The sequence below is a fragment of the Haemorhous mexicanus genome, chromosome 8, assembly GCF_027477595.1.
Source record: "Haemorhous mexicanus isolate bHaeMex1 chromosome 8, bHaeMex1.pri, whole genome shotgun sequence".
Lineage (NCBI taxonomy): Eukaryota > Metazoa > Chordata > Aves > Passeriformes > Fringillidae > Haemorhous > Haemorhous mexicanus.
The window spans coordinates 12,183,098-12,425,684 of NC_082348.1; the positions used below are offsets into that span (position 1 = coordinate 12,183,098).

Below are 242,587 nucleotides of genomic sequence, written 5' to 3' on the forward strand. Positions count from 1 at the left end.
CCTTGGGCAAATCCCTTTATTTCCCTGGATCTCAGTTCTCCACTTATGCTTCCTAGAGCTTGTAACTTTTCTTTAAGAGCATCTCTCTCAACTACCAATACCTACAATAGCTAATACATAGAAACCACAAACAAGAACACAGACCTGAGGAATTGCCACAAAATAGACTTTAAAAATTAAATTAACTATCAGCTATTCAGTGAATGGCAAGGGTACATACACCAAAGTGGGTGAGACACAGGTGAATTGGAATTGCAGACTATCCTGTCAGCTGGGAATGCTCTAAGTCCCAGCATCAAGTGTAAAGACAGAAGGGCAGAAATGTGAGAATACAATAGTTTCCAGCCTATTCTCTGAGTATATTCAAGTTGCTGTGTTATTCAGCCATTACAGTCAATTCTTAATTTAGAATTAAAAACCAGGGAGGGAAGGAAAGGCGTGCTGAATGATTCTTACCCTGAGCCTGACAGGTTTGCCTCTGAGTACACTTAGCCCATGGAAGGAAATCTTCTGACAAGCATCACAGAATTTGTGGGTTATTATTCTCATACCACAAATAGAGAACAGAAGTGACAGCAAGGAATAACTAAAAATATACATTAAAGATCTGAAGTCCATGGAACTGTGCATTTCCCAAGAATAAGCTTTAGCCCATATTTACATAGTTTCCTTCTTCCAGTTATGCCAAGTAAATCACAAGATCTGGCTGTGATAAAGCTCTGAGCACTTCCTTCCCTGGCTGAAACCAGAGATATGCTACCAGCCCCAAAATAGAAAACACCTCAGCTTAAATTGGTTACCAGCTCTCGTGATAGTTTTGGTGAAAGTGAAGGTAGAGAAGATGACTTTACTGAAGGAGTTCTTGAACTTGTCAGATATTCCTGATGTTTAGAGTACTGTGAAGTCTGGGGCTGGGGAACTGAAGCTCTTAATGGGAAAGAGGTGTCACCATCAGTACCAACAGAAAAGGAGCAGAAGCACAAATTTAAGGAAGATATTTCTCTGATGTACAAATGTACTTGCAGTAATTTCTTGGTGTTCTCCCATACACCCCATTGATACACAACATGCACAGAGAGCATTAAACCAAATGGGTTATCTTTACTAAAGAGTTATTGGGAATAGGATTCTATTCCACTAGGAAGCAGAAAAAAATCACCACTTTTTAACAATGCAGATTCAGTCCAAAATTGATTCCTTTTCAAAAAACCTAAACACTTTCTGAAAAAATGTTGACTTTTACACAATTATTATTATTATATGTGAAAAAAAATGAGCTATTATTCAAATATTTCAAAATAAAAACATAATATTTGGGATTAGAAATTATTGAAACACTCTCCAAACATTTTAAATACATACACTGGAAACTTTAAAACAAAGACTTCAAATGTTGACTTTCAGAACTAAGGTAACTTCTTGTTTTAAGCCAGCCATAGTAAAAATTTTTTGTACCTTCAAATACTGTGTATAATACAGCAGTCTTAAGAGCAAAACCACTGGCTTGTAACAAAGCATTAAAGGTCAGTGATTAGAATTTAGTGTAGATTGTAATAATGCAGAAGAACTGATGCTGGGTGCTCTTGGTCTTTCATGGCAGAGCCTCTACTCTTGCTCCTTGTATTTATGTCTCATAAATTGTTCCAAACTTTAATAATTGAATTAACAGTCAAAATATCACTTCTCAACATCTGGTTCATATTCTTGTCCCAGCTATGCTGGTGCAACTCTAAATTAAACTAAATGCCATACATGGAGTAACTCTGTGATGGTATTTGGAAGAAGTGGAAGTCTTTAAAAAACGTCTGTTTGCAGCCAAATAAAACCACAGGTGGTTACAGCCTCTGTGGCACAAGATTGCCATCCAGTGGTAATTCCCAAACCTGTATTACTGAAAGCACTCCCAGAGAGCTGACCAGCAGCCAGTGCTGCTTGTATCTACAAACTTGATAGCTGCAAATTCAAACTCCTGAGTAGCTATTGCTAGGCTGAGAGAAACATTAAAATTTTTAACATCTGTTAAAAATTGATAACTTATCTCTTTAAAAAAAAAATCAGTTTTCTGTATTGAAATAGTTTAGATGTATGTAGATTTTTGCTTCCCTAAGAGCAGGAACGTGATGAAGGGGGAGGCCCCTGGCACAGCTATATTCAGAGCTACTACCACCACCCTCTCAGCTACTTTTCAGCCCCCTCTGCTGGCATGGCATTAGTCAGATCTGAGAGGAACACAACAGTGCTCATTTAAGCATCCTTGTACTTCATCACCTGCTCTGGAGTGCCCTGTGCAGGGGATGGAGCTGAGACTGTGAGTGATCAAGCTTTGAGGCTGGTTTCATGTGAATACTTACCCAGACATCAATATTGCTCCTGGTATCTCTGATCTGCAAAGAACAGGCCCTGAACTCAGACCTTCCACTTCCTGGATAAATGCTTTACCTGCTCTAGTAGATCACAGAAATGTCTTTTAGAAGGAACAGGTACAGCTCCAGTTGTCAAGACTCAGTCTGATTGGCATCCTTTAGAGAGGTTTGAGGATTACCTCTTGAACTGAGCCTCTCTGGGGAACTGAATGAAGCAACACAAAGCTTTTAGTTCCTGATTGAGCTGAGATATGAAAGAGTGCCAAGCTGCTCAGCCCTGTTGAACTGGTGCAGATCTAGGCACACAGAGAGGCTCTATCCAGCAGAATATTGCTCCTGTATAAACAGGAAACGTGGTTTGGGAATCTAGGCGTGATGCAAGGTCAGATACAGATCACTGGGGTTTTTCCACCATCTCTGTTTTAGATTTAAGAACTCAAATTCTGTTCTAAACATTTATTTTTTGGACTTAGCCTGTAGCCAATAAAATAAATTCTGGTTAAAACCCCATGTATTTCATGCCAGTTGTACTGATCTACCTTATTCTCTGTTTCACCCTCCCCCCATCTGTAATGTTTTCCTTTGTACTTAACTGTATCTTGCAATGCAGATGTGTAGGAATGATTATGAATGATTCATGAATTTGTTTGGCCTGATTGCCCACAGATTAAATAATTTCATACAATGTTTCCATTAGCATCATAGGCATCAAACAGGAATTGAGTTACCTGGGGTTGTGAAGGCACCATTGTCGTTAATACTTGCACGGCAGAGCTCATCCCAATGAGCATCCATTTCTGCCAGGTCTCCTTAGGAGATGCAGAAAGAGGAAAAACAATACTTTTCTTTCTAGGAAAAATTCCATTTTGATGCATCTTTAGCAGTAACATGTGAAATGAGATGCTGAAGGTTTAGGCTGCTCCTAAAAGCAAAACAACAGTGGAGTTTCTCCCTCTAACTTCTGAAAGAGATCAGTGGGGTGCACATAAAACTGAGAATTTCATGTTTTTATGATCATTTACTTCTCCTTCACATTTCACTCTGTTCAAGAATGAAAAAGTATACACTAAATCAGTACAAATAAACTATTTTACCTAGAATTGGTCTAGCCAAAGTAGTCATATTCAAAATTGTATGAAATATTAACAGGTGTGGAAAAGAAAATATACACAAACATTTTGCAATGAAGAATAAAGACTCAAATGCTGAAAATGAGACTCATTCTCCAGGACTAAAATTAATGTGATTTGACTTATGAATTTCGTGTGGTACAATTGCTTTGAGACAAGGAAAGTGAGAGACTGGTAAATCAGCTCTTTGTGTGCTTTGTAGGAATCATCATATTATGGATATGTGGTGGAATGAAACAGTGAGTAATTTATGTGTCTTAATTCCACTGCAGTTAAGTCAATAACAAAAAAAAAAAAAAAAAAAAAAAAAAAAAAAACAGATAAAAATGTAAGGGAAAAAAAAATCAGAAAAAAACCTCCTCCCTTCAAAAAAAACAGAACCCAAATGCTTATTATCAGAAACACAGATACTACTTGGTGTCTATGGGATTGATACAGTTTCCTCACATTTGTCCAATAAAACAGAACAAATATTTTGCTAGTCTTTTCTTAGGTAAGCTGCTTTCTCCTAGATAAAATTTTACTGCTGGCTCCTGTACACAGGGAAAGGAAATTATCTTCTTGGAATGCAAGTGCTCTGTCAGTGCAAAAGGCTGCAGTGGGCAGTTGCAGCAACAGGATTAATGACTTGCTGGCAAGAGAAGCTATGAGCAAAGGTGGGATATGGACACAATCACAATTTCCATTTTCTGACACCTTTGCTGGGGCTTTCTACTCAGGAAACAAAAATTGATTGGGGGGTGTCTAAATTTAGTGAAACCATACTGTTCATATTTGATCAGACTGGAAATGAAAAGATAACTGGCAAAATCTAACCCTTCCAGGGTGCAGACCTCAAAGGAAGAGCCAAAGACAAGTGCAGATCTGCCACCTCCTGTTTCTAGCGTGGACAATACGACGACGGAAATAATTAGCTAATCTTTCATTTAAATAAAGCCTTTTGGGGGAAAGGCTAAAAATAAACACTGATTCATTCCTTGTCAGGGAAGTTTCTTCTGTCAATTATCACATTGTTACTGCTGTTTTTAATCTAGTCAGATGGTGAGATTGGCAATCCTTTCTGCAGGGGCTTCTGGGTGTTATTTTGTGGAGAATCTTACTTGAAGGACTGATTACTGCTTTTATGGGAGCCAGTGGGAGTTTGGCCACAGTCCTTCATGCATGTTAATTTGAGGGACTTCCAAATGTTAGCTAATGATCTCAGAGTTCTTTTTATGAAATATGTGTGGGATTGGTTTGGGGTTTGGGTTTTGTTGTTGGGTTGTTGGTGTTTTTTTTAATCCCTAGGAGAACACAATTAAGGCTGGAGAAAATGCTGCATTGTAGCTCTCGACTGGCCTCTCAGTAACACCTGACTTCTAGAATGAAAAAATTCAGAAGCACACATCACTACTATAGTCAGATATATTATATATAATATATTAAAATCAAATGTATTCGCATTATGTATTTAGTCCACACCATATGTTTTGCATTGCTACGGACTCCGTCTATCTGTCGGCCTTCACTTGCAGCTACCTAAGTTAACTCTTTTTTTAGGAACAATACTAAGGGGAAAGCTTTAGCCTCCGCCTCAAAGCAGGGAAATATGTCAGCATGGAAAATAGATGCACGTGTGGGTGGGGGAGTTTCATTCCTGTTTTCTGAAGCCTTATGTAGCTGTAAACGAGAAAAAGGCAAAAAAGCAAGCCGGCGGCAGCCGAACGGAAAGCCAAGGACACAGGTCCAAGCAAGCGCTGGGGCTGCGGCTCACTGAAAGGCGTGCAAAGGGATCTTTGAGCTGAACGCTGACTTGAAAGGGCTTGAAACGGAGCACACCACAAACACCTCTCTCCGTCCTCCCCCTTCCCACAGCCGCTACCACAGGAAAAAACCCCACAGTTAAAGAGATGTTTGTTTCTGGCTGCGTTCAGGCCAGAAACGAGATTCTGCGCTTTCCCCATTACTAACAGGGCAGTTAACGACTACGCGACGTTCCTCCCGCAAGGAACGCAGCCCGCAGCATCCCGCGCATCCTCGGCTCAGCCTCCCCGCCGCGGCGCCGCTCTGGCCGTGCCCGGACCGCAGGGACCCGCCCGCCCGGCCCCGAGCGCGTCCCACCCGCGGGGCGAGCGGCCCCGAGCGGCCCCGGCGGCGCCGCGCAAGCTCCGGGCAGTGGCCGCGCCTCCGCCCGCCCCGGGCTCGCCGCCGGCCCCGCCGCCCGCGGCAGGGGAGGGGAGGGTAAGGCCGGGGAGGGTGGGTGCTGCTGCCCCCGGGAGGCGGGGGTCGCTGCCGCGGGCTCCAGGCCGTGCGGGACGGGCGCGCCCCTCCCGCCCGCGGCTGCGGCCGACGATCGGTGCTGCCCCGCCGGGCTCAGTGCCTGGGGCGGGCCCGAGGGGCGGCAGCGGGCGCGGCCAGGCTTGGTGCACCCCTGCCACATGCCGGCTCACGAGAGTGTTTTTCCTTCTTTTCTTTTCCCTGCCCCCGTCTCGGTGGGGACAAGCCCAGCCGTGGTGGGGATCAGAGGAGAGGGCGCTGAGGCCTGCCCGCCAGCGGGGGCACCTGCAGCAGCCAGAGCCAGCCCGGAGCCCGCTGAGGAGCAGCGCCCGGGCCGCAGGGGGAGAAGGGGCGCGGAGGGAAGGCGCTGGGGGCACTGAGCAGCGCTCATGCACGCCCAGCGGCACAGCCTGGCCGTGCGAGCCGCAGCGGGGCTGTGTGCAGCTGGGCACAAAGTCGCTTTCACTCAAAGGTACGAAAAGAAACAAAGCGCATGAAAGGAAGGAAGGGCCCTCAGCGCTCAGCAGCCAGGAGACCGCTGGGGACAGGGACCTGCCGCTTCCGCGATGCTGCGCAGGAGGTCTGTGGTAGGAATTGCCAGAGCTCTTGCTGCCTGCTTCCAGTTTAGGAGATTCACCACCCTCTTTTTGCTCATTCCCTTTTCCACAGTCAAAGAGCATAAAGCACAAAATGCCTTCTATCGAGCAAAAGACAAACAAAGAAATGCAACCATCCAAAACCCAAGCCAAAGTGCATCTGGCTTGGGATGAATACTGGACCATGTCAGCTGGGAGTGAGAATTTTTCAGAAGGCTGGACTCCAGTCCAAAACGGACCCTGTCATTTGGAGTCTGAATATGAAAACAGCTTGCAAAACATTTTTTCAAGCTTCTGACAAAAGAGTTGGTCCTTCTTTTGCTCTGGTATCTAGGCTACATTGTGCAGGCTCATGCATATCAGTGGTTTTATTCACATGAGTAATTCCATTTGAATTTGGAGCGACAATGTGTATGTGTAAAGTTACTCATATGCTTTCTGTCTCTTTTATATATTGAAATGATGTGGGTTTCGTTTTTTTCCATTTGATGGTGCAGCCCAGTAACTGTTGGCATCACTGTTATAGTGAACCATAACAGTTATTATTACTGTTTGTCAGCTGACACCTTTGTTTTCCTTGCCAGACTAAAATGCAGCTATTCCTCGCTATGCAATCTATTTCAGCTCTGCAATTATATCATGTTTTTATGCAACCATCTTTCACCTGACGGTGTAAATTCATCTCCCCATAAATGATCTTTTTGTGCTCAACTTTTTCCCCAGTCATGACTGACAGTCATTCCAGTTGTGCCATCTGAGTTTTTCTCACACGAGTCTCTCATGACTTCTCCCATACAGAATAATCTAAATTCATACTGATTCTAACAGGATATCTAGATGTTTTAGTATCTGCCAGCTTGAACTTTTTATTTTTCTGATTGCCAAATGCCCTTTCTTTCCTCCTTCATATTTCTTCAAGCTACAGCTTCTGTTATTCTCATAACCTTGTATGTCTTCTCTATCTCATTGCTGCATGTTTGTCTAAGGGCAAAATGTCACGGGGACAAGAAAAACACAATGTCTATCTTCCATGAAGTGTGGCATTAAGTTTTAAGTGTGACTGAGTGTTTTATTAGATGCCTCTTTTCCTCAGTCAGGGGATATAAAGAGCAACCAAGTAAAATTCAATGCCTACTTTTTGGTTTTAATGGAAGATAACAGTTTTTCACTGCCAGACTCTCAGCTGTCAGGCATATACTCTAGTACCTTAATTCATGCCTGAGGAGACTAGACAGGCTGAGCAGCCACTGACTCCTTTGTCAACCAGAGTCTTTCTTCCTAACCTAGAAAATTTTGTGAATTAGTGTGAGTAGAGTCTCCCTTAGGAAATAAAGTATTTTGAAGTTACTTCAGCAGCAGCTCACAAGCTGTCAAGAAGATGCATTCAGTCACACCTAAGGACAGATTTATTACATTCAATCTCCAGGGGACCTGCCTACTGTACCTTGAAAGAATCCAGCTACTTAGTTTTTGTGAAATCCCAAAATGATGCCTTCTAGGAACACTGAGAACTGCTATTTCTGGGGGAAGGGTGATGACCTGTGCATTGAAATGACCTGCTCCAGTGGTGACAGTACAAATTACTTCCAAGGAAAGGCTAAAAGGCCAAATATATCTTAAGACTGCCCTGAGAACATGGTGGGAATTTCTCATTTCTTTTCTCATAAAGCCTGAGGACCAGGAACTGTATTTCCTCCCTCTGTCATACCTAGAAGATGCAAAATCACCTGTTTGTCTTGGGTAATTTCTGCAGAGCTGCCCTGCTGCAGCAACACTTCACAGTCAGGGTGTCCATTCCATTCTCTGTTGTGCTGAGACCACAACAGAGACCGAGTTCTGCCCACGGGTGGAGTCACCAACAGGACCCTAAATAAGATTTAAAAAGCAGATTAGGTTCCTGAAGTGAATATCCTGTTAAGGACCATAAATAAATGAAACCCATACACATATTGAGTATGAGCATAAACTTTTGATCAGACATGACTGCTACCCTGAATTTATATATCCATAACATGCTATACTTGTGCCACCCATGGATGTGTATTTAGGGAAGCTCTCAGAAACTTCATTCAAAATTGAGATGCAGTTAAATGATTAATTGCAAATGTAAATTGTAATTAACCGATTACCTGGAGAGGTCTACTAATCAAAACTATATATTCTAATTTTTAGTTTATAAAAAAACCCATTCTTTAAAAAAACACCAAACTATCAAACAACTAACAAACAAAAACCAAACAAAATCCCCAGCAAATGAAATTTTAATTTACTAAGGAAACTAAGGTGGGAAAAATGTATTCACTTCCATCTTTCCATAAATCATATTTAAATACAGTGGAAAAGGCAATTTTCTGATTCATATGCTAGAAGTATATATAAAAATGTAACGACCCCAGAAATATTTAAAATACTGAATTTCTTTTTTCCAGATACTCCTCCTCCACCATATTTAGGAAATAGATGAAATATTTACTGTATTATTCTAAACCAAGTTTGTTTTTTTGTGTGTGATAAATTTGTTTACTTAAAAATAAGAAATACCTAGCATATAGAAAATACAACTGCATATATTTATATTTATTTAATCAGTTAATTTATTACTACTTAAGAATTCACTTTGTAACAGAGATTAAATAGTGTTACAAAACAGTAACATCTAAAGGATTTTCATTCTTGGGTGAAAGCTTCTAGAAAAAAAAAGACAAATTGTTTGCAAATTGTAATTTTGCAATGATACACATACATAAATTTATTATGAACTTCTAAAATTAAAGCTTTAATATTAATGTGATCTGAATTAAAGAAAAGCAGTCTCTTGCCTGCAGAGCTCCAGAAAGAGGCAGTGAGCTTTTCTCTGGGAGAGATTGATGGTGTTCTCTCTGTTGTGCAGTGATGGTGCCAATGCCCTCGGTGCTGTTACATACAGAGCCTTACAGCGTAGAGAAACTGTGATTATATGTTTTATAACATATAATAGAACATGCTGTAGAAGCTGCAATATATGCTGTTTCAGAGGAGTTGCCCCCTCTAAAATACCTGTTCATGTCAAAAAGCATTTTGGAGCACTGACATATAGCAGTGATCATGCTTACAAATACTGCCCTAAACTTGTTAAAATTCAACTAAGAGTTATTCAAATAAAAGCTGTCCAGTTTTTCTGTCAGTTTTTAGATATCTGCTCTAAGCTTTATTCAGACAACAGGTTTGTTATTGTTTTACTTGAAAATACCTGTCTTTCTTCTGAACCCTGAAATCAGGATGGAGCCACATCCCACGTCTTCTGCTTTGATTTGTCATTTTACAAACCCTCCTTCTGTCCTTCAGCTTCTCCCTGTAAGAAGCAATACCTCTTTCTGTTTCCTTCCTTTTGTCTTAACTCCTGCACTTGTAAGCTCAGTCATGTGGCAATTGCATGTCTTACAACACGTGGCAAAGCCAGGCCCCTATTTCAGTACACAATGCTAATAACACAGAACTGTCACAGACACCCAACAGTCCTAGAGCCATTCACATTTTCAGGTTGAAACTCTGAAGCTGAGCATCTCTGAAAATTACTTCCTGTATTTTGAAAAAAAAACCCAAACCAAAAGAAAAAAAAAAAAAAAAACCACCACAGAAACAGTTCAGGTTCTCTTGAGTTTAGGAAAAAATAAAATAGCAAACCAGAGGATACTAGATTTACCACACATAGTGAAGCATTGCAAGTAAACATGATATACTGAAAAAAAGCCTTTTTCTCTATTCTAAACAAGTTGGGTTTGTTTCTAAAACTTTGTAAGGGCCTTGCAAGTCTCCAGAGTTTCCTCATTCATGCAGGCAGTCCCATTAGAACAAGACTTACAATAAAACCACCTCTAGAGCCAAGGTTTCTGGGATAAGTACAAATGGGAAGATCTGTTATTATTTTTGAAAAGTAGTAAAACATCAAGTTGCCTAGTGAGAAAATGCAGTGTTCTGTCTGGAAAGGCTCAAGGCTTGAGTTCAGAAAACTGGGTCATTAACAAAAAAGCCCCAAAACAGAACAGGATTTCCTACTTGGGCCCCTCCCCATATGAGTGGTTTCATATCACATTATATTCCAAAAAGCTTGATCATTTTAAAAATGAAACTTTTCTGAGTGTATTGAAAACAGATGGAAATTAATCAAGGGGCCAAGATAGAAAAAAGCTTTAATGAAGATCTATTTAAGCAATACTTTAAATAAATAAATCATTTGTCTGAGAAACCACATCTATCAGAAATATAAATAATTATATAATGAACATATAAACTACATTTCCTGAAGTAATTCCTGTCTTGCTACATTTCCTGAATTATTTGTATTATGAAACAGTAGTGGGGCACCATTAATTGATACACAGTCAGTGCTATAGTTACTGCACTAATTGCAGCTCTCCAGGCCCTCCACTCAGCTCCTCCAGCCCTTTAACAATTGGGATTGATTGCACAGGAGCTATTTTTAGAATGGAATGGCAGAAGACTTTGGAGAGAGGCAGACATTTTTGTGTGTGCTACAGCTGTTTTGGGGAAAAAAAAAGTTGAATAAAAATGTTCAGAGGTTTTTTTTTTTTGATTTTTTTTTCTGAAGTCAGAGCTTCCTATTGGATAACTGATATTGTATCAAGTTGAAACTGAGGTCAGTGGTGCAGGATATAGAGGACAAGGCTCAGTGACATTGTTCTCAGAAGAGGAGCAGCTTTTTTTTTGGAAATGGGACTGCTCAGGTTGACAGTAGATGAACTCTGGTGGGTTGGGTTCTGCAGACAGGCAATCCAGGAGTCAAGTTTGCAATTTAAAATACCAGTGATGAAAGGCAAGATTCATTATTAACTTGGTGGGGTTTTTTCCCCAGCTCTGAAGTGGAGCAGTTAACTCATTGTTTGGGATTGCAGGTCTGCTTCCAAGAATGCTTCAGCTGAGAGTAAACAGCCAAGATTCACAAGGGCCAGTGATGCTGAAAAGGTGTAACTGGGAGGTGACACCCATTCAGTTCATGCCTGCTTGGCCTTTTGTTATCCCATCCTGCTGGCCTGCCTTGCAAGAGTTCAGCTGGGCTAGATAAACAACTGGACAGGACTTTGTTGCTAATCTGTTCTATGAAATCAGGGCTGTCATCATCTCTGAATGTTTGTACAACAGGAGGCAAGGCTTGGAGGAAGAAAAACAAGCAGAAATATGTAGGAAGAAGAATAACCAGCTTTATAACTGAGAAAGAAACCACAAACAGCAAGGGACAAGCCTGTTTTACCTTTGTAAAGTATTAGTGACCTATCAGCATTTTCAGAGTTAATCATATCAATAGCAGTAATACCTTGGCATTGTTACAGTGCACTGCATCAGCAAATTTGAAGTGTTATACTAAGGAAAAGACTGTCCCCATTTAGTTGTGGAAGTGAATGATTTGGCTGTGGTTGCTCAGAAGCTTGGCAGAGTTAGGGAGATAATCCCTGTTTCATGCCTTCAGCTGCTTTTCTTTTTTCAATGGGATGCCAGAAAGCATTATGGACTTAGACACCTATAATGTGTCATTACTTCATACCTGCTAATTCCCCTGGACATGAGAAATGCACCCTTAGTGCCACTCATCTTTGCATTCCTTCAGAGAAAACATATAAAGAATATACTTCAGTTTCTACAGTAATAGCTTACAATACTGGTTTGCATTAAAAAAAAACCCAACAAAATTGAAGTAGCTAATCTTGCCTGAATATGCTGCAAGAGATTCTCTAGCATCTCTTTGTCACTGAATATATTCCAGTCTTAAAAAGGGTAAATTTTAGAGATTAATGGATGATAAGTTAGGTACAATAATTTCATATTAATATGAAATATAACTAGCTTTTGTATCTAGCTTGTTTTACTGTAATCTTTGTTCTTCCTCAAGTTAAGTGCAGCCCTGGACTTACACATTACTCTTAGGTAAATGACTCTTCCCTATCGATATCCATCCTGGGTTCTCAATGCAGCTGGAATCTGGCTCCCGCTGAAAAGTCTTTGAATTGGGAGACTTTGTCACTCCATTTGGTGACATGCCATCTCAGACACATTATCAACACAAATTCCAAAATCTGGTCTAATGCTTGGGGCTTTCTGGGTGTGCTTTCTAAAATAACCTGTGTTAAAATAAGCCACTGTTTTGAAGAGGGTTAATAGAAGAATGTTTTCCTGGTAGTTATGTCTTCACAGAACACAGTGACATCTTGTGGCATGGGAAGGGCTGGTGTCATTTTTTTTCCAGATGCATCCTCATTTCAGCAGCTTTACAGATAAAAGTCTAAACAAATTCTGGACAACTGCTAATGCATTACTTCCATCTGTAAAATTCACTCTCTTTCCACATTTTTTTTTAGTACAGGTTTGTCTAAAGTACTCTTTTATTTGTGAATATAGACGAAACCATGGTATTGTAAATGTAGTGTGTTGGAGCTTCACTGATTTCAGTTCACTGATATTCCTTGGAAAACTTTCAGCTCCAGGAATGTTCCTGTCCCAGCCTCACTGGTACAAGAATCGGAGTCAGAATTTCAGGTGCTTTACTCAAGTTAGTGTATTATCACAGAGGGACAAAGTTGTCCAATGTTGCTTTTGAGGGGATTGAAAAGAAAACACAGTAACATTTTTTCATAAACTGGAGACTTTTCCTTTTTTGTCTTTTTGCCGACCAAACAGGTCCTGATATTTTGGGACCCTTCTCTGACATAGCAGCCCTTTGCAAGTTGATCCTTGGATGAGATCCTGGTTATCAGCATGCAGGGAAGAGCTGCCCGCGGTGCGCGGGGAGCGGCCGAGGCGCAGCAGCCGCGTCCGTGTGACCGATACAAGCACGCCTGTGCTGTTTGCAGAGGCTTTGTTTATCTCTACGGAGGGCACGGCGGCAGCACCACGCTGAGGGACTTCTGGAGATACCACACAGGTGAGCTGGCCCCTTCTCTTGTATGCCAGGATTAAAGTGATTCTACATCAGTCATCGTGAAATTGAGGATGCTCTGTACTTAACAGGTTGTCCTCATTTAAGGTCTTTCTGTCACAGGGCTGGATAAACTGCTTTTTGTTCATTGGGCAGATGGGGGGGTGTTTGCTCGTCTTGCAAGTGTCCCACAGAGTTTTGATTTCAGTTCAGTTCCTTCTTTTGTTTTTGTTGTTTTTTTTTTTTTTTTTTTTTCCCTCAACCAGAAATACTGAGTCATTTAAAATATCCTGGTTCTAGTAAGGGATATCAATGAGCTTTCCTGACTCCCTAACACAGCAATAGTTCATGCATATAAAAGTGCACAAAGGAAACATGTGAATACAATACCTTGCAGGTTTGCAGTATCAATGCACTATCAAATATAAGCCTTTGTATTTTTTTCTTGATGTATAGTTTCCCCTGGTCAGTTGTTACTGGAATAAAACAGAATTGTGCTGGGGTTCATACTCATGGAATTGTCTAGATTTGATGTAGGTAACAATTAAAATACAAGCAGTAACAATTATTATATTTAAATATAACTATTATTATTATATTTAAGTTTGCTAAATAGGAAAATGCATATATTTAACAGGGGAAAGATAACAAAATGCTTCATTTTAAGCAGCACAGCCACATTCAAAGTCCACCTTTTTACCTTTTCCCTACTGTTTATGTGTTGAGTGCACCACTGTCTTAACTTTAGCTTTGGTTTATAGTGAAAAATGAATGGGAAATGTTGGATTGCTCAAGAGATGGCCCAGAAGAACTGGAAGAACATTCAATGGTGGCTTATAAGGTAGTAGACCAGGATTATATTGTCCACATCCTGACATTTTATTTCCTCCTATACAGTGCAATAAAATGCCATAGGTATTATGTACTGAAATACTATGCCCAGAAAGCATTTTTGTGTTGATGCAGTTCTGGATGTAGCTGTACCTGTGTTTGGAAATCTTTCTGAACAGAGTTACAGTAATTCAGCTCTGCAGAAGCTCCCTGGTTTTCTCAGTCAGTGCTCAATAAGTAGCAGTAATACCAGATAAAGACCCTGGCAGCACTTTCTCTGACTTATCTGTGCAGTTGTAACAGTTGCTCTGAATTCATTTGCATGATCAGCTACGGCACATAAACATTCACTACAGAACTCGCGTAGAAGAGGGACGGGGGAGTAAAGCAAACTAAGAATTACAACCCTGCCTGTGAGAGGAAGACAGAATTTAGGATATCAAGAGCTACCACACAATGAAACATTTCTCTGAACATGCATAATCCAATATACCTGAGCAATGCCTCAAGAGAGCTCCAGATTCCCAGCCCTGAAGCTCCCCCAGGCTCACAAGCAGTTCTGAAATACTGTCCCCATTAAACAGCAGAATGTTCTTCAGGGTTCCCCACTGGCAGAGAACAAAAAGAGAATAATTAAAAGTTGGTGGTTTTTGGATTGTTAAAAAATCCTCATATTGTTAGCTAAATTTTGCTGATAGCAACCTTTGCATTTAAGATTTGTTTTTAAATTATTTTCATGCTATGTACCTTCCTGTAAGTGATAAATATTTATGCATTTTGCAGGGCAGCCTGTATATTTTTGGTGGGATGGTGGATTCTGCTTTCACACAAGCAAAAACTCCTCTCTGGATATATGACATTGGTATGATACACAATAGCCAGTCTTTTCCATGGGACATTCCACAGGCAGTAATAAATAATGAGAACCAAACTGTTTTCTGCTGCTTGTAACAGAGTCTTCCTTAAGCTTTACAACAAGTAAGGTGTGTAAAACTGTGTGCATATTTTTCCCTCAAAATTAGGCTGTTCAGCCATCAGAGATGCAGGTCTTACTTCAATTAGAGAGGATTTTATGGCAAAATTCTATGTATTTTAAGGTCTCAGAATTTCCATTCCTCCCTCTCTCCTTCTTACATTTACTATTTGATCATAAGACCTGATAATTCATGTATTATTTAATTTTTATTTTTAATGCCACATATATTTTAAAAACCAAGCTCTTATGGAAGAAAGTAGATCAGTAAAATATATCTCATTTGTACTTTTACTGAAGAAACACATAAGCTAGAGCAAGAGAAATCAAATATTAAATAAGGTGGGAAATTAACATCAACATTTTACAATATGGATTTTTTTTTTTTCTCCTAAGAACAAACATTTGGGATCTCTTAAGTATGTATTCTAAGAAAAACAGTGCAGCATTTGAATTTAATAGCAATGTCATACACCATGGATTCGCCCTTTGAAAATCCTGCAATAGCTGTTATTTTGATGTCAGATTGGGAAGGGGGAGAGAGAGGCTCTGTTCCTTTTGAGCCAGACCAAGATTTAAGTTTCCTGGCTTCTTTTGCTACTTCACTATGTAACTTTAAGTCAATGGGGTTTTTTCAATCTTTCCTTTGTGTTTTACACCAGTTGTCTGAGATAACCTACTGGAAGAAACAAAAGCCTCAGAACATATTTTAAGGGAGAAAGCATCTTATTACTCACAGTACTTACCAGCAGAAATTGGAAATGAGTTATTCAACACTGGTTGTGTGTCTAGCTGTTTCATAGTTATTACTTAAAATCTTTTGGCAAGAATAGCTTTAAGTAATGCAAGCCTGCACTGATTTCTCATTGTATCTCTGTGCTGTATTATCTGATATTTCCTCTCCTTCATGGTAATCCCAGATCTGTGACTGCTGGCTGTTATTTGAGGGCTATTTAAGAGACCTATGAAAAAGAACAAGAAAGAATAAGTCTGCCATAATAAGGTGTGTGTGGTAAGCAGAAGCAGTCATACATCCATAGGGAAATCTGGGATTCCTACACGTTCAGAAAATGATGAAAACCACAGGTTACTTCTGCATTATGAAATTCAGCTTTAGGAAACAGGAATACAGTACAGCACCTGTGTGATTCTGTATCAGTTAAGGATAGAGGAAAACTGTTCAAACTGTGTCTCCTGAAGTCTCTCAGTGCTGCTGTCCTAGCGGGATTTCTTCAGCCTTGTCAGTAGAAAACACCAGGACGAGACTTCCTTGAAAATGAGCTGTGTAATTTGAGCAGTTACTGTGGGAGGAGAGTCCTCTTGTGGTGCGGGATCTAAACTGCGCTTTATTAACTCAATCCCCAGATTCCGCAAGATGGACAGAGAGCTGCAACGAACCAGCAGAGACCGAGGTAAGGAGCCAGGAAGTGGGGAATGTGTGAATCAAATGCCTGTTGCTTTGTTGATTAAACAGATTGCTATGAAATATGTTCCCCCAAACAGTTCCAATCTCAGCTCTTCAGAGACATGTGGATGTACTTTATTTCTTTGCACTTTCAATAACTTAAGGCTTTTTCCTTCTTCAAAACAGTGTTTAAAAATACTGCTCTTAAATTTTAAGTCCTATATAAGAAGTTAAGTCCTCTCCTTTGCTGCTGCTTCTGTTTTTCTGAAATCCTTATCAAGAAAACTAATTTTAAATGGAATATTGCAACCATACGTGAAGCCTGTGCTTTTAAAAGTAGGGTTGTGAAAACAGATTGGCAGCCACGCTAATACGGTTTGGAACGTGAAGTGCTGCAGCATTTTTCAATTCTTCAGTGTGAACACGTGGACTCACCAAGTTACTGTCACTTCTAATTGAAACCTGAGTGGAAGCATTTGTGGCTTGGTCTTTTGAGATTGATTTTCTTTTTGCTACTGAAACTTCATCATCACAATGCTTCTATACCTTGAAATTACACCCTTTTTTTTTTTTTTTTTTTTTTGAGATGTGACTCAGTTACCACTGCTTACCTTTGCCTGATGGAGGAGTCAAGAGAAAGTTTGGGACTGCAGGGTCATTTGTGGGTGAAAAAAAGGTGTATTTCCAAGCCAGACATTGCTGCTGATTTGACTTTATAGGTTTTTGTCTTATTTTTGAACTGTTCTAGAGCTCTGCACCAGCTAACAGAAAAGGTCACAGTGCAGTTGTGTACCATTCCAGCATGTACATCTATGGGGGATACTTTGGCATCAAAGGCATTTCTCAGGAGTTTTGGGAATTTCATTTTGGTAAGTTAAAAAAGCAGGGTAAAGTTTTGATCCAGTGTAGAACAACAACTGCAGCAGGAGAGCTTGCTCTGCTAAGAAAATTCTTGTCAGTAGAAATGCTCTAAGTTTTTTTTGGCTTCTCTTTGACAACATTTAGTGATAAACTGTCAGATTCAATTAATTGCTGGCTGAAATTACTTAGACTATTACACTGGAATACATTTTGCAGTATTTGCCAGTTTTACAGCTGAAAATCAGGGAGAATATTTACTACTTACTAAAATTCTTCAAGGATTACTGAAAACTTTCAGATCCAGCAGGGACCCTGATTTCAGCCTATTAATGTAATCTTTTGATCTCAAATCTCCAACTGACCATGGGGAGTCAAACCTGACAGGAGATAGCTTATTAGCATATTCATTACCAGACTGATTACTGCAAATGAGATGATTCCCAGAGATTTCCTAAATGCATAACTTGTTATCTGATGGCCATTCTGTCACTATTTTGGAACAAATGATGGGTTTATCTTATCCTTCCTTCCCTCACAGGGAGAATAAGCATAGACATTAATGAATTAATGTTTTTGTTGACTGATTTTTTCCCTCTAACAGCCAGGAAAGTATCTTTCTGTATCAGAGTCAATGAACTGACAAAGCTGTAGGAAAAACTGCTCTGTAAATAAAATTTCCATGGCATCTGTCACACAGCATCTGACATTTTCATTAAAAGTTTATTTCAAAACTGATTGTTTTAAATGCACTTTTTCAGTGTCAGAATTTAATATGTTAACTCCTAATAAGCTTAGAGCAGAAACCCTTATTTTCCCACTGAAGAGCTACCTCCTCCAGGAAGTAAATCCTTTTTCAGGTAGGGTAAATTTGATCCATCTATAAATCAGTGTTTTTGTTTCAGATACAAGGAAGTGGTTGCGTGTCTCTAGCCCCTGTCACAGCAGCAGTCCCGGAGCACGGCACGGCCACTCGGCAGTGGTTTATCACACAGCCATGTACCTCTTTGGGGGGCTGGTGGGGCTCACTGAGCAGAGGGACTTGTGGAGGTGGGACTTTGGAAGCAGCAGCTGGTCCAGCATCAGAACCAGGTAAACTGTTCTATTTGTTACACTAAAAGAGCAGAGAAAGAGAATTGATCTTACTCTTTGATACTGCGTGCGGGTGGAGAGGGAGACGATGCCCTCTTGGTAATTGCAGGGATTGTTCAGATCAGGATGCAGTGCTGCTGCCATGCCTGGGGCTCCAGTTGGCTTTGCTCGGGAGAGCTGTTGGCAAGGCGTTGATGCAGCTGTCAGCAGTGTAATTTTGATGTCCCAATGCAGCTGTTCAGCAGTCATCCTTCTGAGTCAAAAGGAAAACAGAAGCTAAAATCAGTGCTAAGTTTCTTTCTGGTCTCCCCTTAACTGCTGATTTCTCTTACCTTCAGCCAAGGACCTCCTCCAGTGGTAGGTCACGCTTCAATAGCCTGCAAAGACTCTATGCTGATTTTTGGTGGAGGGATTTCAAATTCCAGCCCTAATGATGACCTCTGGAAGTATCATTTCCGTACACAGACATGGAAGAAGCTTAGTTGTACTACAAAGGGAAACTTTTCTCCTAAAATGTATCACTGCATCTTAGGAATTGGTGTGGATTTCCAAACTACCTCAGATTTCACTGATACATTCCCCAGCCACTGCAAGAGTGAGGAGAAGGACCATCCCCAGCTTGTGCCCATCCTGAGGCACTCTGGCTTTTGCAGCTTCTTCTGCCCACAGCCCATGGAGCGGAGCAACGCCATAGAAATGAAAACCTTCAGCCTGCCCCTGGAGCCAGCAGAATTCCCTGCCTTGCAGACCACTGCAGAGGCAGGGCTAGGCCCAAAGAGAGATGGGAGCTGTTTGTCCAAGGACAAGTCTCTCCCTCTGTTGGCCTGTTCAGGAGAGGCTTTTGCTGCTGCTCAGGCTGTGGATGAAGAGGAGAGACCTGACTGTGGGTGTGTGGCCACGGGGGGTGCAATCAGCAGGACCAACACACTGCTGCTCATCGGGGGCAAACCTTTGTCCAGCTTCTCTGAGATCTCCTTCAGGCAAATGGAGTTTGATTGCTTGTGATTGCTTTGCTTGCAAAGTGAAGGAATAAATTTCCACCACCGTGGCAGTAGGTGGAAAACCAACTGCTTGCAACTGTCTTCAGCTTCCTATCAGCACGCTGGGGAAAAAAATAATTAAACCTTCTCATACTTGCTGCGAACAGATTTTTTACAATGTTAACAAAACCTGACATATATTTAAGTCACAACTTGCATGTAAGTTGTGATTTCTGAGAGGAGCTTGTTGGAATGCTGCTCTTTTTGTTACTTTTCTCCTGGTCACTTCATACTCTTTGAAATTGGCAGTGGCTGAGGCTGCCTTGAAAATCAGAACTGCAGTAGCCCATGTTGGCTCCACAAGATGCCATTTCAAGGGCAAAGCTTGCTCATTTTGCACTGGCATAAGAGAGAAATAGTAACATTTGAGGGGTTCAATTAGTCGTAACATGAATGTTCTCTAATATTTTATATTCTTGAGTGTCCTTTGCACAATATATTTGCAACATGAGATGGCCAATGACAATGGAACCCAACAGACAAATCAGCAACTGAGTTCTAGAAGATATTCAAGGATTGTATATAACCTTGAGGAAGTGAAACAATGAGTGCCCCCTGGAAATCATCAGCAAGGACCAGAGGAAGGGCATTATACCTGTGAGAACAAAGGATGTGCCAAATGAGTGTTTGCTTTAATGGCTGAAGACAGAATCAAAAGGGTTTCATTTCCCACAGCTGAAGACAGAATCAAAAGGGTTTCATTTCCCACAGCGGGGTGGGGAGGGAACAGAAAGAGGAGGGCTTGAAAGAGTGGCACAAAGCATGGGCTGTTTTGACTGGTAACTCATGTTTTAGCCCTAAAGAGATTTCTGCTTTTCCAACTCTTTTATCACCCTACGTAATACTTGTTACACATTTCCTCTCTGTAGTACTAAGTTCTGAGTTCATATATGGTTTTTCTTTGCTGAAAAGAAAAAGTGCTTGTTTTGCAAGGTAATATTGTCCAGCATTTAAAGCATTTATTTCCATAGAAGTTATTAAATGCTGGCCTTCTGACAGAACAGCTGCTGTCTGTAAGAGCTGCTGATATCTGAAATTACCTGGAAGTGAAAGTTAATACTTCCAAATATTTGAAAAGTTCACTTTCCAAAAGTTTCATAGGAATAATGACTTACAAGTAATTTACAGATTTCAAGAATATTTAGAGATACTTTCATCATGTCTTCACAACTGTCATGTGAATTCAATAGGAAAATTATAGATGGATTTGCAAAAGCTATTTAAGAGTTTTTTGGACCATCCATGACCCTTACCTGGAAACAGAGAGGACTGTACACTGCCACGTGAATAAAGCCTGCTCCGTTTCCTATCACTGTGTGCTCATATTCACCTTTATGAGTCTAAAATATGTGTTTGTATTTTTTAACTGAACAAAGAACTTACCTTTCTGACCAAGGAACGCGTTTCTGCAAGCCCCAGTCATTTCCCTACACTTCAGCCAGCTTTGAGGGCTGACCAGGCTTTGAATTTCTCCTCCAAGACAAGAATTTCCCAGTTTGAGGAGGTTTGTTTGGAAGTGACATCAATACCGCAACTGAGCTGAGCACGTACTCAGCACTGCAGTCTTAAATCAGCAGCTTGTTTTCCTCGTGCTGACTGACATGTCTGTTTTGGCTTTATCCTGAGAGCTACCGTAACATACAGCCTTTTATCTAGGATTGACAAGGGAAGGAAATTTAACTGGAAAGGGCAACAATAAACCAGTGATTTTTCCAAGTCACGCGAACGCCTCCTGGCAGGTAGTGGTATCCTGGGGATGTGCAAGAGCCCCAGGAAAATGCCATCCAGCCTCTGCCATTCCTTTCTTCCTGCCCCCTCAAACTCTCTTCCCTTTGGCAGCCCCACGAAGGGTTTAACATTTACTCAGAGCCAATGCAGGCGGGACACAAGCCAGCCCAAAGGCAATGGCTTGGCACGGGCAGGAAAAAGCAGCTTGGAGTGAGCCCATCTCCCTTGTTCCCTCCCCTGGGCTCTGCCCATGTGCCAGGTCAGGTGGGGGCACCAGCACTGGCAGCACCACACCCACTCCGTCACCTAAGAGATGCCAAACCTCTCGAGCTGGCCCTAAGGGCCCCGCTGTACCCTGCCCTGTACAGGACATGAGGAGAGCAGGGGCTCAGGAAAGGCCTGGCTGCTGGGAGGGGGGTCAGGGCTGGCTCATGGGAGGCTGAGCTGGAGTTGGCCCCAGCCATGCTGTGCAAGGGAAGAGAGCCCTGAACCTGAAGTGGGGCTCTGTGCTACAGCAGCTTTGCTGAAGCCACTGGAGGCTCTTTCTCCCCTTGTGGCCCATTCCCAGGTCTTCAAAAAACAAGGTGAGTTCAAGCTGGAAGGGCATTGGGAATTGAACTGACTGCATCCCACAAATGCCCACACGAGTGCCTGACACCTCAGTCCACTCTGGGCATGCACAACCCATATTTCAGGTACCCTCCAGTGTCCAAACCTAGGGATGCAATCCTTGCTCACACCACCATGACACTTCCTGATCATTTCCCCTTTCAAACCTTAGCCAGTGCTATCACCTGCATCAAAAGGGCTCTCAGAGTACCTCACTCCTCTTTTCCCACTGCAGGCACCTTTTCAGAGAGGCAGAAAAGAGCCCTTGTGGATGTGCTTATGGTATTTCTCCATAACTGTAGCAGTTAAGAATTCATCCCAGGCCCAAGCGAGTGACTAAAAGCTGCTGCCATCTGAAAGCTCGGTGGTGGCCTGCATGAAATAAGGAATGGAATTACTCCAGCTAGTGGCAAATATTTAGAAACAGAACAAAACACCCCATTTTTTGCTGGGACTGAAGGGGCTGCCACTGAAGTTGGCTGTTTAGAATGTCTCTGAAAAGCAGGGAATCTTGCACATATCTGATTAGCTCACAGAAATGCAGTCTACAGAACAAAAGCAAAAGGATGCAACATTCTTGGCAACCTCATCTGAGACATAAGATGCGCTCTTGTATCATAAATTGTATGTAAGGGAACAAACTGATCAGCACTAAACCTCTCAACAAACTCATTGTTTTAACTGACATTCAATTTCTGAACATTAAAATGTATGAATGGCAGAAATATTTTCTTCTAAAATGAAGATATTCAAAGAAGGTTTTTTTCAGTTAATAGTAGAAAAACCTAAATGTTTCATTGTTTTGAGTTGTAAGTGGTTTTTAAGAACAATTCAGTGATTTATCAGTGGGATCAGTTTGCCTACACAACAAATTATGCCGCAAGAGAAATTATCCCCTATGAGCTTTGTCATTAGGATGGAGTAATTTCTCTTCCTTTTGATACTTTTTAAATTATTTTTGAGAAACAAAGATGATCAAAGGGTTTAGTTGCCCTTTGCTGCCATCTTTAGCATTTAGCCAAAGTCAGGGAGTAAACAGTTGCCTTTAAACTGTCATTAGTGCTGCTGTACTTGAGAACACAGCCCAGTCCCCTGCTGGAGACAGGAGTGAGGGTGCTCGGTTAACTGGCCTGCACTGGAACCACACCGGGCAGCTCGGGCTCCTCTTCTGGGCACACACCTGGGACTGGTTCTCAAAAGGCACTGCACACCTGACAGTCTTCCTGGACCATCTCAGCTCTGTTGGAAAAAAGGCATTTAATTCTTTAGCATCTACTTGCAAGCTTTGGTGCTGTCCTAAGTTATGCTTTAACTGACAACAGGCTAAGTTTAGAGCAGCAACCTGGTGTCCCAGACCCCAGCTGACCCACCTCTAAGTGCTGTGCTGGTGTAACATAGGAGGCCCAAAGATGACTCTGCAACACTTTTGCAATGACATGGTGTATTTAAGACAAAACTACAGTACAAACATTCCCAGACTGGGTTGAGTGGACTACAGATCTACTTGTTCCCATGTACAGTTTCAATACAGATCTCTGTGCAGTGCTTAAGACAGTTCATACATCACCAGTGTTGTGAAACAAAAGCAAGAGGGTGCACTTTGTTTTATAAAAAACCCAACAAATAAATTATACATTGAGGGCTACTGCCAAGCTTTACATATAAAAAGTAAAAATACAGTAGTTAGTGCGGCTTTAACAAAACAAATCTAGCTAAAAAAATATTCTTATATATTTTAAAAATAAGTTTGTCCAGTTATATAGGTAGGGGTGGTGTGTGTGTTTATGGAGCAGAGTGCTCAAGCCAAGCTGTCAAAAGGAGGTGAATTCTGCAGGAGAATCCTGTGGCTCCCGGCCCTGTGGGTGTGGCAGCGCTGCCGGCAGTGCCTGCTCCTCAGGCCAGCAGCAACACTGAGCCACCTGTGACACCGAGCTGGGCCCTGGCTTTAAGGGGCTGTGCTGAGCATCCCCGCCAGCACTGCCCGGAGCCACTGCAGCTCTGCCTCTGCCCGGCACTGTGGGGAAGGCCCTGCACTCCTGTCTGTGGTGCCAACACCTGGAGCAAACACACCCAGATCACACCTGTGTCACTGAAAGGCCATTAGTATATACTGGTCTATCTTTTGGTTGAAAAGTTGTGATTGTCCAGCTGCATTTGAAAGCTGTGACATACAGTGTCTAACAGCTACATATATATATATGTATATAGATACTACAGCTTCCTAAACTCAGAAAAACTATGTGGCCAGAGAGAGCTTTAAATGCTAGCTGGCTGCTAGCTGCTATCACTTCACCAGTAGATTTGGGTTGTACCAGAATACGTTCACAATGTGAAAAATACATCCAGTGCTGTTTGTGAAGGACATGCTCATCCCAAGAGTATGTCTTTGCTTCATGACACAAGAAGGAAGGAGCAGGGTGCAGACAAAGGAAGAGCAGGCAAGAACTGCAAACAGTTTATATAGAGACCCACACATCAGTGCACTGTTCACCTGAGCTGCTCTAACAGGGCTGCAAATTTTCTTGCCAAAGTTGTGTCCAAAAAGTTGACCAAAATTGTCTTACATAGCTGTCTTCAACAAAGAATGAGAAAAATTTAAGTTTAAAATCAAATACATTCAAGCTAATTCATTAACCATGACTGATTAGCAGGTAAGTAGGTAATTAATGTCCTATAAATTACCTAATATTAAACTATTACCACTGAACTAAAGAAGAGATTGCTTTAATTCTGGTGTAAGAAAGCCTCAACTCCCACATTTTAATGCCCACTTCCTAAGCCTGTAAATGCACACAGCACATGCAGACTCTGATGGTCCTAAATGGGTGAGACTGAAATGCATCTCTCTCAGGTTAATCAGTTTGAGATAAGGGCAGGGATGCTGTTATTATAAACACCAAGATTTCTATAAAACCTTTTACTCCAGTCACAGAATGTGACTGGAGTAAAATCACTTTTACTTTCAGATGCAATCACTTAGTATTCACTCATTCATTCCTGTCAACTCTTACAGCTTTCCAGTGGTTGGCAGACCTGCCAACATCCTGACACCAGATTCACACAAAAGCTTTATTTATAAATCTCTTTAAATAAGTACCAAAAAATAGACTTTAAGAACATGCTTGGACCCTTATAGCCAATCAACCAATAGTATAGCAATGGCAGGAAAATCCTTTTTTCTCAGTAGAACAAGGGGATCAACTGATACTTTACAACACTAACTGTAGGAACTATTATCCACATTTTGATAAAATGCAGGTGGATGAGGAATGCTATATTACCTGTTAGACAGTCCTGTTGTAACATAGTACTTCTAGCTGCAAACCAGAACAGTGATGTCAAACTGCAGGATGTTCAGATCACAAACCTGTGTCACCTTGGTCTCACCAGGCTCCCTACGTAAGCAATGATTTGGTTAGATAAGTAAGCTACATCAAGGTAAATTGAGTGAATAGTTCCTCCAAGTATCAGATTTATGCTAGGAAGAGTTAGGTTTGTAGCCCTAAATCGATAAGATATTGCAAGTTCCCAATTTACCAGTTGAAATGTTTGCACTTTTGTGTGAAGTTTCAAATATTAGTCCTCTGAAAATTGATTAAAGCCTCACCCCTTTCAAGTTTCTCTGTGTGTGCATGTGTGTAATTACAACATTCCCCTCCAAACATGGCTATCCTGACCATGCTGAAATAACAGTTGGTTATTTGGAACCATTTAGATTTCAGGGGACACACTCACCACACGCTATTTACTTGTTATTTGCTATGATGGCTTGGGAGGAATCTAAGGATGGTATTCAACACACAGTGCTGGAAAACTGTAAACTTCTGTTATTCCAGTTTTGGGAGGGATTCAAGCTGACAGTTCGCAGAGCTCCTGAACCCAACAGGAAGAGCCAAATATCAAACATGCCTAAGAAAATGCTACTGCATTCTGTCTATTTACAAACCCAACACATGTAGCTGGTGAATGCCAGCTCAGCTGCTGAGCAAACAGATGAATAGCAAGTGCCAAGTTTCCACACACAGTCCTGGCTTTGTGCAGAAAGCAGACTGTTGCAGCCATTGCTTCCCTTTTCCTGCAGGAACTTTGCTGGCAACTGCATTATTAATCCAGACTAAGACATTTGATATTCGAATCAGGAATCTTCTACATTTTAATAAGCAGCAAGGCTGAGACTTAAAAGTATAAAAAAAGCCAATACTCAACTGGAAGTAGCAATGAGAGAGCTGAAGAGCTGGGAGCAGGAATCCTGTGCCTGGCTGGGGCAGTGGCTCCGCTGATCTGGCAGTGTGGGAGCAGGACCTGCCCATGTGCTGCTCTGGTGCTGGCAGGAGAGGCAGCTGCAGCACCTGCCACTAATCCTGAAATCCTGGTTCTTGAGGCAATGGCTGCAAATCACTGCCTGCAGAATCACTCTGGTCAGTCCTAGGAGATTTCTCTGGTCCCTACATTCCTCTACTAAGGCTTCAGGGGTTTTGAGACATGGCAGTGGGTCACGTAAAATCCACGTGGCTTCTCCCTTAACACTCATTCAGCATCTTCCAAAGAAGAGCACGAGAGCAACAGCAGCATGAACACCTTGGTCCGAATGCCGCAGCCTCGCCGGGCCCAGCTTACTTGCACAACCCATAGTGGTTTGGTCCAAACCTTTGTTTACACTGAGACACATGCAGGCAGCCAATGGGCAGAAATGAAGTTGTGCATACAGGATCCAGAACCAATTTTCACATTTAAGTTTGTTTCTAAGAACCACATGCATATAAGTATCTACAAACAGCAGCATTATGCAGAAAATGCCCTCCAACCCCAGTCACATGTTCAAACCTTTTCCTCAGAAAGAAAGATCACAGTTGTTTCATCTGTGCTTCCCTGTTAGATGTGGGATTCGTCAGCTTTGTTTCTCCTCCCTCTGACTCTGCATTACTTTTTTCACAGGCTGTATCACCAGGATCCACGTGATGACACTGCTTCCCAGAGATCAAATGATCTCTGAACTGTATGCACTGTACCCTAAACTTCACCTGAGCACCCGAAGACCTTTACCTGCTCTATGCAGTGTGTGCCCTTACTTTCCTTCTACAAAGAAGTGAATTGCTTACAGTAATTTTTCATCCTTTTTTTCCTATTATCACCCTAGTCTTTCTGTTATTTGTTCCACATACAACTATTAGATGACCCTTGGAACAGGATTCAAAGTGGTGTTAAAAACTGATCTAGCTGTATCCTCATGTTGCAAAAATACCTGGTAAGTATTCCTTAAGCACAGTGTCTGGAAAAAAACACTGAGAAACAGCATGAAGAGAAACAAGACAATTCTTTTCCTTTCTAGTCCTAGAAGACAACAATACTAAACAATAAGCAATTCCTTAAGCAAGCTGCACTCACACCTTCACTGCTTTGGCTCTTAAAACATACACATCTGTAGTCTAACATACATGTATTTGAATCATGTAGGAAATGAAATTATCAGTATAAGTGTTCTGCTAATGCTACAAGCAGTTTGGCAGGTAATTTGCATTTTCCTGGTTGCAGTGAGCAGCAGCTCAAATCCAGTCCACATTGCTGATCACTGATGGACTAGATTTTCATGCTTTCCAGGTACTGTAACAGGGTGTGGAAGGATTATTAAGGGGGTTAAGGCCAAAAAGGAGAGTACGTGTTGGTACAACGAAGGAAAACCAGAGAGAATAATCACAGAGAAGAAAATGTCCTTGGCTGTACGGGAGGGACAGTGACCACCACGGAGAGCCCTGTGCAGGGCACGGCCACGAGGTGGCCCTGTGAGTTCTCCTCATCCCTGCGACGTTCATTATTCTGCAGCCAGCTCACAGCCCACAGCTCTGCTACACCTTCCAGCACCAGAGGCAGCTCAGGGTAAGTAACAACCAACCCAGCACGAGCAGAACACAACTGCTTTCTTTTCCTCAGTTCAGAACTAGCTCCGGTGTGACATTTCGCTTCTCCCGAAGGAGAAGATCAAATGTGCATGTGGTTTTACATTCCAGTTCAGGCTGCAGTTCCAGTTAGATTGTGAAAAATGCAGAAGTCTCTTCCTGGATCCTGGCAAACCTGTCTGGCTCCCATCCAGCATGAGTTTGATCCCAAGCAAGTCTTTTGGAAGGATCCCATAGAGATATGTTAGAAGATTTGAGTTTTTACAAGGTGAGTTTCAGAGACTCATTCTTCTAGAGTTCAGTGGTGAGTAAACATTTTGTTCTTACTGTAGCATCCTCAGTAACTGGGCTAAAAGGGGAGGAAAAAAATAAGGCTCTGTAAATACACTCCTCCAAAAAGGTCTGCCATGACGGATTACAAGAGAGAAGTATTGCTTCAAAGAGCATTCATGGCTGTTCCCCTTGTAACTTAATGAGACCAACAGACAAACCTTTCTAATGGACAACAGCAGCAGAGCAAAAGGAATGAAATTTAAACAATGCAGCAGTAGCACCATTGCCATTCTTTAAAGATGGTCACTGCAAGGCCTGGTTGTCACTGCCATCATTCTGCCTCATCAGCATGGCAGAATGGAAAAGAAAGGGAAAGGAATTCTACCAGTTGGGTTTTCTGACACTCTTATGGTTTGGAATTGACTGGGGGACATCCCTCCCCCCCCCTCCCCCACAATCCTCTGGCAGGTACTAAAACACTGTAAAGAGATTTCTCAGAAAATTTTTCTGTACCATAACTTTAGTCTAGCATTAGAACATGTGAGCAGATAAGGAAAGAAACTGAAATGAAATTATAACATACACACATCCATTTATTTGTCATACTTGAAATGCTATAAACTGAGACAGAGCTACAGTTTATTAGCAGAGCAAAACAAGGCATTATGTCTAAATGGCCACTGTAACTATGTCAGTGGAAGCAGTAAGAGTGCCCACATAGACTTGAGGAGTGAACTCACCTCACTTCAGGTGCCTGCTGGGATGGTGTCAGCCCAGCTGAGGACATCAGGGTCTCCGTGCTGCCTTTCACTGCCTTCAAAGATAAGGCAACATTATTTCCCAAAGGCCCGTTGGAAATCAGTCCAGTCTGAATGGGAAGGAATGAAACAAGAAACTCAAACACCAGCCAGGACAAGACAAGCTAACTTTTCAATATGATTCATATAAATGGCAAAAATAGGATCCATTAAACTACAGCCTGGGCAATACTAAATACAAATTCTTTAAGAAATTTTATGGCATTTACCTCCAGTACAATACAGCAAAAATGAAGTTTAACAGGGTATTTTGTCTGATTTACTCCAGCTTAATTAATTTGCTTTACAGACCTTCAAACTATTAAAAATTATTGTATTTTATTATTTAACTTGAACTCCTGTTTCTCAATCATGACAAAAGCTCTCGCTTTTTTCTTTAAGAAATGGTAAAGTGACTCACTGGCACTATCCACCTTGGTGTTACAATGGGCTGAGAAGACACCTACAAAAAGCAAACAAAAACTCAATTAAAAGGTTGAAAGCAGTTAAGAAACACTGTCAAAATAGCAGACCTCCCAAAACAATCTCAGATATTTGCCCCTTGTTAGCCTTTAAATCACGCTAGTGATTAGCAGGAGATGTGGCACCCACTGAGCACAGAGCCAGACACTCACTGGGAGCAGTTTCATCTCAGTGCTCCCTTCCAAAGGAAAGAATCCATCATCTTCTAGTGCTTTGTGGACAACCTTAATCCAGAGCACACTACTGTGAAGAATTTAAAAGTCCTCCTTCTTCCCACTTTCTCTTGGTGCATACAATGTAACTCAGTTTTGCCAGCATAGATTATAAAAGATTTCTTTTTATGTATATCAAAGGCTTGATTAGTATTACAAGTTTACTATTCAAGTATTTGTGTGTCTATCTATATATACACAGACATATACACATGTACATACATCTTCCCATGTAATTTCTGACTTATGTATTACTGAACCCTTATGCATCCCCAAAAGTGTGAGAAGCTGGCTGGCACTTGCAGCTCTACTAAAACAGTACTAGAGCTTCCTGTGGCACACATACAGATGCACTCTTCAGGTTCCTTCACTTCCCCTGCAAAGCTGTCAAGTCTACACCCCTACACCAGCCACACTGCAGGTGGGGGCCATGTGAGCAGTGATCCCTGTTCATCACTTCTTTCCAGTGCCACAGATCCAGGCCTGGCAGAGAGACACTAAAGCCTGAGGAGAATCCATGAGTAAAAATCACTGTTACGTGCAAAGGAAAAAGTTTGGGTTTGAAATACATTTACCCGAGGTGTGGCTTCTGTAAAGTCAATTAGATTCTCTGTCAGTGATGTTAAGGAAACGTCCTGGTCATCTGGAGTGCTCTATGGAATAAATGAGTTTTGAATTGAATTCCCAGTAGTAACCACACAGGTCTACTGAATACTCTAGTGGCTTCCTGAGTTATAGACCAGTATCTTTAACGAACACCACTTTTTATCAGGCCTATTTTTTCACGTCTTTCCATTTGATCTTTATTAATAGCCTTTTTATTTCCTTTATTCTCATTAATGTACTGGAAACAACATCATTGCCACACTTTAAGCAAGCAGTGAAACTGTCCCTTCCCCTCTGCAAAGGTGGGGTACTGCACCATTCAAAAGGTCAGCAAGGTCTGGAGTGGGGTGTTTAAACTTGGTGAAATTTATGATTATTCAGTGGAATCAACTATGTGATACTGGTTTAGAGGCCCAGCAGCTACAGGGCAGGGTGTTTTGGTCACCCAGAACAACCTGTCAGTCTGCTCAAGTAAAGGCAGCCCAAGTCCAATGCTATTGGAGTCTACTTTTCTTTTGGAGAGGAAAAAAGAAAGTTTAATCCCCGAATTTGAGCTCTTCATGGAATCCAGTTAAAAAATATCTCAAGGTAACTAGAATATAACAAATGAACATCTAAATTTAAACTTTTCCTTCTGTGGTTCTTTTGATGGGAACTGCCTATGTCAGAATTTCATCCCTACTGTCTCCTTACTGGAGCATGAAATCGTTGGGATTTCATGGCTCCCTCCAGTGTGAGAAAAACAACCAGTTTGGAAAAATAAGAGTTACACCAAGAACTGGAAAGGGCACGCAGAAATGGCCTTTGGAAAGATCTGTGCAGTGTCCCTGCCTGCTTCAGAAAGCACTGTCTGGCATTCCCCAGTACCTGGCATTCACAGAGCTATGACAGGCATGCAGCAAGGTCTGCTGGGCTTGCCTGGAGGCATCGGGAGCTCAGAATGTGACAGAAACCTTCCAGGCTGGCAGGTGGTGATACCTTTGAAACAGCAGCCTCCTCAGTTGGAGCCAGATTAGCTGGAATTAGCAGGTCCTCATGGTTAGAGTCAGCATTGTCCTCATTCAAGGTATTACTGAAAGGGGAAAACATCCTCATTAGCAGCCTTCCTGGATAGCATGGAACAGGGCTGCTTCCCAGACAGCTCAAAACCTTGACACCAGTTCCAAGGAGGAAGACAAAAGACTGGTGTTTGTATGTTAATGTAAATGCCTTCCAACCACCTCAACAGATTATTGCTCTCTCCCACAGTTCCAGCTACAGCTGTGTGCAGACCCAACGGTATCGGTATCCATGCCTTCTATCTCAAAGGAGTTTCTTCAGCCCCTGTGTCTAATTTGCCTGAAGCCTTTCCTGTCATCCTCTTATCTTCCTCTTTAGAGCCAGGGGCAGCAGGATGTCAGGAATCTCAGTCCTTTCAGAAGATGAGAGAGATTCTCTTACTGCTTGCCAAGATACTCACCCTGAGGCCTGGCCTACTGATTAACTGCTGCAAGGATAATTAAAAATGCATCCCTAAACCTGCTTAGATGTAGCCTAAATGCTCAGCAACTGTTTCTCATCTTTTCATGCCTTTTCATCATAACCTCCACGGGGTCCCCTTACCCCAGAAACATGTTTCTCTAGAGTCACTTACGGAACAAAGGTGTTTGAAGCAGGGATTGCTCTCAGCAGCTCTCTTGGATCTTGAAATACCGGACTGGTTGCTGGGGGGCTGTTCTGTGATTTGCCTGACGGGATAAGGTTCCTGGCACAAACCAACAAAAAACAAAAACAGGAAACAGGTACAACCTTCCATGGAAAGCTCTTTATTAATCACTTGTTAGAAGACAGTTTTGAGACTGTTAATGTAGATTTTATTTGTACATTTTATTTACAATATCACCCTCTGCGCTTTGAGGTCTGCCACACGTGCATCATCACAAATGGTCAAGAAGTTAGATGTGGTAACCTTTTAAATTTTTCAATGTCTGCAGTTCCACTGGACCTGCAATCATGTCATATTTAGTAATTCTCAGGAAATTGTCACTGCAGGAGTTTGTACACAATTTTTTTTCCTCCACTAGAAAACAACTACTGTGAACAGACTCAGTCCCTCTCGCCACACTGAAGCTGTTCACATTTCAGAAATAATTAGCGATTGAAATTGCTGTTGTAACAACGGTCATCAGGTATGGGAGAATAAAGAGCATCTCTATTATCTTGTATATAATAAAACTTAGCAGTTATAATCCTGGTTTTCATCTCAAAACCACTTCACACTCATGAGGTTAAGGTACCCTATGCAAGGTAAAATGCAAAGGCAACTGAGCCACTGGCAGTCCACACTAAACTGCAGATTCTCAGTTCTGTAGTGAGGTAGTTACATCACATTTTTCTTACAAATCTATTCACTACCTGGCAGCAGCCTCCTGAATATTGGAATTCTTGACACCTGTCATGCTGTCATCTTTTCCAACCTGAGAAGAAGAAATGAACAGAGACATACATTTCTGATAGCTGTTTCCATCTTGTGTCAGTTCTGAGATTCACAGTAGAGCTGAGTGTCTCTATCTCAGCACAAAAAAGTGCTTTTCATCTACACCTCAGGGACTTAGAACATCAATTCCATATGACAAATTCAGCGCATAAATAAAAACAGTTCACCAACAAAACCAAATAAAATACTGGTATTTGCTAAGGAATTTACTACAACATGCAAAAAGCCCAGTCTTTGTGACAGAATTACTGCTTGATTAGAAGGCAACCTTTGGAGGTTTCCTGTCTTAATGACCTCTCAAACCAGGACTTGCACAGAGTTTTGTCCTGTTACCTGTTGAGTATCATCAAGGACAGAAATTCCTCCTTGGGCAACCATTCCAGTACAGAACCATTATCACTGTGAGAAGCCCTCTGACTCTGCCTTCGACAAGGTTCTTGGAACACCCTTATCTGCAAGGCACCTTCTCCAACATCAGGCATAGAAGAGAAATAAAACATTTGAGAGCGTCAAGAGCTCTGATCAGTCACGTATTTACCTTGTGCCCTGCTTCTGCCTGGGCCTTCAGGATATTGCTTTTGAGATCTGCTGGAAGCCACTTCGGTGCTACGACTGGGCTCTCAATTGCATTGTTAAGACATTTATCTGTCAACTTCACCACTTCATCCTAGACATGAAAATATCTTTATCAGAAGCAGCTTCCACATGGACAAGCCTGGGCTGAAGTTTATCAACATCTCTAAATAACAACAAGGCTCTGAAGCCAAAGGGAAGTCAGCAGATTTATACTGAAATGAAAAAGCAATTTTTTACATTATTTTGGAACTCAGTTGTAATGCCAAGCAACACATAAAGGAAAAAAGAACAATGCTTTAATATGGATATGCAAACTGCTGTGCTAAAAATACAGCCTGCAAGAAATGAAGTGCATCCTAAAACTGCAGCCTAGTTTACTGAGAGGAGATTAATATAACAGCCATTATATCAGGTCAGTGTAGCCTAAGTAAAAGTTGATCATTTACTCTCAAATGCAAGTTGGGAAGATTTTTAATTTAAAATCCACTAACAAGTTAGACCAAGAGTTTAATTAATGCGCTACTAACTACCTCTTCCACCTCTGATTATATCAGAGCAAATTGGCAGTCAGATACATAATGAAGAGAAGTAAGAACGAGATACCTTTCACTAAAGTATATTTCATTATGAGAATTTAATTTCTTAATTATAAAATGTTAATTAAGCATTCAATCTGCTAATTACTATTTGATTAGTGGCAGAAGTTAATTAGCTGAATGAAAACTAAACCCTGTGACCTTCCTTCTGAGGGTATGACTCAGCAGGGGGAGACAGAGCCCTGCTTTCCTCACCATATGCCACGGTCTAGGGCAGGCTGTTCCCAGGAGTCAAGTGCTGCAGGACTGCCCCGAGCAGGGACAATCCTGCTGCACTCCCACCTGCACCAACTGCAGTGTGCCCAGGACCAATGGAGCCCATTGCAAAGAGAAGAGCAGAACAGAGGAGTTAAAAAGAGGTGAACACCTGTACCCCCACAGCTCTCCATCCACTCCCAGATTTCTACATTCCCTGGAGACATTGCTGAGAACTTGTAGTTATTTTGTCTTTAGAGAGGGGAAAAACAATTCCTCATTTCCTTTTTTCTGTCTCCCTCTAAATCACCTTTTGGGATATCCAAACAGGATCTTAGGAGACTATCTAAAGGAGAATCCATTTTCAAATTTTGACCCAGTCAGCAATGAACTTCACAAAATATTCAAGGGTCACTGTCAACATAAAAAGCTATGAGGACCAACAGTACTTTTAACTACTTTTATTTTAGAGAAGCTGCTGGAATTACAAAAGGAATAATTACAACTAAATTATTATTATTCTTTGTACAGCTGCAGCACACACTGTGATAATCTTTAAGTCTTTACTGGACCTCATTGAAGCAGATGCCATGTGTGACACTACCTGCACAGCATTTTGAATGCATTATTCCACTAATACAATAAATCTGATCATTTGAACTGAGTGCATCAGTACACTGGTGCTTGAAGTACCAATTTATTGCTTAACTTCCTCTCAGCTTCCTCCACCTGAAAAATCAATTTAATTAGGTCACTCTAGTCTATGAACAATCAGACTCCCTACTTTTGAAAAAACTTAGTACTATTACAGAATATTTTAATTTAATAGAGCATAAATTTCATACCACCAAGGAAGCATTTCCCTCAATATTAAAGATCCATTTTTTTCAACCCTATTTTGCACTTGAAAAAAGCATAGGTGTCTTACAGGTTTTTTTAATGAAAAAAGCATGTAGCTAGAGGGAAAAGCATCCAACACCTGCTAATGGCTCCAGATGTCTAATTTACAAGACCTTTCAGGTGTTCACACAAAACGGTAAAGCTGCTGGGGTTTGTCATTATTCCAGCTCATTAGAAATGTTTGTTGTTTCCATGGACTAGACGAGCTACACTTGTACTGTGTTCTTCAATCAAAACATGGAGCTAGGCAGTGATGCAAAAAGGCAAGGAAAGATTAAAGGCAGTAACAAGGCATGTGATCCCAACCCTTTGTGCTTTTGAGTTCTGTTCCCAGTGCCACTAAAAATCACTTTGTGCAGGAAAATGGAGCCTATATAGCTACATTTTGAACCAACTTCCATGTATTTACAGATCACAACAAATTCAGAAAAAGTAAACCCTCATGTCCTTGTATTTCTGACTCAGGAGCAGACTTTGAAGACGGGCAAACAGGGTGAAGCTTTATTGTTCATTTCCCTTCAGAAGCTGATGAAAGCAGGGCACTGGTGTATTTAAAGCTATTTGCTCTCTTTGCCAGATCTGGTCACTGCACTACTGAAAGCTGGGAAAGGACAAAGTTGCATTCTTCCATCCCAACAGATTTTGGCAGTGAGCAGCAGAGAAGAATGAAGCCATTCATTCCCTCGCTTCCTCTTTTTCTCTAGAAGAACAGGGGTAGCTAGATAAATATTTCCCTATCAAAGGAATCAATCAGGATTAATTGATTGCAAGCATAGAATTACATAAAGATGACTGTCAGGCCATCTCCATTCCTTGAAGGAAAACAGTTAAAGATTTTTAATTAACAAAGCTGAAGTGAGTTGGCATATAAGTGTCATGAAGTTCAGGATGCAGCTCTGCCTTCATGAGTAGAAAGATAACACCTTCCCCCAATGCATTTTACCAAACCTCTTATGTACTGTAACAGTTTCTGCATGTGCTGAAATCTCTAATCACACATGTTCAGAGAGAATGCTGCAATACTGCATTCCCTGTGAAATAACAGAAAGCTCTAGGATCTAAACTTATTGCAAGGTTTTAGTGGATATATTGCAGTCACATGCAATTCTGCCAGAAAAGGATAGCACAAACACTTATTTCACTAACAGTTTAAGAAGAAAAGTAAGTACAGGAGAAGAGCCCACAGTTTTTATAACAAATACCATAAATGGCTTCTATGTTTTCTAAAGCAGCCTTCAAAGGCAGGAAACAAAGTATTTTTAATAGTGACTTTTAGGTCACTCTTTTCTGGACTGGTTTCCAAACCATTAACCTTCCTCTCTGAAGGGTGTGCTCATGTGGTGCTACTGTAACCTACATGTCTTTGCAATCTGAAGCATTGGGAATTTCAAGTATGCAGAGAGTCTCTAATCTTTCTCTATCTTTTTTAAACAAACATTCTCAAGTGACTTCTTGGTAAGCTACATCATAGGCAGAAAAGTTTTAGTCTGTCTCTTCTATCCTAAAAAAACATGCAATGATCTACTCTTACATTTTCCTAATATAATTTGCTCTTCCTTCTTGAAAGCTGAACTGTGTTTTACCACCTATTGGCATACTGTTTATCCATAATTCTCTGTTATGCAAATGTTCTTGCTCTTTAATCAGATTACTGAACTCCCAGTATCTATAACCTCTGAAGTTACTCGGTACCTTATGTGACAGCAGCTGGATGACTGTGACTGTTCTGTATTGGCAGCTGTTTGTTAGATTAGCTCATTACAGGAATCTTAGCTTGCTTATTATAAATCAGCCACAATTTAAAAACCTCTGAAACAGGTCCAGGCCATTCTCTTCAATGAACCAATTAAATGTTTTTCCTTCTCTCTGTCTGAACTAAAGTGGAGCTCAACAGGCTAAAGTATTCTTAAATAAACTGTGTTCATTTGCTTTAGTTTATGTAGAAGCAGTGTTTCAGCATAACAGGACCTACAGTCTACTGACTAATCTTCTTAGAGACCTGGTAATCTTTGTAATGCACTCACCAAGCAGAGAGGTGCACCAGGCAGCCCTGACAGCAGCCCTTAAAGGGGACATGAGCCAAGCAGCCTGCAGCACCACCCACAGCAGCAGCCTCCCCTCAAATGGAGGTGGAAAACAAACACTTAGGAGAGGGCTTAGCTCAACACTGAACACCTCTCCCGGCACCTGGTTCCTGTTACTATTGAGGGTGCAAGAAAAATCGTAGTTGCTTCATGCAACGTTAGATAAATCTTTGGGCCTCCCTGCAAGGGAGGGTAGCCTAAACAGAGATAACACTGCCAGGTGTTTCACTCTCCCTGCTCGCTCAAAACACAAAAATCTCCCAAAGCTTTTGCATCAGAGAAAGCAAAATAATGGAAAAGTAAATTTCATTTTTTAAAGCTCATTAAAAAAACACAGAAGAATATCCTGTCTGGGGGTAGTTGTCTCATAACCAGTTAATCTATCAAAATTCACTGCTGTTGTAAGGGAGGATTCTGGCCTCTCCATCCCTTCTAGCAACACTACTTATTTTCACTATGGCCCTGGCATTTCTTTGACCCCTTCCCTGAACCTATTTAACTCACTATTTACCAACTTAAAGAGCAAACTAAAAACCCAAAGAAATCCAGCACCTCAACAAAAAGTTCAAAACAAAGGCAGGAAAAAAATTGTTTGCCAGTTTGTAGATATATTTGTTCATGGACACCTACAATGATTCCTGGTGGTGAGAGAGGAGAGGAAGCTGGGGAAGAAAGAGTGAAGAGGAAGGAGGGAGAAGAGAGCCCTCACCCTATTCAGGGCACTCAGGCTTGTACTTGGCTCAGCTGCCTGTGAAGTGCAGCCTGACTTGCTCAGAGTGATTTGAGAGCAGTAAATCAAACGACATCACTCCTCTTTGTGTAAACACCGAGCACGAACACCTGTGAGCACGTTCAAACTGGCCACCTAACAGGAGGGACGGATTATCAGCAAACTTGACTGAAAACAAAACGTCAGAACAACTTTCTTGGAATTGAAAAATGCCAGGAAAGCAGCTCAGCCCTTCCAGAAAGAGGGTGAACTACCCAACACCATGCAGGTAGTAACCGACAGATAAGACAACTGACAAACATTTCAAGCATTTATGCCTTTTACTCCCACTAATTTTAGAAAACCTCACCAGGCTGCAAGTCTGCACACATGCACCTCTGCCCCCATCTTTATCGCACTGCCTTGTCACACACAGGTTTATAGATCACAAAGCATTTGTATTTCCTTTGCTATCCCCCAGTATTACTCACTCATCATCTTAGCAGTCTTGCAAACAGAGCAAGGCAAGTGGAAGAGTTTTCAGAAGGATCTGAACAAGATCCAGGACCGTAGCAGGGGAATGAAGGCCAGTTACCTGGACGTTTATGTTTACGTTGGGACGCTCAGATGGCACAGGGCTGCTGCGCTCTGTCTCCAGCTGTTTCAGTTTTAGGAATGTGTCTTCAAATGCTGAAAAAGACAAAAAATACATCATCTTCCTAATGTTACCGTGGAGTTATTTGACTTGCAACTTGCATTATTCCTGAATACTAATTACATAATTTTGAAGTTGTGCAAAAAACCACAGGGATGGGGGAATCTACTTGCTCAAGCTTCGGTGCAAATATCAAGCCTGCAGACTGTGTGCACCAAATGACAACACTCCGCACTGATGGGAGCTCATTGACCCAGTCATCCTCACTGGGCAACCAAACACAGAGTTAATTGCTTAGATGGTTGCATTGTATTTGTGGACAAAGTCACATCCAATGTAGAACTGACTTTTCACTTGTATCTCTGTCCTTGTTGTTCCAGTAATAGGTAAAACTGTCCTTATGAATATAATCTAAGGAAGCTTCCTAAAACAATTCCGCATTTTTTGTAAGGAAACAATCTCTATCAACCTATTATTTAATCTTGATCTCACACATCATAACATGGAAAAATCTGTCAGTTTTCTTACGATCAGAGTCTGCCTTGTCTGCAGCAGTTTCCTTCGTGCCAGGAGGAGGGCAACTAACAGCCTCTTCTGAATCTCCTGCTGCCAAGCCAGCAACTGGACGGCCCAGGGCATCATCCACACAAGTTTCTGGCAAGTCTGTGCTGTCTAGCAAATCAACAAGAGGTATGCTGCAAGGGCAGAAAGACATACAATCATGTTACCACTCTTCCTGTAACAAGAAAAAGCTTTAACACATGCAATCTCTTTTTTCAAGCTGTCTTCTGCTGACCAGCCACAATCTAGAAAAACTGTTTCAGGTAACTAACCGACATTGGTGTTCAGTGAGCTTAAGTAACATAACATGAAAAAGGGAACATTTCATATTTGTATAAGAGACTTCGTAACAGAACAGGTCCATGTTGCCTGCTGTGTCATTACATAGCAGTAGAAAAACTGAAGAGAGAAGAAGAGAAGTTTTTATCCCGGAAATACACTCTTTGGAACAAACATTTGAAGTTTTTCTAAAAAACTTAAAGTACCCTTTAGGATTTTACAAGAAAAAAACAAAAGTATGGGGAAGGGAGGTTGGTATCACAAAAAGCTGTTTGTGCAGCACTTCACCCAACACTGGTAAGCAGAACAGAGGGCAGAAGGGTGCACTGCACAGGACTGCTCTGACACTTATGGTCAGGCATACGTAGAACCAGCTTCAGTTTTGTCAACTCAAGCAGAGCCGTGAATGAAACCTTAGCAGTCACAGTGCTTTAAGTGAACCACAGCATGTACTCTGTACCCTGTCAAGATCACTTGTTTCACCTCCTTTGGTTTCTGATGGAAATGTCTCCTTTTAATTTTGCACTATGAGTTCTATTTTCAATGAACAAGGAAAAATAATTACAAAAACAAAAATGATATTACAATATTTATGTTGAGCAAGCAGTCAGGAATCTCATACATTTCTCTAAAGCTTGGGAACAGCTAAAGCTATCCTAACAGCAAACACAGAAACCACTGCTGCACAATGCAATGGTTCATCAGACAGCCTATGCACACAACTGCAGCTTTACTGCTGCCCCGTTCGATCAACAATCATTCTCCATCAACAATCACAATTTGGCTGCAATATTGATTTAAGAAGAAAAATCTAACAATCCCTTTTGCAAGTCCTGTCCCAAATATGAGAACAATGATATTAAGCCTATACCCACCACAACAGAATAGAACCTACCCTTAATCACAGACAAGCGACATTTTCTACTTGACAGTTTAGACCAGCTTCTCCCTTACCACTACCAGGTTAGTGCCTCATGCCCCCCTCCAGTCCCTGGAACCTGGAAGCAATGCCCTATTGTCACTACAGAGGCTGCAGGAAAAAACTCCTTCCCCTCCAGCTCAAGCACACAAAGAATTCTTTCAATGTTAAATATAAACCTCTGAATCAGATTACAGGATATCACTGTTCTAGTGCTAATAATGTGCAAATCATTTTAAGTCAATTAATTGCTGTGAGGCAAATTGAGGCCACTGGCTTGATTCTCTTAAAGCAGTGGAATAAGATGCTACTAGCAAAGCAAATAATAGGGAAAAATTTTCAACTCCCTGTGCAGCCTCTCTCTGCACCACTAATGGGAAAAAGCAAACAGCACACAGTCTTGCAGAGAGGGAATAATGGATACAGAGATTTAATTGTTAGAACTAATAGACAGGAAGAGATTCTCTTCCAATTAAGGCAACAAGGAAAGTGAGACTGAATCCCATACCTTACTTTGCTGATACGAGTCAAAGTGTTTTATAATGTTCACATGGAGACAACAATTTTCTTCCTATTTTCTGATAATTTTCTGTAAATAGTCTCCAATCTTTAATACAACCACCATTTTAGGAAATTAGGTTTTACCTACAGCATGCAGTTGCTGACACCATGACAGTTTGAAGGAACTTGGCATAAGCTGCCATGAACTCCACATCAGAGAGGTGATGTAGAGTACCAGTAACAGTTCTTGTGCTTTCCCACTGCTTTTCTTAGTATTCTAAGAGAAAATGCATGAAAAATGAAAATTTTCTTCCTTAATTGCTAGCACAATTACACTAGACTTTTCCTCCTCATGACTACACAGTAACATTTACTACACAGACAAGAGAGTTGATTCAAAAACTTGCTTACTACAGATAAGGGCAGTCTTGACATCTGGCAACATACTTAAACAGCACACTTAGTGTCTAGTGTGCTCCAAAAGCTGTGCACTATCCAAAAGCTGTGTACTACTTACACTGAGATGGTCAAAGTTTGTGAAAAACCTTTCTGCCATCTGTGTCCTGGGATGGAGACCTGGCTGAGACAGCACAACCAGGGTGAGTCCCTGCAGCTTCACCCCACATCAGGACAGGGCCTCAGGGAAATGAAATGAATTTTAGATAAACTCAAGGAAGCCTCCTAAGATTCAAGTAGGAATTGATCCCATCTTGCCTTCAGACCCATTGAAACACCTCCTGAGCCACCTGAGATAGGCAGTCAATAAGAGGAAAGTCATTCTTGGGAGACCCTCAGCCACTGCAATTGGCAGGCATGAGTTCTCCAAAGAGCAGCAAATGCTTTGAAACCTCCCAGACCCTTCACCCTCTTCAGAGCACCAGCAGGAAGATTACCAGGTAGGCTTCATAAATGGCCCAACCATGAAAGCAAAAAGCAGAAAACCTTGAATCACTGCAAGAATTTCTGACACCTATTACTGATGAACTGCCACACCAACCATAAGGGAAATTGTCCAAGGCTTCCTAGGAAAAGTAGGGCTTCTACCACAGTCAGCTCCCAGTACTCAGGAACTGAAGAGGCATTAGCCTTTGATAAACCTGCGTTTACCCACATACAAAGGGGTATTTTGAACTTTGCATAGTAATAAGTGCTGGGCTTTGTGTCTTCAAATCAACTTCTACCATCATATTTTAAGAAATATTCCCTGGGAAATGTTGATAAAAGATACCAGGAGTTCAAGCCACATAAATAATTATGAATATAGGAATAATGAAGGGTTGTAATGCATGTAAAGGTTTGTCGACCCAATAATAAGTCATTACATGCTCAAGGAGCTCACACAGTTAAGGGAGTAGCTAATGCATTACCCTTCTTTTTGCCTGGCCCATGTATTGGTATTAATACGTACCACAGAGCATTCAGTGTATAACACGACTGAGAAAGCTCTCAAGTTACAAGTGGTGTGAGCAATCTTCTCTTTTTCTCCCTCAACTACACAGACAGTATATGATACTGTAAACAACTACTTTTCATTTGCATATTCTCATGCAACTTTATATATAAGAAAGAAACAAATGGGTTTGCTTCACTCCAGAAGTTTACAACATCCACCATTCCAAACCCAAAACTAAAAAGAGTGCAAGAGATTGTTCCAATTAGCTTGGTAGGTGTCACAGATCTTTAGTTTATAGCGTGCTCATACTTTTTTTTTAGCAGTGTTGTAAAATAGAGACTCATATTTCATTAGCAAACTCTTTCCCCCATCAGATCTGGCCAAAATATCTCAGGCAATATTAAGTTATGTCCTGGCTGACACTTACTTCTTGGTTCTTCAGGTCTGGATATCTGAAAATAAATCTTTTTATTTCTGGGCTCTGTGGCAATTTGAAACATAGTGAAATAATTTGAAAATCATTCAAACAACACTTTTATCCTAAAAGCTACACATAAATTAACTTTAAAAGCCCTCTGTTACCATTTTCCTCCTTTTTTTTAATAGGTAAAGAATATTGCAATTTAAAAGCAACCAACTTCAGAAAACACAAGAAAACACAGTGTGTTCAAGGGTAAAGGTTTGTTCTTCATGTTGTTAAAGGCCCCCAAGAATACCAATGAGCCATGAAGCTGGAGTCTTAACCTCTGACTTCACAATTAACTTTGTGAATCATATGGTAGGACTGGTGTTTGTCAGGAAATCTTTCTGTTTCTTTTCAACTGGACCAGAAAAGCAAAAAAGAAAGAAAAATTCGTAAAAAGCAAAAAATTATTTAAAAAAATTACTCTCTGCCATTTTGACAGTTCTGTTAAATTTATTCTTAAAAAACTGAAATTAATTCTATTCCATTTCCAAACAATATTTCTCAGAAGAGGTCTTATTGAGAAAAAGAAAGGTTGGTTTTCCGATCAACCACATATCTTAGATATTTTTACATGATCATGTTTCAAAAGAAGGGCCAGTTACATCCTCTATTTCTCTTAGATTTTTGAAACCATATTATAACCCACTAGTCACATACACAGTTTTATTATAAATGTGACTTCCTGCATGGCTCTCAAGCCCAGCTAAAAAAAAAATGGATCTTTTGGTCATTAAGAAAAACTTTAACACAATTAAAAATATATATCTATCTATATGCACATGTAGATAGATATATATATATATAGTTTTTAAAATAAGAGCGATGTGTGGTTTCTGGTCTATATGTCAGTTTTCTTAAAAGACTCACTACCAACAGCACAATCTGAGAGCCTTTGTAATAAAAGCTTCTGCCCCTCTACAGTCAGCTCCGGGTCCGTAGTCCTCGTCCCAGAGGGAGCTCGGGAGGTGATTTCCCAGCCTGTGCCGGGAAGCAGTCCCGAGCTGCGGCAGGCCCACAGTCACAGCGTGGTCATGGTGGCCTGCAGGGCGCAGGCAGCGCCGTGCAGCCCCGCGTTCCTGGCGTTGCGCTCGTGGACGAACGCGGGGCTCTGTCCGTCCGTGGCGCGGCTCCTCGGCGGGGCCCACGCCTCCCACGCGGCTCCACCACGCTGACAGCGGCCGGCGGCGTCGGGGGGCCTGGAGCGGTGGGGAGCGGGAGGGGGAAAATTAGTCAGCGGGCACGGAGGGGGAAAGGGTGGGAGAGTAAAGCAAAGGTGAGGGCAAGAAGATTGATGCGAAAAGACAAGGAAAAGGGGCATTCCTGGAAGGTGAATACTGAAGGGAAAAGCCATGCAAGTAGAGGTGCACATGATGACACTGCCAAATAAACCCTTTTCTGCACAGTATCGTGCACGTTTCTGTACAAGTCTGAAGTGACTCTCATGTATATGTTGCTTACACTTCCCAAATGTAAAGTAGTTCATATTTCAAAAGACTTCACATAACTAAGCAAGAATAGTGTGCATTTTACAGATGGGAGAAAATAATGTGAATGAGGAACAGACCTCAAGTATATAGGACATTTTATTTGCAGAAAACAAGTTTAAGTGGCAGCTCTAAATGTACACCTGAAGCAAACATCTACAGCAATACCAGTTTTCAAAGCGACTGGAAAGTGCAGATTCTAAAGCAAATTTTTTAAAAAAGGAGAAGAAAATAGACGCTCAGAAAAAATGAACATTACTGTGCAGGAGCAAACAGTAGGGCAAACGAATCATCCACAATTTAGCTGACTAAGGGATTAATACTATTGAAGAAGTTGCCTGCAGCTATAACTTGCATTAACATTAAAATGTAGCTGGAAAAGAACAATTTTATAAAAGGTCACAACACAATCTAAGATCTCACTTCCTAATTTTGCATATGAAAACATAATGGCTTGTTAGTTTTAAATTTAGAGTTCCTAAAATCAAACCCACACAAATGCTGTGCACAGTTATGGCCACTCTTGGCCACAGTTGGTATGAAGTCCTCCAAAAGCTAGAAAGGGGTGCAAGGGAGAACACTCATCACTTTACTCAGTCTTTTGAAAAGTATTATTATGCAGGAGCCCCTGGCTAGAAAACTGTAAGGCTTTAGGCACAAACATCTCCAAAGCAGCAGGGATAAGCAATTAACAGTAAAACAGCCGAATTTTAAAATACTTGAAAAATGGACAATGATTTGTTAACTGTTGTCTGTGTAGCACTAGGGTCCTGCACCAGTATGCTTTAGGAGAGGCTGATAAAAGTCATTTATCAAAAAAGTGCTTGGAAAAAAGCACTTCATAAACTACTCAAGTAAGGAAATTCCTAAAACAAAGGTATTCCTTCAATTTAATGTAAAAGATTCGATTAATGAGTCAAATCTAAACAAAGTGGAAGGATTGTTGCTGTTCACATAGAGGGGTCAGATAGCCTTCAGCTCAAATTCCACGTTCTCATGTTCCAGAACAGCCAAGCAGACAGCTGAGTTGGAAGATCACAAGTGTTAAGGCAGGCAAGCAGAAAAGCATGCAGGATTCACAACAGTGGTGAATGATTAACATTTGGGGATAGTCCTCCTTTAGAAAAGAAACAGGATTTATACAAAGATCACCCATGTGTAAATTCAAATTTTGGTTTTTGTGAAATACACTGAGGAAGTGACCCGTGATAACTGAGGGCTCCAATCCCCAGCAGTCCATTCCTTTATTTTAACATTTCTCTCATGGATGTGGTTAAGGGAAAGCTACATCCACTAGCAAAAAACCCAAACTTCCCTACTTATCCCATAGTAAGGAAGTAGATATTACATCTCTCTCTGTTGTCCTAACTTGGCAAAAAAAGAACTTATTGGGGAAACACTAAACTTAGAAATACACTGATCATGTTTTAGGTTTGCCAGACTTGCAACTAATATTCCAAACCATTTTCAGATCCTGCAGACCATTACAGGTTTCCTGTACTGACAATTTTACAGGAATGAAGCAAAGTAAAAAATAACCATAAACCCAGCAATAATAAAATCCTTCATATCTGGCCAAGTACTTTCTACAATCTGGCAAAATTGCTGTTGGCAGCTGCAGCATTAACATTTTAAATTAAAGGAAACATTGACATTAGGAAGGGATCTAAGCTGCAAGGTAGCCAATAGAGGCATCTGCCAAGCAGAGTACAGAAACCCAGGAGGTCAGGACCTTACTTCTAAACCCCTTCAATCTAACTACCTACAAAATCCACAGTCCAGAAGATTTTGGTGTTCTCAACAATCTTTGGCAAGCTCTCTCTAAAAGAAGACTATTTTTCTGACAGAAAGCAAAGATAATTCATGCAGAAACAGGCCAATTAAAGACAGTAGCAGTTGAAAGGAGATCTTGTTAGCAGCACGGAGACACCCTTGCAGGCACAATAGCCAAGTCACAGCCCCCAGCAATAAATATGTATGTTCTGGCAATTCCATTAACCTAACCCCACTTCCCATCTAGGAAACCAGAATGTAGCTCAATTCCTGACTCAGCTCCAAACTGTTGTCTTTTTCCTACAGCTGGATTTGCCCTTTATTACAGGCAGTACTGTTTCCAGTGAACACAGTAAAACCAGAAGACAACTACTTTCACTAACAATGTCTCAAAGAAATGTAACACAGACACAATAGAAGCACTGCACTCTCAATTAAAATGCATCAGTTGCCAAGAAGCTTGTTTTCTTTAGGACACCCTGTTTTGGGTTACACGCAGGTGTATTTTGCATTCACTCCCACTCTTCTATACAAACATAACATCCTGCAGCAGCTGGCACGTAGGATGAGATTCCTGGACAATGTTAAAACAGACGGGCTCAAGCTCTCAATCCTAAAAACACACATAACAAACCCAAAACTGAGTGGCTATAGAGCCTTCTCTGCTTCAGAACCAAAGCAGCAGGATTTCAGTAAGCAACAGCAGCCTTGCAAACATGAGCAGGGATGTTAGCAGAAATCAGGTACCCAAGAAGAGCTGGTCTGGAGCCAAGTAAACATTTCCACCAAAGGAAACATAGGTGACTAGCACTCATCTTGCAGTTAGGCCAAAAGAATAAAAATATAACCATATTGAGAATGCTGAAGAATAAAGATGCCACCACCTTTCACCCACCACCATGGAAGGAATCGAGCGATCAACAGGATCCCACCATAGACAAGCACAGATTTCAGATACTAGATAAATCAAGGGCAAAAGAAAGAAAAACAGCATTTATCATCATATGTTCTGATTGAAATGTCAATAAAATGCAACTCAAAGCAGAATTACCATCCCCTTTATCATTCAAAACTGACAGTATTAGAAGTCTTTAAATTAATACAATTTACAAAATTGAAGTACATTTGTCACAGCATTATTAGAAAAAGGCACCATCTACTTGTAAGAGATACTGAAGCAAAGCAGATTAATATGCCTGACAATGGAGAAAGACCCTTCCTCTTGAGGGCTCAAACTGCTTAAGATAAGAGCTTTGGTGTCACTTCATTCCACCATGACTGCTCCTGATGAGTCTGGCAAAAGACAGACTTTCCCTTCTTAGAGAGGCTATAGGCATGAGAAGTCAAAGAAATTGACCTGTGCACAAGTACTGGGTTAATATATGCCAGTTTTGGATTGAAAATAGCTTTGCAATTTAGAATTAGTTTAAGAAAAGATAAATGACATGTACATTTATCTATCTTCAAACAAATCCTCTTCATTTTGAGATGCATCTAATCCATAAAACAAATACTGATTACATGAAATCAAAGCTCTTATCTTCAGCTTGTGTCACTTTCCTCAAGCTCCCATTCTACACAAGCTCATGAGAAAAGTCAGCTTGCCTATTTCAGAAGGTTCAAAAGACAATTCACAATGATATCAGTTTACAAGGTTCTGTATTATCCTAAAGATCAAGGTTAAGTCCTTGGACCCCATGATACCAAGCAAAGGGTTACATGCTTATGGCAAATAAGAAGGACCCAACTCTCTCCAAGACTCCTTAGTTCCTTTAGCCCCTGAAGAAATTTTCTTTTGGTTGACAGTGATTAAGCCTGTTGTCCTCACCTCTCCACACACAAGTCATAGGAAGAAATCAGCTGCATCATCCCTAACTTGATTGTCAATTTACATTAGAGATACAAGGATGGCAGCTTATTTAAGCACAGATAAAGGAAAAGCTACTTGAATCATGCATAAGTAATCAGAATTCATTTCCCAGCAAAGCTCAACATACCACTTCTTATCTGGCTGGCTGGCTCCTGGGCTCCTTGGGAGGTTTTCTATTTCCACTAAGACTGGTGCAGAAGGAACTGCTGTTAGGACAGGCAGGTTTGGTTTTGCATTCCAGCTCTTTAGAGACAGAATACAGACAAGTTATTGTCACACATTAATGAAGTGATGACACATTAAAGTAAACAAAACATACCAACACTTCTTCTTAAGCACAAAGCTAAAGCAAGGCCATTTTCTTCCCTTACTTCCCTACCACTGGATATCTATACCCAGTCTTTTCCAGCACTGTAGACAGTTAATAGTTAACTGTAACATTCAATTGGTCAATCACTGGATTTCAAGAACAAATAAAAAAATCTTCAAATCTGTTGAGACACATGCAAATTGCTTTTAGAAAGAATGAGAGTCCTTACCTGTGATCCATTAGTTTGGCTGATAACAGCACTGTTTGCAGCACTGAAAGACAAGAAGAATTTAAAACTGAATCAGATCAACAAACTGCTTTTGCAGGCTGGTAGAACTACAAGGACTTTCAGAAAGAAACACAGTCTAAGATATTTCCAAAGTATTAATCTCTTTTTCACAAAGGGTATCAAGTTATTTTTTCTTTGTTCAAGCTGTAGTTTATCTGCAACTCATCTGTTTTTAACTCTTCCTTTCCTAAAGCAGTTTGGTTTGAAAAGTCTTCCTGATTCAACAGTAAGATGTGGCACTTCTAAAGCAAAAATTATACTATTTTGGTTAAAACACCCAGCAAAATGTGACAATGTGAAAAGCTCACCTACATGCTGTAGATATTATGTTTGTTCCATAACTAGAACCCTCCTGATTTGAAGTTTCACATCACAACAGTTTATCAGAAAAATCAGAGTTTCCTCTCTATACAACCACTAATGGACTTAAAAGCAGCTTTTCAAATTTACATGCACAGCAACTCAGCATAGCATTAATAATAATTTTGTTATTAAATATTTACTATATTTGATGAATTAAATAAGACCCATATCCCAATTCTTGATGATTTCTGAACCTGCAAGAGACATTTCACATTTCTGAGAGACTTAAAAGCAGTAATTTTGCATTATAGATTTCATGTAAAGCAAATTTTTTGCCCAGACTTCTAGCCTTTTAAAAAAGGTTCCCATCTCTTATGACCTGTTAATTTTCTGATTTATGGTCTGGACAACAGCTATCCAATCTGGCAAGCTGACAATTCAAATAGATTTCTGCATTTACTTCAGTGACTCTTTAGAATTATTTTATTTAAAACACCATTATGTCAACACTGAACAAGCTGTTCCTTCACCGTTTCTCTATTCAGCCAATGTGGGGGCTACCCTAGAATTTTCAGAAATATTAAGGAATGCCTTCTGACTAGCACATTCTCCTGTGCTGTGTTAACACTAAAGAAGGGAACAACATATATCTTTCATGATGCATTTCAATTAGCAACACTGGAGTGTAGAGTTTCAGAAATGGCATAACTTGCTGTGGAGACACAACAGTGCCACACCTAAGTGCAGATCAGGAGACTGCAGTCTTATCAGGAGGAGAAACTGCACATGAAGTTTCTCTTCCCACTCTCGCAATGACCTAAGCAACCTGAAACTCGGAGAAGGGCATGACAACACAGTGTGACAAGAGCACCAATCAAACAGGCACGTTTTGCATGCAGAGGATCTTAATGACACCCAGTTTTGCAGGGTACTTTCCCATTGCATAGAAAGAAAAAACAATACAGAAGTCACACTGCAGCATTGTCCCCCCACTTCCAGACTTCTGCTCTAACGCAAGAACCAGCCCTGCTACTACAGACAGAAAATGCTGGGCTGCTTTAAGTCTGTTGTTCTGAAATGTTTTTGGTATTCTGTGGTGCTCACCATGGTGCTTAATATCTATGAATATCTGCTTTTTAAAAAATAATTTAGTTGCAACTGATCGTTGAAGTGTTCAGAAGTTATAAAGGCAAAGGACAGAAACCAGAACTGAGTGACCTAAGTTTCTTCACCACCAGGCAGTTCCTTTTAACCTGGTTTCCTCTCTTCCCTTAAGGAAGGGTATGAAAATTATATGATTCAGATACATATGAGTAATTTACATTGCAACAGCAAGTATGAACCTACACATCCAGGAACTTTTGGTAGAGAAATAAAGAACCAAAAGGTTTCCCTTTCAATGTTGACCATGCATAAAAATAAATGCAAGTGTAATACAGAATATAAACCCATAACTTATTTCAAAAATACTAATTTTACTGTCTTTTCCCTGTCTTTGACCTTCACTGAATGAGGTATTTCAGCCACATTGCTGGAGCAGACAGATTTCACATAGAAGACTTCCTCACAAACTTTTACCTGATCTCTTTACATGGCAACACATGAACTACAGCTCATATCCATCATAGCTAGTAATAAACAAACTTCTTTGCTAGCTAGTAAGCAAGTCTGGCAAAATTGTCTGTGTGCAGCAACACAGAAGCTTTGCTTTGAACACTAACTTTTATATAAAGCAAACTTTTATATAAAGCAGCAAAACCACAGTTAAGAGTCCAACACCATATAATACTTCTGCAGACACGTGCTCAAGTACAGGCGCCAAATACCACGGAAATTCAAACACTAGAATGCATCTTACCTTGTTTCTTCCAGTTTAGCAGTGTATGCTGCAAAAATATAAAGCATTAATTAAAATTTAATTTATAATTAGGTTATCAGTTAAATATTAATTATATGATTAATAAAAATAGCCTAGCACTGCCTAAAAGCAGGCAACCAAAGGAGTGAAAGTTGAACGAAAAGAGCAAAAGTTGCACAGATCTCATGTATAACATGTGAAAAACAAAATCTAAATTAGAAAACAAAATAAAAAAAAATCTGAAGAGCTAACCAAAGCCAGATTTAAGCAAGTATCTCAAGACAAACCTGGCTGTCACACCTGACCTATGCAAGAGTAGGAGTCAGAAACAAGGTATCGGCTGCTGTCAGATCGTGACAAGGAAGGGCAGCTCCTAACAACAATGAAAAAAATCTCAATGGCAAAAATTATGAACTCAATTAATAAATTTAAAATTACCTAATTAATATATCGCTGTTTCCTGGGTCCAAGTTTTCCATCTTCATACCAAGACCTACTGTGTAATTTTCATGGGCAAGCTGGTTTGGACATGCTTTGGACACAAGTTTTTTCTGATAAATAGATGAGGTCTCTTAACTAAGTCAAAGAAAACCTATTTTGAAAATTCAAGAGAAGGGCAAACAGCTACAGGAGAATTCCTACCCAGAAATTTTAAAGCAGATGATTACCTGATTCTCACATTGGATTATACTTCTCAGAATGGAAGTTCTTTTACCTTTCATTTGCAGGGTTCGTCTTGAGTATCTCTTGCTGGGCCTTCTTTCAAAGGATGCTGATCTCCTGGCTTTGTTGGTCTTTGTGGTTTGATATTCTGTCTTCCCACTAAAAATGCCATGTAGGAGTGCAAAGCAGTAAAATAAATCACTTATTTTTAATGATGGAATAGAGATAACGTTCATAAAGACATCACACTTCTATTTTAAATTCATAGCTTACTATCTCATGTCAGTTCTAAAAAAACATCCCAAACTTCACACCTCAAAAGACCTTTCACAAAAGAGGGTAAGAGTTTTAGAAACAGTCTCTTCTTCATCCCATTTCGACAAGACAAATGGCAGAAGCAACGACTTTTTAAATACTAAATTGTGGACAAAACCATGTGTGCCCTTTGCATATTTCTGTGATCCCACTGCACGAGTTTTGGGAGAAGCTGAATATTCTAGGAGAGAATAAAGCTTAAGTAATATTGCCAAAAGTCACAGAGAAAGCAGATAACGGGACTAAAACCCAGCATAGCAAGGAATGACAGGAGGCGGGTGCCAAATGACAGTGACACTGACCTGTATCGGAAGCGAGAGCCCAAGCGAATGAAGCCAGACCGACTGGAGCTTTTCTGGACAGGGCCCCGGAGTCGGAAGAAGGCGTGGTGCTCCACTGCACACTTCCACAAGTGTTTGCAGGCCTTGGGATGATCCAGTCTAAAGACAAAAGTGTGCTCCTGCTCCTTTCCCTTAAAGCACACAAAGCACACTGACAGCTTACAAGGGGTTTGAATAAGTCAAAGCTAAAATTCCATGCAAGCCAAATAAAATTTAGTTTTTATGAATCCTAATAGATATATTTAAAAAATGCTTTAGGAAGAAAAATTAACTTTTGCAGAAGCTATAATGAATAACTGCTATATAATCTAAAGCTGGAAAAGGCTGGAGTCCATCTATTTAACAAGTCAAACTTCTGAATAACTACAAATTGAAGATACTATTACAACAGGAAGGTTCTTGTTGATGAGGCTAACACAGTTTCATTTCCAAATCTAATCTTCTCAAATTACCAATGCTCACTTTTTAATTGTCTCAGGTGTATGCAATTTCTTCTCCATAGAAACAATTCTGAAACCTGCTTAAGTAGTTCATTCTACTAAATGTGGTAATGGGGGATTTTTTTTAAAAACTTTCTTGCGCAAAGCACACTCTTTTCAAAGTACCTGCTCTAGTTTCAGCAGGCATTCTCTTTTTAAAAAATGGATGATAGAAAAGTTTATCTTTTATTTAAGCCCCTTCATTTCCCTTCTCCCCCCACAAGTCACAATCAACAATCTTTCAGGCATCCACATTAATTCTCAAAACTTAAATATAAGGAAAGATTAGGAGTATGTACACTAGCAATGCATAATCAAGACTGAGATTTAACTAAACAGATATTTATCTACCTGTTCATCATCTTCAACAACAACCAGAGTGAGCTTGTTCTTCTTGAAGTCAAGCCTTGTTATCTTTGGCCTGCCAGATGAACAGAAAGTGCAGGTTAGGTCTAACTTTCAGTAACTTACTGAGAAAGTACCTCACATTCATGGTGCTCTCACAACCCAAACAATTTTTTTTTTTTTTTGCTACCATAAAAGAAACAAAAGAACCAAAACTGAAAACAGATTTTAGTGTACTATCAGAGAGCTTACCAGAAAAACAAACCAATCTTTGTGTCTCCTTCAAAGACAAGAACTCCTGTAGGTGTTAGTCCCAGGCTGTAATCATTGCCATCTCTCGCCTAATTGACACAAAATAAAAATTGGATTCATTTTGGTGTTTGACCCTCTATCCAATTTACTAGAGCGAATAATGTAATTTGTTTGTGCGGTGTTAGAATTACATACATGTGTTATACATGTCTGCTATCTTACACAACAAAACTCTTATATTTTGATGATCTCATGCAATGGATTTTTCTTGTTTGCAATCCTTCAATAAGGCTGACTAAAGAGGAAAATTAAAGTTTCTTGATCTGTCTGTGTAATACAGAAATCCTTATGCATTTGCTGCACTTGTGTCTCCACAGGAGATCTATGCTTATTTGTAGTTCTTCAGCTATGAGCTGATTACACCCCAGCAAATTTTAATTACCCTGATTTTTCAGGGTAAGCCTAAATACAAACTGTAGTACATACTTCCACTTCAATCACACATTTAACATACAGCAGATATGCTTGGACTCAAGTTATACCTTCTAGAAACATATACCAAAGAGTAGAATGTTGACAAAGCCAGATCACTTATTACATAGATTGCAGGAGAACAATATTCCTTTTCTTTCCCCCCTCAGAGCAGAACCAGTGTTGACATGCAACACAAAACTAACACTATCATTTCCAAAGGTCACCATGCTGTGGTTAAACATACCTTGACTATGTGCATGTCTACACCATACATTTCCAGCCACTTAGCTTTGTTTAAGTAGTTAGTCTCAGCCTGTGCTGGTGTTTGGCCCCTGAAATAAAATTTTTGCTGTTAGGTAGATGCCTGAAAAAGTACAGAAAGGAAAAACTGGTAAATGAAGAAAGAGGAAAACAACTTCCTGAAAGTTTGTGAAAAACAAACACTGGTGACACCTGTTTACTGAAGATCAAGATCACTTTCTAGAGGTTTAATCTGAAAATGCTGCTGCAGAAATTACTGTGTTTCAACATTTTGTACCTCATCATTTTACTCAGACCTTTGAAAAGCTTTATTTTGCACATTATATTCTTTTACAAAACGGGACAGAACCATATTAAAATTCTATTTCTGAACAAGGCCACAGAAGAAGCATCAGCAGTATCTTTTTAATAGATTCTCTTCACAGAAAAATCTGTGCAAACAGCATTCACTGGAAGATCTAGTACCTGCATTCCTTCCACTTCTCAAAAACAGCTAATTCCATCTCTTCAGTCTGAGTGGGAACAAACCTGAACTCAGACACCAGTTCAGGGACGTGTTCAGCAGGATCATAGTCTCCAAGTTCAGCTACAAAAGAACAACACTGTTAGGCACTGTTCTCAATAAACACAGTGGATATTTGTGCAGACAGAAGAATTTCTGCACACTTGTCTAGCTATTCTAAAATATTATATTTCTTTTTGTGTTCCTTCTCCTCCATCCAGAGATGTTATGTAGAAAACATACAGGAACACACCAGTCAAGGGGTTTGCCACATCAAAAACAACTCCATCTCCCACAGATGCTAACACGTCCAATTTTAAAGACAGATAAATATCTAAAATGCTGAAATTGACAATTAGAAAAATAGAGAAATCACTGGGAACCCCTGGCAAAGTCAAATAAATGCCAGTATTCCACAGGTACAGAAATGCCACATGATATAAAACTCCATTTCTTGGATTCTGAATGCTGCAAGCATAATAACAGTCTTTTCACCCCCTCCTTTACCTTTTTTTTTTTTTTTTTTTTTTTTAAATGCTGACTGAGGAAGTCTGTAGTTCTATAATAATTTACTCCCACTAAAATGCCTGCCTCTGTTCAAAGGAATGCTGTCAAAGCCAGCTTAGGTTCCAGCTGATTTAAATAAAAGTACACAGCTGTCAGACAGTAAGATTAAAGCCCTGCTACAGGCCTCATTGTGGAGAGAGGAAAGAAAAGATCACTACAAAAAGCAGTGCATATATGGCCTAATTAGATCACTTTGTTCTTCCAAAATCTTATTTACTGAACCTGTATCTTAAGGCTCTAAGAATGCTAATATTTTTAACTGTGGAATGCATTCTAACTGCTTTCCTTTCACACAAAAAAGAGCAGGTTAAAAAGGCAAGTGCCTTCACAGTTTAATCCCAACTCTTATACATACGCATGATTTAGGGCCATTAGCACTTCCTGCATGAAAGGAAGGAAGTGTTTTGAAAAACACTTGTAAGACCAATTTTCAGTGACTTAGTCCTACCTCATGCAGAGTAAGTCCAGCAGATTCATAAGATAAATGTTGTGTGGAGAATTTGTGTGGCTCAAACACATGGCACATCAATTGGCTTGAATAAGGCCATATATCCATATATCTATATCCTTTAATAAGGACCCAAAAGCCTACTCTAGTAGGCATTTTTAAAACTTCAAGTCTCCACTCTTTCTTCTGTGAGCTCCTCTGTGTGAAACCACAGGAGACTCCACATTTGTTAACATCACACCCTCATCCAAACAACACATTCTCATCTGGAATCAAAAGTTAAAGACAACTGATGAATTATCTCTCAAATTATTCAAACACAGTGCTGTATAGCTGAGAAAAAAAAGAGTATGTCACATCTTGTGGCGAAAGAAGGGTCTGAAATCCCAACAAGTGCAGTTCAACCTGGAATGCTCAAGTACAAGCATGAGACATAGGGCATTAAGATGCTCCTACAAATAAGATGAAGTCTGGTATTTTATACACAGTGCAAACAAAATCAATTTTGTATCTGATTTGGACAACAAAGACAACACTTGACGGAACCTATATGATCAAAAAGAAGTGAGCTGTGGTACTACATCAAAGTGATTCAGGAAGGCTGCAGGCCTCATATCTTCTGTGAAAGTGGACAGATTCGCACATGAGCACCTGAGAAAACAACTTTAGGGCAAAGCTGTTTATGTTCAGAACCTCCTTGTTCTGTTTCCTGAGGAATTGAATAATTTTCTGTACATACTCTCAAGCACAAGTACAATCTAAAAGAACTGCATTTCACACTGGATCACTAATGTTTGGGCAGAGTCTATTTTATGGACATAACAAGGACAGACTTTTTTTAACAGTTAGTAAGAGTCTACACAAAACTGTTTGTGCAACTTCACCTTTCCTTTCTTGCACCTACTCACCTTGCATGTTATAAGCTGCCAGCTGGACAGCAGTGTCAAAAGGACATTCCAATCTGCCAAAAGAGAAATGCACTGTTAAAACCTGAACTGATACCATTAGCATACAACTTATGTAACAGACAGTAAGAAACTGCAAATGTCTGGGATAAGAAAATCAGGAGATAAGCACTACATTATTTAAGCATTCCTCTCCTGATATTCATGCATAGAAAAATAGTATTTTAGAGAAAAAAATAACCTTACACTACTAAGCAAAACTTATTAATTATTCAAATATAAATGTAACAAACTCTATGCTAAACACACTGGAATGGTTTAAAATGCTGCTTACTTTCCAGTAAGAATATCCAGTTTCAGCTGCAGAACAAATAAATACCTGTAGGATTAAATAAGAAATAAGTCATTGAGTAATGGTGCTAATGCGTCACTCAGTCAACAGAACTAAGTTAGAACTTGACAAATAAAAATGTTTTCTACTCTTAACATGGGTTTCCAAGACGAAAGAAACTGCACTGTGACCTTTCAAGGCTTTATCAGTTGGGATTGTGTGTTTTGCAGGCATTTCAAATGAAGCAAACCCAAAAGAACAAGTTGTCAAAAGCTGAACTGTAGTGTTGCATTGAAAAATAAACAGGTACCCAAGTAAATATATTTTTTATTCTCTTCTGATTCTACTTGAATAAAGAACAACTTGCATCTTCCACATTTCCTTCATTATTTATACACATACTAACATCAAAAAAGAATGGTTATTTTTAAGTCTTGAAAAAAACAAATGTTTCTACTATGGATTGCTTAGTTAAAATCTAACCCGTAATGCTGACTGCAAAGTGACTAAAAATAAATAGCAGGCTGCAGCCTTTTCAACTTGTTTACTCTTCAGAGCCAGTTTTCCTTCATTGCCTTGCATATCCTCTACTCTTTTTGCTTAGAAATGGGGCAAATATTGAATATAAATCCCTTTGTTGTACAATACAAATTATTCTGATTCAATACCCCTGAAGAGCATCCCCTTGCTCCATTATGGTACACAGTTTTCCTTTAACAAGAGAAGAGCTCTGATCAATATAAAGCACTGGCATCCACCATGGTATCCAGTCTGAATTCTAGCACAGATTCCCAGAAACCTCACACACAACTTCTGCTTCAACCTGTGCCTGGGTCTCCTCACACTTTCATACCCAGACACAAAACAGGTGCAGGTGTTTTTCCTACAGGTTCCACAGAAGTCCACAGATACTTGGCCAAACCATTTATTAACCAAAACTTTTTGAACACTAGCCTCTGCATAAGGAATAAATTTGGTTGGTACTGACACCAGATATGAAAATGAACACAGGCCTCCACAGTGTGTAGTGGCTGTGACCAGTCTGTGCTTATCAGCCACACAACACTTCCAAACAATTCAAGCACTTCCCATGCTGTGTTACATGACCACGGGCTGAGAACATGAGCAAGCTGTACCTGTGGAAGCTGAGAAGGAGCTCCAGCTGGGTGGCCTGCTGTGTAAAGGTGGAACCCTGGGAAAGCCCCTACCAGTGACATCTATAACCCACTGCAAAGCTCTGCTTCCCACTGCTTCTGATATTTCAAGGTGTCACACTGTCACAAGACAGAAGGACAACTTGCTGTCTCCTGTTCTGGGGGATTAGCTAAGCAGGCAGACAGTGTTTAAAAGCCCTCAGGTTTCAGGTTTGCCCCACTAAAACCTGCACAGCAAGGTCTGACTGGCAGAACTCAAGCCAAAATGGATGAAAATGTTCCACAGGGGTAGAAACAGATATAGGTCTGAATTCTGTCTACAGTTGCTGGTTTTAAAGACAGTTAAATGAATATTTGGGAACATGAATGGGGACGTAAAACATTCTTCCCAGATGAGCAGGAAAGCATTAAAAAGCAGCAGTGACCACATTATCTTACCACATGTAAATATGAAGCTGCATAGGGTACATATGGCTGGAAGGGGTAATGCTACTATAATCTTCCTGGTAGCACTCCAAGAGATTTGGCTAAAGTGCAGATTGAAGATCCACACAGACATAAACCTGAACGACAAACAAATGCACTTCACACCCTTACGAATGGCTGAGGTATGAGATGTCTACAGCTATCATGAAAACATAACTTTGTTTACTCTCCAAAAGGGATCAGCAGCAGTGGTAACAATGCAAGGAAATGTTGTCTTTTACAATAGATTTATACTCCTGACAGGTGGTAGGCTGTGCTCTTTTTCAAAGCACCTCTCATAGTCTCAGCCCATTCAGAAATGCAGTTCTATGAACGGATTTGTGAAATGCTTTAATCAAGAGGAACTGCTGCTCTCCTCATACTACAAACTTATACCTATAGTAGTGTCAACTCAGCTCAACATGGCAGTAAAATACTACTTTCCCTTTCCATAAGCTCTTTGAAGACCACACATGCAATGAAATGCTAACTGAACTTCCCTTTTTCAAAGAGAATCTCTAACTTGCAATGCTTTTCTGCCTGGAGACAGGATGATTGTATGCATTTGAAACTAACAGCTTAAGAAAAACGACAAAGGAATGATGGCTGTTCTCTTCAGCAAAAACCTCCGTCCATTGTGTATAAGCTACTCAGATGAGTTAACAAAATTGCCTAATGAAAAACAGTGCATTGAGGAATATATAAATATTTAGATCTCTAGGTGTCACAGCACATTTATTTCCACACACATAATAGCCACTTTACAAAAAGAAAACCAAGCCAAGAAAGTAAGCCGTTCTAAAGAATTCTTTAAATTGTTTAAATAAATACCATGGAAAACATTTCCCTGGCCATATTTGGGTCCCCCTCTCACACACAAAATCCCTCTTACCTTGTTAGCTCTTCACGTAGATTGTTGGGCTCTGATGAGTAGAACTTTACACGAAAATGCAGACAATATGGGGGGCCAACTGCAAAGCAGAATTCATTCAAGACAGCAGTAACAGTTACTGGACGAGACAGGTTATTTACTTATTTATTACACAAAATCACATCACAAAACTTGACTGAAATTGGTTGGCTACAAGGCCTTAAGGCAGGAATTCCTTTATGCCAGGAAAATCCTTGAGGAACATCAGGGTGAGAGGACACTTAAACATGCACACAAAATAGTTTTATGGGTCACAAGTCAACCCAATGGTCATATCACATTAACATGATTCTTCCTGCCAAGAGCACATGAATCCAGGTTAATCCATATATTTAAGGGCTCTATCCATCACCACAAAACCTAAACATCTTGTCTCTACAGTTGACTAAACCTTCAGGCACGCTGTTGGTCTCTGCAACACCTTCCCAGGGCTCTGGGAAATACTCACTGCTGACAGCTCAGGTCCTTCTATTCCACAGAAATTTGGACATACCTTATGGGAATTTAAGAGACCCTTCTACAGAAGAAACATCTCTTCTGGAAACCAAAGAGTTAATTCAGCAAAAGGGTGGATTAATAGCTCTTTAAAAATGTGCATCGCTCTGCTGATTCTTGCATTTGACAGGAGGAATTTTCTCCCTCTCACTGCTTCCAAAACCTAACTCTTGTATTAAAACACCACCACAAATCCCTGAAGACTTCCCACAGTGCAGAGCAAGGAAGCTGCTAAACAACATCTTTCCCAAGCACACATCCCTGCCACAACCAGGCCACACTGAAGCCTTGTGCAGCAGGTGAGGACTTGGTAGACAGGACACAGATTCAAGCATAGAGCACTGCCCCATGCATGAGGTTCCAAGGCAAATTTTCCTATAGCCAGGAAAATGCTCCATAACACTAGAACATCTTCAGCTTCCTTAACTCCCCTTCAACTATACTTAATGAGCCCCTAACAGGTTTAATTAAGAACATTAGAATAAAGTAGTATGAGCTACAGAGGAAAGATGCCATTAAACAATCAGTAGCACTACACTGGACTTCTGTCACTTGCCACCCTCCCACCCTCACAGGACACAGCCTCCCACCACCCATTTCAACTGGCTGTGCTTTCCTAATGTTAAATACAATATACCAAGAGAAAATGGAAAGGACACTTACTTTTAACTTGCTTTTTAATGCTTTTGGTGTTGTCCAGCCAATGCTGAAAAATAAATTAATTTCACTGAATTATCAATAAAAAAAAGTCTCCCAGAAAGAACAAAAAAGGAAGTGTTAGTGAAGACCATCTTGGAATAACAAGCAGTTTGTTAAAACAATCTAATTCAAGTCTTTCACAATTCATAGTTTTCTGTGCTTGGTGAAGATAATTTTGCTAAAAGTTTGTAAAGAAAAATGTCAGTTTTGAACAACAGAAACATCCTGTAGTACCTTATTTAAACCAAATCTTGAAGACAGCACTGTCTGCTTAAAAGAAAAATAAACATACTAGCAAACCACTTCACTAGATTTTCATCCTGTCCAGAGAAACAATTCACACATTAATAGGTCAGCCAGGACAATCAGCCAGAGAAGCATAAATCATAGCTGAAGACTCTAGCACTCAGCTGTGTGTGATGTTTACTTGGGGCAGGAAGGGGAGAGACAAAATAAGTATTGTTGGCTTTCAGGCATTTTCTTTTGATGACTCAAGTGCAGTAACAGCAGAGCTGTCTGTGTCCCACCATCAGAGTCAGCTCTACCTAATTCTCAAAAATCTATTCAGGTGACATTTTAGCAACTGTCACATGGGAGGACAAGTTACTGCCTCACCTACTAATGCTAATTATAAGTTATTTACTGGACAAGAAGCCAGAATAATGGCTTGACTTACATTGTGTACAACAGCATGTGAGAAAGCTGTACTTGGCAGATTGGAACACCTACACTTGTACAGTATGCTCCCCAAAATAATTGCACATGATGGCACTGCTGAAGAGTTCATACCAGAAGTTAAAGCTGGAAATCCAACACACATCTAGTGGGACAGATCTTCTTCCTAGTGCTGTGCAGGTCCAACAGCTCCCTCCTCCAAAGGAGGTGACTCACCTAAACAGGAAACACAGCACCCTGACCAACATAATTGCACTGACTCAACAGCCAGAACCAACTACCTGACACACCATGTCCTGCATGGTTCACCATGCCCAGGGAACAACACCTCATCAGATCAATCCCAAATGTCACCCTGCAACTAATACAGATGAATTATATACTTAGTAAGACTCCTTTTGTTAAACTGTGTGACATGAAGTTCACAGGGAGCTCCAGGGAGGACAGAAAAGCAAGAAGGGTATGAAAAAGAACCAGTATTTTCAGGTTGCACTGCCAAGTGTAAACACATTCCTGCCTCCAGAACAGCTCTGCCTTCTGCAGAGAGCTGAAGTCAGCCTGTAACACAGCCGGGCTGTGACTGATTGCTGTATTAGCTGCAGATGAGAACGCTTAAACCATCTGCTGCTGCTGTGCACACAGCTGAGAATGCTCTCATTGCCTATTCTAACTAAGTAGCTACGGAGAGCTATTTGAAATGTATCTAATACATTTTTAAAATAAAGCAGGAAGCTTCAGGAGGAATGAAGCAAATATTTACATAAATTTTGCTTATGCTACCAGTGAAATGGGAATTAAGCAATTTTTTTTTTTCTACAAGGAAATCATATAATCTTTTTTCCTATTCCATAAACTCACTTGCTGTAAGAGAGAGTTTACTTATTCCTTCCTCCACCAAAAAATACAGAAACTACACAGCTGGAGGCTTGCAGGTGATTTAGACACCAAAATGGCAAGGAGAGCCCTGTCTAGGCTCCGGGGCTGACTGTGCCCCCTGTTTCATCTCCCTCCTGTTTTCTCTCATCTCCTCCACATTCCATGGGAAGGCAACAGAGAGGCAGGCCCATGACAGGCACCGACAGCATTTCACTCTGCTGGGCTCTGACTGCTTCTGCCCACAGGAGCTCTGCTCAATGGTGATGGTATGCAAGGAAGAAGGGAAACAGAACTGCTTCATTCCCACTGGGGGTGGGAATGAAGCAAAAAAAAAAAAAAAAAACAGCCCCAAAACCAACACATGAATGGACAGACACAAACATCAAGAAACTTGAGATTTATTCCAAGTGATTATAATGGAATTCAAGTGGACCTGGAAAAGAAGTTTACTTTTGATGAGGGTTTGCACAGCACAGTGTATTGCTGAAAATCAAAGATAAAGTTTGCTAAACAGAAGGCAACACAAACAACAGACTGCGTAGAGTACTGGAAGTCCTTACTACAATAGTTTGCTGCTGCAGAAATTAAAAACAAAACACATACAAAAACCCCTCAAATCCTCACCCAGCAACATTTCAAGAAGTTTGGGCAAATGAGGTTTGTTAGACAAGATGTTGAGGCTAAAACTGATCTCTTCCTGAACAGCAGACTAGAGTGAATACAGAAATCACATGAAAACAACAATTCCTTCACTTCACTAACGGTTTTAAGAACATTTCTAAAGAAGCTGTTATTTGAATACTAAAATCCAAAATGTCAGGTAGTTTCCATTATCTGGGTTTCCCCCACTCCCCAGGAAATCTTTAACACCCAACTTCAGCAGCAGAAAAGAATAAAAAAAAAAAAAAAAAAAAGCAATCTTTCAGTTGTTCACAACAGATCTAATGAAAACTTATTACTAGTTAAAACAAGTGTGGGATTTCTAAAACTTTTGTATAACTATGTATTGCCAGTTTGTATCAGTAAAAGTAACTAGCAAGTAGGGCATGGATTTAAATTGGATAGCAGAAAGATTATCCTTCAGAGCCAGTGGACAATTCTCTCTACAGTAAGGGACTGGATCCTTACACTGTTTATTTAACAGGTCTCCTCAATAATCTTGGACAAGTCACTTGATTAGTCTGTGTTCTTTGTTTCCAGCTGCAGACTGGGTTTCTGCTAAAACTTGCCAGCTCCTTCTGCAGGAATGGCTGCTATTGCAACAGTTCTTCATTTCTTTAAGCAATTAATTTTCTCTGGCTGTTGCATTCAGCTCTTCTGGCAAAATGCAATCTTTTCTGCTTCATTATACACAGCTCATCATTAAGGTCCAGTTTAAACAGATTGTTATCTCTACTCTGCTGCTTTTCAGTCACACGTAGTTAAAAAAGGAAGCAAACGGAGTTTGCAATCCCCTGTACCTGGTAGATTTTGCAGCATCAAATAGTCAATCATGTGCTCTCTGGACTGGCAGTAATAATTTGCTAGACAAAAGCAAGGTATGAGACACTGCTGTGGCAGAAAAGATTAATTCTTATTAACACATTTCAAGATTTAATAGGTTTATTTGCTAGCAGATCAGGAAGAGAAAAAAAATTATCATATAGATAATTCTACCAGTTAAAATTAACCTACTGTGATCTCTTATGAGATCCTGGAGACAGGGAAATAGTCAGAAGCCACAAGGCAGAAACTGAGTTAGTATACCTTAACCATACAGACTACTGCTTTTTTGAAGCAAAAAGATAAATGCAATAGAGTACTTCACTATCAATACTCACCATCTTGGACTGCACATGCTGAGCACAGCTAACATGATTTTGAGAAATATAAAATGTTATGCAGTAGTCTGTTTTCTCATTTCTGTTGTGTGCATGGTTCTGAATGTCATCCATCTGTTAGCGTAATGGTCTTTTTTAGTGTCAAATGTTTCTGTTCAGCAAGGGGTTTAAGACCACTTTCACTACTGGGAACTACAGACCACCAGCAGCTAATCCCAGTGGTCATGAAGTTTGCTTCAGATGCAGAACACCAACAATTATTGCTGAGGAGCACAATCTCTACAATTACATGATAAGCATAAAATTTGATCACAATTATTTTGGAAAGAAGCCATCAGGTTATAAGTGCTTTGGGGTGGAGCACTGCGTCCAAAGCTGTTAGCTTCTTTCAAAGGTTCAAGTTTGTGGATTTTTTTTTTTTTTTGCCTTTGTACAAAGCTGCAACAACTAAGATATCACCTTCAAACTGTTATGGACACAGATCTTCACAGAAATAAGGGAATATAAATCACTGCCTCCATTTTTGTATGCTGGCCTTGAGCAATTCAGATATTTAGCTCAACTGTCTGTGCTTCCCCTCTGCCATCCTAAGCATGAGATAATTCTCAAGTGGCCTTGAAGCACAAAAACAATTAGATTATACATCTAACAAATAAGATTGACATATGCAGCAGGAAAACACCAATCTCATTCTACCTAGGGATGTTGGGCTAAGTGGATACAAGTTTAAGTTGCAGGGATGCAGGACAAAGAAAAAACCACTCCTTGCTTAAAGGCTCACTTAACTTGCAGCTACCCTAAGTGGCAGAATTAAATATTTGACTATAAGAAGTATATATATAAAACTGCATAGCCCAGAAGTGAAAGAACTGTGGTTGCCACTGACATGCTCTGCTTCTGACTTCAAAACCTGTTACATTTTTAGAAACACACAATAAAACACCAACAAACTTGGGCTTGGAAGAACCCTCAACTCAAACTGATACATGCAAACACATCCCTAGCCTCCTAAAAACTTACAGTTGCTGGTCTGTCACAACTGATTTGAACAAATCAAAGGTACACCCCTCCTGCAACCAGACATGAACAAGGTGACTTTTGCTGACAAGAAAGCTGATGGCATTTGCAAAGGAAAACCTTCTCATCTCTGTACAGCACACAACAAAAGGGCCAAACACACACTCTAATTTTGCTCCATCCTCTCTGTATCATCAGCACCAAGAGTTTCTACATCACACACCAGGCTCTGGGGTCCGACTGGACCAGCCTGCCTAGTGACAACAGGAGTGTGACAGGAACATGTGGAAACAAGAAAGGAAGATACAAGCATGGTCATATGTTAGAGTGCTGGAGGCGGAATTAAACTTGGGGACACAGAAAATCACACACTACAGAGCTTCTGCACAAAACTTAATTCACAAAAGACAGCTTTCTTATAGCATTTTTGTCAGTATTAGGATTCAACTTTTACACTGTTGCTTAAAAAAAAGCATAACTACTTACTGCCACTTGTGCTGAATCCATGAACCTTAATCCAAAGTAGTCGCTTTCGATAAGGTCCAGATGATACATGATTTGCTCAAACAGGAGCTGGCCTTTGGCTTTTTTCTGAAAAGATAACAGGACTTAGAACACAGCAGGTAGATTTATTGTAGGCATCTGGACACATTATATTCTAATTCCAAAAATTTAGTTTCTGAAAATATAATGTGGACACATTTTTTCACCCCCTTGTATTTTCTGATGGCTTCTTTTCTCAAAGGCAAATGTACACCCCACAACAAACACAGGATATCCATAAAGAACTTGCATAACCTCCTTTCTTGGAAAATGTCAACACTGACTTGCCAACAGTGTTAAAATGTCATTTTATCATTTTTGCTTTTAGGCTTTCCTTACTCACTGACATTCAAAGGAACTGGAAACACAGCCAGCACAATTGAAATAACCAATGTACTGGAAAACTTTAGGAGCCAAGTACAGCAAATTGCTTATGAATTTACTACTGTTTAGTATCTAGGCATTTCACCAGTTTAGAAGCAGGTAGCAAAACCTATTGAATTAGGAGATAGCATTCCATTAGCAAGTGCTTTTACCAACTACTAGGAAACAGTCTGGGGCAAGCAACTTGAATAAATAGCACTTAGATACCGCATTTACAAAACTAAGTTCATAAAACTAACTTCCAGGTGCAAAAAGCCAGCTCATATGTTCATGCATAATTTATGAAAAAAACAGCTCTAGCCCCAAGGAAACATCGCTTTTACAGTGATGACCTAAAAAATTAAATAGCTGTTTTTAAAGAGAAGGCACATAAATAGCACTGAGCAGTGCTACACAACCTATATTCTTCATGCTGTGAGCTCCTTTATAAAAATAAATGGAAATAATAGTTTAAGAGTTATTGATGCTTAAATGTAATAAAACACATGTATAAATTATTAGATCAGAGTAAGTGTCATAGTGTAAAAAAAATTAAATGCAAAGAAATGCAGACATTATTTATGCTTACTCTGCCAGCAGCTGAAGGGTTTCTCTATTTCTGTAAAACCACCATCTTGCTATATTTTACCTCAATATTTATACATTCACAACCTGAGACATGGGACAACTTTCTAAGCACATATTTAGTAGGCTAGTAATTAGCAAATTTAGTACAGCTCTCAAAATTCTGGGCCAGACAAATTTTTGTTCTCAGAAATAATCTGGTTTAATCGGTAAGTAATATCTACGTAAATAAAGTTGCATGCTGTAATTCTTGTCACCTTCCTCTACCCTGATCTTCAAATATTTTATATTCAACTTTGCAATCACCATCATTGGTTTACTTGATGTATCAGTTAAATCCAACACATATCACAGCTCAAAGCAAAATCCTAAAAAAAGTTTGTAAACAGAGCCTGTCTAAGCAAATTCTCACACAGTTATTTCTTCCCAGGTACTGGGGAGAATAGCAGGAATGGAAGGCATTTGGGCCAGCAGGCAACTTCACAAACATATAGCATCTGCAAAACATTGTATAATACAAATACTAAATGTCAACCTATCAAATTCATTCAGACAAAGTGTCCTCTGTTGGTCTCAGGAAAAAATAATTTCTCAGATTTATTAAACACCAGCTCAAACAGAAACCTTAAGGAAAACCATCTACACATACAAACCCATGCATTTCTTTCATTAATAGAGTCTGTAGCCCCAGTCTCGAAAGACCAAGGCATGGAACTGATGATAGTTTTTTTCAACACAGGATATCTTCTACTAAATCATTAATATAATAATACAAGTGCAATCAATTCAGCACCTGCAACACCAAAACTAGAAAAACACTCTGTATTGCATAAAGCTTTCAGTAGGTTGCCTAAAACTAGTGGAAAATCTCCCCTTATTGAGCAGAACATTTGAGATCCTTCTCAATTCCTCTGAAGGCCATCTTTAAAAAGTGCAATTAACCAGTTATCTCAAGCAAATTCCCTGCTGGTGACAGAAGCCCTTTGACTCCAGCCTGGAATACTACACATACTACTTCAGACTACCCACGAGCAAAACTTCAATTTCTGCAGTGTCAGATTGGTTTCAGAATGTGTTCACCATTTCGGAAATCTCAGCAGAGGACTCAAAGATTTACTGGACCCCAAAAAATTAATGTGGGATAAAGTCCCAAATGAAGCAGTGGAGCAGCTGTGGAAAGATCTGCAGGACTTCTGGTTGTTCTCTGACTTAAATCACCAGGGCTGTCAACATGGAATTAATTATGTACTACTTTGCATATGACTTAAATCATCAGCAGCTGTGTTTGGTGCAAGTCAGCAGAAGTGTCACACATGCTTTACTTCACTAAAGTCCTTCCTCCTTAAACAAACAGCAACCAAAAATATTAATGCTTTGTAACCAGTCAACTTTCATGAATCAAAATTAATTTCTTTGTACTCAATAAAACTGAGATCTCAAGAGTCTTCAAAGAGCAAAGATACACTTTTATTACATTTTTTGTAAAAATTGCACTTTCTCATGGCAACATTGGTGCTAATAACATCAAGGTTGTAGGTTCAATCCCCGTATGGGCCATTAAGAGTTAGACTCGATGATCCTTGTGGGTTCCTTCCAATTGAGAATATTCTGTCATTCTGTGAAAGTGACATTTTTATCCTGCTGCTCTCCTATGCTTTTTTCCCCCCTCTCCTTTCTTTCCCTTACAGTAGAGCTCAGGTTACAAAGGACAAATATTTTCAAACTGTTTAATGGTTACTGATGAACTATTAACAACTCCACTCACAAGCAGTCCAGCCAGTAGCTGGTCCTCCCTTCAGGGCACAAATTAAACTTCTCATGGGTTTGCAATTCAGTAAAACCTGACTATTTGATTTACAGAGTTTGCTATTCTCTCTAGGAAGCAACAGCAAACATCTCACAGCAGCAGAATGAACAACAGGAAAATGTAAACCAAATACACCATATATATAGGGCAGGACCTCTCCTGGTTTTGCCACACTGGATAAAAGCATCTTCTGATCACTTGGGAATGAATCACACGGCCCCCGCCCCCTCCCCCCCTTTCCCCAACGAAAGGGATGCTCCCAGCTAATGACATCTCCTGCTGCTCTCAATAACTGCAATTGCTGGCTGAGTAGGTGTTACAAAGGCTGGGCTTAGCCCGGCAGCTCAGCAACAAGGCTGGCTGTTCACCTCGGCGCGCTGGTTTGTCCCTCCACTGCCGGACTAAGGCCATCCCGGGACATTCTCCTCGGCTCAGGCATCTCAACCACTGCCTAAAACCTGAAAGGCAGCATTTATACCCTCCTCTCATGGTCTCAGAGTATCGGCTATTTCATGGACACGCATCCATGAGGACAAGCCAGCCAGGTGCTCCAAACCTGCCCGATGTCAAAGCCTCCTTCAGTACTAGAGCAGCCATTACTCACCAGCACTGGAGAAGCAACTCAAGCTCACAGCAACTGGAGAGGAGCTTGTGCTGGTGAGCACCAGCTGAATGGTTCACTTCAAGTTTTTTAAATCGCAGCAAAGTAACTTTTTTTTTTCCAGAACTTGAAAAAAACCCCAAGATCAACATACCCTCCTAATAAATCCACTAATTAAAATACTTATCAGAAAATAATCCCTCCTGTTTATTTCTTTGTGAAGAAATGGAAGGCCCTATACAAGATGAACTTTGAAAAAAAATAGATGAATAAGCATTACTTTCAAGGAACTTACTATCCTTTGTGTCTTTGCAGCTGTACTTTCAGTTTAGATTTCTTCAAATGATCATGTTAATATTTTTATTAACAATAACTACTAACAGTAGCTATTGCCTTCAATAGCTACCAAGTGGCAAAAACTTTCCTTCCTGGCTTTTGTCAACTTATCAGGAGGGTTACCATTCATATGCATATGAGCTTCCTTAGAAATATATCATTTACACACACAGAGAAGGTATGGGTTCCTATTCAGATTTACAGCTACCCAGTTGCTAGGAGGTCACCTATGCATGTTTGCAGACCACAGCAGCACAGAAGCAGCAGATAAGCCTGCCTATTTTTTAAATGAAGTAAATCCTCTTCTCTGAAACCACAGGTTTCAAATAACTAAGCTTCAACAGAGAGCTTTAAAGGATGATTTCATATCAACACCATGCAAAAGGTGTCTATAGTTAACACCATTAAAGCTTGCTGCAGAATTGGAGGGTTAAAACCCCTTACTGTTACAAAGGCAATCTTAGAAGTACACATTATTTGTATCACCCTGATCTTCTTATGGCTTTAAGTTCTGACCTACAAATGGAGCTGCTCCTCTCCTCAAACACCAAGCTCCACTCCTACAAATAACTTTTCCAAACTCTCCAGTCAATTTTCTCGTTGCTATACACACTTGTGAATATAAAACCCTGCAGGCTGGAAGGCTGGAGAGAATTTCTACCTCCAGAGACAGCCTATCAATTCTTGTATTTACTCAATGTCTCACAAGTACAGGAAGATAAGCATTTGAGATTAAATATTTTGTTCTTTTCTTCTCAGGAGAAAAAAGGCATTTCCCAAAAAACTTTGTTACAAGGAAATTATTTCAATGCCCATCCTAATTGTACATTCATTAGAGTGCTGTGTAGAAGGATTTTAATGTACTGTGCTCAGGCTTATTGACCCTGTTACATAAGGCAAAAACTCAAAACATTATTATCCGACAGTTTGTTTTGTGAAAGTCTCTGTTTCAACTTCCTGAAAATTTTTATCTTCTAACTACCAATGCGATTTAATAAATTTGTTAATTCTTTCTAATACAGAACATATCCTAATTGCTTGTTCAGCATTAAGGTTTACAGATTAAATGCCTCCCCCCAGTATAAATAAAACTATCAAACATTTCAGTTTTCTTTGGAGTTCCACCTGCAGGTTTCTCACAAGAACTCTGATTAAGCGCACCAGAGAGTCCCAAGCCTTTGAGCTCTTTGCAGAGGCAGTTCAGCAGGAAAGCAGGACTTCAGATAAAATTCGCTGTGAGTTAAGAATGTGAAACTCTCAGGCAACTAAACCAGCCTGCAGCACAAGCCCCAGAAACACTCTGGCAGTGCACTGCAGGCCAAACAATATACTCTTCAAGCAGCACAGATTGCTGCCAGCTGCTCCCTTCCTCCCTCCTTTCCAACGGTGCCAGGGCACAGAGCATTGCACCGAGACTGAAATGCTTGCCTACCATGGCCCGAAGCAGCTGGGCTGTGAGCGGGGCTCGGCGCAGGCAGTCTGTGCTGCTCACACGGGCACAGCCACTCAGCATCCCCTGGCTGAGGTTCGATCTCAGCACGGATTTCAGTCTGGCATCCCAGGAAAGCACTGGCTCACCCTGCACCGCGGCTGGCCCCCTCCCACCGCACAGACAGCAGCACCTCTGCTGCAGAACACAAGGCTCACAAATGATTTTGTCCAGTTTCAGTCCCCTAAGGCTCTTTCAGAAGTTTAAGCAAACACTCAAAAGCATGTCAATACTTTCAGACAGAAGATCACATGGGAAAGAAAGTTTCAATCCCAAACTTTCTAGCCTTAGCACACACAAAAAGGGGCATGCTCAAAAGTTTATGTTATTACTGCTTCTGTCAGCTGAGCTTTATTTTGAAACTTTAGAGGTCGGCCTTGAACACTCAGAGTACTCATTTTATTTAATGACTGATTTTCCCAGCATTTTTAGCAGTATTAGAGCTTCCTGTTAATCAGCATCCATGCCAGGAAGAGCATTTTGTATTTCATATTTACATCCACAAATATTCAGCAAGTGGCCATAAATATTCCACAAGTTTTTAATAAACCAGAGTGGATTACTAAGTAAAATCAACTATCACAATGCATCTCTGATCTTGCAGTCAGATCAACACAAATCATCCCTCTTCAAACAAAAAGCCACTGGCACCTGTTAATGATTTTCACATTCCAGATAGATTTCTTAATTTTTATTGAAAATAGTCACCACAGATACAGTCCTCTTTTTATCTTGTTTTATACTCCAAAAGTCCAAACAGCTTAGTTCAATTCCACTATTACACACAACCACTGGACTGGTTTATACAAGACCTTGTTCTAATGATACTTCATTATAATAAGGACAAAACCATCTCATTTTGCAACCTCCATATCAAATTTCATGCATGTGTAAGTAAGGAATATTCCAAGATAAAAAACTACTCAGAGAGAGAGAGAGAGCGCGCATCCATTCTCATAATTTCTGTCTTTCATCTTATACCACCAGGAAGCATTTACCTAAAACTTTGCACGTACAGAAACTGGAATACAATTAACGCTCCATTATCCATGAGAAGATTATGTAAATTGTGGGTTAGGCAGGGTCAGGTTTTTTTTTTGCTGAAACAGTGCTGGCTTCCACAAAGTACAGTTCTGCTTCCCTAAGACCCTACACTTACTATCTGACTCTCTTATAAGGCTGACCTCGCACCCCCATAAAAAGCAATCCAAACATTTTATATTTCAAGTGCACGTATTTACATTATTTATATTATCATTTCTCCCCCTATCTACGTTATTTTTTCCCCCTCTCCCAATTACTATTATGGATAGCATAGAATTGAGTAAACAAATACTCAATTGTAAAATATTTTGATTTTAAAATCCTCTGGAGCTCTCTGTTACTTAAAACAGCACTTTATTTTAAACTCCTGACAAACATTTTTGTTCCTAATTATTCCATAAGTTGTTGGTGACCACAGATGAAAATTTTTTGTAATTTCAAGTTCCCCCTCACCTTGTCTTTTCTCACAAACCACGAGCACCAAGAGACCTGGTATTCCAGCTGTTGAGGGGCTCCCTGGACAGACCAGAATGGTATGACTGAGCTGATGGAATCTTCAGGTAATAAACCAGGGCTGTTCATGGCTTTTGAGCCTTGGGAATTCCAGAGGTGCAGTGGGGGAAGATGTAGCTTAGTTTTGCATGGGAACAGGATGAAAAGTAAGATAAGGGATGTCAGCAAAACAGAGTTCTTGTCCTCTCGCCACTCATACTGCTCAGTAAACATTCCACCCACGGATCTTACAATGGGAAGAAAAAGCACAACCTGACGTTCGTCCAAGCTTAACTCAAGTTAACAGAAAAGCAGAATGTATAATGAGCAACATCCACAGCAGCATTTACAGACAACATCTACTTTATAAAAACTTTTTTAAGATTAACAAAGTAACAAGCTTCTTAGTGTTTCACTAGGCACATAAATCTGTAAAAATGGCTGAATGCATTTGGAGAAACATAAAGCTTCAAAAGAGTCGTAAGAGGAAAACTACCAGGTCAAAAAGCAACTTTAAATCTGATATGAAGCTGTGGGGAAAAATCTGACATCATTCAATCTGCCCCAAAATAACACTGATAACTCGCATTAAGTTCATGCCTCCCATTTTGAACATACCAAGGTGTCAGTAAATAGCATACATGACACTGACATTCTTCAGTCATTGACATAGCTACAAAAGCAGTAGATTCTTGCAAAGAATTCAGTCTGTGTACTGTGTATGACTGCACCTTTGATGAAAAGTTCAAGTCAGGCATTTTTCTAATTAAAAACAACAGAAGACATAGAAAAGCAGAAAGATTAAGTAGATTAAGTAGCTTGACAGACACCAAAGATAAGATCAGTGGACAAAAAGCAGAGTTACTGCTCAAATCCTGGCTCTGTGTCTAATAAGTTAAATCTCAACTGCATAATTTACAACCTGTCCCTTCTGTCTCATTGTCAATATTCATAAAGCATCAGTCTTTGCTACTTAATGATTCTCAAACGTGTTTGGCTTACATGGCAACGTCCCTTGTGGTTGCTTCTTACTGTTGTTTTTGCCTTTCCTTTTTTTTTTTTTTTTAATTAAGGAGAAATTAAGCAATCTCAGGTTCAATTTTATCAATAATTGTAAATGCAGAATACTTTTCTCAGTAAAAAATTTACTGTAAGGATAGAGCTCAACAGCTTTTTGAGCAAACTTAAGCCTGGTATCACCTCTAAATGCTTCTTCACCACATTTGGGGAGGCACATGGGGAACCAGATTGGAGAATCGCTCCAGCTGGGAACTACATAACGAAATTATACCGATTATTTTCAGCCACAGCATTTTCTTGACTTAGTTTACTGCCTGGCTGCTAAAATACTGTTTCTTCTGCCAAGGGGTATGAGAAAACAAGGACAAACGCAATAACGAAAGCAACATCTTTTCTTCCTGTGGCAGCAACAGCTTATGCCACTGTACAGTATTTGTGCAGCCATGGATTTAAAAAGGTATGGCATTCATTCCTGCCTAGACAACCCTTTCTCTGGCTGTGAACTAACCTGTCTGCTAAATGATTCATTCTTAAGAAAAGCTTTGTTATTTATTTTTTTAATCAAACATTTTCACAGTGTTAAGGTAGACAATGTGACTGTGCACAAATGAACTGGCAGAGCAGGGGGCACCTCTTTGCGAGAAAGAGTTCATTTTAAAGAAAATTTGCTGCCAACAAAGTAACAGTACCAGTCTTGGAAAAGATCTTAGCTCAAAGAGCACAAAGATTCTCAAAGAAAGGTTTTGTAAAAGAAAAAAAATATACACATGTATTTTTAATTTAAGCTTTACATTTTAGAAAGTGATGTTGTTTTGTCAGGATTTTGTACACTCCCCCACTTCATCCCCTGTCTTCCCTACCCTTTTTTCTTTCCAAGAGTCAACCTCAAAATATGAATGATGCAAGTGGAGAAACAAGAACACTCTAGGAAGTCTGAAATGAAACATTTAATTTACTTTTAATTTATTGTATTTTAATCACTGAAGAAACTGGAACATGTCAGCCACTGCTGATGCACTCTAATTACTGCATCTGGCTATGTCAATTTGGCTACAGTTACTCATAACTTATATGTTCACAGTCAAGGATCTATGCTGGCTTTCAAAGAAAAAAATCTGGAGTGAAAAGAGTTTCTTGTAAAAGTAAATAGTTACCACTGCACCCTGGTCTGAGATTTATAGGCCAGGTGGCAGGTTGTGACACCTCTTCAGGTTCAATTTATGCTCCTTAAAGCCTCAGAAATGTTGTTGGAGCCACCAGGAATTTGCCTACAGAGCTGACTCCAGCTCCAAAGATTACTGCTCTGCTTATGCAGAGACACCAATTTAAACTTGAGTACTTTTTAAATGTTAACTCTTGCTATTAAGTGTTTGTGGGCATTCCTGGCCTCAAATCAAACATCCTAGGCACCAAGCAGCACTGGATATATTCATTGCATTGCTTCAGAGATGTACAAACTGACTTTACCACCCTCGATAAACGCCTATCTGTACAGTCACTTGGCAAATAAAGATGTCAAAGGGTTTCTCTAACTCTAGATTATTTGGAGTTCAGGATATCACAAGAGTTATTTCTGCTATGTCAACAGCACTGCTCAATCAAGCTGACTTCCTTGCACTACCTAAACACTCCACGATTAAAAAAGAAAGGGAAGAAAGAGCTGTGTGGAGCAGCCAGTCTTGAAATGGCTTTTCTTTCTAGTCAGCACTTCCAACACCAGAACAACTGTGACTGCAGCCAAAATCCTCTGGAACTAGTCAGGTCTCGCAGATCCACACCTTCCTAACTTCCTAATGCTCAGCTCTGTGAGCTTAAAAACAAGTCACAAACAAGTATAACACACGGTAATGGAAAAACAGAGCACATCACTTCTGGTGCTACTGCTCATCCTGTTGGCCAAAAACAGGTATATAATTAGGCAAGCAGAACAGGCACGTGCATATTAAGGAAGCTTTAGAAATGTAAAACAGTGGCTAACACCTCACTGGGAATAAAGCACCATGCCATGAGACAATCCCTACTATATAATCTGCCCTGAGGAGGGGAAGGAAGCAGATTTTTCCTCTTCCCCTCCCCTCTCAAGTTAGCGTTAAAAACTGCATCCATCTCTGACACAAAACTAGACCAAACCCAACCCACATAGAAATTCCTGCTCATCCCTCCTCTTCAACAAGTTACGCCAAGAGATTCACCTTCTTTGTCAAGACAGATAGCTCACCAAAAAGAAAACCCAATTCACCAGGTTACTCTCTCTAAGTTATGCCTTGGCACAGCAATTGCATTAAAACATCAGAAAGTGTTCAGCGTGTAAGGCATGATGACATCCAGCAAAACACTCTCAAATTTCAGTGAATGCCAAAGTTAACTATTCTTTCAGAACCCTTTTATGAGCAGCAACTTAGTAGACATCAAGGCACAAGGCCGACTGCCGACAGCAAAGAGCAATGCCTTTACCCAACTTGCAAACAGCAATCCACATCCGAATAACAAAAACAAAGCGTATTTCAAAAACACACTTGGATCACTCATACCGGTAAGTCCACGCTGACATCTGTCCCGTCCAGCAGCGCCACTCGGCAGGTGATGATGGATTTGGCGTCCCCAGCTGCAGGGATGTGGGTTGCAGCCCTTTGGGCCTCTCTCAGCCTTTCCTTCTCCGCATGCTTACGCATGGACCGGCGTCCCAGGGTGCGGCGGAAAAAGCTCAGCATCTTTGCTACAAAATCCAACAGAGAAAATTAACAGGGTAAAGCTTTTTACAGAAGAAAAACCCCAAAACCAAAACAAACCTCAAACTCAATCAGAAAAAAAAAAAAAAAAAAAAGAAAAAAAAACCTGCAATAAAGTTATTAGAGAATCCCAGACTTTGATAAAGAAACGTCAAGGATCAAACAGATTTTCACTTTTATTTAAACACCCACAGTCTTTGGCTGTGAAAGTCTTTGAAAAAAACTTCTAGAAAAAACCCAACTCAGAACTTTGAAGACGGTTGGGTGACTTTTTGGGAATACACGAAAATACGCTTAAGGAAAAAAAGAGCGATCGCGCAGATCACCTACTGTTCTCTACAATCTATCAATAATACAAACGCCACCGCGCGCTTCTCCGAGACGGTGATCTTCCACAACTGGGAGGCGACTGAGCGCTACATACCACCGGCTCCTTTCCAGGCTCACACGCTCCACCTCTCCCATGGAAAACAAGCGATAAGCGACCCTTCCCGCCTCAGAGCCGCGCTTCCAGCTTTCCGTGCAGGAATGGCTCCGGCAGGACCGGCGAGCGCCCCTGGGGCACGGCGCTTCCCGGCACACACCCGGAGCTGTGTGGGGAGCCAGCCCCGAGCCCGAGGGGTGACCCCAGACGAAACCTGGCTCCGCCAGGCGCCTTCCCTGCCCGCTCCGACCCCCGCCCTTACATAACGCCCCAGCCCCGCGGCTCCACTCCGGCCCCGTGGCGGCCCCACCTGCCGGGCTCACCTGCAGGGCGGCGGGAGCGTCCCCGCGGCGGCTCCTCCAGGCCCCGGGGGCGGGCGGGGGGCGGTGAGGGAGCCCCGGGAGGGGCCGGGCCGCCGGACATGGCGGAGCGACGTGGGAGGCTCTTAAACGGGCAGCGACGCGCCGGCCATTTCCTTCCCCCGCGCTCACTCACCTGGCGGCTCCGCCGACCGCGCTCTCCTGGTCGGTGGCGGCGCGGAGATGGAGGCGGAGGGCAGAGGGAAGGGAAGGCAGCAGCCGGACGGGAGAAGGAACACTATGCTTCCCGCCGCGCCGGGAGCTCATCGCCCCTTTAATGGGGCGGGGCCCGGTGGAGAAGGGACGCCCCCCCCCCCCCCCCCTCCCGTGCCAGGTGGTTTCGCCCGGCGGAGGGGCCGCCGCGGGGGGTGGGGGTACGCGGCGCCGACCACGTGCTGCCCGGGGGGGGGGGGGGGGGGGGGGGGGGGCGGTGGAGCCTGGAGCGGGCCTAGGGGCCGCGGTGGGGCAGCCTCGGGGATGGGGCACTCCTGGAGATTGAGCCTTCGGGACGCGTTTCAAGTTATTTTCCAGAAGTTCTGGAGTTTTTGCTAATGCGGCGTGGAGGTTTCCCCTCGGTGGTTTGGCCAGGACTATGACCAGCCCTCGGCTGCCCAGCGGTAACTGGAACCTTTAGGCAAATGCACGCTTAAACCATAACATTTGTAAGAAAATCTTATCTTTAAACAGTGCCTGAAAGAGCAGCGGTAGCAGTGTATTATATCAAGCAGAGCCGTCTACAAGCCAACACTGTTAATATTTATACACTGAAATAAGGCTGCGACTACAAAAGGCAGTTTGTGTTTAAAAGTTTAAATGCAGCCGCACAGCCTGTGCCGGTGCCCCGCGCTTCCATCGCTTTTCTTGCGTGTTCCTCCAGCCCGGGGCACAAGCCCCGCTCCTCGGCAGCAATTACAGAGGGCTGCACTAGACTGTGCTTTTTTTGTTACATAAATATTTGTGTCCAAGTCAGTGGTTGAGGAAAAGCAATATTAAACTCTTCGTGCGTAGCGCCTGCTAAGAGTGACAAAGCTCGGAGTAAAGGAGCACCAGACGCCTCGAAATCCCAGGATAACTGGGAATCCAGCCTATCTAATAGCCTGGGAAAGCAGATACTTGGGCTAAAGATAACACAACATTTTTCATGCTCAGCTCTGAATCGCAGGCTGACACCCGGTCATTCCCTGCCAGGCAGTGGAATTTGCATAATGAAACCTACATTAATACCACAGCTCCAGTGCCTGAATATACATCGAGTTCCCTTGATGTCATTTACTGAAATGGGGAGAAAACTTTAAAAAGCTGACAGGTAATTGCCCACCATTTGCTGACGAAGTAACAGGTTGACAACTTCTCTCCTGCCGCTGGGAGGAGCAGGGCGAGCTTTGAGGAAAGGTGAGATTCTCATTCATGTGCCTGTTTATTTATTCAGAAAGGTGAATTACAAAACGGGGGGGAATTTAGATATTTACTCTTTATCAGAGGAGCAGGGACTATGCTTGCTCTCCGTAGCCTGTCATGAAATACCTGTGGGAGCTTGCAATAAAGTTCCCAAAGAAACCATACAAAATCTTACTATATTTAACATGGAAAAATAATTTATCTTGAGGGTTTGCAGATATCTGATGAATTCTCAGATCAACTAACCAATAGTTTGCATATCAAAGATACTTAGTTTGTAGTGGAGATCCACCAGGTAAGTGGTAGTCTCCTGCCTATTAAGTCTACACCAGTTCACGTTCTCCTATATGACAAAGAATTGTAGGGAATTCCCTGATTCTTGGAGATTGTCCCTAAATGTTCTAACCATCTTCAACTATTCCTCAAACTGAGCTTCTTTTCACTCAGTCATTCACAAAGATTATGTCCTTCCTGTAGCTTCAGTGACACAAAAACTTAGTTGCTCATTTTTGCAATTTCTACTTCACACCACCCTCTTGCTACTGTTCCTGTAATTACAGTCTGCTCCTTCCTCACTATTTGCTACTCAGGTACAGTCCAAGTATGCACAGTACACATTCAGCTGTGTTATCTGCTACTTGTCTTATATCCAGTCTTCCTATTCCAGCTTAAACAAATCTCCTCCTATTGGAAAACCTCTTCTTACATCTGTTTTTCTTCTTAAGTGCTTTCCCACTAGTTTATATTTTTGTACATCAACTCCAAACACCCTGTCCTCACTTTAAAGTCCTGTATTTATCAGCAGAATTAAGAACATACATCTCAGACACTCATCCCTCCTGAGAATTCTGTCTTGCCTCCTAAATCTTTTCATTATCTTTACTTACTTTTGTTTTGAACATCCCATCACTTTCTGGCAGCAAATACTTCATCACAAGCTTCCATCTGGAGTTTTTGTTCTTCACATCAGTGTTCATCATACCCTCAGCTTTTTGATCAGATTATCGTCTCTACTGAACACTATCTCCAATACACTCACTGCATAAAAGGTAATTTAAAAGTTATTTTTCCGTTAGAGCAAATCTTGCAGTATTTACATATTTTCAGGCAAAAACTTGGGCTGATACTTTAACCAAGTAACTTAATTCCTGATAATTTGCAACCTTTTCTAATGCACAATCTGCAGGGGTGTATTTATGTCATACAATGTCAAGAAGGAAAATAGAGGGTGAACATTATCTGGCACCAGACACAAATAAATGTGGCACAGCAAAACCGTGTGTACAATAGCAAGAAAATAGCAAAAAAAAAAAAAAAATTAAACTTTAAATTACTAAAGCACATCTTTATTTTGCAATTAAACAATTAAGATCCACAAGTAAACTATATATATATTTTCAAGTCTGTACCTAGACAACTATTTGTCAACTGAAATTAAATATATCCACAAAATATGCATAACAGCATTTTTTCACATAATAGAATGAAATTTTACTTAAGACTAAAACAAGACTTGTTAAATGTTAATTAGCATATTTATCCTGGGAACTGCTGGTTTTCGGTAGAAATTAGTGTATAATTTTAATGGCAAGAATTTTAATTTTATCAAAATGAGGACAAATACATAAGGCCCTTTAAAGCATACAGTAGCTGCAGTGACAAAAGCTGAATTTATTTTCACATTGTCCAGTGTTGACCAATTTCAAGTTTCCATCATTTTCCAATCAACCGTCCTGGCTGCTTAGCCAAGATGATGCATTTAGGTTGTTGGTTTGTTTTTTCCCTCCCCCTCATGTGCTTTTAAACAAATTTATAGGCAGAAGTCTACTTACGGGAAGAGCCTTTGCATCCCCCCAGTATTAATAAAGATACACAAGAGTTAGTCTAAACAATGCAAGAGCTGTTCAACTCTGAGATTATTTACTCCACACTTGCAGTCCATCATTCAGCAGTATGAAACTTGAGAAGATATTTGACAACTGAAATCCACAGCTGGAAATGGAAATTCATTACCAGAAGTAACTGGCAAAAATATTGTCACCATCTGATTGTTAATGATGAACTAAATAATACTCTTCCCTTTGTATTTACACATAGTATAGCACCCGTTACAGAAAAAAAGCCCAAACCTTACACAAACAGCCCTGCCAAACTGGCTGGTGAAAATGGGATCACTGGTAAATGAAGCAAACCAAATGGAAAACAAATCTGGATACACTGGATAAGATAAAACCTTCACTCTCTTACCTTAATTTTCCTGTAAGATTATTATGGGTTGTTACTGTGGTGCCCCAATGTGCTGAGATAATTGCACTGGATCATTTATAGTCTAGTCCTTGTGGATATATTCTAGTTAAAGAACAAAACAGCTTAACATAAACTGTTTAACCCTTTCACTCACATCTCAGGCCCCTGGCCTAGGTGCAAAAGGGTGACAACTTCCTTAAAATTTGTTGTGCATTATCTATAGTTATGAAAATTCAAATAAGTTAAGTAAAAAAAAAAAAAAAACAACAAACCAGAATACTGATTTCCAGGTAATTGATCTAATCTTAAAAATAATGCTTAGCAGAAACATTTACAGTAAACATAGCTAATTTGCAGCTAGCTGAGAGAGAGCACATAAATTTACAGTACCCTGTAAGTTTCTATTTGCACCTTTTTTTTTTCCTTTTTTGTTTTTTTCCCAAATGTAGGCTTCATATTTGTATTAAGACAGGAAAATTGAGATGATAGAATTATCTTATTAATACCTATTTTCTGAAAATCCCTCAGAAACACATGAACAATCAAAAAGAAATGGCTGGAACAACAGAAAGCCTTCATACCAGGGCGTAAGCCGAATCATCTCTGTACAGAAACCCATTAGGCATCTCTCTCCAAACCCAATTTATTTTGTCCAATAGTTCAGTCAGTAGTAAGCATGACATAAAGTGCTACTATTCAAACATCAAAACACTTTGAAAAAAATTATCCTTTAAAATGTGTAAGCTTGCTAAATATGAAATACCACAACCAACAAGCTGCCAGCCAGTCTGTGAACCATCATTCTTGCTACAGCAGAGTAGAATCAGATATTTTAGTGGCTTTTTAAAATAAGGCTACTAATCAAAATGTCTAAATTTTAAAAGTTCAATATTTCAGCATATTTTTTTAAGAAAGTCATTGATGTCTCCTTTTAACCATTGAGATCTCAGGAGAAGCCCTATGAAAAGATAGACCCCTGTGGGTGTAACAAGCACAGAGGTAAAATCCAGTGATAAGGAACTGGCCTTCTTTGCAGACTTCTAAACAAAGAAGTGACTAAGTGCAGTGGGATAACAGAGACTGGACAGAACAGTTACACTGAAACAAACCAACCATTTCCTCCTTCTAACAGCTTCCCAATCACCACTAATTATAAATACCTGCATATTCATGCAAGATCCACAATTAATCAATGAATATGTTTTTATCAGATCTTAATACTGGATCCTAGCACTAGAAGTAGCAATGGGAAAGAACTTTTTCAGTCTCAAGACAAAAGATGGGTACACTAGAATTGGCAAATACACCCAACCAAGCTAACTGGGGACCTGAGATGTGAGCTAGAAAAAGACTGCAATTTATATTAGAGGACATTGTTCCTCTACTAACTAGAAGTCCAAATATGCAAAATTTTCATGTGGACCATAACCAAATCACTCCTCTTATCCTCAGGGCTGAGGGGCTTGCTGATTGCCTGCACAGAGGCTCTACAGTCATAACTATAGCATATGTACTGGACAACCTTTTTTTGCTCGGAAATTGTAGAGCTTGGTGGATCTGTAGAGCTTTTCATGCTCATGCTAATTCCCTGAGCCACCAAACATCACCCACATACCTGCACACACTGCATAAGCATAAAAATATCACATAATTCAGCTCCACAGCATACCTGGAGCTCCAGCATCTCTCATGCCAGACCTTCCCTTCGTCCTGTTTCCCTGGGCAGCACAACTGCAGCACATCTGCTGTATTTTGGTCCTTCCAGGTACCATGAAGCTTTTTGGAAGGTCTCCACGGAAAGTTGCCAACTACACAAGTTCCATAACAACTTCCTCATGTTCCTTAATGTCCCAACTGCTTTCTCACCCTTTCTTTACTAGATGGTGTGCCAGACTGTAATCAGATATTCTAGAAGAAGTGTTATTGCTTTATCTATATGGCATATAAGCTTTTGAGATTTAACAGAGAAACGTGGAAGAAATGTCAGCTAGCATTAAATCTAGTGAGAAACACCCCGGGCGTTCTCTTTATCATAACAGGGAGAGAATAGATAAAATGAAATGCATAAAAGCAGTATTTTACTGCTTAAGACCTACAAGTGATTAAAAATACCAAATGCTTCCAAATTCAGGATAAATGAAATTTTCAGCCCTCAGTTACCTGGGATATCTAATGCAGTATTTCTCGAAGTGGACTGGCTGACAGTCTGTAGGTGGTTTATTAAACAATACCTGTATCTTATTTCATATTTAGCAAAAATAAAAAATGCTCCCAAAAACCACTCAAAGCCCCCACTAGAGCCCCATGTCTTTCTACTAAAAAACCCCTTCAAATCCATTTTAAACAAGAGATGGTAGTGGTAGTTTTCAATCTGAATCTAAAAGTAAAAACAAAAATCTTAACATTTTACATTGGCACAAATTTGTCATAATATTGCTCTTATTTACAATGAAAACTACTCTTTTTTTTTCTTTAACTGGATTTGTATCATGGAAGTGTTAGAAACATACTCTTTCCCACACCCACCCAACATTTTTCCTAATCAAATGGTATGAAAATAATTATTCATAAAATCCAACAGTCATAACACCAATCACATATAGGTCTATAAGTCATTATGTCTGAAAGATACATTCATGTTTTGTACAGCATGAAACATACAAAAACTTCTTTAAAAAACTCTTAAGGATGATACAGATCTTCATAACCCAAAGTAAAATATTAAGCAGTTTTGCTTTGTTTGGCCATATAAAAATATTTTAAAGGCCATTTATACCACAACAGGTAGAAAAATTTAAATGACTGATTTATGCTGCAGAAAGGATTCAGTGCTGTTCTCTTTCCCAAGCAGTTTTTGGTTAACTTTATCCTGGCTTTGGAGAAGCCAAAAGCCACTGAGTCGCTGATGGCCAATTAATTAATAGGTACTTTGTTGCAATTTTTTCCCCCAGTGCAGCTAGTTAATAAACAACAAGCCAGTGCAGAGGAAAATTTTGGTGAGACCTATTATTCTTGCCTGTGTTTGTAATCAAAACAGTAAAGACACATGACCAATACATATCCCACACTTAATTGTGGTATAAATGGGACTTTTGAACTTGAACTGCTATGGCAATTTTACATAAGAATATTTAAGTATGTGACGTACCAATGCTATATAATGCTGCATAAACTCTAATTCTGATTTCCCTCAGAATAACAGGGCAAATGCTATTTTTGTTTACAACTTAACTATGAAGAAAATTTCTTTCAGTATAATGGATGAATTATTTTATTTTTTGGACATTAAGTGCTGAGTTCAATATAACCTTCTAACTAGCCAGCAACTCAGCTAATGACCTCATCATATGGAAGTTAAAGAATTATAAAAAAGAATTTTTATTTGTTGCAAATGGCTTAAAATATAACTGAGATTAAAGCTACCACATTATTCTTTTTCAGTTCAGTTCAGATTCAGAGATTCTTGTAAAATTTCTTTTTTGCTGAGGGATAATATTGACTTCAGCATCAAATCTAGAAATATAAGTAACAGGGCCACAGCCCTCCTAATATTATTCTGTTTTCTAAAAATATTTAAAACTCTATCTTTCATTTGGCATTGTAGGTTCTTGTTCATTACTAAGTCATAAGCCAGGATTTCACGTTGCCTGAATCCCTTTTCATTTAATAGTTCATAGCTGATCTGTTTCAAATGTCCATAGAACAAAGTATATTATACAATATAATTCTTCAATAGTTAAAAATTATTTAGCGTAGAACTTTCCATTTTAATTCTATGCTATATATATAGCTTACAACAAAATTTAATGGATAAACATTTTCAGGAAACCAATACAATAAATTAAAACTTTTAAATAGAGGGCACAAAGTTATTCTGTCACAGGGCAGTCAAATTAGTGACTGTTTTTTTTCTTATAGTATATTACACCGGGTACCTTGCTTCTGACTTGGTTTCTCCTATACTAGAAAAATATTAAAAAATGGGGACACTTATGCATCTTTAGAATGAGCTCAGATACTGTATCAGACAGACATTTCTTACAAATCTTCTACCTACTTAAATAAGATGCAACCCATACCAAGTGGAACAATTTTGCACAAGCATAACAGAAGGCGACAGGGGTCATCATGAAATTAAAATTAAGTTCTGGGATAACTTCATAGTGTTCTCCTCCCTTCTCCCCTCCAAAGAAAAGAAAAGAAAATAAAAGGCAGAGCGGTACGAACATGGCTTGAAATCAACTATTAGGACTTAACAAGTTAGTTAGAAGGTAATGGAATTAAATCTCATCTGATTGTAAATTCAACTTAATTATCAGTGCTATTAAAGAGTTATGTCTAATCGAGTAAAACAGCTATTCTCAATAAAAGGATAGAACAAGGTATCAGCTTCTAATGACCTTCCAGCATTTTGTAGTAAGATGCTAGTAAGTTACTAGTTGGAAGGAATGAAGGAATGTGTCAGATTTTTGATATAATTACAGCACAGCAGCACAATGCTCATTCATTAAGTTGGCAGAGGTGCTTTTGCTACAGAGAGTAGCACACAGGTACTTATATAAAGAAAGAGGGAATGGTATTTCCATGACCCCTTGTGGTAACATATTCCAAGCACCAAGGGCCATTTAAAAAATTTGAACCCATTAAGATAAATATGACAGGACAATACCACCCCCATGGAATCACGAGTGCCTTTCACTGGATGTACGCTGTAAGTCTCAAGGCACTTAAGGGGTTAAGACATAATGCATGCACTAGTTCCCATCACATAATCTGAAGTCACACAAATCAGAATACACCAGTGTATGACACACAAGCTGTGCCAAAGAAATGCTGTTTATTTATGTGTTGGTTTTTTAAAATTTTTATTGTTATTATTTTGTACAAGATGCTGGTAAGTGGGCATTATGCAGCTACTGCTGGGTTAACAGATGCCAGCTCTCCTCTAACAACCAGCTGGTCTCTAGTAAGGGTGTAGGACAAAGTGTGCTGCATCAGTAGGCAGTGTGTATCTATCTAATATTGGCAATATTGCTAATGTTGTAAAAAACAAAACTGTGAGAGTCTGTACATAGTAAATAAACCTAGCACTGGAAAAAGACCATGGCTTAGTGTATTTTTTCATTTGTTTTTCATTTTAAGAGACATGGGTGTAAAACAGAGTGAAATAATTCCAAGCCTTGTTTGTAGCTATTCAACCAGAAGCGCAGTATATGGCACTACAATGAAATATCGTCGATTACCCTGAACACAATCAGTTCTTTCAGTCCATGGTTTGTTCGGAGCAAATCACGAAAATAAAGTCTTCAAACAAACGAAGGTTAGAAGAGTTTCAGAGACTGATTTTGTTTCAACGTAAAGTGCAACAGTGCTGAAGTTTTCAAAGTCCTTTGTCAATTCTTTGCTGTACTTCACTATCATTTCCTGCAAGCAGTATTATGGCACAAAGAATGTTGCCAGTTCATTATAGAGGACAGGATTCCTCAATTGATATCACAGGTTTTTTGCTCTTTACTTATGCAGTGATACTTGTAAAGGTTTAATAAATCCTTCTTCATACACCTTCAAAATAGCTTCACATACAAATCTGTACTGACTCTGAAAAGGAAAGTAGATTCAGTAAATTGAAAAGAAATGTAATTGAAAAATGTCATTTGGAAACAGAAAAGGCCTCTAAGATTTCCCCACCCCATTCTCTTGACAGGCCAAGAACTGTGTTTCAAAGTTAGTTTAGGAAACATAATACAAAAGGAACTTTAGATGAGAGCATTTTGTTTCTCAACAGAAGAATAGGATGAATGGCACTTTGAAATATATACTGAAAGCCATTACCCAAAACCCCAGTATTATTATTACAACACCTATTTAGCAATTTTTTGCTCTTTATTTCCTTGCTGAAATTCCACTGACCGGAGGTTTCCATGCCTTTGGATTTAGAAGCCATAGTTTCAAAGCACTTTTTCATACTTACATTAACTCAGGCATGTTACTGCCACCTCCCTGTCATAATCTGATTTAAAAGAAATGTTTCATGTTTTAAAAACCCAAACCTCCTCTTTCTTAACATTATATAACGTCTAACTTCTCAAGGCGTCGAAGTCTAGCACCTGCATACACAGAGGTGACTAACAGTTTGTTTTATTCAAATAATAGTTTAAAAACCCGACAGTAATCAAATTAGAATGTAATGAAAACAAACCAAAATAAATGCAAAGCGCCACAACTCACACTGCATCCTGCACAATGAGCCTATGCTGGTTAGAACTCCAGCACACCTGCACTGTCAGTGTTGTGGAACAGTTAGCGATGTCAGATCTTAAGAGATTAACATAGGAACACATCTAGCACTAGAGCCATTATTTGCAATCCTGTCGCGTGTATATGAAACAGTTCATTTCTCTCCTTTGGGATAAATCCGCGTTTGTCCCAGCGCGCCCCGAGGGCGGCTGAGCTGGCGGCGCACAGCGCCCCCCCGCGGCACACACGGGCCCAGCTCCGGCTGCCAAAGGAGGAACGGCAACTTCGGCTGATGGTCATGAAACCTCAAAAAAACCCCAAACTCCATTATTAGACCTTCTTCCTCCGATGCACTAAACAGCTGCTTTTCACTGAATCTTGAAATTTTTTGTTTTCTAAGAAAAACGAGGAGACCAGATTATTCTGGGCACATACTGTGAAAAAATGCAGTTAGAACCCTCACCACTGCAACTCCTACCTTCACTAATAACACTTTCTCCCCCTCTACATATGTTAGAGAGACAGCTATCCATCCTGAAGAACTGTCACAAACACATCCTTTGCTATTTTTCATGTATCATCGTTCCTGTGCTACCTGAATACAACAACTTTTTAGTGAAACATGAGTACTGGAACATGAATTCAGCGGCACTGAATGACTGATGAACTAGAAATAGAGACACATACATACTTTTTGTCAGCCTTAATACTCTCTGAAGAACAAAAAAGTTTTATTCAAATTTTATTAGAGAACAGCAGCAGGGACATGAAAATTACTACAGTAACTACTTTCAAGTAATCGTGATTTCACACTGGATCTAGTGCCCTTTCTCCTTCAAGATGCTTTCTCTCTAAATGCTGTACACTGTGAGTAAAACTACACCCATTACTCATGATTACTCTTTCAAAAAAATAATAAAACCTGGAACTATACAAATTTTGGAACAACCAAAAATCCAGGTCTCTTTTTTTCTTTTTTCCCTTTCGGAAAGACAACACAACTCCACCTTTTCACCCTTTTTAGGTACTTTCTAAAAATGTGAACACAAACTGCTCTTAGAGATTAGCAATACCTGACTGATACAATAACAAGTTTCTAAATCTTTTCTAAAACTCTTACAAATCTGAAATATAATACGCAAATTATCTCACAAAACCCAAACCTTACAGGTGCACGAAAAGTTCTGGTATCTTAAGGTATATCAAATGCCATGAAACCCCCAAAAGAATCCTTCAGTAAGTTACTTTTTTTAGACTAATAAAAAGGCAATTAGGATTGCTTTGATGCATCTCGCATGAGATTTAATTACACTGATTTTTACAAATATTATTTCTCTGATAATTTCCCTTTAAGTCATTAACAGGGCATAGTTAAGGCTTGCTTCCATTACAACTAAGGCAACATGGCAACAAAAAAATCACTAAATTTCGTCACTGAAGTTTTTTCTTGCATGCCTTGGCTCTTTCTGTGTTTATCTTTTACACTACTCTGATTCTTAACACCTAGAATTAGGCTCCTGCTTTCTTCTCTGAGTGATTTTTACACTGCTGAAAATTTTCTTTTTGTCATTATTTGCCAGGTTATCTCTGAAACAGCTACTGCTTTTTTTTCAAAGAAATACAAAGAATTGCTGCTTTCCAATAGCCTTAAGAATTTATTTTTGCCTGAAGCCAAGGCTACAGCTACATCGGGTAAAGGTGATCTCCACGTTATGATCAACAAGTGCATTAAAAATCCATCCAGTATGTCTGGATCATAGGAAATTACTGTTCTGCAGCCCGGAACAGCAGGGACGATACTCACAGGTGTTTGGATCATCATGGCTCTTTGATCTCTCATGGTTCTTACAATATCTAGAGGATAAACCGGCTGATTGCACTCAATGAGACACATCGCTGTCTCCATCGTGATCAGAACTCCTGTCCGGCCAATCCCAGCACTGGAACAGCAACAAAAGCACAAAGTGGAAAATGAAATCAAGTGTCTGGAGTACTGCTCATACTTAAAGACCTTCTTTCTCCTGGATTCTCAGGGCTGACCACTATGACTCCCATACTGCTGGGGCAGGGATAGGACTGGTTGTGTCTGTGTCTGGAAGCAGCCTCTGTCCTGCCTGAACAGAGCAAAACCCATCAGTAGAGAACTGCTGCTCCTTGCAGGAGGAACTGCCTCGCCCAGCCATTCCCTGAGCAGAGCTGACAGAGATGTCTGCTAAGATCCCATTACAAACCACACTGACATCTAGAGGATAACAAAACACGCGCATGCTGGACACGTGTCAGTTGGACCATTGCTGAAATGATCATTTCTGGAATGTTGGGCCAATAAAATAATACTCATGTCCTTCAAGCAATGCATACCTTCCTATTTCCAAGTAAGTAAAAGAACAATTACTAGAAACTTCTACAGTGTGACAATAAGGATTGTTTTCTTGCTATTAAAAGGAATACATGATAGCAATCCCTTTCAAGACAAGGAAGTACCATAACATACACATCTCAGAATGGAAAAATTATCAAGAGAGCTTACAGACAAACATTTTTTCCTTAAAAATATAACAAATCTAAAGACTCATCTACTTTGTTTTATGTACACCTATGCTTTTCCAGAAATGGCAAGCCTTAAAGACTAAATATTTAACCTTGAATTCAATGAACAGTTTCAAATCTTTCAATTAATGTTGCACTTTTGAAATGGACAACAAATGTTTCCCCATACTGGAATATAGGAACAAATACATACTTTGAAATGCCAGCATTATCCAAACTCATACAATAAATGAAAGTATTTGGATCTAAAGTGATTAATATCAACATTTCAAACTTTGAAAGCCACTTGTTCTGATTTTAAAGAGTTACTGCAAATTAAGTCTGGCTAAACTACTATTTAAATCTTTGTCCAGAAGGTGGCATTAAAGCTACTCTATATTTCAGTGATGTCATAAGCTTTTTCAGACAAGACGTACATGTGCTGGTTATATAAAATGATTCTGTAATATTTATATTTCTAGAATTTATATGTATAGAACTTAAATACAGAGTGCTTTATTAAATCCAAGCACAAACCAACAGTAACTGTCAAAGAACCTAATGACTCATTTTACAATTTTAAAAGATTCAGAGGGCAACAACGATGGAAAATGTGGTAATTTCCCTATGACAAACACAAGGTAGGAAAGGACCCTTCAGCTTAGAAAAGGCAATCACTGACTGACAGAGTAGAACACTGAGATAGGGCATGAAAATCATGAAGGGCATAGACAGGATGGGTAGTTCCTATCTCACGTAGAAGAAGAATTAGAAACTGTTCAACAAAACTAGTAAGACCTTGTAAAGATAAAAATAACCACATAACACAACATCATAAAAACCTTTCCAGCTCCTTAAGGTCTTGGTTGCTTTATAATCTCTGTGGGTTTGGACCAGTTTGTTTTTAAATTATTATTATTGTACAAAATAAAATAATTTTCCATTAGCTCTTGGATTCCTCACACTAAAGTTGGTGGCTTTGTACTAAAACCAAATTTTGTTGCACTAATGCCCTGTCCTATTATTCTGAAGAGATGTTAAAAATAGAGTGCATGCACCATATGGAGGAACACCTGGTGTCCTTCTGCTTGACTCCCTGCTGGAATTTGGTTATACTTCCCAACAGACACCAAGTTGGGCCAATTAAGTAAATTATGTTCAACTGTGATAATCCATCTCTTTTCTTCTGTAAAACATAAATTTTTCATAAAGCTTCAATTACACATTGAAATTATCAGTTTGGAGCTGAACTGGTGCCTCCCTGAGATGAATGAAACTGTTCCTACTGTCCAATGTTGTTGTTCCAGTGTTTCTGCACTGTTTATGTCATATAGGGTGTATTTGGCTGCCATTTTCACCAGCTTTTCACAACCATATTAACCAGAAGTATATAAATAATGGAAGCTGAGAAGACACTGGCATTCTGGTTTTCCTAGTCAGTAAGATTCACCCTGACCTGCATAAAACAGAACTTGAAAGCAGAACTAATGAAATACAATTTGTGATACACAAGGTGTATTTTTCTTTTTCTTTCACCTCCTTCAATAAAAGTCTTTAAATTTTTTTTTATCTCTTACACTTTTCAGCTTCTCTCTGAAAAGAATGATACATGCCTGACTCAGGAACACTAAGTCTTTGGGGAATATTCAGAATTGAGAGGTCAAATATTCACAGAACTGCTCCCCAAGAACTATGATAGCACATGTTCATTTGAAAACAATTGGTATTATTCTAGTTTACTAACCAGGTATTATAAAATGATTAAGGTCTTGAAATTCACTGAAGGAATGGAGAATGCTATAACAAAGTATTACACAAGGAAAAGAAAAATTACATTTCATGTGTATGTAAAGATCTAAACAACAGTTATTTTAACTCATGACAAAGGTAAATTGTTGAGAAAAATGTCTCATCTTAATATAAGTATCAAAATACCACATAGCCTGAGACTGCAGACTTGAGAGAAAATGTCTTTTAACTGATCTTTTAATAAACCACCCGCATTTTCCACTATGGATCATTTACACATCTACTCTAGAGCTTTGTAGAATAGGAACTCATTCCTCATGGTTACCAAGTACCTTTTGCCATTTCCCTGAATTATTATGTAGATTGTTACCACAAGCATTTAAATTGCAAACAAAACAAAACATCCCAGCAAAATGCCTGAACAGATCAACACGTTGCTATTCAAAATCTTGCTTATTGAAATGCGATTACCACATTAAATATTTGTTTTATTTCAATGTTGAGTTTTCCTGTCATCCCCAAAGCAGATACTATTAAATATGTATTTCAAGAACAAAGCACAGAACAGCTATTTGATGATAAAAAGTTCACTTTGATGATTTAAATAAAATTGGAAAAAAATATGATACCTGCAGTGAACAACCACAGGTTCTTCTCTGCCAGCCCTCTTCTTTCGCACAAGACACACGAAATCGAGGAAATCGCTGGAATCATCAGGAACCCCATGATCAGGCCATGCAATGTACTGGATTTGGGTTAGCTGGCGGCTTTCCTCTTTCTAATCAGAAACATGACATTTAATCAAGGGTAATTCAAGTCCCATTTAAAAAAAACCCCAAAAATAATAATAAAAAAATCAATAGTACATTTATAGCAACTTGTACCCATAATCAAAGTGGCTTCAGGCAACTAGCAGTGCTTTGTTAGCACTAACCATCAGTCATCCTGGATTTTACAATTACTTTTTCTATTTTTTTTTTTTTTTTTGCTTAAAAATAAGAAAGGAAATCCACAAATTCTTCTATCTTCAAGAGGTGGAAAAAATTACAGAGCACATAATAGCAAAGCAGTTCAAGGATATCAGCAATCTACCTGAACACTAGATATACAAGAAGGTGGTCATATTATTAGCAAACCAAATTTAACAAAACAAGATAGCATCTCACAAGATCAAATGACAGAAGTGGGGTAGGGAGGGGAGATCAGACATAAAAGCTTTCCTTCAGACCCTGTGTGAACAGCAGCAGTGTTTTGGCTTGATCGAACCCTCCTACACCCACAAGGCACAATGACTTTGTTTTCCACTCCCTCCCCTCCCTTGCTCTGGTATCACAAATATAATCAATTGGCCTCTGGTTAGGGGAGGGGACAGCCTGGGCAACCAGAGTCGAATTTCAAAAGAAGAGGAGCTACTGCACTTTAAATAGCCTTTAGGCACTGAATCATTTACAGAGATTCCACGGCTGATAGCAGATAAGCAATTGTCTCAACAGAACAGGGGCAGGAATTTTAACAGCAGATTGACTAAATAGCACCTCTATCAAACTGGCATCTCAACTGGTAACTCAAGCAGCAAGAAATAACTATGTGAACTAAATTCCAGACACTCATTTCCAAACATTTCTGACATTGAAATGCTGGCTGGGGAGGCTCTGAAAAGTACACGTGCCCTGAAAATCATGCAATGCATGTTCAAAAAGGTCCTTGTTTACATGTAGTCACCATGCCAGATTAATCTTTCAGCAGGATTTATCTTCCATTTTCTTGCACATATTGTTCAAGATGGAATTATTAAGAACTATTAGCCTCTACAAAGATTTTGCATCATCAGTGTGATGATGAAACACCTCTAATGTCTCATGTTCTGAAAGCATCTAGGGAATAACAAGTTTCTCAACTTCTTTTATTACTCTCCTTCTTTGGCCTGGTTATGAAAGACTCCAATAAAAACTTCGAGGATAAATAACACATCCTTCATGTGATCCAATTGATATGATTATGAAAAATGAATCTCAGTGATATTTTCGCTTATGAAAAGTTTGTTATCATTTTATGGACAGAATTTCTCCTAGGAATGACAATTAATTTTCTAGAAGGTTCTAGAATAAAACACTTGAATTTACATGGATATGCCACCAAGACGAAAAGAAAATCTATGTAGGTTATGGGTAGTATCCAAGGATTCTGCAGATTAATACATGAAAATATATTAAGATTTTACCTCCAGATTAGTCAATGTCATTTCTCGAAAGACATAAGCAGGATTTCCTTCTTCTGAATGGCAGGTAATCTGAAAATTCCCATATGATGAGCTTCCAGATGGCTCTGGCCAGTATTGATGGCATTTAACCTAAGGTCAACACATTTTTAAAGATGCCTGTGTTTAAACTCAGAGTATAATTTTAATTTCCTCTAGTTTTTATACCTTTCTTTGTTACAGATTATTTTGATCATTTTGTAAACGCTATTTAATTACTTACCAAATAGACTTTGTTACCTAATTACTCTTTATAAAATAAGGTATCATAAAGATTTCCTGTTTCTCTTTCCAAGAGGACACATGCCCCAGCTCTTGCAGTTGGTTTAACTGAAGATGGATGCCTTAAACTTCCATTACAATTTTTTAAGACTTTATCTATAAATATTCCATCTTAACACTTGACTGACAAAGATGCTGCTTTATAAATATTTCTGACCTCCAAAATCCTGATCTGGTTTTCTCAAAGTACATTCATAAGGGAAAAGAACAAACAAAAAAAAAGGGAAATATGCAACAAAAAAGTTGCTAAGCTAATGCAGAAAATAAGGGGTGAAGATGGTGGACTTCCAGTCAAGTCCTCAAATGTGAATGAAAATTTCAAACACTATGATTTTCTGAAATATGGTTTGAATGCCTAATTACAGAGGTCATTTCAGCTCAAGTGTACTTTTGCATTTCCAACCCACCTGGCGAATCTTTAAGAGCAGCCAGATTTGCAGACTTCCTGCTCCACTGAGACATCCCGGCATGCAGTGGGATGGTGATGTCAGAAGCCTCATGATCAGCTTTAGAGCAGGGAGTCTGCCTATGGGTATAAGACAGATAAGGCCTTTTATTTCATTATTAAGCAGCTCTCCAAAGAACTCCACAAATATCATTACTGAAGGGGTGGGGGAACCTCAGAGAACTGCTATTGCAAGTCTGTTCTTAGCAGATCTGCAAAGAAAACTCAAAGTAAAAGGGCACTTGTACTGAAATTCCCTCTAATCATGTTTATTTGGGAGGAGGCAGCATCATGCAAACACTGAGTCACTGAAAAATGGTTTAAAACCACTGCAACTTCCCTTCAATTATTTTAATTCTATTTAGAGTCCTGACCTCACAGCAAGTACATGCTTGTTAAAAAGTCAGAATATATAGAGGCAGCAGAACTACAGTCCAAGTTGGTCAGAACAGCCACAAGGCACTATAAATCCATCTTCAAAAGAAATCCTGATATGGAGGAATTCCACTCCACTATTATTGTAGACAGTCATTTTTGTCCACACACTTAAACAGCCAGTGCTACTGTGCATGTTCCAGACTAAACCAAGTAACTCTGGAATTACACTGTGTGTATGACCACACTTGACTGTTTTGCCTGTCTCCAAATGATAGAACAGCATGAAATCCAAAGCTATTGAGGAGAAACTACGGCTTAAACCAAAACCAAACAAGCCACAAAATACACCTGAGGCCTTTTATAGCACCATACACAATCATTTTTACTAATTTTAACCCTTAATTACTATTACTATTACTAGTACTCCATTTTAACACATTTTATAAACAAATTAAAGGGCAATGATTATTTCACACAATTAAACAAATCTTTATAACAGAATTAACATTTAATGGGAAATTTTAGAGTTTAAGTTTTAAGGAAATCCTTGATAAGACAGCCATCCAGGCATGTGATATAACCCTACAAAGCTGTATTAGGCTGACTTAAAAAGTAATCTTACTACATATCAAGGAAGTACTCTATGAAAACTGATGGAACTTCCTAGAGTCCTTTATTTGAAGTTTAGAGAAAAAAAGTTCTATGAAGCTAAATTCTAGATGCTTTTTACTTTACAATAAGGAATCAAACAGAGAAGACTGAAAGTATTTGAGGAAATATATGAAGAGTTAAGTGCATTTCAGGACTGAACAAAGTTTAACTATTGGCTGCATTAACAACACCAGAAGGTTTAAAATCTAAGACTCATCATTTCAAAAGAACTAATAAGGCACTGCTCTTATGAAAAACAATTACAGAATGATAGAACAGTTCTGGTTGGAATGGACCTTTAAAGACCATCCAGTCCAGCCCCCTGCAATGAGCAGGGACCTCTCCAACTAGATTGAGTTGCTCTGAGCTCCATCCAACATGATCTTCATTGTTTCCAGAGATGAACATTCACCACCTCTGGGCAACTTGTGCCAGTATTTCACCACTCACATTGTAAAAATGTCTTCCTTATATCTACTCTACCTACACTTTTCTAGTTTAAAACCACTTCCTACTATCCCCTTGACACATTATAGGCCATCACAATATATTCCTCTAATTTTTAAAGGTTAATCACTAACAGTTTTTTAGAAGATTATGGAAGTGGCATTTAAGGAAATGTTTTACTTACTCTGCCCCGTTCTACTTGAGTTGTTAACATCACAACCATGGAAGAGCCTTGCTCCCAAGTCATCTGCCAAAAATCAGGACAAGTGTTCGGTAATGGACCTTGGCAAGCAATGTACTGGTTTATTATTGTGGAAGAAGGGATTTCCATCTAAAAGAAGACAAAGTCACTATTTCAATTCCTACAGCAATTGAAAGTCAGGCATCAGACATTTACAGTTTAGTAACTAATTTTTTAAAAAGCATCCATGACATTAATTCTGTTTCTAAAAGGCTAGCAAATATGAATTGGCACAAAATTCTTTAAGGGTTTCACATGCAAAATTACTACAAAGATTCAAATACACTTTACATATGAACTGACAGTCATGCAGTTGCCATAATGAAGATTAATGGGTGAAAAAGAAATGACTGAACAGTTGGCAAATAATTCAGGTGCAAATATTTCTTGCTCTGTGGGTTTTTGACCCTAGCTTTTAAAACACAGATCTCAGAATTTTAATATCTGGGGTTTTTTTCATCAAAGTAAGTAGCTGTAATTTTTCTGTTACTAACAATGAAATAAATAAGAAGGAAAAGAAATTGATGCCAAATTAAACTTTACTGTTGTTGAACACAACTGTCAGAAAAGTAATCAGAAAAGAAGAATTAATTGCTCTGGAGAGGGCTGGGTTCAGTTTGCATTTTTTCACATTAAATGCAGGGCTAGACTTTAACATTTCTGAAAAGATGTGCCACAAAACATTAGGAAGGAAATATATCTACAGGAAATTTCAAATCACCTGACTAGAGGCTTAGTAGCCATTCTAGCCTGAACAAGATTTATTAAAAAAAAAGATTTTTGATATCAATTTTTTCATCGAAAAACTGTAGAATTACCTAATGTCAGAAGCACTTTGAGAAATACTACTCACATTTATATAATTTGCATTGATGTAATCTTCATTACTTTTTAAAATAACCCGTGTAGCATCATCTGAAAATAATTTTAGAAAGATGTTACTTATTTAGTAACTGCAGTAAAATACTTTCAGAGCACATACAGACATAGCAATACTTACAAGGCGAAATGTCTCTGTATCTATTTTTGGAAATGTTTTGAGGTAATCTGGCACAAGACATTGTCATTCCAGGCTTTTTCCTATACAATTGCTAAAAGACAAAGCTGATGGTCAGAACATAATAGATGCAATAGTCTCATTATTATATTATTTGCCTAAATAAAATTTGTTCTAAAAAGAGGTGCTTTTTAGAACATAAACTATGGAGCAACAGTGGCTTCAACAAACATGAATATACTTTTAAAAATAAAGCACTATAAATTTAGTTATGCTCTGGAATCACTGAAAATGACCAAGACGTAGCCAAAATTTGTTTAAAGAAAATGAACATAGAAATTTCAAGCTTCCACTAGAACACTGATCCAGAGAAAAAGTAGTATTGTATAGTGGTAAATTAATTCACTGATATTGACATCCCACTTGGTCATTTAGGGCAAGCAGATTATGTTGTGTATAGGCATCTACCCACACTGCACTTCTTTTAGTCAGAATTTTTGGTTTTTTCCCCAGACGTCCTTCTGTATTCAAATAACTGTAGAGCAAATCCTGGTTACCTTGCACTTTTCCTGCACAAAATTGCCTTTGAGAGGTTCCTTCCCTTTCATGCTTTAGTCATGCATTGCCACAACCCTTGCACTACAAAAAAATCAGTGAAACGATCCAGATTCCAAAAAAGCAGTTTAAAAAACTTTTACAACACTGAACCTGCTAGGGAGAATAAAACTTATATTAAAGCAGAATTTTAAATAACTTAGGAAAAAAAATCTGCTCTTTCTAAATATAAAAGGAAATTTTACCAAAGTTCTTAAAGAATAGTATATAAAATGTATTTTATAGATATATGTTGCAAAATACAATGCTAGGTCTCCATTTGGTGAGGAAATCACAGAATTTGCACTCCTGTGTTTTACAAGCCTACTGTTTCCTGCTTTAAGCCACTTGATCTCATGCATTTAAGAGTGGTATCACCAAGGCACAAGTCAGAGCTGAAGAAAGTTCATGGCTATCAGCAGCTTAATGCCCCACAGAAAATGAACTACTGTTCTGAATTATGTCAATAAAAATCAACTATTTATAAAAAACACAGTTACATTAGCCTTTATCATTAGGGCAGTATTTTCCATTGGCTATTTTACCTTCCCTCATCAAGAATGCCTATAGAATGTCAACAGCTCAGTGTCATTCAGTTTTTACAGCAACTTAGGTATGGAATGAAGGCCTGAGTACAGAACACAATTTTGGTAGACATTCTTCAGCCTTCATCGTTATAAAAGTATTTTATTAGCATGTCCCTGATAACCACAAGAAGTGTAAGTAATCAATGAAACCATTTATAAAACTAAAGCTCAGGATTAGGTATGCTTAATTTGCACATACAATACAGGATTGATTTTTTTCCCTTGGCTATTTTTCTTTTGAGAGTGTAAGGCAATTGTTTTCCTAAAGGATGCTGACTGTACTGAAATTTAACTGAAATCTGCTTTGTTTAAAATAATTGCTATCCCAAAAGACATGGAACTTGCCCCCGGCTCCAGGCGATCTGGTACTCACATCAAACTGAGCCAGGACAGTTCCAGTGACAAGCCCCTCTGCTAATTGAATCATGGACTCCCTCAGAGCATTATCATCTTGATGGACACCATCAAGTGGAGATTTCTCAGGGATGTACTGAAAATCAGGCTCACTCTCCAGCTTCTCTTCCACAACATCGTAGACAGCTAGAACAAGAAAAGTTATGAATGCTCTGAAGATGCTGTTTGACTAAAGTTAGCTGTAAGTCATTTATTTAAAATAGCAAAACCACCACATTTCTCCTGTAGAAAAATCCACACCTATTAGCACATCAATTTTAGTCCCCATCAGCAAGGGGGACTCGTATCAAAACTCACATTATACCCTGCCTTGTCTGATATAACTCTCAAATCTCAGATTCTCGCATATGCCTCTGATATCATTATAGCTGCATTTACATTTTACTTACAATTCACTTAGAACTCATTTTAGGCTTCAGTAATGAGGGCATGATGTGCAGACCACCTGAGAAAATTGCATTTAATACATGGCATTATGAAGCTATCAATGCTCTATGTGTGCCTTGCCTATAAGCTCAGAAATTGTATGCATCCTCTGCTACACATAACAGACATATGCTGTTCAAAAGCCTCTTTTTAAATTATTTTACATCACTACAAAGAAGGAAACTGGCAACTCCTCACTTCTACAACTCACATGTTTTTATCCAGAATACAAAGATAATCAACATGCAAGGGGAAAGACAGTTTGTTTTAGAAAATGTGCAAACAAAGCTCATAATTTTGTCTGAAAACAAAGTAAGCACACTAAGGTGCAAGAGAACTTACACACAGAATGACAGAACACGTAAGTGGGGAGTGCAAATTAATGAAAAAGGGAAAAATTTTTATGAGGTGAATGAGGTACTCTGCAAAAGTAATTTCAATTATTCCAATTAAGCATCAGTATTTTTCATTCTGCTTTTTCCTCTCCAATTCCACTGTAGTCAAGAAGTGCAGCAGAATTAAATCCAGTGCCCATTTGCTGGCTGTGATCCAACAGTGTATTTTGTGAATACACTGCATAAGCTTTTATTTAGATTGCATTTTAGCACTTCTACTAAGACTCCTCAAGTAGAAATGTTACCAGTGGTTTTGGATTGTTTTAAAGATATATGGAAGGATTTTGTATGTATTGACTTCCAATGTCACTTAAACACTAAGTATTTGGTGAGGGGCTTTTTGTTTGTGCTCAGCTTAAATTTTCCTTAAGAGAATAACAATAACCTTATGAAATATATTCAATATCCATATAGCTTTCTGGACATTTTTATCAATGAGAGTGAGAACAAAATTTAAATTAGCTGTCTGTTAGAAATATTTGATGTCTGACTTCTTTATTTTTTTGCAACACTTAGTTACACACAGCTCCTTAGATTATGGGATCAATACACTGTGCTGTTGCAATTCCTTTTCAGGGAAGGGAGTTATTTCTTACAGGGTAAACATTCCATGCCAGGACACAAAACAGAGGTTAGAAAATGAGAGCAGGGTGTGGATTTTTATTTTTAATTATGACGTACAAGCCACTCACCATTGGGTCGAACTAGGAGCACAAGTTCCCCTGAGTGTCTCTCACAGCTAGCTTTAATAAACATTACAACTTGGTCGTGGGTATGCTCTGCTATGTCCCTGCCGTTAATCAGGACAACCTGGTCCCCTTCATTCAAACGAGGGACACACAGATCAGCCTGCAAGGTTGAGGGAAAAAAACAAAACCATCTGTAACACAAGCCATTACCAATTTCTTACCTTAAAATAACTTAAAGTAACTATACTTGGGCTCTCGAATCCTAACAGCCCTGTTGCTATGGTTGCTGCACTGTATTCAAATGATAAAGCCAAGAGTTACACAATACACAGGCAGTGCCATTCCCATTTGCAGCTGGGAGGTGACTGGCACTGTAATGTGTCTTTCAGCAGCTGTTACTCTACCCCTCAACTAATGCAGAAAGCTCCTCTGTTTGAATCACTCTTTGTAGAGGCAATTAAAAAGCAGGATGTTTTTATCTTTGCAGGGAGGGGAGAAACATGGCGAAACCGTGTCCAAATCAATTTCACAGGCTTAAATGCTTCAGGTCTCAAATACTGCAATGGTAATGGCAAAAAACAATGTACAACTCCCAGTAATCCCAGGGAGAGGAATCAGGGGATAAAAATTGTTATTATAATCACAGTCTAGACATCATTGCAGAAAAGAAAGAGCACAAGCCATCACTAACTGTCTTCTCCCTACAGAGTGAATGTTTAAAGCCAAAACTATTCAGGTTATTAAATATTTCAGGGATAATAATTAACAAGATACATGAAGAATTATTTCAGCAAACATTTTAATACTTTCAAAGACTTAAAAAAAAAAAAGGGGCAAATAAATGGTTAACTCCACTCCAACACCTATCAGCAGAGCTGACTCCAGTCAGCTGAATACCAGGTCAGTATTTCTGGCCATTAATTGACAAATACTGTGCCTAGTTTGGAGACACTCTTATAGTCACTAAACATCAGTAACAACACACAATCAGACCTGATGAATGATTCATAATGTCTGGTTTTAATCTACATGTTGGCTTTACTCAGCTACATCTGTCACTGAAGTAAGACATTTGCTATTTTAGTTATTTTTAACACTCTTTCAATATGTAATTTATGTGAAATTACTGAATGTCTATATTTAAAAAAAGCAATAAAGTAAAAGTATTTTTAGGATGGCACAGCTCAAGTACCAGTGCATACTGAGCATCTGTAATGCCTTGTAATTTTCAGAAATTAAACTTTGTTTCAGCAGGAAAAAAAAATACTTTTGAGGATTGAAGAACTTTAAAAAATATGTTATACAGCCCCATCAAATTCTCACTGCATGTAATTTGCTTTGTTCTGATAATGTTATAGCAAAACCTAATTTTCACAGGCAGTTAGAAAATAATTTATCATTTTCAGTACATCCTTCAAGATACACAGATATTGCTACAAAGTCTGCTTTTTTGATAACTTACAGGTGTTCCTGGAGCTACCCTGGACACTATTACTGGCATCTTCTGATCATATCCGCCCTTTAAAAACAAATTAAATTAGTAAGAAACCCCAAATGTCAGAAAATAACCTTAATAAACACAAAGAAATAGATGTACTGTTACCTTTACATTGAAGCCAAACCTTCCATTTTCATCTGGTTTCATTCTGATCATAACAAGATTGTCATGGGGGACACCACCATTGGGCTAAAGACAAAAGTTATATTATATAAGTATATATTTTGTTCACAGTTAGATTTTGAGGATATTGTATTTAATAATTCTGCAATTTCCTTATCAAATAATTGCTCCTGGACACTTGAAAATATATCAATCGAGAACACAAACACCTTGGTTTTGCATAAAAGGGAAAAATTATAGGTTTAAGAGTCTTGGATGTAACTAATTTAAATGCCTATTCTGTCAAAGTAAGCTACAAGTAAGAATGAATATTAGAAAAGACTAACTGGCTTCAAAACTCTAATAAAAACAGCATAGCCAATGGAAATTTCTTAAATTCATTTTAAGTAAGACCACAGTGAAGAGCTGCAATAAGAATGTAATACAATGAAAAGGAAGATAATTGAAGATGTCCTTTTGCTTCTATTAACTGCAATATGCCAGTAGCATGCAAGGAAATCTTGGTTCCCTATCCCTTACTCCATTTCCAGTCTAGTGGAGTATGAGGTGTGACATATACTCTGCAATGATTCACCTCTGAAAATTATAGCTGCTTTCTTCTTGATTTTATTTGGATGACAACAACACCGTTAAAGGAAATGCCAATAAACTAAGGAATACTAGCTACCTTTTTAATCTTTAAATGAAAAAAACCAACCTAGTGCCATTGAAGTGATTTTTTTGCTGGTTCCCATCTCTATTTATTTTACAGACTGAATATTAGCTAGTGTGTCTATAGTTCCTATAGTAAGAATGCAAAGTAATAAAGAAATGTGTTTCAAGGAAGTTTTCAATGTTACCAGTTACAGCAAAGCAGAAGACTCATACTCGGAAAAATACACAACAAACTTATAAAAGCAAGTATTTTTATATGTTAGAAAGTTCAGAACCTGGAGTTTCACTAGGCTAAAGAAGTCTGCACAACTTGGCTCATAGTAGTTAACTCAGCTGCAGGTGTCTTCTGTTCTTGATTAAAACAAAACAAAATTCGCCAAATGCATTCACAGTAATGAAAAAGTGAAAAATTTGGGAAAGTAGTGGCACAAAAGATACTAATGAAAAGGAAGAGTCTTAGGAAGCCTGATATGTCAGTGATTTCAGCCTACGCTCACCGGTGTGGGAGATCAGACAGAATGAACATCAACCAAGTGCTCACCTGCAGCATTTGGCAGCTTTTGTGCCACTGCATTCCCCAGACAGAAAGGAAATGCTGATTTCCTGCTTTAAGATGCTATTTTGAGCAGAAGTTTATAATGCAAGTGTGTAGAGAGGGCTGTATGCCATCCTTAATGTGTTTGACTGAAGGGATTTTGACCACACCTGTTTTCAAGTACTTTCAAGAACTTCTGACATTCTCAGACTGGACACTTAGGGATTGCAGATGGAGTAAAAAGTTGTCATTCCCATATGTGTCCTACTACCTTTCAACACAGACACTCCATACATGCAACATACAACAGCTTTATGAAGTTCAAATGGTGAGGAGTATTCCCTAAAATATTTGAGATGGAACAGCAGAAGACTTTAGCAGTGCAGGAACCTGAATTCTGGTCAGAAAAGCAATTTTGAAACAAAACAACATTCCAAAATTTTCAGTCATGCTATGTTCCTTCTTCTGCAATCCCCAAAATAAAAAGTCATCAGCAGACCAAATTAGATGTTCAATTACAACAGTGTGCTGCCTTCAGCGAGACTGCATAAATTTGCCCCACTGGAGCACAGCAAATAATCACACTGACAATGCACAGAGAAAAAACAATCTCATTCACACAGCTGTGTTGGTTTTGCTGAACTAAAAGGAGTTAAAAAAACAAGTGAAAGTTATTTTTGTCAGTTTGGTAAAGATAACTGAATACGGGGCAGAAAAACTTGATGACTAAAGTAGTGTTATCTTTCAAAACAGAACAGTGCTTTAAGGTGACTCAGGTAAGCACTGCCTGAAGACAAAGCTATTACAAATTCTGTTTCATAATTTAATTATAACAAAAACTTTCACAACATTCCCAAAACACTCAAAAAATTAAAACTTTCACTTTTGAGTCTTTTATTAAAACCCCAGCTCAGAAATGAAACAGGGGCTTTAAGGAAATCTTAACTTTGTTGTAAGGCCTGAGAGAACAGAACACCATAGGTTTTTAGTTCAGGATGCAAAAAAAAAACCAAACTAAGGCATTTCTAAATATCAGTTTGGGGAGGTGACTCATAATTTTGAATGCCTGAGGCTGACAAAACTGTTTACACAGTACTTGCTACATCTGGATGTTTTCCCACCCTCCAACACATTTCTTGTCCTATTTACTGTTCACATCAGTATAAAATCTAGAACCACTGGAAAACTTCTGGAAGGACAAAAATCACAAAAGTGATCAGGGAGATCTCTCCTCAGTCAGACAATCAACTGACTATCTTACTCATCTCATACATGCTTGATTATGGAAAAAGAACTTCTGCTCATATTTTTCTATTTGCTATCACAGGCCTCTTGATACTCTCTTTCTTGGAAATTCTGATGAGAAATGCAACCACAGACTCAAGAAGCTTCTCCTGATAAAACTACTTTAGAAGCTGGTAGGCATTTTCAGGTTTAGCTTTTTAGCTAAAGCTAGATTAAACACCTGCAATGTCTTCTTTAAAATTGATGGCAAATGACTTCTCAAAGAAGAGGTTAGGCAGAAATTTCTGCACGTTCTGAAAAGCTAACGCTCAAAAGGTTTGCATAACCATCCCAATGTAGTGATTTGCTGTCAATTGACAAAGCACTGCTCCAGCAGCTCTGAACTGCTTCAGAACCAAGCTCATGTAAAATAAGACCATCGTTCTGATAAAAAGCAGAATGGTTCAACTGGATCAAAAAACTTACGGTGGATTTTTCAGGTGATGCAGGAACATCAAATGTTTCATTAATATGGTTATCCAGTTCTTGCTGTGAGTGTGAATGATGAATTTGGTTCCAACTGTTCTTTTTAAATTGTTTGGGTGGTAACGCTGGAGGCTGCCCATCTAAAGGAGTCTCTTGAGATCTAAATACCAAAACAGAAATATGAAGTGGAACAATCATGAGATATTGACAGTTCTTTCAGGGTTGCAAATAAACTGAAAACGTCAGAAGAAACTCAAGAGTTTGAGAGATGGTTATCTGTATGTATTTTTAGAACCTCAAAAATGTAGTGCAGTAGAATATATCGGCAGCTTATGTATGCACCTGTTGAAGCATTTTTCTTGACAAGTAACTGTACACAGAACCAGCAAGTTCATCTTTTACCTATGACCTTCTTAAAAATGGTTTTAGCATGCCTAACCCATTACTTCTGATCTGCAAGCACTCCTTTGTAGATTAATAAAATTTTCTCTGTGTTTTTGTATAATATGAATTTCCTTTTGTTAGTCCTCTTGGAATAAAAGCTTAACTGTGTAATTTGTATTACATAAATATATGATTCATCTTTCATTATATGGATTTATATTTAAGAATTAAGAAGAACATTTGGAAAGGCTCAAAAGGGCAGTGAGCTCACAGTTCCCAGTAACTTGGTTTGAATGCCAGTTTCTAAATACCAGCAGGATATGTCATCCTCCACAAGCACCCCATTAAAAGGTGCTATTAAGTCATTTAACGATTTCAGATAACAGCCCACTGATAGCAGATCTATAAACCATCAAGAATGAACTTACAGGTTATGGCTAAATCTAAAGAGAATACTACCACCAAAAATAGAGGTGTCTGTTCTTTCACCCACATCCCTGCCTGCTTCCTTGAAGAACTGGTCCTCCTCCCTTGGCTAAGGCAGCTTACACCAACCAACCAAAACCACTTTTTGGACAAGTCTGGGTCCTCTAGTTTATCTCAGGGCTGGCTACCATGCAGAAAGGGAAGGACACTCCCAGAGGAAAAAGGAAGACACTGATCTTTCATTATCAGCAAGCTGTAGTGGTAACTCATCACATAACTCCCCCCAAAACGCACATGAGCAGCCACATGAGCAGCTCTACTGTATTTAGTAGTCTCGCCTCAGTGAACTGTTAGCAGGACAAGACTCTCAGTATGACTGCACAAGGTTTCAAGTTGCTGCAAATCTGAAAACCTAAGGCACACATCAAACTCCATACCATAAAATTGGTCTCTATGCAATTCAAGAAAGGCAGATCCCAGATACATGTTCAAAAATAAAAATCTCAGCAAAATGGAGTATACTGATTAAAAAAAAAAAAAAATTAACCTTTTTCAAAAAGCATGAAAACTGGGAAATAGAACACTTCACTTTGAAATGCCAAACACTTTCTGCTTCATTTAAAAAAAAATTAGTCAATATTCTTAGAAAACAAAACTGGTAACATTTTTGTCAGTGTATGAAAGAAACAGCACATTCTAAAAGATCCCAACAATATTTTTCTCTATTTTTCTGCTTTATTTCAACTTTCAGAAAATATTTTTTTCATGGAGTGTTACAAGAAAAAAAAAGCACTAATTATTCAGTCTGATGTCGGAAGAACCTTATGTTCAAAACACAGTTGGGAAGAAAAATAGTATTTCTTAACACTTTTCAGTGCAAGTAACAGAAAAAAGAGCACATTTCATTTTTCAAGATAAGCAGCTTTTCTAAATTCATTTTTGAGGAGAGAAAAATATGATGATTGTCAACATTTGCAAAACAAATCTGCAAGGCAGCTATAAACTATTTAGACATCGACTTACAAAGGTCACCCAGAGATTTTTAGCTGCCTGTGCATTCATTCATTCAAGTCTGGCCAGCACAGACTACTCAGTCTTTTAAGTTATGTATTTTCCTGAAAACAATTACTCCTGAGAGTTTCAAACCAAAGGAAAAAAGGAACAGAAAACATGAATAGAAACACAAAAGAAGTTGTCCTGATAAAAGCAGAAGATGGATCTGATGTTTGACTAGATGTCTGTACATACATGTCAACAAACACAAGTAAATTCCTACCGAACACACAAACTTAAAGAAAAGATTTGAAAAGTTACTTAAATGAGTATTTTACAAGCAGCGATGCAAGTTCTGTAATATATTAGCATAATGAATTGTGAGAACTAACAATCAAGCCTCGGGCATAAACTTCAGTGCTTTATATTTGCCCAGTCAGCTTTGAATTTCCTTATGAATGCTCAGACAATGGCAGTGAAAGCAGCCTATTTTGCAGGCAAAGCAGCTCTCTGTTACTGAATTCAGCAATTTACGTAATAATAAAATAACATACAAACCCTGGCTCTGGCAAGCTTTGGGTATTTTTGTTACAGATATCCGGTCTGATCTTTTTAATATATTTAGCAAAAGTTCCATACACATCCCCATAAATTTATTAAACTAAACACTTACCACGTGCTTTTGGAATTTGAGGTTATAATTAGCTAGGGGAACTACAAGCACTATCTCTCCATTTAGTGTTGAATAGGATGTGCAGATGGAGAAAAGATGTGCAATTAAAGGTTATATTAGCTAAGCTATAATATCCTTCTGAACTGCATGGAAACTGTTAATTTCTTTTGCTATGTTGATTCCAAACTCAAAAAGATCACCAAACCTATTGCCAGTCAGGTTAGCCCCTCTTCTTCACACATATAAATTTGATCAATAAATAAGAGTTTCTGACAAATTAGCACAGTGACTACTCGAATCTTTTCAGCCAGAAAGGTCAAATTGATTAAGAAATAGCTTTTTGGACTGTAGAACAGTATAGTTTAAAATTATATAGCTACTACGAACCTCATGTCAACTATTTCCTTCATAAAAGGCAAATCTTGAATCAATAACATCAGCTTAAACCTTCAAAAGACCTTAAAGGGATTCACATAATTTTGAAAGTCAATGTCCTCATTCTTAAAAGTATCTTATACTAGAGATCTATACTGGAATATTAAATTTTAGTTTTAAGCTTCTAACAAGAGGGAAAAAAACCCCAAAAATGGAACCCCTAACACTTAGTGATGGAAGAGCAATACTTTTTCTGCTTGGGCATAAAAAGTGCAAAAACATGAAAAAACAGCCATAGTTGTACAAAACCACTTCCTCTCTTTCTAAGATTCATTTCTATGGTGATTTACTCACGAAATCAAGTACTAAATAAACAAATCCTCAGAACACTCAGGAAAATCTTGTACAACTTCAAGTAAAGGCATATGAAGAAAAGATAGTATTTAATAATTGTGCTTTCTTCACTGTATCATTGTGTCATTCACTAAGGGTTTCTCATAACTGACTTCAGTTGGAAGTCTTAGAACAGAAAGAACCTGACCCTGTGTGGCCTTTGGACAACAAAACTCTAATACGAGAAAAGATTCACAACTGTTCCAGTTCTGAGAGACCTTTGGCATGTGAATATGTTAAAAAGTCCACCAAAAAAAGGATCATTTACATGACTAGGTCAAATTAATACTACATAACCCTGAAAGTTAAATAACTAGCTGAGGGTCAAATTGTAACTATTGTAGCTATTGTAAAAAGCATCATGTGCTATTTTATAAAACTTTTAAAACTTTGTATTCTATTTCCCTGCTAAAAATTCCAGAGAGTTGTTAAAACTGAAAGTACAGTCGGTCTAAGCAAGGTTTTAAAACTGTGTTTAAATAGTTTTCCAGAGTAATTTTTCCTGAGACATACCATTTGTTTATAAACATGTAATTAGGAATGTGCTGCTTTACAGTTCTCAATTGAAACCATTTGTACAATTTCCCTGCTAACAGAGATTATTATACAAAACTATGAGGGCATATCTGGCATTACATGTTCAGCTATACTAAGAGGGTACCATGCCAGTGATAAAATGTTATATATTGAAATATTTTTCCCAATAATCTGTACTCTGAACACAATTTATTGAGTATTTCAGTATCTTTGAATAACTCAATGGGTTTTTTTGTTTGTCTTCCTACTGGACCCAATACAGAAAAATAGTTTTTATCTTGCCCATTGTATCCTACGGTAAGTAAGCTTACAGTATAAAGAATATTAGGCATTAAAAAAAAAAAAAAAAAGAAAAAAGAAAAAAAAAAAAAGCCTGACAGTGTCAGCTTAAAAAAATAAACTCTGTAACAGTATACCAAATAAATACACTGCAATGTCCAAAAAGGTATTTTGGCTACGTAGTTTGTAAAGCTCACTTCTGTGCCTTGACAAAAAAGCAACACTTCTAAACTTGTGGGAATTAAAACTTTTCTTCAATTCTATCAAAAACCCAACTTGTGGTTCCACATCCAGACACTGATGGTCACATTACAGCAAACCCACAGCTTGGGTTGGTGGGGATGGTATTGTAATCCTGAACCTGGAATATGACAGACACAGGTCTTCAGTTCTGTATCATCTAGCTCTTTCTCACAGTAACATCTACACTAATGTCCCTAAATAACAACCACATTTTATTAGATTGCCTGGCTCTCCCTGACCCACATTCCACAATAAATTCTTCAAGGCCAAGATCTCTGACTTCTCTCCAGCAGCCCTGCATGCCACAGCGGCATGGTAAGAGCAGAACTTACGGGGATGATTCCAGTATGATGCTGTTGGCCTGGGTGGAGGATGGAGATCTGTGATTTACAAATACTTCACTGGGGGAGGTGTGAACCACATGATCCACTAAATGTCCGACTGACGAGGGTCGTAACCGGGCTCCTTCTTGAGTGAAGGCAGAGTTCCGACTAAGAGGGAAAGCAGAGCAGTGCAATGTGACAATAATAACAATATTATTGTTAATCTATGTTTCTCATACCACCCACTAAAATTGGATGCTAAAAAAATTATTTCCTCTCAGTGCAAGCACATGTTCATACATGAATTTTTATTAAAATTTCAAAAATCACTGAAACAATTACGTTATCAGATCAACAAGTATTTCATTTTTTTAAGAGATGAAAAATTGTTTTAATAAACACTAAGGGCTATTAAAAAAAAATCTTTACTTTTAATTTAAGAAGCCTGAAACCATTATGCTCCAATGAACAAACTGACAGCCCAGTCAACAAGAAGAAAAATGGATTCCTAAGAAGACAAATCCTGACTCTGTTCATGGCAGAAATTTAATTGAATTCATTAAGATGAACAATTTATGCCCTGCATCTTCCCCAGAAGAATCATAAACTTTGCACTGAGAGTCTTATAATTTCTGGAATCCAGTATTTTCCCATTTGAAAACTAGCACAACAACATTAAAATTCTTTTAAACATGCATGATTAAGTTTGTTATGCTTTAAGCATCATTTTTACACAATTTTTCAGTAATTTTTAAATGCTACAGGTATTTACAACATTGATCTTGTGAATATTATGCTGTAGAATCTTAAAATCTTGTCATTTATGTCATACAAAATTGAATAATGCTGATTCTTAAGGAAGTTTCAGCACACTAAGAAAACTCGTCACCCTCCAAAAGAAATCAGGAATGTTTTTTCACTAACTTAAAACAGAAGTCTCTATCATATGAAGAGTGAACATTGAAAGGAAAGGCAGAAAAATTGAGAGGAATAAACCTCCAAGAATTTCCAATAAAGTAATTTTCCCCAATGCTTAAAAAAGTGGTATTAAATGGAATAAATTATATATTAAAATTTCACATCAATTTTATCATCAGGGTCTTTTTTAAACGAAATTAGTAACTTAGTTTTAACTGTGCTTGAGAAAACTCAAACTCTCAAATTTCGGGTAGTGTGATACATCCTACACTTTTTATAGGTCAAGTGAGAAGCACCTAAATCTCACACCCAAAAAAATCTTTTTTTGAATCTGAAGCAAAGTGTTAAAGAGAATCATTCAGCACACATTTTTTGAAGCTATCTGCCTACATAACTCATGAATCCCTTTATTACACAAGTGGGTCACTCACGTTAGAGGTGGAGAGACACTTGTAAGGAGAGAAGATTTGATGCTACTCACTGATTTGGGGTTCCAGGTGGAGACCGTGACGGGAGGCTCTGTGTTTCCAACCTATCATCAGACAGTGAGTTCCTACTCACTACTTCCCAATCCATCCCACTCATTACTTTCCGTGCCAGGGGTTTACTGGGGGATCTAGAAGAAGAAAGTCAAATGACTAACCAAAAATTGTATGATGTAAGAACAAAATTATATAAAACTCACCACAATGAAACTGATGTTCTATCACAGGAAACCAAATGATATGTGAGAAAGGAAACATAATAATGCAAAGCTGTATTTACATGGGCAGTTCTGTATTTTCTCCCTCTACTGTACTTCATTTAATGTACTTTGAAAAAAATGCCATTGAAATATAAATAACCTACTGTTGGTTGTGAGGGAGACAGGCAAGACAGAATCTGAACTCACTAGACTTTTAATGCCTCAAAGACAATCTGATTCCAACAGCATAATCACTGAGAGATCTGAACTTAATAAATGTAGAACAAAACCAAACACATGAACAAGTGAAAAAAATCCCCTCTAAGTAACACAACTGTTTAGCCACCTCCGTAAAAATAAAGCAGCAAAAACATCAGGCCAAAATACTCCCAAAGACTTTGAAGAATTGAAAGTGAGGTAATCAACAACATGGGAAGAGAGTTACAAAGTTTTGTTTAGACATCAGGGATTTCCATCAAGACCACATGCTTTCTCCCAGAACATGCCTTGTCACTTGTCAGGCAGATGCAATAATATTATTTAACTATTTAAACTTCTTTGTGGGTAATAGAACTTCATCTGGTTTTGTGCCAGTAATGTCCTTCAGGTTCATTCCAAAGGTCATTCTCAGTAGTGCTTTTATACAACAGGAATTCTGTTTTCTACTTGTTGCCCTCTCTTGACATTAACAAAACTTCTTCTTCTCATTCTCTGGTCATTCCAGGATGCCTACAGTCTCCTGCTGTTTCTTTTACTTCTTAAGCACAAATGAAACCATACTTGTAATCTCTCATGAAATACATTTCCCTTTTATATTGGAAAGCAGCAAATGAATCATCTGTGGTTGCTTTTTTCTTAGCATTGCATTGGATGGTTCAGCCATCCTGCAACTAAAAACACACCCAGACTTTTGCAGTTTGCTGTTTTCAACTGAAAATTTTTCAGCTAACAACAAAAATACTTTTAAACAATCCGTCATGCCCGGTACATTTTGTGCTACTAGGTTTTTACTTCTACTGCTTTCACGGTGCTACATAGTTCAGATTTCTCATCTATCATTATCAACCCTCTCTAGTTCCAGTGATACTTCAATCTTCTGTGACATAATAATTTCATTTCCATTTGCCTTCATATTCTATCACTAAATTCTCCAGCTTTGCGCAATGAGTTGACAACATATTATTGCATGAGCAGCTCCATACAACCATATCAAAAAATTATTTCTGCCTTCACTGTCCTTGTAACACATGGTAACTGTTCTTTATCTTTGTCATTGTTACTGGTTTACTGAAAGAGTAACTCCAGAAAGAAAGAACTTTAAGAAATTAAGGAACTACCTGCACACAAACTACATCCTCTGAAAACGGGAAACTTGCTAACAAATATATTTTTGCTTCTCAGAGAACTTAAAACTCAATGCAAGTCACCACCTTGAGCAGATAATATTATCCTTAACATTACCAAAAAAACCTACAACAATAACCAATCAAGAACTCTATTGAATAAGCTTCACAGACAGAAATAAGTAAGATGTCAATACTGTTTTGTACTGATGGAGTGGTGGTGTTCTTGTGGAGGGTTTATTTTTATTTTTACCTTACCAAGCAGATCTAAACACGTATTGCATTGTGCTTTACTGCTCTAAAGTCTCACTGAGTAATAGTTAACAAATTTCAGAGTGTTAAGCGAGATGAGCTATTCTAAATAATACTATTTCAGGTATTATTTCACCTGGGGGAAAAAATCTCATAGTACATTGATATTTGAAAAGAGGGAAATATCAATTAATTCCTTTGGAGAAGCACATTAAAGCACATCCAGTTTCTTAGCATGCTTCACTATATTTAAGGAATATTAATTTGATTTGAAAAATAATTAGCTCGGTATCAGATCAATTAAACCAAATTCCTGTAATTTGCTTCAAATGTGAGCAACTCAAACCACTTTGGTATCTTTCTTCACAAACATGTACATGCAAGCAGTTCTGAACAGGTAAAGGAACATGAAACTGAAATAGCAGAACTGAGATGCGTGTCTGATTCTAGCCTTTCGTTATTCTTTTATTGATCAGGGCTCTGATCAGCTGGACCCTGCTGACACTTAATCATCTGTTTGCAGCCAGCAGATGAGCACCAAGAGCCAGCTCTGCCAAGAGGTGGATTCTATTACCAGCCAAAGAAGAGTCTGAGGGAAAAAATGCAGAAGAATGTAATATAACCAATGCTGAATTAGGAAAGTACAGGACCGCAGATACAGTATTTGCTGACAGACATGTAAAGGCAATTACTGAACCTCATTTACCTTCTGTGAAAAAGCAACAAATGAAATGCAGGGAAGTTGGAAGTGAGGCTTTTCTTTATTTAACACACAACAACATCCTTGCCTGTGTGAAACTAGATAAATTACAGACACAGGAGCATACAGGGTGGGGAAAAAAATCCAAGTTTTTCCAACAGTTACATTTTTGACTACTTGAAAAACCCCCATTGCTTTGTATCTTATGCCGAAGTCTGTAACTATGTTTATGTAAACTTCCTCAATCGATACAACAAAGGAACACAACTCCAAAATGAGCAAAGCATCACCTTCTTCCCTATGAAAACATACAATGCCAAGAAAACACTCACCTTTTATTGTGGATAGGGTCTGATCTTTCAGAAGATCACCTTACCACCATGATAAACAGCTGCAGTGTTTATCACCAAAGCTTCGTCTCAATTATTTTATTAACAGCTCTAACCTCAGAGTCCCCACCCACTCGTGTTTGTTGCCCCAATTTCCTGTCTTTGCAGAAATTTCAAAGAAAAAATTACCACACTGCAGAACTGAACTTCTTAGTGCTGTGCCAATTTTAGTACTTCTGTCAACACTTCTAAATCCAACAATAAGGGTTTTTTTAATTAACATCTAAGATTTGCTGTGAAGTATACCTACAAATTTGTCCTTTATCTCTGACTCCTAACAATATTAAAATAATTTTCTCGTGCCAGAGTGCAGCTGAGGAGAAGGGAGAGGAGAACTAAGATGCATAAGACTTTGAAATTTTTGAATTTTAAATTTCACCTCTGTCTGCTCAGCCTGGAGCTTCTATTGCGCCCAGCACAGGGCATTGATAGTTAACAGAATAAGCCATTTTCAGATTTAATTTTGGTGTACCTGCAGAGACATTCCTAAAAGTTGGAAGCAGTCCCATCTATTTGAGTAGCAACATAAACTGAAAACTTTACCTGCCCCCAAGTCTTATGAGCTGCAATTTTACAGCAAATACAAAAAATAAACCCAAACACTCCAAACTGAGTATCAGGGATGACATTACATAATGCAACTAAAAAACCCCATGACATTATATTAGCTCAGCTACTGTACAGAAAAGCCTTCAAATACAGAATTTGTTTGGCATCCACAGCTGAAGGGCTAAAATCTTGCAGAAGCTGGGAAAGAACAAAGGTGTTATTTGGGAATACAGTGGGAATTAAAAAAATAATTTCTGTCTCAAAAAGAAACATAACCTGAAGCCACAGCCTTGCTTTGTATTTTGACAAGGAGTACAGGGAACACATTTCTCAGCAAATCTGACAAATATTGCTGCAGACCAAGAGAGTAAAACTATATACAAATCTGCAAGGTACATCACACAAATGACACATGCAATTTAAAGCACCAGAGAAATGATTTAATAGATCTGAATAAGTGCATAATTGAAGCAAGATTGAATTTTTGGAAACAGAGACTCCAATTTATGATAGGGAGTTTGCAGATACAAATGATAGACAACCTCTCACTCAAACCCCCTGCTCTCAGCCCCCTGTACACACCAGAACTGAGCAGCCCTAGAATATTTTGCAAGGACTCTAAGAGAAAGCAGAGTCCTTTAAGAATTCTCTCATTACTTGGTTGAACCTTTTTTACTCTTATTATCTACTTTTATTAAGTTTCTGGGAATTCTTATGGGGTTTCATGGATTGTGAATATCCTGCAATAAATGAGGCCAAGAGAAGAGCTGTCATGAAAATTATAAAAACCCTCCCAAAAAATCCAAAACCAAACAAAAAAACAAAACACCCACAAAAAAACCTAAACAACTGCAGCAACAGTCTTCTGAATGCTGAACTTAGTGCTGCATGAAGATTAAGAAAACAGCACCTACATAATGTATAAGATTTACTACAGGATATATCCTTCACAGTAATGTTTAAAGGTTAAATGTAAAGGTTTCTGCAATTTAGAAAAAAATAATCCTTCAGCTAATTTTAAAGTAAAATCCTGAGAACAAACAGCTAAGCCTGCTTCCTGTAGATTAAAATTGCTTGTTTTATTTAAATGGCTGTTAAAAATTTTTATTTCCCTGTCTTGTGCTCTGCACCCACGTTTCACTCAGTGTGTAAAGGCCAGAGCAGCTAGTCATTACTTGTGGCAATCAACATTTCCCAACCTAGAGCAAACAGATCACTCTAGTAATATCTCAGTGTAATTCTCTATGTTCATTTTCTTACCATGAAATAATTCAAAGGTTTGCTTAGACAGCATTAGTTCAAATAAGGCAGTTTCTTCTAATTAGGTATTGTTAAGAAATCCAAGTGTAAGTCTGGATAACTCTACAAAAAACCCCTGAAAATATTTCTTTAACTGATATTGAATTAATTTTCTTATGCAAAATAATAAAAGCAACAGCAATTATTTAAACTCATGTGCCCACCTAATTCTCAAGAAAGACCTTGAAAAGCCACCAAAAGAATCCCACTGTCCAAGAGCTTAAAAAGCTGTTCAACGCTACCATGACTGCCTGATAAAGTCACACCATGAAAAAGAAAGGCAAGTTACAGGAATAAAACCAGACTATAGCTGGAAAATCTTAGAAAACAAAATTTATCCTCTGTATGAATACAAAAGGGCTGACATCTACTCAGTGTGTCAACCTGAGAAGCAAATGTTTAGAAGACAAAGAATTAATGTTCTTAAATTAAGTTTCTTGAACAAGACTGTGTTTTAGAAATGTCTTCTCTTTCAAGATTTTTTCACTCTTGAAAATATTAAAGGTCTTTAAAACTGAAAAAAATTAATTGCACATTGTCATGAGGAAGACAGAAGAAGCAGCTGATTTCTTAAAAACCTTTTGAGATATATTTGTTACAATACACCATTATTTCATTTCACTGATATAAAAACATATGCCTCAGACAACAACCATCAACACTTCTTAGAAACTCAAAATATGTGGATAAATGCTCTATTTTTAATAAAAAGGCAACAATGGAAAATAAAATTCCTGAGGATGGACGAGCCAAGCATTTTATTAACTAAAAGAAACAAAGATTTATGAAAATAAGAGCAGTTCAAGACATGGCTTTTGATTTTGTCAACTTCATCCATTTTATCCAACTATATTTTATAAACTACAAGTGACCCCCAGCAGCACTTGCTGGGTTTTGCTGCAAAGGGAAGAGTGCCATCTACTGCATAAGAGTTTCTGAAATGATAAAAATACTCCTCAAAGCAAACTATCAGGTCTCCTCCACTCTCTTGACTTGTGGGGAATTGCCAAGTTTAGAGTGCAACAAGAAAAACCATTTTTAACTGATTCACAACTGTCATTTAGTGAAGTAAAGCTCACCTGTCACAGTGTTGAGTCTCCTAAGTACTAAAAAAGGTTGCTCCAAGTACAAATCTAAATTCACTCAAATCTAAATTAAATGGAGTAAAACCCAGTTTTACACAGAAAAAAAAATGGTTTTATAAAATCTACTTGTTGAACCAACATGTTACAAATTTCTGCCCCTCCACACCTAGTATGGAGCTATCTATGGTGGGCTGAGCTAAAACCCAAATTGAATTCAAATCACAGAAAAGGGAAAGAAGGGGTGGAGACAGGGAAGGAAATCAAGGCAGAATTCACCAAAGCTCTTAGAAACAGTGTCTGCAGACACTTGGCAAATGGCAGGCACTTTACTGGATTTACTACTAGAAGTATGCAAGCACAAATTTGAACTCCTGAGTTCCTTAAGGGGAAAAAAGACATCTTCGATCTCAGTAAAAGTAGAAACATAAAAAAAGGACAGGACTGCCCCCTCCCCACAAGGATTCTATTAATGATCAGAGCAAACTGCCAGGTGGATGTAGCAGATGCTTTACTATGGAAAACAGCATCAGAATTTCTGAAGAAATAACTAAATTTATGTCTTGAATCTTTTATTGTAATCACAAAACTGCTCAAGAGCCTGGAATAAAATTAAGTAATATATTCCTGATTAGCCAATTAATCTGTGACCAAATACCTTCAGAAGCAACTCACTTTTCATAGTAAAATGCCTCACAGAGACTACAGTGATAAAGGTGTTCTCACAAGTAAGACTCACTGTACTTATTTCTAAAGAAAATACACATGTACAGTTGCAAGATATTATTACAGACAAAAATACCCATTAACTCAGTATTTTAATGGAGTCTTCTAACAGCAGGAGACCATTCTTTGTAATAAAAACAGCACAGAGAGCTAATACAGGTAACAACAAACTATGTAGACTGAAGGCTATCCTGAGTTTTTAAAATATATGAATGGGAAAATATTAAGGAATGCAAACTACTTACCTTGCAAATACCCTGTCTTTATTTGCTCTTTCTTTACCATACTGCACAGATTGGACCTCTGTTCTCCCACTAGAAAGAAAAACAAAATCAAACCACTAAATCCAACATGATTACATAACAATTTCTTTTTTAAAATTGAACCATCTCAACAAAATGCCTAAATTCTGTTTTCAGTCATGCTCAAGCAATTGCCCTACCTTAAGTACAGCATAACCTTAGAAAGCACTTGTTAGAAATGTAGGTCTTCTTTCCAAATAATTTTAGATGTAACAAAAGCTTTCCCTTCTGCTTGCTTTTTTATCCAAAGCAATAAGAAATCTCTGCTTGGATCTTCGAGTAACATTTAATAATATTTCCTGTTATAGTCACTGTCAAAAACTTACAGCATCTCTTCCATACTCTACTTAAACTATTCCCTGAATTGCTAGTAACTTGGTTGCTACTTAGTTTAGCAAAATACCACCAAAAAATTACATGATAAGCACATCAGGATTGTATTCTTCTATGCAACTTGTCAAAACTAAGCTTAGATCTTGGAACTTGCTGATTTTTCATATAAGAACAGATGTCTTGTGTCAAATCAAAGATTCTTTAAAATATTTCATCATTTCTCTTCTAGAAAAAAACCCCAAATTTTAAGTACCTATCAGCACTTAAGAATTGGTGACAAGATACCAGCAACACTTGCTCTTGTGACCACTTCTCCATGAATAACTTCAGAACAAGCACAGAGTCTCCTACAGGGATATTTACATAATGAAACCAAAGAATCAGCTATTTCCACCATCATATTACAGAACTACTGGATGTGTGAAGACCTGAGAAACAGGTCAGCTGGAATCTCATGAAATTCAGTGAAGGAAAATGCAAAGACTTGCAGCTGAGGAGGAATAACCCCATGCACAGGCCAAGCGTCAACTGGCTGGAGAGCAGGTTTGCCCAGTACAGGTGAGAGCACATCTGGGATGCTTGGTGGAGTTCCAGAGCTCCACAAGTCAAGCAAAGAGCCACAGAGACAGCTAAGGGTATGCAGCATCTGAGAGATGGGGAAAGGCTGAGAGAGCTGGGACTGCTCAGCCTCAGGAAGAGAAGGCTCAGAAGGATAAAATGCCAGAAAGGAAAAGTAAAAAATACAGCCAGATGCTTCTTAAGGGAGTCCAGAGACAGGACAAGAGGCAATCAGCACAAACAGAAATACAAGACATCTTATCAGGGCAGGCAGCAGGGACAGGGCAACACAACAACAGCCTCATCACCCACCAAGACAAAAGAAAGTTTTTTCTTTGAAGATAGTTTAACAGTGAATCAGGTTGCTCAGAGATGGTACAGTTTTCCTCCTTGGAGACATTCAAAACCTGGCTGATTATGTTCCTAGGCAACATGCTACAGTGGACCCTGTTAGAACAAGGCATTGGACTCAACGGTGTCCAGAGCTGCCCTCCAACCTCTGCCATGCTGTGAATCCAGGAAATTTCTCTTTCCAAACCTCCTGCCAGCTAAATTGCTGGGGTTACACATTTTAAACTACAACAAGCAGTAAGTTGGCTGTATTTGCCTCCATTCCTTTCAAATAACTCTATCATTCTATTTGTCCTTCTATAACTGCTACTAATAATTGATTTAAGGTTTTCAGAGAATGCTCCTACTCTTTTCTTTTTCTTTTTGGGCACTGAACTTGATCTACTATTTCATTGCCTATTCACCCCTCATTGTGAAACACCATCAAAACCTTTCACTGTTGATTTCAGATTTTGCTACAAAACTCTGTATCATTTCAGCGGTAACTTCCCTCCATTGTGAAAAAGGAACCTACTTGTTTCCCATCTGGTTAAAAGAAATGCTAATACACAGTAAAACTCTTCATGTTTTTTCATGAGTATTTGGTGAGGAATACTATAAGAACCACTTTGAAAAATCCAATGACAGTGTACAGAAGTCATCTTTGCTCACTAACAGTCTTCTAGATCCCTCATGGAAGCTTTACTAAAAAAAAAAAAAGATCCTAAATATTCTTTAACAGTTGATGCATAGAAGTATTTTAGATCAATGGAAATAGGTTATGTAACAATTCAATAGTTCAACAATTTCATATCCTCAATTTCTTTCAGAAGTGGAGATAATTCTGTCTAGACCTGTCAGTTCTGTATTTTACTGACTCCTTTTGATCACACAGATGTTGGCTAGAAGTCTCTAGTCCAATCTCCTGCTAACACTAGGTCACCTGTGGCTATGGCTTCATCTAGCTGACTTTTGAAAGCCTCCACTAACAGAGAATCCACAGCCAGTCCAGATCACTTGCTCTGGCAACACACCTCTAAAAAAAAACCAAACACTTTGCCTCATGTCCACCCAGAATCTTCACAGTGAAATCTCACCTGCCTGTTAGCAGCACCTTTGGGTCCATCAGTACTGACATTACCCTTGAAGTAGCTTTAGGATTGCTGCTGAATTAGCTTCCTCTTCACCAGATTAAACAAGCCTAATGCCCTCAACCTCTCTTTGTGGGCCACGTTATTCCTCTTATGCTGCCTCTCAAGAAGCTCCCAAACTACCTGCAGAAATTCCAGCCTTTTGGCTGTTACAGCAACTTTAACGACATTTGTCGTTTTTATGCAGTGTCCCTTTTCATCTTATGTTAACTTAAGTTCAATGTCATAATCAAAGGGCTATTCTGTAATAGTAACCACAATGATTCAGATTCAAAATCCTTACAGAAGTGAAAAGGCTCCCTGAAATTCTCTACAGCAACATTGAGTCAAGTCTCAAACACTGTTCAGGATCACAGAATGCTGTTTCTCAAATGGGTACTGTGAATGCTGGTCAAAAACAGATGCTATAAACAGTTAACCACTGAATTACTTTCCTCTTTATACATTTATGCAATTCACAAGTGTGACAGAAATAGCCTGTTATTCTGTTTTCTAGCTTTTCATCATGTCCCTTTGTACGTCACAGACACTACTGCCATTCTAGATGGATGATTAATAGCAGCTCTGTTATTCTCTGTTTCAGGCATGATTTAAACCACTGGCATTCTGCATTACTTGCAGAGACAGTTAATTCCGTCACTGAATAGAGATTTTTTTTTTAAATAAAAAGTATAAACCAGCAAAACCCAAAAGACCCACTCCAGCATTACAGGGATTATAGATATTCCAGAGTCATCCTGTGCACCTCCAAGCCTTTCGCCTATTACTTTAAGTTCATCCTTAAAGGTTATGGATTTAATTTCCTCCTCATTTTCTAAAGCTCTGGGTTTGATACAGTGCATGTATGTCCTTTGTTTTCACCTAATTCCTATTTGTATACATGTAGATAAGTGGGCTTTCCTTGTACAAGCTTCTTTTCAGTGATTTGTATTTGGTATTTATTTAGGTCTGTTTTGCTGCTGTTGCTGCATGCAGTACCTGAGACTCAACAGTTTTCAAAAAGACCAGGTCAAAGACTTTATAGTTTTGAGACAACATTTTTAAGATGAACATAACCCAGCAGGAGAACAGGCCAAGAAATGCAGCCTGGGAGACAATCTCAGAGCGCTAGTGCAATAATTACCACTAATAATGTAATAATTGTATTTTTAAGCTATCTTAAAAAAATTAGTGGCATTCGAAATTTAAGCCAACAGGGAAGGGGAACTGTTGCAGGATTCAAAACCTATTTGAATTGCATTTTAATGCAGACTCTAGATAATTCCCCATGTTTATTGATGAGCTCACTACTCATATTCTTCCCTATATATTTCAAATCAGCACTTACCAGTACCGGAACTTGGAACCCAAAGTGAAATAATGTGCAAAAAAGTTCTTCTGAGGTGGGAGTGGTCTGTCCAAACGGAAGAACGTGTGATGCTCAACGCAAGCTTTCCACAAATTCTTACATGCTCGGTAATTCACCATATTGAATCCCAGTAATGTTTCTCTAGATTCATGCTAAAAAATGAGAAAAATGTATTTTAGATAAGAATTATTCAAAGTTCTTTTTGAAACTAAGAAATATTGTTGGCTTCGAGGTATTTTTTTTAAATAATGCTTTTTGAAGCGGCACTCTAATTTTCTATTAACTTTATGTACAACAAACCCTTTTGAAATACCTTTACTATTTCTTTAAAAAATTCTTTTTGTTCCCGAGTTATTTTTGTTTTAAAACCAGCCTGCTCAAAGGTTATCAGTCTGTTTAGTTATATAGTAACAAGTCTAAAAGGTAGGACCCAAACTACATTAAAAGAATTCCATGATTTGGAAGCTCAAAGACAATGTGCCTCTCTGTTCAAAACTACAGTTAAGGTGAGTAATTGTCATGAATATGCGGCAGTTGGAGATTGGGAACAGGTATTGATCTCAAGAGCAATTGACAGTTCCTACTTCTAAATGATTCATTAGATTCCTGGGAAATGTAAGAAGTAAAATGGCAAAGCAAGCTAAGCTATTCTGCCTGTTGAGAGAGCTTGATAACAACCTCTGTAGGTCCAGAAATAGCAGCAGCATCTTTCTTTCTCGTCACAGTACTAACTTCTCCCCAACATTTTGCACACTTTAACTGATTTAACTTAGTAGTAAAGCCCTTTTCCAAGTTAAGCTTTTGTTGGTCTGCTCATCTTCAGATCTGCTGAGAAACCAAGGCACAGAGACCTGCAATTCTTCCCCCAGTGTTGTATTCAGGAACAAGAAGGACACTATTTTCAGCCAGAGGACAAATTTAGGGCAAAATAAAATGGATTTAAAACAAACAGCAAATTCTGACTATTTACTGATCAAAATTTAAGAAATTATATTCAAGAAACTAAATCCTGATATTTTAATTCAATTACAAAGATCTGTTTTTAATTTCCAAGTATTGCCAACTGTTCCCCGTCTCTTTTAGACTTGTGAACAGAACGATTTAAAAATTAGAAATCAGAAAAAATATAACAGAAATTAAGCACATTACCTATGCAGTTATAAAAGGCTTTATCAACAATATAAAAGTCAAACAATATAAACAAGGTAGATTACTATTCTGCAAGAGACCTACTATGTATAATTATGGACTGCCTTCATCTGGATCCAGTAAAGGATGAAACAGCTAAAATTTTAGATTCTAGCAACAAGTAATCATGATGTAGCAAATTTTCATTTTCTGTCAGCCTTTTAAACAGTTGGAAAAGAAAATGTGACAAGTTACATGAGCTGGTGATCATGCATTTTAATGTCATTCAAAGTATTATAATTATGGGTTGGGGAAAAAAAATATAACCTGCTGTTTCCCCTAGTTTGTATTCCAGAAAATGAGCTGATCTGAATCTCATTCCACCATCTGATCAGTAGATCAGACATGAAGCATGAAGGAGGAGCTGGTATGGCAGGATGAGAAGGAGCTGCAGCAAGATCAACTTAATTGTAATGCAAGACAGCACTTTCACAGGAACTTGGTGTGCTAGAGCTTTCAAGGTACCTTAACAATGCTTCTATTCAAAGCTTTCATTGCAGTGCAGGGAGAACTGATCCTCAAACCCTACCCTTCATCTCAATTACAGCTAGGAAACATTGTTTAAGATAAAGAATAATATATGATATTAGCTCCTAAGCGCACTCATCCCTCCCCTATTCACCCTTGAAGGTTCTGTAATATTCCAATGTAACTTGGGCACTTGAAATTCATCTTAGCTGATAATTCTGGGGTGCAAGATCTGCTTCTACTGCCTGATGTAGAGAAAGGCTGCCCCTGTATTCCTTGGAAACATCAGGCTTGAATCAGTGTGGGCTCAGCACAGGACCCCAAGCTGACATTTGTAATATCCATGGTAGTTCAGCTGAAAGCACATAAAGTAACAGGACAGTTATACTGCAGCCCTGCAGCCCAAGGAATGCTTTTACAGCACAAGGCTCCAGCAAGATGCAGCATGCTTTATGGTCTGATAATGACATGCAGGCATTTCAGGGGGCTATGTCTGCTGAGATCAGTGTTAGACAGTGTCAGAGAGTCACAGCAGGATTCTGTTCCAAAATTATTATCTTACTAATTGTGTCTGTGGTTTTTATTAAAGAGAGGAAAACAGTCTTGCCATGGAGAGCAAGAGTGAAGCAGCTGGGATGCAATACTGGTAATGAAGATCTGGGCCCCAGCACAAAACTACGGTAAGACAAATAGAGGTAGGATATAGTGAAATCCAAGTCATTTTTGTGATTCCTATTATTAAAAATGCAAACCCAACAAAAAAGCAGACTGGATATTGGTGCTCCTCTCACGAAGAACAGCTCAGTACTTGAATAAGCAGCTTGAGGGGGGCCATTCATTCAAACCCATGTTTGCCTGCCTTGAAACAGTGACTCCAGAGCACTGCTCCAATCTCTTGCTGCTCAGGAAAGAAACTGAGTTGAAAAACTTACTCTCTAATGAGACCCTTTTACTTTGGCTAAACAAGGAAAAATTCCAGAAAAAAAAAAAACCAGAAATTCCCTACTCGATCTCAGTGGGAAAAAAAGACTTGTGCTTTATAGCGACAGATGCTCCCTACACTCAACATCTTCCAGAAACAGGGAGCAAAAGTCCTGTGAAAGTTTAAATGCAGCAAATATACTTTTGCCAGCAGTATTTGCTCTTCATAAAAAAAGGCAATATACAAACTTCGACAGGATTAGGCAGCAATCAAGTAGGCATCTAATGAATGCCAGTGCTACTTAAAATCAAGTATGTACTTGGGCAGATAAGCCCATGCACCACCTTCTGATTTCAGACCAAGCTCTTTATAAAAGTCAGTCAAAAAAAGTCAGACAAAATTCAAAGCACAAACTTCAGATACGTAACACATAATTACAAAAAAATAAAATCAATTATCCTGGCCACTCACTGAAACCAGGTTTCAGTTATGGCCAGAAACCTGTCATATTGTCTAGTTCCAAACTCACACTTTTCAATGGACATCCGTCTTCTAGATGAGCAAAAGAAAATGTTGAACAGCTTCTTTGGCTGTCAAAGAATCAAGATCACAAAAACATGCTGGATGGCATTAAGAGCTTGATGCTGGCTATTGATATTACTACAGCCAAGGGTGCAACTAAACTGAACAAGAGAAGTTTAGGGAAACATCTAGAAAAACAAAACTACTGAATTATTCTTAAGCAGCTTCAAAGCATGTAAGGGAAGCAGCATACAGAGCGGCAGAACAAAGTAAGATACGATGAAAAAAAATACTATTGAAGTAATGGCTCAGGGGGCTTCTAATGTTGGATGAAGAAGTCCTACATATAACATACTTTTCCCCCACAGAATCATGAAATAACAATGGGGGAAAAAAACTTACTCCAGTGGATATATGCTCCAGCCATATGATTGTCAGAATACTGCACCAGCTTCCACTCAAGATTGTATTATACTACCACTGGAAAATGACTGTGACATTCAACTGCTTCATCTCCTTTCATTTAAGTGATTTATTTAAACACAGATATAATCTAATAAAAGTAGGCAAATAATTCTTTACTTATGTTGATGCCTTTAAGCCATGCCAAGTCAGCGAATAAATTTAATAGGCGATTATAAGATAAGGCACTTGCACTTTTGAGGACAGTTACAATTAAAAGCTCTCAACACTTATTAGCAGTATTTGAAAAATATCTTTTTAGAATTATATAGAAGTGTATGTAGCCCAGTCAGGAAAAAATAAAACCAGTGGAAAATTCCTTTCCCAAGTCCACTAACTTAATATTCTACATTATCTCAGCTTTGCATTCAAAAAAATGCAGTTTCTCAGATGTACAATTTGTTATATATTTACACACCACTTTGAAACACATCATCAGCATACCATGAATGTATTTCCCCTGCCATATCATAAATAGGTGATTTAAAATATGCACTCAAAGCACTAGACCAGAGATATTTTACATACCAAATGTGCAATCACTGAGTCATTTCACTAGTTTCTGCTGCCTAAAGAGAGTCATTTAGGCTCCCTTTATTGTTAATGAGAGAAAACAAAAGCAAAAGGAAGAATATACCACCAGAGAACAACTTAATCCACCCTAAAACATACTTCCTGTTCAGGCAAGATGTTTCAGCCTTCGCATGTCATTATTACAGAAGAAATGTAATGATGAGCTTCAGTGAGCCAAGTATCATGAATCAGAAAATATGTTCTTTTAACCTAACTGAAACTGAACATAGGTGAGATGAATCTTATCCTATGAATCTAGTCAGGGAAAGTAACTCTGGAAACAATAATTTTAATATTAGCTGTGATTAAAAAATTAGTTTAAGTATGACTTCTTTGGAAGTCAAATTTCAGCTTTGATCTTAAGATATTAATGACTTGGAATAAATGAAAATTAAGTTCTTGCCACCAGTTTTCATCTGATACACAGAGTTTAAAGAAAAACACTACAAGGCTTTTTAATTTGTCAGTTTGGATGTCTCGGAAGAGAAATTAGATTGATTATACAAACTAGATTCTCATGCAAGTAACAATATGGAGAGCTTTAAAAAGCAACAGAGAAATAAGAGGAGAAAGCTATCTTAGTATTACCTCCTATTATAAGCAGATTTATTTTCTGCAGAAAATAGAGGAAATACTCAAGTACACAGCACCCAACCCTATTTTATAGCTAGGTATCTTAATCTTCAAGGTCCTGAACTCTGCTACCACAGCATTTTCATCAAGTTCTTTAGGAAACAACAGCAGTCCATAATTTCTGAATTCCAAAAAAACACCCCAAATTCTCATCTCACATGCAAATACAACTTTCCTGCAACTGTAATGAAAGTTACACACACTGGTAACATGACAAAATTTCACCTCAGCCTGCCTTTGAGAAGAAGCCTGTAGCTCCAGCGGGGTTTTACAAAAATGCAGTGTCACCCCAATAAAACATTCCCCCTCCATCTTTTCTGCTCATGTTGCATGATGTCAGCTCACAGTGACAGACCTGCTCACTTCATGATTTTGAAGGATCTGCTTTTAAGATACACCTGTTGATACTCCTTTTAAGATACTCCTGTTTTCAGCAATAGTAGCAGTCACCAGATATTGGCCAGACCTGACAGAACAGGTGTTTCTCTTTAACCACAATGTCTTGAAACCTGGAACAGCCTTACAGTACTCAAGATGCATTTCTGCCTAGAGCCATCTTTTATATCTAGTTTGTAACCTTGCATTTCAGGTCTTCAAATCACTGAATCATAGAACATTAAGGGCTGGAAGAGATCTTAAAGATCATCTAATCCCAACCCACCGGCCATGGGCAGGGACACCTTCCATCAGACCAGGCTGTTCAACCTTGAACACTGCCAGGGCTGGGGCATCCACAACCTGTTCTAGTCTCTCACCATCCTCACAGTAAATCCTTTCAGATGTAAGAATTGCAAAAAACCTCTTAACTAATCTGACAAATTAATCACATACTCATATTCTTATTAAATTCCTCCATCTTTCCCCAGTGCTATGTGTGTGATGCAAGCTCATCTCTCAGGGGCACAGAACAATCAATTTCGTGCTGAATTAAGTGCTCGCTGGTCCTGCGGTGCTTCATGGGGTAGCAAACACACAACTCAAGCAGTCAAACATTCAGCTCCAACCTTTTCCACAAGAAATTCAGAAGTAGGCATAAAAATATACCATATGTAATTTAAAACTACAAAGGAATTCTTATCTCCTCCGTTTAAATATAAGTAATAAAGTCATCATGTATTAGCAAATCTGAATAATACAAATCAACATGTTTATCAAACATTAATTTACAAGCATATATATAACTGAAGCAGCACTAAGCACTACCTTGTGTCTGGTTTTTCATTAAATTTAAATATAATATTGATTTACTTTCAACCTTTTCCACATTTATCTTACATAAACAAGCTACATTTCCTGCATAGAAATGTAAAACTAAAAGTATCTAAAATATAAGGCAAATCAGGTGAAAATTTATAAAGCATTGTAATGGTCTATTTGAAACACGAAAGAGCCAGAATGTTGGTGAAACTGGACTTTTAATTGCAGAAAAAACAAATAATCAGCATAGTATCAGTCAGTACAATGCAGACATGCAGTAGAAGAAATGTCATTGCTTTCAGATCAAGTTTAAGACAGCACTCACCAGTTCTTTCCTAAGTTGAATAAAAAACTGCTTGCACTTAAAAGAAATTTTTACAATCTTCAACCTAAATGGAAAACAAAACCACAATATTAAACATTTTATATACTGAATCATGGTTAAAGGCTTAAATACACCTACTGAAAATACACTTTCTAGAGAGAACAGATTTCCTTTCCACGGACAAAAAATAAAATATCAAAGATTATATAAAATGGTTTGCATAATTTGAAATTTATGAGCTGTAAATTTACGTTATCCACCAAATTCACTTGTTTACATCCCAAACCCAAGGCAGTTGCTAATTTTGGTATCTTTTCCCCATTCCAAAGCCCAAAGAGCTTTTCTATCCTCAGGTCATTCCAGGCAGATGTTCTCTTTTCTCAGGCTGCTTTCATTATCCCGTAGAATATGAAAAAATCCTTTGAACTTCACCTGATCCCTGAAAAACATTCTTTCTCTATGTTCTTACATGTCTTTAAATATAACCAGAACTTGTTTTAGTAAAATAGTTAAGATAAGATGCAAGCATAGAGATAGGACTCACAACCTTAAAAAAAATGATCACACTATTAGGAGGAAAAAAACATTTACAATAACACATGAAAGGGAAAAATCTGCCTACAGACATGTTCACCTTTCAGGTTATCTATAAACATATGAAATACTGACATTAATTTCAGACTCTTTTGGATGGTCACTCTAATAGTAGTTACACAAAAGGGGAAAAGACAGGCTGTGTTCTAATGATACATTTCTTCAAAGAAATGTAATATGAGGATAGTCATATATTTTATTAAATATAAAGGAGTATCACCTTGGTCAAGTAAACAGAGTAACTTTTGTTACTTGACAAATGAACAACTGATAAAATACTGCAAACTGACTGTAATTTCTACTTGCGTATTTATCACTTGCTCAATAAAAAACCCTTTAGACTAGGAAGGATGAGAAGCAAAACATTAACAGACACCTAAGTTGGATATCTATATATAGAAATTATCTTCTTAACTAAATCAAATAAAGACATTTTTCTCCAGGGGATTATTAAGAGCAGGAACCTAAGTGGGATGTCCTAATTTGTTGGGAGAGTCTTTATTTGCAGTAACATAAAGACACTCCATGAATATTAGTGTTTAAATTATGGTTATTTACATATTTTCCCATTTATTTTTTCTTTCCCAGCCTTGCCATTAGTTTAACAGTTAACAATAAAAATATTAAAAAAAAAAAAGCAGCAGCAGTAACTCTCCTATTTATTAGTTGGGGTTTTTTTGAAATTCTTAACAAATTCTTGCTATCAGAGTTAGTTTCTCAAGGATTTGAGACTTAAAGGTGAGTTACATCTTATCTACTGAAATCAAATTATTCCACTGGCAATGCACCAATCTTTAGAACCTCCTGTGACAAAAACCTGATTAAGAATAATGTAGGATGGGTCATATGTTTGCTAGATAGGACATACACTAGTGATTATTAACTGTCTGACTGTGGGAAAAACAGAAAAAAAATTTAGACTATTTAGGCTGCTGCTAATCAACAAGTATGTTATTACTAATTTTTCTAACACTTTGGTGTACAGGGCAATTAAAAGAACATTTTAATATATACCTTTTCTAAAAATGGAGCTCCATATACTTTGCAACATATCAGATTTACTTAGCAATTATTCCATTTACAAAAACATTTACTATCTCTCACTCTCTGGAGTTTCCTCTTCTGCTAAAGAAATTACTACCCTCGGTGAAACACAAACTCAAAGAGAATAATACATATGGGGTTTTAATGTCATCCCATAATTTAGGCTTACAGAGGGAGGTCAGCTGACTTTTAAGCCTGAAACCATTTGGAACAGATTCAAAGCTGTAACATTAGCCAATAAGGTCTAATTCAACTCAAAAGAGCCACCATTCAAGTACAAAGAAATTACTCAGCAAAGCAGATTCCCAGCTATTACAAAAAAATACAGCAGATGAGAGAGTTCCTATGCAATGCTAATACCCTGCTAGGCACTGAATGAGCATATCCATACTCAGCCCAAGGAAAAAGCATCCTGTCTATGCTTCCTTTCTCTGACTGTTGGCAATGCTGTATATACAAGGAAAAGCATAAGAACAGGCAGGCATCAATATTATTTTCCTGGTATGATTTTTCCATCTACAGTCACCTCAGACATCTTAAATAATAAAATATATCTTTTTGAATGAAGAGAAATTTGAAATCCAAGTCTAAAATGCAGACTATACTCAAACACATGGAAGGAATCTCCTGATACCAAGCCCTGGCTCTCACAAGGGCTTTGCCACCCTAACCCTTGGGAGGGTGATAAGGCAGGACATGAGCAATCCAGCAAATTTCTTGAGCAAGACCTCTTTGACACAGGCTCTGGACCAGTCACCCAGGGAAGATGCTCAAAGTAGCTCAACTCACAAACAGGAAAGGATTGCCCAGATTTAGTAGCCAAAGACAAACAGGGCTCTAGCAGCTGGGAGATGGCCAAGCTAAAGATCTGAAAGGAAGTGGAGGGGTGCAGCAGACTAAACCATGGGTTCAGGAGAGGGAACTCCAGTTTGTTCAGAGCCCTGGTGGGCAAAATCCCACAGAAGCTGCCTTTGGGTCACAGGAACAGAGGACAGGTAGTCAGTCTTAAAGGACAATCTTCTCAATCCAGAACAATCCTGATATTCTAGAAAACATGCAAGCATGAGAAGAGACCAGCCAAGATGCACTCAGAACTGCTGACTGGGCTCAAACACAAAAAGAAGTGTACAAGATGTGTAAGCAGGATCAGATGACCAAGGAAGAACACAGTACCACCTAATCATTGAAGGATAAAACCAGGAGATCCACAGCACAACTGCAACTGCAACTGGATGCAAAAGGCAACAAAGCTTTCCAGAGATAAATCAACCACAAACAACAGGCTAAGGAAAGCATGTTCCCAACTGCTGAACATGTGATCTAGTAACAGAGGAAAGGCTGACCTACTCCATGATCTTCTCCTTTGGTCTTCAATCTCCTTGGATTCCCAGGTCTCTGTGCCTGGTAGCAAAGTTTGGGGAAAGGAAGAATTATATACAATACAGGAAGATCAAGTTAGGACACATGGATAAAAGGCAGTGTCCTTTGTTTTCCTCTATTCCTCACTTGTCTTCCTCCTGTTTAATTTCTCCCCATGATCAAAAGGTTCATAAAAAGTAATTTAGATATAATATCAAATTAAGTGTGAGAGGGCAAAGACATTTTACTTGAGTCTTCTCTAAGCAATACAGTTAAATCTTTATTTCCTCCCACATACATGCATTTCTATCCTCTCACTTGTCTCAAAACTCAGGAGTACTGAAAAACAGATATCCAAATATCTACTATACCTATAAAGCACTAGGAAGTCACTACACAGCTCCGGCTGCATAGAAACAAGAAAAAGTGGGAGTAAAAAGAAGTAGTATCAGTACTAGTGGCACAAGAGCAGCAGCATGATTAAGGATAGAAAGAAAGGGTAGCATGTTTATTATTGACCTATATTGTGGAAATTGGTATTTCAGATTATTACTCAGAGGAAAAGAAAGCCTCTAACAGGGTGAAATGGTGAAGGGTGGTTCTTTTTTTTTTTTTTTTTTTTGTAAAGACCAATTATGTTGGAAGTACAGTCCTCACAGCAAGAAATTAATATCCCTGGTGTCAGCTGATATGGTTGAATACAAAGAAGAACTGTTTAGGTAATTACACACACACAAAAAAGCACACTAAGAATTTAGATCAGCATCCCTGGCATGCAAACAATATGAAGCAGAACTCAGAGAAACCTCCAACTTCCATTAGTGACGTGTAGCTTAATTATGACTTAGATTGTAAGTACTCAGTAATTTACCAGTGTGATTTACGGAACCTATTTCTACTATTGCTGTTTTCCCAAAAATAACAGAAGTAAAATCAGACTGAAATAAAACCTTCCTGATTATTACACCATTCCATTTATAAAGCAGCCTTAGCCCAGAAATGGCTCCAACATCTCAAAACTCTCACTGCATGAAGGATATCTTTCCTGGAATGTGTCACTATTATAAGGGCAGGTCTGACTGACTGGTACAGTAGTTTCAGATATATCATTGCAAGCTCCACTTTTAATTTACCCATTAACCATGAAGACTAGAAATTGAAATGCTTTGTAATAGTCTCAGTTTTACTTTTCTTCAAAGGCATACAGGTAAAATGTTCACCACGTTCAGTTGTACTGGCTGCAGATAACACTCTGATATAGCTTCATTTTTTCTTTCTCTACATAAATCAACTAAAATTCGACCAATGACACTGTTTCTCAGCTTGGTAAACCACAAAATATGTAACTTTCTACAATGAACCTTGAGACTAAGCTTAGCACAGAAAACCAGAATATCTCAGAAATTCACTGGGTTGCAGAAAAGATCAAGCACACATCAGCAGCAAACAAAAATGCAAAATCAGGAACAAATGAACAGTTCTGATAATTTCTCCTGAACGAACAACTTTTGTGCCTGGTGAACTAATGTCTGCTATGATAATCTTATATGACTGACTTCACCAACTCAGAATGCAGCTATAGCAACTCAGCAACACAAGTAATAAGGCTGTCAAAATGAACTCCAAACCAGCAAGAGAAACCTAGGGAACGTTACTTCTGCAGGAACTATGAAAGGCATTTCCAGAAAGGTGACATAACTTCTGCAGAGCACCACAGAGGTTACAGAGTACTTCTAAAGAATTTAGAGATTAAAAGATTTTCTGCAGTAAATGCACTTTTTTGATCATACAATGAAAATGGTTATTTACTAATGAAGAGATGACAATATCCTAAATGCTCCACCTCAGTTATTCACAAGTACCATAACTACATTAAATTTCAAGCACACAGTACAATTAATTTATAGGTCACAAAACAGGTAAGAGCAGTCAATCTCCAGTTAATATTTTTCAATTCAGCTGTCTCTTTAAAGACTGTAAGCTAGACCATCACACTGGCCCTGGCTATATAGTTAATTAAAGTATGCTCGCAAACTCCCAAAGAAAAAAAACATTAAAATTCATTACAGTTTCATTAGAGTTTCAAGCACAGCATGCAGACCAGGACAAAACCCCCCCACAAAATTCCCTATGGCACATGAGATAAATAATTTCAATGTGATAGGAAATAACATAAATTTCAGTCTTTTTAAGAGTGGTAAAAATATTTTGAAATAGCAAATAAAAACATTAAACAGCTGTCCTTACCACTGAAAGGTGTTAATTCGTACTCGATTCTTAAAAATTAGTATTCCACCTGACATCACTCCAATCATTATTTCATTGTTACTCTGATCCTTTAAAAGAAAAGAGAAAATTACTTGAAGAACAGTATAAATCTTTTGAAACCTCATATATATTCATTCTCATCTCTCTCTAAATACACAAAATAATGCAGAAGGAAATGTGTTTTAATAAGACAAATAAGAAATTAAATTATTCCCTCCTATTTAGGACAAACCTGAATGTTTGCTCTGAGTTCCTCATAAGCTACCACAAAATTTTAATTTCTCAAGTTCAATTTTCTGTCTTTCACAAACTTTGATGAAATAAATACGAGAGTATTCTGGTTTATTAAGAATAGCAGCACTAATAGACTGGCTTGGCATTTGCTACACTAGAAGCAACCAGCAACTTTAATTCCTGAAAGGAAACTGCAATCTCAGAACACAGGGAGGAGAGATTCTAAACCAAACAATATTGTAAGCATATATAAGTAGCACTTTTTTCTTGAAATATCTTTGTACTCTAATCAAGCACCTGCTATAGAACTCTCAATATGGCATTCAAGGCAACAAAGCTCAACCTGATTAACACAGATAACTAAGCACAAATATGAGCAAAGAAATATCCTCTCTATAGTGAAACAGTGGATATTCAATCAATAAATCCCAGTTAGGCACCTAACAGGATAATATATTTTTCTTTTATTTTCTCTTGTAAGCAAAAGCCAGGAAGGTTCACAAAAAGAAAAGTGTATTTTTCCACAGATCTCAGAGGAATACATTTTTATACTGAAACACTAGCTCATCCAAACTTACCCTTGCATAGTGCAATTCAACTCCATAAAGTTCTAAGGTACGTGCTGTATTGAGATAATTGAACTCTGCTTCTGCAGGAGACAACCCTCTGAAAGAAAGCAGCTAAATCAGAAATGATCTAACACGACCTCCCACATCAGGCTCCCCAGGTGAGTGCAGACAGAAAATCTGTATTCATTTTACTACTTCTATCCCCACCCTGAAATCTGAATTTCCTTTCTTATGATAAACAGACTGTAACCCAAAAATTTTAACAGAAAAGTATTTAGGTTTCTAAAACAACAGAAGTCTTGACAAGAGCCCACAACACATTTTATTTTAATGCACTTTATAATTTAAATGTTTGTGAAGCCATAGAATCTGGAAATTAGTTTTACAATCCTGCGTTTGGCATTGGTAATTTAAACTACCATCACCTCACTCAAATGTCTTTAATGCAGTTAAGAGAATTTTCAAATCCTCTATCTGAAATTTAAGGTAGCATTCTGTAGTTTTGAAAGCAAACATGACCTGATCGAGCAAATGTTTTATAAATATTGCTTACATTTTGTTAAATTTAACTAACAAAAGGCACTTAAGTTCTAAAATTGGAAGGAACCATCACTGGAAAGTACCACAACATTACATACTGAAAAAAAAAAATATTTTCCATTGCTTCATTGCCTTTTCCTCTTTCTGAAATGTCAGAGACTCGCACACAGGAAAGAACAGATATTGAAGAAAAGGACTTTGTTACTTCTAAAGTAACTCTTTTACTGGAGAGAGCATCATGAAAACAAAGCCCTTATACTCAGAACATTCTCAAAGACTGGAAAAAAAAATCTTAAAGAAAACATATCTGGCTAAGTTAATATCTAACATAATATGCACAAATACTGTTTTCAGAGAACTTTTAACTTAACATGTTCATTATTTCACTAATTTAGATACTTATATTTTGCATAGACCATCAGTGGTATTTATTATACGGGCATTTAATCTAGAAAAAGAAAAATCACACTATCTTAAAAGAAACAACCAAAACCAATGAACCAACCAAAAAATCCAACAATCCACCCACCCCAAAACCTTTAAGAAAAAATATTATTTTGTTTTATATAATAGCACAGCATCAGCAGTCAGGATTTGACAAGGTCAGTATCTTCTGATGTAAATCCTTACATGTGCTGCTGATGTAATTTTGCTATTTCTTTTTCAAAGTCTTGAGGCTGGCTAGGGATGAAAGAATATTCTGAGAGGTAGCCTGGCAAGTTTTCTGAATGGTTGTAGTCTCCCAGCTCGGCTAAAATATTAAAAAGAGAGGTTATTGTTTAGCACTGATGTACTTGGCATTGTGCAATGCCCCCAAATTCACATGAGTTTGCTCCCACATAATTTATGATCCACAGCAAAGAAAAATACAGAAGACATTTGGACTCCCATTTACCCTTTTGAATAAACAGTCGCATTCTCAGTGAATATCATTGACATTATTTAAAGAGGGTTTTGATTATGCACTTTTGAAGGGAGTTCATAAAGTGTTTAATTTTCAACAGACAAATTATTCCATAAATGCTGTCATTACAGCTAGCACTAACAGGACATATATATAGGATAGTATTCAATATTCTCTTATTATTTTCATTTTGCTTGTTTTCATGTGATTACACAATTTTATTCTTTTTACACTTCAACTGCTATTTTGTCATGAAGATCTGCAAAATCCAGCTACTCATTCTGCACCAAAATATTCAGAAGCATTAGAAAAATATTTTTTGCACATTCAATTGTATGTATGAAACAAAGTACACATACATACACCTACATCGAAACTATTCTACTTGAAACCACTAAAAAGTGTGTTTACATAACTTGTAACACTTTCCTAAATTATAAGAAATAGATTACAATCACATTTGTCAGAAAACAACATATAAACAACATTTGCTTAATGTTTGAGTCTTTCTAACCACAGTAGAAAAAAATTCAGCTTTAAATATCTGCAATCCATGTAGCAGACTGACAGTGATAGGTAAGAAACATAAAATGAAAAGAGGAGAGATAACAGTAATATATCATGATCTGGGGCCCTGGGCAGGCCTAGCAGCACTGACAAGGCAGATGAAGGCACTTATTGAGCAGGAGGATGAGGAAAGGAAGGGAAGGTCACTCGCATCACCACCAACAGATCCTTCTTTAAATAATTTAAAAACTAGAAAATTGGACCAGGTTTTATAACAGAATGCACTCCTTGCTGAAATCCAAGAGTACAGGATTGAGATCTGCTATTTACATGTATTTATAAAGAATCCAGGAAGTTTATTACTAGGCAGATACAGGAATCATTAGATAGAGCTCTGCACCCTGACAAACTTAGCAGCAGCAGGATGTCATGGATTAATGTAAATACAGTGCACTGTGTATAGTCACCACTTCTATAATATTTCAAAAAAACCCCATATTGTGTTCTTAAAACCCTAGAACACTACCAAGCTTTCTTAATTCCTGTTATCAAATACTTCATCTCTTCTAAGACAAATCCCTAAGGCATGACAGCACTTGCAGTACATTTTTCAAGCAGCTGAAGTGTGGGAGTTTAAGAGAAACTGTTCTATTGACTGACCTACAAAAAGGTGACCACTGAGCAAAACCATGTATAAAACATGACATTAATATTACTATATATTTTTAATGAAAGTATTAACATGGACCCTGTTTCTCTGATATGTACAAAGTACTAATGTGGATGTAAGTATATTCAACAGTAGAAAACCACATGAATGTGAATGGATATATTGGGATTGCTTCATTTCAGCTTATGAAGAAAAACTGAGTGAGGAAGAAAACTAAATCTTAGTTTTCAAGACTCATCTACTCACTGGGTGGCTTAAAATTGCAAAGACGGGTATTAAACTTTTTGTCCAGATAAGACCAGAACTCCTTTTTCCACACCTATTTGGAGGTTCACTGTTAAAAACGTTGTAGTATGTTAACAATGTTCTAGTGTCTTTTTAGTATCATTCTCAAGGGCATAATTCCATGCCTCAGAATTCACAGGAATAAAAGAGTATTGATTTGGGGTTTTCTGACAGTGTGGCTTTAAGTATTTTTGTCCATATCCAATTCAGCAAAACATGCTGGGGGAGGACAACCAATCAATGTCCTGAATCATGAGAAAATTAGCACCATGCCCACAAACACCACAGTATAATGCTATACAAAATGCATTCTTTAGAAATTAATCAATTAGACTTTTTATATATTTCAGTACTAACAAGTACACAAACACTAATTATACTTACATTGAACAGCATAGGAAGCCAGAAGAGCAGCAGTATTATAAGGACAGGGCAATCTGTTTTGTTTTTAAAATGAAAAATTAATAAAATTACATATTTGATATGACATTTGGCTGTTTTGAAAAACCTAGTCTTTTATAGTCTATGGACAAATTTGACAGGTAATTACTACAAACATTTCCAGTTGCACAGACAGTGATTTATTCTTAATGTTTTTATTTTTGCAGGCAAAATCTCCCATTATGAACTTTTTCTTGACCAGATTTGCATTTAATGCTTAACACAAGAAAAATGTCTTACCTTCCAGTAAGAATGTCCTGTTTAATTTGCAAAAAGTACTGGTACCTTATTTAGAAAAGCAAACAAAAAACACTACAATTAAAATTAAAATTATTCCATCATTTTTCATCAATTTAATGTAATTTGCTTTCAGTTAGTGTAAAACTAACACTTGACATTTTGCATGCTATTTCCTTAACTCTTATAAGAAAGAAATTAAACTTTGCTTAATAAGCTAATAATACAACTTGGTAAATTAAATGACTTGCAGGCTATGAAGTTATATTTTATATTTCACTAAAAGGCTACAAATTTCATGTTTTTCCTGCTTTATACAGCAACCACAAGTTGCAGTTTGCATCTGTGTATGGAGGTACCCTCATAAGAATGATGTGTACTCCAGGTAAACAGAACTAATTTATTCTGAGTATTTGATACTGCTGTGTTTTAATTTATATTAATTATTCTTAGTATTTTAGAATTACATTGTTCTTATTAAAGTTGAGCACTCTGTTATGTCAAACACCTCTCAATTAACTTCCCTTGAGCTTCTAAAGTTTTCTTTAAATTATGATGTGAAAAAAGCTTGTTTTAGAAATTAATCTAGTTTTTTCACGTCCACTCAAGAAAGAGACTGATATAACAAAAAGAACAGCCAAACATTTTATAACACAAACTACTTCCCACCAAACAAGAGCACCAGAAACACCATGACTTAAAAACTCCAACAAGCCGGAAAGTACAAAGAAATTTCCCTCTAAATTACTTCCTTTGTTTCTCAAACAAACCCCAAATATTTTGTTAATGTCAGAATGAATCTTTTGTTCATTCAGTTTAGTTCCTTCATATTTCACTCAGAGGTTTTAGAAAATTGACAAAACATCAAGTGGCAAATCACACCTGCTACAAAGCTTCACTGAACTATAGATTGCAGAGGGGTACCAAACAAGATTTATCAAGGTGGCAGGATGCTAGCAAAAGCTTAAACTTTCAGAATAAAAATCCCTGTAACAGAACATAAAAGCTGCTGTAGAATTTGTCTCCACTGCCTTTTAAATTTTTTAATACAAATGTCACTGAGTGGCAAATTTAAACATCATTCCTGCTCTCTTATAAATTTAAACTTTACATTATTACTATTATAATAATCACCTGGTTTCCTTTGTGTAGTTCTGATTCAAAAGCTGGGCTATACCCATTCATTACAAACACCAATATTACCTATGAAAAGCACTAAATATTAAATATTTATTTCCCAACAACAACTTCAACTAAGAAATTAAAGTCAAAATATATCATTTTATTACACATAGCATGACTTCTCCTAACTGTGTAGTCTTCAGAAAGTGGATTATCTACCATTTAAAGTCTTACACAAATATTTACAAATATTCACAGAGAAATACAATTATTTACAAGCTATATAACAGTAGAAAGGTTAAACACTCCGTGTTTATAAGAATATGAGGAAAAACATTTGTAAACTGACAAGCAAAGATTAGTCCATGTGCTCAACCCCTACAAAAACATCTAGAGATGCTTTACCTGACCAAAAAGGCAAGACAGTTTAAAAGGTATTACCCTCAAGAAGTTAAAACTTATCATTCTCCAGGCTTTAGAGATCTCAAATACTTCAAATACTTAAAATGCATATTGAAACAAAAACAAATAGATAAAGCAAATTTATTTACTGATTAATAAATGCAAAATTCTTTACTGATTAATAAATGCATTACAAGTTAAATCTATATATTAAATGGATATGCTTCACATGCTTTTCTTGAGCATCTCTTCAAATATACAGCTGCACTTCCATTTATTTGGGGTTTTTTTGGTATAAAGCTTTATTAGAAATATTTCATGGTACTTAAAGGACATCTTGATTAAGGGACACCAAGCCGAGTTCATCTTCCGTCCACTGTCTTCAGTGAACAGTGAGGTTAATGGCTTGATAGCCAACGACCAGTTTGAACACTGAAGCCTCACATATTATTGAGCAAAATGGGAAATCAATAGAAGGCTTTAGCAAAGCAGATCTGCAAAAGCCTGAACAACAGACTCCACTAAAACAAGAAAGGCAGCACTGCATGACCATGTTTTCATCTTGCTTATATAGCCATAGCTAGAAAAGGGCAGGACAGAACTATTGCTAATGGAGTCAATGTTAATAAGCAGTTCTTCCTGCCACGAGGAGCACTAATGAAGCTTCATTCCCTCCCCAGCCAAGTTCCTGAAGCGCAGCTCTGCAGCACACACTGAGCTCCGCTGACCTCTCCTGACCCGGGGCATTCAAAGCTGCCTCACTCACGTGAATGCACAGAGGGCTAACAAGACACTTTCCCTGAGAGCTCTTCATACTGCTTCATGTGTTGAGCCATTCCTCTGTTCTCATGGAATTTGTAAAAACTGAGCATTTTGGAACAGTCTCAGCTTCAGCTGGAATTGTCAGAAGTTTGCTCTTTCTTTTCTTTCCCTTTTTTGAGGTGGAGATACCGATTACGTGAAAGGACCCATATTTGTGACGTGTCATTCTAACTTCACTCCAAAAAAGCCCATGGATAATATCTCTCTCTTTATAATAATTCCAAATACAAATGAATTTTCTCAGGGGCAATTAGGCCTATTAGCAAAAATGGCAGAACTGACCTAGATACAGAAACCATACATTATTTCCCATTTAAACGAAAGCTGTGTTTATAGCTTTGTATTTAGAGAGTAGCACTTCTCCAGTTTTCTCCTTCTTTATGGTTTACTTCACACTGATTAACATTTATCCTTTTTTTTAATCTCCTCAGGAATATTACATATTATCCTTTAATTGAAAAAACATGTTTTTCATTATTCATTATTTTGATAGAGTAAATTGCCAAATTTTCCTAAATATTTCAGTAAAACAAAATCTCACGCAGAATCTCTGGGAGTCATTTTAGTGAATTCTGTCTGCATAGATATGTTCAGATTTTTGTCGAAAATACAACAAATTAAAGGCAATGATAAACAAATGTGGACTCAAATTGTCACAGTTCTTGTACTCAGGTTTCAAAAGCTATCCTCAATAATTTTTTTGAATGGGGCTGACCTGTTTTCAGAGTGGCCGACATCCAAAAATTCCAATCTGTCAATTCATGCCATTTTTGTAGAGGGCCAGAAGTAATTAAAAATATAGAAAATTTGAGGCATTTCTTCAGGGACTAGTTGCAATTCACAAGCTTCTGATTTTCATTCACATGAGCATTTTCTTCAACAGACTTCAACACTCTGCTATCAAAATAAACTTACGTGATTTAAACTACAACTACAACCACAGAGAGATTAATTTTATTAAGTAGAAAATTGGAGAGGAAAACATGCAGAATGCTCAGCAATTTTTTAGTCACAAAGGGTAACCCTTGGAAAGATAGAATTAAATTTGTACTTCTTGGTAAATCCTGGGCTTAAGTTTTTCCTCTTTTCTCCATTTTCCCTTTTCTCTTTCTACTTGGTAGCATTTGCTTCATGTAGTTACTTCACTTTGCATATAAATTCACAATTTTATTCACAGAGGCTTTTTGTTATATTGATTTGGTACAAGTGCATAGCTCATATCTGTAATTATTAGACAAAACTTAGAGGCTTGAACATACAACAAGAATGAGTTAAAAGAAAATTCCCATATTATACCTCAAAGAAATTAATGATTGTTCTAGAGAAGTATTTTATTCACAAAGCAACCAAACCTACCTTGTATATTCCTCTTGGAGCTTGTTTGGGTCACCTACAAAAAACTTAACTCTGAAGTTCAGACTGTGAGGAGATCCTCCTATGGTCAAGAAAAGTTATTTCTAATTAATCAGGGCACCCTGAAAAAATAGCATAATAACAACAGATGAATTGACGAAATACATACATTACTCACTTTTTAATTGTTTCCTGATAGGTTTGTTTGGATCCAACCACCTCTGGAAAGAGACAAATTGTAACACAAACTTCAGAGAAATTAAGTACAAATCACAGCCTTATACATCAAGAAGCTGGTGCTTTTTTATTACTTTTTACTTGGTCTTTTACCAAAATGCCTCACTGGCATACACAGGCTTATTACTGATGCTGGAGACATCACCACGATCATCAACAACTGCTACTGCTCTTCTTTCCCCAAGATTAACCTGTGTTGTCCAGATACCTGTTTTACAGCAGCAATTCCCCTTTTAGTTGCCTCCATGATTGTCACAGGAGCCTGAGAGAGATCAGAACCCAACTATGCTGTGTTTAACAACTGTAAGCTACTCTTTAAGAAGAACTACCTAAGCTAGTGAAGAGCTGTAAGCAGGCCCATTTACCCAACTCAGAAATTAATTTATTTAACTACTTCCAGTACTTCTGACTCTGGATTTTGTGAGTCTGACACATCCAGGGAGTGATCCCACTGGCTCAAACTGTCAGCCTGTGTCAGCACTGCTACATCACTAACTGGATCTTGGAAGCCAGAGACTCAGCACTCAGCCTCCTGGATTAAGGACTACAGAATAATTTTACTGAACAGTTCCAAATATTGATTGTTTCTGCAGGAGAACACTGCTGTGTACAGGCAGAGCTTTATAAAAATCAATGTGGCAAATTTCAGCTAAAAGTACAACTGCCTGGAAAGTTCTGCAAGTTGTTTAAACCACCGCCTATCAGCAGCCCAGCAGTCTCTGTACACACCAACTCAGTCCAGTTAACTCCTAAGTCTATCTTTGGTATAAATACTGCTCAATTCCCTGAGCTGCCTTGCAAGGCAAGTCCACAAGCCTCAGGAAATTGTTATATGGGCACAGTTCCTAGGCAGTGACAGACACCTAACCCTTACAGACTGCAACTCCCTCATACTTATCACAGGGCTTTTTATTTTTCTCAGGAGAGGGAGGAGGAAGCAAACACACAGGTACCTGAGCTACCTAACACACACTATGGATCTGAAGTTAGTCCTGTGTCATTTTATTCATGAGGAATAACAAATAATGACTAGATCCTCATGCTGTATCCTTGTAGAAGTTAACTCAAGAGGAAGTAAATAGACAGTATGATACAGCCTCAAAAGTGTGACTATCTGAAAAAAAAGGCATCATACAGGATCAATTAACTTTTAAGTCTAAATGTAAAAGTTTTAAGAACACTCTAACCAAGGATATATATGTACTTCATATAAGAATATTTCAAAACATGTTGACAGATACTTTCTTTCCTTTGATATTAATATTATAAAAAAACACAAGGGCTCTGCAATTCATAAGATCCATGTGTAAACACAATGCTATAGGTTTCACACTCAATTTGGAGAATCCCCTTTTCCTCATCATCTTTATCTGCTGCTGGAAATAACTATATCTTAGCAATATTCTGTTGTGTTATTTCACAAGTAACTAGAATATTTGTCTGCCCAATATGATTTCCTTGTCCAAATGAATCAAGTGTAAAAGTAAATGTGTATCAAAACCTGAAATTATTCAAACTCATGCATTCTTCAAGCTTGCATGACTAATATTGGTAATATTTCTTTTTAGCTCTGACACATTGTTTTCATGGCAACTAGATAGTGCTGAAGAGACAAAATATTTAGAAACTAAAAAAAAAAAAAATCTTTAAAGTATGTGCTTGTACCAAATACCAGTTAAGTCACTGCTTCAGACTAACTCTTAATCAGATCCTTGTATTACAGTGTTGTGCTCAGCTGCTTCCAGAGAGATTAACTAAAAGAAAGAGAGTTAGAGGTCTACCCTTTGGAAAGCCAGATAAATTTCTGAGTGCCGAGTGAAATACTGAGCAATATTCAAATACTTATTTTAAAAAGCTGAAAAGTAATTCAGCCTTTCCTTCTGCTTGCCTATGTTTTTTAAGCTTGAAACAAAGTTTAGAATAAAAATATTACAGAGACAGTCCACCAATGTCTTAACAGAACTATCAACAAGTGAATGTGGCTGACTTTTGATGCACAAGTTGGGAAGTAAGTTTTGACCCCATCATTGTGCTGCACATATAAGAATTAGGTAAAAAACTGTTTTATAAGGAATAATGCTTAGCTAAACTGCACTTTGCAAAACAAGTATAGACCATTTGATACTTATGAAAGAAAATATCCAAGCAGTGCTCTGAGGCAATCAAGAACCAAGTAGAAACACTGTAACTAGTGCAGTGAATGTTACATTTGCATCTCTTAGTTTCTACTTGTGATTTACAAAGTTTCAGTTGTGTGGAATTCCCTGTCAATTAAGCTCATGAACTGTTGTAAACACTCATTTCCAAGGGAGTCCCTTCTTTGTTAAGGTGATGAGGCGACTGCCCTTGTCAGTTACTGGACTATGCCAAGCACTATTGAAAGATCACCAGGCATCTGGGCTACAAACAGAAACTCCATCCATGACAATCTAAAACCCCCTCGTTATTCTCTAAGTCCTAAAGATAAATACAACCACAAAACAAATCAAAAACAGATTTACTTTTTTTGACAATGATAATGCAATCTAGTAAACAGATACAATAAAACAAGCAATATCCTTTTAAGATATTACTTCATAAGCACAGAACTCCGTATTTTACTCCAAACCTGGGACTATTAACATGCAATTTTATCATAACTACAAGATGATAGAGACCCTCACAAATGACACAGTTGGGGAAGATGGTACAATCTTGCAATGGCTTCTATTTACCTTTCTTTAAATAACACCAAGCACAGTGATGAACATGATTATGAGTTTTAAAGACTGTACTTACAAAGCAGAGTTTTTTAAGGGATAACTTACAGGGTTATCAGTAGATTCATCAGCCAACTGTAAACCAAAGTAATCTCTCTCTGTCAAATCAAGATGCTTGAAGACTACGTCCAACAGAACTTGGCCCTGATTGTGTTTCTGCAGAGAAAAAATACAGATCTTTTCTTTAATCAATAAATATATATAACTGGACACACAGATTTCAGGCAGGTAGAGCACATAGAAATTCTTTCAGATGTGCTCTAGCAGCACTTTTTTAAATATCACAGAGTGTATCCCAGCAGCACTATTTTTAAATGAGCTTCATCTCTTTTTGAAACATATGTAAGGCAATCATTTTTCTCCTCTGTCATTTTCTGACAGTAAGAACTTCTCACTTCTCAGCTAGCTACATGATTATTTCTGAAAGCCTTTCATTAGCCAAATTTTATATTTAAAAGGAGAACAGAAAAGGAAAAAAAAAGATCAGGAATTAATAAAGAACTCGGTGCAAACAAGAATCTTGTTTGGGTCACTGAATTCAAATGTACAGGTCTACACAAAATATCCTTCACGATCTGAAAATCTATTCCTGACTTTAAATGAACCAGCGTATGGAAAATGTTTCCAAGTTTAATGGCAGAGACAGCTGAAACAGCCAAATATCTAACCAAGAAATATGATTTACATACGTTCTAAGATAGCACTTCACTCTAAATGAATTAATTCAAAATAACTGAGTAGCAGTAACACTTCTTTTCAGAGTCAAGTGAACAAACTTGACTTCTACTACAGGGACAAATGTTACCCATAAAACAATATAAAAAGAATCTGTAATTGTTAGTTCCTAGCAATTTTTTGCCTAACCTGGAAATACTGCCAACATAGTAACTGAAACTCTAAGTGTGTCATTATGACAGGACTCGATAAATACATTTGGTGAAATCTGAAGGGAGTTTCCCAAAGAAGTTAAAAGTGTCATAGTGTCTTGAAATACAAAAGACAAGCAAAATTCTGCAAGAACTGTCAAACAAGAAGAAATGTGAAAGAGATGATTGATACATTTTCCACCCAGATTTTCTACTTTTCTGTCACCAAGCAGAGAAGCTTCTAATAATCTTCTAGGTGCCAGGTATTATTGCAGCTACAGGGGATTTGATACATCTTGCCTTGTTTACTGTAGGCAGTAAGAATAATTTCAGAGTTTTAGAATAAAAAAACCCTGCTGTTCTGCTCTCAAAGGACCCTGCTTTGCATAGAGATTACATAACAGTTTACCTTTATAGCTGTTGAAATGGAAGTATGTAGCTACAAAGATCAAGATAATGTTGCAAGAATTCCATTAATATCCATAGAAGAGAAAAATCTACAAATCTACCTTCAGACATCTGTTAACATCTAAGAGCATCCTACCAAAATTAACTTTTTTAATTCAGATGAAATGACACTGAATTCAACTGAAGTTTAATGAACTATTAAAGGCAGTTATTCGAGCCTAAAAACTCCAAGAAGCACGATAATTTATTTCATAATAATAAAAAAGCAGAGAATAATTACCCACAAATTATGTTTGAAGTTAATCTCATAAGGACAATCATTCCCATAACTCTGCATATATCTTTAAGTTGAAATTACTTAAGGGATCTATTCCAGGTCCCATATAAATCTGGCTAAATTGAAGTGACCTAAGAATTCCTGTATTTACTAATTTTTTTAATGTTACAGAAAAAGTGTCTGGCAAAATGTAGGAGCACCACTGTTAAGAAGTCCACCACTGAAAAATTTACTTTACAAATTACTAAAAACAAGCGAAGAGAAAAAAAATCAGATGCTAACACAATAAATGTACTACAGCATAAATGCATAAGGCATTTTTTATATACAATCCAAATATAGTCACTTTAATTTTTACTAAATTAGGAGTTTCTGTTATATTTTGAAAGAAACCAATAATCAGTACAGTTTTTACAGCAAATAAAGCTAATTTTAAAATTACATAGCAACACTAATTGCCTCCTGGCATTTTTCCCACGTAGACTTAAATAAGAACACAAACTAAGTACTTATAACAGTAACTACCAGAAAATGGGAAATGTCTGGAACCTAAATTTGGCCTAGCAATTACCACAGCTGACATGTTACTTCCTCTAACAGCATGCAGATACCATCTCTGTAGCTTTTTTCCAATCTAATCCTGCCAATGTATACTGTTTCTTAAAAACCTGAACAAATGTTTCCTAATGAAAAAGCTTAGAATTGGCTGATCAGCCTGAATTAAGAAACACAGAACATCATTCCACGACCACAAGGAAGGTATTTTTCCTGCAACTGAGCAGCAAATTTGGTAAGAGAAGATGGGTTTCAACATGAAGCATTTGTTTGGATCACAATGTCTTACTTAGTGCAAAATAAAGATAAGCATCTAGCAAAACCAGACCTTAGCTTAACCCATCTCTGATATTTATGTAATGATGTTGCAGCTTGCCAAAGCAGGTGAAGGTCACAAGTCTGCTTGTTTAGAAAGATCCAAAATACTTGTAATACTATCATAACATTGAATAGCTGCTCAAAAATAAAAAAAGTATGAAAACAAGTTTATATATCCGATATTTTTTAAATAAAAAAGCAAACCAAATAAATGTGGATGAGCATAATAAGAAACTTGCTTTGTTGCTACTGACATTGTGAAGTTAAACATTACATCCTCATAAAACAAGAAATAATGAAAACACGTATGAAAAATGGGAACTATCTAAGACAAAAGCACAGGAGTTAGACAGAAAAATATCCTTTTTTTTCCAAATTGAAGAATTAGAGGGTTATATGCACTTACTAGTCATTGCTGGAGGCAGAATGTCTCACAAATTTTGGCCTCTTAGGACAAATTTGACATAGGTACTAGACATCAATACATTAACTGCATTTCATGAACTATTTATCATCTAGTATCATTAGATATATACGGATTAATTTTAAATTGCAAAATGACTGTTACTTGTTACAAACACCATGTGTGAAAATTTAGGCAGACACCTGCAGGTTTACACATTACACAGCTCTGTCTGATGGCTGCTAACCAACTCCCACCCTCTTCTCAGTCCCCATTACTGACACTCTGGTTTTGCTGCTGCCAACAGAACTGGCTGCACCCACAGCCAACACCACAAGACATTGCTGCCGCGTCAGCCCAAAAAACCTTCCATTTCTGATGCCAGAGGAAGGGGATGACAGGCTCTGGGCTTTCCTGGAGAAGGTCACAGCTCTGCTGCTCACACGTTTGTGGGAGGCTGTGCTGCTCCTTCACTACTGGCAACACAAAGCCATTCCCTCACACCTCCCCATGATGCCTGGGTTGATGCTCCAGGAGGTACATTCCCCAACACTGCACAACTGTCTCCTTACCTTCTACAATTCATGCTTTTTTTTCTTTTTTTTTTTTTTGGTCAAAGGAAAAAGGGCAAGTATCAAAGTAATGCTGAAGATTAAATTACTAAAAATTACTAAAAACACCTAAAATTACAGAGGGATGGTATGGGGTTTTTTGCTTGGTTTGTTCTTTTCTTGTTTGCTTTGACTTATTTTACTGGTCTTTACATTTTGCTTCCATCAGAGTGTAAATTCATTAAGTTGGAAGCTCTGGGATAGTAAAGGCTCCAAACTGAAACATTTGTACATGACCATTAGCCTTTCTCTCAGAACCACCCACCCCATCTACCTTGACATACTGGCTTTCAGGGAATATAAGTAAGCCAGTCTGCACGGAAAAGATGTAATTTTAGGTATTTAAACAAGTAATTAAAACAAATTGAAGTAATTTGATCTTGAAGAAACAGTTTTATGGTAATGCAAATCACCCTGATCATGTTGTTAACTCACATCAGCCTTCTTTCTTCCAGCTACATGTTCTACTGAAATCTGCTTTTCAGGATGGAAGGAAGATTTCTTCATTCGGTAAGCAGAGCATTTTAGAGAAAGGGTTTGTACTTCTCAAACACAGACACAGGTTAATTCCAACTGATTCTTCTGCCTGGAACCAATGCAGCCTTTCTCTGGCTACAATCCATGGGGATTATCTGGTTTGATTTGTTACGCTCTCTACAAGGTAAGGCTTAGCACAAAGATGCTTTTTTTTCAGATCAATGGAAAGGGCTGGATGAATTGTGAATTTAGAAGATCACATAAATTACCAAGAGACATTGTCTGTGATCAGCACTTTGCTGTTGGAAAAGAAATAGCATTTGAGTACATTTTTATTAACACACCACTGCAGCCTCCAGATGATTTTTACAATCATTAGCATTCAGAATACCTATAGCAATCACCAGGAGAAAAAAAAAAAAGGTGCTAATTTATTTGATGTTATCTTTGTTCTTCCTATTTTGAAAACAAGTCCATAAATATTTATGGCTAAGTATAGTGTCAACCACAATAAAGTAAACCAAAGCTATAAAACCTGAGAACCTGTACGGCACGTAGGTTACACTTGCTACAAATGAATACTTTATTACTCCCTATTTGTGAAAAAACAGATTGAGGCTAAGACATGAGATCAAGATGTTCAGCACCAAGGAACTTTTTATTCCCTAGACTCAGTTTTAATAGACAAACTTGCAGGCTATTCTGTATAAGGCAGTAAAGCACGATCCATGCAAGTAAAATATTTAGTACACTAGGGAGGTGGTAAGAACATATTACATAATTTTTTCTTGGGAGAGACAGAACAGACATTTGAGGATTTATAGCTGGTGTTTCTGCTTTTCTGAGAGGCACAAGTATCCTCTAAAAATGTACAGCTTTTGAATACCTAGATCAGAAAGAAGCACATCTCCCATACCTACTGCCCAACAATTATTCCTTATTCTTTCCTATTTTTACTTTCTTCATAAGAATAAAACACAAGACAGATACTTTAATGGAAAACTCATGCACCTGAAAGCAAAGATGACAACATTTACAATTTCTTATGCACTTCTAATGCTTTATATCCAACTACATTTTGCACATATTGCTTTTTGGCAGGCAGTATAGACTGGAAAACTGTTACCAAGGATGAGAAGTTAAGAGAAAAAATTATCCCAGAAGGGAAAGGAGCCTTGATGATAATAAATTAAAGTCTTTAAAAATCTGTCCCTCAGCTCCATCATCCAAAATTCCCACACTTTAGTACTCAGAAGTCTGGGAAAATTAAGTATTTTTTGAATGAACTACAAAAATGCCTCAAGAGAATAACCTAAATCCTTCCATCTTGACTGACACATCTAAAACAAATAACCACCAGATCTGCCTCTGAACCTTAATCCTCTGGATGCTGGATCCATGCAAGTTTTTGCCAGATAACAGATTTCTCTTGTGATCAGCAGCTGCAGGCTCTAACCACTGATTATAGAACAGAAAAAGGCAATCCCTCTCACAAATCTTCCCTGAAACATTCAAATATGTCAATATCCTTGCTGAACACAGGGTATCAGAATTCAGTATAATTACTGAGCATTAGAATTTCTTCAAATAGTCTGAATTAGATTTGTCCACATAGATTTGACAATTGCTTCACTTTCTCCCTCACTTCTCATCTGAAGTCCCACAGCCTTATTTGATACTCCTACACTCCATTTGCTGAAGTTCAATTTTCTTCTGAAAAATTTTAATTATTATGCCACCTGTTAACTTTCACCATCACATTATTCAACCTTTCTCTATATAAGTCATCAATTCTGTAGCTTTTAAAGTAAAAGCAGAGTTCTACTACCACAGGAAAACCTACAGCTTCTTTCCTGTTGAGTTCTGGTTCTTCTCACACACAGATGACTTGAAATGCTTTAATGTTTTCTTGTGAGGTCCTTGTCTATTTTTCATGGTTTTTTTTTTCCCCCCTCAGGAAGCTGAAAGAAAGGGTCGCACTTGTGTAACATATACACAACATCATGACCATTTTTATTAGAAAATGGGATGAAAAACCTATTTTAAATTCCAGGTTCATGTGTAAAAGTTGTCGATTTTTTCCATTAACAGTTCTCAGTATTCAGCAACCAGCTTTCTATTTTCCTTCCTGTCATTCTCATTAGTGTTGTAGAAGGTGGTGAGCTTAAGTGAGGGAAATCACAGAACAATAATATTATCTGAGGAAAGCAAAGAGCAGGGAGATACTCTAAGATGGCAGCTGTGACCAAGTATAACCATACAGGTGATTGAACACTGTCAGCTATACAGCTATGGGGAGAGTTCCCACTCCACCTTACTCATGCTCAAAATACAAAAAATAGAATACAGCAGAACAAAAGCTGCATTCAACTCAATGGCAAAACTGTCCTCCATTTCCACTGGACAACTTTAATCCATGAAGAGAATTACTAGAAATAAATTATGCTTCATACACTGGATCTTGAAATGAAGATGTGTTAGTATGACAGAGGATGCCAGAATGACTAAGTTCCCGTAACTGTGCACGCGTGTTCAAGCATGCCTGCCTGAACACAACTTCCCCTTTTATTCTCTACTTAACACTGTTTGAAAGTCAAATTTCAGCCATACAAATGCAGAAAAGGAAAGCAAGCTCGGGATATTGATCTGCAATAAGCCAGATATTGATTTGCAGTAAGACCATTACTTACATTAACTCTGAAAGCTTGTACAGTGTTATCCAGGAGAAGAATGTTGCAGACCACCTCCGTATGCTGCCTGTCTCGTGCCAGCTCAGATGCTCGGACATTGTAGGTTCTGCCAGCAGGCAATCGGAAACGTGCGGTCATTACTGTCCACACAGGGTCTGCAGGCAAAACCAACAGAAAATTTAAAAAGCGCCAAAATATGCAAGAATGTCTCATTTCAAAGAAAGGTGAAAACACATCAAGTCCATTACTTAAAAACTCCATTACAGACAAAGGAAAAGTGAATACTAAATTCACAGTAGCCAATAAGAAAGCAATGCCTTACATGTTACAACACAACCTTACACCAAAATACTCAGTCCTTTACTTTCTGCCCACTGTCCACACCCTCCCTATTTTAAGGTTGTTTTGTGGGTTTGCTGTTTTCTCCTTGGGTTTTTTGTTTGTTTTTAAAGATTCACAACAATATTTTCAATTCAAAAAGCATTGTAATTGCTAGGCATTATGGCAACTAGCTTCCTGATATTAGACGCAATTAAGTAACTAATTTCAGTGCAAAAAAGCAAAAAAACTCTTACATAAAAAGCTTTATGGAGAAAAAGAAAACAGCAAACAAACAAGACTTCGATGCATTATTCTGCAAGGCCTGTGCATTCACTGTAAAATCACAAAATATGAGAATGTACAGTGGTAACAAAAACATTAGCATTGTTTCTTCCTCCCCCCTTTTTTTAAAATTACAACATGAATAGTTTAGTGTTTGTCAAACTACTGAATCTTCTGTCCATGTCAATTTGATTGGATTTACACATTTAGTTTGGGAGCACAAACAATTCTCATCCTCTCAGCAAGCAACCATGACCATCACAAGTGTACGCCCTGTGCTGAGAGCTGATAAATAAAATGCAAGAATGGACTTCCGCTTTTCAAATCTAAGATGCTGGTGATTATCATCCAGCCCCAGCCCAGCAAAGTCCTTACGTGCCCACCTGAAGCTATCAGCTCTATCCAATGACACCAGCTACTTTCTCAAGTGCCTCACAGGATCAGGGCCTGTGATTCACTTAATTACACACTCAGCAAACTACTTCTACATCCTTTGACAAGGGCGTAAGCAAACAGAAAGTTTCATAACTTAAGTAGAGAATATATTGAGACATAAAATTAAAATACTCTAAGGGTAGCAGAAGAACACAGGTACATTCAAAACCGAAAATAAAGTGATTGATTTTCCTGATCTTGCATAAGATTATGAAGCCTTCAAACACATCTACATATTAACTTCATAATTGTGGAGGAGGACGGGAGCATATGATGACAATAAAAAATAAAAAGGAGAATTTAGCAGAGGACAGCAAAGGTTCCAGCAGTGATTAGAGAGCTTGCATGGATCATAAGAGGTATCCATGCTCCCATATACGTAAATGAAGAGGGAAGGGTAAGAAATGAAAGATCAATCCCTCCTAAATAGCTGGTAACTCTGATACATAGGCTCTCATGGGAAAGTGCAATACCAAGAACCAAGCTGGGACTTTGCAGTTCAATCCTCTTTCCACTGCCTGCAGACAACCTCCTGAGCAACTGCCCTAAAAATCCCTTAGGTATTTTGCTTTTCTAGATCCCATCTTCAGCTCTTTAAGTATGACCGCACACCTGAGACATACAAAAATCTGCTTGATGATCATCCATTCTTGCAAAATGCTTGTTTTGACTTACTCAGCATTTTCAGATTAACTAGTACTTGCTTCCTCACCAGACAGTTTTTTTATTTTGGCTACTCAGTCACTGGCTTCAGAACTGAAATGCTGTATTCATGTAGAACTACAGCAAGTTTATTTTTGTTTTGCTAAACCAACATGACAAACTGAATGATACAGACACCAGATAAAGCCACCAGCTGCTAAATTTATGACTATGTCTTAATGACAAATTAATGAAAAATTGTGTCACAAACATTAAAACTCTCAAGTAAACCCTAAAAACAAGGTCCATCTGACAACTCCTCATGGAGAGGCTGCTTCTGCTATATCTTCTACAGACCTCAACAATAAAAAGCAGGAGAAAACCTTTAAACACCAAAGAGGAATTGTACCTCCGTACCAGTGATCCCAGCCAACCACATAACATTTCACAAACAGTGTTTTGCCACACAGACACAGTCTACAAGCCTTACTAGTCATAATGGCATAAAGGTTGGCATTATCAGTGCAGCTACACAACTGACAGCTACAGCCAAAATTTTAGGATGGTATTTGCTGCTAAGCTGAAACTAAGAATGTTTCAGGAAAGCACACAATTTGATTAAAACCAGTTTCTCCACAGCACAGAAACAACCCCTTAGCAGGTGTTACATACAAGGATTTGAAAAAGTAACAAAAGAACCAAGAAACAGTGAAGGTAATCTTCAGAGTGCTTTTTCACAAATACAAACACTAATTCACAAAGGACTGTTCAGCTTTCAAATTTAAGTACTGCAGTCCTCACAAATGCATTTGGTAGTGAGCTAAGAGAGTAACTCAACAAAGCATAGTTTTGCAGCAGAGGGGGAAAAAGGACTTGTTAAAAACTAGAAAATTATCTTAAAACCATCATGTTTTAAGAGAAGAAAAAGGAGTCACCTTTTCTCCTGTTCTTTCCTCTATTTTTGTCATATTTGCTGACCAAGGCAAGACCAGCAATACTTTTTCCTTCCTCACCACTGCCTTAAACTAGACAGAAAACTGGGTTTCAGACAGAGCAACAAATCCGTAAGAGTGAGCAAAGAGAAAATCATCCCTTAGTGACCCTCAAAATCCTTTATCGCCATGAAGCCATTCACTCTGTCCCTTCAATAGACCCAGCCTGCAGATCTATCAAGGTTCTTGCTGTAACACAGATCATCTTTGCTCCAGCCAAACAAAAAAATATTGCATAGTTACAGACAATGACTGGATTTTTCTCAATGTACATAAATGAAATTATCAAAATCAAGAAAGAAGCACTGCATTATGAGTTTGCTACGGAAACAGAAGCAGCTATATTGGGCCAGAAAAACAGTTCACGTAGCTTGCAGAGAGGAAGGGCCATGCCTTCTCCGCTCTCTTTAGGGTAGAAACAAACAAAGAGGACACACATACTTCTCAAGCTGTTCCAATCTGGAGTTTAGCATCTTCACAGTGGGAAGCACATAGTTCCACCATGCTGGACATCAGTCATTCATGAATGTTTTCTTCATGGACTTAAGAAACTATGCTTTGTACCTTCAGATTATGCAATGAAACATTATGTTCTATGTCCCATATAAAATATACAGTAATTGGAACCACCACCTCATAGCAGACAAGCTTCTTGCATGAAACTAAGAGGTTTTTGCAACTACAGAGCACAGTTTTAAAAGTATAATGACTCAAACCCTGAAATGCACCTACAAAATGGAAATAAACAGCCATGAAACTAATAGAGAGGAAGGGGACAAAAGAGTGTCTTCTGCAAACCACATTCCAAGTTAATCTTTCCCTGTATGTCAGCATAGAAACTATGGAAGAATGCAGGGAATATGTTAAAACACCCTCACCATCACATGCACTTTCAAAAATATTCCTCCTTCTAAGACCTGTCAGGGTTATTACAGGGAACTGCTTTGTGGCCAATCATGTGCACAAAACCCATATTTAAACCTCTATCAGCACATGTACACTTAACAAAAGGGACGCGGTTGTTAAGCACTGATAGACCCTGCAATTACTGGTTTTAGTGACACACTTGTTTTACAACGTAATTGGCCCCAAACTGTACCCATATCATCTTTGCGACTTCTTTCTTTCAGAAATACATACACCAAGAATACAGATAGTATTATGTCTCCCAGACACATATTGCCATTCTTGCTATATATTTTGAAAACTTAATAACAGAGAGATGGCTATATATATAAAGTTACAAATTCCAGCTGATTTCCTAACAAATATTGATATATAAAATCAGATTGAAATTCAGCTACACTCATTGCATACTTCTGCAACAAAAATATTATAGCTAACGTTAGTATGGAACAGAGGACTGCTTTAAGCTCTAAAGTAAAATCTGCAAGCCCAAAAGAAATTGGAGTAAAAACAAAAGCTGAGACTTCAGCAAAAAAACAGTTTGAGAACATCTGGCTTAAACAGCAGGTTAACTTAAGCAAGGAACTACTGTGCGTGCATATCCATGTCGAGGGCAGTATCATGGCCACTAAATGCTGAAATATTTTTCTACATGCAAGTGGATTATTTAAATTGGACTTAATCTTCACATATGATGAAGGTTTTCTGCTTATAATTTTTCAGCATCTTCTGGTAAGCATGTAATACTTATGTGAATTAACAATCTAAAGAACATGCTGCTACAGCAAGTGGAGAAGGACAGAACTAGTGCAAAGTAACTCCACTTACCTCTCAGGTCTGTGGAGGGAGTAAGTTGTACATTTCCTGCCTGAGCTCAGGTTTCAAGTGGTGAAGCAATTCCAGGGAGTGTTCCCTATCAAAGGGCAGAACATTCCTGCAATACTGGCTTGGTTAGGGCACTAAAGAGCACACAGAAGCTTCACAAGTGAATTTTTGGCATCCTTTATTCTTTTATGTATACAGTATAACAACAATTTGCTTGGGCTTACAGTAAACTAACTGATTTTAAGCAGCTTAATAAATAAGCAGTTGGTTAAGCAGGTAATTAACTGAAATCTAATTTATCCAAGAGTGCAGCCAATTTGCTGACTTGATGCAAACTTTCTTTAAAAGAACTCTTGATGCAATGTACAGAAAAACAACCACCTTAACACATTACTGTATGCACATGTGCATGCAAGGACATGAGAAATTTCATTTTTCATGTCTTGTCTAAGGCAGCTAAAGAAGCTCACGCATTGCCAAATTTCCATTTGTTTAGGAGCTTGTATTTTAGCAACCCAGAAGGCACAGATTTGCACTGTGGCCCACTTGCTCATTTGAGTCCAACATAGTAGATGAATTTCTTACAAGAAGTAGGAAAGTAGGTCAGACTCATGGAAGACCCATGTCCTTATAACATGATGCAGCTTGAATATATTAAGTAAAATGCAGACCCCATCATTACTAAAATTATCCAGACAACTTAGTTATAGATATATAACAAAAAAAAAAAAAAACCAACCCTTTTAAAACTACAAAGACAATTATGAAGGTTTAAACAGAATAGTACAACAGATTGCAATTCAGACAAACACTGAGATACACCTAGAGCCAATCTTCATAGAGGCTTACTGAAAACACCTTAACGACACTACATTCAGTGTTTCAATCCAAACTAGTTTGAAAATGCTAAACATTAGCTGTCATGCACTTTTCTGAGGGAATTCCACATTAAATCCAAAGAAAAGGTTCTTGTCTTGCTTTTTGTCTTTCAAACATTTGTTTTGAAAGCCTTCAGCAATTCTGATGCAGTACACAGCTTCAGGACATTGCTTATAAATGAAAGCAGAGCAGAAATGCATTTTCATTTAAGTGAATCGACCCATGCACTACAATCCTGAAATTGTTTCAATGAGAGGTGGACTCAATGATCCTTGTAGGTACCTCCCAACTCAGGATAGTCTAAGATTCTGTGATTCCTTCCTGCTTTATGCTGACCAAATAGTGGAAATTATCTAGCATTCATTAAAGTTCATATGTAAACACTGGCTTATTTCACTTTGCAGTCACGAGGTGCAAGGATTCCAGAAAGATTTCTAGCCAGGCAACAGCATCATTAATGATTCCAGGCTCTAACAAACCCTTTTGTTTCATTTCTAAGTTTATTTAATATCAGTTATATACAAATCAACCATATTCATTCTACTTAAGGAAGATAATATACTCCTGAAAAGTTATCATATGGCCACTTATGAAACTTTTCCTAAAACTTCACTGAAAAAGAGGGATATCACATCTTTACTGTTGACTAACTGGGACAATTACTCTGACCATACAATGTAACTACAGCCACTGGTTCTTCAGGGCTACTACATTCCTGAACAGTTGTGGGAAGAGCACTGGATACAAGGAGATATGCCTTTGGAAGCTAGGAAGGTCAAGTTCCCAAAACTTCCACTACTTCTTTCCACTGGTGGATAACCAGATTGTGCTCTTTAGCCTGGTACCTGCATGGGGCTGGCAGTTCCCAGACTCCAAACTCTCCTGCTCCTGGGTCAGGGATTCCTGCAGCCTTCCTTACAGCCTGGCACTGAGCAGTCTCCACGCTTCCTGTGCAAAAACAGTACACAAGTTGAGCTGATTTACAGCTGCTTCTATACATTCCTCCAAGATCTCTATCTGCAGACACTGAGCTGCTTGAGCAAATCCTTCATGGATGCCAGAAGTATAAAACAGTAAAGGAAAATCCTACTTCACTTCTGAAAGTCAGCAAGAGAAACATACTCATGTTCTCCTCAAAAATCCATTATCTCACCTGCATTTCAATGCATAAGCTACTCTTACATCCTCCTTTTCCATATGCTCAATCATAAGAAGAGCCAAATCTAACAAAAAAAGCATTAGTACTTAATGTATATATGACCATTTCTGAAAATATTGGGCCAAAACTTCAACAGCTGAGAGAAAAGAAGGTGAATTTAGCCCCTCTCCTCCACCATCAGCTTCTTCTATACATGAACCAGTAGCAGAAAACTAATTTAATATTCTAGCCACTTACTCAGATAAATTCCTAAAACTGTTAATGCATCCCATGAACATGAGGGTTTCATGGGGTTGGCTGTGGATTTCAGTGCAGTCTTGATGCCTAAATTAATAAGCACTATCAGTTAAAAAATTACTTGAGGATTTTTTTTAAACTAAGACCTCCTTGAATAATGCTTTTTATCTACTTATCCGAAATGGAATTTCAAATCTGAACAACTGCTGTGTGATATCAAGCAAGATTCTCACTGTTATAATCACATAATTACTGATAGAGACAAAGGTTAAAGATGAAACACCTTGCTCTGTCACGCCCAGATTTTCATACTTTCTAACATAAAAATAATGAGTGTTCAATCACTCTACATAGGATCTGTTAGAGACAGCTGGAGGCTGTAACCAACACAGCAAATTAGTGAGACAGTACTGTAGCACACTACTGTTTTCTCTGAAAAATAAACTATTTGGACAATTTGACAACTCCCTCCCTTGCTCCTCCCTGCCCCCAAGAAGAAGGGCACAGCTAACAGAGGAGCCTATTATAAATGACACTTCTATCTAATTAAATGTCAATACTCATTATGCTTGAACTGCATGCACCACTCTCACAAAAAAGCCTCTCAAATTCAGCTGATCCCTTTCTCTGTTTTGAGTCGGGAGCAGGACAGAATAGGAAGACTGGTATCTGCTTTGCTTTGCTCCAGTATGCAACATTTCAGGAAACACATAACAGCAAGATAAAATTCATTAGTTAGAGATTACAATGCCTACTGGCAGTTTAGGAGCAATATCAATAAATAGATGAGTTCTTAGAAACCACTCTATCAACACTGACCATTATTTTGAACCTAAAGCCTCTATATCCTCCCATTCTGTGCTCAGTCATGTTTTACATGCAGACAATAACCTTTCCATCTTCACTATCCAGGACTCTAGATGAGATAACAGCCTGAGAAAATATTAAAATTTCTTTGGAAAGGAAAAAAGAAGTGGGGGGAAAAAAAAAAAGACAAATAGACTTATAAATTCCAAACAGCTCAATATGGTTCAAACCCATTTTTAAGGTTCAAATTTAGTCTTAGTGAACACCTGTCCAAACACATTACAGCTTTGGATTGCCAGAGCGGCTGAAGAAACTCAACCAACAGACTAAAAGCCTGCAACCAAGAAAGAGCTAGAATTAAAACAGTCAGACCTTCCCTCCCCACTCCATCCTCCTTCATCAGGGCCCCCATCTCTTTTTTCACTACATCAGTTTTACAGTCCAGAGTGTGAACAAATGCAAAGACAACAGAAAGCGTCCTTCCAGCTATTCCTGCCAGCTCATGGCTCAGTACTCACTGACCTGATGATAACAATACTGCAGAAGAGACAAGACCTTTCCATCACTTTCACATGATACAAGAAATATGTCCAGAGTACACACGCCTTTAGGCAAAGCTTCACAGGGAGCACCTGTGGTTGGTTATTCACAACCAACACAAACCCATCCGTCCTGCAGGTGACACACTGAAGCCACCATCAGAGTGGAAACATCCTATGAATTTGTGCAACTCTTTTTTTTCCTGACCTGGAGACTTTTCATTTCTAGGTGCTATTCGGGGGTTAGGGAGGTTTTAGGGAACAAGTCACACGTACATTTGAACAAGATGTGTGAAGAACCTCACATGAGGTTTCAGAGATTACTTTGAGCAAAACCACAGAAATTTTCTCTATAATATGCAATACACCCCAACACACCCTAAGGACCAGAAAAAAACCCACATCTATCCCCCTATTAAGCAATGGACTATAGTTGATCTTCAGGAATCAACTGATTGTAGTGTGACTGCTTTACAGAATGGTTTAGGGAAGCCATACCTGGGTGTGAAGAAACAGAGAGAAGGCAGCTGAGGCTAGAAATGTCTTTATGTAACAATACTGGTATCATGTAAGGCCTGTTATATGAAAACACAAATTGATGGCAAGCACCAGCTAGAGCAGTGCCAGCTTGTGAGGCAGAAAGGCCACAGAGAGGGAAGAGGCCCCAGGGGCACAGCTGTGGCCACTTCAGGCAGGCAGGCAGCAAACACGCACAGGCACCGCGGCAGCAGCAGCCAACACTCCTGCAATGAGCCACTGAGGATGGAAACAGCAAAGCTAGCAGGGAAAAAGACTAAATCTAACTTTATTTTTTAAAAAGCCAACCAATCCGTGTGGAAGAGCAGATAGCTGAAGCAGTCAGTAAAGGATTTGTCTGCCAGGAAAAACAAGAACAGGAAGAGGAGCAGTGTTTAAATATCACTAAATGGTGATTTCAACTATCCTCCTATATTTAAAAAATATTCTAAATTAAACAAATATGCAAATGCATTTATAAGACATATAACCTCCTTGTTTCCCAGTATGCAGCTGTCAGTTCATGATATTTGGAGGTGTTTATCATGTTAAAGATTACTAGGAATAAATAGAAAAGTTTTCCAAGTGAATTCCACCTCCATTATTTTAAACTTGATTCTATCCATAACCTGCCCTTGTTTGAAAATAGCATTAAAAATGGTAATCCATGACCTTCACACAGATGATTACTACATCTATCTCTTCCCATTCCTGGAGCTGGATCTCTTATTCTTGCTTTTATGACTCAAAGCTATAATAAGATGTAGTAAATGAAGACTATAACGAAACATTACTAAAATATCTTGATAGAGACTTCTCAAAATAAATCCCCAGTACTTTTTGAAATGTGTTCCTTAACTAGGTTAAACAGATTTAAATAGATCTTTCATTAAAGGGAAATACAACTCTAAGATCAGGAAGCCTAAATAGTACCTATCAAAAGAAAAAAGGGCTGAAATTAGAGTGAATTCAGACAAAGTACCAAAGCACCAGGCGATAACAATTTAGTATTTAATGTCTTGCATAAGGGGGGGAGAATATACACCCCTCACCTCAAAACGTCCCAAATCCAAATTTCTTCCTACAGTTTTCCTCAAAGGTTTCAAAGCATAATTAAATTTTATTCCCCTTTGCAATATGACTTAAAAATTGTTCACCTATTAAAGAAAAGACTCTACAGTTCTCCACAGACCTACTAGAAAATTAAAGCTCCTCAGTATATAAAAGGAGTCTTAAATTTTTGAGCTTTTAATGACAATGCGCAACTGCCTGTAGCTAGAATAACCAAGTACAGTCCTTTCATGACACTAATTATTAACAGCTCTAAACTTGAGCAAGAGCTTGACTACACACCCTGAATTGAGGAAATACAGCAAGTGAAAATTACGTTTTGATTTCAGCTTTTCCATCAACAAATAAGAGGGTTTTTTAACACAATTTAAGAAATCAAAAAGAGAAAAGTTACATGCAAATAACAACTGATGGTCCTCAACAGTTGTACACAATTAAGCAGATAAGACAGGTTAAACACCAAATGATGCAAAGTTACACATTCTAATTTGGTACGACTGTAAATGAACACAAGTCCCACTGCTTCCTGTATGTTGTACAAGCCTCAACCACAATTATCTGAAAACAAAACTGACAGAAAATATATGATGGAGAAAATCTGTGGGCTTGCCATTAGCCACTTGAGAACCCACAGATCAATACTGCTGCATGCTGAAGGACCCACAAGTCCAGAGCAGCCAGTGGAACCGGCAGCTGTAGTTCCAGCTGCGGCACCTGTGTTGGGAAGCCTCTGAAGTTAAAGGCAGTCTGAACTGAAAACAAACTGGCAAAACTCAGAAAAAGCTTGTATTCTACTCATAGCCAACTTCAAGTTGAATTTTGGCTGGCACTAAAACTGAGGTATTAGACAGGGGGAGGAAAACTTGTCTGTGTATATTTCGTTCAGAGTTGCTAAACCTAAGCCAAATTATCTTCAATAGATTTAAACACAGCAGATGCTAATTCTATGTCTCAGTGTAACCAATTGGACACTTTCCATCAAAATTAGTTTTTAATCAGAAACACCATTTCCATAAAATAGAAATTTTCACGTGGAAAATTTCAGTTTTGCCAAAACCCACCACTTTTCTGCAGGAAACATTGAAATAATGCCTATCTGGCTACCTGCCTGGAAAACGCTTGTCAACTCCGCTTCTTCCTCCAGCAGAAAACAAACCAAGGGATGTCTTCTGGCAGTGCTGCCCAGAAAAATGACCTCACTCCATCCGTGGCCCTGGCTTTCAGCCACCCTGCCTTGCACCCCGGGCACTCGGCCTCTCCACGGCGCTGTGGCCGTGGCTGTGAAAGGCAGCAGGTCATGTTTTGGTTGGTCATGGGATGAGCACTCGAGAGACCCCAAAGCAAACCAGGGAACTGGAACAAGGAGCTCCCCACATGAGGCAAGATCAGTTTTGCTGGTCCACCTGCCCAGTTGCAAAAGAACCATCCTATTTTACATCATCCCAAATTTTAAGGCCTTTTATTTATTTCTTTATTTACTATATTTTACAACTTCACCTCAGTTTAAGTTTTCTTCTGACTTCTGCCTCTTCTCAAAGACTTTCTTAATAGGAAACAATTTCCATTTTCAAGCCAGATCAAGATTAGAAATTCAAAATTATCTGAATGAATCTGACAATGAAAATATTATGCATAAGATGTTCAAGCAATCAAATCTTATAATCATCCACATGCAATGGAATTTTAAACAGGAAATATAAAATCACATTTTTGTGGGTTTAGTTTCTTTAACAAAGTATCTTACAGATATCTATACTCCATGGATTTGTAAATTGTACCAATCCATTTTGTAACAATTGTATCTGTACTTCTTACAAAGTGAAACTCTGAGCCAAATCAAAAGTTTTCCAAAATTGTGGCATACTGACCTCAGGAGTCACACCCTGTCAGGGGTTATGACGCGCTTAAATGTTAAGGGCAGACTGCAGGTCCCCTGCACTCATCTTCATGCATTCAGAGTGTTGAAAATTGTTAAACAACACTCAAGTTTGGACATAAGTAAGAAGATAAATGATCTTCATGCATATTTCTAAGAGTATCTAAAACTGCTTTTCATTTGGGATATATTTCCTTCTCTTGAAAATAAATTGACAAATTTACAGAAGCATCTGTAAAAAAAAATGGGAAGAAAACATAATGCAAGAGGAAAGACAAGATCCAAAATTACATAAAAGTTTGTAATTCTTAAAAGGGTTCATCAAACCAAACTTCAAAAAACCCTTAAAGTTTAATTTTTCTGTTTCTGAATATGACTGTTTTCTTCCTTTTAGCTTTTGTTCTTTATAGAATTACATAGTAATACTTGACAGTTTCCACAAAATTAACTTTACAAAAATAGCAGACACTATTAATGGTGTGAAAAGCAACATAACACTGTCACGGCTAACTATGAATGTACTGTGGGGGGGAGGTGGGGAGCAGAAATCCCTACATTCCTAAATCCAAAAAGTAAAGGCACAAAGTTCAAGGTATACAGTTGGAAAAGGAGGAAGAGCTAAAACCACAAAGTTTATAATGCACTACAACTCCAGAATGAAGACACTAAGATACCCAAGTGAAACTAAAATTCACTGACAAACTGTATTTCTGCACTACACATCTTATCTATTCAATCTCAAACCTTTTATTAGAAGTTAGATTTCTTTTACTAGCATATTAGCAAATCACTTTCCACGTACAGAGTATACATTTTCTATAAAGAAAAAGCCATCTAGTGTATTTGAATTTAATAAAATACCAACTGAGAAAAATTACCTGACCATTTTGCTTGGAGCTGGAAAGTTCTACAATCAGCTGCCATTCAGAACCAGCAAGAAGCTTTCAATTTGGTTTGTCTGAGATTAATCGAAGTGAATTATTCTATCATTTACTGAGTTTATTTTTAGAAAGAAAACAACTTCTACCATCTCCTCTAATGCATTAATGTTCAGGAAGACACAGAGGCTTTAATGCTTGTTTATCATATTGACTCAGTTCAGTATCAAGTTTCACATCCGCTGAGAAAACAGGCACACAACCATGGTACAAACCAGTTATTCAACTAAAAACAAAGCAATAAAAGAAACATCACAACTCCAGAGGAATAAAACATTACCAATAAGGGCAACTGAACCCACACATGCAGAGTTTGTGTGTGCTGAAGTAAAAGAGCAAAAGGCTATTAAAAGGAGAAAGTACTACAAAATTATAAAAGGCTATTTATAGGCTTCATATCATGCTACTATTTATTCACACTGCTATTTATGCTTTCTCTCATGCATTTACCAACTCTAAGCAAGAACAAAACCTTGAATGCAGTTTAATCACCTGCATGTCTCAGGGCCTTCAATTACATTTACTCCTCTGCTGCTCCCAAGAACTTACTTTCATCCGGCCAAACTGATTCCCTGCTAGGACACAAGCACACAACTCCTGCCACAAATCAATGTAGGAAGGGCCCATCGGCACTGATGATTCCGTGGCAGTAATCAGATTTCCTCTTATTCTTCCTTGTAAGACAACCAGAGATCTGGAAGGACCCTGTAAAAATATGTTTTCTGTCACTAAAACTGCAGTATAGTTCAAATCCTCACCTCAAGCCTTTTCACTCTGCTGCAGCTGAGAGCACACAGCTGTCTCTGCCAAGAGGCTGGGGGCAAGTTTGGGTTTTGATTTTTTCCCCTAGCACAATTCTAAATGCCAACTTGCTTGTAACCACAGCCCAGTACAGAAGTCCACGTCACCACTTCAAATTTTCTCCAACTTGTGGTATGACAGACCTGACCAATTATTCTTTTTTCTTTTCAATAAAGCCTAATCCTAAGAAAACCATGCTGTCAGGGAAGATTATATATCTAGTCACTAAACTCTGAGTAAGTGTAACACAAATGAACTTGTATACTATAGTGCCTATAACTGACATCTATTTCTTCATAATAAAATAATCCAAGCACAGTAGTTGCTCTCAGAGGAAGTCTTAATCTAGTGATTAATTTAGCTTTCTATGCCAGAGAATCAGAGTACTTGCACAGAAAATTACTGTTAAAAATGAACTTTACTGTTCAGCTGTATACAGAGAGATTGCCATGTACTAGTCTTCAACAATCTTTTCCCACCATAATAAAACTAAGGATGCAACACTCTTTTAAATCAAAGGACTAAAGCTGTAAACTTGATTTAGAAGCCTTGTGTGCAAGCTAATTCACCTTTCAACACACAACAGCTTTACAAAATGCTTAGCAAAAAATCCATTTGGATAGTCTCTTCTACTATATTGCAGGTAAGAGAGAAGCAGTTATAGTATAGTCCCCAGGCTGTTAGAAACCAGAACTTTGCAGGGCTGTCCCACTTTCCCGGCAGTGAGTTCTCTGCTGCCCCAGGCAAATGCTCAACTCCCCGCCCCACCCCTGCTGAGCCAGGGTCTATGCAAGGCAGCAGGTCAGAATGACAGATTTGAACCAATTCCCTCAGTGCTCTCAGTTCTCCTTTCATTCTACTGAAAAAGTCCATAATAAGGTGTGATTATGTTGGATGTCTGTTTCAAATTCGTAACAACCACTGGAAGTATGTGGTAGCCTACAAAAACCTGACAGCAGAGACCCAAAGCAAGGCTTAGTGAGCCTGTCTGCAGCGAAGTGGGCACACTATAAAAACCAGAAAGGAATTTCATAGTCGAAGTAAAAAGGTAATGTAAATCTGCAAGAAAAAACAAACATCTCACGATTTCCAAAAGCACACAAGGAACACACGCTTCAAGCAGCCGATCTACTGTTGGCAATGACAGCATAAGAAACTGTCACAGTGTAAAACTCACCCTGCTATCATATTTGTTATTTTTATACACAGGGCAACATCCTGACTCCAAAGCTACTTGAGAAGCATCTCAGTTACACGAGTCAATGTACTTATATGATAGTAGACCTTCAACATTTGGTAATTCGTACAAGCTTTATGTAGACATGCTGATGTTAAATCACTATGACAAATGGCAATAACTCCTTGGTCAGAACTAAGCACAGAAACTGTGATGTAGTCCTTAAATCTAGGACACAACTACATCCTCAGGTGTAATTATGGTAAAGCCAAACACAGCAGTGGACTTACATCAGCTGACAAGTTTTTGCCCAGCATTACAGTTCTCAAGGATCTCTATGACCCATACTTGCAGTGTGAACTGCTTTGTGGAGATGCATATCTCTGACAAATGAACTCTGAAATTCCTCCAAGCCTGTAGAGCCAAAAAACCTCAAAACTCTTGACAGAAATTATAAATGTAAGTGTCCCTACAGAGAAAAAGATTTGCAGAATGCACCCAGGTTTCCCAGCTTCTTATCCTTTTGGTAAAGGTGAGAATAAAGATTTTTAGATGTTGTCTATAAAAGCAGTGGAAGGGAAGCTGCCAGCAAGTACAATCACCACTTCCTTAAATACCTTTCCTTTAAATCCACCATTAAACACTTCCTTTTTATGCTTAACTGCCAAGCAGTCAACATTCTGGGACAGATTCATTTCTTGTTTCTAAAAGGGAACAAAGCTACTGTTGGAGAAAAAGGAAAAAAAGCCTTCATCTCTCAAAGTACAGAACACAAATGACTATCTGTCCAGTGCTGCCCTCTGAATAACACCAGTGCAGGGGCTGTTGATGGTCAAAGGAAGGAACATCCTGAATTCAGCATGGGGCCAGCCCCAAATTACCAGCAGTCCTCAGAAGAAATGTCACCACTAGATCAGGTGTGAATATTCACTGCTAGTGCTACCTTGAAAAAATGAGAAATCTTACCTGCACAAACAATTCAATAAGCAAATGTCAAAAATAATGAATGAAGCAAGTTCTGAGAAAATTCTGGCTTAGTTTCCCCAAAAGCTCTAAAAGAGCTTTCTCAAGACATTTGTGTTTTATATAAAGAAAAGTGCAGTTCTAATATTTTCCACTACAATTCTTGATTACATCTAGAGTGTGTAAGTCACAATAAAAAGCTCAAAGGTATCAACACAGACTTGCACAGAAATGAAAACAAGTTACAATAATGAATACTTGAGTTATTTTTATGAATATCATTATGGTCAAAAAACAGCCTAAGTTGATAATATAAAAAATACAATTTTTTCAATATATTTTCTTGTTTTATAACAACACATGGTGTCCCCTGGGAGAATCATTCTTCTATAAATATTTGACATGAAAAGCAAGATTTTTTTTTTGTTTTAGCAAGTATGTTTTGATTCCTGACAGAAATAACAGATAATAATGGACAGTGGAGATAGCACATTTAAGTTGAACATAAACCACAAATTGTTAAGTTTATATTTTTGGACTTTTCAATGGGGTCCTTTAAAAGTCATTAGGCATTATTAGGCAATTTAAATAATATACTAAGTAATCTTAAAATAGCCTGGCTCTTGCTCCTCTTGTTTTCCCTGGATAGGCAGGTACAAACATGGGTCAGATTCAGAGGTTGATGGTAATTGATTCACAGGTTGATGAGGTAGCCATGCAAAAACTACAGAGGTAAAAAATTCATCACTTAAACCATCAGTTCTCTACCATTCACTTCCTGCAAATACTCCAGATCTCTTCCATGTATGTTCTTTCCTTCTCAAGGCTCTAACAGTACCTCTTCTAACTGTTTGGTTTCCTCCATCACTCAAACCCTTTCCTATATTTTGTCCATTTCTCTAATTATATTTCAACTTTCCTCTGGCTTACTCGATGCCCTCCTCCTTTGGGGTGGGTACAGAAGATGGAAGAGCAACAGAAATCACAAGAATGTCCCCAAAATGCACAGAAAAATCAAAGAGGTTCTGCCTGAAGGCAATAAGAAAAACTGTAGCCAAGAGATGAGAACCATGCCCAACTCCGCGCCCAAGGTTAATACAGACCTGCCAGGTACATCCACAGAGTAGCAGCACAGCTGTCTGATGCATTCTCCTGAGATGCTTTCCATGTGGTTATGAATGGAAGGCAACCTAATAATCTATGCAGCATTACCAAAAATCATTAAAAGGCTTTTAAATTTCACACATTTTAATATGCAGTACAGAAAGATTTCCAAACCATTACAAAAATTCATGAAGAACATGCAAGCAAGTTATTTCACCCAAGCAGTCTACTACCTACATACATTTTGACTTAAATCTGTGTTTTATTTTTCTATCATTTTCACCAAAAAAATTAAGTCAAGCTTGTAATGCTTAGGGACAACCTCCTTCAAAAACAAAAGACTTTCAGAACAGAAGACCCAGAAGGAAAACTGATTAAGTACAAGTTTATTCTCAACAAGTACAAACACGTTGACAGTGACATGAGTAAGTTGCTAAGTTTTCTGATACATAAAAAGAGAAGAAAGCTTTTTATCTATCAAGCTGGACATAGATATCTAACTGTTGGACTTGATGATCTTTGGAGATCTTTCCAACTTAAACAATTCTAAGTGTGAAGAGACACTCAGATGATAAAAGATAACACTCACCTACTTTGCAGTGAAAATATTGTACTAAGTGCACTAAGAAGGAACAGTCTACCAACATACAAATGAAGACGGCATTAAAAGGTGACAAGCTGACTCAACACATCTGCACTCCTCCACTTGGGTACTGTGTTTAAAAACTCTGTTCATTCATGTGCCCCTGCAGTCAGGCTGAAATGGTTTTCTCACACCTGCTTCTTTAGGCACTCTTTTGCAATTAAACTCAGCTTCCCCAAACTCTTTACATCTCTAGCATCCCAGAATTAAAAGACTACAGAAGAGGGACATGTGGCAGGATATGGAATGTGCACATTAACAAAGAAAACCAAGCAACTGGTTTCTGCTGTTTTCCAAGTCTATTCACATGCACTTTTCCCTACTGGCAGCTCTGCTGCACAGCCCAGGTCCCCCAGAAGCAGCTGCAGGAGCCACAGGTGGAAGCAGCAGGAATGTTGGTCTGCAGCAAAGGTCTCTCTGAACAGTGGTACTATGCTTATCTGAGGACACAAAGCTCTTCCCCATGCCCCCAGAAATGCCCAGAAGACGTATTTTCCGAAAATGAAGACACTAGTATCACACAAGCAATAGCCACCACACTCACCAGTAAGACACAGTCACTTTCTCTCTAAACAGCAAGACAGACTCATCAGAGTATCACAGATAGACTCAGTTATTCTGGGGACTTGGGTCTTTCACTGCAACAAGTACTTTAAATAGGACCTTAGGAAATTCAGTACTTTCAAAATTGCATGGGTAAAGTCAGTAAGCAACAAGCTTCCTCTTAACAAAGATGTACAGGACAGCCCAGAATAGCAAGGTTCACCAAGTGCAGAGTACCAAACCAAAACCACTGGCTTCTTAGTTCAGTTTTCCCACTTATGTCTTCTCTGAAACAATCAGTGGATCAGTGACAGAGATGAACAAGCTTGCCATATTATGAAAAAGCAAAAAAAAAAAAAAAAATCAACCCCCAAAAAAGGGAGAGTATTCTTTTCCCATTACAGGTTAAACCAGGGAACAGACATAGAAACTACATTTTTTAACAGAATAAAAAACAAGATCTAAAGCCACCACATTTGTACTATGATTATGCAGAGCACTCTGTCTGACAAAGTCCAGATTGAATTGATCCTTCTGAACTCCAGCCACAACACCAGCACCATTAGCAATACTGACTTCAGAACAAGTACACTTGAGCAAGTGTCTGTTGCCATGGATAAACGTATATGGAGTGGTCACCTAGCTACAACCACGCAGTTGTTGAAATGGGATGACAACAAGAGAATTCAAGAGTCTCAGAACTGTCAGCACACTAACACCAATGATAACATACCATGAAATTGTTAATACCTTCTGTGGAAAGACGTGATAACACAGAATTTGTTCCCTAGATCACAGGAAGCAGATCCTGGTGATCCATGACTGGAAATGTTTCGGTAGCTCCAGGAAGTTGCAAGGAGAGAAAAAACAAAGAGATGAATGAGCCCCTTTACAGTTCAGTAAAGATTTGCCAAGTTTTGGCTCTGTCCACTACTGTAACAGGTCTTCTCCTCAGAAGTCAGTCTTAGTGGGTCCAAAGCTGGGGTCTGTGAAACCAAGGAAGAAGTGATGCAGCTCCGGATGGATCACACAATTACTGAACTGAGGCTGCCAGGAATATGCACTGCTCATGGAACAGTGGGTGGTCAGTGCCATGCACCATGAGTCCTTCAGCATTAGTCGATGGCAGGGTGTCTCAAGATGAAGACAATCTGAAGGGTTCTTCAGTTCTGACTGTTCAGAGGAGAGAAATGTATCAATGCTTGTCCTTTCCAGATGCAGAAACCGGTGTCAGGATGCTCTGGCAACTTCTTAAGAATGATGAGCATGATGTTATGTACATCATAGAGAGAGGCAATGGAAAAGAGTTTAATACCACCACCACATTATCCTTATGAAAAGTAGTTCTCACTCTCCAAGAACCAGCAGAGCATGCTTATTTACCAGGTCACCCAAAAATATCTGAGGGAGCTTCTCAGTAGCTAAGAGTATCAACAATCTACAATGCCCATCTGAGAATTTTCTGTTCTGAAATTCTGAAAGCTAGAGCCCAGAGAGCAGAAATCCCTGTTATTTAACACAAAATCAGCAAGAAGCTTGTGTCTGCTACTGACAGGCAGGCAGACTGCTACAAGCTATTCTGATTCCTCATGAAGGATGTAACATAAGCATTATTAAATAACAGACGTGTCCATCTGTCCTCTGGAAGTGTATAAAGAGAAACACAAATTAGAATTTCTTCACAGTCTTAGATCATCCGCCTTTCTGTAAGAAAATCTGCTGAAAAAAACAGAGAGAAATGAAAAGGTGCCAACTAGACTGAACAAGTGCTGACAGAGCTCATGAAAGTGCAGAAAAATCTCATCTAGCTCTCAAGAAATCCAAAATAAGTAACTCAAGAACACATCTACCCAAACCTACAGCTTATGCATACTTTGTGGTAGGCTTTGTTTTTTAGCAGATATAGAGGCTACACTACCTGGACATCTCTGTCACATGGTGGTCACTGTGGCAAAATAACTCAAAAAATCTATGACTGGCCACTAGTATTTTTGCCACTATATATTCTATTAAGCCACTTTGGAAGACGACTGTAATATTCCTCTGAAACATGATATGGGAAGATGTTGGTAGCTGGAGTAGGAGCAGCCATGCCACCATTACATAGCAAGTTTTAATACCACTACAAATCTGGTTCTTACATCTCATCTTGCAGTTCCATGGACTGATGAATTTTTAGTCTCAACCACAAGGGATGAGAAAAGTGTTAAAATTGTAGGTGTTTGAACATTTATCTAAAATTCACTGTTGTAGTTAGCTTGTTTTCCTGTTTTGTTGGCTTCACTAAGAAATTTCTTTCAATTTTCTACTGAATATAATTGAGAGTTTAAACAAATAAAAAATTGCTTTCCAGAGTAACTATATCAGAGTTAAAGATGATCAGAGAGCTATTACTTAAATGCCTGTTTTCAGAGCATTTACAGATAAAAACACAACATCTATGGAAAGTATATGAAATCTAGGCAAGGCAACAGGAGACAAATAGCTGAAAATTTGTCAGTAATATTAAGGTAAAGACACAACCACTGTCTCCACTGGCAGCAGATCCAGGAAAGTATTATCTGAGAAATTTGAGAGCAACTCCTGAATGAAGATCATACCTTCCTTTCAGCTGGGAAAAAAGAACAGTATTCAATGACTTATGGAAAAGAGCAGGCAGTAGGATCCATGTTATCAGCAGGCACAAGCAATTCAGAACTGATACAGGCTAAAAAGGCATTATACAACTACTGAGAACAGGAGGGAGGTGATGGAGAGAGCTCCCAGAGGAGTGCTGCCAGCCTGATTATATGGGCATCAGATCCCCAAATGTACACATAATAAGGCCGTAGGATATTTTGGGAGAAGATCTAGAGAGGAACCCACAAAACATAATATTTATTTACACCTTATGTGCCACAGAGAGTTTGCCTTCTATTTCCAATTGGGGATTACACTTCAAGACACTGCCATTTGGTGGTTCACTTTCATTAGGGCAGTGCATCCATTCCTGGTATTAAACTTTGGAAAATTACCTATTTACTGAAAAAACCCAATACTGAATGATCACATGTAGCCTGAGCGAGCTCATGTCTGTTTTAGTGCATTAAGCTCAGATTCTTATTTTACTTCTCAGCTCAATCTTTGAAAGAACCAAACATTGATTTGCTTGTATAGAAACAAATGGAAATTTACAAAGTCAATAACTGGGATTATGAGAGCCAGAAAGAAGGCATGGACAAGACAATGAACTACAGCTTATATGACTGACCAGAGGTTAACTAATATCACTCCTTTCTGAAAGGTTGTACACAAGCTGCAGAAATTGTCTCAATGGTGTGCATCACACTGTTAAACAATGACACTTTTTCTGTTATTTTTTTCCAAGTAAGTATAGGAATAGAGAGAACATAATATACATTAATTTTTTAGAACAACAAAAAGATACTCTCACATTAGCTGAGATGTTTTGAGACTTCAACAGTTGAAGCCACACCATTACTCAGAGGCTTGGAACAAGTCTATTTACATGGGAGCATGCAGAACTGCATTTAGAGGAGAATTCACATGTTTTCTGCACTTTATAAGTTCAGGGAAATTATCGTATTTGCAGACATTATAACGTATTTGCAGAAACTTAAAATCAGATGTACATTTTACCATTTCAGTATCAGTTTAATATCCACAGAGTAAAACTAACATCCCCCAACAAACATAGAAACAAGAAAAAAAACACCAAACACTTTCATGCTGCTTGTTAATAACTTGACTGCAAAGTAATGAAGTGCATCTCTGCAGATTTAGGAAAAGGAAGGGATTATTTAGTGCATTGGTTTGCCAAGAGCATCTTGTGATTAATTTCAGGGACATGAAATATTTTGTTGTCAAGATATCCAGTCACTGCTGGAAAGACACTGTGAAAGCAGGTTACCAATGATGCTACCACAATGGCTAAAGTTTTTCAAATTTCACAATAAGCAAGTACCATACTGTACTGATTTGGACAACAACTGATTTAAATAATTTTTTTAAAACTTATACATATCTAACTCTAACAACTTATCAGTCTAAACCTCACTGTAATTATTTTATGTGTATGTACAAATGACAGTACAGGTTTAACTAATGATGTCCACACAAATTATTTAAATAGGTTTTCAACCTATCCTGAGGGCAACAGGCTCCACCTCCTGTGCACACTGAGAAATGGAGGCTTTCTATTGATGCTGCTATTGATCACTCATTCTAAGAAGGAGATAAACAAGGAGCTTTGGAAAATACATCGAACAGTAAGGAGGAGAGGTAGAGAGGTTGCACAGATCAGGATTTCCAGAAGTAGGATGTGACAGTATCACAGACAACTAGACTTTACTCTGACAAACTCTTCGTATTTTGACATAACCTGGCAGTGTTAGCTAACACAGCATCCCTGACCCACTCCTGAGTCTGGCTTCTTGCTTCCAGCCTTGCATCATCCTCTCCCTACTGCTGACATAGCCATTTGTACAGCCATATGGTAAACCAGAGCGGGGAAATAAGAAGCAACACAATTTTGGCAAAATTATTCTTCAGTCAGACCAATTCCCCAATATGACTCACTGTGCAGCGGCAAAAGCACTACTGCAGCACAAGGGGGGCAGCAGGTGGCCATGAAGAGAGGAAGGCTTCCTTCATGCTCAAAACACAGAAAAGAGTAAAGGTATGAGCATCCAGCCAATAAATATTATTCACTCATCCATTTTGTTAAAAACCTTTTCAAGAAAAGAACAAAAGAGTTGAAAATGTTGAAAAGGTGAGGAAAATGTGAAGAAAAATTCAAAACTGAAGCTTCTTCAACTGTGTATTTCCTGAATCTGGGGCAGAACACAACCAGATAAAATGGGGTGATAACTAGAATCTAGTTATCATCCCATTTTTTTATTTTAAATTATGAAGCTAAAGCAAGCATGTCATGTGATGAAAAATATCTAAGAAAGTGAGCAAATTAAAAAGGAATTAAAAATGATGACAAATGGAATGGAAGGAGATGAAGGTGCAAAAACAGAGGAGCAACCATAAAAAAAGACAACAGTGCATTCTTCCTTGAAGCACTGGAGACCAGAAATTTCATGTATTCCCCACCATTTCCATAGCTACTTATGGACTATCACAATAAAAGTACAACTTTATTAAAAAAACAAAGCACATATCAAACCTGTTAATTTCCATATGTCCGTGCGGAAATAATGCCTGCCTTTTTATGTTTTTATGTTATGGAGCCAAACCATCTTTCATATATATACCTGAAACTGTTGCATCATTTCCCTACTTATCTGCTACAGACCTCCCTTAAAATTTCCTGCCTTATTTATGTCCCTTTCACCACAGAACACACAAGGACTTGCATACCATACAGCAAACAATGACAATGAAGAATCATTGGGAAGAAACAAGTAGCATGTGATTTGTTCTGTGGTGTCTGAATCACTAATTTGTATTTTGTTTCAGGAGGTGCCAGGGGAAAGATTAAGACTATAGTGTTAATGCAGACAATTCTGAAAAGATCAAGTTCCCCAAAACATTATGAAAATTCAGTGATAAAATGCAGCCAAAGACATAACATGACAGAGGTGATGGAGATTGACAGTAAGCTACTCTAAAGGGCTCCCTGCACTGTTTCATCTGAAGGCGGTACAACGTCTGGCATATCAAACAAAATGGAATGGTAGTTACCAATGCAGACACCAGAGAAGTTTTATTGAAGCTGTACTTAACTACAAAAAGAAACTGAACAGAATATGCCCTGAAGTGCTAAATCTGACCTAAACCCCTATTTTTGTTTGTGCATTAAGAGGTCTTCAAAAGTACAACGTGGCTTAATACAGTCCATAATGAGCAGCAAGACTCACCCTACTGTGTCTGTACTGGTAAAAGACTTGCACAGAACCTGGTATTTGCTGCACTTTCTATCTTCAAATTTATATACTCAGTAGGCGTACAAAAAATATCTCCTTTTATCCAATGATCTCAGAGTTTTACTGGGAAACTATTTCTCATTTATAAAGGAATAGAACAAGATGCAGAAAACCAAGTAATTTGCCTGTCATTACACAGTGAGTCAGTGGCAGCAGCCCACACTGGTCATACATCTCTTGCTGTTCTTATCAGGTACTGCCATTAGAATAAGGTCTTTTATAATAGTTACATCAATATGTATCAACAACATGACCCTCACAATTTCAAATTTATGCTCGCTCTTTCTTTTGCACAGAAAATGAACACTAAGCTTATACAATGCACCCTATTTAAAAGATAATACATTAGTGCCTTCTTTTATCAGCCCAGTATTTCTTTGACTGAAAGATACCAGAAATGCTTTTGTGTTTGGGTTTACAATGAATATTTTAAAATCGTTAAATATTCTACAGAATAAAAGTTATTGCATGAGTAGCTACATGTCAAAACCACACAAACCTAGGAATGGATTTATAATCAGTTGTATGTGGCTACACCAAGGAAGGTTCTCTGTATACAGGACACAAGTCTGATACGTCTCCGCATTATTCATCACCGTCAGGATTACTGAGTTCCGGATCTTTTATCTGATCCAAGAGTGCACTCCCATTCTTATCCGCAGCACGTGCTGTGCCAGCCCTTTTGATGTAAAATTTTTCTCCCTGTGGTATGAAAAGTGCCTAGTGCATGAGGGCTGTGGGGAGAATGACGATGACAGTACAAATGAACAAGGAACAGTAACACATAAACAAAAGATGAATTGTTAGAAAAAAGGTTAATTTATGCAACTCAAAGAAAAAAATCTCTAGTTAACAAGCAATTCTTAAAACCCACAGAACTTGGCATCAATTCTACAATCCCTTTAGCATATCATCTTTGGCACACAACCACGGGAAAGACTGGATTTTATCTCCACCAATGACTTTGGAGACCTTTCCAAAAAGGAAGACTATTGCAATTGGTGCTAATACATTTTCTGACAACTAGGCTCTGCAGCAGAACTTTGACTAAAGTTTCTTTCTGTGCACTCAGTTTTACCATTTGCCAGAATATTGATAGAGTCTAGACTTTTAATTCACAATGTCTCTTATCCTGCACACATCCAAGTCCAAACAGATAAACTCATATTGGAAATAATGATTGCCACTTTTGCCAATGAAAAACAAAGAATGTTATTCTGATGTATGGGAATACAGAGGTTGTGCTATATAGAGTTTCAAACCAGTGCATCCAACATAACTGGCTTACAGCTTTCAGCTCAGACAACAGAGGGGAAGTAGGCAAGGCCAAGTTGATTATGTAGCTGGTTGATACATCTTCACTCAACTGAAAATGCCATGTAACTGTACAGGGACAGACTCCAAAGACCTGTTGTGGGTAAAGCAGAAAACCACCAGCAGATGAAGGAAGAGAGAAAGCAGGATCTTGCTGCTTCCCTTCCAAACATCTGTCATTATTTCACACAGATATGGTATGGCTCTTTCAAACAAATATTTAAATGCAGCATCCTGGATCTTGAGCCCCTGCATGATTGGTTCTGCTGCACCATGCCAATCAAAAACCTATCAATCCACACAGCAATGAGCACACACCCCTGTCACGCCCTGGTGACACAAGATCATGACATGTACTGAGATGGTGACGCTGGACTTACAAAGGCAAAGGCAGTTGGATGAAACAATCTACCTCCAGGAACGCTGCAGGCTCCCACAGGTGTGGGGAGCAGCCTCACCTGTGCACATGCCCTAAAGCTTCTGATGTATGAATACAATTCTTAAGTTGCCAGTGAATGTACACATTCCCTTGAAAAGCCAAAGTATGCTTAACATTTAGAATAATTCTATTTTTTAAATGCACGTTGGAATCTGCATAGCCATAGATAACCTTGTTTCACAGGATCTGCAGTGCTCAAGGGATGTATTGCTACTATAGTAAATAGCAGTCAATACAGCAGTGAGAAGAGCTGAGGGGACATGGGCTTAACTATGCGTGGCTAAGCTAACATCTTCTGGAAAGTGACTAGCCGGCATGGAACAGTAATTGCTACAGAAGAAAAATATTTATACACAGTAGCCAATGTTTAATTGGGTATAGGGAAAGGAGAAGGAATATCCTTATATATTTTTAGCTGTACTTCTCTATTAGACAGCTTAGTTACTATAGGTTACAAATTGAGAGATGATTTGCAGAGAGCAATGTTCTCTTTCTAAAACGGAGACTGATACTGAAACAATATTTTAAATTTACTTTCCATAACATAAGTTGTAAGTGCTTAGGAGTCCATGACAAGGAATAGAAGTTTTTAACTATCACATGACATGAAGTCATTTCTTACTTGTTCAAATATTATGTTCCATAAATGTTGATATTTTCTGCTTCCTACATGAGATGTTTAAGATGCGTAAAAAGACTCCACAAAATCTTTTTTCTCAAGAAATAAAAATAAAAAGGCCTCCTCCAAAAGATCAAGGCACATGGCTTCAGCATTCAATCCAGAATAATAAAAGAAAACTATTTTCTGAAAACATACATTTCCTTCATAAGTTTGTACAATTTCTTTATTCTGTCAAGCAGGCACAATCCACTACAAAAATACCAGAATTGCATACAAGGTGGTTATATACCAATTCTGCTGAAAAGGATCTTAGAAGGTAAGTGGGAAGGAAAGAGAATATTTTTAGCAGGTCATAAGATACAAACATAAACCAACTATGTCATGCTGTTGTAGAGAGGGAATTCCTCAGATGAGGATATGGAGCCAGGCACACAGCCCACGGGACAGATAAAGGTCCTCTCTCATGATTCTCAGTATTGCAAAACCTCAATGGACTTGGTTTTAAGGTTCCTAAACCATATGCAGGTCAAATAAGAACAGTCAGGTTACTTCATACGATACCACAGAAGCTGAATGTATTACAGCCTTCAAGCACTTTGAAACAATTTTTATCCATATATGGCTGATAGAATGCTTACTAAGACATTCAATATTACATCAATTAGATATTAGATTCAGTTCTTTTATTATGGTAAGGAATGCAGCACACTCACAGACCCTGCCCTGGCAGAAGAAAGCACTTCTGGGAAAGGGATGACGAGTACAAAACATAGTAAAGTGGTCAGGGAAGGATTTAGCTCAAATTTAGGACCATATTTTTGCCCCTGAGATAAATTTTTAACTACCTGTTCTACAAACAAGGTATATACTTGTATATATTTTGACATAAAGTTCAATAAAAGGGATTACCTGACAGTGGGGAGCTATGAAACACACTATGCTGTATCAAATAATAACTTATTTCTTGCTCCAATACTATATTTTATTATATCCATGTTTCAGGTTTTCTGGCACCTACTTGCATGAGCTGGCTAGATTGCTGCTTTCCAAGTCTTCCTCAACTCCTACCACTTCTGGCATTTTCTGGTTTTTCCACTTCTGTTTCTTCTTCTTGCATTCAAAACAAATTATAAACATTTGATGCAAAATGTATCAAAATGTTTTCTGATATATATATATATATATATATATATATATATTTGAGGTTGGCTATCTAAGAACAGCACTGCCAAAGAAGATTGATAATACCCATAAATATTTGACCCATGTCAAATAAAACATGAGGTACTGTGTTTGTCTTGCTTGCTGTCATGAACTGTTTTTCATAAAGAAACAGAACACAGATAAACCTAAAAATACAGAGTGATGCTTAGTTTTAGAGAGATCTAAAATTATTTTTTTCCCTTTAGCAGAACCAAGTTTCCCTAACCAAACTATTTTAGATGCCCATGATTATTTCTTCCAGCTTATAAGTTTGTTACATTCAAAGCACCTAGAACAGAGGAAGGGCAATAACGTGTTTTAAGAAAAAAAGTCATGTTTAATAGACTTTAAACATTAGGCTTACAAATTGTGCCAGCAACATTCCATTATCTTGTTTCGATAAATGCTGAACAGCCTGGGAAATTAAAAGAAGCTTCATGCTGCAGTGACAAAATTAAGATAGGTTTTGGTGTACCTATCAGTCAGTTGAAATGCAGACATTAACATACTAACTTTGTGGATCTTTGAATGACATAAGTGTCAAGATGAAAGCAGCTGACTCAAATGCAATCTGAATTAGAAGTGGAAAAGGAAATGGGGAAGAACTTTGAGGAACCAACAGAAGATCTAATTTCACTTGATTTTTTTTTTTCAAGGTAACACCATGACAGGATTTAAATCCCAAATGCATATAATTCCAAATGACAACACTGAACACAATGGCTCTGCAGCTATGATATTGTCTGTGTTACCAATTCTGCTCCTCACCATACTCTATCTTGCTCTTCTTTCCCCTCATCACCAGCAAAACACTTCTCAGGGTGCAGTGTAAGTTCCATCTGAGGAGTCTTTCCACTCCAAGTGTTAGGACAGGGAAAGACTAGAGACAGGCCATGCTTCCTTACGTCTCCACTGAGCTGAAAAATTTCTCAAGTGCCAAAACATGCACCTGCTCATGCAGCAAGGTAGGTGAGGAGGGGACTGTGGGTCTGCATCTCAAGGTGACTGGGCTGGTGGCAGCAAGTCTCAGCATCAGTTGGTTCTCAAGGTGAAATTCCACAAAGAAGCTCTTAACACCTCCTTCTCCTCACACAGAACCAGACTGTCTGGTGAGCAGGAATTAGGAGATTGGGAGTGTGGGGAAAGGCAACTGTCATCTAAAAGGCCCTGCTGGTACCTTGACTTGGTTCTCTGAATTATCAGCAACAGTGAAAAGTAAAACTAGAACACAGAAAAATCCATTAATCTGAGTACCCTGCTGACAAGCAGAACAAAACTCTTGCCTCGTAGATGTGCTCCCCAGCCCTGGTGGCAGCGTGTACCATTACCTGAGGGGAACTGCACAAGCTGCCCAAAAGCAACACCACTCAAAGGGCTCATTTATAAGGCAGTAAAGCATTACTGAACACAGAGTGCTGTATTTCATATCACATAATCTTTGGACTACTTCAAAAGTCAAACATCAATTTTCTAAAGCTTCTGGTGCGCTCAAACCACCTCCCTGAAGAGAATCTCACTTCCTAGAACCCCACCTAAAAACTTCAGGATCAAAGGAACTGTTCCAGATGACATGGCCTGAGGTGTAACATGAACACTCAAGCCTGGAAGTAGTTCCAGCATAACCCTGCATGATCACAGGTTGGTCACTTCTATGATTGTTAGCATCAGAAAATTGAGTATTTTGGAGGAGAGGATATGCTTTATACAGCACAGGTTGAACAGATGAAAATTAACCAAACAACTCCACTCTTTGAAGACTATTTTTACGTTTTCATCACAGTATAAGAACAGGAGATTGTGCCTAACATTTGGTTGATCTCTGAGGAAAAATCCACCAGTGAATATTTCACTAACAACCTTAGCACGGAGCTCAACATGCAAAATAACATGTATAGAGCTTGAGAAAATAGATAAAAATTACACTGTTTTGGAATGCCGAATGTAAATACATCATTTTCAAATGAAACTGTCAAACATCTTGTTGTGGTGGTAAAAACCAAATCACTATGCAAAATGATAATACAAGAAAAGTCAATTGTATGTTTCTAATAATAAATGCTCTTGTGGCTTTTGAAGTCACAAAAAAACTCTTGGCTGAATTGAAGCATTGATTTCTGCAGTTATTTATGTGCAGTTCCTATTAGAATTCTATTGAATTCCTTGAATGGTGAATGGAAGTGCTTTTGAAAACACACACAAAAACTGTTAAACAAAGGACAAAATAAATGGAGAGTGTCGCATTGCCAAAAAGTTTCAAAAAGTCAACAGAACATTTCAACATTTTTTGAAGTGCAAGCATGTATGACATGGTTTGACAGAAAATACGTCTGATACAGAAACAATATTCAAAACACATTTCCCCATCACTCCTGAAGAGGAAGCATAAACACTGGTATTTGCTTCTCAGACATTATTTCTAAATGACTTGCAATACTCTTGAAATATAATCTATAGTAAAGCATAGTTTTATGTTACAGAATTTTAAAATGCAATCACTCCATCTTTTTGTCCACTATACACCCAATATGATGACATTTTACTTACTATGCATACAGATATATCCAAAGTGTATATTATGTTAATTATGCTAAGAAAATAAGGATATTTATACAATGCCAAAAGAAAAGGTTTCACTGTGGGTTTTTCTGAGTACTAACAAGAGACCTTTAAGTCTGGAAAGCAGATTTTTAGAAGGTAGCTTTCTGTTTACAGCAGAAAAATAATAACATTAATAAGTTTATCTTCAGAACTTCTGTATCAGGCTATTTTTATTTTAATAAAAACCACATTTGTTTTCTCATTGAAAGTAACGAGCACTTCTAAAATAATCTCAGCACAGAGTACTCTTCAACAACTTAAGTAGTATCTTATTTTGAAGCAATTTAAAATTATTATTATTACAGCATTACTCAATACATATATTAATTTTTTTTCTATTTTTCCTAATTACTCATGGCACACTCATTCTGCTGAACTATGGCAACTTCTTTGAATCTGCAGTTTCACATCTTTGTCCCTAACACGATGACAGAATTTGCTATCTCGCACTAGTATCCGATGAGGGATGGGTCTCTGCTCATATAACACATCTGAGCTTATTGTACACAACTGTTGGAGCACATACAGTTATCATGGCACACCACGATAATCAAATGAATATGAAAGACTTCAGTGGAAAAAGGCTTTTGCAGATACCAGAGCAGCTACAATCATTTCCCACAACAGTTAGAATGAATCTGTTTGTCTGGCAAACAAAGGGAAAAAATACTGTAAAGAGGTGGATTGGAAAATGCTTACATCAATGTAACTTAGAAATAGAAAACAGAGATCTGACAAAGTAGCTTTACTGGCAACATAAGTTCTATTCAAAGGTGGCTGAACATGAGCTGAAGTTTCAGATGTTAATCAGGTTTCTCTTTCAAGCTACTCTCTCACATACATTTCATTAGTATAATTTCTACAAAGCACTTTTATTTCTGTTTTCTCAGGACTGTGTATGTGCTTCCAATGCCAAAGAAGTTATTATCTACATCACCCTTATTCAGAGAAGGATGCTTTTTATGAAAATCCTGCAGAAAGCATCCAGCATTAATGAGCTCCCATATAGCTTTCCTGTAAAAGGAGGGAGAACATATGTAACTGGGGAGGGGACAGCACCACGATCATTAAAAGGAGGCAATGCTTCTGCTACTAACTACAACCGAGTCTTTTAATTGCTCACTTCAGTTTTATTAAATAGCTTACAGCTATCTAGAGAATTTCTAATCTTGCATTTAATTAATCTCAAGAATGAAGTTCTCCTGCAGGAATTTCCTCTTGCAGGACTTTTAGTCAGATGTTCATTTTCAATCCATTTTCTAGTCCTCTACTGAGGAATTCTGTTCTAAGTGTAACTGTATATACACATCCTTAGTGGTTACTCACACCTCATTTTCTTACTGTACCTCTCTCAATCTTCCAAGTGGCATGCTTTTGAAAGCAGCAATATTTTAATTAATATCTTTATGATGTCTGTTATTCAATTCTATACAATTTACTTAACTATTGAAAAGCTTGAACATAGTCCACAGTTCCGGCAAGCATAGGGATTGTGGAAAGTCAAAAACAGCTTTGCCAAAAGAATCCAGGGAACATCCACCACACTGCATCCCTCCCCAGGCACACACTCATATGGTCACTTCCCCAAACAGATCCAGGAACTGTAGAACAAAATACTCAAATCTATACAATGAGAAAAGGGAAGAGACAGTATCACCAATACTGTCTCTTAAGTAATAGCAAACCTATTAGGTGAAGGTGCCAAAAAACTATAACCACATTACACCACCCAGGAAAGCAAAGCAAAAAATAACCTTTTCCCAACAACAAACTCCAAAATTATTTCCTTAGTTGAAATTTGAATATCTAAGGCCACTTCCAGCCTGAGAAGTTTGCAAATCTGACTTACATGGTATATTTTAATATATCATACAATGAAGGGAGAAGCAAAATATTAATTAGGGAAGGGTTAAGAAAGGTAACAAGCTTTTGTCACCATTAACGCTCTGTCCCTCCTCACCTAGCTGCATGTATAGCAAACTTGAGAAGAGGTGACAGAACCACAACTAGCAGCAACTGCATCAGCTCTTAGTACTGAAGAATCTAAATCAGTAGTCTCACTTAAGCCCACAGGAAACAAATAAGCCAAAAAAAAAAAAAAAAAAAACCAAATCACTTGGAGGTAAGACCCCATAATGTAACCATCTGGTGTGTTTGTTCCATTGTAATACAACTTCTGCATTTCAGTTTCTCCCTCCTGTGGTGATACGTGCCACAGTTATTTCAGCACAAGCTTCCCAACAGGTCATGAGATTTATGGACAATAAAAAAAAAAATATTTACCTCTCCTTTTTCATTGTGTTTACCAAAACCCAACACACTTTAAACTTATTGCAGGGCAGCTGTCCTTCTCCTCTTTCCCCTCTTTTCTATCCCAGCTTAGACAAAGATGATACACCCCTTCAGTTTTAGAGGCAGACACATTTCAGTCTTTCAAAACCTTCTTTTCATAAATACTACATCCTTCCAAATATTAAAGAGATCTGCTCCATGGAAAGCAGGTGCACTTGGATGCGCTAACAGGATGCAACGTCTCCTTACAGAGTCAACACACAAGCCTAAAACATAGTAAGTGGGGAATTACTTGTAGATTAGGATTCCTATCCATAGCCTCATTTGCACTCAAGTACTAAAAACAGACTGTGGCATCAATCCTAACTGCAGCCTGCCTCCCAAAAAAAAGACAAGAGCCTCTTCCAAAGGAAGTCTTAATAGCAGCTCACAGTTTGGAGTTTACAGGCCACAGATTTAAAACTCAAATGCCAAGTTCCATAAAATTTTATTTTTAAGTCAAACAAATTGATACACATCCCTTCTCCAAAAGTAAAGTTTTTCTAAGTAGGGGCATGCAATAAACTCAGAAAAACATTTTAAGAGCAGTACTGAGGCTCTATGCAGTTTAGAGACAATGCAAAACTGGCATATGCAGTCCACATACACAATTCGTATGGGAAAAAACAACTTACAATGCAACACATCACTGGACATCAGCACTGGTCATCTTTAACCTTATTTACACATCAAAAGACAAAAATATGTCTCACTTTTTCAGATGACACTACTAGCTTGTTGCATGTATCAAGACAGACAAATGCAAAGTGACATATGTTAATTTTAACTCTCTCCAAAGCCAATTTTGCATGGGAGGACTGCAGGTTTTGTCCCAAAAAATCTCTGAATTCACTGATAAGGCTAATACAAACAAAACAAACCCAGTTTTATTATGTGATCTTCCTCATAAATAGTCATTTTTTAAAAGCAAAAACATTGGGTCAAAGCTGTAAAATCTGAGAAGCATTTCTTTTCAGTACCAAGAGAAATACATTACATTTTGGATTATTTTTTGTTCAAATCATATAAAGTTATAAGAACTTTAATTACAACTAACACATTTTGCAACTTCATGGCCTATGAAAATATAAGGGAAAGCACCATCAAGAAATTCTGTCTCAGCCCAGATAAAAAATTGTGCTAAGCTGGAATTTCAGAGAACATCAGTAGTAATAACTGTTCTTTCAGTGACTGCTATATGTTCTAGGTGCTCTTACTGACCATGTGGTAATTTCCCTACCTGAAGGTCAGGAATTAACATTTCCAGTTCTATTCAAGCCTGAAGTAAGTATGCAGTTTCTTCAGCACTGTATCTCTATCGGCACATACAAGAAAGCACAAGTACTGGTGTGTCACACTTGAATTTCTCCTTTGAAAAACACACCTTTGCAGTGTTATCAAATGCATTTGTTGGACTCTTTTGCCCATACCACCTTCCACTGTGACCAGGAAACACAGAAATCTTGCTTGTTAACCTCCTCCAAGACAAAGTATGCCAGCACATCTCTGAGACAAAGGAGCCACAGCAGGCTCTTTTACCAGCTGCTGCATGGACAGCGATCTGCTGCAGATACAGTTTCAATTTCTGGTTTTAAATCTGACATAAAAAAAGCAAACTACTTAACTAAGAATCGTTTTCTCATCTAAGAAAACACCACCTATGTAACTTTCATTGCACTCAGTAATTGACACAAGTTTCAAAGCAATACTGATATAATTTGTTTCTCATTTCTGTCTTTTGCAGCAGACACAAACCATTCCTTGGAGGTTTGGTTGGTTGGGTGGGTTTTTGAGAGGGTGGGTGATTTGTAGGTCAGAGAGATATTGGTACACAAACGCAAAAAACTGGTCACAGGACTCAGGAAAAGCTAAAATACACTCAGCTGTCTTAAAAGTTAATATCCTTCTGGAGACAAAATGAGGATCATTTGCTTAATCCAAGCAGTTAACAGCACAAAACCAAACCAGTTAAAATTGTTACTCCTAGTAAACACCAGAAAAGAGCTTATATTTTTTTTTTCAATTGGCTTAGTAAAACCATCAAACAAAATAGCAAAGTCATACAGAACTCAATACCTTCAGACTTTAACTGATGTTTCCCAAGAAAAAGCACCAGTCAGAACAAGGTTTTGACTAGCAGATATTGAGCAATTTTTAATTTAAAGTCCAAAACCCAGGCTAATAAGAGAAATGAATACATCCTCCTTAAAGCTTATCTACTCCATTCTAATTTTAAAAAAGAGAAAAAATTCCAAGTATGAAATTGTTAATCTCTAGCAGTACTACATTTGATTGTCATTGGAAGATCTGGGCTTTTGGTCATGCAGAATAATTCAGTTATTATTCTCTAATCTAGTTACCCTGAAAAAGATAAGAAATACCCAGAAAGGCCATGTAAGAATGCACGTGCCATAAGAAGTGGATTGTCTGTTTCTCCCTCATCAATCTTAGGGTCAGACTGAAAACTGCGAAGTAGCAATGAAGAGCTCACTTCACACTCCAATCAGGAAAAATATTTCCCAGAGCGTTCTTCATTACAGATCATAAATACTCATAATCAAAAGACTGTTTATTTTAAAATGGATATTGGCCATTTCCCCCTTCCTCATGTAACTGTAGAGACGGCAGTGTCTCATAAACCACACAAATGGAATTGCATTTATCATTCAACAGTCACAGTAAACTTGTCCAAGAGTAATTGCAGTGTGAGACAAAGTAGGGTGCCAAGAGAGGCCTAATTGCATCACCCTACCAAGTCTTTGTTTGAAGGTGCATAAGCTGAGAAAGGAGAAGCTGGTTCAATTCTCACATTTCAAAGAGAAATTCATCAAGTTATGTTTGTCTGATCTACTGAGAATCTCTGTGACCACCAGCTGTAACATTCTGTGGCATGTAGTGGGACACAGCATACAACCAGCACAGACTTCAGTGTGCTGTTAACCAGATTCTTTTAACCTACACATCTGGACCCTGAATTCTGGTATGTCAGCACATCAATGAAACTTCTGTGAACCCTTTAACTGCTATAAACTTGAAGTAATTTATTTTATAAGTGGCAAACAGCAACAGTTTTCTAATTCTGGAATTCTCCAAAATAAAGATGGAGATTTTGAATATGTAACTGCATATATAACACTATAATAATTATATATATGCGTGTGTATCTATATAGACTTAAAAGGAACTCCAAAGTTTTATAAATTAGTTTTCAAAAGCCTAGAGAAAATTGTTTTTGTGCTACTTCAGTGGATTACAAGTCCTGAAGGAAAAATAGTCTCTGTTCCCAAACAAGCATACAGGAACAGCTGGTCCAGACAGCAAAGACCTGCTGTTGTATTACCAGCACACTGCTGAGCTCCTTGGGTTTTGTCTCCTGCTCAGGCCATTCTCCCCTCCCTCTGCTCTTCCACCTCCACAGTTCCTTCTTTCCCCCATGAACAATTCCATATTTTATATATATATACACAAACCATTTTTACAGTTATTTAGGTTGGAGGACATTAATACCCATGAGAATTTTGTCTGGGCATTTAATGAAAAGTGACAGCACCAGAGTAAAAATGTTGTATTTAAAAAAAAAAAAAAAGCACAGTCAACCATCTGCTGGAAGATTCTCTTGTTTGACCATTTTTTTATTGTGAGAATGGAAGTGAGGTGACACAGAAACAGGATGTGAAGGCATGGGATTCATATGATCTTGCACCAAATTTAAACCCAAACTGGGGGAGGGGAGTAGCAAGGCACAATCATGACGAATCAGAGGATCAAACTATTGGTCGTAAGAAGACCCAAGAAGACAAACCACAGAAATGTACTTATTTATCAATTTAGGGGAAATAGTCTAACATTGATTCAAACACCAAAAAAAGCCATGTACATGTCTACGGTTTCTTTTAATAAAGTTTTGACCAGGTGAAAAGTTAGAACAGACTATTCAATCCACTGTAATTTTAAGACATTTACCCAAACCATTGACTACATCCAAAGCCTAAACTGCCCCAAGCAAGCTGCTCTTTTTCCCACATACAGGTGAGCTGATGGCTGAGCCATCCTGGCTACCTTTGCCTCCAGTATAACCTCCCCTCAGTTCTCAGTGTGCATCCCACTTTCTATATGTGCACACAAACCAATGCACAATACTCCCATGTACACCCAACAAAATACTTATAAAGTAACAACCACAAATAATGGCCCAGTGAAATGGAGCCCCCAGACGCTGCTCAGGACCTTTCAGCAGTGCTGTTACAATATGAAAGCAACCTTTTAGAAGTCCCCTTATCCCCAGCAATCATGTCACACACTATTGTATGAAGCTGCCAGCCATGGAGCTCTGCATGCCCAGAAGCCCCTATGACATCACACAAACACAACCAAACATTCACACAAAACAAATGCCCACGACAAACACAGGCCTGATGTCCACTGAACCAATGCTGGAGCTCAAGTTCCTGCAGCGATTTCTGTGCAGGTGGATCCATTTGCCCAAATGGGGGCCACAGCGGGATTTGAGCCAAAATGAGGTACCCCGAGTATTAACTTACCATCTATTTCAAATATGCTAATGGCAGTGACATGTAAATAGTACTACATGAACCCTGCTCATTAACAGAGAGCTCATCCACTCCACAGAGCCATTAGCATTACTTCTAAGATTACAGAATTTTGGTTTTTGTTCATGCTTTAAAAATATAGCTGCTAATAATGAATTAATTCTATTCACGGAAAAACAGTATTGGCCGAACTTTCCTGCTACTATGGTGTAAGTGTACCCAACCCTGGAAGTATTTTTAGCAAGGGTGTTCAATCAATACTGTTATGTACAACCTAAATTAGACATTAACGGGACACGAGAATTGTAAAGTGTGGCAACAAACAGTACATTCCACGGGCAATTTTGCTGAACAAGTAACCATCGAAGTAAACTCTAAACAGGTAAATCTGATCCCAAACAAATTTAACTGCAAACATAAGGAAAACATACTGAAAGGTAAAATTATTTAATACATTTCTGCTTGTGAAGAACATGCATTTGTATTTCAATGTTTAATCTGACTTTGAAAAACTAAAATTAATAACACACACATCATCTAAAAATACAAAGAAACTGTAATGACAACAAAATTATAGCAAAAAAAATCGGACCCACAGTAGATTTCTGAGTTTATAAAGTATAAACTTGCCTGGGAAACATATTGACACACATGTACATATTTGTAAGCTTATCACCCAGAATCATATTTATCAACATGGTGCAAGCCAGAGTCATGCCAATATGTAAAAACAACTTTTTAGGTCAGTGAAGCAAGAAATCCATTGTCAAGAAAATGGCATCCATAAGATTACAATACTGAATATATTATGTTCAAGCAATGAACTAGAAAACTTTCCTACAATATACATATCTAATAAAAAAATAGCTTTACCAATTCTAATGTAACTCATTCCTGTATTCCTGCAACGCACATTTACAATGTGAGGAGCACACAATGTCTGCATGCCTGTGAACACGTCGGTGGCTCCCAACATTATGGAGCACTTATTTGCCAAAATAAGCAGGCAAACGTGCATTCACAAAACCCCCTTACCACTGAACTCGGAGTTTAGCTCAGGGCAAGAGAAATGCCCCGTGGGTGAGCAAATGTATGTGCACACTGCAGTCTAACAATTATTCTTCAGCTGAGATCCATTAGCACTTCTGTAATACACAAGTCACACAAATATTTTCTATCTCACAGTTCAAAAAATTGTAACAGCTCGGCTACATTGAAGTCCTGAATGGGTGTAAATAACAGCATAAAGTTCGTTCACGTGTATTTTACATCTGAACGATGTATATCCTTCGAACAGACCAGAGGTGGGAACATCTCACGTACACTGGCAACTATCTAGTTTTAGCTACTAGCTCTTGGAGATTTTTGAAAGGAAAAAGACGTTATGCCTCTTCCAGCCGGTGCTGCAACAGCATGCACGAATTAACCCATCACCAGGTACACGAAAAGCCTCCGTCGCATATAGACATAGCGATTATACAAGCCTTCTGCTCGAGGGAGACACTAAAAATGTACCAGAGGAATGCAACGACAGCACTCAAACCTATTTTCCCTGCCCATAACCAGGGCAACGCGCACATGTGCCTAGAAAGCACAGGATCGCAAAGTTTTTTATTAAACACGCTAAAATAAAAATCCGTTTCAGGCGTTCGGCGGAGTTCATTGCATTTTAGAGACCCCGACCTGCCCCCGCAGCTCGTTCCCCTCGAGGCTATTTACGCCTCCCCCCCCACCAGCTCCACACAGCCCCCACACCTCCTTCGCCAGAGGGGAGCCGGCTCTCCTGGTTTTTCGGAGGGGGGAGGCGGAGGGAGAGCGCACACACACGGCCCCCTCCGCCTCCCAAAAGGGCTCAGGGCAGTCGCTCTCCGCCCGCGGCGACCTGAGCGCGAAGTTGCGGGAGGGGGAGCGGGGGGGGTTACACACAGAGACGCGGCTCGCAGCACCCCTCGTCCCCCCAGCCCGGAGCCCCGAGCGCGCTGGCGGCCGCCTTTACCTTCATGTAACATCCACGTCCTGGTTCCAGATGGAGCGGGGAGCGCGGAGGGAAGAGGCGCGGGGGCTGCGCGCTCGCGCCGCTGCCGCCCCGCGCGACCCCCAACCCGCCTCCGCGGGCGCGCGCACGGGCACGCGCGCCGCAGACGCTCGGAGGCGCGCAGCGCCCGCACCCCCCGCGGGATCGGGATCGAGACCGGGAGCGGAGGCGCCCCTCGCCGCCCCCCCCGCTCAGTCTTCCCGCAGCGCCCGCCCGAGCCGCAGCCTCGGGAGCAGCGACAGCAGCCGCCCCGCGCCCCGCCGCAGCGGCGAGCGCCGCATCGTACTGCAGCGACTGGGCCGAGGGAGCGGGGGGGAGGAGAGGGAAAAAGAGCTGGGGGAGAAGAGGACGGAGGAGCCCCGGGGGGAAGGCGGAGGACACCCCCACCCTCCGGCCTCTCCTTCCCCCCTCTCCTCACAGCGACCGGCCGGAGGGGCCGCAGGGGCCGGGGCTGTCCCTTACGGGGCGCAGCACTGCCTCGCACGGACCGCCGGCTGCCCCGCACTCAGCCCCGGCCAGGAGGCAAAGGGGACCGGGGGGAGGTGGAGCGCCAAGGCGCTGCGGAGGCGCCTTCCCTGCCGGCGAGCGAACGAGAGCCCCTGGGGGAGGAGGGGGGAGGACCCACAGCCTCCTCCCCTCATCGCCGCCCTCCTCCCCGCCTCACGCGGGCAGCATAGCAACCAACATGGCGGCTGCGCAGTCACCGGCGGAAGGCGGGAGACGGCCCCCGAGAGCTCGCGAGAGCCGATATGGGGCGGGCACTGTTCTCTCCTTTCTATTGGTCCGTCCTGTGTCCGTAAAAGGGAGGGGGCAGAACCGGGGGTACACCTGGCGGTCTGATTGGCTGAATGTACCATGGCTGAAGGCGGTGGTGAGCACTGATTGGTCCGCTGAGCTGTCACTCACAGCTGTAGCGGTGTGCTGGGGCGGGCGGCTCTCAGTGGCCCTCGGTGTCTCGGCTTGGTTCCCGCTGGTGTCCCGCCGCCTTCACCTCGCCCAGGGGACGGGGTCCTCTGAGGGGGGGTTGTGCCCGTGGGAGCCGCAGGCTACTTTTGTGACCCGCTCCGTTCCGAGGGAAAAATCAGCCACAGTGGATCCGCGGGGGTGTGTTAATGTCGTAATCCTCCCTCTTGGTCACATGGCCACCCAGCCTCACCCTGCAAATGTCCCAGAGGGTCATTACTGCCTGTAGGTCCTTGCCGGAGCTTTCCACAGCATGAGGTGTATTGTGCCTCCTGGCCACATAAAGATTTTCATATGTTGCCCATGGGAATGTTTGCTTTCAAAGACGTGGTTTAACACTACCTGGTCCTTTGATGTACTTATATTGTGTATGAAAGGGTTTGGTTAAAAATGTCTTTAATGTCCACTTATTATAATACAACCTCTCATAACAAACTCTTTACCGAGTAACAGTCACATAAAATATATAGAATCATTTAGCCTGGGAAAGACCCTTAAGATTACTGAGTCTAATGTTTGGGAATGAGATCTTGGATTTCACAATTAAATTTCTAACCACAGCAAGATGTGGAGTAATACTGAAGGAGTTTGCATGTTCTCTTCTAATTAGGAAGCTTTCTAAAATCTTATTTGTTTGATGTTTGCAAGCCTTACATACATCTCCAGCCCAAATTGTTCTTGTGCCAGTTTTGTTCTTTTGCTTAAATAGTCCTTCCCTCTTAGTAGTGTTTTCCCTCAATTACTTTTAATAAAGCAGTCGTACCCCTTCCATGTTAATGGGCTAAATAATCCAAGGACTTGTAACCTTTCCCATTTCCTTAGTGAGTATTAGGATATACAGGATATTCCATAGGACTTCTTTCAGGAACAAGTTGAATCAGGGGTGAGAAGACCAAATTTGGGGAAAGCAGTCAAGCAGAAATTTCAGATCATAATCCCTGGAGCACTTTTAAATAATAGACTTCTTAATGATAATGAGTAGAAAACAGTTATAAATTGTAAAATTACATTTTATTAACAGAAGTCTAAAAGATGACGAAGCTTGAAATGTGAATGATCCCCTGGATCGAACACTTCCTAGACTGATGATTTCATAAAGCCCCAAAATAATACAGACAGCACCAATAATGCCATTCCTTGTTGCATTCCTGTTCCTCCAGCTCTTCCTGAACATCTCTGTAGTTACCTTGACAGACGGATTGTGGTGCAAGTAGAGATATCCAGCAACTGTATCCTGCATTTGTGAGCTGCTGCCAGCCTCTCGAGCAGGGCATATGTTCTTCTGTGCATTAAGGCATCCTTGGCTGCAGAGTTGTCTTGGTTTCCTGATAATTCTCTTTCCATTCATGTCGAATTTAGTCACAAATTGCACACATACATTTCAATCCATTTGCACTTAAGATTCCAATTCTGCCTCTCACATTTTCATATCATTTTCTTGTGCATGGTTTGTGTCAAACATACAGTTATGTCCAATCTGTGAAGAGCAATAATTAATACATTGCTTTCAACAGAGTATGTGAAGGAGGAGCAACCCAAACCACTCCCTGTGGTGACTGTAGAACTACACATCATTTTGGCAAATGCAACCTTGCAGTGGTACAAAGGGATTTGTTTTGCTGATCTAACACAAAATTGGTGACACATACAGATATTATATATATATTCCAAAGTTAATTCCTTGCAATACATTGTCTTTTTCGCATTTTGTTGTTTACAGAAGACTTGATTCAAAGCCCTAAATCAAGGCAGTGGAAGATTCTCACTTTGTGCAGAGTACTTCAGGTCAGGCCTCCATTGCAAGAGCACTAAATAGATATTGAGACAAAGTTCTCCAGCCCATGTTCTTACAACAGCAATGGAGCAAAATTGTACTGCAGAATGTTTGAGTGCAGATATTGCTCAGACAAATTCAGCAAAATCTTACTTTGCAGAATTCTGAGTTACATGTTATATACTCTGAGCAATCACTTCCCAAAATTATGAATTAAACAGAGAAAGCAAACTGAAATGTCTCTTTGTCATTATTTACTTAAAAGAGCACATTCCTCTCTCATGTAAAAAGTGCATTCAGTTCAATTCTCTTTCAAGAGCCTGGCTCTTTCTTATAACAGCAAGTTTCTGGCTGTTTTCTGCCTGTACATAAGCAATGGAAGCTGCATTTTGTAAAAATATTTTGCATAGCAAGAGATTAATTTTCAAACCAGTGTGTGGGGATTTATCTGTACTCTGTTGATGCATTTTGGGGAGGATATGTTATCTCATGGCTTGTTGTGTCCTGCTAGTAAAACACCACTATCTTAAACCGTTTTGTACAAGTTAAACCTCTTGTGTAAATATAGAAGCAAACAAAAGCTTCTTTACCTAGCAGACCCATGGTATGTGTTTGTGCCAACAACCTTGTTGCTCATGCAAGACCTGCCAACCAAGCTGTGATTAATTTATGTGAGAAAACAGTATATTAAAAATGTGAATGGGATTTTAAGCCTCTCACTGAAATATATGCAAACTGCTTTGTGGCCAAGAAGACATACTTAAACACTGCATTAAAGCAATTCAAGATAAATTACTCTCACCACAGGTGGAGTTTAGCTGTGAAAAGAGGAGACAAGGCACTTAATCTTAACGCTAAGTTTGATCAAGCATAACGTATGTTTGTTAGCAGATAGGTTTTCTATAAAGTAAGTTCCTAAATCAGCAAAGCCCTTAGAACATACACACATTACTCAGGGAACAACCTTAAAGTTGGCCAAATCCCACGTGGGAAGTGCCACTGCTCAGCATTAATGGCACAGAAGTTTGTGCTGGAGCATGGCTCTGGGATCACTGTCACTATATCCATAATGCATTGTATGGACAAAAATAGTGAACATGAGTGTTCAGCAGTGTCTTAAGCTATGGGGACAGAAGAATTTTGCTGCCTGGGACAGGGACTCCTTTTCTTTTAAAGTTTGTGCAGTACCTGGTGCCATAGGGCTGCACAGTACTAATTGTTAGAATACTGCGAAATAGTAATTTGTGGTAATAAGCTTGTTACAGTTGTCATCCAGTCTGGAGGCTGGTAGTATTTATTTTATAAATATATGTTATAGATAATGCTCAGAAATGCACAACAAGAAGATAATGGAAACATCAGTACTTACAGTTTCTGGACCATGTTTCACCAAGTCCTTTTTTTCTCCAGCCAGCCTTTGACAAACTTCTTTGCCTTTAATACACATCAAAGTACCACAAGGTTGAATTGCTAGATACTCATTGCCAACAGCCCAGTGATTTTGTGAAGTCCACTTGTGCATTCACTCGTGGAACACTGTTATTTTCTGCTTCTGTCCAAAAGAAGCATAAACGCTGGCAAGTAGCAGAAACTGGCAAAACAAAACCATAATAAACCAGGTAAAAAAATATTTTGAAGCATATTTTTTTCCCCCAACACATCAAGAACAGATCTGCCAGAGAATGTGAGGAACTAGCAGGCAACAGAGATGTAACAGAAGCATTCAGGGAAAACAGGAGAAAACTAAGTACTTTTTTTTCTGTCACTGTTCTTTTTGGCAGATTTTGAGGTGATTCCTACAACAAAACCATTTTTAGGGGCATGGTCAGAAAAAACATATTTGCAGAACTGGGTGTCTGTGGTTTTGTCTGTACAGTCAGTAAACTGTACAGTACCTGACTGCCAGGACAATGTATTTTTCACCCCAGGGTTTAAAAGGAGCTTGGATCTGAAATCACCAAACTATTAACTGTGCTTTGTGATTTATGGTTTGGAATGAACCCAGTTCTGGAAGAATAGAAATTTTTAGACAAGACTTCAGGGAAAGCAGAAATGACAACCCAGTCAGTCTAACACATGGCTCATCACATGTAATGAGAAGAAGTGGAAACTGCAAACCTGGTAGTGCTTTAAAAATGTCAGCAGAGTAAGCAAATATTGATAAAGAGGAGCTGGCTTATGTAGACTTTGTGTAAATACTGGGACTCTGAAGTCTTCAGCCTTAATCAGCTCCTTGTTGGAAGAAGACCAAGTTTGTACCAGCTTCTGCTATCTTCTTCCTCCTCACCTCCTCCCAGCTTGCTTTTACTCTCAGTCTAATTGCCACAGAAAGGAAATCCAAATGTGTGGCACCAGGGGAGACAGAGCATGTTTGGGGTATCTTCCCAGTCTGACCCAAAAAGGAGCTATGGACATGATTGAAGAGCATTTAACATGCAGCCTGGATGAAGCAATCACATATGGAGATTTCCCCAAACAGTTTTACAAAGCCCAGGAGGCGAGCTCTCTGTGTGATTGGTAACTGCTTCAGAGGGAAGATGGATGGGTAAATAATCACAAAGGGAGTAACCAGTAAAATTCCAAATGCAACTGAGCTTTACAACATGTTCACAAGTGGTAAGTGAAATACGATTGGACAGTGTTTTCTAGGGATTCACAATTATTCAGGAAAATTAAAACCAAAACTGCTGACACAAAGTAGCCAAAAGAAAAAACCATCATGATAAAGATGGCGTGGATGATAAAATACCAGTTAAAATGCAACGATCAAATGTCAATAAAAGGAAAACAAAAAAATATCTACTTGGGCAACAACAGGCTCTGATTAGTTCATATCAGTCAGCAAAGATATTTTGAAGTCACGATGGATAAGTTTTCTGAAATTGTTATCTCAGTGCTCAGAGAGGCAGTTTGGACTGATGAGGACAAAAGAGAATGAAAAAGCAACAATAAAATAAAATGCTACTGTATAAATCTTCAGGAATCATGTATTTCCTTTAATACAAGACAAAATTCTGCTTATAGCAGACACGTGTTAGCATCTTAAGCATTGGAAAAACATGAAAAAACAGGAAAAAGAGTGACCAGATTGATCAGAAAGATAAGACTACCTTCTAGGACAGATCAATTACTCTGGAACTACTTATAAATAGATGAGAAATGGCAGATGTAATACAGGTATCAAAAATCAAGTCTGACATGGGAAAGGTGAACAGGGAACAATTACTCATTTCTTACAAGAACAATGATAAATCTAATAATATTTTTTCAAATGGAAGTGTAAAAAAAGCAAAAGGAAGTACTATTTAAACAACATCTGCTTAATTTGGATAATTCATCATCATGAGATCTTTTACATGCCAAAAATACTTCAGCTGCAAGAACTTCCTAGACAAATTTGCAGAAAAACAGGCTGCTCTGCAGAGAAATGGAGAGAGCCTCCAGTTCCATCCTTAGATAGTCAGAGACTGAACTGGTAAATAGGAGGAGAAATTAAGCTGTTACTGCTCTCTCCTTATATTTCTACTGTAGGGAACTGTAGGGCACCAGGTTACCTGGACTTTTGGTGTGACTTGGGTCAGCCTTTCTTGTATTGCAGCCGCAGCAGAAAGATGTCCCCACCTCAAACCTCTTGCTTCCTGTCATATCCTGTGGGGACTGAACCTGAGAAATCCCAGTAAAACATTTACATCAATGGAACATCTAATGAATGTTTTTAGAACTTTAAAAGGGATTTAATCAACATTTTAAGATGAGATCCAGTGATCTGAATTTAGGAAACCAGTTGCATAGATACAAAACCGAAAATGATGGTTTAGTTAGACCTTCATTTTGACTTAGCCCAAAGAACCTCACCCAGTAATTTCTGCAACAGGCCTATAACTTTGGTTTGAGCTGTGTTGCATGTTTTAAAATAGTTTTTTTTTTCTTTTTCTAAGTCCATCATTAAGCACTGACAACTGCCACTAAAGCCTTCTGGATTTGGAACTCTTCAGAAAATTTCTGGAGTATTTGGGAGGAGAGAAAGATGCATGCAAAGAGCAGAGTATAAGTGGGCTCCATTTGTGTGGAATTGGTTGATTTCTTTCTACAATGATAAAAAAACATTTGAAGTAATATTTGAAATGAGCAGCTGACACATACAGGTTTCACCTCCACAGGCTTTGTTTTATTTTTCCCTAACTTAACGATGACCTTTATTTGACTGAATTGTAGGTAACTATCCAGAAAGTAGACAGTTTTCTTTCAAAGCTCAAAGTCAGATAGCACTGGTTCTAATAAGAATGATGTAAGTGCACAGGTTGCTGTGTTTTGTACTCAATGCTATTTACATTTCTGTTGCTAAGACCCTTGAGTGAAGGCACTTTATTCTCTTAAGGTGACAGCAACTTGTGTAGATAAGCAGTGCACACTGTACATTGGTAAAGAAGTTGCTTGAGTTGGTTTTGCTTCCTTGATCTACAAGACAAACACTGGAATAAGCTCACACTTTCAGATGGGCAGTTTCATATTTCAGCCCTGTTTCCAGTAAAACATCAGGAAAGCTTTTGAAAAATACGAGTACATATAGAAGAAGAGAGGAGAAAATGGCCTCTATGTCATCCCTTCCCTTTTTTTTTTTTTTTCATGAGGATTTAAAAAAGTACTGTAGTGCTTGGTTACTTCAGCCTTTCCCAGGCTTCTTTATAAAAGTTTGTACAGAACTCCTCACTGATGTGAGACCCGGTGGAGACCATGTGTCACCTCTCACCATGCCACAGTTTCACAGTTGTGGTTTTGAGGTCGGCATTGTCTGCCAACAGCCAGCAACAGTGCAGGGCTTTTCCCCCGCTGGTAAAACATAGCCAGAAATGCAACCCCAGTCCTAAAAATGGCTTTCTCCATTGCAGGATAACATGACATGTTTCCAAAGTAAGTGTTCTTTACAAGTATTTCTGAAAAGAAAAAGAAAAGAGCATTTATTGACTGTTGTGGTTTGCTCTGACCTTGAATTAGAGCGTGGTACAGAAAATTGCCAAATTTGGCCTGTCCTAAGAAAAAGACAAAGATGGCACAGCAGCAACTCAACTAAACAAAACATATGTGCAAAATACTTCCTGGTACACCCACATTCTGACCTCCTGCAAAAAAAATTGCCAAGACAGATTTTTTGACCGGTTAAGTTCTTCCAAGAACTGTATAACCTGTTCTGCATTTTTGATTCATAGAATGTTCTGGCTTCCTGAAGTGGTTCCAAAGATCCTGTCATAAGCAGAAAAAATTTTAGAAAGCTTGGGCTGATCATGTAGAAATTAGCCAGACTAATTATAATAAAAAAGCATCAACATTTTCAGAAAATTCAGCTCACTGCATTTTCTAATCAGGCAGAAAAATATTTTCAGATAAAGAATGCAAAATGTTGTATGTGTTCCTTTTTATATAAAAATATTTGTATCCTAACAATAGTATGTGTAGAGTGTACCAGATAACATCTGAAACTTTCAGCAAAGACAAGACGACCAGAGAGCCAGCAGGAGTTTTCAAACTATTTGTCATTTGGTGAATAGAACCCTGGAAAGATGCTTTCACTGACACAAAAGTGGCTTCTGGGTTACCAGGGAATAGAAGAAGAGAGATGTCAGTAAAGGGTGAGTTAGCAGCCCTATGGACTGACAACATTGAAACCAGCAAAGCACAGTATTGCTCTTACACCACTTCTCTACCTGCACGTTCCTTACTCAACCCCAAAGAGACCACACACGGAGGGCAGGATCTCTCAGTGCTTCATGGCCCTGGTGACACCACCACCAAGGCTAGCATTTATTTGCACACTGATTGTGGCTTTTATCTGATCTATAGCAGGTCTGTAATGTTACCCACAGCTCACAAAATTTGCTTGTTATCTAAGAATCTTAGCTTTCATGTGCTAGTGTTACCAACAGCCACGGTACTGATGATGAGTGATAATGATGATGTTTCTAGTCATAATAGTTGTGGGGACTTGGAAATGTGAAAGTTTAAAAAGTCAGAAAAAAAACCAAAGAACAAGAGAATTAAAATTAAAATGCACCTATACTATTTCACAATCTTGGAAACAAACTCTTTTTGAATGCTTGCCTTTACCAATAATGTTACTGATACTCCCAACATAAGACAGTAGAAAGTGTGCTTGTATTCCTCTCTGCATAAAAAGGTAAAAATCTCTCTAGCTCCAGGCTCAGCAGTCACTGGACTGCAGTGAGAGGGGTTTTTTGGTGATGTCTGCTGCCATTTCTTAAGTGCTGAAAAACCAGGATAGTTACCCTCATTGCAGTGAAATTGTTCTGGGATCACGGGACAGGACCCTCAGCAGTTCAGAGGAGCAGGAAAACATCAAGTAATGAAGGGCTGGACTGAGATTAAACAGAGCTGAAAGGTACTTTAGGAGTTGACCTGGGAGGCATTTTGGAAGACAGCTGGGCAGTCCCACTGCTTGCAGGCAGCACTATTAGCTCTACTCTTTGCACCGAGGTAGGAAAACAGGAATCCCCCCTACTTTACACCTTCCAGTGTGCTAATGGGGATGAAGGAGTGAGCAGATCTGATCTATCTTGCTCCCAATATTTAGTAAGGCCAAATACAGAATGGAGAATCCTTGAGTCTGCTGCCTATTGGTTAGTGCCATAAGGCTAATGCAGATTCGTCTGTAATTGCTTGCTACACATATGTGGCAACATACAGAGGCCTCATGAATTGCAAGGAAATTGTATCTTAGATAATTTTGGATTAATCACAGTTTTCTCTAGAGGTACTGTTAATGAGGGACATACCCTCTACTTTGTATTCCTGCCCAAGGCACCACATTTCCATACCATATCACGAGGAACTGGCTCTACAAAGCCATCATCAATTTCATAGCTGTCTCCCTCCTCTAACAGTGGAGGACTCTTCACTATGAACTGTGCCTAGAGGCAGACTCTGGTGTATGGATTTGTACTTCTTTGTTCACTTCCCCATAAAATACTGAAGACATTTTGCACTTGAAAAGTCACAATAAAGTTTAAAGAAAATAATTGTAAAACAAGTCTTCTATTCTTTACTCTGTTAAGGTCACAGTTATTGACAATTAAGATTTCTTCTCTTCTACCATGGATATGCTACTCTAATCTGTTTATAAACAGGATATAATAATGACATTCAGAAAAAATTATATTAAAAATATTTCACTAAGCTTTTTTTTTGCTGCAGTTAAATAATTACACAGAGGAGCCCATTTTTCAGGACCTGCTGAGATGAGGTATGTCTCGAAAGCTAAGCCCTTGAATCCCAGATTAAATATGCAAAGGCAGCGGGAACAATTCCTGTTTTGCTTGTGCATTCAAAACTTCCCTGAGCCCTGCAAGGTCTGGCTGCACCACGGGTCCTGGACCAGTCCTGAGCCAAGTCCCCTGTGAGCCAGATCTGGCTGTGGTGTTTCCAGTGTGACCAGCTGCTGCAGCAACACTGACATTGTTTGGATGGTGCAAGGGCTAAGTCAGGACAAAATTTGGGGAACAGCAGCTCTGGCTCTGTAGTTTAATTTGAGACAGTATTAGCACGAACTCAAAAAACACAAAACTGAGTAAGCCAGGACAGAAACATTATTGCTGCAGCAAAAGCAAATTTAAACTAAGTAAGGAAGTTTCTAAAAGACAATTTGCTTTCATAGCAGTTGTGTACCTCAGACACGGAGACTCTCCTGAGCTGAATTCGGGCCAGTGATACCATCCTGCTCTGCCTGGATTAGAAGCCTTGCACTGTACCCAGTTAACTGCAGCCACTTTGCAGAAACCCTCTAAGTGTTCCACTGAATGATTTGAGGGAGTATTCTCAGTATTCCCCCTCCCCAACAGGGCACACTTTCATCCCCACTGTGCACCAGGGTTAATGGCACTGTTCTGCTTTGCGTTTTTTCTGTTATTTACCCTTCCTCCACTAGATGCTACACTGAGACCATCAAACATTTATTGAGTCAAATAACATAAATTTGAAGACTTAGCACAGAATAGTTTGTTTAAAACAAAACAGTGGCAGCATTGCTCTGTGTGGTGTGAGGGTGAGACTCGTGCATTTCACATTGGAGTAACTGCTCTGACTTCATCAGAGCTTCTTACTTGGCACTGCATGAAAGAGGGATAAAGCAAGTTTGTGTTTTCTGGCATTATTATTCATATGCAATTGTATCAAGAAATTACCTAAATGTGTGAAATGGTTTACTGAGAGTGCCACAAAATCTAAAATTAACCAAATAATATATGTCAATACAATAAGCTAGTCCTTTTTTCTCTTTATATCTTAGAAATTAAAAATCGCATGCTGAGCTGGAAAATTACACTAGATTATATTTTTTATGAAGCTTCTTCAAATAATATCACAGATTCACATAACTTTTCTTGATGTTATGCAAGCCTTTGACCCAGGCAGCTGGGGAAGTGCTATGCAGTGTTGCTCCCACAGAGCCTGCCAGCCTGGTTTTAACTTGTGCATTGTGCAACACCTTCTGGTAAACAACCTGAGATCCTCTTACCTCTCAGTGCAGGCAGGCCCAACTAAACACTGCTGCAGAGCCTTTCTCATGTGACAAGTTTATTGGATAAATGTGTTCCAGCCTGTCTTGGAGGCTGTACTTGGACAAAGCAAAGCGAAGGTTGGAGACTGTTTCAGCTAATTAAGGTCTTCAGGGCTGTGTCTCTATCAGGTCTTTGGTTACCCCCCCATTCCTTAAGGTCTGCTTATTATGTACCACACTATTCAGAAATGTGCTGTGTGTTATAACTCAATTAGCGGCACTTTTATTGTTTCAAGAAAGGGGTAAATGTAATTTGGGAAAACTGCAATATGACCTGGTTAAGGTACAGCATCGGTGATATACTTCCTTTTCAGCAAAAATCAAAACACAGCTTCAAAACCCTGTTATGTTGGCCTGTCTTGCTGTGACATGCTTTAATTTGCTTATCTGGTCTTAATCTGGGAAAAGAACTAGAATAGAAAAGAATGGTTTGTTGAAGCTCAACAGGGCCTCTTAGTAGTCAATATTTACTGTTCAGAAACATAATCTGCTGCTGGTGTGATGAGGTTCAAAATATAAATTGTATACATCAGCTGAGGATCTAGGCCACATGCTCAGCAAACTAGGCCCTGGCCTCCTTATTGACCATTCACAAGCTCATCTTCAGATTAGTATAGAGAAAGGTGGATTAAGAGCATGGCGAGGGGGAATCTCCTTTTTTCGTTTTTCTTTTCTTCCTGTAACATGGTTAGGCTTAGATCAGTTTAGCCAGTGGCAAGATGCAGCATTATTCTAAGCTATGGACTCTTTACAGTGTTTCAGGCCAGAGGTTTCGTTTTGGCAGAATTTAATGTAATACTCCACAGTGAGGAGTATAAGTCAAGGTTAGGAGTAAAAGCCACAGATTTACAAAGAAGGGCCCTAAATATTTTTACGTTGCAGTAGTTATACCAAGAAGCTATTAAAAATATTAAAATTAAATTATTTTTAAAAAGTCCTAAAAATAAATGCTTGTCCTCTGGTAATTAATTTACTTACCATTTACTCTATCTGAAGAGTTAAAAACAAGCACAAAGCCCAGCCTCAAAGTAGGTCATAATTCTCTGAAATATCAGACATAAGGTCATGACTTAAATGAAATAGAGTTTGCTTCATAATGATCCTGGGAAGAAAGGGATCGGCCAGTGGTAGGGAATCAGCATGTCAAAGGGAATTGTAAATGGGAGCTTTGCAGAGCTTTCATCTTTTCCAGATGGGTTCATCTCCAGCTCAGGTCAGTATTGATTGAAAACTGTTACTCTGCACAGTCTGTTCAGTGCCCAGTGACTCTGGGAATTGAATCATTTTCCCAGCAGACAAGCAGTTGCATCGCGTAAAACCACCACTAGACCTGAAATTAATTTCTAATTTTGCTGGCAGCCTTCCAACAGAGAGGTCAGGCTGAGGAGCAGCCGTAAGGATGAGAATTCCTCCTGGCAAAGTAGGAGGCATATGGGGGGCACAGAGCACAGGGAAGGACAGATGTGGCAGGGCAGTAGCAGATTTGCACGTCTGCCGTTCAGGCAGGGACTTCAGTCTTCAGAGTGCTGATGGAGCAGCAAGTTCAAGGGCTGCTCCCAGGTCTCCCCTGTGAGAGGTGGTTCATGGCAAGAGAACAGGCTGGAGAAAGACCATCACAGCCAGACATGAGAACCAGCAAGGCTGGGCAGCCTCTCCCATGGCCCTGCCGAGCACCTCCATGAAGCTGCTGGTAACTCCAGGCAGGACCACACAGGTGACTCCATGGAGTCAGACCAACAGAGGCAGCATGACAAGGGTGACTTAGAGAAGTCATCTGGTGGCATGTTATTGCCAGTGGGGGAGGTAGGAGGAATACAAATTTGATAGGATACTACAAAAGTTTAGGCGATCTCATGTGTGCAGATAAAAAATGCTCTTTATCTGCCTGTACTCGAAAGAAAGCAAAATTATCCCTGTGTTTCTTTTCCACTTCTGCTGTCTTCTGTGTTTGCACAGCATCAGACAATTTTTGGATTGAGAAATTTTGATTGCTAAGGAATACCAGGGAGGAAGTATTGTTTTTCAAAGTCCCTGGGTTGGAGCTTATTTTTGCCATTTGTAAGGAGAAACCCAAACATTATGTGGACCTTTGTTGCTCCAGTTAACTGTACAAGAATCAGCAACAAAGCCAAGAAGGGTTGCACTTTGCAGTATTGGAAAGCTTACTTAAAAAGAAATAGTAATAGGAATTACTGAAAGCAAGGAAGTAATTTTTGGGGCAGAATTTCTTCAACACATTTATATTCCTATAAGATTAGTTAATATTCTTGCCTTGCATGTGATGAATCACACTGCCCCAAGCCATGTAGAACAATGCACTGCTGATACTAAATAAATTTAACTTATCTTCAAATCACAATTGTTGAGTGCCTGTCATTTTATGGTAGAACTAGTCCCAGGAAAGTCTGGATGAGTGATACCACTTTCAGGTATCTAGCACTGGAAAATGCATGCACACATAAACTGACCCTATGATACAAAATCTCAGCAGATTACCACTTTTCTATTTAGCACATTCAAGAAATACTGCACTGCTTTTGTACTGTGCTGGTTTGGGCTGGGGTAGAGCTCAGTTTCTTCGCAGTAGCTGCTCTGGGGCTGTGGTTTGGATTTGTGCTGCAAGCAGTGCTCATAATTCATGGTGTTTCCATTATTGCTGAGCAGTGCATACTCGGTCAAGTATTTTTTGCACCACCCACCAATGAAATGGCTGGGAGGTGCACAAGGAGCTGGGAGGGGACAGAGCCAGGACAGCTGACCCCAAGTGACCCCAGGGCACACTCGGCATATGGAGCTGGGGGAAGGTTGGTGAGGGGCCACTGCTCAGGAACAGGCTGAGCCTTGGTCTGTTGGTGGTGAGCAGTTGGGGGTTTTTTCATCTGTCTTCTTCACCTGTCTTTCTGGGGTTCTGTTTTTTTCTCTTTCATAATTTTCTTTCCATCACAAATTCTTATAAATTTTATCTTATTTTGGTTATTTAACTGTACTGTTCTCAACCCAAGAGTTTTCTCACACTTCCAGTTCTCTTCCCCCATCCCACCAGGGGCAGTGAGCGAGCAGCTGTGTGGGGCTGAGTTGTTGGCCGGGGTTAAACCACAATTTACAAAAACTTATTTCTTCACTTATCCCCTCTCACTCTCCCAATACTCCCTGCTTCTCTCTCAGTTCTACTCTATCTTTTGCTAACTATCTTGCCTGTAACCTTTTTAACTTGAGCAAGTTTTTTCAGACTGATCATATGTTGGGCTGGTACAAGACCATTATTTCTGGATTCATCCAAATCCTGCATAGATTCTGATGCACTCTCTCACCTCTTCTTACCAGCCCTCTAACCACAGCATCTGACAGCACATCCCTGATTCTTGTTACACTTTGTTCCTTCCAAAAACTTCCACTTTTGGAAGATGGAGAGTCCAGTGTGCCATTGACTCCTTTTGCTGTCCTTTTTTTGTGGATCTGAGTATCCTAGTGAGACACCTCACACATATTTTAGGGAAAGTAACGAACCTCTGAAGGTGGGGCAGAGAGGAAATTAAAACTTTGTGCAGGATGCCTAAGCCACATGGAGCAACCATTTACCAAGTGTGTTTCAAAAGCAAATTTGCTGGCAGGTGGACCAAGTGGATAACACAGAAGTTATATTTAGGGATTTAGAAAATATCCTTACATAGAAATAGGAACTGTGGGAATGCTCTTTTTTCATGCTTGCCTTGGATCAGTGCTTTCATATGAGGATGAGACAAAGGGCTTCACCCAACCCCAAGCACAGCAGGTTGTGCCCCACATGCATTGCCAGGATACACTGGCACACTGGTACTGGCAGCTCCCCATCTCAGGGGATAGATTGCTCATTTAATTCCTGCCCACTTTGCAACTCCCTGACTCCCTTGCCTGCACCATTCAGGGTGCTGTGGCAGGTGCAATCTTGCACAAAGGATGTGCTGCCATGTCCCCTCTCACTATCTGGTTTCTCATGTGCCAAAGTGATCGTTTCTCACACCACTGCAACACCCCCTGGCAGAGCACAGCACAGGTTTGGAGGCTGTTAGAGGGCAGGCACTGAGGCAGCTCTAACAAGTGACAGATTTTTATATCCACCCACTGAAGCACTGTTAATGCATCATACACAAAGTTTAATGGAAAAAGTCAATGCTAGGATCACACTTCCACCACAAGTGAAATGGTTTGTTGTGCACATCTGTAATTACACTTCTTGGCATTTTACCCAGGGCTCATGGAATTTTTTGTGGAGCTTTTTGTCATTGTATATTAGTGATTTTGCCAAAGCTGAGGCACAAATAAAGAGGGAAATATAGTGCTCAACTGAAAGCAGCCCAGGTGCAGCAATATAATTTGTATGAAGCAAATTTACCAACTGCAGTGGGTGTAGTTCTCTGATGGATGGTCAGATTGACTGGTGCCTGTAACCTCATCTGGCCCCAAATGTTGGAACTAACCCTGGAATAAGGTCCACATAGGGAGGTGCTCTGAGCCCACCTGAAGGCTCATCACTTGTGATTTCTACCTCCACACCTGACCTTAAGAGGAGAATACAGCTCTGTGCCATCAGCTTTGACATGCCAGCAGTACTGCCAAGGGGCTGCAGACCTCAGAGTAGCCTGTGGGGATGCCCTGCCAAATTAAGTGTAGAAGTTCAGCCAAATGTGCCTCAAATCTATTAATTTCACAACTGAAGGTCAGTTTTGCTAATAGTTATAACACACCATGCTATCTGTATCTGGTGAGAGTAATGAGGTCTTGGCTAATGCATCATTTAATACTGTTAAAATTTTGCTGAAACTGCCAGGCTGTTTTTTGTTGTTGTTGTTGTTGTTTGTTTTTAGCAGCGTGAACATCTTGGGTTTGGCTTGAGTGAAATAAAGAATTAGATCCTGCTAGAATAAAATTTAAACATAGTTTCTGAAGCTGAGAAATGGCATTAAAGTAGGTCTTTTCAGTACAAAACAATTCAGGTTATTATTGCACGAATAGCCTCTCAAGAGAAAATATAAATGGAAAATATATATTTAAGATACAACTGCTCAGACATTCAGCAAAATAGATGCATTTTTGCTTTTACATCACACAGCCTGTTAGAGCTGAGGTGACTAAAACACCCTGCAGAATTGTGACTTGGACTACATAACCTCGTGTCAGAGCCTGCTCAGATCCGCAGTGTGAGCTACCCTGGAGCTTGGTCTCAAGGCACTCTGTCCTGTCTCAGCATGGAGGCTGCAGCTATTTATATTCCTCAGCTTGCCAATAGCTCATTTTCTCCTAGAGGGGTCTTCAGAGGAAGTCAGGTACTTACCAAGCAAAGCTTTCCAGAATGAAGGCTGCTGAGGGAGGCAGCGTGAGGAGCCAGAATACATTAGCCAGAGGCCAGATACCAAGGATATAAAGGAAAATAGAAAAGTGGAGAGGATTTTGTCTGTTTGAAACAGGTCCTTAATGAACATGCTAAGATGTGATACAGCAGAGATCAATGACTTCCTAAAAACACAGACCACTTGTGTAGATAACTTTAGGTGTAACACAGGGAAAAAACCCCAGAGAAGAACTCTGAGCAGGCATCTCTCAAAGAGCATTTAAGTGACTCATTTAGAATAGCATGTAACACTAGTTCTCAAAAAGAAAAGAAAAAGCAGGTCAAATCTGGAAAAGTGGTAAGAAGGTCTCAAAATGAAAGAGTAATGCTTCTGGCAATGAGGTGTCAATAAGAGCTGAAGTCGTGCTGTTTCTGCAGGTTGAAACTTCTGTCTCAAGGAGATTTGCTTTAATGCAGAGTCCTGCGTGATTCCAAGGGAGGCTGGCTGCCCGTTACCCATGGCTGACGTACACTGTCAACTTCTGGTGGATCAGAATCCTGCTCACATTATTTCCCAGTCAAATTCTTTATTATTACTTTCAGAAAAAGGTGGTCCTGGAATTGTAACACCAGCCCTGGACCAAATGTCTGCACTAAGGAATCATTTCACGGATACTGTTTTTCAGAACTATCTGCAGATAAAAAATGGGGGCTCAAAATGAATCCTTACAGGATATCCCCTAAGTGGATTCATGGCTGATCATTCACATTTACTGCTGTCTCCTGAGGGGATGCTGCTTAACAAGCTCACCGGATGGCACGGCTAATTTGTAAGTCAGTGTTTCAGCTTTGTCACTTACAACATGCAGCATCTTTTTATGCAGCAAGAACATCTTTAATTTACATACTCAACATCATCAAGCTGTTCAGGTGTGACCATGCTATGAAACCTACATGATTCTAGTACAGCTTTGTGCAGACATTATTTATTTATTTGCTATATCAGCCTACGTAAGCACAAAATAAAAGCAGGCAGAAAAGGCACATGAATTTTCTTTAGCTTAAAAATAAGTCACAAGAATCTTGTTCCTACAAAGACCATATAGGCTGCAAACCCATATTTTATGTCTAAACATATCTGCTTCTTGCAGTCTTTTCCAGTGATTTACAATGCCAATTATGCTAGAATTGGACATATGGAATGGCATCACTGGGGATGATGAAGGTCTGCAAGCTTTGTATAAAGCAAAGGTGTTCGAAGCAATACAGCAGTTAGATATTTGTTTTCCAAGAAAAACCAAAGGGTATCACTTTCTGCACCCAAATTAAACCAAAGGCTCAAACCAAACAAAAGCAATACATCGCAAGAGCAAACACAATGATGAAATAATTTTACATATGCATCCATAGAGGATATCAGAGTGATCAATTTGCATACCCAATTCTGAAATAAGATTCCTGTGTGACTAGTTGGTTTTATTGCAATCTTTTGTTCCATCTACAGGAGCCTCCACCTGTGCTGCCAGCCAGCTGCAATAGGCTGTTACACAACTCAACACATGTCCCAGTTAGTCCCTAAAACTGGTTTCACCCAGCTCTCAAGATTTCATTTCTCTTGAGAAAAGTAATTTACTAATTGTGATGTGTACTTTAGGCATCTGGTAATGTCCTGTGCCTTCAAGGCCCTGCTGTCATCATGTTCCTGTGCTTTTGGTGGCCTGCGCTGTATTGTTCTGCTTTTTTTCAGTCAACTTCAAGGCCTGGCTTCCTGATAAAATAACTCATGTTTCACTAGCACAATGTGTACAGCCCCACTCTAAGGTCACTGGATAGTTCAATGTGCAGAAATAATGGTCTGTTGGGATGTGCATAAAGATAAGCAGAGAGATATAGATACAATTCTTTCTTAATGTTCTATTATTAATATATCTTTGTTATGGCAGTATGACTGCTGTGTTATCAAAACTGCTTTACAACAGATGCAAACTTTTAACCAGACATATGGGCTGATACAGTCGAGAGAGCTCTTTGAAGTCAGAGGGTGAATAATTGAATCAGCTTAACTTTAATTCCTCTCAAAAAGCACACAGTTTTTGGAATCAAGCAATTGCAGTTTGCTTTAGAATGATGAGCTTTTAAAAAAACTAAATCTAAAAGAAATATTATTACTGTTCCACGATATATTTTTCTTGTTTTCCTCTTACACATACCTCATATACATCTCTGTGGCTTGGAACATGGGTTTGTTCACTGCCTATCCAGGGCTTAACAACGGGATGCCAGATTCACAGCTATTTACATTGCTTGACTCCCACTGCCTGCCTAAATGTCAATTATAATGAAAGAGAAGAAGAAACATGGTGGGGAGGTCTTTTTGAGTGAGCTTTCTAGATTATTGTGTCTTGTTTTTCACACGGGTTTCATTTTTCGTCACAGTGTCCAGTAATCAGTCTTATCCATCCTTTGGTATTTCCAATCAGCAATCTGCTCAGATTCTAATCAGCTTTTAAACATTAAATTGTGTCCATTTTAAACCTGCCTTTTGTATTGATAAGAAAAGGATATTTAGGGTGAAATGAACAGAGAGCCCTACAACATATCCCTAGTTTGGGCTGCTGCATTGTTCCTCCATGCAAGTCCCAAACAGCCTCCCTGTGACTAACATTGCCATGGCCTGATTTACACACAGATTGAGTATCCGCAGCTCATTATCATATTTAAACTTCTGGGTGGCTCAACTCCTTTGAGAAATTGGACCTAATAGCATTCTACACAGAAAAAGATATAAGTACCTATTAACCTGTAGCAATTTACCATAGCATTTATAAAGATATGAATAACGTGCAGAGTCATGCACATCTTACTAATGCAGACTGAATTATTCATTGCAAAGCTGGGCAATATTTTTATCAAATACTTATTATGGATAAATATTTTCCTTATTCAGTACCTTGATGTATGTTTGAATAACACCTTGCAAATAATTCTTCATGCAAATGTTGCACTGAAATATTAGCTCTTTCTTCCTTTGAATAGTTATTTCCAAATCAATTTCCTTTGTGTTATTTATTCATTATAAATGAATAAATGGTATTCATGGAGCTTGTTTCTCTTTCGGCTCATAAACAGACTTGGTGTTAGCCCCCAAGTACTTGTAATCTCAGCTTCAAATGTGCAAACTCTTGCACACAGTGGATCTTTATGCTATCACAATATTTCTGGCATCAACATGGAGATAAAAGAAACACAGGAAACCAAGGAAAAGAGACTCAAAAGTTCAAAATATGAAGTCAATGCATATGCCCTTACTCCATTGACTGTCATTCTTTATGTTGGTTTTGGTCTTTTTGCCCTTTTCTTCCTTTAATGCCTGAATACATTCAATCTCATATTTTCTTGTCTATTTGTTTGAGATTTGCTTGCAGTTTATATTTGCTTGCAATTAGTCCTCAATTTCTGATCAAATGCTGCTGCTCTTGCAGGACTGTACATACAAAACTCTAAATAATTTGCCAGCCGTGCAAATATTCTCCAAGACTTAACCCCAAGGCACGCAGGTGCTGCTTTGTCTCCTTTCCTTTAATTTTCAAATATAAACACACCATCACCATGAACAAAATTCACCTTTGCCATCAGTGGCCAAAACAGGACAGCCCTGGCATTCTGTGGTGCAAAACCTTGTGGACAGCCTGTACTTCCTAAGTTTGAGGGAAAGTATTTCTTATAAATTATAGACAAGATGTGCATACTGTGAGGTAAAATGTGACCAGTAATTCCCAGCTCCTGGAGGCACAGGCTGGCTTGTGTCCATAAGGATCAGGGCTCCCTCCCTCTTAGAAAGGTCACACACACATTACAGGATGGCCCTTCTTATAGTGAGACACCATCATTATTGTCATTATTACTGTTATTACTGCTGCTATGGTAATGCCACCAACAGGGAGCTGGCTTTTTTCAAATGCACCATGTGAAATAATGTGGTGCCTGTGCTGCAGCCCTCTGGGGCAAGGCTTTTACAGGTCAGGCTGTCGGCCTGGTGTGGAGTATGCAGGAACATGGGGGCTCTGGATGACACTGGATAACCAGCCAAGGTGATGGGGAGTCACACCCAGCAGAGTTAGGAGAGACATTTCAAAATCATGCTCCAGGATCAAATGGAAATGCTGGTGCAGGTGCACCCTACAGTGTGTGCACAGATGTTACTCTCCTGCAGCTGATCAAGCTCCCTTCTGCTAGAATGAAATGCTACTTTAAAAATGCTTCTAGCTGCAAACTGGCATTACTGCTTCCTCCCACTAATGAGGCTCTGGCAAACCATTTACTAGCATTACAATTTACCTGTACTCAGCTTTGCACTTGCATTTGCTGATCACTGCAGCTGAAGCAAAAGAAAATAAACACATCGAACACATGCACACATTACTTAAATATAATGCACGTTACTACATATTGTCCTCAAAATAAATTAAAAAACCAGAAAGCAAATTCACAGAACAGGGTCTCTGTCTACTCTGCCAGCTACCTAAAAGTCTGTTGTGATCTCTGATCAGCCAGATCAGAGTCAGATATTTATGACTTTGTAATTTTTGAACATAGAAAAATATTAAGTCATAGCTACTTTTAAAAGAAAACACTGGTGTGTTGAGAAAGAAAAGATAATAGCAGCACAGGTTCTGGCCAGATCTAAATCCCAGGTGATGGAGAGAGAGAGGGGATTAGGATAGGATCCTGTGGTCCAGGGACAGCCAAAGTAAATGGTGATTATCCAGTTCAAGCTTAGGCAATTTTCCATTCACCTATGCCATGTTTTTTAGAACAATAAACATAGGAATTATTTAACATCTTTATTTACTGCCACTCTTCTGCTTACAGATGAAGGCTGCAGCAGTTACCATCATGAAACAGGACCATATGGCTTCAAGATCAGAAACAAATTTGCTAAACCCTGTCTGTATTATTTTAATTCCTATCTTGATAATGAAACACCAAATGAGAACAGAATTCAGCCTAAAAGATGAAGTGTCAGAATAATTTTATATCTTGTCACTAGGTAATGACTGTAATGGTATGTCTTACTTAGGTACCTTCATTAACAACTTAATGGTGAGAGCATGTTTTAGCAATTGTGAACATGTGGAACACTCCATGTTCTGGGGCAAAAAAACAGTTTAATGAGGAGAGAGCCAATTTCCTGAAGAATTGCCTTATTTAGTTCCTGCTTTTAAAAAAGAACAGAAACATGGATAATTTATCATTACAAGGTATAAAACCACTTAACTTCATGGTTTGGTGCATTTATAGCACTCCTGCAGAGGGGAGAGAGATTAATAGATTTTTCTCACATGGTAAAATATGTGGAAATCTGTTCTTCCAAATCCTTTTGCTCAGTAGAGAAACATTCATTACCAGGAGATTGGGTTCAAAGAGCAAACTATCACTTAGCCTCTCAGTCACTTCATGTTTCTCTCCACGTTTATTATGTTTTTAGGCACCTTTGAAAATGTGACCCACAGACACCCAAACCCTGTGAATAGAGCTTTGATAAATTCTCATATCTTTCAAATACACTGTACTTTATTTTATTATAAGCAAGTAGCTTTAACTTCAGTGGGCAAGAAACAGTAGCAATAACAAAACCTCAAAACAACAGTGCTGCAACGTTTAGCAGAAGTAAAGAAGCTGCAGCAAGGAACAACCATGAACATTATGTCATCTAGTCCATCTTGCCAACAAACTATGTTTCTCTACAGCCTTGGCAAGCAAACCTCATAATTAGGCTTGCCAAAATAAAAACTGGCAAAAGCCTTGATACCTGATGTGCAAAGAAAAGAAATTAGTACAAACCTAGTATTTACTTTGTCTGCATCTTTTTCAGAATTGAAGCAGAAAGGCTTCAGTGTCCTTGAATATTCATCCCCAGGAAAAAGCTCATCTAAATTTGCTGTCTTGGTACTTCACAGTTCATGTCATCTTGCATTTTTCCAGTAAGTTTAAGTAGAAAAAAATTCTACATGGAAAGTTTAATTTTCTTTTCCTATTTGCCAAATAGAAGATTATTTACCAGCCTACATCTGCAAGTTATGACAAGTTTACCATAATATAAAAAGACTGTGAGTTCAGGGAACTGAGATTTAGCACATTAAAAGATTATAGCTTTAAACAGTCTCAAGCTCTCTTACTGTTCTGTAGCAAAACCCTTTCTGTCTCTGAGCTCTCTAGCTAGCCTACCCTTTTCCAGTGCAACCATTCTATTTCTTGTTGACTCCAAATAACATATTTGCATAAAGAAAGTGGATTCTATCTATCTAGAAAACTATATCATGTTAATGGTCCTCTGTTATACAAGAAAGATTAAATAAGCAGGATAGACATCAGACAAACATCTCCAAATAGAAGATATCCTCATCCTCACATAGGAGTGAAGTTACATGAGATACTTGGAAAGTTGGATGGCAGCAACCAGTTTGGTGATGATGAATACTTAACTGGACAAAATGTTTTTCCCTATAATATTAATTTTTGTTAACACCGGTCACAAACCAGACCAAATACAGGATCTTTAGGCCGATGGTGCACAAAACCCATTTTGCTTAGAGGTCAGGGCAACTGGAATGGTGCCTGCCACTCTCCCCAGCCCATGCTGGGCTGGCACACACAGCACTCTGAAAACCCAGGTAGGAGCCATGGCCAGGATGTGGCACCTGCTCCCCTGTTGTCTTGGTAAGCACAAACTGAGAGCTGCCTGAACATAATCTACACATCAAGCCTATGGTACCATTTGCTTGGCAAACAGATACCACAGAGTAATAGCAATGCTGTGCTGATAATTTTTTTTCCATTATTGGTCAAACAGAAATTTTTAGGGACATCGTAGGCACTTTGGAATTACCCTATTTTTTTGAGTAGCAAACTTGGTGCAAATAAGTCTTGCCTTTTAGAGAAGGGTCACTCAGTTCCTTCTGAGGGACCAACATCTGAGCTGCTAAAGGGCCAAAGCTCCACGGGAAAAAGAAAATGGCTCAGTTGGCAAGACAAGACACCTGCTGCATATGCCTTACACCAGGCTTTAAGCAAAGGCAGTGTCTGGCCAAACCCTCTTGACTCAAATGGCATCCTGTTCATCTATGGTAACTAAATAATTCAGAGTTGCCAAAGTGCAGACACTTCATTTTGGTCTTATTAACAGATGACAGCAACCTTGGGCCAGTCTCCCTTCCCCTTGGTTTGACTCTCATTAATCAAGCCCTTGAGGCAGATATTAGTTTTCCTACCAGCATGGCCTTGGCACTTAAAATCCCAGTATTATACATGGCAGATGTAACATTAGGTGAACCAAAGAATCTCAGCCTGCAACTCCATTCAGCCTGTTAATTCCAGGAAAAGGAGTCATGTCCTCAAAGTCTTTGTGCTTTGCTGAATTCCTGAAAAAAAGTTCTCTTTCAGAGAGAATGTCAAGTGTTATCCCCACTGGGCAGGAGTTACTCAAGCACATATGCTCATCACTGATTTGCTGCCAGTGCACGTGTGACTGCCTCCCTGCCAAGAGGGACACAAAGTTCACATCTGACACAGAGAGGTTTCCCCTGGATGTTGTCTGCCTGGCAAACCACTGCTCTTTGGTCCACAATATTATTTATCACCAGAAACAGGGCAGGGGAAAAATTCTGAATTTGTGATTTTCCTTACATTATTTATAGGGACATTGAGCAGTAATTTTTAAGCTAGGGAATCACTGTTTCATAGCTGACAGCCCATGAACCCATCCATGAACTGCAGGGTGGAAAACCTTTAATAGCTGAGTTACAAAGTGCACAATGAGTTTATGATGGTGTGATGGATGCACACATTAAACACCAAGAAAATACAACAGCTACAACATGATCTGTATTTTACACATTGCTTTTCATGAAACCTGTTCATGCAATAAGAAATTTATATTGCATGCTCTTTGGTAGCCTGGATAGAAATGAATCCAAAGGAAATTACAAAGTACTAAAAAGTACTGTAAAAATGGAAAATTGTAAAAGACACAAGGTGATAATATTTCTGTGCCAAAGTCTATAGAAAGGGGCTTTTTTGATCATAATGAAAAAAATGTAGCAGTCTTTTTGCTCTCCATAACCTATTTAGTAGCAATCAAAGTGTTGGTTTGATTATTTTTTCTTTTTTTTTTCTTTTCTAGGAAGCCAACACAAAAAGAAAACCCAAGGTAAAATAAGACTTGAGAAGGAGGCAGGGGGTACATTGTTCCACACTGCTGAAAATAATCTGTCCAAGGAAAACCCGATTAGTGCTTTGTGGTGAGGTCAGCCACCTTGAGGGATTGCTTGGTTTCAGCCCCTTATTTCCCAAGGAGTTAAACACTTTCCACATTAGCTACAATGAATATCATGCAAATATTCCTTGGATTGCATGACACAAGTATCCCAGTCCCCATTCTATTTAACCCACCATAATATTCCCTCTATCTCTTCCTATTCCAAAGCCACAATTCCTAAATTTCCTCCTACACCATGACACAGGGATCTCCTTCATCCATTTGTGCCTGCAACTCCCTCTTTCATATAATCTCCAGGAGATTATGGTTTAAATCTACAAATCATAAGCCTGAAGAGACGATTTAGCACAGATCTATATTCTCAACATGCACGCTAGCATGTCACACAACACAGCGGGCACAATGTCACCTCCTGCAGCCGTGTGATAAAAGGACATCCCAGATCCCAGTGGTAATGGGTTGGATCCTAGCAGTGAAGCTTTGGGTGGCTCTGAGCACAGAGCAGCCTGATCCCCTCCACAGATCCAGCAGCAGTGATCCAGGGGCTAAGCAGGAATCTTCACTGTTTGGCAGCAGCACAGCCAGATCACTTCCAGAGCCTGGCTGCATTCTGCCTGCCAGGTAAGCAGAGCTTGTGCTGGGGTGATGCACCTTCCATGGCTTCCAATTTGTATCACAACATCTGCCATGCCTCCTGCTGCTTTAAGGGAAGCACTTCTGTTGGATTTGGCCATCAATATTGGATCTCTCTATACCATTCAAAGCAAAATTCAGTAGAAAATCTTTAAGATTAAAACCAGAGCAGCACCACGAAAGAAAACTAGTGCATAGTAGGTCTGTTCTTTTTCCAGAAGCTTTCATAGTTTAGGCTGAAGCCAACCTGCACCCAACATCCATAAAAACCAGCTAAAGATCAATTATTTCACACCAGACATCAGACTGGAAAGTCCAAGGTGATGATGTTCAGTAAAAGGAGAAAAAATTTGGACATTTCTGATCCCAGAACATGCACGCACACATTTTTGCAGAGTTCAAAGCTGCATCAAATCTTCTTCCAGTCTCAGAACAAAACAAACTTCAGAGACAGCCATGGTAAAATTTGGGAAATCTGTGCTACAGGTGAACTTCCCTTTTGTATTTCCACATAACACTTCTCCAGTGCAAGCATATTTTTTATCTGGATCAAGGAAATAATAAATGTGTGTGCCAGCTGAACTGCTTGCTCAGAAGATGGCACCATGCTTGGCTACTGCATTTTTTCTGCATAAGCAGAAAAAAAGATCTAGTCACCACGTGACTCTAGAAGAAAATGTACCTTTTTGATTCATCTATTGTGAGGTTTTAGCAGAGTTTTTTTTCTTTAATACTAACTGAAAGAAACTCCTAATATGTAGAAAATCCCAATTACTCTTCTTCTCATTCAGTTCTCAGATCATTTCCATGCCTCTGTATATCCAGTTTTGCTACTGGAAAGTAAAAAAAAAAAACAAAAACTGAAAGAAATGTTTTTACAGTTCAATTTGCAATTGCTAAAGCATGACTTCAATTTGCAATACATAAATTATGTTCTGGCCAGAGAAGCAAGAAAAAACCTTTGCCTTTTCACCTGCTTCACAGGTGCAAAGCCATCATACACATGCCAAGTTTTCATCCAGCCACCTGCAACTGTGCCACAGCTGTCTTCATATAAGATATAGGCAAACATGATTAGGATCTCTAAATTGCAATTGCAAAAAAAGACTGAATTTATAACTTCCATAAAACTATGGATTCAGCATTTCCTTTTATAAGGTGCTACCATGCTTAAGGAAAACTTCAATAAAAAGTTTGTCTGGTTGCTGATTTGACTTTTTCAATATTCCGTATGATATCTTTAGGTTAAGATGAAGAATGTGGAAATCAAAGGGAAATAACTGTTAGGGGATGAACACAATTTTCCAAATTGCTTAAAAGAATATTTAAAAATAATAATCTTTGGGATCACTGGCTTTTATTTTCCATTGGCAACTTCTAACCGTCACAGGCATATAATGAATGTCTGAACATTAAGAATTTATGTGTGCTGCCTTGGATGAGCATAATTCTCAACTATTATTAATGAGGAACTATAAAACACACTTCAAGATTTATGCCTAAATTACATGAAGTTTCCAAAAACCATAAATACATCTGTCTATGGGTATCTACAGAGAATTATATAACATGCTTTTAAAACACGGTCACTGAGGCAGTGAAACTCATCCCAAATGAGAAAAGAAATCACAAGGAAAACTTTCTACAGAGTAATTCTTACCCTGCTCTGTTGTCTGAAATATTTATATAGCTGCCTCCAGTCTAGTCAGAAAATCAAGAATAAAAAAGTGGGGAAAAAAAGATTTTTTTTTTTAAAAACCAGGCTTGTTATTTACAACATGGCTTGATCTTAATTTTAAATCTTCCCTGAGAAATTGATCTAGTATTTCACTGTCTAATTAGTTTAAGAATCAATGTAGCTTTAAAATAGTAATGCAGGTTATAGTTTTATCTTTACTTCCTCATAAGTTGTATCTCTTAATAGCTACAGTGGTATAATTTACTAGTTTGCACTTCTAAAATTCCACTTCCGATTTTTATATCACAAATCATGGTTTCATTTTTAGCCAATTCACATTGATATTGACCACTATATTTGTGGTAACAGAACTCTGCAAAGTTCCATTTGCTTTGGCTGGAAATAAGCAGTAGCATGGACTTTGCATTAGCATACCTGGTAGAGCCACTGTGGTATTGAACTGCCACACATTGCTTAGTGCAAGTTGGAGAGGGAACCATCACACTGAGTTTTCAACTCCTCTAAATCAGGGCTCGCTCCAGTGACATCTGCAGTGGCAGAGCAGCAACTGCTTCCAGGGCAAAGGAGCACTGAAGAGGAACTGGTTTGGGTAAGGGGGCTGAAGCAGAAGCTTTGTGTTACCTGTAGTACCTGAAACAGGCCTGCATACATGGAGCTGGGAAGGGATGGAGAAGGTGCTGCTTGAGGATGTACTGAGCAGACAACCCAGAAAACAGATGCAATTGGTTACAGAATGTATTGCAATTGTGCAGTACACATCTCTGGAGAACATCAAGTCTTGGAGCATGTAAGGTACATGGGATTATTTTCTTTAGTTTTGCCTACACTTTTCTTCCTCATTCCAACCCCCTCATCCTTGCAAGGCTCTTTCAAAATATTTTATCAAATATAAGTGTTCTTTCCAGCAGACAACCCAACAGACCCCTCTGCTGCTGCTCAGTGGCAGGTAATTAAAACCCATGTATAAAGTCCTCAGTGTAAGTGGCAATATAAGAACCCACAGTTCTCAAAACCAGCACACAGATGTGCCTGAGCTAAGTACAAGCAGCTAACGGCACTCCATTAGTTATAACTTCTCAACTCACAATACCTCACCTAGCCAGAAGCATATGAAATAACCTGCAATTTTCAGGAACAGGAAACAAAGTTTCTAAGGGCTTAAAGAGAATAGCAGCTTAAAAGGGACAGAGGCAAATTAAGATCAAAAGTGAACTGGGTGCCATAGACAGCGAATAAGAAATACATCTTTTAAAGAGTAATGCTAAGCAGAAATTTCAAAAGTAACATTAAATTATTTTCTTATGGCAAAATAGGAAAGGTTTTAACTACAATGTCTATTTTTCAGGTAGCCAAAAGCATTTTACCCTGAAAAAAACATGTAGACTACATGTAGTAAAACACAGGAGAATGTAAGCTGCTGTGGTCTTTGGCAGGTAAGTACTGTAGGAAAAAGTAGGAGGTGCAAATGAAAGTGCAAGCAGCAAGTCAGCACTTAAGTTCACAAATCTTGCTTGAACAAGCTAAAGCAACTTGTAAGATGAGTCAGCAGGCAGAAGAGGCAATTAGAGTAACAGAGCAAGGGGAAATGAAACAGAGAATGAAGAAACAACAACATTCCCACTGGAAAATTTCCAGCATATGATAGAAACAAAGCTTCCAGAGGTCAGCAGGTCTGCACTAAACCACTAAACAGTTACTGGATAAAAGTTGTTTGGATACCGCATTTCCTTTCTTCATGTTCACTTTGTAAGAACTGCTGGAACTGTGAACCTAGCATCAGGCTTGCAATGTCTTGTGTTTTCTAAATACTCTTAGTCACCCTAATGAGATCTGCTTTTGCAAGACTTCTACAGAAGTAGTTTTATTATACACAAAGGAGAACACAGCTTCAGCTTCACCTGTTACTCATTTATATTGAAAGAAGCTGTTAACACCTTGACTACATTAACAAGGTAATGCTCCTGAAAACCATAGCAGAAAGTCTTAGAAACCAGGTCAGGACTGGAAAAGGTCCAACTTTCCAGATGATGGAAATTCAACCATGGAAGGAAAAAAAAATTAAAGAGGAAAAAGTTCTCCAGTAAGAATGATTTGGGGGCAATTATTTTTTCAAAACAAGCAGAGAGCACCACAAATTCTTCTATCAGTATGTTTCTCCTGCAGAAAAACTAAGGTAGGAGTCAAAAAAAGTACACCTGGGTTGGCTGTGTTTATCAAAGTGCATTTTTGGACACAAAACTGAGTTTTAAAAAACACTCTTTCTCTCAAAATTGAAGACCTGGATAGATTTTGGCAAACTTGGTCTTACTGACGAGAGTAAAAACTTCCAACTGCAGAGATATTTCAGTGTTCATTTCTGGATACAGAGCTTGAGAGTTTAGCTTGTACTTTTCCAGATGGGAAAAACAGACCGATTTCTGGCCAAATTTTAGTAATTTTCTCCACTTTATGGATTGGCATTTTGAGCAGCCTGAATATACTTACTTCAGCTTAACAAACCAATATATTGTCAGTGAAAAAGATGTCCAGCAAAACCATAAGCCATTTTTCAGTGCCTTCAGTTTAATTCATCTAACATACCAATTTCTGGAGAATAATAACTTTTTTTTTCCATTCTTAAGACTGGTTTTGATAACAACCAAATTTCTCTCTTCCTGAAGGTGTCCTCCTTATTCCAAGATCTTAAGTATGTCTTCCTACATCAACATTGTTCTGCTTGAAAGGCAGAATGCCTATCAATAATATAGAATTCCAGCTGAGATGAGTGAAATCAAGGAGGAACTGGATGCATGGAAGCAGATTGTCTGCAACTTACTGATTTTTATATGAATGTAATCACACCTGCTACATGGAGCTTTTAGTGAACAGGAACAGATAATAGTTGCAGGATAGGGCCCACATACTGCACATAGCAGTACTCACTCCTTGATGGATCCTCTGCATTTGTTCCTCTGGTAAAAGCCACTTGTGTTTCAGTCATGATGATTTGATTCATACATTCAAATTCCCACCCCACCCATGCAAGCCACACTTTGTCACTTTGGTTGTTTCACAACTGCTACAGCCAAGGGCAAAACAGTAGTAGGCTCTTCCCAGCATCACCTCTCCCAACACCACCAGCATTCCCAGCAGGGCAAGAAGCTCCACAGCTCTGCAGTCAGCTCTCTCACCATCTTATCTGTCAATTTCTGGAAACCACTTTAATATGAAATGGGGTGATAGCAGTGCTCTACTGTAATAAAAACGGCTGTTTTCTGAAAGACCACTGCACTTCAACTGAACCCCTCTGGGCAAGTCCACATGCTTTACTCAGTGCCACCTGGGTGGAGATTTCCCTCTCTCTGAAGCTCCTGCTTCTGTAAACTGCTAGAGAAGCCAGATACCCATAGCAGCTGATTCAGGAATTGCTGTAATCAGATGACTTCCACAGCTTGTCTTCAAGAAAACTGTCTAGCTCTCAATATTGCTTTTTTCTGACAACTTTATATTTTTGACCATTAAACAAGCTGAAGGTATCTCCACAACAAAAAACTGCAATTTTTAGGATAAAGAAATATGTAGGTCAGGCCCTTGAGCACATTTCTTACACTTCAGTGGGAATTCTGAGCAAAGCACCTGGGTGACCCTCATCTCTTGCAGCATCACCCAGTAAAGCTTTATGTAGCAGCAAGAATTGCATTTATATAAAAAAGAAGTTACAAGGATCATTTTCTTTTCAGTTGCATAGAACATTCAGGATAATAACACAAATAAACCAGTCAAGCAAATCCCTTTTTAAACTAGATTTTACCTAAATTTAAACTAGCAACTTATTTTGGTCATTTGCTACTTAATACTTCATCCTTTAATCACTTTACCAGACAGAGAGCTTCATATCTGTAGATAGTATCCATTTTTATGAGAGCTCATTATTCCACTGACATCTCTGCTTTTACAGTTTCTAGACTTAGACTTCTTTTATCTACATCTAGCAATTCCTTTTAGCTTAACATTTTTTGTTGCTTTTCTACACAAAAATTTGTACAAAGTGTCCCTTGTCTGAGCAGCAAAAGACAAGCCAGTTAATACTAAAACAAGTGCTTCAAATTGCTCAGAATTTCAGCTTCACAGCTGGGGGAGGCTATTCACTGACACGATTTACTGAAAACTGATTTGTTTGGCCTTTTCTGGGCCATTGAATGAACTTGCTTTTCTACATCAGACCATTCTTAGTATGGAATGTTTCCACCTTTGATTCTAGGATGCTTGCTTCTAGTGAACTGTCAAAACCAGACCATTTTTACTACCAGTATGTGGAGTTCATGTTTGATTTCAATGATAGTTCTACCTACAGAAAAACATCTGCAGTATAATAAAAGACTTTTCATGAGTACTGTCATGGCCATGTATTTGAGTTGTGCTATTCTTACTTGCCAAATAGCATGGGTGATCTTGCAAACAGCAATTACCTGGCAACACACACACACACACAAATCTTTTCCAGGACAACCTGTACATTCCCAAAGTTCAGAGAAATCTTACTAAGCAGTTGTGATTGCAGGTCCTATTTTCCCTATATTGACACTATAACACTGTGCTCAAGTGTATAGAGAAGGAGGTGTGCAAGCTCTTGGCAAGAATCTGTCTTTGGAAAGACAGGTCATGCATCTTGATGCTAGCCAGCCCTTCCTTACCAACACCAATGTGCCACAGCCAGTTCAAAGAAGGGTAAATGGGACACAACATTTATAGATGCGTGGAGCTTCTTGGAGAATCCCACTGCAAGAGTCAAGTGAAGTGCGCAGCTGCAAACACATTAGCATCACAGGGGCTTTACACCCCAACAAAGTCAAATAACCACACTAGCTGCAGGCATCATGATGAAAAACAACAGTAAGGAGTGATAAAAGACAAGTAGATTAATTTCATTTTGTTTAAACTGCTACTTCTTGTATATCTCCAAGAAGGCCTTGATTTCCTCTCTGCACTCTTTATGTAGCAGCAGCTCCTTCAACCACATAAACTAAATGGGCCAAGCTCTCTCTGAGAATATTTCACAGAGTTTAGATTTGTCTGAAGGAATAACAGGAGGATGAAATAAACTCACAGACTATATAAACCAGGAATTATATTCCAATCTTGAGTCACTATATCACTCTACCAACAAACTTCTGTGATGTCTTATATTGATTTATCAGGAAGACAATAAAAAAAAAAAAAATCTCAAAGCTTTTAAAGACCCCTGCCTAAAAGTAAAGTCTCTTCTTATTCCACAGACCAGGAAATTTTATCACTCTTTCACAAAGGACACAAAAACAATAGCTTTATGCTTTACAGTCAGAAAAACACCAGAGAGACATCTCATGACCTGATGAGGACAAGTGCAAGCAATAGGTGGTTTCAGAAGCTCATGGCACAGATTACTTCAGCAGAAACTTCAACATCTCACACACATGGCTTCAGCAATGGAGAGCAACAGCAGTGCTTCAGCAGCCAGAATATCAATTTTATGTCACCATGTGATTCAAAAGGGAAACAGAACTCAGTAATGCTTTGAGCAAACTGAGTGTGACAGTTCTTATTGAAGCAGATGAAGAAAGGACAAAGCCAGGGCAGAGAGGACACTCAGCACATCTCTGACTGAGAAGACACAAAATAATAGAAGCTGCTGGTGAGAATGATGACAGAGATGAGAACTACTCTGACGTCACCAGGGAGAGCTACTGGAACAGCAATAGAAACATAGGAAAGAAGGAACCACAGAGTTTGAAAACAATCACCTGGAAAATCAAGGTGAGGCTATAGTGGAAAGCTTACTGCCATTGCAGTAAAGACTTCTCCAGAAGATTAGTAATCCTGGGCAAAGCTTGGCCTGCCAGACAAAATCTTGTTGAGCCAGGAGAATAATCTCCTTTGGCAACTCTGCATCCAAGACCTCACCAGTTTCCGCACCAAATGCCAGATTTATGTCTCATACCTTGCCTTCACTGACATAGCAGATGACATACATCTACACATATTTTTAAATGAAACAAAAAACTCTACCAAAGCAAGCACAAAAACCTTTCTTCAACATGCTTATCCCACTTGTGAGAAAACAACCCAGGACACTCCTGTTACATACTACCACTCCTGGGGAACATTCACAGTGACATTGCAGTCACCCTGTACTAGAGAGAGCAGAACTAGATTTAAGCAAATGACACAAGTGCTGGTAATGAACTGTCTGTGCTGGTAGGAATTGCAGCATAACTAATGTCTCCTGCTGAAGAATGGTGATTGCAGCATAATAATATACACAGCACAAGAACTTACACAGAACAGAAACATTCTGTGTCTTGTTATTTATGTAACCACATGATACAGACTGCCCATTTTTTAAAATATCTGTGTTGTTCCACAGGAGAAACAGCAAACACCCCAGTTTAAATTATAATGATTCCAAAAGCTCCGCTGGACTTGCACCTTGCAATTTGCCAGACTGAAATGGCAGGAAGGCAAAACAGCACAGAACTTCCAGATCAGTGTCTGAAAAGTTTCCCTTCTCAGCAGTCTTGTGATTTGAGATGCACACAGAACCGAGCACTTTGGAAGCAAGTCTTTAATATTTTAAGAGAGAATTTTTTTATTCAAGAAACGTGCAATAACTCTTTCTGAACTATATGCAAAAATAAACCCCAAAATTCTAATGAAGATACAGAAGGAAAAAAAGAAAAAAGCAGCACAGCGGTGTTCCAAAATACATAATTCACAAGTTTAAAATTCAAGAACTCCCATCAGATGCCTGGAGCTCTCTTAAAATATCAAGAATCAAAGTTCTCCGGTAAGTGTATGGGGTATACTTTATTCTGAACCAGTGCCTTGGGAAAAGGTTACCACTCGGGGCATACATTTTCATCCCTTGTTTGCCCATCAGGCCACGAAAAATCCTGTTGCGGGACAAGATTTTATCATAAAATTCAAGGCCACCGCTGGCGTAGTCCTTGGAAAGCCTGGCTGCCTTGGAGTCGGCCCTGCAGTCCAGGTGATAGGTGATGGCATCAGAAGAGACATAGTAGCAGAGCAGTCCTCCCATGGCAGTGACAAGGTTACAGAGGCCCCGGAGGATCACAGGGCCACTGGATAACCCCAGCAGCAGCTTTAGAGCACTCCCACAGACAAACGTCCCAGCCAAGCAAGTCGGAGCCACAACTGCACTTGCTAAAGGGCTGCCATTCTGCAAGTACACAACTTCTCTGGCAACGGCAAACTTCTGAGCTTTAAGGGAAAATGTGAGAGCTTCCTTCAAAGCCACACCTTCACTGCTCTCCCAGTCTACTTCCTTGCCATTTATTACAACAACATGGTTGACTATTCCTTTTTTATCCTCAGCTGTGCTATCAAAGTTAGGCGGGATGCCCACCAAACAGCCTTCAGGCAGCCAGGGAATTCCAGCGCTCACAGGGTGGAAGCTAGAAGCCGCAAAGGCTCTGTAGGAGCCAGTGGACTTCACACCAGTATCTTGAAGGACATCCTGAAATACACCACAGAGCTTCTCTGAAAGCTCAGCTGGCTGCCCCTCTGACCAGCACTCGTGCAGCAGTTTGAATGTCTGCTCAGGAAACACGTGATAGGAAAGGTTAGTGCCAAGCAGTCCCATGCAAGAAACGGCCAACACAGTGATCTTGTGCTTCTTTAACCACACAGATGCCTTCCACAGGAACCGCACTGCCATAGTCAAATCCTAACCTGTTTGTAACACAAAACCAGGAATTAAAGTGTGCATAGATAGGTTTGTCATCTCTCTAGCACTAAAAAAATGCCAAGCAACTAAAGCAAAAAACATGAGAAGAAGCAGAGCACAGTAACCAAAGAAACCATTTTTTACATTAACAAAACATAAAACATCTTTACAGAGGAAGAGATACACAATAATTTTTGGGCCTTGCAATACATGATGATTGATATGAAGAATTAACTTCTCCTTTTCCTCCAGTAAATCAATTTACCGCAATAAAGACATACTAAAGCCACCACACTTCCTCCTCCCCCAGCAATCAATACACACCCTGTATTTACCCAGCAAACTTGTCTAGTCCTTGCTAGCACAATCCCACTCTTGCCTTCCACTATACAGTCTACAGGTATTCAGGTCAGAAAGAGCCAATAATTAGATCAGTCTGCGCCAACCTCCTCTACAGTACAGCTTCAAAAATTTTAATCAGTAACCTGAATACTAAATTCAATAAGCTGAGTTTGACTACAACTTTCAAAACAGGATCACATTTTAATTTGAAAAATTTCAGGAGACAGAACTTGCCTTTAGGAGTTTGTTCTGATGGATAGTCAAGCTCACATCAAGAAAAAAACCCAAACAACAACAACAACCAAAAAAACCAAACCAACAAAAACCCAACAAGAAATAATATGTGTTTTTTATACATTGAGGTTTTTTTTTTCTTTCAGTTTTAAGCTTCCAGGCAGTGGTTCTAGCTTACTCAGCAAAATGGTATTTTCAGAAAGCAGCATGCTTTCAGCAGCTTCTTTTAAAAAATTGACTCTGAAATAATTTCTCTGAGAAATACTATTTTCAATCTAGAGCAGAAACTGGAAGATAAATTGTTTCAGGACCTACGACTATGTTATGTCTCTTTAAATAAGCACATAAACTTAAAAACTTTCAAACCTGCCAACTCATTCAGTTCAAGAGTCATGCTTCCCTTAGGAAGCATCAGTTCTTTTTATGGTCCAAGCCATATTACATGCTCTGCCCAGGAAAGCTCCAATTTCTTCTTTAAAAAAATTCTATTGGGTACAAAATTCCCACCTAGAACGATGCTACTGTGAAGGTATAAAAGTGAATTAGGCACCTAAATCCAGCAGAAATCAGCGAAAACTGGGCACCACTCTATCCATTTGCAGTGTCTTTTCTCTCAGGGCTTTCACATACGAGTTTCATAGGATCTTGATGCAGCTGTTAAAGACATGAGTGTTTCCAGCTGTCCTCACAGGAAGCCGAGGTGGCAGAAGGGAATTGTGCTTTGATACAACCACCACAGTCTTAGCGTGGAGTACCATCAAAGGTGGGTCTCAGCCATGCTGCTGGGCTCTGTATGGCAGCAGCTGAAGCAGGGACATATGCTCTCCTTCCACATGCACTGAACAAGAACTACCCCCCTACAGAGGGGTAGAGTGGACAACTGGGGTCTGTAACATCATCAAAAAGCACTACAGGACATGCTAGGATACACCAGTCATGATCAACAGCAAATGAGTGTTAACCACAGGGAAACAAAAAGAGATTAATTTAAAGATGGTGTTTTAATAATATGTTATTACTACTCCTTCCAATGAAGATCTTTCAAACTGTAAACTCACTGGGGGAGAATAATCTTGTTTAATATTTATGCTGCACTGAACACACACTGAGTGCTTAATAAAAACAATGATGTATGTAATCATACAGTAATTTAATATGTATTTCTTAGTATAATAACTAGTGGTATTCTTATATTCTGCTGAAGACAGAGGTAGGGAGACAATCTTATTTAAGAAAAACACGCTAAAGAGCCAAGATCTTGGATGAAACCAAATTTCAGGAGAAAATGGTAATACTTAATGTCAAATGACCATTTTGAAGCTTATGACCTCTCGGCAAATCTGGTATCTAGATCTGATTGAAAAGGTGATGTCATTTACAGTGCAGGGGGAAGAGCACTTCCAAGGGGATGATTGAGGGAGCCTATCACTTGATCCTCTTGCGAAACAGAGGCAGGGACTTTACAGGTTTCTCCTGTCAGAGAATGCCCTCCCACTGGAGCTGGCTAACAGTTTTAAGATTAGAAATGCTTCAAGGAAAAAAGTCCCTCTTCAGCTTACATCCACACCCGTGTGGGGAAGGACAGACCACGCTGAAAACTCCATTCTCCTTTCTTGCATTACCTAATGAAAACTCCTTCCTTGCATGATCAAATGTGATTGTGCACATCGAATGCAAAAGGAAGCAGGAAATGCCACGTTTGTTTTCTCATAATAGTCAATACTCAGGAAAATAAAAGGAAAACTGCTCACAATACATTTTAGCATTTATGTTTTCAAACCTTCCTCAGGGGTCAGTGCAGATGCCCCACTGCAACCCGAACCGTGCATGGCATCTTTATTTTTATTCATAAACTTTGTGCAATTTATGTATGAGGAAAGCAACCGGAAACTGCAAGGCAATTTATATAGCCCACATCCTGCAAATTTAATCGTTTAGTAACCATGAAGCCACCACCACGCTTGCACGGCGGCCTCCCCCACATGCTGAATTACTTTCTATCTCTGTGGCGTCACAGGCACTTAACTCTCACTGAACTCAGAGATCTGTATCAGCTAAGGTTCAGATGAGGGATAGCTGGCCAGGTCTGGCCATAACACTTGTGTGTTACTGAATTTATTGCTTTAAAATCGCACGTAGTCGAGGGGAAAGCCCAGCTTAAAGCACGATCAATCAGGAAACGGGGCGCGAGCCGGACCCGCCTCCAGGGCTCCGGCTGTCACGAAAATTAAAAACACAAAAGAGGAGGGTGACACAAATCCACAGCCCCAGGGCCCCGCTGCGGGAACCGCCCGGCCCCCCCAGCACCGCGGCCGCCCAGCACCTACCGCGGGTCCCGGGCCGAGGCGGGGCTGCGGGCGGAAGGGGCGGGCGGGGGCGCCATGGCGGGCGGGGCTCGGCTCCCCTCAGAGCGGCCGGGTGTGGGTGCCGTGATACGGGCGGGGTCTGGCCTCGGGCGAACACACCGGGGGGAAGATCCGACCCGCTGCTCCTGCAGGCGAAGAGCAAGAGGCACCCACCTCTACCCCTCCAAGGGCAGCCGCAGCATGAGGCGGGGACTGCCGCTCTCTGCCCGCGTCATGACTTAATGCTGTGCTCTAACTCCCAACGTTCTTCCTGCAAAATACTTTACATCTGTATTATTAGTACAGCTCTCTCCACTGCAGGGCAGGAATACTTGCCGCTAAGGCAGCAAGTGGTAGAGCTGGCATCCGTCATGTAGGATTTGTTTTATCTGTCATTCCTAGTGCTAAAATAACATACGCAGGGATTTTTTTAAAATTTGCTTTACAGTTATTGTTTGCTCAAAGCAGATGGCCAGTGTAGTTTCTCAATAAGCCCGTGTGGATTTGATCTATGGCCTGGGCACTCCGCAGGCCCTGGAAATACGTGAAATAAGAGGTGGGTGGCAGAGCAGCGCCCTTTGGAAGCGCTGCCATCCGAGGGCAGAGCTCTGGGAAGTCCAACCTTGCCCCTGGGATGTGCCGTCCTTGCAAAGCCAGAATACAGAATGGCTTCTGGACAGGTTGGGGTTTTATTTGGGTAGGGGAGAGTAAAAGGGTGGGTCTGTCTCATTTATAGGAAGTTTGCACTCATGCTGGATGATTGTTTTAAAGTTTCTTCACACCAGGCAGTCTTAAGGTAATAATTTTTCACTATCCAAATGGAAATTATGCTGAGTGAGAGGCAACAGAAAAGAAATAAAAGCAAGCTGTTCTTACTTTCTACTTATTAAATTTGACACATCTTGCTTTCTTTGCAGCAGCCCCTGATTGAAGCATTTCTTACCAGTAAATGTTTAGTTCCCTGACATTTTAGCATGACACTTGAGTTCACATGAAAGGATTAAGATCCTAAGCTGACTATTTAGGAGTTCTCATTCACATTCATAGGGATTTTTAGGACTTTCATGGAAGTATCCTAATGAAGAAATTTATCCTATGTTTTTCCCCCTAGATGATCTGATTTTTAGAAATGCTAGTACTAAACAAGCCTGGCTAGGCATAGCCTGTTGTGAACAGAAGCTGGTAATTGCAACCTTGGTTTTAACTTCCAATAAACAGGTTGCTAAGAAAACACACTCCTTCATGACAGGGCACAGTTCTACCCTTAGGTTACGGTTTTATGCAATATGGCAAGGCAGATGAATTTGCTGCCACCTAAAGGGTGGTGTCAGAGAAAAGATCCCACCTTTTTCACCTGTCCCCCTCTGAGCCACTTTTTGCCAGGTCTGTCACCCATCAGACCCTCTTACGCACCACATTTATCTCACTGTTAGCACAAAACAGCAACAGACAGAAAGGCGTTCTTTTCTGCTGAGTTATCAAGCAGAATGGGGGCATTGAAAACTGAGAAGTGCCAAGGCTCAAACAAGGTATGAAGCAGACAGGAAAAAAAAAAAAAAGCGCCAAACCCCCCCCCAAACCTGACCAACCAGCCCCCCCCCCCCAAAAAAAAAAAAAAAAAAAAAAACAAACCACAAAAAACCTCCACAAACCAAAAAAACTTCATCTCCCTCTCTATATCAGCAGAGAGCTGTTACAGTCTTTGTTCTGCAGCCTCAGCATGGAGCTTCATCATCTGCCAAAACTTACAAATTGTAAATTGGCATTGGTATTCACACTTCATGCAGATGCACAAAAAACCATGTATATAGGTGATGATGGACAGCAGACTCACACTAACACATAGAGACTCTCAGGCTTTTAAAATCCCTCATCACACTGAGACTTACTTGTCCTGCTGGTGAATACAGAGAAAAGTTTAGGTGGGTTTGTGAAATCTGACTTTGAGAGGTGCTTCTGCACCGGGTGGAGAGATCTAGAAAACAAAGATTTCTTACACTAAACCTCAAAAATCTGGCATTTCATTCTTACTATGGTTTCTCTTAAGAGATTTATAATTAATACATCTGGGGAAAACAGACATCCCAGATTTACTAATCACCACACTGGCACAGTTCTGGTTTCAAGAAGCTGCGGTTACACCAAGGAAGGTGAAACAAGACCGAAGTGGACCCTGATTTTAATGCACATACACATCGTTGTAGTCATGGATCCAGGGATGTGGACCACTGCTAAATTAGCCTGCTAGGTGGTGCTGTAGGACACGCTCTGCCTTTACTAATTCAGGAATACGATCCAGTTCTCTTGCATATTTTACCATAAGACAGAGGTACCTACCATCGTCTGCCTCTCTAACTTGCTATCTGTATGTATGGAGTCTTGTTGCTGCATTAGGAAAAAGGTTGACATTTAAATACGGAACTGAAAACCATTCATTTTGCTTAATGATTTATGTGGTCTTGCAGCCTATTTTGCTCATGGGATTTCCAAAGTGGAAATGTTAATGTGGTCAGTCAGTGAGTGTCCACCAGCCTAAGATGTAGACATGTCTCCCCTCAACATCTTCTTCCTTTATGGAGTCTGTTTAACTGATTTATCTGCCCTTTTATGCAAGTTTTTCTGTAATCCATCTTCTAGATATCAGCTTTAATAGAGGGTAGTAACCTTATAATTTTGGCACAAATTTATGCAACATTGCACGTCCCAGGTGTCAGATGAAAGAGATATTGTAGGAGAGAGAGTTTAAAGTCTGCAGGACACAGATAATCTGCCAATCACCTTTGGATGCAATCATGAAAACCAGGGAACTGGAGTGTGAGCATTAGGGAGTTTTGCAGGACATGAGGACAGAGAAGTCGGATGAAGAACAGAGGAAATGTTAGAGGGCAAAAAGATCCTGGAGTGAGATGTGTTGGCTGATCTGGGGGAGGTCTTACTGTGAAGGAAGGGTATGACTTGTGAGCCTTCTCTTAAGTGCAGCTCCCTGGCCCACTATTCAATATTGCTGAGTGTGGTGCTTCAGTCATGAACACGCAGAAGTAGTGCAATGCTCTGAAGCAAAACATATGCCTAGAAAGTACCTGTACTGTGGTGACTTACAATGCCCTGTGCTGGAACTACTTCCAACTCAGCAGAAAATGCATTGAAAATTGCTGTATTAAGTGACCTTTAATGTTCTTGACAGGTGCCAAAAGGTTGAGCCTGTTCATACTTGAACAGTCATCTTACTGCACTGAAGAGGAAGAAGAGCTTGGGCAAGATGGGCTTTCCAGCTGTCATTCTGAGCAAGTTGCCCATCTCCAAATTGCAGCAAATAGCACAGTGACAGTGGGATTGAAGTGTACACAGCATTGAGCAAAAGCATGAAGGTGCAGCTCTTCAGATCTCAGCAGTTTCTGTTGCTGGAAAAGGGAAGTAGCAGCCGATATTGATAATATATCCTTGCATGTCCCATTCCCACCGTGCCTCATAGTTCCATGTGTTCCACCCATGGAACATTCACACTCACCAGCTGATGGGGAACACAACTGCAAATTTTGCCTCTATGCCAGGATTTTGCTTTTGGCTCAGTTAGTGCAGATTAGAAACCACATTTTCCTTTCTATCAGGTTTACAGACAAGGTTTGGCTGAAATGGCATTCTTATGCTGATAATCAAAGCCTCGTATAAGAAGTAGTAGGAAAAAAATGTTCCCATCTCCTTGTTAGACCTCCTCTGTTGAAAAAGATGCACTATTGACAACTAGTTTTCTTGTACCTGGGGTATGTGCATGTTATTAAAGATAGAGACCCTGTTTCCTCTCAAGATGGGTGATGTAGACAAGCATATGCTATGATAAACATTCAGAAACACAACCATGGGAAGAGTTAATTCTATTTCTAGTCTCAAATTAAACCTTCAAACCCCAGTATTTTTATATAGATCTATTTAAAAAGGATTAAAAAGATGACTAATTTTGTTGTTGGTGTTGGCAGGTATATAGATCACAGTAAAGCAGAGAGTCTTTAAAGAACTGGGAAGATATTTTCTTCCCTAACGTATCACAGCTTGGAACTGATCAGGGATGAAAAACTAGTGGTTTGGAAGCCATAAAGAGGCTGCAAGTCATTTGGATGGCTTCACAGCTCTGGGACTGACTTTTCTTTCCAGAGTCTTTGAAGTATTGATCTGCTGATCCAGACCTGCATAAACCTCAGACAGGCTCTCTGTGGCAGCTGACATGGAAAAGGGAAAATATGCAGGTTTTTATCTCTTTGCTACCGCATTTTCAGGTCTGGGGGCTAATTGTACAAGCTCCCTCACCTCTGTCTGGATGTACCAGAAGCTGATAAAGAGTGAGCACCCTGTGAAGTAAAATAGAAAATCCTTCCCTCAAGCAGTACTCCTTTGATTACATAATCATCAAAAAATCCTTGATCTGAATGTGCTTTGTGGTCTCTGCTGAGGCTAATAGACACACATCCACTTTGTTTAGGGGTGACTGTCGTGGTGCTACATTGATGGTTGGACTGAATGATCATGAAGATCTGCTCCAACCTTGCTGATTCTGTGATATCCAGGTGAACATGGGTGCTAGTGGAAAATCTGGATACCTGCAGCAGAGAGCTGAGAAGCAGAACCACTTGCAGACTCTGGTCAAATCAATTCATGCTGAAGCTCATGGTTCTGCAAGTAGTCTACTGTTATTTAAAACTGCTTCAGGTGTATCCATATTGTGCAGACAAACCCTATACCATATTGCACTGGTTGTATTACAGACACCATCGTGATGTCATTTGATGAAATAAATGAAAACTGACAAACAAATTCATTGTCTAGCCTGGGTTTTCTTGGCAGTGCACGTGAGCCAAGCTGTTAACCAGGATGATTGTTCATTGTCTATAACTAATACAGTTATTTTAAAGAGCTCTGGTCCTGCAATTAGCTAACTCTCCTAAAAGGAAGGTACTATAGTGAATTAAGATGTCGTGTCTTCATAATACAGCTAATTAGCACCATTTCCCTTCAGAATTGGAAGAAGTGTGTCTTGGGAAGGAGAGGATGCCAATTCTTTGAGGCAATGCTATAATATTTAACAGATTGAATCATACTGTCTAACCTTGGGAATATTTGAAGTTACTACAAAGGTAATGATATTTGAAAGCAAGTAGAAATTGGGGCTGTTTCACTGAGTCAATCAACCTAGGTGGTCACTGAGCACTACTCCATGGTTGGATTCCTTCACAAATGCTGTGACCTTCCAGGAAGGTCCTTATCACTGCAGATAAGGGCAATTTTTCCTGTCTCATTAAAAGCTGTGGAAGCTACAAACAGAATACCAGCTAGTCTAAAAAACAGTACATTCTACTTTAGTAACAGATCAGAGATTCCACTCTGCCTCAAGTCAGTTGAAAAGACATCCCTGTTCTAGGGAAGAGCTATCACTAGAAGTAACAGAATTAAATTATGAGAAAATGCAAGATAAATATTAAAGTGGGATCTATTTGGGACATTGGATTCCTATTAATTCAATCTGTTTAAGACTTGTCTTATTCAGTGTCATTACTAAAGCTCAGATCAACATCTTTACTGTCTAGGAAAAGGAGACTCATGCTGATAACAGCAACAAAACACACATTCTGTTAATGCAAAAATCATTTTCTTTGGCACTGGAAATCCAGCATTTTCTTTATGTTACCCTACTGATTGCCCAGTGCTTTGGTGGGGAGCTGGAGACTCAGGCTCAGCCTGTTGAGTTTCTAATTCAAAGATACCTGCCTACAGTTTTTTTACCCGCTCTCCAAGTGGCACCTAGTTTTTTTTCCTCAGTCAGAGGTCTTACTTTAAAATACTTAAGAAAAGTCATCATGAGAAGACGGGATCATGTATAGCTGTAGCACACAGCTTTTTTTCTTGGACAGCATGTGTAATAGGAGAAAAATAACAGCTTCTGAGTGGGAGCTGATCAAGTCTTACACAGAGTGTGTGAAGCAGAGAGCAGCTACAGTAAACCAAAGCTGTTCTCCATAAACCAACCACCCTGCAAACCAGGTGAAATCTGTCTGCTTTAGCACTGTGGTATGTCAGTGTGTAGGAGGGAAGGGGTCTGATCCCACACTCTCTTCTTAGGAAAACGTGTGCAGCCGCTGAACAGTCCGTGTTTCTATTGCATCAGTCACTTAAGGATCTTCCAGTACTTTATGAAACTTTTTGAGCTGTATTTCAGACTGCACAGATCTCTGAGACTGCACATATTGCAGCTTTATATATGATTGGATCAGCTCATGTGTGCTTGCAAATAAATTAAATTTTGAAGAGATCTTCTCAGATAAAAAGTCTAAAGGAAGCAGTATCACCCAGAGAGACTCATTCCTGTTTAAGCAGTAAATTTGTTTTGAAAGAGATAGGTTTGTTTACATGGTTTATGAACATCTCTTTAATCAAATACTAGCTTTCTGGGTCAATAGCTTTTTCAGGATACTTGCTAAAGTGAAATCCAGATATCATAATATCAAGTTCATTTATACATCTACTGCCACTCCAGTTATATATTGCTGGTGATGCCTAATGAAGTGCAGGCTACACACAATTTCCTATAGCTGGCTTGCAGCATAAGCATCCCAATCCATGAAAGGAAGCTCTAAAGAAAGATGTTGTGAGTACCTTTTAAAATAAGCATTGACGATCTACACAGCTGGTGTTATTTCCACGCACAGTCACACCACAACAAATTTTTATGCTGTCTTCCAAGAGTTGCCCAAAACTAAAATCATCCAGATTTCAGTACTGAAAAGTGAAGGACCACAGGTTCAGTGTCCTTTAAAGTGATAAAGCGTGTTCATAGTATAAAACAATAACCTTTCTGGATTTTTTCCCACATCCTATTAATAACCCTGCATGAGGAGAAATAACCATGAAAACCCAGAGACAAACTTCAACCCATCCAGCATTCTACAAAAGGGGATGTGTATTGGTTTGCAGAAACCAGCTTTGTTTCAGAGAGTCTGTTTGTCAGTGGTGTTACATCCTCTTCAAGTCTCAGAACAATTTATTAATAAAACCAAAAGTAGAAATCATTGTTTTTCCCCAACTGAAGGTATTCTTCACCTTAAAATATAAACAAAGGACTGAAAAAGTGGACTATGGTGAGGATAAAATGCTAGGTGCAGATAAACAAGTATGAAACTCTATGACAAAGAATATGCAAGGCAGGGACCTGTGATTGTTAGGCCACACCTGCAAGAGGCTATTAGCACTGACGTTTACATTTGTATGTCACAAGGGAAGACACAGGGATAACTGATAATCCACGTTCTGAAACACAAGTTGGTAAATGCCAAGAACACTTCTGATGAATGCAAACCAATCTCTCTGCTAATCTGGAATTGATAGCAGTGACTGATTGCACAATTGCATCTGGAGAATCACATGGGACCTGACAAACTGGAGAATCAATCACAAAAGCTGGAAGCTGTGTTTGAAGGAGCAGTCCACATTACCCATAAAAACAAAGGAAAACTTAACACATAATATGATAACTACTCACTGGATAGCTTGCCATAGATAATTTAATGCTAAAAACAAGTGCTACAGATAGCCAAAGTGGTTTACAAAGAGCAACTTCACAGATGAGGGACAACATCTAAGAACCAGGTGAGGAGTCTTGGTGTCCACAGCTCAAAAACAGAAAAGAATTGTAATAAACATATCTATTTCTGTCACATGATTTACTCATTCAAAGTTAACAGATTTAAGTTTAGGAGAACTTGCAAAACAGCACTCTAACCAGCAAGAGCTGACTATAGCTTACAGATCCCTCTGATACCATGATTTACTGAACACAGATGTCAACATTCCATCCAGTTACAGGACAGGAAGACTGTTCCTGAGTACTCATGGAGACCATTCAGGTATTTGTTTTTGCTCCATGCAAAGGAAGAACTGGAATGAACAATTTACATAGAAATGCACATACAGACAGAAACCATAGTGCAGACCAAAAAAAATTAAAAAATGAAAAATAATTAACAAACCTGTTCGTTGTCCAAGCCTATTCTCAGTAATGCAGAAAGTCAGGAGCTGTGTGAAAAGCTTCATTTGCAGAACAACCAGCAACATAGGGAGAAAAAAAACCCCCAATATAAAAACCAAACAAAAACACCCTTTCTTCCAAAACAGACTTAAGTCACTAGCAACTTCTCTCTCTCCCTTAAGTGTACCCCTCGTTAATTGATTCATCTCATGATCCAGGCCACCTGAGTCTTGTTTCCTTTGTAACCTGCAAATTTACAAACATTAAGGACCATTTCTAAAGCTGTGAACAGTACTAGTTTACACATTTTACACAAAAATCAAGATCTCAGTTATGTGTATACTGTTCTTAGTATAGGGAAAAGTCTAATAAAAACTCTAAACCTAAAAACCCTATTCTGATAATGACCACAAGGACAACGTAGTCCTGGCAGACCTTCTAGCCAAAAAACCTCTGTGCCTGAAAGGTTCAACCTGCTCATTTAATCTTTTATTTGGCCACTATATATCTTGCTTTACTCTGTAAAGCTGTCTATGGTACAAAATGTAGGCTATGTGCAATCTGAAATAAAGCTGCTTATTGCACAGAGGATGCCAAAATTATTAGCTCTGAATTTTAATGAGGAGATGCTTGATTTCTATGCCACTGGGATTGCAGGAAGTAAGATAATATGCATGAAAACAGGGCAGGGGGAAATAAATAGAGTAAAAAACTTGGTCTGTATTAGTGTTAATCCATTTAAATGGCTGTAACAAAACCTGCCTGCAGGTTTGTTTTTCAGAGACTTCATGTTTGAGCTCTAACAATCTGCATTCCCAAGTTACTCTAGGTCCAGACAAGAAATAACAGAATCAGGGTTTGTTAAGGGGAAGTTTGCTGCATTCAGGTCATTGAAGAATCAATCTGTCTGGCCAAATTGTGCCAGATGGACAACCCAACATTTGAGCACTCATGGTACTACTCTTTATCCTGCCAAAGTACATCGGGAGTGACCTACAGAGCCTCTTTCTCCAATATGAAAGTCCGTGCTGAGCCCCTGCTGTCCACAAACACCGTTTAACATCTCTTCGTAAGACTGGTTTTAATTTCATATGCTAGTAGTCAGTCTGTGGCTAAATGACTAAAGAAATGGAAACTTTCATTTGGACTCCAGTGGGCTTTGGATCAAGCATAAAAAGAATAAATGCTTTAAAGCAAATAAAGCGAAATTTCAGGTTTCCCACCATCTAGTCTATTGTAATCAGAGGTACCAGTCAGGGTTGTTCAGCTGCTAGATGCTATCAAATGTTATCTCAAACCAAGGTAATTATAAGAAATTTTCAGAAAAGCAGCAGAGAAAAATAAGTGCATTTTTGTGGATATAATCACTTCTGGATAAACATCACACAGCTGAGTCTCAATTCACAATCTTTCCCAGGAGGTCACTAGGGCTGCATGTGCTCTTCAGTGGTTTAACCTGGGGTTTACTCTTTTTTTAAGCAGAAGAGTGATCTGCTTAGACTTGTCCAAGAGATTTTTTTTCTTTTGAAAAACAGACTGTCTTCAGTTCTTCCTTATTCTGGTCTTGAATTAATACTAGTTTAAAGTAGCTGGGGACGTCATGCATCAACCAAATGTGTTCAGAGCCCTAAACACTGTGTAGATAATGTTGGACACAAGGCTCCAAAAAGTCTGTGTGCCAAGTAAGATCACCATGGGGGGAAGCACAAGTAATAGGATTATTGGTTATTGTTGCATTATTACAGATGAGAATGGTTTCAAAACTCATCCCAAATTCCACCTCCATTTCCTCTGCTTGAAGAATGTCAGTTCAAGGGGAAATGCCTTACAATGATTTAAAAAGTTCTCTAATTTTACTCACCCTTAATGCACACATGGCCGCCTCACTCTTCCAGCTGACCCCTGGCAGTTTACCTGTGCCCCACACCAGTGGCCCCTTCCCTGCAGCACCTTCTGCTGGGCTCTGTACCACTCATGTCCATTTCCATCAGCTTCCAGCCAGCCCTGTGCACCACTGTTCCAAAAACAGGCAGCAGTTGCAAGAGGTCGTTCTTACCTTCCACCGCTTGAAGGGTTTCACACGGCACTGGTGGAAAAAGCACCAGCAGATCAGGTAATCCTTGGTGCATTTCCCTGTGTTTATGGTCCAGACAAGAGGAAATGGTGTCCCTGCACTTCCCAGCTAGTGAGTGAGAGGCATTTCTCTGCTTTGGCATGGGCATTGACTGGTGCATGTGATGAGAGAGTGGAGTGGATCAAGCTGGCAGAAAGCAGCATGGGCTTAGCCCTGTCAGTTCTCCAGGCGTAGTTTCATCTTGTCACCCCCAGTGGCAGCACCTTATGCACTGAAAGAATTAAGGTATTTGGAGGAGTCCACAGAGTTTTCTATCTGATAATTATTCTTAGGAGAAAGGCTTAAGCTTGGTGCCAGAGAATCCCCTGATGGCAGGAAGGGAGAAAGGGCAGCTGACAGAATGCCCATCTCTTGCTCTTTTTCATCCACCAAAGCTGAATCTGATCCAGTTCCCTGTGAAGGGCTGTTGGACAGGCACTCTTGACTAATTTTCACTCACCTCTTCCCAAGTGACCTTCTCCTTCCAAAGATGGTGAGGAAATCATCTGTCTCAGCTGCGCTCTCTGGGAAATATCTTTTGCAAACTTTAATTTATCTTCATTGAAATGAATTGTTTTCATTGAATTTAGCTTCGAACTTGGCTGTGTGACTGGGAAGAGATTCTCTGCAGTGCACAACAAACATTGTATCCTGTGCCTCTTCCATCTTTTAATATCTGCACAATAGCAGGACCTGGAAAGCAGAAACACTGAATCATCTTGGTCCAGGAGTGTCACTTGCTTCTCTAAGAGCAGCCTGCGGCGTCTCACGTATCATGTAAGAAGTGAGCCCATTCTTGAATGCACAGATCACACAACATGGCTCATTTAACTTGCAAGCTCAATGCTTCATAAATGATACTTTCCTCCAGGGGCTGTTGCAGGAAGACATCAGAGCAGAGAGCTGTGTTTCAGGCCTCTGTTTTCTAAAGCTTTGTGCTAACCCAGAAAGTCTCCTCTCCTCCCAAGCACAAACAATAGCTCACTTTACAGTTTTGTACCCCTTTAGATTTTATGGGAAATACCTCTGCTTGATAGATGAGTGCACAGGTTTAGATTAGATTCAAGGAAGAAATTCTTCACTGTGAGGGTGGTGAGGCACTGCACAGGTTGCCCAGAGAAGCTGTGGATGCCCCATTCCTAGAAGCATTCAAGGCCAGGTTGGATGTGGGCTCTGAGCAGCCTGGTCTAGTAGAGGTGGAGGGGTTGGAAAGAGATGATCTTTAAGGTCTCTTTCAATCCAAACCATTTGATGATTCTGTGATCAGAGAGTTCATTCAAGAACTAGTATTGAAAGCATTGGAATAGCATATTAGGTATCCTAAAAACGCCCTCTGGGTTTAAGAGAGCAAAACATCAACACATTCTAAACAGAAGTATATAAATTGTTTAAATTAGCTGTATGGGTCATGAATAAGTCAAAAATGAAAAACCCCTCCTTCTGATGCCATCCTGCTGCTCTGTGTTACAGTTCCTTGCTTGCACAGTACGCCTGCATAGCTGAGAGCAGGTAATGTTAACCACTTTGAAGGACATTGAGTAACTATGTGTGGGAGCAGAGTTAAACACAGGCATGAAACCCCAGTTCTCTTTGTTTGAAGGCACTGTACATTTTAAGGACAAATTCTGAAGCAGAGAGTGCCGTGTTCTCTCACAGAAGTCACGACATCATACTTTTGTATGTACTTTCCTGGAAAATCTAATTGTTATTTGGAGAAAGTCCAAATACCCTCCCGGGTACAGGAGGTCCTACAAATTGCCACGCTGGGAGTTGCTTGTGAAACACTGTGGTGCTTCTGACCTGTCATGTCCATCCCCTTAGGCCCTCCAGCCTACTGCCCTCCAACAGAAGGACTGACACAAAAATGTGATTTTGAGGAACATAATTGGAAGCGCATACTGTGCACATCCCACTCTGATTGCACCATCCCAGATTCTTGATCCTGAAAAATTTGCATTGCTATATGAGTAGTGCACAGAGGATCATGTGCTCTGTCTCTAGTATGGAGAATCAGGACAATTCTGCTGTCTTATTGGCCTTAAATTCAGATCCTTCTGGGCTTCTTTAAGTACCTTTTGAGTGATACTTGATAAAGAACTGAACTGGACTTAGCTCTGATGAAAAAATTTGAGAAACTGTATAACCCCTTAAGTGTATCTCTCTCTGATTAAAAATTTCCCAGCTTCATCAAGAGTCTAAGATAAGAGTACAAATAATTTTTTAATAGAGAAGAATTCTGCAGTTCTGATAAAATAACAGGTAAACATTGCAAAGAGATAACAAAGTGACCTCCCTTCTGTTTTTCCTTGCAGCTGAGAGAGTAACATGTCTCATTCCACATGCTGCTGAGAACCTCCCTCATGGACTAGCCACTTGATCACACTGCATCCCACACGCACGAAATCTTCTCACAGCACTGACAGAGGAGGAGAAGGAGGAGAAGCACACCCAGCATTTCTTTACCAGCCTATTTCCAATCCCAAATTAATCCTGCCTGGACATCCCAACGACTAATCGGGTTTTCTGACTCAGCTTTAACAAAACCTCAAGCAGATGAGTATCCACTCCATTAATCCTCTGCTTGATCTCCCAGTGCACAGTCCTTATAAGCGAGAAGGGGCAGGCACACTTTGAAGGCATTAAGCTACAAGCCATTTGCAAACAGATTTTCTCTCTTCCCCTAAACAGACAAGTGCTGAGTTCTGCTCAGCATCCAAATTCAGGATAATTATAGTGACCTCCCAGCTGTCACCAACAGAAGTGCGGGAAGGCGGATTATGCACATGAAGTCCTCTGCAGCTAAAGCTACCATATGTGCAGGTTTCACTGGGCATGTTTCACAAAGCCAACTTTCTCCAGGCTGAAAAAAGACTTTGGCCATTTGTCCTGAACTCATTTGTGGCTGGAACCCCTCCCAGGCTGGCTGACATTTGGACTGGATCCATGAAGCACACTCAAATCCCCTGCATATGCTGGCTTCAGATACTCTGGAATCACCATGTTTGTGCTGCCCATCTGCTGGAGCTGAGCCTGAGGGGCCTTGAAAAGTCAAAGAGAAAGGAAGCTTAAACCTTAGCGATGACAATTTTCAGAGAGAGAAGTGAGAGCTCTCTCCTGCCTGCAGCTCCTGCAGGCAGCCCCCAGCACAGGCAGGAGTAGTTTGGGGCAAGGGGTAGAGTCTGAGCTCTTTGACAGGAAGCTGTTTCTCCAGACAGGAGCCTCGTTCTGCATCACTGCTGTGAGGAGTGCTTGTGGCAAGCTGTGCCTGCACAGCCTCTCTGCACAGCTGCTGCTGTGCTGAATGCCCCATGTGAGGGCCTGGCAGCCACAAAGATCTTGTGAACCACAGTTTATTACAGCGTCAGCTACGTCTTGACTAGAAAACGCCCTCTGCAATACACTGCCTGTAGCTCAGCTACAGATTCAAGAAGGTTTTAGACTCTTTAAACTCTTGGGGTTTAAAAGTCCAGCTGTATTCTTTCACTTCCAGAGATTCATAATGTCCTGCAGACATCTTACCATAAAATGAAATCACCTCCTCTTGTCTGTCTGCATTGAAAGATTCAGATTGGTGAGTCTCAACTGGTTTAATTCACCAGGAGCTTTTTGAATGTTGAGCCCGAATAAATGTTTGCTTAAGCTTTTATAAAAAAAAAAAAAATCTATGCCAAGGAAACTGAGAAGAAAACAAACAATTAGAACATGCAGAGCTTGACTTTTTCCCTCCAGTGAAAGAACACAGACATTTTAATTATTAAGCAGCTTCATAACGTTTGTAGAGGGAAACAAAAGTTTATTGCTTTTGCTATTTCTATAAAGGCACAGGGCAAAATGTAGGGGCTTTCAGAGGAGAAGACATAGGGAAGGAAAAAAGTGATGGTGCTATAAGGTGAAAGAACAAATCTCTAAATCTCTAGGTAATATTTACAGTACTGCAGTGGGAATTCAGTTAAGGAACATGTGAGTCAGGGTTTGGGGCCTCGTTTGGTAAACCAGTATTTTTGCACATGAGGAACTTGAGTGAGTCTGTGGTTTAAAGGAGATTCTTTAAGCCTAGCCCAATGAAAACTGGGTTGTGCAATTCTGACTCATATTTCAGGATCACTCATGCTCTAATTTACACCAATGGGAATTTTTTATTGACTTGAATGAGAACAAGATTAAGCTTTTATTCCATTGTGATTCCTTCAGAGAATGTGGGACTAAGGTAAAATTAGCTGATGGTCACTAGAAGTATCAAAATCAGGTGATTTCATCTTCCCCCTTCCTCAGAAAATGTACAAATTGGGGATAAACACATTTATTCAATTTCTTTAGACAGATGTACCCTTGAATCAAACTCCCTCAAAGTTAGGAAGATTATTCTGCCTTTGTATCTATGCAAGAGAAAGGCAGAGTTGATTCAAGATGTAAAAAGCTAAGAGATTTAAACTCTGCCAGTTCCTACATAGAGCTGAAATTGATACAGTATGTCTGGAATTGATTTTTCCTTGGATGCTTGCAGACAGATCTCAGAGATGTGTTGATGCCTGCCCTGTAAATGGAGGAATAGCTGTAAGTTTACAAATACCTGGTTTGTACTTGCAGCATTTGGGAACAAAGAGAGGGAAAGAAATCCAAAGCATAAGCAGCAGATAATGTGAAAAGCAGGAAAAACACAGAGTGGTAACTGACAATTATAAAGCAAATGTAAGAGCCTGCTCCTAAAGATACAGAAGTGCTTTACCTGTGCCCTCATTCCTGCACTGACTTTCTTGTACTTCTGTGAAGGATTTGTCTTGTTTGGGGGCATTGACCACAGAACTCCTGGGGCAGGGTCAGGTGTGGAAGGACTGATGGACATCTGTCTTGTGACAGTGCCACTGAATGCAGTTGTGAATGGGCACAGTGGGAAAAGTTGAGCTGAGTCCTTGGATCCTCTCATATTCCTCTGATTCACTCTGTGCTTGGCAGAGTAAGTTCCTATGTGCACATTCTGGCCTGGAAATAAATATACTTTGTTGTAAAGTAGGAAGCATGGGAATAAGCCCTAATTTAGTAGCAACATAGGAGTAAACCCTAATTTAATAGAAGTTTGATCAGCCTTTCTTCCATCCAAAACATACAAAATGACATCAAATTACTTTTTTTTTTTTGTTTGTTTTGTGGTGGTGGTGGTAATTATTTTTAACGTCCAGGCTTCACTGTGAGTGCATTAGTATTTTATAGCATAGTGTAAGAGGAACTCTTACTTGCTTGGCAAGAGTAGTTGAATTTCTGTGACATGCTACATTACAGTTTCCCAGAAGCAGTTCCACTTAAAAAAAGTTTGAGGGCATAACCACAGGAAAAAGTTAAGTTAGCACACCTGAAGGGGGTGAAGCACCTGTAGGTGGGAGCTTGAACTCAGACAAACTTCTTGGACAGGCTTTGCTGCCAGAGCAATCCTGATGGGAAACCATCCCCTCAGTGGCAGAAGAGCCTTGTCACGGGGGCACAATGAACTTTCTGCTGTGAAACATGATGAGGTGACAAAGCTGTAGGGAAACACAGATGTGCTTGCCTTGCAGCCTCTGTAAGTGAGATCCTGCTTTGACTGTAGTGCCAGATGTCCAAGCAATGGTGAATTACCAACCTGAGCTAACTAATGTGGGGGGTGGCGGAGGAAGTGTGAAGTGCTGGTGTGTAAGCATCATATAAAATGCACTTGCTCTGTAAAGGACAGGTCCCCAAAGGCCCATAGCAAATGCATGGACCTGCTTGGACAACATGATCTGTGCAAGGATGCACACCCTTGTTCAGAGACTTTATCTTGTAGGAGGGGACCTGCACTGACTGAGTGTTTGGAGAATTTCTGTTGTAAGCATAGAAATACATTTGGGATTGGAGTGAACAGAGGTGGTAAGTGAGGGTTGCTCACAATGTTCATGGTGTTTATGCTTCTCTGGGGTAGGAAAAGGAGGAAAGAGTTGCTACTGCTGACAGGGGAGGAAAGTGGAGGAACAGAAACCCAGATGAACTCACTCACTCGTTTGTGGTCCCATCAGTGATCTGTGGAAATAATAGAGATTATAGCCCACATTAGGAGGATGCCTTCTCAACTAAAATGTTGAATGGGGTGGGAAGAAAGCCATGCACAGAGACATCAAAGCCTGAGCAATGAAACCCCAGGCATGTTGTTCCTGAGGGTTCATGTACAGGCAGAGTTCCAGCATGGACCCTCCTAGATCTAGAACTCTGCCTGTACATCTCTATCCCAGCCTTCCTCTCACCCTGCACAGCAAGCTGAGGTCCTTAATAGCATTTGTCTTCTCCCCTTATTTAATGAAATATGTGGGCACTGCATAACATTTCAGATTCTATTTTCCTCCCCTATCAGTTGTTTTAAATTTGGATGATACAGCTGACAGTGATAGGACTGGGAGAAGAAGGATGTGGGTGACAGTGTTGTTGCATAAGACTGTTTTCAAATGGTAACATGGCTAAAAACTGAGCAGTCTGGTGTTTTGTATTGTCAGTCGTAAAAGGCATCATCAAATCTCTGCCAATGAGGAGCACTGCAAGGTGTTTAAATTGAGCATGTTTT

The 242,587-nt window shown here is 39.1% G+C and overlaps 4 protein-coding genes and 2 long non-coding RNA genes across 19 annotated transcripts; 2 read left to right on the forward strand and 4 right to left on the reverse strand.

Moving 5' to 3' along the window:
- Window positions 1–5,648: 5,648 nt before the first annotated feature.
- LOC132330441 (uncharacterized) lies at window positions 5,649–6,648 on the forward strand. Its single transcript, XR_009487305.1, has 2 exons — window positions 5,649–5,713; window positions 6,222–6,648. It is a non-coding gene; the product is annotated as an uncharacterized LOC132330441 (long non-coding RNA).
- A 2,925-nt stretch (window positions 6,649–9,573) lies between these two features.
- LOC132330439 (uncharacterized) lies at window positions 9,574–16,482 on the reverse strand. 2 transcript variants are annotated; one of them, XR_009487303.1, is made up of 5 exons: window positions 16,197–16,482; window positions 15,803–16,018; window positions 14,577–14,691; window positions 13,643–13,728; window positions 9,574–9,676 (listed from the first exon to the last, which is right to left on the reverse strand). It is a non-coding gene; the product is annotated as an uncharacterized LOC132330439 (long non-coding RNA). The 2 variants fall into 2 exon arrangements; XR_009487304.1 differs by having other exon boundaries at window positions 15,803–16,482.
- On the forward strand, window positions 13,023–20,760 carry LOC132330437 (leucine-zipper-like transcriptional regulator 1 homolog). The gene is made up of 7 exons (XM_059852763.1): window positions 13,023–13,258; window positions 14,014–14,093; window positions 14,867–14,945; window positions 16,422–16,468; window positions 17,210–17,330; window positions 18,225–18,411; window positions 18,750–20,760. Exons 1-7 carry the CDS (start codon window positions 13,093–13,095, stop codon window positions 19,414–19,416), a joined length of 1,347 nt encoding a protein of 448 aa, XP_059708746.1. The 5' UTR covers window positions 13,023–13,092; the 3' UTR covers window positions 19,417–20,760.
- Window positions 20,761–23,212: 2,452 nt separating this feature from the next.
- Window positions 23,213–76,345, reverse strand: EPB41L5 (erythrocyte membrane protein band 4.1 like 5). Of its 7 annotated transcripts, none has more exons than XM_059852759.1 (26): window positions 76,194–76,345; window positions 75,077–75,261; window positions 64,752–64,856; window positions 59,842–59,884; window positions 58,645–58,723; window positions 56,137–56,181; window positions 55,806–55,858; window positions 53,846–53,966; window positions 53,364–53,451; window positions 52,646–52,734; window positions 52,400–52,469; window positions 51,531–51,700; window positions 50,966–51,072; window positions 50,251–50,278; window positions 48,030–48,072; window positions 47,618–47,733; window positions 38,773–38,939; window positions 38,185–38,279; window positions 33,068–33,196; window positions 32,448–32,509; window positions 31,687–31,797; window positions 31,032–31,125; window positions 30,023–30,100; window positions 29,174–29,215; window positions 28,696–28,823; window positions 23,213–28,031 (listed from the first exon to the last, which is right to left on the reverse strand). In XM_059852759.1, exons 2-26 carry the CDS (start codon window positions 75,254–75,256, stop codon window positions 27,974–27,976), a joined length of 2,301 nt encoding a protein of 766 aa, XP_059708742.1. In that variant the 5' UTR covers window positions 75,257–75,261; window positions 76,194–76,345; the 3' UTR covers window positions 23,213–27,973. The 7 variants fall into 7 exon arrangements, with proteins under 7 accessions (XP_059708742.1, XP_059708738.1, XP_059708745.1 ...); XM_059852755.1 differs by lacking the exon at window positions 76,194–76,345 and adding an exon at window positions 76,022–76,179; XM_059852762.1 differs by lacking the exon at window positions 76,194–76,345 and adding an exon at window positions 75,961–75,983.
- A 2,434-nt stretch (window positions 76,346–78,779) lies between these two features.
- Window positions 78,780–188,167, reverse strand: PTPN4 (protein tyrosine phosphatase non-receptor type 4). Of its 4 annotated transcripts, none has more exons than XM_059852766.1 (27): window positions 188,016–188,167; window positions 149,374–149,528; window positions 142,817–142,924; window positions 139,951–139,993; window positions 139,776–139,854; window positions 136,077–136,121; window positions 135,780–135,832; window positions 133,660–133,780; window positions 132,499–132,586; window positions 131,666–131,754; window positions 126,422–126,485; window positions 120,111–120,283; window positions 116,355–116,423; window positions 109,566–109,700; window positions 108,176–108,334; window positions 103,541–103,700; window positions 100,624–100,707; window positions 100,483–100,539; window positions 99,024–99,180; window positions 97,470–97,636; window positions 95,919–96,009; window positions 95,772–95,833; window positions 94,862–95,008; window positions 92,439–92,567; window positions 90,847–90,995; window positions 87,744–87,879; window positions 78,780–85,300 (listed from the first exon to the last, which is right to left on the reverse strand). In XM_059852766.1, exons 1-27 carry the CDS (start codon window positions 188,026–188,028, stop codon window positions 85,214–85,216), a joined length of 2,820 nt encoding a protein of 939 aa, XP_059708749.1. In that variant the 5' UTR covers window positions 188,029–188,167; the 3' UTR covers window positions 78,780–85,213. The 4 variants fall into 4 exon arrangements, 3 of the variants coding, with proteins under 3 accessions (XP_059708749.1, XP_059708750.1, XP_059708752.1); XM_059852767.1 differs by lacking the exon at window positions 188,016–188,167 and adding an exon at window positions 162,348–162,477; XR_009487307.1 differs by lacking the exons at window positions 78,780–85,300; window positions 87,744–87,879; window positions 90,847–90,995 and adding an exon at window positions 93,164–93,282 and having other exon boundaries at window positions 92,459–92,567.
- A 1,839-nt stretch (window positions 188,168–190,006) lies between these two features.
- TMEM177 (transmembrane protein 177) lies at window positions 190,007–225,989 on the reverse strand. Of its 4 annotated transcripts, XR_009487308.1 has the most exons (4): window positions 225,881–225,909; window positions 194,346–194,454; window positions 192,161–192,382; window positions 190,007–190,494 (listed from the first exon to the last, which is right to left on the reverse strand). XR_009487308.1 is itself a non-coding variant. In XM_059852771.1 (2 exons), the coding sequence occupies exon 2, from the start codon at window positions 222,966–222,968 to the stop codon at window positions 222,018–222,020; it is 951 nt and encodes a 316-aa protein (XP_059708754.1). In that variant the 5' UTR covers window positions 222,969–222,982; window positions 225,881–225,989; the 3' UTR covers window positions 221,566–222,017. The 4 variants fall into 4 exon arrangements, 2 of the variants coding, with proteins under 2 accessions (XP_059708754.1, XP_059708753.1); XR_009487309.1 differs by lacking the exon at window positions 194,346–194,454 and having other exon boundaries at window positions 225,881–225,921; XM_059852771.1 differs by lacking the exons at window positions 190,007–190,494; window positions 192,161–192,382; window positions 194,346–194,454 and adding an exon at window positions 221,566–222,982 and having other exon boundaries at window positions 225,881–225,989.
- Window positions 225,990–242,587: the final 16,598 nt, after the last annotated feature.

Excerpts from the sequence above, each read along its gene's own strand:
- LOC132330437 (XM_059852763.1), top strand. The coding sequence starts at position 13,093 with ATGCAGGGAAGAGCTGCCCGCGGTGCGCGGGGAGCGGCCGAGGCGCAG. Across the intron at positions 13,259-14,013 it reads CTTCTGGAGATACCACACAG|TGAAAAATGAATGGGAAATG; the intron begins GTGAGCTGGCCC and ends TTTGGTTTATAG. Across the intron at positions 14,946-16,421 it reads TCTCTGGATATATGACATTG|ATTCCGCAAGATGGACAGAG; the intron begins GTATGATACACA and ends CTCAATCCCCAG.
- EPB41L5 (XM_059852755.1), bottom strand. The coding sequence starts at position 76,121 with ATGTCCGGCGGCCCGGCCCCTCCCGGGGCTCCCTCACCGCCCCCCGCC. Across the intron at positions 52,735-53,363 it reads TAGACATGCACATAGTCAAG|GCGAGAGATGGCAATGATTA; the intron begins GTATGTTTAACC and ends TGTGTCAATTAG. Across the intron at positions 30,101-31,031 it reads AGGAGGCTGCTGTTTCAAAG|AGCACTCCAGATGACCAGGA; the intron begins GTATCACCACCT and ends TTTATTCCATAG.
- PTPN4 (XM_059852766.1), bottom strand. Across the intron at positions 116,424-120,110 it reads GGTTCCAAGTTCCGGTACTG|TGGGAGAACAGAGGTCCAAT; the intron begins GTAAGTGCTGAT and ends TTTTCTTTCTAG. Across the intron at positions 87,880-90,846 it reads CCTGTGGTTGTTCACTGCAG|TGCTGGGATTGGCCGGACAG; the intron begins GTATCATATTTT and ends TTGCTGTTCCAG.
- TMEM177 (XM_059852771.1), bottom strand. The coding sequence starts at position 222,968 with ATGGCAGTGCGGTTCCTGTGGAAGGCATCTGTGTGGTTAAAGAAGCAC.